The sequence below is a fragment of the Pogona vitticeps genome, chromosome 1 (genome assembly GCF_051106095.1).
Source record: "Pogona vitticeps strain Pit_001003342236 chromosome 1, PviZW2.1, whole genome shotgun sequence".
Lineage (NCBI taxonomy): Eukaryota > Metazoa > Chordata > Lepidosauria > Squamata > Agamidae > Pogona > Pogona vitticeps.
In genome coordinates this window covers 242,301,046-242,581,965 of record NC_135783.1, presented here as the reverse complement: position 1 = coordinate 242,581,965, position 280,920 = coordinate 242,301,046, and the positions used below count along the sequence as shown (strand labels likewise).

At 43.2% G+C, this 280,920-nt stretch overlaps 10 protein-coding genes and 2 long non-coding RNA genes across 34 annotated transcripts; 6 read left to right on the top strand and 6 right to left on the bottom strand.

The window, feature by feature from the left end:
* Positions 1-11,482: 11,482 nt before the first annotated feature.
* LOC144585999 (uncharacterized) lies at positions 11,483-15,238 on the bottom strand. Its single transcript, XR_013540664.1, has 2 exons — positions 15,125-15,238; positions 11,483-13,592 (listed from the first exon to the last, which is right to left on the bottom strand). It is a non-coding gene; the product is annotated as an uncharacterized LOC144585999 (long non-coding RNA).
* A 9,575-nt stretch (positions 15,239-24,813) lies between these two features.
* On the bottom strand, positions 24,814-38,871 carry LOC110078208 (tubulin alpha-1D chain). 2 transcript variants are annotated; one of them, XM_078383455.1, is made up of 5 exons: positions 38,766-38,871; positions 31,188-31,290; positions 28,460-28,682; positions 26,604-26,752; positions 24,814-25,885 (listed from the first exon to the last, which is right to left on the bottom strand). In XM_078383455.1, exons 2-5 carry the CDS (start codon positions 31,188-31,190, stop codon positions 24,902-24,904), a joined length of 1,359 nt encoding a protein of 452 aa, XP_078239581.1. In that variant the 5' UTR covers positions 31,191-31,290; positions 38,766-38,871; the 3' UTR covers positions 24,814-24,901. The 2 variants fall into 2 exon arrangements, with proteins under 2 accessions (XP_078239581.1, XP_020647754.3); XM_020792095.3 differs by lacking the exon at positions 38,766-38,871 and having other exon boundaries at positions 31,188-31,295.
* A 20,104-nt stretch (positions 38,872-58,975) lies between these two features.
* TUBA4A (tubulin alpha 4a) lies at positions 58,976-68,877 on the top strand. Its single transcript, XM_020792018.3, is given in 5 exon segments — positions 58,976-59,182; positions 64,819-65,041; positions 65,607-65,755; positions 67,843-68,248; positions 68,251-68,877. Coding segments are annotated over 5 exon segments (1,344 nt in total). The 5' UTR covers positions 58,976-59,179; the 3' UTR covers positions 68,814-68,877.
* A 5,537-nt stretch (positions 68,878-74,414) lies between these two features.
* On the bottom strand, positions 74,415-86,458 carry STK16 (serine/threonine kinase 16). 3 transcript variants are annotated; one of them, XM_020792044.3, is made up of 8 exons: positions 86,335-86,458; positions 83,303-83,415; positions 80,675-80,894; positions 78,335-78,468; positions 77,685-77,805; positions 75,785-75,880; positions 75,519-75,640; positions 74,415-75,435 (listed from the first exon to the last, which is right to left on the bottom strand). In XM_020792044.3, the coding sequence occupies exons 2-8, from the start codon at positions 83,386-83,388 to the stop codon at positions 75,297-75,299; spliced, it is 918 nt and encodes a 305-aa protein (XP_020647703.3). In that variant the 5' UTR covers positions 83,389-83,415; positions 86,335-86,458; the 3' UTR covers positions 74,415-75,296. The 3 variants fall into 3 exon arrangements, with proteins under 3 accessions (XP_020647703.3, XP_020647701.3, XP_072841434.2); XM_020792042.3 differs by having other exon boundaries at positions 85,980-86,335; XM_072985333.2 differs by lacking the exon at positions 86,335-86,458 and adding an exon at positions 85,755-86,304.
* Positions 86,359-118,636, top strand: GLB1L (galactosidase beta 1 like). Of its 6 annotated transcripts, none has more exons than XM_020792036.3 (17): positions 86,359-86,448; positions 95,565-95,731; positions 96,727-96,899; positions 97,473-97,623; positions 99,402-99,462; positions 99,700-99,794; positions 100,156-100,336; positions 100,418-100,476; positions 101,432-101,553; positions 101,952-101,992; positions 102,142-102,263; positions 104,082-104,156; positions 108,069-108,158; positions 108,295-108,408; positions 108,597-108,728; positions 109,796-110,002; positions 118,291-118,636. In XM_020792036.3, the coding sequence occupies exons 2-17, from the start codon at positions 95,672-95,674 to the stop codon at positions 118,588-118,590; spliced, it is 1,983 nt and encodes a 660-aa protein (XP_020647695.3). In that variant the 5' UTR covers positions 86,359-86,448; positions 95,565-95,671; the 3' UTR covers positions 118,591-118,636. The 6 variants fall into 6 exon arrangements, with proteins under 6 accessions (XP_020647695.3, XP_020647699.3, XP_020647693.3 ...); XM_020792040.3 differs by having other exon boundaries at positions 86,445-86,735; positions 96,784-96,899; XM_020792034.3 differs by lacking the exon at positions 86,359-86,448 and adding an exon at positions 86,475-86,735.
* Positions 118,051-136,076, bottom strand: ANKZF1 (ankyrin repeat and zinc finger peptidyl tRNA hydrolase 1). Its single transcript, XM_020792031.3, has 17 exons — positions 135,961-136,076; positions 134,800-134,914; positions 131,681-131,778; positions 131,268-131,370; positions 130,582-130,784; positions 129,682-129,797; positions 129,157-129,304; positions 128,483-128,705; positions 127,964-128,062; positions 127,222-127,386; positions 123,439-123,537; positions 122,955-123,213; positions 122,109-122,220; positions 120,922-121,089; positions 120,202-120,272; positions 119,991-120,116; positions 118,051-118,555 (listed from the first exon to the last, which is right to left on the bottom strand). The coding sequence occupies exons 2-16, from the start codon at positions 134,909-134,911 to the stop codon at positions 119,996-119,998; spliced, it is 2,097 nt and encodes a 698-aa protein (XP_020647690.3). The 5' UTR covers positions 134,912-134,914; positions 135,961-136,076; the 3' UTR covers positions 118,051-118,555; positions 119,991-119,995.
* LOC144585998 (uncharacterized) lies at positions 126,451-129,014 on the top strand. Its single transcript, XR_013540663.1, has 2 exons — positions 126,451-126,606; positions 128,017-129,014. It is a non-coding gene; the product is annotated as an uncharacterized LOC144585998 (long non-coding RNA).
* ATG9A (autophagy related 9A) lies at positions 136,055-156,700 on the top strand. 3 transcript variants are annotated; one of them, XM_020792027.3, is made up of 16 exons: positions 136,055-136,286; positions 137,023-137,151; positions 141,876-142,018; positions 142,466-142,509; positions 143,023-143,087; positions 143,424-143,585; positions 144,090-144,231; positions 144,345-145,093; positions 147,803-147,956; positions 148,186-148,365; positions 149,171-149,416; positions 150,466-150,680; positions 151,415-151,532; positions 151,990-152,215; positions 152,984-153,126; positions 153,267-156,700. In XM_020792027.3, exons 3-16 carry the CDS (start codon positions 141,916-141,918, stop codon positions 153,270-153,272), a joined length of 2,553 nt encoding a protein of 850 aa, XP_020647686.3. In that variant the 5' UTR covers positions 136,055-136,286; positions 137,023-137,151; positions 141,876-141,915; the 3' UTR covers positions 153,273-156,700. The 3 variants fall into 3 exon arrangements, with proteins under 3 accessions (XP_020647686.3, XP_020647687.3, XP_078239577.1); XM_020792028.3 differs by lacking the exon at positions 136,055-136,286 and adding an exon at positions 136,294-136,368; XM_078383451.1 differs by lacking the exons at positions 136,055-136,286; positions 137,023-137,151 and adding an exon at positions 140,976-141,096.
* A 1,388-nt stretch (positions 156,701-158,088) lies between these two features.
* On the top strand, positions 158,089-204,450 carry ABCB6 (ATP binding cassette subfamily B member 6 (LAN blood group)). Of its 4 annotated transcripts, none has more exons than XM_072985327.2 (20): positions 158,089-158,187; positions 160,542-161,084; positions 165,306-165,443; positions 169,003-169,189; positions 176,774-176,866; positions 179,532-179,724; positions 180,009-180,130; positions 181,627-181,736; positions 181,998-182,063; positions 183,014-183,139; positions 185,241-185,317; positions 186,860-186,923; positions 194,913-194,998; positions 195,996-196,053; positions 196,263-196,367; positions 199,245-199,419; positions 200,209-200,321; positions 201,498-201,592; positions 202,505-202,573; positions 203,599-204,450. In XM_072985327.2, the coding sequence occupies exons 2-20, from the start codon at positions 160,572-160,574 to the stop codon at positions 204,011-204,013; spliced, it is 2,805 nt and encodes a 934-aa protein (XP_072841428.2). In that variant the 5' UTR covers positions 158,089-158,187; positions 160,542-160,571; the 3' UTR covers positions 204,014-204,450. The 4 variants fall into 4 exon arrangements, with proteins under 4 accessions (XP_072841428.2, XP_072841429.2, XP_072841427.2 ...); XM_072985328.2 differs by lacking the exon at positions 158,089-158,187 and adding an exon at positions 158,334-158,349; XM_072985326.2 differs by lacking the exon at positions 158,089-158,187 and having other exon boundaries at positions 159,044-161,084.
* Positions 204,451-206,546: 2,096 nt separating this feature from the next.
* LOC110078168 (uncharacterized) lies at positions 206,547-220,745 on the bottom strand. The gene is made up of 8 exons (XM_020791981.3): positions 220,581-220,745; positions 218,612-219,323; positions 213,896-214,102; positions 213,094-213,264; positions 212,699-212,830; positions 211,944-212,116; positions 210,736-210,987; positions 206,547-207,374 (listed from the first exon to the last, which is right to left on the bottom strand). The coding sequence occupies exons 1-8, from the start codon at positions 220,743-220,745 to the stop codon at positions 207,177-207,179; spliced, it is 2,010 nt and encodes a 669-aa protein (XP_020647640.3). The 3' UTR covers positions 206,547-207,176.
* Positions 220,746-222,892: 2,147 nt separating this feature from the next.
* ZFAND2B (zinc finger AN1-type containing 2B) lies at positions 222,893-242,671 on the bottom strand. 7 transcript variants are annotated; one of them, XM_020792017.3, is made up of 10 exons: positions 242,544-242,671; positions 241,820-241,933; positions 239,875-239,969; positions 235,713-235,844; positions 233,726-233,877; positions 232,839-232,943; positions 232,101-232,173; positions 230,490-230,593; positions 230,216-230,300; positions 222,893-227,357 (listed from the first exon to the last, which is right to left on the bottom strand). In XM_020792017.3, exons 1-10 carry the CDS (start codon positions 242,650-242,652, stop codon positions 227,319-227,321), a joined length of 1,008 nt encoding a protein of 335 aa, XP_020647676.3. In that variant the 5' UTR covers positions 242,653-242,671; the 3' UTR covers positions 222,893-227,318. The 7 variants fall into 7 exon arrangements, with proteins under 7 accessions (XP_020647676.3, XP_020647675.3, XP_072841426.2 ...); XM_020792016.3 differs by having other exon boundaries at positions 241,820-241,930; positions 242,544-242,565; XM_072985325.2 differs by having other exon boundaries at positions 230,517-230,593; positions 242,544-242,562.
* A 62-nt stretch (positions 242,672-242,733) lies between these two features.
* Positions 242,734-277,787, top strand: TTLL4 (tubulin tyrosine ligase like 4). 4 transcript variants are annotated; one of them, XM_072985321.2, is made up of 21 exons: positions 242,734-242,861; positions 252,570-252,747; positions 252,892-252,955; positions 256,221-257,691; positions 258,763-258,884; positions 259,455-259,518; positions 259,934-260,058; positions 260,896-261,006; positions 261,792-261,868; positions 262,272-262,466; positions 263,108-263,190; positions 263,920-264,048; positions 265,296-265,418; positions 265,741-265,839; positions 266,633-266,767; positions 267,163-267,300; positions 270,503-270,605; positions 272,236-272,446; positions 273,397-273,467; positions 273,739-273,821; positions 274,830-277,787. In XM_072985321.2, exons 4-21 carry the CDS (start codon positions 256,298-256,300, stop codon positions 274,984-274,986), a joined length of 3,420 nt encoding a protein of 1,139 aa, XP_072841422.2. In that variant the 5' UTR covers positions 242,734-242,861; positions 252,570-252,747; positions 252,892-252,955; positions 256,221-256,297; the 3' UTR covers positions 274,987-277,787. The 4 variants fall into 4 exon arrangements, with proteins under 4 accessions (XP_072841422.2, XP_072841424.2, XP_072841421.2 ...); XM_072985323.2 differs by lacking the exon at positions 252,892-252,955 and having other exon boundaries at positions 274,833-277,787; XM_072985320.2 differs by lacking the exon at positions 252,892-252,955.
* Positions 277,788-280,920: the final 3,133 nt, after the last annotated feature.

The following is a 280,920-nucleotide window of genomic DNA, read 5'->3' as shown; positions in this document are numbered from 1 at the left end:
TTTTTAGATTACCAACTCTGGGCTTATCTATGCTGGCCCTTTTGAAGCAGGCTAGTGTGGTCAAAATAGGGTCACCTGAGGTAAGGTGGAGGTGTGATACACCATTTGGTGTGATCCTCACATCCAAATGACATACAGCCCTCAAGTAAGTCTATTAAGTTTGGCTCCTTCTACTGTTAATTTCCAATATTCTGAAGTAAGCAAGCCGCTTCAGGATATCAGCAAATCAAACACTTCCTCTGCTCCTCAGCAGAGGGATGGGGAAAGTGGTGTGTGTGTGTGTTTTACTCTGCTAGACCATTACTGATGTGTTGCATCACTTATTAAATTTTAGAAATATTTTTTCCTTGCCTTGTCTAAAGTACCAATCAAGAAACTGCCCACAGCTGTTTGCGGGCAGTTTCTTCAATCGGCATTCAGACAAGGCAGACAATTTATTTAAATTTAATCTAAGTGATGTAGCGTGTCAATGATGGTCTAGCAGAGTAAAAAATAATTTCTTTTCCCCTGCTCCTCTGCCAAGGAGCAAGGGAAGTGTTTAATTTGCTGATATGCAGAAGTGGTTTGCTTATTAAGCCACTTCATGATATTGGAAATAGCAGAAGAAGAAGCCTTGACAGCTTAAGGCTTATGTCTTGGTCTGTTCCCAGTGATTGCATGCACTTGAAACAGACCAAACTAGAGTGAACCTACCCAACCTTTAAAAAGTAGAAGCCCTGACAGGGTCTCAGAACAGTGCAGGTAAAGGTGTTCTGGAGATAGATTAATTTGCTCTAGCAATTATGTCATCTGATTGCCAGAAAAATAAGTGAACCAACTGTCCTGGCAGCACACCAAACAATGGGACAAACCCTGTCTGATTGAGCTTTCTCTCTCTCTCTCCACAGCTTCTGTCATCCTAGTGAGCTTATCTTGTTGGATTTCAATATACTGTATAGTGAAGTGGTAGAAGCTGTGCTGGATTTTGATGTTAGTGTGAAAAGTGACTGAACTACTCCTAATTTTAAGTAACATAGGACTGGAGAACTTTTGGCCTCCATTTGTTTATTACTTCCATAATTCCTCACCAGTGGCTATGTTGGATGAAATTGGTAAGGGGGTATGAACAATCAGTGACACAGCTCTGCCATCATCCTCCACCCCGCCAAATAGACTAGCTGCTCTGAAATTCCCTCCAACTACCAAATACAGAACTAAGGCATACCTTACTGTATAAGGAGAAACTGTCCTGGCTGCATGGTGGGTATAGCTCTAAGGGCTTGCAGGTGTCTGTTTACACCTGCACAGGCACAGTTGCTGCTGCCTGGTGGAAACTTGAGAAGGGAATGGGAAAGGAATGTTGAAGCAGTCTACCATCACATTCCTTTGTTGAACATCAGCAGCCAATGGAAACCTCAAGCTAATTATGATGTCACTGCTTTGTATTTGTCACTTGGGCAGATTATAAACCAAGGCTAAGGAAACTGGCCTTCCAGATATTGGTGAACTGTTACTCCCATCTTTTGGTTCAGTTGATGGGACTTGGATTCCAGCAACATCTAGACGGCCACAGGTTCTCCAGTCTGGTTGTAAATTAATCATAGGCCTCAGGGGAGCGGATATTAAGAAATTATTTTATATGTGTTACTGTTATCACATCCAGCATTCTGATACCTATGACTATTAGGACTAGAACAAGGCTGTAGTGATACCCTCATTTATCTTGGACAAAGTCCTTTTGATTTACTTTTTATCATGGCTTACTTCTGGATGGATATGCATATTATTGCAGTAGCTTAAAATAAGCAATTGTAAATATTTTGATTGACCAGTGGTGCAGTGATAAACATTCAAGTAGAAATATCATAATAATGGTCTTCATAATTATGCTCCCCTGGAGAACTGAAATCTTCATGGAACTGTGTGCATTTTGCAAAAATCGTGTCTGAGCAGAGTTCCTGTCTACCAGCATTAGCATAAAGGTAATGGCTGTTAATTGTCTCTTCAAGACCACACCACATCAAAATCGTTTACATTGTGACAAGAATATTCAACAATATTATGTTGATGGAGAAATCCAGTGAGAGTTGTAGCTAAGCTCAGAAAGATCAGGGAAGTAAAATATTACATCAGCCTTCCTGCTCATCTGTAGTAGCGGGGAGTTTGTTGGTCAAATACACACCAACCAATTTATACACAATGAGAGAGAGAGAGAGAGAGAGAGAGAGAGAGAGAAGTTCCAAGAATCCTCCAATAAGTAGACCTTTCTTTCCATTACAGCCAGGAAAAAAAATTCATAACTTGAGCAGCAACATAAGAATTCTGGTCCAACAGAGAATAGATTACCGACCACTTATCAGGATAACCTTGATATTTTTGCAAGAAGTGGCAGATTAAATTGTTTTTTATTTGTTCACAGAACAATATAGAAGGACATGAGACATAAATTCAGAAGCCTCTGCCATGCGTAGACACTCTCTCTCCCAACGGGGAATTCCCAAAGATCTACCCTGGAGTAATGATAAAGACAAAATAATAAATGTAGCAACTATAAATGCTCTATGAGCCTGGGGTGTAGTTATTAAATAATTGCAACTGCCTCATAAACTGTCAACACACCGTTTACAGTAGGGGAGCAGGTTCTATTAGGTAGAGAAAACAGCACTTGTATCTCAATATCATATAGTTTTGGGGACAATACTGTACAGTTAGTGCTTGTTGTCCAAGCATTTGAATGGAGTCAAGTAATACTAATGGAGCTAATTTTATGCTGGACCAAAAGTGACAATTTACTAGCCTAAGAAGCCATTCGTATAAAAGGCACACAACCAGGATGTTTGGCTAGTTTTCATTTGGGCTACACCAGATTCCAGATAGTGGCCAGGTATCCTACAGTAGTAACACCCAAAATATGATGCAAAAAGGTGACTTGTACTTTTGTTACAGCAAGATTGTATGCATTGGTCCACATGGAAATATCATAGAGTAACTGGGCCAAAGGCTTAGCTTTAAACACACAAAGAGCAAAGGAGACATGATGCCCCTTGTTGCTGTAAGAAAAGCACATGCTTATTTGGAAGTTCCAGCTCCCCAAACCTGTGAGCCTTTGCTGTATTCTACCATTGCAATTAACTGAAAAGGTGCTTCTGATGAAATGGGTGGCAGTTTTTTAAACTAAGCTGTTTTATACAACTATTTATAATAGTAGCTGATGGCAAGGACCATCTTAGAAGAAGCATTCCCTTTTGCAGAAAACAGGGAATGTATATTTGATTAGAGCTGCTGTAACATGCAAGCATGTACAGAAATGAAGTATTTATTTATAAATTACTGCAATAAACATTTTCAGGATAAGGTATGGCCTGATACATCTTTCTATAAGAAAAAATGGCTTTCCCATTTACAATCATTATTCTTGCATATAGACATAGGCAACTTTAACTGATTGATCAATAATAGTCTCACAATCAGTTGACTGAGTTTTTCAAATTGGATTACTGCTCTAACAATCACACGTTGATATTCATAATTACTGTGAAACATTCTGGAAAGTTTTCTTGATTGGAAACAGCTCTAGAGAATCTGATCCTTTTGCATATGGGTTTGGGTTTTTTGTGTTCACCCTCTGTTTCCAAATGGGGGGCACCTATGCCTTCTAATCCCGAAAGGCATGGATAGGGGAATATCAAGAAAACCTCACTTTGATAAAGTCTCTCAACACAAACTAGGGTTCTGAAAAAATCCTGTTCTCTGTGTGTGCATTTATTCTTTGGTCATTACTAGCTAGTGCCTCCTTTCCATCTGTCCCTTTCAGTATCCTGGGTTTGCCATTTAGTTAGTCATTTTGGCTTGAAACTGAATTGTGTTGTCCTAACATGACATGTACATATGTATTTGCTCCTAGTATGATGATTTGTATTGGGTAAGGTGTGTGGATCTCACTGGGCCATGGGGGACATCCATGCATTCTTGGGGGGGGGGGGAACCACATATTTCCCAAGTCAAGCCCCTGATACATCCAGTATTGTCTAGGCCAGGCTTTTCCAACCTAATTCCCTCTGGACATGTTCAGTTTTTAACTTCCACTCCAACACATCTGAAGAGTACATAGCAAGTTGTGAATGGCTGATTTACAAAGACTAATGTAGTTAGGGATATGGTGGCACTGCGGGTTAAACCACAGAAGCCTCTGTGCTGTAAGGTCTGTAGATCTTCAGCTCTAAGATCGAATCCACGCGACGGAGTGAGCGCCTGTCGCTTGTCCCAGCTCCCGCCAACCTAGCAGTTCGAAAGCATGCAAATGTGAGTAGATAAATAGGGACCACCTCGGCATTCCGTGTTTCAGTCGCACTGGCCATGTGATCACGGAAGATTGTCTTCGGACAAAACGTTGGCTCTATAGCTTGGAAATGGGGGATGAGCACCGCCCTCTAGAGTCGAACATGACTGGACAAAAATTGTCAAGGGGAACCTTTACCTTTACCTAATGTAGTTAATGATTATTGAAAGTTAGAGAGATTTCCTTACAGAGAACTTAGGCAGCAAGGCCTAGGGATGTTCCATGGAGGAAGAGTGTAAAGGTAGGAGAAGAAAGAGAGGAGACCTACTGGAAGCTGTTCCTCAATTTATATGTTTGTAATAGATAATTATATTAAGTTCTTCTTTGGCATGACTGTCTTATGAATGCAATTCTAATTCATTACAGCTGTGATTCTCCAAGGGTTTCAGACGTTATGGTCTCCATGGTGGCATCTGGGACTGAAAATGGGATTTCTTGTATACTAAGCACTGTGTAGTGTCACTGAGCCCTTTCCATCCAGATCTCTGTGACATTCAGGATGAGTCAAACCTATCCCATTCCCATCTTTTTGTCACTATTGTTGGTATTGAGACAAATACATCAATGTGGATTTTCATATTACCTTAAATGTTTCCTTCTACATTCTTTCCACACCTCTTGTTGACCTCATATAATTAGCAACAGATTTCCACTGGAGATAGCTTGTGTGATTCTCTTGACCCCAGATGGAAAGAAATCCCAGGAACATGGGCTCCTCCACCACTACACAATCCTTCGCCTTATTCCATCCTCTTTGAATCCCATTCAACATTGCATCCCTTTCTGCATGATCTTTTCTAGGCCAAAAAAAGCCAGCTACTAATCAGGAATTAGATGGGGTGTTGAACCAGAGCAGAGCACATGGGTTAAGAAAATCATATTGACAGATTTTGGTAAAATATGTATTTGCGAAGGCTTTCACGGCCAGGATCTAATGGTGGTTGTGGGTGTTTCGGGCTCTTTGGCCGTGTTCTGAAGGTTGTTCTTCCTAACGTTTCACCAGTCTCTGTGGCCGGCGTCTTCAGAGGACAGCACTCTGTGCTCTGGTTCTATTAGGTAGAGAAAACAGCACTTGTATCTCAATATCATATAGTTTTGGGGACAATACGGTACAGTTAATGCTTATTGTCCAAACATTTGAATGGAGTCAAGTAATACTAATGGAGCTAATTTTATGCTGGACCAAGAGTGACAATTTACTAGCCGAAGAAGCCATTCGCATAAAGGACACACCACCAGGATGCTTGGCTAGTTTCCAGTTGGGCTACACTAGATTCCAGATACATGGCCACGTAATCAGAGCAAAGAGTGCTGTCCTCTGAAGATGCCTGCCACATAGACTGGCAAAATGTTGGGAAGAACAACCTTCAGAACATGGCCAAAGAGCCCAAAAAACCCACAACAACCTTTGGTAAAATACTTTAAAGTTTCATTTATGACACTGGGACAGGGAAAGATATAGCTGATGCCCTCCAACTGAAATCAGTGAACTTGGAAATATATTCCACTTAAGTACACCCGCATAAGTTTGGTATCAACAGTGGTTGACTTTGAATCACAACCCAAGTTCCCAATCCTCAGGTCTCAACAACACATTTTAATTCTCACTGTTTGCCACACTGTTAGAAAACAATAAGGGAGTGAGGAGAACATCCAGTGTGTATGCTAGTGGTTGCTATCTGTAGTAAACCCACTAGTAATTTCTTAACATGCCCAGTTTATTATAGATACACTTGACAACTTCAGCCCTCCTTGCTTTTCTATACAACCCAATTCTTTGTTTTCATTTCTACACAGTGCTTCCAGTTCTGAATCAGAAATAGCCTCTGGTTTCTATAAGCCATGCAAATGAAGTTTTTGATACACTGCAGGTGCTGATTTGAAAATTCTTTCCAAACTGCAAAATCTGCAGCTTGCAGCCGGAGCCTCTGCTCTCCAAGCTCATTGCTACTTAAAGTCCTTAAACCAAAGTTTCTAGAACCTTGCCAGCTTTGCTTCAGGCAGTGTCTATGTTCCTAGCATTTCATGAAGAGAGAGTGAGACAGAGACCGAGAAAATTTCACTTCTGCCTTATATTATGCATCTCTCCAGCTGTCCGAGATTTATAAGGTTCTCCTAAGTCTAGGAGGTATAGGAGCAGCTGGAATGGGAGGGCAAGGGTGAGAAATTTCCCCTCCCAGGACCCCTATTTAACCTGCCCAGGAACCTGCTAGAAATATCTGGAAAATGAGGCACTGTTTCCCCTCGTGTCCAGTAGGCTCCTGCTGGATGAAGTGGCTGGATTGCACGGTCCATGCATGGATTCTTTTCATCTTTGGGCCAGCTGGAGTTGTCTATCAACACAGGGCTTCCATGCGGGTGACTCATCCTGCTTTGAGGTAGGCTGCTGATATTTGGAAACTGGCTGATCCCATTTGTCGACTTGGCTTCTTCTAAAATTTGCTCTTTGAAAAGTTGGTTCCCTCTACATAAAAGCCTTTTTGTCCCATCAAGGAATTTCCTCACACTGCCCAGGAGCCCATCAGAGCCATCCGGCACCTGCTTCTTGATTCCATTTGGCAGATGGCCCTGTTCATTATCATCTTGCTCATCAGGAGACAAACCTGCTTCTGTACTTCCAGGAACTGCCTTAATGTGAGCTCCTTTACTGTGACCTTCTTTGTTTCCAACAAATGTTCTGTACCCAGCAGAGGACTCCTTTGGGTCCTGAGGGTTATTGGTATCTGCAGAAGGTGACTCTGTGTTGTCATGCAATTCATTGCACCTAGGAGGGGAGCCACGTTCCTTCTGCAGGTTGTTCCAACCAGGTAGCCACTCATATTCAGGAGTTGAGACCTCTTTTGACTGTGCAGGCCATTCATACAGAGTAGAGGAGATATATTCGTAGGGCGTCTCAAATGCAGGGGAGTTCTTGCATGCATAGTGCACATCATACAATGGAGAGGTCTTGCATCCATATTGCCACTCATACAGAGAGTTGTCGTTCGTATACTGAGACTTTGGCTCCAATGAGGTTTCGTATGCATATTGTGCTTCGGATGGTGGAAGAGAGAATTCATAATCGTACGGGCACTCATAAGCAGAACATTCACAGCCATATGGTGATTCATATGGCTCATAGATTATGTGTGGTTTATACGCAGCTGAGGCCATATATTTACAGTACACACAGTTTTTCTTTGCACAAAACAGGGGAGATTTGCATCCGGAAGGCCTCTCATAAGCAGTGTAGGAAGAGCAGCCATACGGAGGTTCATATACTGAAGAAGAAGAAGGATAGGCATAAGGCACCTCATCCCGCCCTCCATCATATCCTCCACATGTGTTGTTCCACTTATCATAAGGCTTATACCCCTCAGGAGTCTCGTAATCTTCATCCGCTGAATCATACTCATCTTTCATCCCACATCCATCATGTCCTTTGTATTCTGGCATTGCCTCATACTCCGGAAGCATTTCACTGTCCACTCTTTCTGCGTGGGTGCTTTCATGCTCATCTATAACAAGAAACACTCATCAGTCATTGGATCACTAAAACAAAAAACAACCCTCCCCAAAAAACAAGGCTCTCAAACAAGGCTCAGATATAGTAGGAACTGGAAATGTGTCTCATAAACAAAGCATTCTACTTTTTTGGCTACAATTCCCACAATCATGCAGCTCCCTTGGCAATTGCTCATGTTGACTGTGAGATTTTAGACACTGCAGTTCAAAAAAATGTAACTTTCTGTGTCTCTGGAAGCAATGCCACAGACTCTTCATTTTCTTTCTAAATAAACCACAGTATTTCCCTATGTCAAATGATGTGAGAACCTGCATTCTGTCCCTGGTCAAGAATGGTGTTCCACTGATTCTGAAAGACTTAGCTAGAGTTTTAGGGAAGGACATCCAGGTACAGAAGCCGGAAGAACTAGACCAGGACAGGAAGGGCTCTGGGGCCACTTGAAGGATTTTGGTGAGTCCAATGAAGAATCATTGCATTTGTGTGCAGGTTTGGCATGACATTCTCATAACACTACATTCTCCTTTGATAATGCTTAATGATCATGTCTTACGTGCCCTTTGTCTAGCCAGCAAAGCACACACACAGTCATTCTTCACATTTACCACTCTCAGTACAGGCCCTATCTTCCCCTGGCCAAGAAGAGAAGAGTCCTTGCAGTGGTAATGTGGGAGTTTGGGGGAGAGATGGATCCAATGGTTTTGTATGTTTGGTCAAATGGCTCAGGAAAGAGGGACTGTTAGTTTAAGATGTAGTTTAAGATGTGCTCTGAAGTATCTAATGCAGCTCTGCCATGATAGCTGCTTGTCAAGGGCAGAACAACTTGACATAATGGCCACCTGAGATGCTAACAACTCTACTAGTATCAAGTAAGAACATAGAGATGTTACTTTTTGTACTACATGGACAGGGGTGGGGTCCAGTCCAGGCTGTGCATCAAAACTGCTAACAGTAACACTACCTCACTGGGATAGACTGCCTCTATTCATTTGAGACACCTCCCCATATTTTATTACTTTATCTTCTAGATTATCTGCTTTCTTTCTGTGTTGTTTTTGTTATCAAAATATCTATTTTCCTCTATGACAGTGATTCCCAACTTTGGGTCCCCAGATGTTCTTGGACGAAACTCCAAGAAACCTTCAACAAATAGCTATTCTGGCCAGGATTTGTGGGAGTCATCGTCCAAGAACATATGGGGACCCAAATTTTGGAAACCATGGTCTATGATATCTATCCTAAACAATACTGTCAAGTATTAAGAGAAACATGACCGTATGTGCAAGCAATGAGTATTTAGATCAAGCCAGAACTCCTCGCAAAGCTCAGCTCCTCGCAAAGCTCATGGCTAGCATGACCAGACCTCCCTATGCTACTGACTAGCCTAACTGAGAGCTGGCCTATCTGTGGCCTGGAAGTCATGTAACTGTGTGGAACATTTTGGTCTCCTTTTTTGCCACTACATCTGAGAAACAGTATCACTAAAAACTGCACCAGTGTTGCTATAGCAAAAAACAAAGGGACCCAGTCTCCTCCCTTCTAGACGATAAGGACCTGCTCTGCTCCACACTTTGACAATGGCTGTATGATTCTGAAAGGCACTTTGCTACCCTCCTGCGCCACAGAGAACTGTTGCAGTTGCTGCTGAATTTTGGCAACAGGCACAAAATTAGTGGCTACCACTAAATATCAGCATGGGTGGAAAAGCAGTATCAGGTGGGTTATTGGGTGTGTGTGTCCAATATTGCCCCAAGATTTGTGGAACATATCCATTGCCGGCTGATTTGCCTGCATGCTTGAGAATAGCCTTATTTGCTTTGTCTTCATGTATGTTGTTAATTTATTACACTTGATGCTGCCTTTTTCCCAGGTGGCGAGACTCAGGGTGGCGCCTTATTCTTTCCACCATCATCATTTCACTGGTGGCCCCATTACCAAAAAGTAATAATAATAATGCAGTAACAGCAAAAGCAAGGTGCTATCAAGTCAGTTCTGACTTATGCCGATGTTGGGGTTTTTTTAGTACTCAGAAGTGGTTTACCGGTCCCTTCTTCTGGGAGTATTCAGTTTGCCTAAAACTGGGTAGACTGGCTCTTCTCCTAAAATGCACAGTGGGGAATGAATCTCCTGACCCAAGTGCATAACTCACAGATCTATCCAGCCAGCTTTACCACAAAGTACCAGGCTAGAAGGTACCAGAATACTGTAGAACGCTTCTCAAATTTAAGGAACCCAGTCCCTAACAAAGCTGCTTTTCTGCATGTACGTATACGTAGTTCAAAAGATGTCAAGTGGTCTCATAATACAGATTAGTTACCCTTTAAGTCTTTCAGCAATGGCTTCTAGGGTGATTAAAGGGAGGTTCATTCCCTTCTTTATATAAAATCTAATCCTCAACAGGAATTGTGAATAGAGAGCTAACAACTATTCAGGTTTAATTAACATAGAATACAAAACTGTATTCCATGTCTGAGATAAAAGGATTCAGCCCTCATATTTCCTTTCAATAGAATTGTATGTTTCTGAAAAGCCGAGGTAGCACAATTTCCAGTTATAATGACCCTATTGTGGCCCCAAACCATCACTTCTTACCAGAAGCATCAGCAGATTTCAGCTCTTTATCATCTTTAGCTTCTACTTGCTCAGAGTCTTTTTCTGCTGACCTGCAATATTAAGCAACTGAGGTCACCAAACTTAAAGAGGCATTTTCTCACCTCCCGCATGGTTCAAAATGTATTTATTTATTTTCATCATCTATCAAGATCCTTTTAGTTTCTTGGCATATCTAGAAGCAGTTCAGAGTCTCCTTAAAAAACTTGTTCCAGTCACACCATCAATTTCAAAAGCAGTTGTGATGTTATTAGTGGTCAGAGCCTATATCTGCAAGCTTTCCAGCACAATGAAAATTAAACAGCACTTGCCCTATTTGCTATGGCTGAACGGTCGTTTCTGTGAACAGGGCTGTAGATGGCATAACTTTTGGAGGTAAACTGCCCAAAGTTAAGGAATTACGTATAGACGTATCAGTTGCACACTGCATCATACAACTCAATATGCAACTGATAATGTCTAGGGTGATTTCTTAACTTCAGGCAATTTACCTCTTAAAGTTATGCTATATCTGCTACGCTAGCATAATTAGATCAGTGGACTTGGGCCACTATTTGTTTCTGTACCTGACTATTACTATGTGAGTGGATCAAACATGTTAGATTTTTATGCTAGAAATTTTCAGTCAATCTCTGTATTATGTCTTATAGTGTAATCTAGATATTATTTTGTCAGTGCAGACAAACTTTATTTTGCACCTTAGAATCTTCACTGAGATACTGCTATATCAGTGTTCCAAATGAGTTGTGTGAAGTTTACACAGACTGATCTGGAATGTAGAAGGTGAACTATAAGTAGTCCAGCCTTTTCAAAAATGTGTCATAAGGCCCCAGGGGCACCCTGGTACATTTGAAGGGAGTCACAAACTGGAAGCAGTTCTTCACACACCACCTTATAAGGTGTATATATAACTTACAGAACCCAAATTCGGCCTATGTTTCTATACTGTGTTTATGTCTGTGGCCAAATAAATGTTGAGAATGGCTGAACTAGACTTTTGTTTATTATTTCTCATTGTACTTATAAGGACTGTGATTCACTCCCGATTTGAATTTACGATATATAGGTTATTTAATAAGTCAGTAAGCCAATCTTTTTTTTTTACAGTCACAGGCTCAATTAATGTTAAATGTATTACAAAACTTGTACATTATTCCTCCCTCAGGATAAGTCTCCAGCCAAGGGGATTTATACAAATAAAAGCTGAAATTCAATTGATAGGTACCAAGAAATCCGATTCCAATCCTTCTTCAAACATGTCTTAAGTGGGACTCATTTCTGCTTTTATGGTACAACCCTAACTCAAAGATAAGGCTGTTTTAAGGGATTAGGAATGGCTGCTAGCCTCTTCTGCTGGCAGAAATCCCTTTATGTTGACAGAAACGCCCTTGTGCTGTCAGAAACCCATCCTGGCCACAGATTTTAGGGGCCTAACAGCAGAACCGCTGCACTCACTAAGAGGCACTCAGCATAAAAATGGTCATGAACGGGGTGGTGTGAGTTAAGTTACACTAGATCCAAATCTCCTCTGACTGGTGGACACTGCTGCTATGCTGCCACCAATTTAGACCATCTTACTGGTCATCCTAGCAGCAGATGTGTGGTGTAAATGAAAGCAGTATGCTCCCATTTCCTCACTCCATTCAGAAAACAGGTGGTGAAGTGGAACAGTAGCAGAGAAGCTGTGGGCACAACCACAACTTGCTGCCTTGTCAAATTTACTAGCTATTAATGGGGAGACACCAATTTAAGATTCATGCACCTGTAGATCTAGGTTTGGCTTGAGATTTTCTTCTTGTTCCATATAAGGATGTAATGAATTTTGCTTTGTACGTCTCCTGGCAGCTAGGTGCCAGATGACGAAACAAATGGCACTGATTTTTATAAGCAGGCTTCCCTTGTCAGCTACTGTTGATAAGGAAATGCTGAATTGAGTTATGTGCCTTTGGCTTGCGCTGCTGGTTTAGTTTGAAGGTTTAATGAGGAACTACTATTGAGTGGTAGCAGCCAGCTGCTGTTTGTGTAATCTACTGGGCTACCACCTCTTATGCCACCTCGTGGCCATCCATGAGTGGCTGCTTCAAGTATAATTCCTACCTTTTTCTGGTTATGATGTGTTTCAAATTGAAGACTTTGGGATCAAGAGAGAAGAAACAAAGTGATCTTTTGGGGCCAAATGTTACTGAAACTCCTGCAAAAGAAAATGACAAATTCAGTGCTGGGAACTCTTGGCCAATCTAGTATCCTCGTCATGCTAGTCCATGGACTGTATGCCTTTCTGTGGGACAACCTCCAGCCATATTCTGTGTTGTGACAATGTGTGCCTGGTGAACTACCAACTTGACCACAGCCCAACACAAGATGGTTGGCCTTATGAACCTCTAGCCCAGAGAGCTTTGAAAGTGTTTCACAAAGCACGGCAGCCACAAAAACAGTTCTATGCATATTTTCTGAAGGAATTATTAGTGGAGAATTACATGGCTTATCCAAATTGTCATCATAGAAGAGCTATCTTATTTGTACTGTATCCTAATTTCCCTCAGAAGAGCTCTGGCTAGCATACCTTGGAGTATGTACCCATATGAGGGCCTATTCACTTACTAACAAGGTAGACAGGTGCAAATTCAGGCAAAAATATTTAAAGAAAGAAAGTGGTTATGGTCATTATTGAACAGATTCTGCTATAAGATATGAAATGTGTACTTTATGGAGCATGGGTAAATAATGGTAATTTGCATTTTCTTAATTTTTGAGCTGCAGACCTGATGACCCTATGGATCATCAATTAATAAAGTGCATGCTTTTTACAAATCAGAAGATAGTATTCATGGAATTTCAGATTAGAGGGTTTGGAGGTGGGTTTTGTTTTTTAATATTTCATGGTTTTTTAAAAACACTTTAGTACAGAGATCAAAACAAGTGAATAAGTGCTGAAACAAAGAAAGGGTCAGGAAAAGGAAATAACGTTGTGGCATTCCCAGGACAAAAGAAGAAGATCTAGGAAGAGGTTACAGCAAATACATCAGGAAAGAGAAGAAAGGCACAAGATTCAAAGTTTATGGGTTTAAAAAAAGGCAATCGATATACTACCTGAATCTTCTGAAATCGAAATGGAAAATAAAGGGCCTCGTAAGTACCATGGGAGGTCATCCTCCTTTTTCACTGAAAAAAAAATGGAAGAGTGTGCATAAAGACATCTTGTAGCAATAATGTTTTTTTTCTTTTTGTGTAAACTAAAATAATTTCCTTACCAGGTTCTATCTTCTTTCTTGTACTTCAGACTTTCCCTCCTCCCATCCAGCTGCCATTGTCTATTTATGAAATACTCTACTGTCATAATTTATTTTTAATCCTGCTTTAAGGACATCCCTTGGTGTTCAAGGGCCTATACTGTACTTTTCTCTTAGTGTGTGACTTACATTGGAATAAAATTTGCTCCAGAATCGGCACAAGTCATTCTGAAGTATTTTTCAATGGTCACATGACACAAAAGTCAATGTGAATCAGCCTGTCATTTTTTTCCTTTCAACCTAGATCTCCCCCCACACACACACCATTGGGAGCTTCTTCTTTTTTCTAACTGCAACAATTTGAACAGTATTTTGCCTGTGTCATCATTTGTTTTCTTCTGCAGAAGGACCAGAGAGGCACGTTCTTTGGGCGGGTTTTCTGGTGATGTAGTAAGCTTGGGCGTGATACTTTGGGACAATGAGAACAACCATTCCATAGTCACCACAAAGTACTTTTGCTCATTTTTAAAAGATAAACTATTGAGTCTAGCACTAGATCACCTTATCACGGCGTTGCTACATTAATTTAGTGCTAGAGCACCTCCACACAGACAAAAACAAAACAAAAGATAAAAATTGATGCAAAATCATGACAACTCAAACAAAATCCAGCAGACTGCAATTTTTCTATTGTATATGTGTATGATTGTACATGTATGAAGAACTTCAGAAAACTGACTATTTTCCCCTACCACCATGCAACCCTTAAAACAGTCCCAACAGCTTGATAGCAAACCATAACAGGAGAGCTGCAGATCAGCAGGAGGGTGGTAACAAAGAAAGTGGGGCTGTGGGAACAGGTTGAATCACATTGGACTGAGGGGCTAGTGAGTGTGGACATTGGCACTGAAACAGTCCAGGGTCTACATTTGGTCACCTAACCAAATTCAATCACAAAGAGACTGTGAATTAAGCCAATCTAGTCACACCCTTGATTCTGGTGCCTGTCAAGCATGGTGGTGATTGTTAAAAGCTACATGGGTGTTTCTAGGTTTGAAAATGATAGTGGGTAAATGTTCAGACTCCCAAAGGCTTCAATTAATGTGGAGTTTTGAAGTCTTGTTTCCTACTCAGTCAGAATCCATGCTCATCCATTGTATTTTATCTCAAAGTGAAAATGCCTCAATCCTAACACTGCAGTAGAGTTTAGGGTGTGTGTGGATATCAGTGGATATCTGCATTTAGGGGTGTGTGGATAACAACGTGAACTGTAAAGCTATGAAATATGGTGGGTAGAATTCATGATATCAGACACAGCATGACACAGAAGAATCAGCAAGCAAGGAAAGAGATGAAGCTGAGCAACTATCATGGGAAGAGTGGAAATTTTCTACGGTAACTCTGGGATGACAATCTCTGGATCTTTGAAGTTGTAAGTTAGCCTGAAATAAGAATAAAGCTTACCAGCGTAGGAATCTGTGCCCCCAAACATTTCTCGGAAAACTTCCCAGGGGCTGCGGAAGGTGAAGTTCATGTCTTCTCCTTCAGGAACTGCTGGGGAAGAAGTGCAATTCACAAACTGATTTATCAAAGCCCTAGAATTCTCTCAAAGAGTGGTTTTTACAAAGGAAACCAGGTCAATCCTTGCTTGCCCCTTTCCCCTCCATTACAAACAGCAGACCTATATAGCAGGGATGAAAGCCCCATGATTGGTGTCCATCTGTGGAGCACTCGTGGAAAACCGTCTCCACGTTCAACCAAATTGATCTCTGTGAAGACTGAAACTGGTCTGCGTACCACTTTAAACCAGCTTAGTTCTTGTAGGAGAATAAAGCTGGAGACTTCTGATGCCCTGGCTTGGAGTACAAAGCAAAATGCAAGCCTGCATTGGAAGCTCATAGGCATCACAAGAAGTTGAATCGGATGGGAGAAGGACGAATCCTTACCTGCTGCTGTGAGTCCATCTCCATAGGAATCGTAACGTTCTCGCCTGGCCTCTGAAAGAAAAGCAAAAAAAGAGAAAATAGCAAGCAAGCTCTCAAAGACCATAGTAAGCTTTGTGTCATTTGTAGGACCTGCAATGTGGCTCCACACCAGGGAATGGGCAACTTTGGTGGCGCCATGGGCTACCTTTCAACTTGGTCTGTATCTCCAGGACCACACTGCCAAGATGTACGATCTGCAGAGAAATGGGGGGTGGGGGGCGGCGGCAGCGGCGGCACATGTAATTCGTAGACCACACTTTGCCCACCCAGGGATAAGGAAATAGATGGTGCTCTAGATGTTGCTGGATTACAACTCTCATGATCCCTCATGTTGGATAGGATTGTGAGCACTGATAGGAGTTGGAAGTGCAGCGACATTAGGAGGCCACAGTTTTTCTCTCCCTGCACTACAAGGTTGGCACATCAACAAGACTCCTCTGCGCAGCAAGGCTGGCTCGGAGGTAGACCACTGGTTCTCAAGCTGGAGTCCCCTAGTGTTCTTGGACTGCAACTCCCAGAAATCCTGGCCAACACATCAAGTGGTGAAGGCTTCTGGGAATTGTAGTCCAAGAACATCTGGGGACACCCCCCCCCAGCTTGAGAACCACTAGTTTTTAGACCATAAATACTTTAGGGTGTTTTTGCAGAGGATGCCCTTGGCCATTCCCTTCCTGGGTAGCCTCATCACCTCGGCTTGCTGTTGCTTGTCCTCTCTCTCTCTCTCTCTCTTAAATAACTTGGTGTTATTAATCAGATGGGGAAACGACAGAGGAAATGGCCTTTTCACACCCTGTCAAGGCTGCTCCTTTGAACTGCACTCCTTGGAGGGTCTTCAGTAGCCCTGCAGATAGTGTGCAAAAGAGGCTTGCCCCACGCCCCCACACACCCCTCCCTCTTCCTGTGTGGCTCCTTAATCTGAACATACCCAAATTCCCTAGGGCAAATTGACAGTGAGTGACTGTGAGCAAATTTGCATCTCCCTTACTGTGTAGTCACACCTTTAGCCAGTTGGCCCCACTGTAAAGAGAGCAAGACGATCAATGGCTAGGATTCAGGATGGCTGTACCTTACAGAGGTAATTATGGCCCTGTAATCCTTTGTTAGAGGACAGAGCTGGCAGGGTGGTGCTCTTTCACTCACTCCTGGCTGTGGGCTTCCCACAGTTATCTGTTGGGGCCCCCTGTCCAAGCAGAATGCTGAACCAGGCAGGCCTCTAATCTGATCCAACAGGGCTATTCTGCTCTTAAGGCAAGGGAAATCTGTTGCTCTTTCTCCTGTCAGTGCTGCCAAATGTGAATTGGACAGATAAACAGGGAATGACAGCAACAATTAGGGGCAGAAGAATTATGGAGCTCCAGTGGTTGGCAGTGGACCCTGCTAAGGTGTAGGCCACGGCAGGTGCTCAGTAATGGTGATCAATGACAGGTAATAGCTTCTGCTGGTAGGCAGAAGGCAGAAATCCTCCCATGGTTAATGTGCCATCATTCCTCCCAAGCCACTAACATTGTTATTACCTCGCTTCTCAAGAGCTGCAAAGACAAAGAGGCAACCTCTTGAGAAACAGTCATTACAACATCTTCTTTAATATAGGTGATAGGGGGCAAGGATGAGGTTCTGATATAACATATACGAAGTACCGGCTTTACAATTTAAGACAACACATGCTATTTGATTCACATGTACTTAACATTCATAATCAGTATTTTACACAAGTAATCATACGTTGTACCTGTAATTGAAATATGAGTTCTTACTATTTCCTTACTATAATGATATTCTATATGCATTTTGTATCTGTGCTTTATATGCATTTTCTATAGTAAATGTATTTTGTATCCTCATTTCTCTCTTGGTGCTCCTGACCCTTCCCACTTGGAGAAAACCTCTTACATTATCACACAGCTGTTCCCCATTCAAGGCCAACCCACAACAATGTATAATTCACTCAGGACTGCAACTTCTACTCTAACCCATGGTTCATCTGGGAATAATCCATCATTAACATATTTAAAGATAAGCTGCACAATGGGTCACACAAATTCAAAACTTGGCAGCCACTAACCCACAGGTCCAAAGGGAGGGGCCTGGGATACAATTTTCTTACATCTAGTAGAAGGACCCAACACGGGCAGCCATTAACCACTGAACTTTAAGATTAGGGTTCGGGAGACCAATAGGGGATGCTGTGCTTTATTGTCCTTTGTGTAAGAAACTTATAAAATGCTTTACCAATGGATGGTGGGGGCTCCCAGTCCGCCTTTTAGGGACGGAGTCCAGCTATATGTTTAATAAATTGGCTTACATATAGACTGATCAATGCGCCGTCTTATCTGTTATTCCTGCTGGAGAATTGGGACCGAAATTGGGTAGTAACATAGGGATATGAGGTCCAGCTAAGCCATATTTCCTCCTATGATGGTATTTTTTCTAATATGTGCCTCACCCATCAGGCTTGCTAATTAACCCTGCGTTTTTCTTCAGAAGCCAATCACAAAACAAATTGTGCTAAATGCAAGAGAAGCAGTAAAGGAAAATCAGGCTATGACAAGCTGACATCTTTCACCACTTGGGGAAGCATTGCTTCTGAAAACATGCTATTGTCTAGGTCACTGGTTCTTAACCTTGGGTTACTCAGGAGTTTTGGACTGCAACTCCCAGAAGCCTTCACCACCAACTGTGCTGGCTGGGGTTTCTGGGAGTTGCAGTTCAAAAACATCCAAGTAACAAAGGTTAAGAACCACTGGTCTAGGTGACTCACAGCTAAGAAAGGCTATGCAAAACATCATTAAGTCCAGGAAGATGTAAACCTAAAAGATCCCCTGACAAACTGGGAAAGAACATGGGAGAGAGAAGAATGAAGTCTCTTACTGTCCGATAGCACTTCATAAGCTTCTGTAACTTCTTTGAACTTCTGCTCAGCATATTTCTTCTTGTCTGGGTTTTTATCTGGGTGCCACTGCAGGGCTTTCTTCCTGTACCTGTGCATCCCCAGAAGAAAAAAAGAAATATATTATTTTGAGTTCTATAATGCACTAATAATAAACCAGCTTGAATACCTGCCCCACTGGATCGAGAGACTGTCCTGCCCCCACTCCGAGCAGTCACCCTGAAATACACAGGTAGGTGAGAGACTCTCGAGTATTTCTGTGGTTTTCCGGACCATTGAGCAACTAGGTACCAGTTCTCCACAATCAACCACTGGACTCACATTAAAATGTAACAGTCTTTAATGTGCCACAAGGTTTTTGTCCTTTTAAATGTTTTATTTTTCTTTGGATTTTGCCTGATATGATTGCTTGCTATGACTTGAGCAATAATTTCTATCACAGTAGCATCTATCCTTTCTTTATGTGGGCATCTTTCCCACACCTGCTCCAAAAAATAAAAATAAAATAGAGTACCATGAGTCTAGGCATCTCCTTTGTGCCTGGAAACAGCTTGTACATTTGTCTTGGCCATATTGGGCAGCCCCACTTCATCTCTTAGTACACTGCCCTCTATCACCTGTCTGGTACTCCAGGACATAGTCGCTGTCGTACACACTCTCTGTCCTCCAGGCAGCTTGGTGACTGAATAATGGAAATGGATTATTAAAATCCTATTACTATGGCCCCAGAAGAAGCTGTGTGAATTCCATATCAATATTTTATCAATTCAGCCAACTGAAAGTGTTCCTGTCACCTAAGCACATTATGCACACCAATTCTAGATGTGCACCTGCTTTATATAAACACCAGCACAAAGTTTAATCATGTCTGCTGCAGAAATTAATTTCTTTTCAAAGAAATGGAGAAGTGCAGGCCTGGCATGTGTTGCATCTGTGTAAAGAGCTGGAGCACCATCCCATGTTAATTTTAACCACCAAATCTAACTGCAGGGATGGGAAACAGGTGGCCCTCCAGATGTTGCTAGATTACAACTCCCTTCACCTCTTTCCATTGGCTGTGCTGGCAAGGGCTGATAAGGGTTACAGTCCAACAACATCTGGAAGGCCCCACCTGCCTCACTCCTGGCTTAATAGGTGTTACTCTATAACTATTGGCTATAAAATTAAAGATCTGTAAAGTTGTGCACACATAAGCATGCCCAGGGGATACAATGGAAAAGTTTAATTCCACACCTCACCTGTCAACTATGGTTAAACATTATTTCACCCTGACCAGTTTGTTTGCAATATTTTGATAACCAGAAAACCTCTTGCACTACATCATGGCAATTTTTAGAGTATATACAGTATTTTAATTGTATTTTAATTGTTTTATATTTTTACTGTATTTAAGTTGTTGTAAGCCACCCAGAGACCTTTGTGAGTGGCATATAAGTTAAACAAACAAAAATAAATAAATAAATAAATAATTATTCTGAAATGTTGGATTTGCTTTGAATTTCAATAGCAGTCTCTCACTAGTATTACTACTCTCTGTAAATTTCTCTAGTCAGAGTCTGCTGTACCATGAGTTTACGCCTCAGAAAATTATTCCTTGAGGACTTAAAATACAGAGTCCAGAATCTTACTGGGAACTTTTATCAGCTTAAGTCTTGATTGCATAAATGGCGGGCTATTGCTGTTGCCTCACAGCATCTCTCACCTGAGGCAGTTTGCCTCAGGATGCAACTATCCTGGCAAGTCAAACTGCTTCCTTCTTGATTCATAGCCTATTTTACACTCCTGTTTGGATTAGGTGATTGCACAGATACTATGGATTTTTTCGGTGCCTGTATCCCCACTGGCCACTCAATCCAAAGTGCTTTGATCCACAGCCCACAATCCCCACCATCACCTTTGATCCCATCCTGTGCTGATCCCTGACTCTCCTTTTATGGTTCATTATAAAGATGCTGAGCTGTTTAACATTTTGCATGACTTTAGGAGAAAGGGATAGTTGTCCATGTTCTCCACAATGCGCAAATGTATATACACCTACTGCAGAAACATGGTAGCCTGCTGTAGTTCATTGGAGTCATTTCTATTTCATATCAAATTTCATCTTTTTTTCCCCGAGAGCAGAGGTGATCTGTTGCCAAACTTGTTCGTTTGTTAAAATAAAAAATACTGTAGGGAGAAAATTGCAGGGGTAGCTATTCCCACTGTCCAAAACATCACACCCAGCTTAGTACATCACCAGAATACCACCCACAGTCACTCTCCCCCATGGGGGGGGAAGTGTGTTCAGATTGTGTGAGCTTGAAAAAAGTAGAAGCCTCCCAGTGACAGAGAAACAAACTTCCACATTGAAAGCAAAAAGGGCCAGTAAAAAAAACCAAAAAACCAAATTCATCTGTCAGACACCCGCAGCAAATACCACAGTATTTGACCATGGAGTTGCGGCTTCTTCCTAATGTCAGGGCAAAACCTGGATTCTGAGTCAAGGAATAACAAAAACATCTGGAACTAAAGTTCCTCTTCCCAGCTTTAATCACCTGTACTGAGTCTCCAGGAGAGAATCCTGGTCCATTCCATGGATTCTGATTGAAAGTCCCACAACTTCTAGTTGATTTCAAACGTTCCACGTGTCTGCTTATTTAACAGAATGCCTCTTTGGGGCTTGTGCTCATTAGCATAATTGGATCACCAGGATATTCCTACTCTTCATATTAATTAAACAATACATATTTTATATTGATGTGGTGTGATAGATTATTTGAGCTAGCACCAGGACTCCTTCTTGGCTTTCAGGGTCAAACTATACGTTACAGATAATACATCATTTTAGCTGAAATCCTGTTAGTGTTACAGATATGTTATTCTGGCAGACAGTCAGGTCTGAGAAATCAGACCTGTGGATCAGGCTCATTTTTATGTTTAGAGGACTGATTGCAAAACAGAGTAAGCTAATTTGCAAACTACAGGAGGCTTGAAAAACTCCTGCTGTGAGAACCATGTGCTTTCAGTACTTCAAGAATTCACTCTGCTAGTGGCACGCTGCCCATAATGTACTGTTCAATCCTGGCTTGGAGTCTCAGGAGTAAAACATATTGAGACTGCAGAAGAAAGACTTACGCCTTTTTAATGTCACTGTCAGAAGCATCCCGTGGAATTTCTAAAATCTTATAATAGTCTGGCACATCAGCCATTTGTCTCTCCTGTGCAGAATCCAGTGGCAGAGAAGTAGAGGAAAATGTGCAGCTGCAAGAGAAGCAATGTCTCCGGAAGCACAACCTGTGTCCACACTACTTGAGCTGCTTCTAGGGCTGTTCATGGCCGCACTGTTGGTTTCACTGCTTCTTACAGCACAGCAGGAGGTCGGTGCTGTGTGCAACAGGGCCCTGCAGAACACGAAACAGAACGATGGACCTCAAAACCCAGCCAGCCCACAAGACCTCACAGAGGGGATGACCAAGAAGAGAGGTCACGGATCTACACCAGTTCAGAATTTCTTCATATCATTTCTCCACTTGAGGGATCCACTTCATGTCACCAGTCTATATTTAGGGCAGAGCCTTGTCCCACAAGGACCCATCCAAAATATGTTGATGTCTGAGGATGGTAAACTAGGGAGTTAGATATCAGTGTGAGCAAATTCTCCATCCGCTGACATCCCAGTTTTTCAAGTTTTGGAAGCATGTAAATTATATGTTGAATTTGTGGTGTTCCAAATTGTAGTTAATGTGCCTACAATCTAAAACATTACAGTCCATCCATATTTTTACCTAATGCAAGTTTAGACAACCTAAGATCATCTACCAGCAGAACTATTGAAAATGCCCCAAATGAAAAAGAAAGAAATGAAGAGGCTCAAAACCCACTTCTGGATTTCAAATATCTGCGTGTATGTTAACAAACCCTGTCAGGGAAGAGAGGGCAAGATGTGTTGAAAACGTCAATTGCAGCTCATGTGGAAGCTTCCAAGAGCAGGAATGCAAAGGCGTTTTTCCTCTTGTGTATGTGTGTTTGAATTTTTGGTAGGGAAGTCTAAAGAGAAAGCAGAAGGGGAGTTGTAGGGAGGACAAGAAAAATAGCCTGGGGTCACCTGCCCCCCCCAAACCACATTGGCACAGTCCCTGTGTTAATGTAAGCCCAAGTCTTTGCTTTGTGCCCAAAGGAAGAAATGTAGTATGTACAACTATGTGCTTAACATAGGATTTATGAATCTCATTTCATGGATTCTAAGATCATTGCTCTTGTGGGTGCCATAATGGGACATCCCCATTTGCTCTTAACTCTCTCTCTCTCTGCTTGCCTGATGTAATTATACAGTAGTGTGAAGGCTAGACCTAAGTCTCCATGCTGACTTTCATTATTGAACACTACTGCTAGTCCCTCATTTGGTTGCTGATTGTGAGTGGTGGAAAGTTCCCCAGATCAGCAAAGCTAGACCAAAAGAAGGCATCAGCACCTTTACTGAATTTGCTTAGTCTTGTCTCCTAAGCTTCTGGTAATATGTATGTAGATGGGAACAAACGGCCAGGAGAAAGGTGTTGGATCTGATATACAGGTGGGCCTTGGGGTTAAGACAAGAGAATCTGCTGAAGGCTGAAGACTGAGGTTTTAAGATTTTGCTGTCAGAACTGAAAATGGGTCCTTCTACTGCACAACAATTAAGCCTGACTTCTCAAAACATCTTCTGGTTGTTACTGGTTTACTCTTACTTTCTGTCCATCAGGACCCTTTGCTTTCTTAATCCTGTTGATCCCAACTCTCCTGCCTAGCTGTGACAATGTACATTCCATGTCATGCTCCCCATTAGAATTTCTTACTCGTCTAATTTCTTAAAGTCAAGCCAATTATTTTACCTTAGCTCATCCAGAGATTGCCCGTGTTCTTTGTTCCACCTGATGACTTATCTGGGCACCTTATATCCTGTGGGAGGCAAGGGTTTACCATCACCCCAAACAGCTTCAGTAGCCAATGAGATGTTGGGGATCATTGTGACATCAATGCTTTATGCTTTCCTTAAGGATATGAGGGAGGGACATTAACTATGAGTTAATACTCCATAGTTGCCCAGTCCTTGCTTCTTAATGGTGCCATTTCTACCCTTAGCCCTCTCGCTCCTGTAATTCAAATTAAACCTTGTATTTAAACATGAGCTTTTGCTGGAATTTATGGTTCAGGGACCCTCCTCTCCCAATAATTAGACATTTGAACCAATGGCAGGCATCTTTCCACATGACTGCCTTGTTTCAGATTATTCACATAACAGCCATCTAGTGAAGAGCATGAATTATATCAATTATGTAGATAACCAAAACTCAAGAAATGCAGTGTGTATTCCTGTCTAATACAGATTTATAAAAGTCAATTATATGCCAGTTAAGAACTGCTTCCCTTCTGTCAGTATGGGAAAGCATACAAAACTGGCTCTTTTTCCTTTTTTGAGTTACGAGTAGTTATTACAGATGCTGAAGCAGATAGGTTAGTAAACACAGTTTAACGCTTGGGTTACTAAGCTTTAATATATTGTGTGGACTTTTTGCAGGGCTCATATAGTTGGGCTGTACTGTATGTTTTCTTTGAGAGTGAATTCAATCTTTTATGTAAACATACATAGGCCCAGTCTATTTGATGCCAAAATATTGGAAAATGTGATAATGAAGATATTAGGTCAGTGGGAAAGGAAGAAGGAAAGAATCAATCTGCTACATTCAATACTTTTAAACTTGCTGGAGGGGGTGAGTGGGTGGGGGAGAATAGCCAAAAAGTAGCCATAGCAGAACAAGATCTCCCAGGCTGGAGGAGAGATAAGAGACACTCAGAGAGTCTGTCCTCTTATAATATGCATTCCATGTCTTGAATCAGAGATTCTGGGTAGGCTTAGCTGGAGCAGTGCTCTCCTCGGATTGAGTGAGTGTGCAATCTAGCCCTACCATTATATGTCAAAGTGTTTATCATGTAGTCCTAAATTGTGATTGAAATGGCAAAGTTTGGCCTCAGCATTTGGGCCTACATTTTTGCCATCCTGTGTGCTTCAGTCAGTTTTCTAGGAGCAAACAAGTTCCGAAAAATCTGTGTTGATTATTGTAATGTAGTTGTAGGGGTGGAGGAAGCAAACCAGCCAGTACCCAGAGTAGACCACACTGTGGGACAAATCTTCATCTAGTCACACCCATAGTTACCTTCAAGAGTTGAGATTGTTCCAGATGTAAGATTTCTTGCACTTAAAAGTCAGATAGGCAAGGAAAAATTTGGTTAGGTTGTGAATCAGTGAGAAAATGAAACCACAGGTCTGCAACATAGTGAATGTTTTATTTTGACAAAAGAATCCCCCAATGTATTGTGTCTTTTAATTCCCCATATAAGAGAAACTTGATTGTGCTAATACTCATCCCCTTCCTCCTCTTCTCCTTCTCCATCAATACTATCAGTCCCTACCTCTTCATAATCCTTCTCCAGGGCAGCCATGTCTTCACGGGCCTCTGAGAACTCTCCTTCTTCCATGCCTTCCCCTACATACCAATGGACAAAGGACCGCTTGGCATACATCAGGTCAAACTTGTGATCCAGACGGGCCCAGGCCTCAGCAATGGCAGTGGTATTGCTCAGCATACACACTGCCCGTTGGACTTTGGCGAGGTCTCCACCAGGAACCACAGTAGGGGGCTGGTAGTTGATGCCCACCTTGAAACCTGTGGGACACCAGTCCACAAACTGGATTGTTCTCTTTGTTTTAATGGTGGCAATGGCAGCATTGACATCCTTGGGCACCACATCACCTCGATACAGAAGGCAGCAAGCCATGTATTTGCCATGGCGAGGATCACATTTCACCATCTGGTTAGCAGGCTCAAAGCAAGCATTTGTGATCTCAGCCACAGAAAGCTGCTCATGGTAGGCCTTCTCGGCTGAGATGACGGGGGCATAAGTGGCCAGAGGGAAATGGATGCGGGGATATGGCACTAGGTTGGTCTGGAATTCTGTCAGGTCTACATTGAGAGCCCCATCAAAGCGCAAGGAGGCAGTGATGGAGGACACAATCTGGCCAATCAACCTGTTCAGATTTGTGTAGGTTGGACGCTCAATGTCCAGGTTCCTGCGGCAGATATCATAGATGGCTTCATTGTCCACCATGAAAGCACAATCGGAGTGCTCAAGAGTGGTGTGTGTGGTGAGGATGGAGTTGTAGGGCTCCACCACAGCGGTTGAAATCTGAGGTGCTGGATAGATGGAGAACTCCAGCTTGGACTTCTTGCCATAGTCAACTGAGAGCCGTTCCATCAGCAGGGAAGTGAATCCTGAGCCAGTGCCTCCCCCAAAGCTGTGGAAGATGAGGAATCCCTGGAGCCCCGTGCACTGATCAGCCTGTGGGACACATGAAACAAACCAAGAAACAGGTAATGGGCATTCCAGAGTGGAGTGGTGGGACATAAGAATCCGAGTTCTCGTAAGTTTTCCTAGCTGATCTTTTGATATCCTGTCCCAAAATGAATACTGTTAGGAGATCAACTGTTAACTATAGATATACTAATTTGAGAATAAGTCTCTTGGAGTATAATGTGATATATTTCTGAGAAAGAGTGGTTGTGCTGTATTTCTTCATTACAGATTAATGCCCTCACTAACCAGCTGGGCTTTCAGAAACACTGATCCCCTGTGACAGACAGTAATCATATCACTGGTATAGCAGGCTAGGTCCTGTTTCGTCAGAAAATAAGGCCATTCCATATATTGCTGAGTTTTAAGTACTCTGTGAAGAAAATGTGCCCGACTGGCTCCAGTTCTTTCACTGAAGCAGTAGAAAATGAACTGTGTGCCGCAACACCACCTGCTTATAACATATACAAGCAATGGGGGTGCATTTGACCTTACAGGTGTTTCAGATTTAAAGCCTCAAAATTCCAGTCTGCACAGTCCATGGTGAGGGATTATGGGAGTTACAGGGTAACACTTCTGGAAGGCTACAAATTCCCCACCCAAATTTATGCTCAGTCATGATCTTCACCCGGGACTTCTCTGGGGCCCCATACACTACCAAGTCCCCTTCTTGCTCCCTGTCTCCCTTGGTTCCAAGCCACATTACCAGCTTCCGGATTCTGTCCAGCACCAAATCAATGATTTCCTTGCCGATGGTGTAATGCCCACGTGCATAGTTGTTGGCAGCATCTTCCTTGCCAGTGATCAGCTGTTCTGGATGGAAGAGTTGGCGGTAGGTGCCAGTCCGAACCTCATCTAGAATACACAGTACAGGTCATTCCCATTGTGGATGACCCCTCTGTCACCTTCTGCCCTCGTGGAATTTGTCCAGAGTACAACTGACCTCCACATTTGCACCTATGCAGGTACAGTATATTCTGAGCCTGTCTGTAGGATCCTTTATTTGTTTGTTCTTTACCTGAACCATTTACAAACTATGCCTTTGTTCAAAAATGAGTTTGAGTGCAGTATATAACATTTACCACCAGTGCCAACCATTCCTCTCGGGACAACATTCCAAAGTGGCATGGCATTCTGAGTTAACTATGGCTATGGGTTATAAAAACATCCTTTTGAAACAACTCTAAATCAGCTGAATTTGGTCTGAATTTATGCTTTAGAAAAATACCTTTAAGACAAAACATATCACATTAATTTCCCCATGCATGTGAAGTGATGCTCAAAATTTTACAACCAAGATTTTTACTATATTTGGATGAAGAAAGGTCATTCAAGCTCAATTCAGAATGGAAAGAAATTCTAAAGCTCTCAGTATAAATGTACTTTGGCTGCTAGAGTATAATGAAGAATTTCAAAAGGTCAAATTGTGCTTTATGAACCATAGCATAGCATTTGACTATGTAGAACAAAAAAAAAACCTGTGGATTGCTCTAAAGGAAAATGGGTGTTCCTCAACATTTGATTGTCCACCTATATTGTGCACAAAAGGGTTCTGTAGAAGAAAAATATGGAGAAACAGAATGATTTCCAACAGGTGAATTTGTCAGGCAAGAGTACATTTTATCTCCCTGTCTGTTCATCCTGCATGCAGAACATATGTATATAAAAAACTGAATTAAATTGAGATGAAGGAGGAGCGAAAACTGGTGAAAAAAGCAGCAATAATTTACAATATGCAGATTAAGTTATAATACTGGCAGTAAATACATTTTTCGCTCCATAAGACGCACCTTTCCATAAGACGCACCAATATTTTAGGAGAAGAAAACAGGAAAATATAATCTGTTTTCTTTGCTCCATAAGACGCACAGACTTTCCACCCCCCTGTTTTGTGGGAAAAAAGTGCGTCTTATGGTGCGAAAAATACGGTAACAACAATCTGAAAGGAGCACTTACGGTTAAACGAAGTGAAAAAGCTGGATTATATCTTTACACTAAGAAGATAAAAATTGTGTATGTAGAACATTTATATAACATTAATGCTAACACTGAAGAAATCAGACTTGTTAGAGATTTTCTGTACCTTGGTTTAATAATCAATGAACATGGGGATAACTGCTACCAAGAAATCAGAAGAAGATTGAGACTTGGTTGGGCAAGAATGAAAGAACTAGAAATCATCTTTAAAAGTAAGGATGTGTTGCTGGAGACCAAGGTTAATCCAATCCATGCTCTGGGATGTTAAGGCTGGATAATGAGGGAAGCTGAAGGGGGAAAACTGATTCATTCAAAATGTGATGTTGGAAGAGTCCTTTACAAATGACATTGACCACCAGAAAGACAAAGCAGGTTATAGATTAACTCAAGACTGATGGGAGATTTTGGGGTACCACAAAAGGGTAGGAAGTGGTTAAATAGTTGGTTTGTTACTATATTCTTACTAGCCTGACAGGCATCAAAATATCTTGCACCATCTCTGGATTCAAGTCAGCAACCAGCAAGAATGCACCGAGATACCCCCCAGGTTTGGCTCAGACTGTATCCCTGACACAGAACACTCACCAATCACAGTGGGCTCCAGATCCACAAAAACAGCCCGAGGCACGTGCTTTCCAGCTCCAGTTTCACTGAAGAAAGTATTAAAGGAGTCATCCCCACCTCCGATGGTTTTGTCACTGGGCATTTGCCCATCTGGCTGAATCCCATGTTCCAAGCAATACAACTCCCAGCATGCATTGCCAATCTGCACACCAGCCTGGCCAACATGGACTGAAATGCACTCACGCTGAAAAGAGAAGGATATAGACATCGTTGATGTGGAAATCAAGTCACATGTCAAGAAGAGCTACCATTGACTAGAACAGGGAACTTCTAGATACACATTTGGTGAGGCACCAAACATGCAAATTAGAGTATCTTTGTAGGCAGCAGTCCTGCTCACCCAAGAAGGCCACTGAGAACTTCTAGACCGGAAGAGTATCCAGTCTGGGTTAGGGCTTTGCATGAGCAATACATGCTCCTTTGCTTTCTGGGGCAACTCTAAGGTAGCCTTAACAGCTCAGTCCTGACCATAGTGATGGTCACTCCTAGGACAACTCTTCTAAACCTGGTATCCTACAAATGGGGTGGCCCATGGGTCAAGCATGGGGGACATCTCACTCCAAAATTTCTGGGCAGGGTGCTGCTCTAGTCATGAGCTGTCTATGTCTCCAGATGCATTAGACTACAGTTACCATAATCTCCCTGCCAGAATATCTGTGGGGTTACGGGAGCTGTAATCTTAACATATCTGAAGGCCAAATAGATTTACAAAGATGGAGATGTTGCTTAATACTTTGGTGTAACTACAGAAAGAAGAGCTTTCTGGGTGTATATATAAAAATGTGCTTTCTTAGTAGACCACTCAAGGCAAAAGGCTTCTGTTAGAAACCACACCCACACCCACAATCATACAGATTATATAATTCCTCAATGCCACCTCCGGAATTTAGATACAGTAGTGCCAAAATCTAGACATGAATGTACTGGTGAGCATTAGGTAAATAAACAGCCAGCACCTCCCTGTTCTGTTAACTTTTCTTTGTTTTGATAGCGTAAACTTTCTTTTCATTCCCCTCCTTTTTTCCTTTGGAGGAGACTTGCACCATGCCTCGATCAGAGTAGGATAAGAGACAGTACTGCTTGCCTCGAGTGCTGAAATGGCTAGTTAAAGCTTTGGGTGAAAGACACAAAACAAATGTTTTCACATTATAAAAAGGATTTCAATGAAACATTTGAACAACTCGGGCTCTTAAACTGGGGAGAGGCTGCTTTAGAAACTGGTGGACTTTATTCTTTAGGACAATGCTTTCCAACCTGTGATTCCCCAGATATTGTTGGACTTCAGTTCTTGGTAGCTTCAGCCAGGATGGCCAATAGAAAGGGATTCTGGAAGCTGTAGTCCAGCCACAGCTGGGGACCTGAAGGTTAAGATCCACTGCTTTATAGTCTTTCAAGAAGAGCTTGGATGGACACCTATCAAGGATACTGTGACAGTGGACTTATTGCATCAGTGGACTACTGGACTAGATGACCTTTGATGTGCCTTCCAAGTTACTGGCCAAATTCCTGTTGCTTTAACTTATGCCACATAAGGCTGGTGATGTCATCAGTCACTGAGGTGTTTCAAAATTTTAAAAAAATAAAATTCCCCCTTTATGTCATGAGGCTCCCTTGGGATCCCTTTCAACACAAGGAAGCTGTTGGGAGCCACAGGATAGCAGGGGGAGAATCTTTAATTTCCAAAAATCATACGTGCTGGAATGATTTTAAGTTAAAGCAACAGGATCTCAGCTAGTGTATCATGCCATGGCCCTTCTCTCACCTTAAGGGAAAACTTCTTGCCAGCTCCCTCTCCCAGTAAGCTTCACACAGTCTGAATGCTCAATACACCTGTTTTCAGCCGCATGGTTAAGGTAACAAGACATGGAGAAAAATCCATGGGCCAGATTTTCCAGGACATGCAACTTCATTTTTAGTTTTTTTACACATGGATGCCATGCCACTCCTCAAGTTGCTCAGAACAGTGTAGGATCATTTACTGCAGTTTCTTTCCTATTTATATAGAGAGAAGATTTATCCCTAAATATCAAGAGACCACGTAGAAGCTACTGGTGTGCAGGGCTTCAGTAAGCCAATGCTTCTTACCACCTTCCACAACAGTACTGAGACAGTGCTGAACGCCTTTAAAAACATGTGTTTAGAACCAGCTGGAGAAATAGGGATCTGATTTAAAGCCATCCTCTGAGTTGCTAACCCAAGGTGGAGATTAGTACCCAGCCTATCAACCCCAGCACTCTATCAAGAACAGGAACTCTTCACAATCTGGTGCTCTCCAGATGTGTTGGGTCACAACTCCAGTGATCCCTTAGCCAGTTATAAGAAGGGAGCAAAGCTCAATGGCAGAATTGCCACTTCGCATGTCATGTAAAAGGTGCTAAGCCCAGTCCCTGGCATCTACAGGTAGCGCTGGAGTATTAGGCCAGATGGATCAAGAGTCTGAGGAACAAACACCCCTAATTAACAGTTCCTCCATCATCAGTAGCTCTGGTTCTGCCTTTCCTCTTTCTTCTGCATCTTGTATCCTTGCTAGAGCTCTAAGTGTATCTGTGTTTCGAGCGATGGGCTCAAGGATTACACTTTTATGTTTAAACAAGGAAAACATTGTGGAGCTGATCACTGTAGAGACCAGAACTGAGGCTTCCTCCCTCCTCTAGGGTAACTAAAAAGTCCAAGTAAGAAAAATACTCACCATCTTGCAGAATGTCTTCAATCTGGCAGCAAGGAATTCCGAGGAAGAAGAATGGAGATGAAGGTGTTGTCTGAACTGGCTGCTTTTTATAGCATTCCAAAGCCTATCTCCAAGGTAGAAGAAGACTTTTTGTTGTTAGAGACGGACACAGGGCTGGCTTTTTTTTTTTCTGAATGGTTACTGGGTTACATCCAGGACTAACAAATATTCAATAGTGAAACAGCTGAGCTAGGCTTGTAAGGGCCTTGGTTACACCAAACAGTTCCATATCCAAGCCCTGACATGCATGGGATCAAAGGGCAGGAAAGGTCTCCAGAAGGCTTGTTTATACATTTATATCCTGTCAATGTATGTGGCTTTCCTCTTCTCCCCACTACAGGGTAAGTCAGATAGACAGTGACTGGCCCAACGTTACCCAGTCTGTTTCTTGGCTGTGAGGGCTAGGATTTGTGTTTCTGAAGTCCCAGTCAAACACTCCATCCACTACAACATCCTGGCTTTTTAAAATATGTATTTTGTTTTGAACTCTCCTTGTTCTTTGATGCTAGAGTACAGCATACGTACGGTGGCAGAATGTGGGTGCCACCAGAAAAGGCTTTTATTGGGCAATCAACTAGCCTCATTTACTTTACTTTATGGGTAGTCCAGAATGTCCTTCCTGCTATGTTTCCCTATTGCCTCTTCCATCTTTTTTCTTATTATTAAGGGAAAGAATGATGACATCAGTATTGCAGGGTGTGACGTGTGCCATGACGTCACCTGCCTGTCTTGGCTAAGGCCGGAGTTTCCTGGCCTATGGCAGGGCAGGAGGTGGGTCTTAAAGGGGTGGAGTTTATGTATATAAGGGGGGAGTGCAAAGAGGGGAGAATTATTAGAGAGTTAGGGAATTAGAGAGTGGGAGAGTGAGAGAGGGCTTAAAAGAAGATCTGTATACAGGGTTAGATATAGGTTAGGTAATTGAGTAATTGAGTGTTAAGTAACAAAGAACTGTGCAGGGTTAAGGTCTGAGAAATATAGTGTGACAAGTGATTCTTTTACTCAGTGATTTCCATTTTATTTTTGTATTCAATAAATCATCATTTTTAGTTTGAAATCCATACTAAGTCTGAAGTGTCAGGTTTATGTGTGGTTGGTGGCAGCGAAGTTGTGTGGGTGTGTGAGAAGGATCGTGACCTGTCATCTCTTGTGGTGACTTAGGAGGAGGTGGCAGTCGCGACAAAACTGGTGGCAGCGGTGGGATACGAGTTGTCCAGTAGCCCAGTTGTCCAGAAAAGCCTTGGCTAGTGTGACCAGAGCAAAAGGATTTCAGTTAGGTGCACCTGAAGTGGGGTGTGGGTAACTCTCTAGGATTTGTCTCCAGGGGGGAGCAGATCTAGTAGAGAGGCACCTAAACTTCAGAGTGAGGGAACTGACTTATGAGCTCTAGAAGGTCCATTTTGTGAGGGAGATTGGCCCAAAGTATGTTGTGACTTGGTCTGAGAGTCCAGAGTTGGGAGAACTCGGAAGGGACAGACAGACCAAGGGCAGCGAAGATTTGGGATTTCTCTAGTGAACTACAGAACCTGAGAGAAGGTGAAGCTGTGGTGGATTTGGAAGTAGAGCCAAGGGCAGAAAATTAAAGTAGCTCTAAATCTGGCAAGAGGCCCGGTGAAGGGGCAGAAGCCATTAGAGATTACAGTAACAAGCCTAGCCATATCTGTTGGTATACCCTGTTAAAGAGTGTCAGACCTAAAGCACAGCAAGAAGAAAAGTATTTTTAAACAGAGGCGTGGAAATTGACAGGAGCCTTTTGAGTTAGTAAAATGCCTCTCACACGCAGTCAAATGGCAGAAGTGAGTGAACAAAGAGACCAAGCAATGTCAGACTGGTCTGGGGATGAGTCAAATGGTGAGGGAAGAGTTGCCTCAGTGCAGGAAGAAGCTAATGGTGAACAGTTATCAGAACTGAGGAAAATTCAGTTAGCCCAAGAACATGAATATAGGATGAGACAATTAGAAAAAGAGGAAAGATTGGAGAGAGAGAAGATGGAAAGGGAGGCTGAGAGAGAGAGAATGGAAAGAGAAGAAAGATTGGAGAGAGAGAGGATGGCGTTTGAGTTAAGAAAATTGGAAATGATGGACCAGAACAATAATAATAATAGGGAAAATGAGGAGAGCCAATTATCAAAAGCAGATTTAAAGAAATTTCCATCCTATAAACAAGGGGATTTGGTTGAAGCGTTCCTTACAAGTTTTGAGAGAGCAGCCTCAGATTTTTCCCTCAGAGAAGCAGAGAAAATGGTAGTTTTAAGGTCTCTGATTAGTGGGAAAATGGCAGAAATATATGCTGATATGCCAGTTGAGCTCAGTAAAGATTATTCAGAGTTCAAAAAAAATGGTTTTCAATCGATTTGGCATTAATTCAGAACATCTTAGGCAGAAATTCAGAAAACTTACTAAAAGATCAGATGAGTCTTATACCCAACTTGGTTTTAACTTAGAAAAGTGTTTAGATCGTTGGCTTGAACAGGAGAATGTAAAAACTTTTCAGGAATTGAAAAATGTTGTGGGCCTGGAGCAGTTTTATTCCTTACTCCATGGGGAACTTAAATTTTTAGTTCAAGAACGGAAACCAACTGACGTTAGAAACGCTGCACAAATAGCTGATTTTATTTCTCAAATAAGGGGTCCTAGTTGTTATGAGGGGAGAGGTGTGAGGAAAACATGGGACCCAAAGTTCTCTAAGGAACAAGCACAGAGACAGACTAAAGTAGGCGGCCATTTTAGTGAAAAGCCCTCAGAACAGGGCCAGCACAGTAAACAAGTTTTGGAGGGAAAAGAGAAACTTGAAAGATTTGATGGGAAAAGCTCATGGGGGGAGAGAATCTGCTTCATTTGCAAAAAGAAAGGCCACATTGCTGCACAATGTTTTAATACAAGGCAAAATAAAGAAATTCCACCTCAGAAAGTTAATGTAAAAGAAGCAAAGGCTGTATTTTGTGTTCAGAGTAAACCTCAAGCTTCTTCTAATGAAAGTTCTGTTACCATGGAAACCCAGGCAGAGGCAGTTAGGAGCTCTGAAGTGGATACATTGAAGGAGCTGCCTCTCGCTGAAGTTGTCCACTGTTATTACATAGAGACAAATAATGCGTTATTGGAATCTGCTGGGGACAGGATAAAAGTTTTTGAAAATGACTATACTGCTTTGAGAGACTCTTGTTCTCAAATTTCTATTTGCCACTCAGACATAGTACCACAAAGTTGTATGATTGCTGACCAGACTCTATCTGTGAAAGGGATTGGGTCAGAACTAGTTTCATTACCTGTAGCTGATTTGAAAATTGAATATCAAGGTTGGAAGGGATTTTGGAGAGTGGGGGTGTCTTCTGAGATTCCTACCCCTTTTCTTATTGGTAATGACTTAACAAAGCATGTCAAGAGTGCCCTGGTGGTAACACGTTCACAATCAGTACAAAGTGAAGCCAGTAATGAGACTGACTCTCAAGAGCCAGAGAAATTTGTACCACAACCTGAGGCATTCTCAGTTGAAATACCTCAGAAAAGCCTCTTTGTCAAGGAACAAACAGCAGACCCCACCTTAAAAGACTGTTTTGGAAAGGTGACTGATGAAGATTTATCACCTGAATGCCCTGAGCGTTTTATTATTAAAGGTGGTTTACTTTATAAGGAAAAACTGAATAATATTTCAAAAGGGGGGCCTGAAGTTAAGAGACAGTTGGTGGTGCCTGAGAAATATCGCCCTATGATTCTGGAAAAGGGACATGCAGACATTTTCTCAGCTCATATGGGGATAAACAAGACCAAACAAAGAATAGCCCAAAACTTTTACTGGCCTGATATGGGTAAACATATTAAGAGTTTCTGTCAAAGATGCCATATTTATCAGAGACAGGGCTCTAATTGTGATAAGACTAGAGCAAAGCTATGCCCATTACCAGTGATTTCAACTCCTTTTACACGTCTAGGCGTGGATATCATAGGTCCATTGCCCAACGCCACTAAGCGGGGAAACAGATTTATTTTAACTATAGTAGACCATGCAACGAGATATCCGGAAGCGATCCCATTACGTAATATAGAGACCCAGACTGTAGCAGAAGCCTTACTGAAGTACATGAGTAGGATGGGTTTTCCTTCTGAGATAATCACAGATTTAGGAACCTCTCATACATCCAAACTTATGAAAAGGTTAGGCAGGGGGGTCGTTCACATCAATGCCCTGAAGCCTTATTACAGAGAGACCAACCATGTGCAGTTTGCAATAAAAGCGGCTGATAAGGAGGAACATGGGTTGCCCTTCGGGGAAGGGAGGGGCCCACAAAAGTTCAATCCACAAGAGGTGCAGATCAGCCCTGCTCTATCCAGAGAACAGCAGAATAGTTGTAGAACGCTGGTTACAAAACCTCAAGAAGTGTTCTCAAACAAACCTGGTGTTGACAAGAGAGTGCTACCCAGGACTGACACAGGGAATGCTTCTCAGTCTGTAACACCATGTAGAGTAACAGGTTATTACTTTGACAATATTCGCAAAGAGCTAGACGAAATGCTGAACGATCAAATTATTGCACACTCATCTAGCGCTTGGTTAGCCCCTGTAGTTTTAGTAGACAAGCCGGATGGCAGTGTCAGGTTCTGTGTGTACTACAGCAAGTTATATTCAGTAACTAAACCTGATGCTTATCCCAGGCCTAGGCTTGATGACCTAAGTGAGATGATTGGAGGTTGCAGAGTCATATCCTTGTTAGGTCTAACCAAAGAGTGTTGGCAAGGAAGAAGTGATCCTAGGGCCCAAGAGAAAGTCGCATATTGTAGTCCATTTGGCCTGTTTGAATTTCGAGTCCTTAGCTTTGGCTTGAGAAACTCACCAGCTACATTTCAAAGGCTCATGGACCATACTCTGAAAGGGCTCAGTGACTTCACGGTAGCTTATATCGATGACATAGGGGTCTTTAGCAACACCTGGCAAGATCACCTACATCATCTAGAATTAGTGCTACAAAGATTGAAAGATGGTGGCTTAACCGTTAAAGCTAGTAAGTGTCAGCTAGGTAACTCAGAGATGAAGTACCTAGGTCACATAGTGGGAGGAGGCCTAATCAAACCTTTAGAGGCCAAGGTAGAAGCAATCCTGAATTGGCCCAGACCTACCACTAAAAAGAAAGTGAGGTCCTTTTTAGGTCTGGCAGGGTATTACAGAAAGTTTATACCCGGTTTCAGTGAGATTGCTGCACCTTTATCAGACCTGACAAAGAAGCAGAGCAACAACAGCGTTTCCTGGTCAGAAAAGTGCGAGATGGCGTTTGGACGGCTGAAAGATGCTCTAACCAACCATCCAGTGCTGCATGCTCCTGACTTCAACAGAGAGTTCATCATCTACACGGATGCATCTAATGCCGGTGTGGGAGCGGTACTGTGCCAACAGGATGACAGCGGAGACCAACATCCAGTGGCGTACCTGAGCAAGAAGTTGCTTCCCAGGGAGAAGAATCTTTCTACCATCGAGAAAGAGTGTTTGGCGATCATCTTCGCGATCCGGAAGTTGAAGGCTTACGTCTGGGGTCGACATTTTACCTTGTGCACTGATCACTCACCTCTTTCGTGGTTGCGGACTATGAAATCACAGAACAGTAAACTGATGAGGTGGGCGCTTCTTTTGCAGGACTATGATTTCGAGGTTAAGGTGGTCAGAGGGACTATAAACTGTGTGGCTGACGCCTTATCCAGAAGACCGGAAGACGACATCTAAAGAACTTATGGACTCTGTACTTGGTATATGGCAATGTAAAATGTTTGGACAGTTATGTGTTGGGTTATGATAAATGTTATGCATTGCATGTTTTTATATACCTGTATGGCGGAAGTGTAAGTATATTTGAATACTGTAGTTATATTAAACTGTGTTAATAAATGTAATGCTTGATGTTGGTTGCAGTTGTTTTGGGGAAAAAGCACCTTAGCTTTCCCCCACAAAACAACTTATTAAAGGGGGAAGGTATGTGACGTGTGCCATGATGTCACCTGCCTGTCTTGGCTAAGGCTGGAGTTTCCTGGCCTATGGCAGGGCAGGAGGTGGGTCTTAAAGGGGTGGAGTTTATGTATATAAGGGGGGAGTGCAAAGAGGGGAGAATTATTAGAGAGTTAGGGAATTAGAGAGTGGGAGAGTGAGAGAGGGCTTAAAAGAAGATCTGTATACAGGGTTAGATATAGGTTAGGTAATTGAGTAATTGAGTGTTAAGTAACAAAGAACTGTGCAGGGTTAAGGTCTGAGAAATATAGTGTGACAAGTGATTCTTTTACTCAGTGATTTCCATTTTATTTTTGTATTCAATAAATCATCATTTTTAGTTTGAAATCCATACTAAGTCTGAAGTGTCAGGTTTATGTGTGGTTGGTGGCAGCGAAGTTGTGTGGGTGTGTGAGAAGGATCGTGACCTGTCATCTCTTGTGGTGACTTAGGAGGAGGTGGCAGTCGCGACACAGGGTATTGTTGGGAGCTGTCCTTCTGGAAGTACCCTCAGTATGGCTCATGAGGTAGGGTTACCACTTTACCTGGTTAGGCATGTTTGGCCTGGATTTTAGACACGATACCTGCTTAGCCCATGCCATTCAAAATGCACAGTCACTGTTTGGGCCAATTGTTTTGTGAAAAGAAACAAGCCTTTCTTTGGGATTAAATAATAAGGTTTCACCAGAGCTCAAAAATACGTAAACCAAAGACTAGTGGGTAAAGGTTACAATTGTAGGATAGCCTGGTCCTTGCACAGAACCGCCAGAAAGCAGGTAATCTGTAGCAATCAACGCCGAAAGGGGACACATAGCCTCAAAAGAGATTGTGTATTTTCAGGGCATGCCAGACAGGGCTGAAATGCCTGATTGGTTTAATACAGGGGAGGGGGCAATCCTCTGCTATAGCCACCAAAATTCTCTAAGCAGCTTATATATGTGCAGACCCTCCCATTGCTTTCCACTGAGTGACACAAGAAGGAAAACACCTTGATATCTCAGGGCTGTCCAGATGGGTATATATTGTAGACCATATATTGTAGACCACTGTTTGTATTACTGTTCTTATGGTGTTGTTTGAACCAAATTTCAGTGTCCACACATGTTTCTACTTAGATGGATTCATCCTGCTCCTTTAAGAGTTCTTCTGCTCCTTTGTGGCACAACACTAGGGGTTCTGGTTTTTCAGCACAATTCAGTGCACTCCTAAATATCCCATTGTGTAGCCTGTTCGGATGGTTATTTTGCACCCATATGAGCATTAGGTGGTATTATCTGAGATGACGTATTAGGTGGGTTGTGACATCAGGAGGGTGGATGGAGAAACACCCTCCTCTATTTTTGTCTTTTGAAACAAAATTCCCCACATACAATTCTAATATCTTGCTGGGTTGAAGCATTGCTGTTTTGACTTGTCAAAAGAGGGGGGGGGGAGCCACTGCAGCTGGCTGAATGATAGCTGTGAGAAAAGTTGGGGAAGGGGGCTATGTTGGCTCAGTGGTCTCTGCCCCCACAAGATAGCAGAGCCCCAGCAGAGCCTTGGCTGAGAAGAAAGGAAAGGAAAAGAATGGGTTACCTGTCTTCCACCTCCACAACCTTCACCTCAACGTTTTCCCCTCAGACTTGTGCTGTCCTCAGTTGCTGCTGCTGCTTTTTCCTTACTCTTTTTTCTTCTTTTTTTTCTTTTTTGCAAAGTTTTAATTTTCATGTCAGGGTAAGGAATGGAAGGTAACAATGGGGAACAATGGGGATAAAGATAAAAATGGAGTGAGATTGAAAATGTACCTTACAAGCAATTAATATATTTCCCATATACTGTAGTATACGATTAATTCAAATTATACTTTCAATATGTTACACAATCCAGTTCAGACATACTCAGTGTTAATCTAATCATTAGTTACATGACTGTCTATATTTTTATTTTAGCAGTTGCTCTTTCTATTTTGCAACCATACATATAGTTTTTCCCAACATTTCTGGTGGTTCTTTTTCCTTGTTTCACCTAGCCATTCTGATAATTTATCCATTTCTGCAATTTCGAAAATTTTCACAATCAGTTCCTCTATTTGTGGTATTTCAGGCTCTTTCCAGTGTTTTGCAAAAACTATTCTTGCGGCTGTTATAATATGAATGCCTAAGTATGTTTTTGCAAGGTCCATTGAGTCCGGCAAAATATTTGATAAAAATAATTCAGGTTTCATAGGACCTGGACTTTTAAGAACCTCTTGTAACAGCCTCACTTTGTTCCAATATCTTTGTGCTTTTTTACAAATCCACCACATGTGATAGAATGATCCTTCCTACTGTTTACACTTCCAACATAAATTTGATATTTGGGCATTCATTTTAGCTAAAGTTATGGGTGTCATATACCATCTATAACACATTTGTAAGTATTCTCTTTAAATGTAACAGATTTAGTTAATTTTATATTCATTTTCCACATTCGTTCCCATTGTTCTAGTTCTATATTGTGCCCAACAGTCTGTTCCCATTTAATCGTACTAGATTTCACGACTACCTCCTGTGTATCAAAATCTAACAGAAATACAATAACTTAATATGTTTTTCACCTGTCTCTAGAAAGATTCTATCAAAGGGTGTATTTTCTAAGTAGAAGCCTTATTGTTTATCTTTAGCAAATCGTGATGATAACTGAGATTGAGCCCACCGGTCCATTTCAACTCCTTGATCCACTAGTTCTTGTTGGGTTTTGAGAGAGTCATCGAAATTTAAGATTTCGCTGTATTTTACTATGGGGGGGGGGCAAACACCTCAATTGGTGTCACCCAGTGTGGAATTTTCCTGTACATCTGGTTCTTTACTTTATTCCATGTCCATCAAAGTGCTTTCCTCAGTGTGTGCTTCTTGAACTGCTTAAAATCCTGTGTTCTATTGTACCACAGAAATGTGTGATAGCCCCATTTCAGATCATGTCCTTCTAATTTCAAAAGCTTTGAAGGTTCCTATTTCCTTACTCATGGTGGACCCTTCTCACAGGAGAATAAACTCTGTTCCAAATTCCTCTGTCTGGACAGGCCCTCGGTCTGCTTAAACCAGATCAGAGGTATAAGTTTGAAGATTTTTGGTGTTTCCTGAACTTCTTCTGAGTTCTGTTTGCTGAGTGAATCATCTTCTTTCTTAAAGCTACTGATGAAGAATCTCAGAAAGTTCCATATTTGTCCTGCTGTTTTCTTCTACCCCTCACGCCACCCACTTTGTCAACTGGAACATTGGAAGATACCTTTTGGTATAAGCCCAGTATTGTTAACTCTGACTGGCAGTAGCTTTCCAGAGATTTAGCAAGGATTCTTTCTTAACCCTGCTTGGAGATGCCAGGGATTAGGACTGGGCTCTTCTGTATGCAAAGCAGGTGCTCTAACACTGAGCGGTGTGCCCACTAACCTGTTAATTAAACTAGTAAACAAATGAATAATTCAAGCATTCTGGTACTGAAAGAGGATCCTGTCATTCTATAAATAACAGATTGGATGATTCTGGAGTTAAACCCATTACATCAACATCATCTTAAGAACTGCGGAGCTGGAAGGGACTCTATGAATCATCAAGTTCAGCCCTTATCAAAGAGGCACCATGTGGGATAGAACTCCCATCGTCTGGTTCTGCAGCCAGAGACCTAAACCACTGAGCTGTCCAGCAATTCCAGACAAACTACCGTGTTTCCCCCAAAATAATACAGGGTCTTATATTAATTTTTGATCCAAAAATGCATTAGGGCTTATTTTCAGGGGATGTTTTATTTTATTTTTTCATTACAATGATCAACATTTATTCAAATGCAGTCCTGTCATCTTCTTCTGGCTGCTGCACAATGGTGGAGGGTGGGGTTTCACTTCACTGGGGCTTATTTATGGGGGGTAGATCTTATATTATGAGCATCCTGAAAAATCATACTAGGGCTTATTTTCAGATTAGATCTTATTTTTGGGGAAACGGGGTATTTTTAGGATACAGGTTATTTTCTTATATTGTTCAAACTCTTCTTGCGTTCTTTTAAAGACTACAAAAAATAATGTAAAAATTATGCTTACCCCTAAATGAACACCAGATTGCAACTCTAATGTTATACTGTCTATACAGTATTAGGTAGTGTAACTGTAAGACATGTTAAGAACTTTGCTAACATTAAAAACAAGAATATAAATATCCTAGATCCATCCATCCATCCATCCATAGAGATTGGAACAGTTTAAAGCAGGCCACAGTTGTGGAGTGACATTAGATGGCTCCTCTGCACTTTGTTGTGAGAAGCAGAATACACAAGTAAGAGTTTGTGTGCAGAACAGATGTGCAGAACAAGATGGGTTCATAAGCTACAGTACCTAACATTGTAGCTTGAGACATAAATTCCCCTCATCAGGAGAAAGGTGGCCTAAAAATGACAATCAATTAATCCTTTAATCCATCCATCAATACTGTAAAGCTATACTAATTCCCCAAACCCACCTCTGAAATGCTTCCTTGTTTGAATAGCAGTCTGTTCAGCCAAGTGACCATGGAGACTTGTATTGAGATGTGAGGCAAAGGTTGGTCTCCTTTCGTATGTTCTGCCCCACCTGCTCTAGGCCCAGGCCCCACCAGCCAATATAAATACACAACAGCCACCACATATGGGTTTCATTTGCCAGTCTCAGTGTCACGTGAGGTAGCTAAGGCCTGTCAGGACTTGAAAAGTGTTCAGCCTTACAGAATAAGCCACAAGAAAGCAACCAGTCTCTCTCCTTGTGGTGTGAAGCCAACCATTTCCAAGGCAACACATACCAGTCACAACAGAGAGGCAAAGGAAATTAGCAAAGATCAACAGTCTTTGTCAGGACTGGCGCGAGCAGGGCAGAGACACAGGCTTTTGCACCCTGACTTCCCTAGAAGTTTTTCTTCTTCCTTCTAAACTGTGCCGGCCTCTCATATTTTAACTTTTAACATTTTGCGATATTTATCAGCACTGCAAACATGTGGGTTGTCCAGTCCAGGAAGGAATCCTCTCAATGGATCTCAGTTGGAAATTCCACCCACAAACCTCTAATTTCATGGACCATCAAGTATAAATCCAAGCTGCCATTTTTCAGTCATGATGGGAAAATCAAGAAGCCGTGCCCACAAGTAGAGCCACCCAAAGAGAGACCCCGCCATAGAGTTGGTAAGTGCCCTCCTCCTATTGCAGAGCTGTGAAAACTTAGCCGCTTTTGCTATGCTAACACAAACTACCACGGACTGTGTAAATTGTTACCGTGCGTATAAAAACAGGTTTTCTTGGGGAATATCCTGCTGAGGTGGTGGGAGGAGAAAAATGCTTCTGCTTATTTTATATTTTGGTCAGCATTCTGTGCTGGGCTACAGCCATGCCTCCATGAAATGAAAAGTAGAAATGAAAACTGTCTCTTAGCGGACGACCTGGTTCTTTCATTACTTACGGCCCCATCTGGATCAAAATTGACCAAGGAAATGTTCAGACAATAGTTACAACTTTTTCATCAACTTGAATTCATTAGCTTTATAGAGCCAATTGGGAGCCTTGTATTGAAATAAATATATATGTAGGGAAAAGCCTGGGAGAAAATACAAAGCTAGAAATAGATATTTCTTGTAATTGTTGTGTATACCTCCCTCTCCAAACAGCCCTGATTCCATTTGACTCTCAGGGGTCTCAGCAGAATTATTTCAGTGGGGGAACCATATACTGTAGTGGAATATTAGCACAATTTTCATGCATCATGTACCCCACTACAACCCAGGGCATGTATCCATTAAAATAACAAATAAATTTAAGATAGGGATGCAAGTGTCCCACTCCCCATAGTTCAATGAACAGTTCTCTGATCCTTACCTGTTGCCGCTAGTGTCCTTACTCATCCATGGCTGAACCCCCCCCCCTTTTTTTTTTCAAAATTGTGTTGGTGACACCCTCTCATGGTCACAAGTGGCAATCCCACATCTGCTGCTTGTACAAAGAAGGACAGTGCATATGCTGGTAATGAGACCTAGCTCATCAGAATCTCTCCTAGCCAAGAAAAGAACTGCTGGTAGGAACAGGATGCAGCTCCAAGGCTGTCAGGGTACCTATCCTTCCAATTCGTACCGTGCGGTCATGAACCCAGTGATACATTTGGAAATGAGAGCTCACCAAGGGCTCTCTCATAGCCACAGTCCAAGGGGGTTCATGTGCCAGGCTGGTCCGATCTCCAGCCCACTTAACGACACTTGCAAATGCTGCTCTAGTGAGGGATTTTTTAAGGAGGGGGGAGCCAATTTTCATTCTATGAAGAACAAAAGAGACTACGAGAACTGCATCTCCATGTTTTGGCATCTGCATGCACCTGGAAGGAAGAGGGCAATGTGGAAGCAGGTTTGTGTCTTGCCAGCACTGCCTTTGGGCTAAGGGTAGCTCGAAGGCATGAACCTGAAGGCAACCTGGATTTGTATTGGTTTCCTTTATTAACCCCACAGTTTGTGTCATCCTGTGCTACTGAGACTAGGGCCCTTCACCAGGATGACTTGCAGAACAGAGAATAGCTGTTAGGCATCCAGCAAAGGCCCTTCGGTCTTACTTTTGTTCCTCATGCTAATTGCAGTCATGTAATCCTAATCATCATTTTAGACAGCAGAGCTGGAAGGGACCCCCCCCCAAAAAAAGAGACACCCTCCATACAAAAACTTGAACATTTAGAGCAGAGGTGGACAACCTTGAGGAGTCTAGGGGCTACACATGCCACTCCTGAATCTTGGAGTGCACCATGTCCTTTGGTACCACATTGTATATACGTTTTCTGTGTTTTAAAAAATTGTTTTCATGTGCCCTCTAGTGGCAGTAGGGAGCAATTTCAGAATTTTTGCCTATTGCTCAGCTCTTCTATAAATGACTTCTGGCTGGGGGGGGGGGGAACCACCACCACCACCCGCCCAGCCTAAAACAGCTCAGGTCCAATACATGGCAAAATTGTCTCTAAAAGGGGCAAGGGAACTTCTAGAACATATGTTACTTTCTAAAAATTTGGTGTGGGGAACAGGTGCTGTGGGTTGGGGCTGGAGCCCTGGATGGACCTCAGGCTGCCCTATACCCACCCTTCTAAGGTAAGAGTAGGCAAAATACAGCCTTCCAGATCTTACTCTAGTCTAGAGCATTTGACTTGGCTGGTTAGGGCTGGCAGAAATAATACCCCTGCAACCTCTGGAGGACTACACTTTGCCCAGTTCTAGAATGCTGAATTGAAAACCGCCTTTGGCCATGATAGCCAATGGCTCTGTCAGTGGATATACACAGGATTAACACTCGGTCTTTGCATCTCTCTGCTGCAAGCCTTAGCTTCCTAGAAGGAGCAATTAGGATTCCATGCAATAAATGGTACCTGCAGCAAGGTAGCACTGCAGTAAGGACTTCTGTTCAGTGTTCAGCCAGCTAGCTAGGGTATGACCTTTTTATTGGAAACTCCATTCCATTCTCCCCATACTTCACCCTGTTCCCCATCTCACAACAGTCGCTCACCATCCTATGCCCTCTCAGTGTACTGAGCCCTCATTAGGTGGTTTCGGGACTCCACCCCTACAAAGACTTGTTATACTTCTTTAAACTTTGTTATTTTCCCAGCCTGCTGTTGGTGTAGAGTAGATAACATAATTTTTAAAAACACAAGGATAGGTACAAGCACGCTGGGGAATGAGATTACTGTTAGTATATAAGACAGTAGAAGAGTCTGTCATGATTGCCTTCAAACCAGATATTCTTGTTCACAGCTGGGCAAGAACCTCAACTACACACTCATTCTTCAGGAACTGGTAAAAGGAGGAAGAGTCTTCTGAGTGTCTGGCTTCTCAGTGGAGCAGTTAGTAACCACTGAGATCAAATATTTATTTTATTTATTTATTTAAAATATTTTCACCTGCCTTTCTCTTTGAAAAGGTGGCTTACAACATTGAAAGACAATATTTAAATTTGAAAAAATGAGTATACAACAGGGATTACCTTCATTAAAAGACAGTATTTAAGGCTAAGAACAGTATTTAAAGCTAAGAGGCATCCTACAACAGTAAAAGGCAGTATTAAAGCTAAGAATAATAAATATACTATTTTTAAAAAGTCACTCAGAGAAATGGAAAACATAAAATGGAAAATACACAAGTGGTACTAAAAATCCAGTCTAAGCAGTAATGCATAACAATCCATCAAAAAAAATCACACTCGGGTAGCTAGTTAATGAGGGAAGGCTTGCCTGAAGAGAAAGGTCTTTGCCCGCTTGCAGATGGACAGCAAAGATGGAGCCAGCCTGGCCTCCTGTGGGAGGGAGTTCCAGAATCTGGGACCAATAACAGAGAAGGCCCTCTCCTGGATACCCATAAAATGCATCTGTGAAGGTGGTGGGACCGAGAGAAAGGCCTCCCCTGATGATCTTAACACTCAAGCTGGCTCATATAGGGAGATGTGGTCTTTTAGATAGCTTGGACACAAGCCATTTAGGGCAGGGGTCAGGGAACTTTTTTACCTTTTAACCCACCCACCCCCAAATTTATATACGTTGACATTACCCCACCCCCTCCCAGCACTGCCCCTCCACTCTTGCTATCCGTGGCTGACCCCTCCTGCCTCTGCACTCACCCAGAACCTGCTGCCACTGCCCAGGCAGCCAGTCTGGAGCAGCCACGCTGCCAGGAAAGCGTGTCCTTGAGGGGAGGCAGACACCGTAGGGCTGGCAGGTCCACCGGCCATGAACTCAGGTGAGGTAGGGTGGGTAGGGGGCCTCCTCACAAGTGCACTGGGCGGGCAGGCCTGGGCAGGAAGGAGAGCACTGGCCAGGGCTCCGCCGGGCAAAGAGTCCAGCTGGCCCGCTCTGTGGCCCTCCCCCCCCCCACTTTGGAGGCGAGGAGGGCAGGTGGGTGCCCTGTGCAGTTCCTCACCGGGACTCACTCTCCCCATGACGAAACGCCGGCCTACACACAGCATCGTCGGAAATAAAATGCCTGGGGGTAATGAAGATGGTCACGCTGCTGCAACCTCCTCATTACTCCCAGGATTTTCATTTTTACCCCATTTGGGGTAATTTACCCCTGTTCCCTGACCACTGATTTAGGGCTTTATAGGTTAAAACCAGCACTTCGAATTGTGCCTGGAAACTAATCGACAGCCAGTGGAGCTGTTGTAACATGTGAGTTATATGCTCCCTGTAACCAACCCCAGTCAGCAGTCTGGCTGCTACATTTTGGACCCGCTGAAATTTCCTGACACTTTCCATTGGCAGCTCCACATAGAGCATGTTACTGTACAGTCATCTGGCCAAGAAGTAACGACAGTGTGTGTGTGTGTCACAGTGTCCAGATCAGATCTCTCAAGATTAATGGATGTAGCTGGCACACTAGTTTTAATTGTGCAAATGCACTTCTGGCCACTGCTGAGACCTGGGTATCCAGGCTCAGGGATGACTCCAGAAGCACCCCCAAGCTGTGCACCTGTTTTTTCAATGAGAGTGCAACCCCATCTGGTACAGGCTGCATCTCTATCCCTTGATCTACCTTTTGACTGACCAGAAGCACCTCTGTCTTATCTGTATTAAGTTTTAATTTATGTAGGTAGATTTATGTGTTTTATGCTTTTAACCTTTCTGTCCCAAACAGTGGGAATTGTGCTCCCCATTGCTTTTTTCATATCCTTCAGTTATACTGTACCCTTTAATGGCAGGACTGACAAACAGGTAACATTTTTCAATATCACTTTCTCTTATGCCAGGGAAAGCTCCACCTGTTGGGTTTTGCTGTGTCAGGCTGCAGTGAAAGGAAAAGGTCACACTACTTTAAAAATGCAGTACTGTATGCTTGCAAAGGGGTCAGACTTGCATTTTAGCTTCACAAGAATTAAATCAGTTAGGCTGTAAAAAGCAGTGTGCAAAGAACCTTCAAATACACTTCATGGTTCAGCAAATATTTCAATCTGCTTCCAAATAAAAGTGCTGGCACCCTTGGAAATGTTTATAGGAGGGCTGTGCTGGCAGAGTGGGTCGTCACATTGTAGCAGCAATACAAAGGATTTGGCCTTGATCTTTAGTTCACTTCTCAAGAGAGAATAAAACTGTAACATTGTGTTTATTGCCATATGAATATTACATATCTTTGCAGGATTTAGAAAACATACATTGTCAGTAACTTAATACAAATCATGCTGCCAAGTAAACACGGCATGTGCAATATAAATTAAATAAAAACATGTATTTATTACAACCATTTTCCTCCCTAGTTTCCCAAAATTACAAGACATAAGAGAGAAGACATGTCCTTTTCTGGTTAGCCCTCTTGGACTTTTTTTTTTAAAGTAATACATTGGTAATGCCAGTTCAGTGCAGGTCCCATACAGTCTAGCTATGCTGGCTGAGGGATTCTGGAAATTGAAGTCCAAAAGAGTAGCATTTGTTTTGATCCAGAGCAAGAGCTGCTTCCTCTAGAGGTAAGTGTAGATGAATGTACATGGGGGTAGTAGGGGAGAAAGACTTTTCCAGGCTGTGTTACAAATCCTAAAATGGATACAGCATTCAGTCACTGGCCTCCTTTAAACAAGCTTTATCCAGAAGCACAAGCATAAAAGCAACCCGTGGTTCAGGAACTGGCAAGTTCATTCGAGAACACCCTGTCCCCGGTGAGTCCAGTCAACAACAGCCTTCAGCTCCTGAAAGAAAGCGCAAAGCTACTACTCCCGGGCCCAGCCAGCAGACCCCGCACAATCAAGAAGCCCATCTGATGTTGCTCATCCGTCCCTGCGGTAGGAATCTTGGAAAACAAACGATGCTGTCGCTAGGCTTAACAGGGATAAAAACAAGTCCAGGCCATGTAATCTCGCCTCACAATAACACTGTGTAACTAACTGGCAAGCTGCTATTCCACCGGCCCCTTCCCATCAACCACTAGGCCCAGGACAAAACGTGGGATGGATTTATATGGAGCAATGACTACCCTTGGACGCTACCCTGGCTAAAACTAGTGGGAGGCGGTTCCATAGTTCTGACGTGACCTCTCACTTGTCCTCTGCCTCAGGCACTATATACTCATGGGCTAAATTTTCCTTTAACCTATTTCAGCACAATCAATATAGGCTCCTTGCTCTGTTGTTCCTCAAGCAGCGACGCGCGCACGCGCAGGGCAGGGGACGTGGTGTTGCTGCGGGTACTTGCTTGTGAAGTAAACAAAATTCTTTGGCCAACCAATCATCCTCCTCTCAAAGCTCTCTCCTCCCCCCCCGCCCCCCCACTTGGCAGTTGGCCCCACCTTTTCTTTCTCCCCACACGTGCCTGCGAGGCCCCCTTGGTCGGGTGGTTTTCACCAAACGACAGCACTTCCTCTCGAGCTGCGCGGCGGGAGGGAGGGAGGGAGGGGGGTTGTTGTTGAGAGGCTGCTTATGCAACCCTGGATTTAGCCCGTCTGTCCGCTAAAAAGCACCGACCCTCCTCCCCAGCGAGGATGGAGCAGAGGGCCACTTCGTGCGGGGTGACTGTGAAGGCCCCTGTTCCTCCTCGGGGGGCTCTCTGGGCGGGAGAAGCATTCATGGGCTGTCTGTCTTGCAGAACGAGGCGTGTGGAAAAAGCTTTGCAAATCCGGCTTCCACTGCGAAGTTGCAGCGTTTGCAGGTTGCATGAGCTCGCAGACAGACAGCCTTAGGGAGGAGGAGCTGTGTGAACGCTCTTTCCCTGCCCCAGCCCCGGCTTGCCTGCTGTCTCTATGCGAAGGGTTGGGTGCTTTACTGAGTAGCTGGTGATCAAAGGGCAAAGATTCTCTCTCTCTCTCTGTTTTTTGTTTCCCCTTGAGCCCTTTGCTTGCAACGATCTGCCCTCTCCTGCTCTGCCCCACCTTTGCGTTAAGAGACTGCTCTGGCCACCTGCCAGGACAGCAGTTCTCCTTGAGAGATTTTTGTCCCTCTGCCTACACTTTCCCTTTCCCTGATGAGCAGCAGCAGAGGGAAAGTGGAGCAGCAGCACAGCAGAAGTTAGCAGCCTATCCCGCATTTCACAGTTCTAGTCTACACAGATACATTCCCCCCCCCCAAATCAGCTGCTGAATGATGAGGAGAACATGAGTTCAAATCACAGGACTGCCATGTGATGCCTACTTTGGACATGATATACAAGGGTGTAGCAGCCTCATTTTCTTCCAGGCCAGACGGTCACCTGTGAAAATTGGAGTATTGGTTCCACTTTTTAATGGTAATTATAACTTTTCATATTAGTGGATACAACCCTCAGGTTGTAACATACAGCTGCCTCCCCCATACCCTGCCACAAGGCTCCTCTGCCTTTAACACAATGACAGAGAATCCAATGGCCTTCCCTTTTGGTCCTCTGAAGGCTCACCAACTCCCCCAAGCTTTGCCTTCTCCCTGAAAACCCTTCCCCTTTGGGGGAGGGGGAAAAAACTGGTACCTGGGAACTCTAGCCATCAAGAAAGGTATAGGGCAAGGCTGTCGGGGGGTGGGATGAGGGCGTGGGGGAGAGCCAAGCGACTACAGTCAGGAACTCAGGTGAAATATTTCTGTTTCTGAGTGTACATGAGAGCAGGGTTGGCCCCACCCATTGTTGGCACACATCTTCTAGTGTCCTTTCCTAGACTTTAAGGTGGACCAGTGCAAAAGAGGCCAGATAGTTTTCATGCTTGAGGGAAGAGGGCATAGCAATAGGTGTGTTTTTGTCATGCAGGAGATACCTGCTGAAATGCTGTCTGCTACACCTTTGTTACTCAGATGCTTTTGAACTGCAACTCCCAGAAACCCCAGTCAGCACAGCGGGTGGTGAAGGCTTCTGGGAGGTGCAGTCCAAAACTCCTGAGTAACCCGAGGTTAAGAATCAGTGTGCTACACCAACCAATACATTTGTAGAAGCCCTGCCCTGACTGCAGCCAGTACAGCCCTTCGGCCAAAAAAATCTCCTCTCTCCTGCATTTAGCTACTGTGTGGCAGGCAGGCTTTCAACGTCATGGGAAAACAACATCTGCACAGTGGCCTCTTTGTCCATGTATCTTAAGGATTGGCTGTGCCTGGTTGCCACTCAAGTTCCTCGGCAGGGATCTTTCACACCACCTGGTTCCTTACCAGGGTTTTGATCATGGGATTTTCTGCACTGAAAGCAAGTGCTTTACCCTTGAACCAGGGTCCTTTTCCTCAGCACCACTCACCAGGCTGTCAAAAGCTACAGGTGTCCCGTCAGGAAAAGAAATGACAGGCCTGCTCCAGCCCTTGACCCCTTTCTTGATGAGCGAAGCCTTGCCTAGTAAAAAACACACCTAAGGGCTTAAACTCTTGTGCCCATGGTCAGTAATTATTTTTCTTGGCAGGGCCCCTGTGTGAAACTGATCATGCATGCAGAGGCAACAACAGAGGGAACTGTGCTCCTGAAAGGCACTGTGTCAGACCAGTTTTTAAAGGCACAGGCAGGGTGATCTTGGGGATCGTATCCTTAGTAGACCCCTTAGGGCAGTCCAGCTACTGCCCTCCCACCTACCTCGGCTTCAACACAGTTCTTCCTCTCCCAGGGTTCCTCCAGACAAAGTCACAGTGTGTTCAGACTAGTGCCTATAGGTGCTACCATTGTTACTTTTAAGCAAACCAGCATAAATGGATGTGTCTCAGTTCCAGAACAATGGGTTGAGGTGTGGTCATTATTTTGCATTATTTTACATTCCTCTGTAGAGGCATTTCTTTATAGGATGTAGTCTCTCTCTCCTCTCTTCTTCTGTACCCCTCTCCTAAACATTTCTTCTGTAGTATAATTGGCAAGGTGCATCAGTGAGATAGAGAGAGAAAAAAGTTGCAGAACCACAGAAAAATAAATGTCATATGGTCACTCTAAATAGAAATGCTTTTATATTCATGTTACTGTATTTCTGAGATGGTGTGTTGGGAGTTGTAGTCTGGACACAAGGAACAAGTGACCAGAAAATAAACATTGTACAAAACTGTCACTGCTGATAGAAATCACAGTAGCAAGAAAGAAACCACTGTGTTAGCCAGCTCCAGAGTTCAGGCAAGTTCATTACATCCTGAAAATGGAAGGGAAGAGGCTTGAAATAAGATTTTATTTGTTAACTGGGGAAAAATATTTTAATAAAAAGTTTATAATCTTCTAGAATTCTCCTGCTCCTGTCTTAAGCACAACTATCGCTCTTAAAAAACAAACATGGAGATTTCAAAAAACTCAAGCACATGAACTGTGCTTTCTTTCAGAACCATAAATCAACAAGATACATAGTGAACAACCTGAATATTCATACTAAATCAAAAGCTGTTATTTGCCATGATGCTCTATAAATGAAGACAGAAATGTCACTTGATGTCTATATTGCCATAGTGTAAAGCTAGGCCTTCTAAACTGCCGTTGGTAATTACATTTAGTGGAATTCCAGAAATATCAAGCCCCTAATAACTGGAGGTTTAGTTTTTCATGTATTCCTTAAAAATATGTTAGTCCTGGGAAAAGTTGTACCACAAACAGGCTACCAAGGAAGTTAGGTACATATGCAGGAGGGAGTGATAACTAACATTATATTGAATTCACTGCAAGCCACAATTGCCTTCATTCTTGCACTGATAAATTGCTAACTCAAAGGGCCTTTCCAGATATTATAGGGAAAATGTTTAGTCCCAGCATAACTACAGTTTGGGTGACTAACAGTTTGATCTTATTTGTTGTTAAGATGCGCCTAACGGGACAGTATCAAACCATGGGGTGGTGGTTCTACAGATACGTACTTGGGAGTAAGTCCCATTGAACTCAGTGAGACTTATTTCTGGATAATAATATCAAGGATCAGACTGTATGTTCTGTTGAATCCAGTGAGACTTAAGTGAGCTGCAGTTAACTGGAAAGTACAATCTGAGCTTATGTTGAGTTAGTCTGTGCTGGATCAAGTCCAGCAATACTGTTTGAAGGAAAAACCAGGTGTCTACTGAACTTTCATGCTTCACTTGGCAGCATGGCATGGATGGCCTAGGACCTAGCCCACCACTAAGCCCACTGAAATCAATATGAGTAGGCATATATAACTAGATGTAATTAGACAGTACAAATGGGCACACATGGTCTAAGGGCTAGATCCAGCTGCTAATCCCTAGAATAGATCCATGGGAAAAAAATAAACTTGTTCAGACAACACTAATGTAAATTCCATTAATTCAGTGGGTCTACTTTAGTCAGAGGACGAGATGGTTGGACAGTGTCATGAAAGCTACCAACATGAATTTGACCAAACTCCGGGAGGCAGTGGAAGACAGGAGCACCTGGCGTGCTCTGGTCCATGGGGTCACGAAGAGTCAGACACAACTTAACGACTAACCAACAACAACAACTTTATTTAGGACTGATTTAACCTTGAGCTCCAAGTTGCAATTAACTTTAGGTGGATGTTTTATAGCTGTGGCTTGTTTTGCTCTAGTAACATCATAGCTATAAGAACCTGTCTCATGGATAAGATCAAACTCTGAAAATGTTACCTTTTGGGGTTTGCAAACTCCCTGAACTCTCAGCCAGGATAGCCAATGGGTATGCTAACTGAGAGATTATGGAAGTTATGGTCCAAAATATAGCACATTAAGATCCCTGTTAGAGACCTGAAACTGTATTCTGAAGTTAAATATCTGGCTTCCAGGGACAGGAAAGCATCTTTTGTGGGTATGCTTCAGTTCCTCCTTAGATTTGTTCACCTGATACTAACAAACCAGTTTTGTTTCCCAGGTTTTTGGTCATTTTTAATCCTAGCTGTGTATCTGAGAGAGCTAGGGATGGTTGGGAGTTCAATTCTCTACTATGCCTCCTAAGAGGGGAGCCAGCCTATGTAGCCTTGAGCAAGTTGCACAATTCCAGGGCACCTCCAGAAGAAGGGAATGATAAACTACTTCTAAGTACTCTCTACCTGGAAAACCCTGGAAAGGTTCACCATAAGTCAGAACTGACTTTACCACACATAATTATTATAAATACCTATAATGATATTATTATTATTATTATTATTATTATTATTATTATTATTATTATTATTATTATTATTATTATTATTATTATTATTATTATTATTATTATTATTATTATTATTATTATCGTCGTCGTCGTCGTCGTCGTCGTCATTATTATTATCATCATCATTATTATTATCATTATCATCATCATCATTATTGTCGTTGTTGTTGTTGTTGCTGCTGCTGCTGTTGCTGTTGATGATGAATTGTCAAGTCAGTTATGACTTATCGTAACCCTAGCAGAGTTTTCTAGCTATGTGAGATCTTTAAGGAGTGGTTATATCACTACCACCACTTCCTGTGAACTGCCAGGGTCAAGTAGGGATTCGAACCCAGATCTCCTTAGGCCATCACTTTATCCACTACACCACACCTGCTGTCTGTTTTTTTTTTGGGGGGGGGATGAACTCAATTTCCTATTTTTAAATTATTAAAACTGAAACATTTACATTTAATTTCATTAAAACAAATCTTCCAGCAAGAATGTGGATAATAGAATTTTTTTCTTTACGGTTGAGTCAATATTAGTTAGAATCTTCTTTGCTCTCTATTTTTCTCTATTTGCCTGTTCTTGTCTACTAGACGTTTGGATAATGTTGAAATGGAAAAAAGGAAAAGGGGGCCATAGTCCCTATAGTACTGCTAGGTTTAATCTGATACAGTATCTGCACAATCACCAGTGACTCATCAAAGCTGTGTTTTCCACCTCCAGATTGACTTTAACTGTGGATCTTATGGCTAAAACATATAGTCAATTTTTGGACCTAAGCTTTCCCCCACCTTTCTCTCTCTCTTTTCTTTAACACTCTGAGCAGGATTAAAAGTTGTGGAGAATTTGAAATCTTGCGGAATTGCTCTTGGTTCTAGCAAAGCTATTGTTTGCTTATGGATTTTAAATACTGATGCAGAAGAGGGAATTCTGGCATCGCAAGCTACACCTGTCCATATTTCCACTAATTTACACCTATTAAAGACACAAGAGCCTTGTCTTTTTCTATACCTAGCCAATTTATGTCTGAATAAACATGCTTAATTAGGATTATATTGCAAAAATATAACACCCTCTGAAAAACATTCAACTAACTTCTCTAACCCTTTCACCTTAAAGGTGCCTATGAAGTAATTTCATTCATTCATTTTCATTCATTCGTTCATTCGTTCGTTCGTTATTCATTCATTCATTCATTCATTCATTCATTCATTCATTCATTCATTCATTCATTCATTCATTCATTCATTCATTCAGTTTTCCGGAATCATCCCTCAATAACATCTTTATGTTGTATAACTGTTGCTAGGCTTTCCTTTCCATGCTATTTATATTGGCCTGTTTTAAAATTTTGACAAAAAGCAGCCTTGAGCACTTGTTAGGAAAAAGGCAGAAGAAACACATTCTGGATAAATAAATTCAAGCATCACTCTTTTGAAGCTAAGTGCAAGAAAATGAAATTTCACTACATGTCTATTTAGAAATAAATCCCATATGTAGTTATAGGATTATAGCCTAAGGTATGGTTACATGAATCAATTCCCCCTGAACTCAGATAGACTGGAAATAATGAAGGAGGAGGAGGATCAAATATATACAGACAATGCAGATGCCTAGAACTGTAGAGTTCAGGGGAATCCAAAAAGCCACCTAAGTCCAACTGCATCCTTCATCAATATCTTTGATTAAAAACATTCAGTGAAGGAGAGCTCACCACCTTTTGAGGCAGCTTGTTCCATCTGCTGGTATCACTGGGAGGTTTATGTGTTTGTTATATTATATATTCTGCCTTTTCTCAAATGTGCTCAACACACGGCTTTTCTCTTTCCCCACTTATTCACACAGGTGACCCATGAGGCTTCTTGTATTGACTGGGGAAGGAAGAGAGTGGCTGTAGATGAGTAGCAGTAGAACACATACTTTGCTGCACGCAGAAGGACCCTGGTTCAATCTGCAGCATTTCTAGAGAGGGCTAAGTGCAAATTCTACCTGAAAATGCCAGTTCGAGCTGACAATATTAGGCCAGATGGACCTAATATAGGCAGTTTCCTATATTCTTGTGCAGACTGTGGCTGACCCAAAACAACTCACTAAGTTTCCTGACCAAATGGGGATTTGTACCCAGGCCTCCTGAGTCCTGGTCCAACCATGACATCATAATGGGTCATTAATATATAGCAGGAATGCCTCTTTTCAAGCCTCTGGAGCAAGACAAAATAAATTTGCTCCATCATTAGATTGTCATCATATCAGTCCTTACTCTGGTTCTCCAGGCTAAACTTGCCCAACTTGCTCTCCATCCCATGCCCTTTTTGGCAATCCTTATGAAATATTTTGAAAAAGTGTTGTGGCAAGGCAGGCTCCTGAGCCCGCATAATGCAACATATACATAAAAAGGAACTGGAGATGATATTCTTTAAAGAACCTTTAATGGGGGAGGTCCTTAGAATTTTCAGCCTGGGGCCATGCCAGTATGTACGGTATAATGCAAAGCAAGGCTGCAAGGCCAGTCCCCGGGGACCTTCTAGATCTTCTCCTAAATCAGCACCCCTCAAACTGGTGCCCTTCCGATGTTGGACTGCAGTTTCCATCAACTCTGCCCTCATGAACACGGTTCAGGGGTGGTGGGAAGTAGTCGGCCAACATCTGGAAGCCCTGGGTTGGGGGAAGAGTGTTGTGAAGTCTGCTGCCTTTTGCCATCACTCCATATGTATGTCTTTGCAGCATTGCCTAGGCAACAGTTTCAGAATCTGAACAAGCAGACTTTTGTTCACGAAGGAGAAAGCAGATTTGCAGGTGCCGAGCCCAAGGCGAGGCGAGGCCGGTGCCACCCACGCTTAGCATTTTGAGTGGCCCAAAAGGCATGACTCAAGGCTCTTTAACTCCGTGCTCAACTTGCTGATGCCACTGCTCCCCTCACGACAGCGAGCCTGTCTGGAACTCTCCCCTGACACACACACACACACACCTTTGCCTCTAGTAAATGGCTGTGAGCATCTAGAGGAGTTTCATTAGTCAATGAGCTTTATCTTCTTTTCCCTCCCACGTTTCAGCAGTTTGTGGCTTCCCTGATAATCCACCCAGGGAACTGGAGAGCCAGTGGGTGCATGACACCCCAGCTGCCCACACACGAAAGTCTAAGGCTGCATCTGTTGGACTTGACTGAGTTGGTCTTCCAGAGTGCTGTAGAACTGAATAGGAGTGGGGGGTCTCATTTTTTTTATCCCAAAATGAAGAGCTACAAACAATTCCCTGACTGGACTCTTCAGTAGGGCCTGCCGGAGGAACCTGGGCATCTTCGGTATAGGCTGAATTCTACCAACTGGCATATCCGGCTCTGCTGCCCTCCTTCCAGCTGCTCAGCTACTTTACCCCTCACATATTTCCGCTTGCCACCACCCTCCCTCCCTTTTGCTTCTTCAGCTTGATAGTTCATCACATTTTTTTTTTGCATTGCTTCTTAATTTAAAAGCAAGCAAACAATCCTGCAGAACATCTAGTAGCAACCAGTAGCCTAACCTCAGGTCTTCCTGTTAAGAAGTGAACTTTGCTGCAAAAGCAGCCACGGTTCATTTAGCAGGGTGGATTTCCCTCAGAGACAGTTCCCAGAGGAAAGATTATCCATCCTAGCAGGCGCATCTGGAAACATACACAAAATGTGACTTACGTGTCTAGGCCCGTTGCTGTCCTGGGGAAGGAAAGAAGCTGCTTTTACAGCCTTGGGGGGAAAGGTGTTACCATAAAAGGAGCCCTCTTGAGAAGCGGGCTGCCCCCCCTTCCTTCCCCCACCCCTTCCAGGGTATTTCAGGCTCAGTTTTAGATGGCTCTTGACTATTATTCGGGGAAGGGGGGGAGAGAAATTCTAAAGGCGTCTTTTCCATCTTGTAGCTGCAACAATGCACCCCATCATCTCCTAAAGTTCCAGTGTCTGTGCATAACAATGTTGCTGGCACTGAGCCAGGTTTCCTTTCTTCTGTTCTGGTCCCACCTGAAAACGTTGCTACCTTCTGTGTGCATTTGACACAAGCACTATGTGAGGTATAACTCAGCAGATGCAGTCCCCCAGCCACAGACAGATAGTGTCTGTGATCAGCCGTGCCTTTGCCGAGCATCGACTGGTGTAGCAAGTCCATTTCTGGAGACTGCAGACTCAGCCAGGGTAACCATGGCATAATTCCATTTTGTTTTGGTTACAACATGTGTTCTACACAGAGCTGTCTTGAAAGAGTGCTCAAAACGTGTGATTGGTCCAGACATTAATGGTTTAGACATTAATGGCTGTGTGTTGCATTATTTTTGGGGGACAGCACATTTACACTGTTATACAAGCTGTATACTCACTGCTTTACACTGTAACCAAGTGTCATTTCTTCAGGGTTGTCTCATGAAAAGATATACTAAAATATTTATGAAATGTGAAGGAGTGCACTCCTGTGATATAATGTACCTCTTAATAATTACTGCATTATTTTCTAAGTGCCCCAGACCAACTGCTTAACTATCTGTTCCTGAACCTTTTCTAGTATTGAGAAAAGAAACTTGATTGGCCAGCCCCCCCCCCCCCCATTTCTGACAACCTCATTTCCTCCCATCCTCACTCAGTGGACTGACAAGTGCTAGAGATGCGAACTGGTTGCTTGTAGAAAGCTTTTGAAGGAGGATCTCAGCCTATCTCTGGCTGTAGAGATACACCTATATATTATAAATAACTCTGCCCTGCAAACAGCTTCATACTACAACATTCTTTCACATCATATGCTGTTGCTTTCCCCCCCCCCCCCCATGCATGTTGTTTTATGCCATCAGGTCAACTTCCGACTTATGGCAACCTTTTGACCAAACTCCAGGAGGCAGTGGAAGACAGGAGGGCCTGGCATGCTCTGGTCCATGGGGTCACAAAGAGTCGGACACGACTAAACAACAAAATGAACAATGTCCTGTTCTCAGCAGCCTTGCTCAGCTCTTGTAAACTCAAGCCTGTGGCTTCCTTTAGAGAGTCAATTCATCTTGTATTTTGTCTTCTGCTTTTCCTGTAGCCTTCAACTTTTCCAGCTGTCAAAATTGATTTTTGAAGGACCCCTGTATATATAACTACTATTATTAACTTTTCTGGAGAATCTTGCCTTCTCGTGATGTGCCCAAAACAGGACAACCTCACTTTTGTAATTTTTACTACTAGAGAAAGAGTTCAGGCTTGATTTGATCCAGAGTCCACTTGTTGGTGTTTCTGACATGTAGAGGAGAAGAACAAAACTATGGCAACCTAGTAAGAAATTGGTAAGGCTTGGTCTAAGTCTGCTATCCCCTTAATAACTACAGTGACAGGGAAAAATCCACAGGTGAAGTTTTATCAGGCAAGGATAGGCCACTTTAAAGCTAGGGTGAGGGTAAGGCCACCTTCTGACGCTGTCCTCGCCCTCAGCAGTCTTTAAAAATAGAACAATCCGAGATTCTAGCAGTAGAGTTCACAAGCAAAGGAGAAAGACAGAAATTACATGTCCTGTTCTTTTAACTGTGATATAAAATCGTGATTGTCATACAGTACGCCTTTTTAAAATTTAAAGTTGAACCTTCCAAACCTCTCTACTCTGCACAGCTTTCCAGGAGCAAAAGGAAGCTAGTCGGTGGTCTCCCTACCCCCCCCCCCTTCTGAAACTCCTACCTGCGCTGCCCCTTTCTCTATTGCCGTCTCTCTGCGGCTGCTCTCTCTAACAGGGGGAAGAGTTAGCAGGACGGCCGAGCGAGCGATTTACCATGTGAGGCTTGGCTAGCTGCCTCCCAAACAAACGCTTTCCTTTTCCCTACACAAAAAGACCGGCCTGTCCTAAACAGCGGCCCGGAGGCGTGGCCACGGTGGAGGCACGCCCCTCCCCTTCTCTCCTGGATGCCCCTCCCCTGCTTTATAACTCGACTGCGGCAGGGGGACTTGCGCTAGGCGTAGCTGCTTCTCACAGAGACTTCGTCGCGCCGACTCTAGCGTGAGAGCTCAGCCCCGCCGTTCTCAACCATGGTAAGGGGGAGCCGAGGGCGAGCGGGCGAGCAATGGGGCGAGGGTCCGGCTTCGCGCTCCTTCCCTGCTGCCGCCGCCGAAGGAGGCGGCTTTTCCTGACCCACGACACGCGTCTCCTAGCTTTCGGCCCTAGATTGGCACCCTGGGTGGCCGCGTGGTACCTGGCACGTTCCATTGCGGGGCCTGTGGAGGGAGTGGTCCTTTGGGGTACTTCTGAATGCCTGTCCCGGTCCAAGCAGCCTCTGGAGGTGCTAGCTCTGTGTAGTGTAACTTTTTTTGGGGGGGGAGGGTTTGGGGGGGAGAAGCGAAGTTCGTGCCTTGCACCCCACCCAAAAAAATTCCCGCGCTTCGTCCCGGCTGCTGAGGAGCGAGGAGGGGAACCCAGTCACTCCCAAGTCACCTTTGCGGGGCACGGACGTTACCGGATAGGGACCTATGGAGGGAAGGCGGTGTGTGTGTGTGTGCGTACGTGGAGGTGGGGAAGTTGCTGCACAAACGGGACGGCCGGGCTGGGCCTCTGGGTCATCGGCTGGCTGGCTGGCCGCCTGCCCGCCCGCCCGCCCGCCCGGGCCCGTTCCTTGGGCGCAGTGGATGCGACGGGCAAGGACAGCTGCCTCGGAGGCAAGGCAAGGAGAGCCCCGGCCCAGAAGTGGCCGGGGGCCGCCTTGCCGTCTGTGCTGGGGTGGAGTTAGGCGGCGGCGGCGAGGAATGAGGAGTCGTGCGGCAGATGTACCTTTTGCTACCCTTCTACTCCCCTTTCCGATCGCCGCCCCCAGATCGTGGGGGCTGGAGGTTATTAATAGTCAGGTGCACGGAGGGAGGGAGGGTCCGGGCAGTGCGCTTCTTCAGTGCCCCGCATTCAAATCCCTCGGCTGGAAATAGCTGGGCCGGCGGCCGGGCTCTGATCCAAAGGAGGTAATCGCATCTCCGGCCTCATCTCCGGGCGGGGAGAGATCTTCGCACTTTGACGGAGGGTGGCCTATATTTAGCTTTCCAGGCTGGGCGACTGAAAGGCAGGCGACCTGTGCCCGCCGCCACCCCACTCTTTTTACCCCCGGTTTTATCCCGTCCCGGGCGCTTCCTAATACCTCGATCGTTTTCCCCACCTCTGGAAGCCGATTTCCCGGAGGCTGAGGCGTTTTTCCACAATGACGCATATATATTTTTTTTTAGTTGAGTTTGGGCTGCGTCACTTGTGAATGTGCGCCTAATGCAGTCTGGTAAGCGGAAGAGAGCCATTTTGAAAATCGCACGCTCGTTATCAGCTAGCCAATGTCCGCAGTCTTCAGTTTCAGTTTTGAGACAGGACGTGTTAAGTGTAAGGGAAAGAGAGGAGCCCGTGGCTTAAGAGAACGTGTCTCTTCTCCCAGCGCCGCCCCAGGAGGGGGTTCAGACCGGTCTTGAGACGGGTGCCCCCTGCCCGAGGGCATTGCTGCGTCATGGAGCCTTATTCCGCCCCGTCTTGTGTCCGTGGCTCCAGTGCTTTGCCGGCATGTGTGTTTCCCCCCCCCCCTCCCCCGGTAGTGGGGAGCTTTGCGGCAGGGCTGCATTTGGCGTGAAGTCCCCGCAAATGGAGACGGGAGTTTCTTCTTCCTGCATCTGGGCGAGCCAGCAAAGAAAAGCTCTTAACTCACCCGGATTGGCTTATGTGGTATCAAAATGAATTAATCTTTGTGCGCAGAACAGCCCGCTCCACATATTCCTGCGTTTAGGAGGATGGAGAGTAAAGCTGGGATTAAGCCAAGCGGGTGCCTTCCTGGTGTTTTGAACTAGTATACAGTTTCAATAAACCTCAGCCAGCATGGCGAAGGATCTGAGATTATAGATGGTTCTTGAAATATTATGACATATGTATTGTGAAATTATAATACTGCATTTTGCACTTGAAAATATCACAAGGTCACCAGGTTGCCCACATTTAACAGCATTTTTGGATAACTTCACACTCTCTGAGGAGGCAAATACATTTTACATCAGTTACACAATTTACAGCTGAGCTGAGCTTTCTTAGGGCACTTAGGAAAACAATTTATTATTATTTTAAAAAGAGAGGGGCTGAAATTGCACCTTAAGGCAGGTTCTGCTGTTGCAGCTCACTGTAACCCTCTGTCTGGCTGACTTCTGCAAAGTCATCAGGACAGCTACAGCGATTCCCTCCAGGGAAACCTGATTTCCATGGATGCAAGTCTCAGCTGATCAAATCACATTTTCCCCTTTCTGCAGTCTAACCCAAGTATTCCCCTGTAAGGAGCTGCATAAGGTCTTCTAGTTAATTTATAGCAGAGGTGACAGACGAACTCAGGACTTTTAGCATGGTCTTAAACATTTTGATTCAGTCAATTTATATTGTTTAGCCATCAGCAGTTACGAAATTTAGCCACATTATTTAGCCACATTATTTTGTAACAGTTCTCAGTGTGAAGCTGTTTGAAACTGTATCTTCCTTGTTGAAACTGTATCTTCCTTGTGCAATTAAATGGTTTATTTCAGCATTCTCCATGATAGATGATGTTTGAGTTAGAATTTTTTTTCCGGAAGGGAGCCATGATGCAAAAATGTTGACAAGTTTGGGAGGTGCTTGTTTTGAAATTTAGAGGGAAGTATCTTAACAATGATGCTCATTGCTTTTATCTTTCTTACAGTAAAATGCCAGAAGCAATGTGAAAACAAATATGCTCTTAATTCTCAATCTCACTGGTGAATACCAGGATGTCAGTCAGTTGCAAAAAAAAAAAAAAAAGTGCCCTTTGAGGCTGTTTTAGTTCTGTTGTGTTACTGCAAGAGGGAACAAATTTACTGAAGATGTGCAGCCTGATCTTTTTCATATGTGCCTGAAAAATAAATCTCATGGGGCAGAATCCTGTTGGGAGTCACAAAGTGTGTAAGAGCAGTCTAACAGGGCAGTGTGCATTATTTTGTGGCTGTCTGTTGGAAGCTTCGGGATTCCTTGTTTGCATAACTGCTTGTGCAACAAACCTGCAAAACAGTGAAAACTGTTTGGAGGTTGCCATTAGGCAAGTGGCAACACCTAAAAAAATACTGGCCACTGAGTTTAGTAGAACTTCCAGTCACAGACTTCCTTTCTCTTCAAAGTGTCCTTCTGTGTCTTTAATTTTCATCCTTAGAGACTGGAGGGGAAATGCTGACACATTTTTTTCTTCAAAATTTGTGTGGGATCTGACATAATTCTATAGCGCAGAATTGAGACTGAGGCCAAATCTTGGTTGTATGTAACATGGATTATATTGTCTGGGGTTCTACCTTCTGCAGTGCTTTAGCCTGCGCTGTGTATTCCTTTACAACTAGTGGTTCCACCTTTATGCCTTCTAAAAAAAGGCACCCTACTTCCTGTGCTAAGGAACGGTGTGCCTTTGCCTCTTTCCGGTAGCAGCATCCAATGTGAGCGAAGAGCAGCCTGGCTTTTCCCATCACAGATGGTATAAATGGGAAGAAAGGGATCTTGTGCTTGATTCCCATGCTAGAGCAGGTATGGACATTGTGCAACCGTCTGGGTATTGTTGGACAGCAACTTCTGTTAGCTTTAGCCACCATAGTTCATGGCGAGGAACGCTGGGAGTTGAAGTCAAAGAAAATTTGGAGATCCAAAGTTTGCCCACCCTTGCGCTAGGCCAAAACACTCATAGCAAGGATTCAAGGTCTTACTCTCAGTTAGATTTAGCTGACAGTTGTCTTCCCCACCCATGCATCTGCAGATATGAAGAGGGTATGCTTATGAAGCAGCATTCGTACTGAGACCTTGTAATCTAGAGTCCATCAAGTTCCACCAACATTTATCTGTGTCACTAGCTGGTTCCTTATTCCTGGAATGGACATGGACCATGTCTTGCTGTTGGAAGGGAAAGCTCGGGTGTAAAGCTGTCACCTGTGCCCAGGCCAGTTTAGCACCTGACTTGGGAGTGCTGGCACTGAGTCAGACTTTTGCAGGAAGACGTTTGCTAACTCCATGGGCTGGGTTGCCCAACAGGCAGGGTGGCTCTGCAAACAATTACCCTCCCTTGGTTTAATTCTGATCGGGTGACTCACTGAGCACCAACTGACATAAATTCACCTTCCGTACAAGCTTTTGGGGATTTTTCTCTTGGCCTGTTGCCAGCTTGGTTGCTCCACTTTACACTGCAGTGTGTGTGTGTGTGTGTTTTGTTGCAGCCTTATGGCGAGGTTGCAGCTAGATCAGACCAGGCCTTAAAACTGCAAGTCTGGAATGGGTTTACAGTTTTCAGACCTGGAGATGATGGGCAGTTATTCACAATTCTTTCCTCTCCCCTCCTCCCTTTTGCTGGGGAAGCTAGTCTGTGCTAGCCTTGATCGACATGCTGTTGGCATTTCCTCCACCACACCTGAGTTTTCAGAGCTAATTCTGGTGAAGTGAATACTACACTGTACCTTGACTGCTATCTTGGTTGCTAGATGGGGAGTGACTGGAGGTAATCTCTGTGTGTGTGGGTTTATGAACTTTGGCCCTGGGGACAGGAAGAGGGAGTGCTTATGTTGTGCCTAAACATGCTTTCTTGGTCTGGATGTTGTCAGGGTGTGGTTAGGGGCAGGAGGGAAGGATGTCTTTCTATACAATTTATTTTGGGTGGTGCAGAAAAAACTTGTTGCAGATTTTGTAGACTGCAGACAGTGCACATGCTAGAGGGAAATACTGTTTGATGATGTATTGTGGTGTGCAGAATAGCACAGATGTGCAGAATAGTAGTTTATCATAAGTCCCCTGTGGTTTTGGTGACTCTTTGGCAAAGTTACTACAGTATATTTTATTTGCTTCAGGCAGTTGTAGACATCAGGTTCTGAAATACATAAGGACAGACTGAAGTTCCTTGGTTTGATATATATGTCCACATTTGTTTTGGGATTATATCTAGTAGGGAGATGGCAGCTATTACATTATTCTATCATGGGAGCAGAGACAGCAATTCCACAGTACAGATGCCATAAAATGCTCTTGCTATCTGTGTGAATCAAGTCATGACACAAGCAGCTCTCTCTGTCACGTTGCCCTGTTGCTGTTCCTTAATTCATGTGGCTTAGAAGTGAAGGGACAGCAAAGCCTAGGGTTTTATTTGCGTGTGGAGCTCATTTTGAAATTTTCCAGGCATAGATACATACCCAAAAAAGGTTGGTTGCATCTTGACTAGTAAATCACTGGCACATTCAGGTGGGCCAACAGTCTCAGTGAGATATTTCCAAAAGATATATAAGGGGCTGTGTTTTGGCTCAGTTGGGACCTGCAGTTTGTAATCTTTTTAGTTCTTGATAATCATGCTATCACATTGCCTGGTTTTTGAGAGGGAATGCACAAAATTCCCTCTCAAAAGAAACCAGTGTGGTGCAATGATCAGAGCACTGAGCTGCAATTTGGGTGATAAAGATGTGCAGATTTGTGGGGGGGGGGGAGTTGGATTACAATTTCCCAGGACAAAAACAAAAATATGCACATTTCTAATTCTAGCCCCACCGAGCCCTGGCACTGCCTTGGTAACTTATTCTAATTCTGCAATATTCTTCTGAGGACTATGTGCGGTGGAGGAGACCTCTGTGTTTGAGCTCCCTGGAGGAATAGTAGGATATAAATATAATTAAACGTAATGATTATAATTATTTTCTCTCTACAGCGTGAGTGTATCTCTATCCATGTTGGCCAGGCTGGTGTGCAGATGGGCAATACCTGTTGGGAGCTATATTGCCTGGAACATGGGATTCAGCCAGATGGCCAGATGCCCAGTGAGAAGACCATTGGGGGTGGAGATGACTCCTTCACCACCTTTTTCTGTGAAACTGGAGCTGGGAAGCATGTGCCCCGGGCTGTCTTTGTGGACTTGGAGCCGACTGTGATTGGTGAGTGCATGGGAAGTAATGTGGGCCTCATGCCATGTGGGTGGCAGGAGCTAGCCTTCACATTGCCCCTGTGGTCTGGCTTGGGCCTACTTCAGTGCTGTTTCTGGTGGTGTTGGTTTGAACCTTTGAATTAAAGAAGCACTGAGAACTGGCTCAACACATGGCAGTCGTAGGATCAGATTCAGCTCTCTACAGAATGTGGTTTACTCCAAAACTGACAGCCTAGAGGACTGGATGAACAATGAGATTTAGCAGCATGGGTGTGTGGGTCAGCAAGAGTTTAACTTGGCATCTCCACCAGATTTCACAGTTGCACTATATCGATGCCATTTCTTGCTCTAGATGTACACTGGGTCGATTTAACCTACTACCAGTTTCACATTGAGAAGGAAATTGGGATTCCAGGGCAGCTCTGGCTCTCCTGAGGCATTTAGGCTGCACTTTACTAGATGGTTTCAGTGAATTCCTTGATGTGCTTGCTGTATTATGAGTCTTGAGGGTGTGTCTGGTGTACTTAATATTACTGTGACATTTTCTATTCCTACCCATCCCTCCTCCATTCCAGATGAGATTCGTACTGGCCCCTATCGTCAGCTGTTCCACCCAGAGCAGATGATCACTGGCAAGGAAGACGCTGCCAACAATTATGCTCGTGGACATTACACCATTGGGAAAGAGATAATTGACCTGGTGTTGGACAGGATCCGAAAATTGGTAAAATCACAGTGACTGTTGGGAGGGAAGGGCTCAAGGGAGGCAATGCTGAGCTAAAAGCAGAGGCAGGAGTGTTTTTGAAGCTAAGGAGTTAAGATGAATGTCCATGGAATATTAACTGAGGAACTAATTCTGGATAAAGTATTGCCACAGTAAGGTATGCAGCAAGTGATAGAACCTCATTCTGCTAAGTATCCCCCCAGCTTGCCTTTCAGAACTTTTATAGACGAGAAGCCTTATGTCTGCTGTGCTCCCTTCCCCTGTCTGCCCACTTCCTTTCTGCTGACAATTCTTAGATAGGAAGCACTGTGTCTTTTGTATGATTTGCTCTCTTATCACCATTCACTTGTTTTCATAGGGCCCTTTCAGAGTTCTGACACATTTTGATCTTGCTGCTCTACCCATCTCTTCATTCCCCTTCCTGGAACCTACAGTATATCTCTTTTTTCCCCTTCTGCCACCCATAGCCTTTCCTATTTTTAAACACAGAACATTTCCTGTTTCCTATGAACTCTGTCTTGGTTCTGTGCACTGTTTCTCCTGCCTTGCTGGTCTGTCTCCTGCCATAGATCCCTTCCCCCTGTGTATTCTCTGCTAATTATCTTTCCTTGTGGGCTACTGCTGTTAGAAGTTTCTGTAAGGTCATAACAGGGGTAGGGGCAAAATGCCTAGTGGATTGAGTGTTGCATCTTGTGTGCAAGCCACAGGTTCTGTCCATCTAGGACCCAAGCACAAATTTATGGGATGGGACCCAAAGCATAGTTGTCAGGCACATGCTGTGCTTGCAGAAGATCCCAGGTTTAATTCTTGGTATTCCCAATTAAAACCCATCAACAAGTGATTGAAGGACCCTTCTTTACTTGTGATCTCAGAGAGTTTCTGCCAGTCTGAGTGGATGAAGAACCTTTAACCCTATTAGATTAATTATCTCTTAGACAAACATGCATTTGGAGGGACCACTTTCTTTCACCATACTTTGTGACCTGCCTTTGGTCAATAGTGCATCTCAGTCTACCAGCTGAAGATGAGTGGAACAGACAATACTGGACTAAATGACCTGACTTGATGTGAGGCAGTTTCTAGTCTTCCTTTCACTTGACCTTACTTTGCTTTGAGTGCCTGGTTGAAGACTGTGCAAAGAATAGTCCAGTCACCTCAAAAGAGACACCTTAAAAGATCACGAAGCACACCTGATGATCTGTTTAGTTTGCAGTAGCACTTGAAAAGAGGAAGCTGGTTCTTTATGTCCTGGGAGACCTGCAGAAAGGGAGCCTATCCTTGGCTTTCTGGTGCAGGGGAAAAGATGGAAATGGAGCTGATCTTCCTTTCTTGGAGGGAAAAGTTGCAGCTTTTCTTTTTAGTACATTGCCTCTGGTGAAATGATCACAGTTGTGCTGCTAAGGATTCCCCCCCCCCATCCAGGGTTAACACGGTAGTTTGCCCTGGGTTACATGTATTGTCCACTGTAGTGCTTCACTGCCAGAAGTGTAATACAGTAGAACAGTGGTGGCGAACCTTTTTGGGCTTGTGTGCCCAAACTGGAAAAAAAAGAACCCCACAAAAAAACAAAAATAAAAAACCCAGTGGCCAGAGTGGTGGCGGCGGAAGGGAGAATCCCGGGCACGGAGGTGCCTTGAGGCCCCACTTTGTATCCGCCGCCAGCGTAGCTGTTCCGGATCCGCCCGCTGAAGCACCAGCACCGCTGCTACAGCTGCCTTCTTAGCTTTGGCTGCGTGGGGGTGGGGGGAGTAGCGATCTGGCAACTTATGGCTTGCATGCTGGCAGAAAGGGCTCCGCATACCATAGGTTCGCCATCTATGCAATAGAAGATACTATTTCCTAACCTTGAAGAGAGCTACTTGCTTTTTTAGATTGTGAAAGATTAGGAAGCAAGGTGCTTGACCAGGAATAATTTCCTCCAGGCAACCTGTGTTGCTAATTGTACCAACTGCATGGGGTTTTGAGTTTGAGGGTGAAAGATAGACCTCACTGCCAGATATTCAAGGTTAGAAACAGTATATTGAATTGCAGGCTGCCAAGGAAAATACTGCTGTTTAGCAAAATTTTCTCTTTTGGATTGCCAACAGGCTGACCAGTGTACAGGACTGCAAGGATTCTTGGTCTTCCACAGTTTTGGGGGAGGCACTGGCTCTGGATTCACTTCTCTGCTGATGGAACGGCTCTCGGTTGACTTTGGCAAGAAGTCCAAGCTAGAATTTGCTATCTATCCTGCTCCACAGATCTCCACAGCTGTTGTGGAGCCCTATAACTCCATCCTCACCACACACACCACTCTTGAGCACTCCGATTGTGCTTTCATGGTGGACAACGAAGCCATCTATGATATCTGCCGCAGAAACCTGGACATTGAGCGTCCAACCTATACAAACCTCAACCGCCTTATCAGCCAGATTGTGTCCTCCATCACTGCCTCCTTGCGCTTTGATGGGGCTCTCAATGTAGACCTAACAGAATTCCAGACCAACCTAGTGCCATACCCCGCATCCATTTCCCTCTGGCCACTTATGCCCCCGTCATCTCAGCCGAGAAGGCCTACCATGAGCAGCTTTCTGTGGCTGAGATCACAAATTCTTGCTTTGAGCCTGCTAACCAAATGGTGAAATGTGACCCTCGCCATGGCAAATACATGGCTTGCTGCCTTCTGTATCGAGGCGACGTGGTGCCCAAGGATGTCAATGCTGCCATTGCTGCCATAAAGACCAAGCGGAGCATCCAGTTTGTGGACTGGTGTCCCACAGGCTTCAAGGTGGGCATCAACTACCAACCTCCTACAGCAGTTCCTGGTGGAGACCTCGCCAAAGTCCAACGGGCAGTGTGTATGCTGAGCAATACCACTGCCATTGCTGAGGCCTGGGCCCGTCTGGATCACAAGTTTGACCTGATGTATGCCAAGCGGGCCTTTGTCCATTGGTATGTAGGGGAAGGCATGGAAGAAGGAGAGTTTTCAGAGGCCCGTGAAGACATGGCTGCCCTGGAGAAGGATTATGAAGAGGTGGGCATTGACTCATATGAAGATGAAGAAGAAGGAGAAGAGTAGCTATAGATGTTCTACTTTGTCTGGACCTTTCTTTGCATTAAAGCATGCTTGCTTTTAATCTGCATTCCTGTGTGATGTGTCTTTCTTACCTAAGATTGCAATACAGCACCACCACCTGATGAAACTTCATTGGTGAAGTCTTCCCTAGCAGGATATGAAAATTCTTATTTAAAATATTTTTACCCCACCTTTCTTCTAAAAAAAGTGGGGTAAAAATATTTTTAGACCCAAGGTGAAGTGTAATTCTTAACTAAAGGACATCTGTTTGGTGAAACAAAAATGCCCTCCTAACTTTAGTGCTTCAGATGTTCAGCTTTCAAACAACCAAAATGTGAGAAGTTGGCATGATAGAAATTGGCACACTGGCGTCCACCACTATTTCCAAATATGCTCTACTTGGCTAGAGGTATTTTCAGAAAATAGATTGCTGTTTACAGTTCAGTTCTTTGCTATGAAGTCTGTCAGCCAAAAAGTAATCAAGGGGATGAATATCGCCTGTTTTTTCTGTTCTATAAAAATGGGTGTCTTGTGCTGTCTGGGATCAAATATGTGATCAGATATATCTGACACCATTTCTGGCCTGTTGAATTTCTGTGAGTGAAGGGCCCTTTTGTGAAAGGGGTATTAAAGTAGAAAATCCTGTGCTCAGTAGAGTGTTTTTGCATTTTAGAACATATACTTTACCCCCACCTCTGCCTAACTCAAGTGGTTAGGCTTCCTCAGCCTCACTGGCTTGCTTTTTGAGAAATCAGTGTTCAAGAAATCAGGGGGAGGTAGACATTTTGTGACTGCCTACAACACTCAAAATTCCAAATATACCTACAGCTGAAAACTGGGAGATCCCAGTGTAAGTTAAGTAGAATGAGATGACAACAAGAACGGGGCTAAGGGAATTCACTCTGCCTACAGATGTACTGTATTTGTACTTACTTTTCAACCTCTGGATATAGCATACAATGGTGCCCCGCTTGACGACGATAATCCATTCCATAGAAATCGCTGTTTAGCGAAAACATTGTCTTGCGAAAACCATTTCCCCATTGGAATGCATTGAAACTCGTTTAATGCGTTCCAATGGGGAAAATCGACGTTTTGCGAAGATCGCCCATAGGGAGGCCATTTTGTGAAGCACCGATCAGCTGTTAAAATGGCTGCCCTGCGAAGCATCGATCCCGAAAACACCCGTTTTGCGAAGTGCCGGTCAGTGTTAAAATCATCATCTTGCGAGAAACGGTTTGCGAAGCAGGGACCCAAACATCGTCCAGCGAAAATCGCCCATTGGAATCACTGTTTTGCGAATCACTATAGCAATCCCAAAACCTCATTGTCATGCGGATTCGTTTTGCGAGGTCGTCATCTAGCGAGGTACCACTGTATTTCTAATATTCTCAAATGATAAGATGCATTTCTAAAAACACTGAATTTCGGAGTGTTGAGGATTGGAGAAGCAGACTGATCAGCCTGCTATAAAATTTCCCCCCCCCCAAAATGATGAACAGCATTTTAGCTACACGATTGTTCTCAAGACAGCTAAACTATCATGGACAATATTTGCTTCTAGTATTGAATCTGTTTATCTAAATTCAAGAATAAGGACAGCAGAGTACACTGCTGTGTCTAGCAGGAGCTTGCATCTGAGCTGAGATCTACTTATATTTTAACAAGGTAGCAGTAGCAGCATCCCCTTCAGTGGCTTTTGTATCCCAATCTGCCCAAACTGGCCCTTCCCCAAACATGGAATTCACACATCCTCTGGAGAGTTTGGTCTTATGGTTGAGGAATCTAGAAAGTACCAACTTTTAGGTGGTGGAAAGACTGGTGTATCTTTTGGAGAAAGTTCTTGTTTGTTTTACCCTTGACCATATGGATTAATATGGAATATCATCCGTGGAGTATCATGGAAACCTACAATAAGAACATGCTGATTTTCAGCTACTCACACAATAATGGAGGGCAGAAGGATTTGGTGTGAACTCCCTTGATCTTTCTATATTAAGTATATTCATGCCTTTTTCTTTCCATAACCAGACTCATTCCTTTATCATTTTCTATTCAGTAAGGATGGTTTGCTTTCTTTGCAAAGAGCAACTGTCACCCTTGCATGCTAAAATGTGCATGTAGCTGATGAACAGATTTGTTCCAGAAATAAAACAAAACAAATGAAGTATGCTGAGAATCTTACCTTGCACTTTAAAAACCTACCACAAAGTTTCTGTATCTCTCCCATTCACAAGAGCCCCATGGTGCATTTGTAAAGCTGCAGTACTGCAGTCAAGCCTCTGCTCATAACCCAAGTTCAATGCCAACTGGCTCAAGGATGACTCAGCCTTCCATCCTTCTAAGGTCAGTAAAATGAGTATCCAGCTTGCTGGGGGGCAAGATGTTGTTTGCATAATTATGTTGTGAACTGCCTGGGGAGTGTTTTAGCATTGAGGGACAGTATGTAAATCAACAGTACGTAAGTGATTGGGCCAAAGCTGAAGGGATGCTCAGCTGCGGACGCACCTGGAAGTGAAAGGAAAGTCCAATGCTGCAAAGAAAAATACTGCATAGGAACCTGGAATGTAAGATCTATGAACCTTGGGAAGCTGGAGGTGGTCAAACAGGAGATGGCAAGAATAAACATCGACATCCTGGGCATCAGTGAACTAAAATGGACAGGAATGGGTGAATTCAATTCAGATGATTATATCTACTATTGTGGGCAAGAATCCTGTAGAAGGAATGGAGTAGCCCTCATAGTCAACAAAAGAGTGGGAAAAGCTGTACTGGGATACAATCTTTAAAATGAGAGAATGATTTCAATACGAATCCAAGGCAGACCTTTCAACATCACAATAATCCAGGTTTATGCACCCACCACCAATGCTGAAGAGGCTGAAATTGACCAATTCTATGAAGACTTACAACACCTTCTAGAACTGACGCCAAAGAAAGATGTTCTTGTCATTATAGGGGTCTGGAATGCTAAAGTAGGAGTCAAGAAATAAAAGGAACAACAGCTAAGTTTGGCCTTGGAGTTCAAAACAAAGCAGGGCAAAGGCTAATAGAGTTTTGTCAAGAGAACAAGCTGGTCATCACAATCTTTTCTAACAATGCAAGACGTGACTACACATGGACATCACCAGATGGGCAATACCAAAATCAGATTGATTAAATTCTCTGCAGCCAAAGATGGAGAAGCTCTATACAGTCAGAAAAGAAAAGAAAAGAAAAGAAGGAAAGGAAAGGAAAGGAAAGGAAAGGAAAGGAAAGGAAAGGAAAGGAAAGGAAAGGAAAGGAAGGAAGGAAGGAAGGAAGGAAGGAAGGAAGGAAGGAAGGAAGGAAGGAAGGAAGGAAGGAAGGAAGGAAGGAAGGAAGGAAGGAAGGAAGGAAGGAAGGAAGGAAGGAAGGAAGGAAGGAAGGAAGGAAGGAAGGAAGGAAGGAAGGAAGGAAGGAAGGAAGGAGACCTGGAGATGATTGTGGCTCTGATCATCAGCTTCTTATAGCAAAACTCAAGCTTAAACTGAAGAAAGTAGGAAAAACCACTGGGCTAGTCAGTTATAATCTACACCAAATCCCTTATGAATACACAGTGGAAGTGAAGAACAGATTTAAGGAACTAGATTTGGTGGACAGAGTGCCTGAAGAACTATGGATGGAGGCTCGTAACATTGTACAGGAGGCAGCAGCAAAAACCATACCAAAGAAAAAAAGGCAAGAAATCAAAGTGGCTGTCCAACTAGGCCTTATAAATAGCAGAGAAGAGAAGGGAAACAAAATGCAAGGGAGATAGGGAAAGTTACAGAAAATTGAATGCTGACTTCCAAAGAATAGCAAGGAGAGAAAGAGGGCCTTCTTAAATGAACAGTGCAAAGGAATAGAGGAAAAGAATAGAAAGGGAAAAACCAGAGATCTGTTAAAAAAATCGGTGATATTAAAGGAACATTTTGTGCAAAGATGGACATGATAAAGGACAAAAATAATAGGGACCTTACAGAAGCAGAAGATATCAAGAAGAGGTGACAAGAATACACAGAGGAATTATATCAGAAAGGTCTGGATGTCCCGGACAACCCAGATAGTGTGGTTGTTGACCTTGAGCCAGACGTTTTCGAGAGTGAAGTCAAGTGGGCCTTAGAAAGCATGACTCAACAAGGCCAGTGCAGGTGATGGCATTCCAGTTGGACTATTTAAAATCTTAAAAGATGACGCTGTTAAGGTGCTACATTCAATATGCCAGCAAGTTTGGAAAACTCAACAGTGGCCAGAGGACTGGAAAAGATCAGTCTACATCCCAATCCCAAAGAAGGGCAGTGCCAAAGAATGCTCCAACTACTGTACAATTGCATTCATTTCACACGCTAGCAGGGTTATGCTCAAAATCCTACAAGGTAGGCTTCAGCAGTATGTGGACCGAGAACTCCCAGAAGTACAAGCTGGTACATAGGGGCAGAGGAACTCGAGACCAAATTGCTAACATGCGCTGGATTATGGAGAAAGCCAGAGAGTTCCAGAAAAACATCTACTTCTGCTTCATTGACTACACAAAAGCCTTTGACTGTGCGGACCACAGCAAAATATGGCAAGTTCTTAAAGAAATGGGAGTGCCTGACCACCTTATCTATCTCCTGAGAAATCTATATGTGGGACAGGAAGTAACAGTTAGAACTGGATATCGAAAAACTGATTGGTTCAAAATTGGGAAAGGAGTATGACAAAGCTGTATATTGTCCCCCTGCTTATTTAACTTATATGCAGAATACATCATGCGAAAGGCCGGACTGGATGAATCCCAAACTGGAATTAAGATTGCCAGAAGAAATCTCAACAACCTCAGATATGCAGATGATACCACTCTGATGGCAGAAAGTGAGGAGGAATTAAAGAACCTCTTAATGAGGGTGAAAGAGGAGAGCGCCAAAAATAGTCTGAAGCTCAACATTAAAAAAACTAAGATCATGGCCACTGATCCCATCAGCTCCTGGCAAATAGAAAGGGAAGATATGGAGGCAGTGACAGATTTTACCTTCTTGGGCTGCAGATGGAGACAGCAGCCACAAAATTAAAAGACGGCTGCTTCTTGGGAGGAAAGCGATGACAAAACTAGACAGCATCTTAAAAAGCAGGGACATCCATCACCTTGCCGACAGATATCCGCATAGTGAAAGCTGTGGTTTTGCCAGTAGTGATGTATGGAAGTGAGAGCTGGACCATAAAGAAGGCTTTTAAATTGTGGTGCTGGAGGAGACTCTTGAGAGTCCCCTGAACTGCAAAGAGAACAAACCTATCTATTCTGAAGGAAATCAACCCCGAGTGCTCCTTGGAAGGACAGATCTGAAGCTGAGGCTCCAATACTTTGGCCATCTCATGAGAAGAGAAGACTCCCTGGAAAAGATCCTGATGTTGGAAAAATGTGAAGGCAAGTGGAGAAGGGGACGACAGAGGATGAGATGGACGGACAGTGTCATCAAAGCTACCAACATGAATTTGACCAAACTCCAGGAGGCAGTGGAAGACTGGAGGGCCTGGCGTGCTCTGGTCAATGGGGCCACAAAGAGTCGGACACGACTTAACAACTAAACAACAACTACAACATAAGTCGAAACAACAACTCAAAAAGCCAATTAAATCTTGTATTTGATCAGTAGGTTCTAGTCCATGAAAGTTTATACCACAAAAAAATAAAAAAAATTGGAAGGTTCCATAAGACTCTAGTGTGATTGCTGCATCACCATTCATGAGAAGACTAAATGTAATTTCCTGCCTGACTCAGCTCTTTGCCTCTGAAAAATAAGCCGGTCTGGCACAAATTATACAAAACCAGCAACTGCACAGTAAAGAAGCTAGATCCAGATTGTGAGGCGGTCCCACGTGAAATTAATGGCAGGGGAACAGGTTGCATCATCACATTTCTTGCCCCAAGTCTGGATAAGTTATTTCTTTGGCCTATAGATCCCAGAGTTTCACCACGAGGCCACCCATCCCATCCCTCAAGTTGTTTGCAAGCCATGCGTAAGTTACTGATACAGCTGTATTGTGAAAACTTTATTCAGCACACAGGCAGTGAGGTTATGCCTCTATCAAAATAAATAGGGCACCTGCTCCTTGATACTTAACTGAAGCTGTACTTGTGTACAAAAACCTGGGGAATCTTACCTCCTTATTGCTGAGGTATCTTGCGTCCCTTGCAACAGAATGCTGCTTAGTTGAGGCAGCAGCCAACAGAATAGGTGATGCCCAGTAAGATTCCTGGGGTGCATGCGAGGGCACAGGTGAGAATGACGGCTGTGAAGGAAGTCCAAGCAGCAGCGCCCGTTTTTGTTTTTTTTTTTTTTGTTTTTTTTTGTCAAGTCAAGGGCCCCACTGTGGGGCAATTCCAGAAGAAGGCAGGCACAGATCAGAAACATGCCAAAGCCTTCTCAAGTCTTTGTATTAAGCTCTTCGGGCCCTGTTTGGGCTTCAGCCACTCTGCTGACTATCTTTAGTAGCCACTCTGCATGTTCAGATACGGGTGGTATCCTGTCCACTTGGTGGTGGCTGTATATCTTCTAGCTGGCAAATAATGTCAGTGATGTATGGGCGCTCCTGGGGATTCACCACCATTGCAGAGGAGAGGAGACGTTTCAAGGCAGGTGAGTACCTATAACAGAGAAACTGCCTATGTTTCTTGCTTGGATCAAGGGCAGCCACCATCTATTTTTTTACTACCCAGCAACTCCTTACCTAGTGTTTTCAGGCACGGTAAGATCATTCTGTACAGCCAAGGCCACACTGTCCCCTTTCTGGAAGATCATGTCATAAGGCCCTTCACCAAACATCATGCAGTATAGAACACAGCCTAAGGACTAAGCAGAAGCAAGGTGAGTATATGTAGCAGAGTCCTATGCTTAGGACTTCCCTGCACAGGAATTCATCAGAGGAATTACACTGTATATGTCTACAAAAGTAACAGATACATTTTTAGAATAAGCATTACTAGTGACTCTTACCCAGATGTCAGTACGTTCATCAATAACACATTCACGTTCAACGGTAAACAGCTCTGGTGCTCTGTATGAGATTGTGCAGCGCTGGGCAGCCCAGTCCTGTGAGATAAATGGAGAGCACTAAGCCCCAGCTTTTTCTGCAACGCCTACCACACCGGCTAAAAGACGAGGGCAGAATGGCAGAGTTGCTAATATGGCGACAGCAGCATTAAACGGAGAAGGGTAGGAGATCACAGTACGATGACCTTGAGCCAAGGAGAAAAGAGAGATTACCTACCTGTAACCATGGTTCTTCGAGTGGTCCTCTGAAGGAGTGAACAAAAAGGGATAAAACTCAACGGGTAAAAGTAAAATAACTCATGGGAGAATGTCAATTGAAAACGGAAAGGTAGATGAGAAAAAAGGGTAAGGTACAGAGTACCTATTTGAAAGAAGTTGCTCTAGCGGTCCAATATAGGTCTAACCTATGCGGAGGCTAAAAGGAACTAAGAAGACCTTGGGTGGGCGGAGCATGTGCTCCATGGGGAGCACATGCTCCGCCCATGTTTTTAAGCTCTAGAAACTTCCAAGACATCCTACGCAGGTGCAGAACAACCCATTTGTATGCATTCACAGAGGCCATGAAGAAGAATCTAAGGTTTTCTACCTGGCCATAAATCTGCTATTTTAGAAATACAGTGGTGCCCCGCATGATGACGATAATCCATTCCATTAAAATCGCTGTACAGCTGGAAAAAAAACCATTGGAATGCACTGAAAACCGGTTAATGGTTCCAATGGGGGAAATACCTGATCGTCCTGTGAAGATCCTCCATAGGGTGGTCATTTTGCGATCGCTGTCTTGTGAAAATTGGTCCGGAAAACAGCAGGAAGCCATTTTGCGAACCGCCAATCAGCTGTTTTAAATCGTTGTCTTGAGAACAATCGGTTCGCGAAGCACGGACCTAATCATTTTTAAACGAAAATCCCCCATAGGAAACATCGTTTTGCAATCGCAAAAAAGTCATCGTCAAGCGATTTTGACATCATGCGGGGTAAGTGTCTAGCAGGGCACTACTGTACTCTTGGAATTCCCATAACACAAATATATAGCCTAAATATGTCTATAGTAGCTCTTTTTACATGAGTTGCTTATGCCCCTTCATGTGACATTAGACTACAACTTCTATCATTCTTAGCAAGCATAGTCAATGGTGAGAAATTATGGACTCAATGATGAGTCCAATAACATTTCAAGGACCATGGTTGCCTATCCCTCTCTTAGAATGGTAACTGCACTATACAAAGAGAAGAGGAAGGCCACTGTAATCAATTCCTTCTCACAGCAAGGAGTGGAAATACTTGGCTTTCTAGAGGCCTAGTCTGTACTTATAGGTTTGATTAAGGAATAGTTAGAGATAGTTTAAGGGAATGTATGACAGAGCAGTGTTATCTTGTTTCAGTGGCAGCAGCTCTGTGGTCATGGGAAAGGGTCACAGCTCAATGGTGAGGCTCATGTTTTGCTTATAGAAGGTTCAGTTTCAACCTCTGTTTCAAACCTGGACAGATACTCTCAATCCCTGTTGACAGCACTGGACTAGGTGGACAAACTGTTTGATTTTAATATCAGGCAGCTTCCTGTGTCATTACATCTTTGCTTCCTGAAATCTTTTGCACGCACTCCACAAAACTACAAGTCCTCCCTTTATACTGTGGAACAAAAGACTGCATGGCATCATCATGATCATTTTGTATGCACAAATGAGATCAGCTTTTGCTTTAACATTCTCAGTCTCTCTGATATTAAATGAGTGGGGGAGTTTGAAAGAGCCCCTAGTCCTGTGCCTAATAACCTGATTTAGAAATGTTGTCTTCACTGGAAGAGTTATTCCCCCACTTCTGTCTCTCCAGGCCTCCCTCTTACCTGCACCCTGAGGGCTTCCCGAGAACTTTGTACCACAATGCGTGCTTGATTCATAGAGCCCAGATCCATCAATAAGGGTTGGTCGTCATCATCTAGCAGCACATTTGTAGGCTTCAGATCTCTGAAATAAAAAGTATGGAAGCTCTTATTTTATTTATTTATTTATTTATTTAATTTCTATCCCGCCTATCTGGTCGTACTAGACCACTCTAGGTGGCTTACAACAAACAACAACAACAAAATTTTAAAACATTACAATTTAAGAAAGATAGAAATTAAAAAGATATAGAGAGAAAATCGTCAGGAGTTTTCTGTTGGAAAGGCCCGCTTATACAACAGGCATGGGCCCAGTCAAGCTTTGCTGCTGATCAGAAATCATTATCTCTTGATGGTCCAAGCCTGATCTCCATATTGATAGATAATATTGCCATGGCAACACAGTTCTCCTTCCTTCAAAAACTTCTTTTTCCTAATTCTCTCATCTATCCAAAGCTTCAGTGAAGTTCCCTATGCCCTATCAATGCTCCCTCAACATACTACACCCACTAGCCTATCTTAAGTCTGCTACTCGGCCTCTTCCTAACATACGGTATGGTCTACTTCATGTATGTTATGCTGAATAATACACACTTTTTAGACTCAGCTCTCACCTGTGCGCATAGCCCTTCTTGTGAATGGTCTGCAAGCCCCGACAAATACCATGTAGAATGGCAAGGATCCGTTCTTCAGGCATGAAGATGCTTTTATCTCTCAGAGCTTCAACCTCCTGCCACAGGGTCCCTCTCTGCAAATAAAGGCCAGGGAACTTGGTGACTCAGATCACACATATTCTTCTTTAAATTACTGGGTGAAATCACAATGCCTATTAAGGGGTATTAGAGCCTCTGGCTGATTTAGTGTCGTAGGCATAAGTCCAAATAGTGTTCAAATCGTCCAAATGCAGAGGCTCAAAAGCACGGCATCTGTCATCATTTCTCTTCCCCTCCCAGCATCATCCAGAACAAGAGTGGGGGGACCATGTAACCCTATATATTAGTGGTCCCCAGTCTTGGGCCTCCAGATGTTCTTGGACTTCAACTCCCAGAAATCCTGGCCAGGAGAGGTGGTGGTGAAGGCTTCTGGAAGTTGTAGTCCAAGAACATCTGGAGGCCCAAGGTTGGGGATCACTGCTATGTATGACTTCAGACAGTAACTTCCAGCAGGCCTCAACTGCACTATCAAGAGAGAAGGGTTATGGGAGTTGCTGTCCAACATGTGTCACTATCCCTGGCCAGGAAGAAGCAAGTGAAGTAGGCTGAGGAACATATGATACCCTGGTGCTCATCAGCTCTGGCCAGAGGTATGATGAAGTATGATAGGGTTAGTAGTTCATCAGCATTGGGAAAGCTGAAGTCCCCCCCCCGCCCCCATCACACCAAAGATTACTTCAAGATAGAGTCTCATTACATGTCAATCACTATTCTTGCTTAACAAGGAGCATAGCTTTGAATGTCCTTTTTCACGCTGTTGCAGTGTTTAGATGACTATTGTGGAACATTGTAACATAATATGAAATGTAAACACAGTGGAATTGTAAGAGAGGTACAGTAGTACAACTGAATAGTTAGAGTAATGGCATCTTTTGCTTTCAACTTGTGGACAAGGAATAATTATCAGACAATCTGAACTGATTTCACATGCACATTTGATTAAAATATGTCTGTTCGTTGTAATGTGTCTGCAAATTGCTTTCAACCTATGATAATCTCTAAAATTAATGATCTCCCAAAGATCCTGTTGTTAACTGTCTTGTCCAGGTTGTGCAAATGAAAGGCCATGGCTTCCTTTACTGAGTCATTCCATCTCCAATTCGGTCTTCCTCTTTTTCTATTGCCTTCAACTTTTTCCTATTACTGTATTTCCAGTGAGCACTGTTTTTCTCATATGTCGGAAGTACAACTTCAGTGTCGTCATTTTAGATTCTAGTGAGAGTGCAAGCTTGATTTTAGCATTCAGGGTTCACATTGTCCCCTATTCTATTTCATATTTACCTGAAACTGCTTGGATAGTTCATGTGGGGATTCAGGACCTTCTACAATGCTAATGATACCCAATTTTTCTTCTTCTTTCCATTTGAGATACTGGACCAACAAAAAATTGCAGCCATGGTGCCAGAATGCTAACACACTGAGATTTAATCCACACAAGAAAGATGCCTCTGGTGAATAAGAAAGTAGATATCTGCTTAGGCATACAGAGCACTGCCTCCCTTGAAGGGCCAGGTGCACAACTGAGTTTTTGGACAGCTGGTGACTGGAGAGAGGAGTGCTTTTGCACCCTTTTGACTGGCTGTGCAAACTGCAACCTCTGTTGAAAGCAGAAGATCTGCCCATTGCTATACAGACCTTGAAAAGACTACCTTTTGTCACACCAGCAGTCCTCTGTGTTTTTCCTCTGAGGCCTAATGCTAGAGGCCCTGTTGATATATGATATCTGTGGCCTGGCACAGGTTTTCAGTTACAGCACCTAGACTGCTGAGTATCTTGTGGACTTTTTAATATTCTTCTAAAACAGTTTTATTTCTCACGAAGCCTCTCAGGTGATCTGTTCATTCCTCCTGCTTCGGAGACTGATGTTTTGGTTGGGTATGGTTTTTAATTCTGTTTCTGTATAAATTTTTAACTTGTGAGCTACTTGAGTGGGCCAAATGAAACAAACAAACAAACAAAAACTCAGAATAAACAGAAAAATACTGGACCCGTCATAGCTGTGCAAAAGAAGGGTTCCACGTTTTCTAGACATAGAAGCATTCTGTGCTCATTCTGGAGAGGAACTGAGAATTACCTCACCGTGGGAAAAGCCCACTCTCTGTGATCCATTTATATTGTGCTGCTCCCAACCATGTAAGATGCATCCACAAATGCTATTTTTCCCAGCATGCACTGCCACCTGTATCTTACATGTAGGTAACAGGTCCCAGACCTGATGCTGCCAGCCTCTCGGGCACTCACCTTGAGGAAGGGCAACAGGAGCCAGGCCTCATGTTTGGATCCCTTCTCCACCATTGCATGTGCACAAAGTGGCAGGATGTTGGGATGCTCAAAGAGCTGGTGCATCTCTATCTCATGCATGGCCTCCTGGCGATCATCCTTGTCATGGCACATGATGCGTTTCAAGGCATAGAAGCGCCCATCATGAAGCCCCTCTACTAGGTCCACATAGCTAAAGCCACTGTGGGGAGAAGGTATATCAAGAATAGGCACTTCATAAAGTAGAGCAATATTTTGATGAAAACCGGGAGTAAGTGATCATGTTTCAGATTTGCAGGTACTGTGCCAAAGAGCCATTTCTCAGATCTAGAGGCATGACGGGGCCTGTATTCCCAAAGAATCAAATGTATATAATTTATTATTTTTTATCTTTTAAAAAACTGCAGGGATTACAATCTATAAAGTTTGCTATTACCTTCTATTAAATGAAAAAGGATTTAACAAAAAAAATTGGGTGCTTTAACTGAAAAAGTTCCTTGCATCCTTTAAAATAAATACATAAAATTGGGAGGTATCGAGGGTTATAGGGGGTGCTAAGCCCCTTCAAAACATAGCAAATTTAGCTCCATGCCCAGTCTAGAGGGCACAAGAGAGCATTCTGAAGACTGCTTCTCTTCTTTCAGAAAGTCTGGTAAACTGACCTTTCCCCTCTCTTTATGTCATCTAAAACACTGGTTCTTAACCTTGGGTTACTCGGGAGTTTTGGACTGCAACTCCCAGAAGCCTTCACCACCAACTGTGCTGGCTGGGGTTTCTGGGAGTTGCAGTTCAAAAACATCCGAGTAACAAAGGTTAAGAACCACTGATCTAAAATATCCTGAATGATCAGACCAACAGTATGTATTACTCATAGTCGTTAATCTGGTGGTCACAAACACCTGATTCTTTAGAAGAAACTGCAGGAAAGTTCAGGATCTGGAATGATCTGCCCTCTTTATTCTCAAAGCATTAGGAATACTACAAGTTGTGGCTCAATCTCCTAGTTGCTGACCAGCATTTTCAAAGAAATTTTAACAAGCACATTTGGGGGCATGGGGCTACAAAAATGGCCACATGAGGCCCATAAAATGCATCTTCCCCATCCTGGATGAAATCAGTTAGAAACCAGGATGTTTTCTTCCCAGCTCTCTATCAGGTCCTTCTCAATACGGTAAACCAAAAACTATCCTGAGAATGTTTCTCTCCTCTCTTGCTGCCTGTACACAAAACCTTCAGCTTCCATCCATAACTAGGCTTGCAAACCACCTGCTTGAGGTTACCTCCTTAACATTTCCTGTGCATGTTCTGTAAGGGTGGTGGTGGCACAGGAAGCAGCAAGATGCCAGGAAGAATATTCCATTCTCAGAGGAACAAAAGGAACCTAGGAGAAGAGGGCAACTTGAAGAAATTTTGTTTCTCATCCTTGTTCCTTCCACTTCTCAGAGGGACAACTCAAGAATTGTGGCATGAAGTTAGACTTTTGCCTCTTCCCTGGCACTTATCAAAACTCTGATGAGTATTTTATTAATTGGTTATAGGGATATTTCACTATCTTTCTGATGGGATCATGGTGGCAGATACTGCTCTTTTTACTCCTTTTTACCATCACAAGAATCCTCTGAGGCAGATCAGGATCAAAAAGCATGATTGGCCCAAGGTTACCCAGTGAACTTCATAGCTCAATAAGGACTAAAACCCAAGTCTCTTTTTGTCTAACAATTTAACTTCTATACTACAAAAAGCACAGCATCTAAATATACTAATCAGTGACTAGAGAACTGAATTAGACACTAAAAATATTCCTAATTAAAAGACAATAAAAAAGGCAAATCACCCTGGATCCTGAACTTTCCTGAAGTTTCTTCTGAAACATTAGGAGTTTGTTGCCACCTGATACAAAACACTAAGTTAGAAACATGGTTAGTCTGACAAGCCTAATAGTTCAGGATGTTTTAGATCACTGGTTCTTAACCTTGGGTTACTCAGGTGTTTTGGACTGCAACTCCCAGAAGCCTTCACCACCAACTGTGCTGGCTGGGGTTTCTGGGAGTTGCAGTTCAAAAGCATCCGCGTAACAAAGGTTAAGAACCACTGTTTTAGATGACTAAGAGAACAACTTAAAGAGGAGAGAGAAAGAGGGAAGACAAGCAGCAGGTTCAAGTTGCAGCTATACCGGCTTTGGTTACAGATCAGGACTAAACTTTCCAACTATAACAAATGACTGGGCGACTGAATGAGGTTTCCAGGACAGTTCTGGTTTCACCATCTGTAGAAGGGTTTGTAGCTCAAGCTTACATATTTTTACACAGAAGTTAAGATGAAAGGGGCTGATACCATGTAAAGTATGAAGAGGACTGGAAATCTTAAGGTGGCTAGGACTTTCAGCCCTCCTTGTTTGGGACTTAAGCTTCCAGAATCTCTTACCACTGGTGATGATAGCAAAGATTTCTAGTAGACAGCCAAAACAACTGGCGGATCAAAGGCTGACAATCTCCGGACTAAATAAACTCCAGATTATGCATTTTTACCACTATCCTTTCAAACAACAGAAGTGATTAATGCATAAAATGACATGTGCAAAAACCCAGTCCTCACATATCTTATACTCACCCCTCTCCAAGTCTATGGATTAAAAGGTAACGTTTGTTGTTGATGGTGATGGTCCCCTTTGAGCAGATACATAAGGCGTGGCCCATGATGGTCCCTCCAACATCCTTCAGGCACTACAGCAGATAAGCAAACAAGGGCTGTCTAAAAAGAATCTGTTTATTAGGATGATTTGTATCCTGCCCTTTCATACATGATGTCTAAGACATCATAACGTTAAAATCCCCAAATAAACAAACACAGCAGAGACCAGACAACAGAAGGAATACTTTTGCAACAATCAGGCAACACATGAAAGAGAAGGACAACAAAAATCCAACAATCCAGTCATCTGAAGACACAGTGAAGCAAGTCTGTTAATGAAACGCCAGCTGAAAGGGGTCTCAATGAGACCCCTAAAGGAGGCCATTCAAGAGCATGAAGACACCAACTGAAAAGGGTCCTCATCCCCTCCAAACATATTTGTGACACTAACATATTTGTGATACTATCATATCTACCCCATTCTGGCTGCCCTGCACTGGTTACTTGTTTGTTTCTGTGCCAGCTTCAAGGTGATGATGCTGACAAAGAAGGCCCTAAATGGTTTGGGACCTTGATACCTGGCAGAATACCTTCTTCCAGTGAGATCTGTCCAACCTACTTAATCTTCCCAGGTCAGGTGGTTGAGAACATTGACCCAAGGGAAACCGGGAAAGAGAAGACCAGAAAGCGGGCCTATCGAACAGGAATCTCTCCTTGATCCCTTCTCCTATGGAGATTTTATATATAAAATATCCATCCATCCATCCGTCCATCCCGAAACTATCTTATATATATGGGAGATCTCTCTCATTCTGGTTACATGCTGCAAGGGAAGTACATCCTTTGCAAGGTCTGAGCAAGAAAAGGAGAAGCAAGATCCTTCTATCCACTGGCAATGTGAGTAGGCCAAGATGAAACCTTATTTTAACAAGCAATATTATGCTTTATTCTTTTATGTTTCATTCTCATTCGTAGTTAATGCTTGGTGTATATTTTTTATAATAGATTTTTCTGTAATGAGTCTTAAGCACTGTATGGGTTATGTAGTCTGCAATCAAAATACCTTGTAACCTTTCCATGCCATAAGATTACATATTCTGTTATAATGCCCTTGTAGTTGAGACCAGGCCCTTATTGAATTATAATGTAACACAAGCAGAGTACTTTGAATAACACTATTTTCTGCATTGATTATGCTATTTTGTAATGTACTATGCATTTATTGTTTATTTTAGTATACATTTATATCTATGCTCTGTATCTATACCACAACAACTGTATCTTATCCCAAATGTACTTTATATTTGCACTCCTCTATATTTTGTATTTCTGCAACGCCTAGAATGTATGCCCTCCTAAATGGTCACATTTGTTTTACAAACTCCATTCTGTTTTAACTCTGCCTCAACCCAGAGCTGGGAACAACAAAGACCATTCACACTTAGCTGATACACTTAGCTGATAGCACTGCTGATAAGCATTTATGGCCCATCCGAATAAACAAAGAAACCCCCATCCTGCACCAGGAACTGACATTGTGGTAAAGTATGGCCAGGTGGCTACACTTGGAATAACAAAAGGGCCCCTTCTATATCCTGCCCAGGAAGTGGCACTGGAATGTCAGGGGAGGAAGGCAGTGATGATGGATACTCCTGTTCCCAGAGACTTTCAGGCAGCATCTTGGGCACAGGTCAAAGAAACATCAGGGCATAAAACTGATATTTTCTTCTGGCTTCTGATTGGCTAAGTTAGCACCTCAAATCCAATGAGGAGCAGGATCCAAAGGTTGGGGTACAGATGATCAATAAGTCAACTGCAGAAACACCTGAAGTCCAATCACAGCCAAGATCCAAAAGTTGGGCGACAGATGACCAATAGCAATGTAGTCCTTTTATGGCTCTTTGTTTGTACCATTATAAAAATGCATGTAATGCATCACCTCGGGGTCTCCCTCTGCTTTTAAGATGGGAGGCCCAGCTGAACTTTTGTACTTTAATAAAATTGGCTTGTTCAGCTGTCTTGTGTCTTAGCCTGTGATCCTTGCCAGAGTACCCGAACCCAGTACTGGTCTAATCTGACTTCAGATTTGGCCGGTAACAGCAACGTAAGAAACATATGGTAACTGTGGTGATGAATATTATATAGCATGTTTTTCAATTAAAACATAATTTTAGAACTACTAAAGTGCATTACACGTCACCTAAAAAAACTAGTCAGAAATAACTAGAGTAATTTTAAATTGTTACTCCCAACTTCTAAATGATTGCTGATTTTGTTGCTGTCGTTTATAATATGATATCCTAGATGTTTGTACACCACTCAGAGAGTGCCTGTTCACTATGAGGTGGTAGAAAAATATAATGAATACATAAAATTACGGTCGACAGTTTTTCAAAGTAAGTTATAAAAAAGCATTTATAAAAGCACCCACGCCAGGCCTCCTATGACGTGGCACATTCCTTTGTAAATTAAGAGGCGGATCTCATCCCTATCTCCACCATGACAGGCGCCAATGACAGCTCATTTCAGAAACATACAAATACAAACATACGACACCAGTTTCCGACTACGTGACCTGAAACCGTGTGGGTGGCTGGACAGGAACAGCACAGCCTCCCTCTACAGAACATTTCTCGGTTCTCCTTGAGCTACCAACCCCATGCATCGGCGAATTCAAAAAGAAAAAAGAAAGAAAGGTGCCGGTCTTCTATACACTCAGATGGATAACTCCCCAAGGAAACGAATGCCCTCTGCACATGCTCGCTCGCTTTGATCGTTCTGCCATTTATTACAGAGATGATCTCTGGTATGCGGACGTGATTCAGCGCCCGAGCCGTGCCTCAAAATTCAGTGAAAGTATGGAAAACGTAACGCCCAGCGGTGGTACGCCGAGGAGACCCCATCTGACTTCTGGCCCCTGCCCATTAGAGAGGTCTGCACAGGAGAGACCTTTCCCTCGCTAAGTCGAACGCCCCGCCCCCTTGCAAAAGCCGAAAGGGCGCCGCACTCACCCTGCTTAGGCCAACGTGCGGGGGGTTTCCTATCAGGCTTCAGGGCGACAAGAGCCGCTCAGTTCGGCCCTCGACGTCATCATTCCGCGCCCACGAGCCGGCCGCCGGGGAAAGGTAGCCTAGCAACCGCTTACGAAAGAGGGAATAAAGAGAAGGAAAGGATGGGGAGGGTAGAAGGGAAGGAATGTACAGTACAGTAGTACAAAAGAGGGAGGGAGGGAGAAGTCGTGGGCGGGGAATTTCGAAGCCGAAAGGATTAAACAGTGCTGAGCTTGGGTGCGAGGAATGAAACAGTTACATGCATTTTTTATTCTGAAGTCTCCCTTTGAGTTGAGCCGGACCTATTCCAAAATAAAGATGTACAGGCCTGTAGCCTTCCTCGTAAAAACTCGATATGCAGGGTAGGTGACCCATGTTCCGTCGACTTTATTTCACAGGCCTGTTGTAAAGGTGGGACAAGTGGATTTTACTCATTTTGAAATTTACATGTTTTGTTTTTTTCTCTCTCCCCCCCCCCCCCCCCGCATTTTAAATTATGGCCTTCCTCCAAAGAGATCAGGGCAATATACCTACAGCCTCCATTTTACCCCCTCAAAAATCTTAATGGTGGCTAAGTCAGAGGTCATCCAGTTAGTTAATTACAGTATATGGCTATGTATGGATCTGAATGCAGGTAAGCCCTGCCCCTCTTTTTTTAAGTTCAGGCAGACTTTCTTTCCCTTAGTGACTGACAGTCTGAGAGCGGATTACTGTGCCTTGTTGATTTTAATTTTTTTATTATTGATTTTATTTACAGTTTTTAATATATATTTTTCTTTTAAAATATTTGTATACTTACCGTTTCTAGCTTTTAAATAGTTCCTACAGACATAGAAGTCATTGGCTATGTCTTGAGGAATTAAGAGGAGGAATACAGCTGCTGCAGCTGTTCATGATTACATTAATTTTCTTCTTTCTTATATATGAATATGGGGAGGGAGAACTAGTAAGTCATCTATGTCTAAAGTCAAATTTAAAGTGATATTTCTGAATCCAAGAACCTGATCAGTTTTCTTGTAAATTACAACAGTGATTGATGACACCTGTCCTCTGCGCAACGTCTTTTCAATTATGAGGTATCGCAGAATGTGGTGATGCCAAGCATGATGTGGCCCTTTTGTGCATACTTTGCATGGATCACCCTGGAACCTATGTAGGTGGTTCCTGCTGCTGAATGGACATAGTGACTGCATGGTGACACAGATCAATTATAAGTTAGATATAAGCAAATTAATTCAAGTATGGTATAACCATGTACAGTATTATGTTTTCATATACATAGAAACAGGAATATATATATATATATTAATTAAATTAATACATATATTTAATTAACATTTGATTAAATGTAAGTTATATGTAATGAGAATATTGCAAACAGTTATATAATACTGTGTATACTCTTCAGTACACATGTATGCAGCTTAAAGACTAATCCAATTAGAATTACACATTTTAAAATGTTTTAATGTAATTTTGGTATGAAGTATCTTGCTCTGAATTGCTTAAATTGTGTGTCAATTTTTAATGGGCTTAAATTTTTATTTTAAAATGCTATTTTAAATTGCTTTTATTGCTCTATTGACATGTGTTAGCTTCAAGGCTATGCTTTAAAAGTTAACTAAGAATCCCTAAGTAGATTATTATCTGGGCTTTATAGAGAATCCTTTTTAAAAAATATCATAAATGATCTATTCTGCTTTTGCATGCCTTTAGTGTTGCTGTTATGAAATATTTGGAAGTGGAAATTCACAGAACAGCAAGGATATGTTTGTGTCCATTAGGATAGTTAGGCATCCTTCAGTCTCGAGAGACTATGGTAATATGCTCTGTATGGAGGACTTGGAACAGCATCTAGTGTGGCTGAGAAGGTCAATTTGAGAGTGACAATCCATTCCACACTGAAGACAAATACAATCTGTCCCCTGTCCAGCTCCCTGATTTTGCTAGTTTCGGGACTGCCTCTTTGCCTCATCCTGCTGGACAAGTGTGTCCTCAAAATGGGAGAGGCCATGATGTAGAGATTCCAGGCTGAATGCTCAGATGTCAAGGTTTCCTATATCTGTTGAGGTCCATTCCTAAAGCCTTCAGATCCTCCTTGCAGATATCCTTGTATCACAGCTGTGATCTCCCTCTGGGCCGATTTCCCTGCACAAATTCTCCATACAGGAGATCTTTTGGAATCTGACCGTCAGCCATTCTCATGACATGCCCAAGCCAACGTAGACGTCACTGTTTCAGTAATGTATAAATGCGAAAAATTCTAGCTCGTCCTATTTGGAACTTTGTCCTGCCAGGTGATACCAAAAATGTGTCGGAGAGAACGCATATGGAACATGATCAACTTCCTCTCCTGCCATGCACAAAGGGTCCAGGACTCACTGCAGTACAGAAGTGTGCTCAGGACACAGGCTCTATAGACATGGATCTTGTATATGCTGTCAGCTTCTTATTAAGCCATACTCTCTTTGTGAGTCTAGAGAACGCAGTAGGCATAAACATCATGTTGTAGCTCGACATCTAGGGAGAGAGTGTCAGAGATCGTTGAGCCAAGATACACAAAGTCATGAACAACCTCCAATTCTTGTTTGGAGATGGTAATAGAGGCAGGTGAGTCCATGCCCTCGCCCGTGACTTGTGTTTTCTTCATACTGATTGTTGATCCAAGGTCTAGGCAGGCCTTGCTAAAACGATTCATTAGTTGTTGGAGGTCTTCAGCAGAGGCAACAACAGCTGCATCATTGGCAAAGAGGAAGTCCCACATGCATTTCTGCTGGACTTTGATCTTCACTCTTAATCTAGAGAGATTAAAGAGCTTTCCATCTGATCTAGTGTGGAGATAGACACATTGTGTTGCCGTTCCAAAGGTGTGCTTCAGCATGACAGCAAAACATCCCAAGCAGGGTCAGTGCGAGGACACAGCCGTGTTTCACTCTGCTTCGGATGTCAAAGGGATCTGATGTTGAGCCATCAAAAACTACAGTGTCCTTCATTTCCTCATGAAAGGACCTGATGATGTTAAGGAGTCAAGGTGGACATCTAATCTTGGGAAGTATTTTAAAAAGGCCATCCCTGCTAACCAAATCAAAGGCCTTTGCGAGATCTATGAAGGCCACAAAGAGTGGCTGTTGCTGTTCCCTACATTTCTCCTGCAGCTGTTGGAGGGAGAATACCATGTCAGTGGTGGATCTATTAGCTCGAAATCCACACTGTGATTCTTTGTCTGCAAGCACCTGGAGTCTCTTCAACACCACACGGGCAAGCAGCTTCCCTACAACGCTGAGAAGAGAGATGCCATGACAGTTATTGCAGTCACCCAGTCTCCTTTGTTCTTATACAATGTGACAATGTTTGCATCCTTCATGTCCTGTGGTACTCCACCTTCCCTCCAGCAAAGACAAAATATTTCATAAAGCTCAGTGGTCTGAAATATTTACAGCATTTCAGCACGGTTGTTATCCTTCCCAGATGCTTTGGTGGAGGCAAGGGAATCTAAGGCCGCTTTTATTTCTGCTAAAGTTGGTTTGCTGTCCAACTCTTCCAAGACAGAGAGGCACTTGATGTTATTTAGTGCCTCTTCAGTTACTACATTTCTCTCTGGAATATAGCTCAGAGTAGTGGTGCACCCAGCATTCCATCTGCTGTGCTCGGTCCTGGATGATCACACCTGTAGCAGAATTCAAGGGAGCAGATTTATTCTGTATTGGACCTAAAGCCTGCTTGATACTGTTATACATTCCCTTGATATTACCTGTGTCCACTGCTCTCTGTATCTGAGAGCAAAGCTGAAACCAATAATCATTGGAACATCTCCTGGCAGCCTGTTGGACTTTGCTACAAGCAAGTTGAAGAGCTTGCAAGTTGTACTCGCTAGGACAGGCTTTGTATGCTGCTAGAGCTCTCCTCTTATCCTCAATAGCTGGCATCAACTCCACCGAATGGGCTTCAAACCAGTCTGGCGTCTTTTTGGTCTTCTTGCCAAATGTGGACAAGGCGGTGTTATGAACAGCGTTCTTGAAATGTTCTCATTGTTCAGGTGCATTTGCATCAGCCGGGCCTGGAAGGGTTTCCTCAAGGGCTTGGGCAAATTCCTCCATTTTTCTTTGATCAAGTGTCTTGCTGATATCAATACGTGTTCTTCCTTTTTCATCTTTGCTCGCAGTTTTACTCTACTACATACCAGGGAATGATCAGTATTGCAATCAGCACTCTGGTAACCGTGTGTGATTGTAATATTAGGAAGGCTAGAACGTCTAGTGAGGATGAAATTTAGCTGATGCCAATGCTTCGATCTTGGATGTCTCCAGGAAACTGTGTTGAAGCTTTGTATTAAAGAACATATTGCTGATACAAAGACCATAATACATGTAAGAGCAAAATTCCAGCAAGCCATTAACCATTAGGATAGCTGTAGGAATAAAATGCTCCATTTTAGAATTAAATACAGAATGGAAGAAAGTAGGCATTATAGCAGTAATTGAACAATTTCCAAAGAATTGGCCATGTTGGTCTCAGAAAACTGGCAATATTAAAGGGAAAAAGGAAATGCAGAGGGACAAAATATTGTGGTACCTTAATGGAACATGTCTGAACAAGTAGATTTTGATCTATGAGAGTTCACATGAAACAAATCTGGTATTTAAAGTGTCACAGTGTTTTGCCAGTTTTCTTTCTTTTCATCCTTTAATTTTGCCGCACTTTTGAACAATGGTTTAAGCAAACAAACCAGAACATACAAGAGACTAGAAGAGTTCCCCTGTGTGGGGTTACACTTCCTCTGAAAACACAGGTATGCGGTTTGGGTGTGTTCCTGGATTTATGTCTGAGCCTAGATGCCCAGGCTTCAGAGGTGGCCAAGAATGCCTTTGCACAGTTGAAACTAGTGCACCAACTATGTGCATTACTTGAGAGGTCTGGTTATAGTGACACATGCCTTAGTTACAGCTCGGCTGGATTACTGTAACTTGCTATATGGGGGTCTGCTGTTGGGAAGTGTTTGGAAACTTCAGTGAGTCCAAAACATGACAGCTTGATTGTTAATTGGGACTGGTTATGGGACATACAGCAGCTCCACTGGCTGCCAATCCATTTACCAGCACAATTCAAAGTGCTGGGTTTAATCTATAAAGCTCTAAATAACTTTGGTCCAACCTATCTCAAGAATTGTGACTCTCTTTATGAGTCTGCCCAAGTCTTATGATCAGGAGAGGCCTTCCTCTCAGTCCCACCACCTTCACTGGTGCCTTTGGTGAGAAATGGGAGAAGGTCTTTTCTGTCACTACTCCCAGACTCTGGAACTCCCTCTCATGGGAGGCTAGGGTGGTCCCGTCTTTGCTGTCCTTTTGCAAGCAGGTGAAGACCTTTTTGTTCAGGCAGGCTTTCACTAACTGACTGACTGACTGAGAGAGTTTTTTAAGTAGATTATAGAATCATAGAATAACAGAGTTGGAAGAGACTACGGGAGCCATCAAGTCCAACCCCCTGCCATGCAGGAATTCCACCAAAGCACTCTCGAAAGATGGCCATCCAGCCTCTGCTTAAAAACTTCCAAAGAAAGAGACTGTATCACATTCCGAGGCAGCATATTCCACTGCCAACGAGCTCTGACTGTCAGGAAGTTCTTCCTGAATCTTCCTGAGATTCACGTGGATCTCTTTTCCTGTAGTTTGAAGCCATTGCTCCTTGTCCTAGCGCCTGGAGCTGTGGAAAACAACCTTCCTCGACATGAATCCCTTCATATATTTAAATATGGCTATCATGTCCCCTCTTAACCTTCTAAGGCTAAACATTCCCAGCTCCCTAAGTTGCTCCTCATAGTGCATGGCTTCCAGACCTTTGACCATTTTGGTCACCCTCCTCTGGACACATTCCAGGTTGTCAACATCCTTCTTGAATTGAGGTGCCCAGAACTGGACACAATACTTCAGGTGAGGTCTGACTAAAGCACAATAGAGTGGTACTATTACTTCCCTTGATCTAGATTCTAGAGTAGACGCTATACTCCTATTGATGCAACCAAGAATTGCATTGGCTTTCTTGGCAGCCACATCAGATTGCTGACTCATGTTCAGTTTGTGGTCTACCAAGACTCCTAGATCCCTTTCACAGGTACTGTTGTCCAGCCAGGTGTCTTACATCCTATATCTATGCAGTTCATTTTTTCTGCCTAGGTATAGGACCTTACATTTCTCCCTGTTGAAATTCATTTTGTTAGTTTTGGCCCAGGACGCTAATCTGTCAAGGTCATTTTGAATTTTAATCCTGTCCTCTGGGGAATTAGCAACCCCTCCCAATTTGGTATCATCTGCAAATTTAATCAGCATACTCTCTATTCCTTCATCCAAGTCATTGATGTTGAATAGCACAGGGCCCAGAATAGAACCCTGAGGCACCCCACTAGTTACCTCTCTCCAGGATGAAGAGAAGCCATTGGTGAGCACCCTTTGGGTTTGGTCAGTCAACCAATTACAAATCCACTGAACAGTAGCATTGTCTAGCCCACATTTTAGTAGCTTCCTTGCAAGAATATCATGGGGAACTTTGTCAAAGGCCTTACTGAAACCAAGATATGCTACATCCACAGCATTCCCTTCAGCTATCAAGCCTGTAACTATCAAAAAAAGAGATCAGATTAGTCTGGCATGACTTGTTTTTGAGGAACCTGTGTTGACTTTTAGTGATGATAGCATTGCTTTCTAAGTAATAATAAACTTTAATTATCTGCTCTAGAATTTTTCTAGGAGTTGGTGTTAGGCTGACTGGGCGATAATTATTTGGGCCTTCCTTTCTTCCCTTTTTGAAGATAGGGACAACATTTGCCCTCCTCCAGTCTGTGGGAACTTCTGTTCTCCAAGAATTCTCAAATATTACTGCCAATGGTTCTGAAATGACTTCTGCCAGTTCTTTAAATATCCTTGAATGTAATTTGTCTGGCTCTGGAGACTTGAATTCATTTAGAGTAATGGTTGCTGTAGGTTTTTCGGGCTCTTTGGCTGTGTCCTGAAGGTTGTTCTTCAGAACACGGCCAAAGAGCCCAAAAAAACAAACAAACACAACAACCATTAGATCCCGTCCGTGAAAGCCTTCACAAATTCATTTAGAGTAGCCAGATATTCTTCTAGTACTTCTCTACCTATTCTGTGCTGCATTTCCCCCACTATATCACCTGCTCTTTGCCCCTCAGGTTGAGCACTACTTTCCTTTTTGGAGAAAACTGAGGCAAAGAAGGTGTTGAGAAGTTCAGCCTTTTCCCTGTCCTCTGTTCGTAGTTGGCCATCTTCTCCACACAGAGACCCTCTCATTTCCTTGTTTTTCCTTTGGCTGCAGGCATAACTAAAAAAAGCCCCTTTTATGTTTTTAATCTGTCTGGCAAGCCTGAGTTCATTCTGCACTTTTGCTTTTCTTACCTTTCCCCTACATATACTGGTTATTTGCTTTTATTCCTCTTTGCTATGTTCCCCATTTTTCCATTTATTTAACACTTAGCTCGGTTGAAAGTTATTTAGTTAACCATTCTGGTTTCTTTAGACATCTCCCATTTTTCCTTCTTATTGGAACAGTTTTAGATTGTGCCTTTAGTATCTCCCTTTTAAGAAATTCACATCCATCCTGAACTCCTCTTTCAGTATCTTTGTCCATGAAATTATAGCCAGTAATTCCCTAAGTTTACTGAAATTGGCGTTCTTAAAGTCTAGAATGTGTGTCTGGCTGCACTTGGCTTCCCTTCCCACTGTATGATAAATTCTAAGAGAGTGTGGCCACTCCCACCTAAGGATCCCCTTCTACCCCATTAACAAGGTCATCCCTGTTGGTTAAGATCAGATCTAAAATAGCTGATCCCCTTGTTACCTCTTCCGCCTTCTGGACCATGAAATTGTCTGCAAGGCAAATGAGGAATTTGCTGGACTTTATTCTTGGCAGAGTTTGACTGTCAACATATATTGGGATAGTTGAAATCTCCCATTACTACTGCATTCTCCATTTTGAATATGTGGACATCTGCTCCAGGAAGGAGCAGGATATTATGTCCAGAATTATGTCTTTTTTACTTTTAAATGTTTTTAGTATTGATTCTGTTTACCATTTTTGACATATTTGTTTAATCGTTGCTTAATATTTGTATTTTTAGTTTTTAAATGTTGTCTTTTTAATGATGTAATTCTCCTTGCATCTTTTTAAAGGTGAGAGGTTAGGTAAAATATTTTAAATAAATAAATAAAATTGCATCTGATTAATGATGACAGATTAAATGTGGAAATGTAATGTAATTGAACAGCTAGAAGTTAATGGAAGAGCCATCCATATTAGCACTCAGTTCCCAGGGTTATCAGCACAGATTAATCATTGGAACTAATTGCTGGTGGGAGGGAAGATAATGAATTTTGTTTTATATATTTTGTTATCTCATAGTATTTAGCATTTACTTCAGAGATGGTTTATTAGAGGGAGTTCAAACTAGATGTTTTTAATTATTCTTCTACTTTTTAAGTTTAGATGGGTGCGCCACACCTTGTTTCAACTGGATTCTATCTAGTCACAGAATTTAATTCAATTTATTTAGATACTTTACTAGTGTCCCAGTACTGCTGATGTATGAGGAGTGAAAGACTCTTGAAGAATTTGACCTAGATTGGATATAGTGAGTCTGAGTTTTTTCTACTCAGCAGGACACTTTTTAAAACATCTCTGGTTGGTCACATTTAGTGGTAAACAGATATGCAATGTCATGCAGTACCAACTTCGTTATTTTGCTGTCCCTTTTCACTCCCGCGTTTTCCATATGACGTTGAACATTAGAAGGTCGTTGTCAGTTACGTTCTGGACAGTTTAAGGAAGTCTTTTGTTTCTCGTACTGCTATATAAATATGTATAGAATCCCATATATATAGAAACCCATGAGGCCCCAACCTCACTCTGAAAGGAGACCAGAGACAATAAAGAAGCAACAGAGAAAATATAATGGAGAATTTATTTTCTGTGTAAAATATATATATATATTTAATATATATTTTTTCTGTTATATTTTCTCTGTGTTGATTCTTTGTCTCTGGTCTCCTTTCAGAGTGAGGTTGGGGCCTCATGGGTTTCTCTTCTTGATTTATGTTCACTAGCGGGGGATAGAATTGCTGAAATATTGCACTTTGCCTTCTGTTTTAAATAACTCTTCTACTTATTTACTTCCTGACTCACAGGGACTGTCTCTGAAATATAGAGGAAGTACCAGGGCCAGCCAACTAACTGGTCATGTGATCTAACTCCTTGCAACACATTTTCCTAGTCTGAAGCTATAGTCAAAGAAATGGGGCTGTGGATGTATGTTCTAGTGGTGGTGCTGGGGCCAGGGTCCCTAAAATTCCAGGTAAGAAAGGGGAAAGACACAATGGGAGGGTGTTTCTCAAAGTATCCAGGGAAATTTTAGTATTTCTTTATTTGTTTTTGTAGCCCACTCTCCCTCTACAGTTGATCTCAGAGTAAATTTTTCATTGCATCTTCCCAGCACCCATCCTCAGCCTATTATTCTGCGTGTTATAAGAGGGCTGACTGCTTTATTACAGTACTGGACTCCGGTGTGGTCTGATTACCTGGGAAGTCCCCAGTATCAAGTATATCCCTTCTGTTTTTAAATAAAATTCTCTACAACCAAGAAAACTCGTATTTACTAAGTGGGGGAGAACCGCTACATGCTGAGCTGCAAAGCATATTGGCAGACCATACAGCAGTGAGGAGCAGCCTGTAGTGCAAACAATTTCAGAGGCAGAACAGATAAAGGGAATGAAGGCAAGACTTGTCTCTCCATACATGCATTTGTGTGCCTAGAGATGGGTGTAAATACTGGCAAATAGAGGGAAAGCATAGCACTGGGAAAAATTCTGGAATATCATTCAACAAATGAGCCTAATTCAGAACTACATGGGTAGTGTCTTGGAGCTTTTGGGGGATGTTGGGGGGGGTTACACCTCCTGAACCTCAGGTGCAAATTCTGACTTGGACATTGGATTTGATTTTGCAAAATTTGGAATGGGATCAGGTATACACATATATGTGAAGGCACTTTTAGGATGTATTGTAAAACATGTCTATATCCACCAGATTGCACTTGGGAACACATTTGGTGCATACTTACATATATATTGTACATGCCACATACGTACCTTGCTTTGTTTAAGCACTGATATTCTATGAGTCCTGGAAGTCTCTGCAAAACAAGCACACAGCAGAGGTATCCCAGAGAACAGTCAGTGTTAGTTTTAACTTCTACCCACAGACAAGGCTTGCCTCTTCACATCTGTTCCTCCTAGCTAGGTGTTGCATTTCTGTATCAAACTAACCATGTTGTCTTTCCCTGGATACCAGGCCACCTCAGCAGACCGTTCCTTCAGCATTGATTATACTAATAATTGCTTCCTTAAGGATGGTGTTAAGTTTCGCTACATCTCAGGCAGTATCCATTACTTTCGTATTCCACCTGCCTATTGGAAGGATCGGCTTCTCAAGATGTACATGAGTGGTCTCAATGCTGTGCAGATGTAAGTGATCAGAAGTGGAATTAGGGCTCTATTGTACATCTACATGGTTGCACTGAAGATACTCCAGCCTTTTCTATGTAAGGTCTTCACTTTAGACTCTGGACAATTTTCGAAGTAGAGGTTGTTCACATTGAGCTAAAATGGGTTTGAACCAAGTAGTAAAGGCCTGTGGTCATATCAAGACCTAAAGCATCTTGTAGCTGGTAGTCAAAGTGGGCAAGACACACAGACATATACAGGTCTGTACCCTATCAAGTATACAAAAAAGGCAGTGAAATAAGAGACTGATTGTTATTGCCACCTTTCCTTTATGTTCGAAAAACATTTATGTCAGTTTGATCCCAATTTGAAAACTGGGGAGATACAAGTATGTTCATCCGCTGTCTTATTCCATCTCATCTTTAGTGATATAGTAAGCAAAGGATGTCAATGTACTAAAAAGGAAAAAAAAGGGGGAGGGATTGGGGCCAGAGGTATAAGAGAGTGCCTGTTTATTCACAGATGTTTCCTAGGGGATATGCTTCTTGTCCTAGATTATTATTCCAGACTGAAATATGTACTTTCACCCCTCAGCTATGTGCCTTGGAACTATCATGAGCCATTACCCGGTGTTTACAATTTTGCTGGTGATAGAGATTTGGAGGGATTCCTGGACCTTGTGGCCAACTTAGGTCTTTTAGTGATCTTGCGACCTGGACCCTATATCTGTGCTGAATGGGAAATGGTAAGGGCTGTGCAGAAGATTCAGATTGGTTATGGCTTACTTTCAGAGTTTATCCCACCCACCCACATGGTTACTTTCTGTATTGGATTGGCATTTTACTATCTAAAACACATTTATTTATTTATTTATTTGATTTTTACCCCGCCCCTCTAGACCATGTCTACACATTGATATATAATTCCATGGGACTTATTTCATTAGTTAATTGGAGAGATGAGCGCAGAAAAAATCTGCATGCCACATCCTTTACTTACAGACATTGATTTATAAGAGTGGCTTATCTTACCAAGATGATGACCTACTGACCTGGTCAGAGAAGGAGCTTGTGCCACTCAGCACATACCTGATCCATCTCCCACCAATCAACACATATCTGATCCTTCTCCCACTCCCAAGGAGTGACTTCTATCCCTCCCTGCCAATTTTAGCATGAGGAGGTTTAGCATATAAAAGCCCCTTTGGTTGCTCACATTGTGATAGCTCTTGTGCCATATGAGGGAGTGGTCATCTGTATAGTGCCATGCTTCAATAAAGGATAACAGCCAGCTGGACTTGGGGGCTTCCCAGCACATGTCTCCCTCATCAAGCTTCCTTTTGTTGTAATGTATCATGCTGTGTCCATGTCAGCCTCTGTACAATAAACCTTGTAAAGCTTTCTGTCTTCATCAGAAGTCACATAATTAATTTTGCCTTTTACCACCTTAGGCGGATAGCCCAGCTGCGGTCCTATCTTGATGTGGGGGCCCTCACTACCTTAGTACATGCGCTTGTAATCTCAAGATTAGACCACTGTAATGCGCTCTACATGGGGCTGCCTTTGAGGCTGCTGCGGAAACTACAGGTGGTGCAGAATGCTGCGGCCAGACTTATCAGTGGCGTGAAAAAATACCAACATATTTCTCCCACTCTGGCCGCACTGCACTGGCTGCCCATCCGTTTCCGCATCGACTTCAAAGTGCTGATGCTTTCGTATAAAGCCCTAAACGGCTTAGGGCCTTGATACTTGGCGGAACGCCTTCTTCCACCAAGTTCTACCCGTGTCACTCGCGTGAGTCAGGAGGTGAGGCTGAGGAGCCTAACGCCGAGGGAGGCCCAGAAAGAAAAGACAAGAAATCGGGCCTTCTCGGCGGTGGCTCCTCGCCTCTGGAATAACCTTCCCCCTGACATTCGCGCCGCCCCCTCGCTGGGTATCTTTAAAAAACAATTAAAAACATTGATGTTCCGGCAGGCCTTCCCCACCGCCAATTCCTGACCTTCCCTATTTTTCCTTTGCCCTAGTCTTCGTTTCACTTTGTTCTTGCCTTTCCCCTACTTTAAAATTGTATTAATTTTTATTGTAAATTGTCATTGTTGTAAGCCGCCTAGAGTGGTCCTATGTGATTCAGATAGGCGGGATATAAATTAAATAAATAAATAAATAAATAAATAAATAAATAAATAAATAAATAAATAAATAAATAAACAAACAAACAAACAAACAAATAAATAAATTAATTAATTGTTGGAATTCAGCCTAGTCCAAAACCAGTAATTAACATACTACACTCTCCTTTGTATACTAGTTATCACTTAATTTTTCTTCATGCTGAGCTGTATATTTTTCTTCCCGAAGCTGCCAGAGATTCAACTTATTTTATGATAATAGATCTCAAACCTGGTTTTGCCTCTGTGGATTTTTACTTTCTGATGAGTTTCACTATTCCTTATTGACTGAACTAGACTGTAAGGATCTCCACAGTCGTATCTTATTTTCAAGGGTGTTTCTTTTTCTTTTGTAGGGTGGTCTTCCATTTTGGCTGTTGACAGAGCCAGATATTGTCCTACGCACATCTAATCCAGGTAAGATGGAACAGCTTAATCAGAGGAGTGGTTCTGGTGCTCTCAGTCTGAACTCTGTTGATGAGGGTGAGGAATGTTTTCCTTCAGATGTCACTGGACCCTATCTGCTCCAATGAATTAACAGCTGGGGATATTGGGAGTTATGGCCACAATTATTAAATCTTATCTTAGAACTGTATTTGGAATTGGTCAGTGGTGGCCTAGTTTTTAGCTAAGTAAGTTGATTTCTTCTTTTAGATTTCCTGCAGGCTGTGGACAAATGGTTGGGTGTCCTGCTCCCGAAAATTAAGCCACATCTCTACCACAATGGAGGCAACATAATTAGTGTCCAGGTGCGTGCAGCATTTCACAGGCTCTGCTTTCTAGAGAAAATGTTGGTAGCAGCAATGCAGTGGTAGCTGCATTGAAAATGGCAGTGGGCAGCTATTCTATGTCCATCCATCTTTGGCCTAGGAAACATTCCATAGGAGGCAATAGGAACAGAGGAAGGCACAACAGCACTGATGGACGGCAGCTGGAGCTTGGCAGGGGCTGGGGCAAACTGGGTACCAAACAAGAATCATGCACATTAAGCCATTGCTTAAGACCTGTCACACTATTAAAGCTGTTCAGATGCACTTGTACAAAGAATTGTCCCTTCAGGTTTGAGGGCTCTGAGTCACAATTCTTTAATGCCTGCTGTTCTCCAGGCAGGTGGAGAATGAATACGGGAGCTATTTTGCCTGTGATTATAACTATCTGCGCCATCTGCTGGCTGTCTTTCGTTCCTACCTGGGGGAGGAAGTTCTGCTTTTCACCACGGATGGCACCAAAGAGTCTGAGCTCCGATGTGGGACATTGCAAGGGCTGTATGCCACGGTGGACTTTGGACTAGGTAGCATCAACTTTCATGGGGTTGGCAGGAGTCAGGAAGGAATCTTATTTTGACACCTGCTTTTTCTATGCCTTTTGACAGATGAAAACGTGACAGAGGCATTTGGGAAGCAACGAATATATGAACCAAAGGGCCCACTGGTGAGAACGCCTAGTCTTGTTTTGTAGAAAGATGGTATTCTATCTCTCCAGTGATGCTCCCATGTCTGAAAAGAATCAAGTCATGCGTCTTCTGGGCCATGCTCTGGCTTGTTTCCACCTCTCATGTTGCCGTCTCCTTTCTCTAGCAACTTCCAAGGTGTTCAGAGAATCAAGAATACTCAGGAATACCCTGTTTCCCTGAAAATAAGACCTAATCTGAAAATAAGCCCTAGTATGATTTTTTAAGGATGCTCGTAATATGAGCACTACCCCCCAAATAAGCCCTAGTTAAGTGAAACCCTGCCCTCCATCATTGTGCAGCAACCAGAAGATGACATGACTGTAAAATAAAACATCCCCCGAAAATAAGCCCTAATGTGTTTTTTGGAGCAAAAATTAATATAAGACCCTGTCTTATTTTTGCGGAAACACAGTATATTTATCTCAAGTGATTGTTTAGTTAGTGCTGAGGCCAGTGGAGCTTGCAGTCCAGAGGTCTTGACAGGTTGTAAGCTTGTACTACCTCAGTGAAAGTACATTAATTATTCCTGCAGGTCATTTAAGAAAGCACTGTCTTTTTGTAGGCACTTCTGAGGGTCCTTAGCAAAGCTATTTAGCAGAATATATCATTCCAGATTGCAATGGAAGCAGCTCTCACAATGAGTAGACTGTCTTGCACATTACAGATAAGAGATTTTTATCCTATACAGCAAGATTCCAGTATGGGGGTGAGGAATATATGGATCCATGGATCCATATTTATTTATATACAATAAATAAATAAAATAAAATAAAATAAAATAAAATAAAATATAATATAATATAATATAATATAATATAATATAATATAATATAATATAATATAATATAATCTATCATACTGCATCACTCCAAGTCTTCAAATTGGCTTATCTGCTGCTGTTTTAGAAGTATCTATATTCTGCTTTCCTCCTAGGTCAATTCTGAGTACTACACAGGCTGGCTGGACTATTGGGGTGAGCCACACTCCACGCAAAATGCTACAGATGTGGCTCAAGGCCTACAGAAGATGCTAGAATTGGAAGCCAACGTCAACATGTAACCGTGAGACCATGGGGGAAGAGTGGGCAGCAGGGTACACATGATAGGTCATATGGTAGAAAATAGCAGGACGCCCTCCTAGACACAAACCCTTAGCTCTTTGCTTCACTTTTCCTATGGTTAAATCTTCCTGTTGCCCTTAGAATGCCTGCGTATATAGCAAGATATATTATCTTTAGCCACTTAATGTAGTTCAAAAACATTCTCTACAAAATGAAGACTAAGGTACATGCTCTCAGACATTACATTGGGCCATATTCTCCTGCAGTACCATTGTAAAACTATCACCCATTGCTATACAGTAGTTCCCATTGCACACCATCCCCTTCTGCTACCTGTCATGGCTCATTACTTGGATAGCAGGGGGAACCTTACACTGTTTTCTGGCTTTGCAGGTATATGTTCCAAGGAGGCACCAACTTTGGTTATTGGAGTGGTGAGTTTCTGGTTCTTTTCTGTTGCTGCCTTAGCAGAGACTAGGAGAGCCTAGCCTCTGGAGAGACAATGGAAGTTCCTGATTGGGGGTGGGGGTGGGCAGTAATAAAAGAGGCAACATGCCTTGTTCTCACATGCTTTTCTATCCAGGTGCTGACTACAATGAAAACACATATAACCCCATTACTACTAGCTATGACTATGATGCACCTCTTTCAGAAGCTGGAGATCCTACAGATAAGCTGTATGCTATCCGAACAATTATTAGCAAGGTAACACACACTTGTAACATTGAGTATTGAATAGACGATAAGGAGATGCTCTCTAACATTATTTAGGAATGGGACTTTAGTGAAAAGAGAACAAAAGAGACTGTTTTTTTATTTTCGTCTTTTTTTTTTTGCTTCTTTCAGAAAAACAGTATCGTAAACCCAAATAAGTTATTCACAGGAAAGAAGGGTACACAAAAGTCTCATGCTGTTTTATCTTTACCTCTTTTATTTATTCTTTCTTTTTTCTTTGTCAAATTGTTTGGACATTGCCCAGGAAATTTTTCATTCAATAGTGTTGTAAGTGCTGCTGTCAGCAGTCAATCAGAATGTCCAGGAGCATGGGGTGGGTGGGAATCCTAAAACTGAAAGGGCCTGGATTAATTGAAATCTAATGGGAAGCGTACTTTCAGTTGTTCTTGTGGGAGTCTGTGTGCTAGCTAACTAGCGTCTGGTATCCTCCATCTTGTATTGAGCTGCCTGACTCTATGCTTGCTTGGATGCTGACACAGAAGAGAAAACGTTAGTGATAGGCAAGAGAGAAATCTCCTGAAATTCTGGTCATTTTGGTTGGGGGTCCTTGAATGTATTTTCCACCTTGTTTTTAAACATTTTGCTTCCCCCCCCCCCGGCATGTGTGTGGCAGGGTGCACTTTCCCTTTTAGACTGATATTTTTTTTAAAAAAACGTGTTATTTGGTTAATTCTTTTTGTATTTATTCTGTTAAAGGTGTATATTTTATGGGTTTACTTTTCTTTCTCTTTTCAAACTTTTATTTCTCTTGTACTATTGTGGAGTATATCTCGTTTTCCCCCTCTGCTTCTTTAGAATAATTTTAAGGGTTCTTTGTTGACTGCTTTGTTCCTGGTTTTTTGGAGTAGTGTTGTGTGTTGTAGCGGATGAAGTTGCAGACTAGGCTCAGGAGATCTGGGTCTGGATATATGCTTGGCAATGGATACTCAGTGATACACTGGGGGGACTAGTAAAACCACTCCTTCACTGTTTTTGAAAACTCTTTTATGATCCTGTACATTGATCCCATATAACACCCATAGAGCTTTCAGGTCAAAGCCAGTGTGAGCACAAATGGGAAAAATGAAAGGATCTGAAAGGGTGGTCCCTCTCATTATTAATGAAGGGACTGGTACATGAAAGACATGAAAACAAACAAAAAAAAAACCCCAATCATCCAAAAAACGAAATCAAAACAACCATGGAAGTTTTTGCTGTGCACATCCCTAGTGCTGTTGCAAAACCCACTGTAATACAAACACACACACAGTCACTGGGATCAGTTGAATAATGTAAAGATCAGGAGATCTAGTTCATTCTGTTCACAACATTTAGAAATGGAGGAAGAAAATGTGCACCCATTCAAGACACCAGCATGGCTGTGCTTGGCAGAAAGCTGTTTTGTAAGTTGTTTCAAGGAGCTAATGGAGGAGCCCTTGCAGGGATGGTGGCCTAGTCTGAGGATCATGCTCAATCCAGACTAAGAACTGCTCTGGCCCTTAGATGGATAATTGCTTCCTCCATCTAAAATTATGTGCATGTTGTTTCAGTTGCTACTATTGGCTTGGGCAGTGACATGTAGTTGAGTTTTAATAGCATTTTACCTTTATTGAGAAAACTTTTAAGACAAAGAAATTCAAAATGGCTTTAGTTGTGTTACTTATTCTTCCAAAGAGTTCTGAGTGGCCTACAAGTGTGACGCGAGTTTGTGCTACACTTCAGGTCTCTTTGTGCTACATTTCACATACTCCATGTGGTGCTGCTGTCATGAATGCTCAGCTCCTTTAATTGCCATTTTTAAAACTTCAGTTTCAGGTGTTGCCTGCAGGACCAATGCCACCTCCCACCCCAAAGTTTGCATATGGCTATGTACCACTGCCAGAGGTGAGTTGCATCAGAAGACCATTTTTATAAATGGATGACTTTGGCTGGTGGTAAAATTCTTGGTCCTGTTCCCTCCATGCTCCCTCCTTCAGTTTACTGTACTTTTCAACTATCGGGTGTCTGAGCAGAGACGAGAGAAGGTAATGCATGGGTCAAGAAACAAACTGGTGAGGAGATCAAAGGAGCTGAAGTAAGAGCTGAGGGAAAGAAAAAGAACTTTCCTGATAGCATTTAAGTGACAGTGGTGCCTCACAAGATGATGTTAATCTGTTCCACAGAAATCGCTGTCTTGCGAAAACATCGTGTTGCGAAACCAAATTTCCCATAGGAATGCATTGAAAATTAATTAATGCGTTCCTAGGGGAATTTTTTTTTTAAAAAAGGAACTTAATGGGTAGGGAGCTAGGGAAGCACCATGGGAGGACTGGCAGGGGGTCCCCTCCCCACAATCACCAGCTTTGGAGGTCCCCCACTAGTCCTCTGGTGGTGCAGGAAAAGACTCCAAAGTGCTCTAAAGCGGGTGCGGGTGGTTTGGGGGCACCCCCACCAGGGCTCTGATGGTGCAGGAGAAGCCATCAGAACCCTGGCGGGGGTGCCCCAAAACCACACTCCCTGGCTTTGGGGGTCCCCTGGGGCTTACCTTGCGATCGGCATTTGCAGAGGCTTGACTGAAAGCAATTTTAAAGTTCCCGCCTCTTCCTCCAGCCTTTGGCAAGCCTCGGAAGGGAAAAGGGGGGCATTTTTCCCTTCTGAGAAGGCTGGAGGAAGAGACGGGAACTTTAAAATTGTTTTCAGTCAAGCCTCTGCAAACGCTGATCGCTGCGCAGAGGGACCCGCGCAAGTCCTCCTATGGTGCAAGGTAAGCCCCAGGGGACCCCCAAAGCCAGAGAGTGTGGTTTCGGGGCACCCCCACCATGGTTCTGACGGCTTCCCCTGCACCATCTGAGCCCTGGCAGGGGTGCCCCGAAACCACTCGTGCCCGCTTTAGAGCACTTTGGAGGCTTTTTCTGCCTTTTCAGGAAAAGCCTGCAAAGTGCTCTAAAGCGGGCGCGGGTGGTTTCGGGGCACCCCCACCAGGGTTCTTTTTTTTTTTTTAATTTACATTTTATTATTTTTATAACATACATACCTACAACAAACAACAACAGGAATACCTACAAAGCAATAACATGTAAAACTAAAAAGACATACACAAGTGACAAAACTAACATATAAGCGGGGAGGTGTTTCTCATACCACCTTATCTATTATGTAAATTCTGACTACAGAGATAATATATTCATGTGCATCTGCACATGTTATATTTCACATTGCTATTACATATATATAATTATCTAACATCCTAAATTTATAATAATTTTTTGAATTCTCTCATCTGCATTTCCATCCATCTGTCTCTCATTATTTACATTTCTCATGTATCACATTCTCATGTTCTCTTTAAATTTTCTTATCCAGCATAAAATCCACCCAGGCCTATTCATTCCTTGATAATCTCCATTCTTATATACAGTAAACTATGTATCTAATATTTTCAGCATAGTCATTCTTATGGTTCTTGTATGCTTGTATGCATATACATGCCTTAAGACCAACATCCAACATTATTATTCATCATCATTTCTAAGATCTATAAACCACATACACTTATCTAATCTTAAATTTCATATTTGGCCAAATTTGCTTATAGTATATTGATCATCTTGCTTTATCTATTAATTATATCTATCTTAAAACATTGACTTCTATTATTTATAATATATCCATGTGCATCTGCACATGTTTGCTATTACACATTCTCATGTTCTCTTTAAATTTTCTTATCCAGCATAAAATCCACACAGGCCTGTTCATTCCTTGATAATCTCCATTTTTATATACAATAAACTATGTATCTAATATTTTCAGCATAGTCATTCAGCAAGTACCTTCCCCCTTTCTAGTTTCTATTTGTCAGCTCCAGTGTCATCCAGCCGGAATTGGCCTCATAATCACATATATTTAATATTTCCCTATACATGCCACCACCAAACAAAATATTTCCCAGTTTTAAAATGCCATCTGTAGAATTTTTTTAAAGCAATTTCTATGTGGTTGGTTGATTTGATCCTAATATAGTCAGTGTTTAGATTTTGGAGCGAGATAGCATGTGACCTCTGATTGTAAATATTTGCCCTGAGCTTTGCCCATCTCTCCCTTATATTTTTTCTTTTCAACACAGTCTTAAGATAAATTCTCCCTTTCCTGCCCCCTCCCCGTTTGTCTTTTTTGGTCATCCCTTGAGAAAAATGAGTCTTTTTCTTCTTTCTCTCTGACTCTGAGTTGTCTTCGCATCGTGCCAGTTGCTGTTTCTCCACAATTAAAGACTGTTCATTAATTATCTGGAATTCCCCCTTGCTTTCGATTTTTTCGTGCATAGCCGAGAAGATTCCTTTCAAGTCCAGTCTGCACTCCTCAATTTGTTTTCCCAAATGTCCAATTATATAGTTTTGAAATTCTTGTAAAAGTTCCTTGACATCATGCATTGCCAGTTGCGACGATAGCTCACCCCCACCTTCCATGGTCGTACCAGTCAACAGATTAATTACTCAGAATCTCCACATGATTTATTGGCAAGTCCGCTCTTAAGGTCTTGTAAGGGGGGACTTCATAAACATTGTAGCCAGAAACAGAGTCATTGCAAAGTTATTTAAAGTTCTTAAGTCCTGACTTTACAGATTTATGGAAGGCCAGTTCTCTAGGAGGGAGGGTTGAGAGGAAAGGGGATAAGTTGGTTTCGTTTTCGTGCTGTGGTGTAGTAAAAAAGAACTCCAGTATTAAGGCATTAACGATGTTATGCCGCTCTGAGGTCTCCTTTTCAAACGGCTTTCACATAGCAGATTTGATCTTTACTTGCTGTAGCTTATCAGCAGATTAGATTAATTTCTATTCTGTAGTCAGGTAGTAATTTCCTCCCTTTTGCCGAGCAGCTTACTCACCAATCATGGCGACTTCACGAGACGAACTGCGTGCAGGAAGGGAACCTCTTCCAAAAATCAGACTGCCATCTGAAATTCGGCGGTTCCGAAGCTCCCACTTGCTGACAAGTCCACGCTCCTGTGGAACTTGCCCCCTCCTTCTCCGGGGGGGTCGTCTGTCTCGGAGTAGACCCAGGAGAATCCAGAGCACTAGAATTCCCCTGTTCTCGCTGCTCGTGGCTCCTCCCACCAGGGTTCTGATAGCTTCCCCTGCACCATCAGAGCCCTGGTGGGGGTGCCCCAAAACCACCCGCGCCCGCTTTAGAGCACTTTGGAGGCTTTTCCTGATTCTGCAGGAAAAGCCTCTGAAGTGCTCTAAAGCGGGCGCGGGTGATTGTGGTGCGAAAAAGCCCCATTGGAACAACCGTTTTGTGATGGGTAAAATGAATGCAAAAACCCCATCATAAAGCGATTTCGTCATAAAGCGGGGCAACCGTCTAGCGAGGCACCACAGTATTTTGCACAGCTTTGTGCTGGCATCACCATTGTGGGGCTTAGGAAATTCCTCACAGAAAAAAACACTCACTGTGGTACTCATTGTGAAATAATCATTTTATATAGAAGGATGAACTTTCTATCTCTCTTGAGATCCTCCTCTGCTACAGGAGAAAGGAATGTTGGTACTCACTGTGAAATGTTCATTTTATGTAGCAGGACATCCTTAAGAGATAAGATGCAAGGGTATACTGCAGAAAAATGTTAGCACTCCCTCTTCCAATTGGTTTTTTTTTTAATTTTTATTGGAAAGGTATTTTATTACTGACTATCTTTGTAGTTTGGTGTTAATTCTTACTGTGGTTTTTCATATTTTTAAATGTAGGCTGCTTTGGAAAACATATTTTAGAAGTTATTTAGAAAATATTTAAATATAGTACTACCTCCTTTTTTTCTTCAGCGTGTAGCCCTGCTGGACATTCTAGGACTTATTTCACCTTCTCTGCCATTCTACTCCTCCTTCCCTCTTACTTTTGAAGCCCTGAAGCAGGTAAGTTGTAGAACAGGAGTCGTTGTCAGCAAATGATGCTTGACTCTTCCCGTTGGATGATCTGAGTGTCCAGTAGGGGTGGGGTTTTTTGTTTGTTGCCTGGATTGCACATCATACCTATTATTATGTATTTCAGCCACATGGCTTCATGCTGTACCGGACCCTTCTACCACATGACATTCCAGAGCCCGTCCAGCTCACTGCCTTTCAAAACGGCGTTCATGATTTTGCCTACATTCTGCTTAATGGAGTAAGGTGGAAACTGGAGATCATCCTTCTGGGCAACGAGGCAGTTCACTAAAGCTAATATGGTGCAACAAGTCCCAGGCCCTTGCTGTGGCTCACAGTACTGTATATTCACGGGATGGCCAATGGGCCTTGCAAGGGCTCCTTATACCAGAGCATGTGCTAATCCTGTTTCTGTCTTTCCCACTTCAGGTGTACAAGGGGACACTGGAACGGAACAGAGTGCATGGGGTCAATATATCTGGCAAGCTAGGAGACACATTGGATGTTTTGGTGGAGAATATGGGTCATATCAATTTTGGTGCCAATGAGAGTGATTTTAAGGTACAGCTGGATAGAAGCTCTAGGGCTAGTGTTCCTAACAGTAGGTTGAGGAGCAGTGCTTGTCCCTTGGAATTTGGCTGGAGTAGCTGTGTCAGATAGCTAGCCTAAACTGAAACTGACCAAGTTCCTTTCAAAAATGCACTGTAGACGTGTATGGGAAAGTATTTTTACCTGCAGCTTTCACCACTGTTAGATCTGATGCAGCTTAGCGTAGTAATTTGAAAAGGGCGTATTAGCAGCAAGTCATGGGGAATTGTGATCATACTTGTTAGTTTTTTTACTGTCTGCTCCAAATTCCTCCTGCATCAGTGAGTTAGTCTGCATAAGGATTTCTTCCCTGTTATAGGACAATTCTGCAGTGTCCCTAGAAAGGGAGGAGACATCTAATGCTTTATTAGATATCTCCTCCCTTTCCAGTTCACAGATCACTGCAAGAGTATCTCAGACCCTTAAAGTAAGGAGCAAGGTTCCCTCAAAGTTACACAACTGTGTGAGCGTGCAGTACTGCACCCCCCTCTGCACAGTATTCCTCCTCTGCACACAGACAGCCCATTTGGTTCTGGTCATGATGGAAACATGTGGGGCTGTGGAGTCATGTGCTTGATGGGTGGAGCTGCACCTTGCAGGGCAAAAAATTAAAGGGAATGTTGGCAAGGAGTATAGCAAAATGGTGTTTCTCTCAAGGGGAAAAATATAATAGTATTAGCCCATTTCAGAGGAGGAGAAGTGTATTATTCTACTGTAGTCTGCCAAAAAAGAGAAAAATGGAGAAGTGTTTGCATATGTATAGGTATTGCATAATGCAGGACTGTTTGTGAGGTTGAACTGAAACCAAGATGGGAAAATAGTGCCCCTGCCAAAGGGTTTTGTTATGTTTTGTTTCGGAATAGTACACCCACAAGCCCTTATCACTGGCCATGCTGCCTGGGACTTTGGGGAGCTGAAGTCAAAAGATATGAGGGCCAAATTTTAATCATCAATGAACCAAATAAGCTTTTAACTGAGTTGCAGTTCCCTTATTTCTAGCTGCATCTAACCTATTGTTTCTATCTTACCTTCTTGTATAGGGTCTGATTCACAATCTCACACTGGGTTCCATCATACTGCATAACTGGCTCATCTACCCCCTGGATATTGACTCAGCTGTGGCTCATGCATGGCCCCCAACGACTACAACAAGCAATGGGACTACAGGGCCGGCTTTTTACACTGGAGCATTCACCACACCTAACATCAGCCACGACACCTTTGTGAAGCTCCCTGGTTGGAACAAGGTACTGCAATCCTAACAGAGGCTTGCCCTTAAAACTGAGTTCAGTCTCCAGCTAGGTGACTCTGCTATTTCCCCAGCTTCCAGGCATTTATCTGTTTCATGGGTTCTGAAAGGGGCTCCTACAAGTTATATCACTAGCTACAGGTTTATTGACCCACAGCCCATTTTTAAACTGAATTATCAAGTTACAGAAAGTTGAAGAATAAGTTTGCAAATAAAATAGAGCTACCCTCTATCAACTGTTTTAAGATTATCAGAACTAGATAGCATTTAAACTATTAAAATCATGGGCAAGGCTGGGGGGAGCGTGTCCTGGACCTTGATGGCCGTGGCTTGAAATTCATGGAGCTCTCACTCTGAAATCTACATGAGACAGAAAAAAAAGGGGGGGGGTCATGGATCTGTAAGTGACTTTAAAATATGAACAATATCCTCGAGGCAACAGGAGTGGACTATAAAAGCAGTTTGTTTTTCTTTAAAATAAAAACGAGTAGCAGCTGGTGTGTGAGCTACCCCCAGTGGGGATTCCTGCGGGATGGGAGATTCCCACCACGGTTAGCCAAGAAAAACCTTTAAAACTGCCTATTAATGAACTGCCTGTGTTTGTAAAAGGACCAGTCGAAATTTTTTATCTCTTAGTTGCCGGGGAAAATATTTATCCATGAGCTGAAGCTGGATTTCGCTTTTAAAGAGCTGCTGGGAGTAAGAAAATAAGAAAGATAGAAAAAAAGAACCTAATAATCTATGAAATAATCTAAGCATATGGCATCCTGAATTAGAGACTGAGGGAGTGAAAAATACATCTTCATTAGGTTTCCCTTTAGGCTGCAACATATCCAGACGCGGAGAAACGAAACTTAACATTCCTTAACCTTTGAATATACAGTGGTGCCTCGTATAACGAGTGCCCCGTTTAACGACGAATTCGCATAGCGATGGCAAAAATGCCATCGCTTTTGCGATCGTATAACGAAGGTGCCTATGGGGAAAAATCGCTTTGCGATGTTTTCCCCATAGGCACCATTTTCCCCCAGCTGACCGGCGGGAGCCTCCAAAGGAGCGCTCCCCACTCAGCTGGGGGAAAATGCCTGCGGTGGCCTTCGAAGGACCCTTCCGAAGGGTCCTTCTGAGGCCACCGCGGGGGGAGGGTGGGGGGATCCGATGCCCGTCAGGCATCCTGGGCTCGGATCCCACCCACCGCCGGTTACCCAGCCTTGGGTAACCGGCGGTGGGTGGGATCCGAGCCCGGGATGCCTGAAAGGCATCCGGATCCCCCCGCTCTCCCACCCTCCCCCCGCGGCTTGGATTGGACCTGCGGGGGCTAGCCCTGCCATGGCTGGACTCCCAAGAGTCCAGCGATGCCCGGGGTAGCCCCCGCGGGTCGGATCCAAGCCGCGGGGGGAAGGTGGGGAGACCCGATGCCTGTCAGGCATCCTGGGTTCGGCAGCGCGGGGCGGCGGGGACAGGGTGGAGGGGTCCCGAAGGCTTCGGGATCCCCCCCACCCTGTCCCCTTTGCTGGCAGCCACCCCCCGCCGCTTTCCCCAGCCTGGATCGGGCTCCTGGGAGTCCGATCTTGGCTAGGGAAGGCAGCGTGGGGCGGCGGGGACAGGGTGGAGGGGTCCCGAAGGCTTCGGGATCCCCCCCACCCTGTCCCCTTCGCTGGCAGCCACCCCCCGCCGCTTTCCCCAGCCTGGATCGGGCTCCTGGGAGTCCGATCTCGGCTAGGGAAGGCAGTGTGGGGCGGCGGGGACGGGGTGGAGGGGTCCCGAAGGCTTCCAGGCTTTTGCCTGGAAGCCTTCGGGATCCCCCACCCACCCTGTCCCTGCCAGTTTTTAGTCCATTGGAACACATTAACCAGGTTTTAATGTGTTTCAATGGGCTTTTTAATTTCTCTTTACGATGTTTCCGTATAGCGACGTTAATCCTGGAACGGATTAACGTCGCTATACGGGGCACCACTGTATATGACAGTTAGTAGGCTGCATCTGCTGGTAATAGCTAAAATAACAATTCAAGGAAGAAAAAGAGTCCAGGAAATTTTTGAAATTTATGAGAAAAGCTTGGTCTGAACAGAAGGAGAGTAAAGTTACAAGGAAAAGAGATTATTCAGCGCAATCAACTATTAAACCTTTAGATTCCCATCTGGTGAGATTGTCAAAAGTGGAAGGAGAAGGAGAAATGGCCCAAAAAGCTGATAAATCTGAGATGAAGTTAGTTGGATGTGACTGCAAAGGTGAATGAAAACATCATGGAAGAAACAAACAATGTCAAATATGGGTCAAAAAGTGAAAAATATGGACCAAAAATGGAAAAGATGGGTAAAAAAGTGGGAAATATGAGTCAAGACTTACAAGAAATGGGGAAAGAATTACAAGATGTTGGAAAGGATGTAAAGACCAATCAAGAAAATTATTTTTAAAAAATTAAAAAAATTGATTCTCATTTTTAAAAAAATTAATGAAAACATTGAGGGGTTGCGATCTCAAATTAAACAAAATTTTGTTATATTATTGGACAATGAAATCACTATTACGGTTTTCCAGCAGCAGATGATTTTATCACAGGATGACAATTGTCATAATATTAGATTGAAAGGAATTCTGGATTTGGGCTCCAAAGAGAAGGACTTAACTGAACTAGCTCTAGCCTGGCTGAAAAAGACGGCATCAAAATAGACTGGACTGTTTATGATTTGGAGAAAATACATAGAGTCGGTTCAAGATGCAGATGACAGCCTCGCCATATTCTGATGAGATTTCAAGCCTTGGAAAAAAAGAGGAACTGATGAAAACTTTAAGAGAGAATCCAGGGAATTTGGTATTTGAGGGGAACCCAATTCAAGTGTTTAATGATTATTGTCATGAAACTATGGTATTTAGAAGACAAATTCAGGTTATTACTTCTATCATTTAAAAAAAAAGTGTCAAATATAGTTGGGGTTACCCAGTGTTTTTAAAGGTGCATTACAATGGAAAATGTCATAAGGCTACATCAGTCCCAGTGGCTTTGGATCTTTTAAAGAACTCTAGAATTTTAACAAAAGAAGAGTGGGAGGAGCAAATGAAGACGGTGGAGGGCCTAGGGCAAAGTCAGGAATCAGATGAAGAGGAAGGGATGGAGCAAGACTCGATAGATGGCAATAAGGAAAAAGAACAAGAAAAACAAGGAGTGAAACCAAAACAACCGAGGAAGGGCAAAGGAAGAGGAAAATTAAGAAAATAAGAGATAATAGCTTTAATGTACAATTTAATTTGATGTAAAAGGAGATATTCTCGTAATTGTATTGTATAATATAATGGGATAAAATAATAAGAGGTAAATCCAGAAAAAGGTGAAAATGGTATAGTAATATTGGAAGAAGATATCTAAGGAGTTACCCAGTGATGGTTAATTATAAATATGGAGGAGGAATATAAAAAAATAAAAAAGGAGGAAAATTGGGAAGAAAATGAGATTAAATGATTATAAAATAGGGAGACCAGTAGTAGAAGAATACTGTAAATAAGATTTCTACTGAAAAACAAAACAAAACAAAACGAAATGGGAGAATTATGGGAAGAAAAATATTAAAAACAAAAACATTTTACTTATATACCTGATATGAAGAAATTTATGTATGAATATTTAAACACAGATATATGAAAAAAAAGTAGTTATGATAGTCTGGTATAAGATGGGAGGAAGAAAAGTAGTAGTGGAGAAGGTGGTGGTAGAAGAATTCAATAGGAATTCAAGGGTTTTTTGTTAATTTTTTATTTTTATTGAGGGAGCGCTATAGTTGGCAATCGCAAATAGGACTAGTATTAATTTAAAAAAACATAGAGAATGGTTAAACGCGTAAGGTTTTCACCATGGAATGTGAAAAGCCTGGGTTCTAACACAAAGAGGGCAAGGATACAAAATGTATTGAATAAAAGTAATATGGATATTGTATTCTTCCAAGACACTCATCAAAAAAGGAGGGTCTTAATGAACTGAAGGGCAAATGGATTCAAATTTATGAAAAATCATTTGGAACTTCAAAATCTTGGGAGTAGTAATATTAATATAAAAAATTGAAATTAAAATTTAAAAAATGGAAAAGTTTACTCAAGGCAGATATTTGATATTGCAAGGTAAAATAAAAGGAGAAGGCATTACACTTGTAAATGCTTATGCACCTAATGAGAGACAGGAGGAATTTTTTGAAAATATATTGAGAAGGTTGAATAAATTGAGGAAAGGTTTTATGATACTAGCAGGAGATTTTAACATGGTAATGGATATGAAGAAGGATAAATTAAAGTTGCGAATTGAGGAAAATTAAATGTACAATATTGTACAGATTAATTAATAAAACAGATTTGAAAGATGTTTGGAGAAAATTAAAGGGTGAAGAAAGAAAGTTCTTCTTCCACTCACAGGTGCATAATACACATTCAAGAACAGATTATATATTTGTCTCTAAAGATTTACTGCCAAGGGTAAATGATACAGCCATTGAAGTCATCCAAATATCAGATCATGCCACATTGAATATGGAATTGATGTTTAAATGTGATTATGAGGAGGCAGTAAGGTGGAAAATTGATACGAATATTTTTCGGTAACCAAACCTGATTGAAAAATTTCAGAAAGATTTAGAAGAGACATGGGAAATAAATAAGAAGGGAGAAGGTCAACCTAACATAATCTGGGACACTATGAAATCTTTGGCAAGAGGGTATGCATGTAAAGCATCTTATATACTTAAAAAGGGGGGGAAAGAATACAGGACTTAGAAGATAATATACAGTGGGGTCTTGACTTGAGAACTTAATCCGTATTGGAAGGCGGTTCTCAAGTCAAAAAGTCTGTAAGTCAAGTCTCCATTGACCTACAGTGCATTAAAAACGGATTAATCCCGTAACAGGCCGTTTTTGTTCCATTTTGGTTTTTTTCTGGTCTGTAAGTCAAATCTCAGTCTGCAAGTCAAACCTAAATTTTGCGGCCAGAGAAGTCTGTAACTCAAAAAGTCTGTAAGTCAAGCCGTCTGTAAGTCAAGGGTCCACTGTAAAGGAATTAGAAAAAATAGTTATAGAAACTAGTAAGAAAGCTATAATAGAATTACAAGCAAAGAGAAGGAACTGGAAGGAATTCATCTGGAAATGGTACAAAGAAACTTAATTTATCTAAAAATAGATTTTTTTGAATTTAATAACAGGAACTCCAAGTTATTAGCTAAACCGTCTTCTATAAAAAATAAATAAAAATAATATAGGAGCAATACAAATAACTTAAAATAACTAAAAAGACAGGCTAGACCCCCGGAACATATGGATTAGGCCCAGAACATTATAAAGTATTTAAAAAGATTCTTATACCAAAAGAAGTTAAAAGTGCTATTTAATAAGATATTAATGGGAGAAGAAATCCCACAATCATGGAAAGAGTAATTGCTTGTTTTAATATTGAAACCAGATAAAAATCCAATAAATATGGAAGCATATAGACCCATATCACTGATAAATCAAGATGCTAAGATATTCACAGCAACAATGGAAAAGAGATTAAATAACTTTATGGGGAGTCACATTGAAAAAGACTGAAATGGATTTATACAAGGCAGACAAATGTCAGATTTAATGAGATGGGTATTTTAGCTAAACGCATTAAATTAACTCTAAAGCAGGAGTACTATCGTTAACATATTTAAAGTATTTGATTCAGTGGAATGGGATACTTTAAAGACATTAATTAAATATCTAGGGTTTGAAGTTAATTTTAGGCAGATAATTCACCAGTTATATTCACAGAATACAGCTAGAGTAATAGTTAATGATGGAATAACTGAGACAATACACCTATGCCGAGGTACAAGGTTGCCCCTTATTTCCAGTATTATTTACAATGATAATAGAATTATTGGCACAGATAATTAGAGATGATAAACAGATTGTAGGGATAGAACAAAGAAAATAGTAAGATAAACTTGTTTGCTGATGACACATTAGGTAAAGGTAAAGGTTCCCCTTGACAAATTTTGTCCAGTCATGTTCGACTCTCGGGGGCGGTGCTCATCCCCGTTTCCAAGCCATAGAGCCAGCGTTTTGTCCGAAGACAATCTTCCGTGGTCACATGGCCAGTGCGACTTAGACACAGAATGCTGTTACCTTCCCACCGAGGTGGTCCTTATTTATCTACTTGCATTTGCATGATTTCGAACCGCTAGGTTGGCGGGAGCTGGGACAAGCAACGGGCACTCACTCTGTCGCGTGGATTCGATCTTACGACTGCTGGTCTTCTGACCCTGCAGCACAGGCTTCTGCGGTTTAGCCCGCAGCGCCACCATGTTTTACGTGGCGTTACTTTATTAGTAATGACACCTTACTAATAGTTAAAAATCCAATAGAAACAACAGAAAGGCTTAAATCACATTTGGAGGAATTCGAGGGTATAACAGGATTAAAAGTAAATTGAGGAAAGTCAGAATGTTTATTGTTAAGCCACTCAGATGAAGAGAAAAGAATGAAAACAATATCTGAAGGTAAAATGGAAAATGTTATTAAATATTTAGGGATTAATATTACTTGGAACTTACAGGATATAGTTAAAATAAATCTAGATAGATTGAAAAAAGTGATAGCTGGAAGGATAAAAGATTATCAGAAATTAAAGATTTCTTGGTTTGGTAGAGTGGCATTATGCAAAATGAAAATTATTTCTAAATTAAGTTTTATATTTTGGATGCTTCCTATAAAGATTACAGAAAAACAACTGAAAGAACGGCAGATGACGATAAATTGTTATTGCAATGGAAATAAACGAGTGAGGATTAATAAGAAATTATGGTATGTAACACAAAACTTGGATTACCCAGTTTAAAATTATATTATACAGCAAATCAGCTCAGACATATTCCAGATTATTATTAAAGGTAATAAAAATTTCATTTGGACAGAAATAGAAATGCAGGGTATGGAAGAAAGAATTGAAAGTATATTGTTTAAAGAAAAAATTGGAGAAGAGATTTAAAAGATTACTAATCCTTTCCTTAAAAATATGTTAGAAAATTGGAAAAAGTTTAGAGTTATATTGAGCCCACTAGTCTCTCCTTTATCCCAGGTGGTGGATTTAAAGAATTTTCCAGAAAATCTTAAAAGACTCTCATTTCCTGGTTTAATATGATTCAAATAGAAAGATGGACAAGGGAATGGAATAGTGAGGAAGGGAAAAGTAGAAAAATGACAAAATTTAAAAAGATTATTGAAAAAAGATTGAAATTAGAGGAAAAGACAGAAAGAAAGGTAACTGTTATATAGAGATTATTAATTCAGGACGAACAGGATACACAAGGACTAAAAACACAGTTGCAATAGAAGAATGGCATAAAATGTGGGACCAAAGAATTATGAAAAACATGTCTGTAAGGATAAAAGAAAATTGTTATAAGGTAATATGGAGGTAGTATTTAACGCCGGTAAAACTGAATATAACAAATAAAAATGTATCATCAGTGTGCTGGAGGTGTAAAAAACAGAAGGGGACGTATATACATATGTGGTGATCATGTGAACTAAGAAAGCAAGAATGGAAGCAAATTTTTTAAAAAATAAGTGAAATAACTGGATAAAGCTTCAAATGTCCCTGTCAATGGCTTTATTGAATTTGGTTAAGAAGCATCAATTGCTGAAAGAAAATAAGGACTTAATAGTAATAATGATTACAGCAGAAAGGTTAATTTTTGCAAGAAACTGGAAAAATGATTACCAACTCAATTTAGAGGAATGGTATAGAGAACTACGGGATATGGCAATTGATGATAAACTGACATGATATGAAAAGAGGCCTATCAAAAATAATAATTTTAAGAAAATATGGAGTATATTCTTGGAATATGTATTTTGGAGAGGGAAGAGGTATACAGCAAGGGAAGAAACAATGAAGTTTTGGAAAGAAAATGAACTGAATGAAATTTAAAATATTATTAATGCTAGTCCTGAGGGTGATGGTGGCACTGATGTATTATGTAATTGTATTTTATTGTGGTGTTAGGTTTATGTTGTTTAGGTAAATAAAATAAAGTAAAGTAAAAGGTTGTATACAAATTTATTAATTAAAAAAAAATCATGGGCAAGGCTGCAGTCTAACTACACTTGGTTCCTAGTAAAATTCCGTGAAAGCCATGGGATGATTTCTGAGAATGTACTTAGTAGTGTACTTTGTTTCTCTGACAGACCTTCCTGGCTCTGGAGGTGATTAACAATAAATAGGTTATTAGAAGATAGAGATACTGACTTATACAATCCTTCTTTATTTTTTCCAACCAGGGCCAGATCTGGATTAATGGTTTTAATTTGGGCCGGTTCTGGCCAGCTCGTGGACCGCAGCAAACTCTCTTTGTGCCTGGATCACTCCTCAATAGTTCGGCCCTCAACACTGTTGTAGTCCTGGAACTGGAGGTTGCTCCAGAGATGCCTAGAGTGCTCTTCCTTGACCGGCCTCTTCTCAATGGCACCTCCCACTCTGTTGACAGAGACGTGACTAATAGTAGCTTGCATCTTGCCATGGAGCCGCTGAAATTTGCTGATATGGCTGTAAGAGAAAAAAAAGTGGAACTCTTGCCCTGAAACTACTACATTTCAGAAGCCAAATAAAAGGTACTTTTCAGATCAAGCCCTGTTTTCTTTTATGTCTGATGCAGTTAATATAGGTTAAAAAGTGCCCAGGGGAAAGGTTTAAATACAGTTCTCCCCTACTGCTATAAAAGGCTAGGCAGCATGGATAGAATCCTGGTGTCTAATACAGTACAGTGGTGCCCCGCATAGCGAGGTTAATCCGTTCCGGATTAACCGTCGCTATGGGGAAACATCGCTATACGGAACGGAAAATGCAATAGAAAGGCATTAAACTTAGTTTAATGCGTTCCTATGGCTCTTAAACTCACCGTTCTGCAAAGTTTCTCCATAGCGCCGCCATTTTCGTGCCCTCGGTAAGCGAGGGCAGGGCGCGAAAATGGTGCGGGCGGCCATTTTCTTCACCCGGTGGCCATTTTGGAACTGCCGATCAGCTGTTCCCAAAATGGCCGCCAGGTGCAGAAATGATCACAATGCGATGTTTAGCCTATCTAAACATCGCAATGCGATCACATTAGCGACCCCAAAAAACGGGTCGCTATGCAGATGCTTCGTTAAACGGTGCGCTCATTAAGCGAGGCACCACTGTATTTTATATACAAGTCTCCCAACTAAATATAGAGTAACCTGACATAAATGTAGAGTTTATTTCTGCATAGGGGATCATGAGGTTTTGGGGAAAAGATACTGCGTGGAAGAATAGAGTTTTGGCTTGTGCTGGAAACTATGCAACCAGTACAGTGAAAGGCAGTGGAAATTAGTGTGGTAAGTGAAAGACATTAATAGTAAGGAACATAATTCTGTCTCCAATGTGATCAGCAAGTTCTCTGCAGTGTATGTTAAGGATTATGATTTCATTTTAGGCTTTAGACTATCGTGCACAACATATGAAGCCAGCAGTTCTACGAAGATATAGTTACTGCTGGGTATGGCAGAAGATTTGTTTTCCTGGCTTTTAAGTAGTGAAATCAGGACTGAACAAATATCTTTAGCACATGCCTGCCCTTGTGAAAATATTTGCACAGTGCATCCAAATCCAGAATGATTCTTTTAGCTGCAGTTTAGTGAAATCTATGAAAGAAGTGCCTGTTCTTTTTCAGAATATAGAGGAAATGGTATCGGTACTCCTTTGTCATGGAGACAATCTAATAATAACTGTCATACCCATTTCCAGCATACAAAATTCTGCTTCTGCTTTTAAAAGGAAAAATCAAGTTGGAATTTCTCAGTTGTCATGAACTAACTATTCATCCTAGATTCTTACAGGGTACCTTAAAACAGCTACTCACGTCTCCCCTGCTGCACTATAACTTCCTCATTGCAACTATCACACAGCAGGATTTCCATTCTGATTCTAGTAAGCATATGCCACTGGTACTTAAGCAAAATAAAACCTTAGCTAGGATGAGGCAGCTCTTCCTTTCCGATGAGCCTGCAGACAGGCTGTGGAGCAGAAGCTGAAATCGAGGTAATGGAAAGGAACACATCCCAGCAGTGACTTCCCACACAGCCAGCAGCGCCTATAGGTATAGAAGAGGCATCATCATATAGGCTTGTAGTTAACACTGATAAAAAAAAAGAGAAGGTGCCATTCTCCCCGAATACCTGATGTTCATCAAAGATGCACTGCAGTCTTTCAACTGAGAAGCAAGCCTCTGCTCAGCTGCCAGAGCACGCTAAGAGAAAAAAAAATCCACCAAGCTATTAAGAACAGAAGACAGCTTGCTTGCAGAATGTATCTGCAAAGGCTCTATGTTCCCCTATTCAGACTCCTCTGCAAAACCTGCCTTGAAGTTTCAGGTAAGACACTCTGGGCACCTTATTGTGGAAAGAATCTACTTGAATTATAAAATCAAGTTACCAGCTAGCCCTTGTGGTGTCTGATGGCTAACACAAAGTCAAACGCAGACTAAACAGATTGCATCAGAGAGCACTGCCAAGTATGGGTCAAGCATTTTAATAAAAAGAATTGCAAAGATTCCCTATGCAATCAAGGTCACAGTAAAGCAAGTATATGTTTTTCTAAAGCAGGAACAAATCTGGCTCACAGCAGCATGCTCTGGATCATTTCTGAAGGATCTATCTTAACCCTCGCTTCATAGTGGAAACTGGATACCTCAACCAATTTATTCTTAGACCTGGGAGAACCCTTTTCTTTTTTACTCACAGGCTACCCTATGGACATCTTTAGTCAAAGTTTCCTCTACAGAAGTTCTGGGTAATCAGGATAATAAATAAAGTCTGCATGTTACAGCAGAAGGCATTAGCACTGATGCCATTTCCTGAGTCGCCAACCTTTTCTTCATTGAATCATAAGGTCCTTACCTTCTCACGGTCACTCAAGAGGGCAAAGTGCTGTTTCTCCTTTTCTTCTTGTTCCAGCAACCGCAGTGCCTCTCGTTCCTCTTTCTCACGTTGCTTCCGCTGTGCCTTGTGTGCTCGGCGGCGTTCTGCCTGCCTGGCTTCCATTTCAGTTGTTAGGGGACCAGGTACCTGTGTTTACATAGTAGATGCTGACCACACAGAACAAAGACAATTGCTTGGCTCACAGCAGCATGTTTTGAAAGGGATTGTAAGTTTTCTCCTTGTTTTGAGTATGCCTGCCCATTCCACACCCAGATGCAGAGTCCCTAGCTAGTATCTAAGTACATATTTAGCTCCCTACCTGACTCTTAACAGCATTTTAAAATCAGATGCAAGCAAAGGAGTCCTCCATACCTGAAATACATTCCCCTGAAATCGCTGTTAAGCAAAAACATCGTCCAGCGAAAACAATTCCCCATTGGAATGCACTGAAACCCATTTAATGCGTTCCAATTGGGAAATTACCTCGTCGTCCAGCAAAGATCGCCCACAGAGAAAGCCATTTTCCGAGTGCCGATCAGCTGTTAAAATGGCTGCCCTGCGAAGCATGGGTCCGGAAAACAGGGCAGTCATTTTGCAGAGCCGGAAAAATCATCTTTTTGCGAACAAACTGTTCGTGAAACAAGGACCTAATCGTCGTTAAGTGAAAATCCCCCATAGAAAACATAGTTTTGCAATTGCTATAGCAATCACAAAAAAGTCATTGTGCAATTTCGTCGTTCTGCGATGTCGTCGTCATGCGGGGCACCACTGTATATCTCTCTTAGCAGAACAATGCCTGCTGCATAAATACTTGATAAATGGAGTTCTGGCTATACATCATGAGAAAAAGTATTTGTAAGGACAGGTGGAAGAGAATCAAAGCACTGCTCTTCTTGCCAATGGTAAAGGTGTGTGGGAAGCAGTGAAAGGGGGAAAAGACAGCAAGGGTTCCTCGCATTGTAGCATCCATCATGTAACTCGAGAGGGGAGAGTTAGCACAATTAAAAGCCATCCATGATCAGAAAGAAAGACTGGTTAAAGAAGTTGTCAAGAACTTTTTTCCAACAACAGCTAGTTTGGTTTTCGAGTTTCAATTTGCAGCTGTCCTCCCATTTAGCATCCACCACACACACCTCCTAATTCCTCACACTTCCAAGACCACTCACCTGAGCTCGCACATAGTCGTATTTCTCAGGCTGTTCAGCCATGAATCTACGGAATTCAGCACGGGTTTGCTTACTGGCTGAGACACAGTAGGGAGGCTGTTCCTGTCTGTCCCTGGAGTGGGAAACACTTGTGTTACTTCATGAGTCCAGATTAATGTTTTTCAGCAGCGCAGCTAACGCTAATTCATTGCTGAGAAATTAAACTGTGTCTCATGTTACTGCCCCTGTTTCAGAAATGGACACTGAGGACAAGAGAAACCAAGTCCATTCATTGCACACCATGAGCAGGTTTAAATTTATCCCAGGAAGCGAGGTAGACTACGGCTTACTGGGGGGGGGGGGCTTTCTGTGCATCCATGGTATTTGACAAAGCAGTATTCAAGTCTGATTCTTTGACCAATGAATTCCTAATACTATCAAAGCAAAAATCAAAGTATGCTGCTTATATACTGTCCCATAATTCTTAAAGCAGTAATTTAAGTATGCAAGCTACACACTGCCCCCCCCCACCCCCCAGGCTGGGTACTTATGTTACCAACCTCAGAAGGATGGAAGGCTGTGTCTTCCTTGAACCAGCTACCTGAATCCTGTGAGCAGAGTTTTTTCACTGCAGTATAGCAGTTTAACCACTGCACCATGAGGCTCTTACAAAAAACCTGGGCTCAGATTGTATAGCATGTTGTAGGTCAACTGAATCGGGGATCACAGACGCTTAAAAGGAACTGCTTGCCACTCTTGACTGTAAATCAGCGCTGCTGACCCCAGGCAGACAGCAAGTATGACTTGCTTAGGATTCCAGGTGGTAACACCTAGGCCTCAACATAGTCCTCTCATGCTGACCATTACCTGAGGGCAGGGTCAGCTCCAGCCTCCAACAGCAGCTGCACAATGGCACTCCTTCCTGCTGCTGCCGCCACGTGCAAAAGGGTCCAACCACTCTCATCCAGGGGCTTGTTGAGTAACTGCTGTCGCGTTGCACCATTCAACTCCTCTTGCTCATCTGCAGCTAGGCTATCAACCATCTCCAGAAGATGATGCAATGTTTTTGTATCTCCTGTCTTACAAGCTGTAAACAAGGCATCCTGCATGGATGTACTTAGAGCTCCTTGAGGGGAGAAAAAAGCTTTGCATGAATACTGGTGTCTATTACTTCTAAGCTAACAAGCCTTGACTACCAATGGAGGTTCTCAGCCTGGAATAAAGGTCAAATTACAAATTATTGGAGAAACTTTTACCATTCAATAATGCTAGAGGTGCAAGCTTAACAATTTCAAGTGCTACGAACTTTAGCAACTGTGCATGCAAACACGCACACTACATCAAATCTTACCTTGAGCTTCCAATTGCTTCTGGGCCTCGGCTGATTTTTCACTTCTGGACAATGAGACCTTGAGATCTTCAACATCTCCTGAAGTCTCAGTGCAAGATCCTGTTTCAAGGGAAACACACTACATGCTAGAAGTGTCCCTTTATCCAATTCACTTTAGTTTCAGTACCATCTGATGCCTGTCCAATACATTTTTTATTATGATATAATATAGAAGTGGGTCAGAGTACAGTGGTGGCTCGCTTTACGATCGCTTCGTTTAATGACGAAATCGCATAACGATGAACTTTTTACAATCGCTTTTGCGATCGCAAAATGATGTTTCCTATGGGGGGATTTCACTTTGCAATGATTGGTTTCCTGGTTTGGGAACCGATTCTTCGCAAAATGACGATTTTCCAACAGCTGATCGGTGGTTTCAAAATGGCCACTGGGTAAATAAAATGGCTCCCCGCTGTGTTTAGGGACGGATTCCTCGCAAGACAGGTAGCGAAAATGGCCACCCTTTGGAGGATCTTCACTGGACGGTGAGTTTTAAGCCCATCGGAATGCATTAAACAGGTTTTAATGCATTTCTATGGGCTTTTAAATTTCGCTTTACGATGTTTTCGTTCTACAGCAATTTTGCTGGAACAAATTAACATCGTAATGCAAGGCATCACTGTACTTTGATAACTACTCACGGAAATGTTAGAATATTTGCATAAAAACTTTAAAAAAACAAAAAGGAGACTTTGAGCTATGTTGGGAGCAAGAGAAAGCAGGAGGAAGCAGTAAATCTGGAAAAGACAGAGAAATACTAACAGGTGGCAGAGAAAGTGGAACTGCTCAAGGTCTACTCTCCCTACTGCTGTTCCCAAAAGGACACTAGCACTCAGCTGGGTGGAAGATTAGGTTGCAATCACAGGGCTGCTGCCTGAGATAGGTAAAGAGGAACATCTAGCTTGTCTATAGACTCGGATGAATTGCATTCAAAGGTACTCAAATAACTTTTGAATACAATTTCAGAGCTTCTGCCTATAATCTTTGTGTTTCTGGAGCACAGGTGAGGTCCCTGAAGATGAGGCAAGCAACCATCCACACATCCTCCCCCCGCCCAAAAAAAAGGAGGGCAGGGGGGAAGAGGGGATCTTCTAAGTGGCTGTCCATCAGTTAGTTTGACAGTGATATGAGGAATGGTTCTAGAACAGTTCATTAGACTAGCTCTTATTAATCATGGAATGTGTGGTCTTAATAATCACAGGCTTCTTTTCTAAGTGGTATAGATCCAGCACAGGTTTCTTAAAAACAGCTCACATCAGTCTAAAGCCATCTCTTTTTTTCTTAATACAACTGGAAGCTTGGTAGGGCAACAGAATGTGCGGCTGAATGATTTCAGCAAAGATCCTCCATATTCCAGGGACCAAGATCAGAAAAATGTGGGCTCAGTGTAAATGTTAAGAGGATTGGTAACAGATTGATGGGTCATGGCCAAAGAGTGCTCTTCAAGAGCATGTTCACTTTCTTCTGTGCTGCTTACTTTTTGGTCTCAGGTATAAAAATTACAAGAGACACCTGGCTTGGCAATCGTGTATGGGAAAAGGATCTATAGCAGGGCTTTCCAGAGTACAATTTAAACACAAGCCAACAATGTGGTGCAATGGCAAACGAAACCCTAATGCACTTCTAGGTGGCATGAACAGAAATAAATTGCCCAGATCAAGGAAACTAACCTTACTACTCTATTCGGCTTTGGTCACACCCCACCACTCTGCTCAGTTCTGGACACTATGGTTTATAAAGGATATCAATAAGCTGGAAGGCAGGTAGAGGAAGGCAACCAAGATGGTGAAATTTCTGGAAACCAAACTCTATGAGAAATGGTTGAGAGAGCTAGCTATGTTTAGCCTGGAAAAGACTGAAAAAAATAAGACAGCCATATTCAAATATTTGAAAAGTTGTCACGTGGAAGATAGACCACATGTGTTTTCTGTGGCTCTGGAGCAGTGGGTTCCCAGTCTTGGGTAACCCAGAGGTTCTTGGACTGCATCTTCCAGAAACCTTCACCCCTAGCTGTGCTGGCTGGGATTTCTGGGAGTTGCAGTCCAAGAACAACTAGGTTACCCAAAGTTGGGAACCACTTCTCTAAGAGAAGCCATTCTTAATATTTTTTGGCCATGGCCATAAACATGATATGAAAGAAATATAGGCTGTATCGGGATTGTGTAAGTTGTGTAATGAACCTTATAAGGTGGTGTGTGAAGAACTGTTTCTCGCCTGTGGCTCCCTTCAAATATGCTAGGGGGGACATATAGCCCTCCTTGAGAATGGCTGCTCTAGAGGGTCGCATCCAAAGCAATAGATTCAATGGTTGTTGTGGGTTTTTTGGGCTCTTTGGCCGTGTTCTGAAGGTTGTTCTTCCTAACGTTTCGCCAGTCTCTGTGGCCAGAATCTTCAGAGGACAGTACTTATGATCAGAGCACAGAGTGCTGTCCTCTGAAGATGCCGGCCACAGAGACTGGTGAAACGTTAGGAAGAACAACCTTCAGAACATGGCCAAAGAGCCCGAAAAACCCACAACAACCACTAGATCCCAGCCATGAAAGCCTTCGCGAATACAACAGATTCAAATTACAAAAAGCAAAAATTGATTCTACATTAGGAAAAACTTCCTGTCAGTGTCTGCTGTCCCTCTGTGGAATGGACAACCCCAAAAGATGGTGGACTCTCTCCACTGAGCTTTGGAACAGAGGTTGGATAGACATCTCTCAGGAATGCTTTGGCTGTGCTTGGGCAAGGGGCTGATTCAGGGACCTTTGAAATCTCTTCAGATTTACAATTCTGTGAAACAAATCAATGGCAGGCTTGGTTTCCTAGAAGCCTTCCAATCATCCAACATGCTCAGAAAAAGCCTCAGGAATTATAGCCTGGGGAAGAGTCATGTCTCTGCCTTCCTGGCTTTGCTGCAGGAGCTCCTGAATCAAAAGAGCTGGGTGCAATCCAATATGTAACAAGGAGAGGGAACTATTGTTTCAGAAGGTTGAATGTGGAACCCTCAACACAGAACCTTCATCCCAAGCATTTTTTCTTTGTAAGAGCAATTTTGGAGCTATGAATTCATCTCAGCTGGTTGCTGCCTTCTCCGTGTCCACTTTGAGTCTTTTTCAGCACAAAGACTGGGTTACAGAACGGGTAGGTTGAAAAAGTAGTAGTATGACATATAATGCACGTTTTGTTTTGTTTTAAACATGTTTCTAGTCATAATGGATAAAGAGGTACTAGAGAGAGGTGAAGATAGTGGCTTCTGGAGACCAGGAAATGGTTAGGTTTTTAGGAACAAGTGTAAAAGTTGATTTTCCATGATGCCCTCTCGACCTATTATCCTACAGCTGCAACTGCTCTTCCAATGTCCCACTGTCCTACTTTTACTTGTAAGACTATGACAATCCATCAGGGCTAAATAGAATACTCGTAGCAAGTATATTGGTGCTTCTTCTGTTATTGCAGAATGGCGTTTAGTTTAATGCAATAACTATGACGTGGAAATTTTCAGTTATTCAAAAACAGATTGGATTTTGGTGTCTAGGCTGCAGAATTTTGAACTGATTCTGCCATGTAATAGTCCTGGTTACTGCGTCAAACCCAGTACCATCCTTTTGCTCCATACTGCACATTATTAGGAAGCAGCTGCAGAGCTTCAGGCAGTGTTTCTCAATGCAGGCAAATAACCCCAAAACAGCAATCCTAGAAAAGGCATGTACCAAAGTATTTGTGTCAAAAGACATCTCCTTTATCCCAGCCACTTACCTTTCTGCACTTTTGGCTTCCTCCTTTTCTTCTTGTGATTCCGTTTTGGTGCCACTTCAAATTCACGCAGTTCCAATGTGTTCAGTGTCAGCTCTACCTCCTCCAGTTGCTCTGGATTTTCCTCTCCATTTTCCTCCTCCTCCTCCTCTGACCTTGCTGAGAAGACTGGAAGAAAGAAGGAATATAGATCACTCATTCCTGCTCACTTCCAAGTGAACGAAACAAGAACCATTAACTACACGGGAGAAAGTGGTTCAATCTGCCAGTCACCACCCTCAGTTGGCCTGCAACTAACAGTATAAACTCCTCCACATTTCCAAGAGGACAGCTATGTTAGTCTGTTATAGCCAAAAACAACAAAGGGTATTGCCGTACCTTGAAGACCTACAAGTGTTATTTGACACATGTTTTTGTGGACGGTAGCCCATGGCATCTAAAGAAGTGGGCTACCATCCCTGAAAACCTATGTCAAATAAAACTTGTTAGTCTTTAATATGCCACACAAGTCTTTCTATATTAGTAGCCCCCTTCCTGATTTGAGCAATTTCTTGCCCAGAGCCCTCTTTCAGGCAGTTTTCACTAAAGCCACTCTACACTTCAGGCAGAATCTTCTGTGCTCTGCTGCTTATGATGATCTTTTGATCGTACAGCCTAGGAGTTGAATGAAAAGGGTACAAGAGACATCAACATTGACTAGAAGGACAGGGCAACAGGACAGCAGTGCTAGTTCTATCCAACTCACTACTCTCTTGACATTGTGTAGATGGTTCATCCTGATGAACTACTTTCTTCCAGGTCTTCCGAGGAGTCCTCACCAGGTCTGCTACTGCTGTGTCTTTTCCTGCAGAAAGAACCAGTCTGGAATTTACTTGGATCCACACTCACTGAAAACTCAATTTCAGAGTACAAACATTATTCTCAATTCCTAGAAGTCCTCCAATGGGACAACTCCAGCTAGCAATTTATAACAAGCACATTTCAGCAACAGCAAACAGGAAGCCAAGTTAAGTGGGCAGGGCCAGATGGAAGAAGAGGGGGTCATAGCCAGGGAAAATATACATGAAACCTTTAAAGAGTGGTTGTAAGTATTGAAAGAGACAGTTCTAGGGAAATCTCAAGCCTGGGGCTGGTGAATGGAGTAAAGCATTATGGGAAGAGGTATCCCAAATGGCTAAAAGTCAAGCTGGCAAAAAGACATGGAGCTAAATGGCTGTGGAAGAGAAGTCTACCTCCCCAACACTGTGACAAAGGGTGTGCTCACCATATACTTGCAAACTACTCAGAACCCCATGCACCCGTTGCACTTCATGGAATGTAGCTCTCCGCGTGCTAAAAGGAATGCCTCGGATACGGGGATCATTTCTTTGAAGAGGACCATTTTTGCCACCAAAGAAACAAGCCCTGTTGGTGCGAGGGGCACGAAGAAAAATGCATTCTGCTTCTTCTATGTGCTTGGCCCAGCTGGCCAACAATTCCTGGATATCCTGCAGGAAAACAGAGTTGGGGGGGGGGACACAAAAATAGCATTGTGGCTTAAATGCAACATCGGTTCATTGTTCCAGGAGATGCTTGGGATATACACATCTTTCCCACATTAAAACCATTTTTCCTGCACATGAAGGAATGCAGAATTAAGGATTCCATACCCTAACGTGTGAGATCTGCAGAAAAGGAAAGATAATGATGGACTGCTAAGATTATAGGAGTCCATCTCCTGTTTCATTCATTGTTATAGATGCTATCAACAAGAACCTATACTGAACAGCTAAATAAAATTGTCTGTATCCTTTCTATCTTTCCCCTGTGAAAGCAGAAAAGCCTAGGTGACTCCTTATGAAATGACAGATCCAAAGAGTTTCCCCAGGACTTCCTAGCCACCAAGTCCTTATCACATGCGAGATCTCCCCTCGGCTGCCCTCTAGGAACCACACTCACCTTGAGCAGGGCAGTCTCGTTGTAGCGACGCAGCGAGGCCCCAGCAGATTTTGGCATAGATCCTTGAGCATCCCTCACTCCTTGGGCTGTACCTCTAGAAGCTCGCACAGTGTACCGATGAAATGTCTTATGCTGTAGCACCTCATCCCTGAGAACAGAGTGAAGGTAAGTCTAAGCCAGAGGACAACACCTGGGTACCTGCCAATGATATAAGGCTGAAACGGACTCAGGATTTATCTCAAAACTTGGAAAAGAGACTTTGCAGTGACTGCAACACCCAACTGCCACATCACCTACAGATGACTTAAAAAGGTCCACCTACCCTACGTATTCTTGTGTAACACACATCTAAGCCCATTTCCCCTTCCCTGTCAATCTTCTCCCTTAAATGAATTGCCATGGCAGGTTGATCAACAATAACGTGGAATCATAGTGCCTTTCAGCCTTCAAACACCCCCTCACCCTAAGGGAACCTCTGCAGCCGAGGGAGGACGCGCATGAAGGCTGGCTCTTCTGCATGCTTACCCCTTAAAGACAGCTCCAGCAAAGTGTCCTCCACCAGCCATCAGGATAACCCAGGAAGTCTCAGGGCTCTGCTTCTGAAAGGCAGCCACGAACTCTGCAGGCTCCTCTTGGCTGCCCTAGAAATAAATGAACACTTTTCAGTTAGTGAGGAGACAAGGACTGAAAATTGGGAGCACTCTTAGCCTGGTGATTAAATAAAGATGTCCGGGTTTTATCTAGACTTGCAGAAGATGGCTGGCAGTGCTGCTCAAGATATGGGTTCCTGGCTGAGGGAAATTCTGCACATTCCAAAAAAGGGAGCAAGAGGGGGGATATGTTATCAAACAGTACCAAGGACAAGTACTCCAAAGGGGCGGTTCTTTCCCCACAAAATTTTGAAAGCAGGAAAACTGCTGCTATTCATCCTAAAGAAATTCAGGCTTGTTTGGAAAAAAAAAAACTAGCAGGCACGTGGGGTGCAGAAGGGGGGGGGTCCTGTCTAGGGTTCAAGATGGGATGGTGAAACATTACAAATGAATGGGAAGGGAAAGGTCACAGCCAGGTGACTAGGCAACTTGGCAGCACCTGAGAGATTATTTCACATAATAACAATCCAGGAACTTCTCCAACCAACTGAGACTATAATATCAGCCTATGGCTCAGGATGCCCAGGAGGAACAACTCTGGCAGTAAAAGCAAGAAGATAAGTGGGAGAAGGAAGCACAGCAACAGTTGGTTATAATGCGGCAAACACTTAAACAGTTCCCTTGAAACATGACCATAACACTATGTAGCGCTGGTTTCATGACAGGAACTGAAAAATCATGGTTATCATTTGGTGATGGGCAACTAATGTCCAAAGGAGGAAGAGAAAAGGAATGAGGCCCAGTGGGCTCTTTGCTTTGGTGTCCTGAAACATACCTTTGCTGTGCTTAGCACACAGCGATACACCGAGATGAGCTGGCCTTGGGAATTTCTGAACAGAACCTTCTGAGAGCGCGGATGAAGCAAAGGGCTTTGATGGCTGCTCTCTCTGCCTCTGCTTTCCTGGCAAGGCTGGAGATCAGATTCATTGCTTGAGTCAGAGTCACTAGAATCCGAGCCAGAGATGCTGGAGACATCACCTGTGGACCAATGTAGTGACATAACATGACAAAAGGTAGACCTTCCATCTCTAGAATTTCACTTCTTACCCTCAAAGTTCACAGGAAAGAAACATTTCTTGCACAAAGGAAGCACTTCCAGCTGGAAGATCCCATATTTCAGACAGATCAGTGAGGCCAACAATCAGGTCCACATCTAAAAGAACAGGCTGCTAAAAAGAATTCACTATCTTGTGTTAAGTTTTCCAGAGTGAAATGTGCAAGCATTACTATGGTAGACAGCCACAAGATGAACCCATACCCCATACCCCGTGTAGGGTGAATCTTTATAAAAGGACTTAGTAGCAACTGAACAGTTGCCCTCACCAATTTGTTATGGAACTAGTCTGAAGGAAGATGCCCAATATCTCTGTCTGAACTAGGCCGGAACAGTACAGCATTAGGCCTATCAATGATAGTGAGGCCTCACGCAATGGCTAGTCCAAACTATGGGCTTTCCCTCACCTGTTTGAGTCTTCACTTCAAATTCTTCAGCGGTGAGCATCCTGCGGCCCAGCAGTCGCTGCTTTATGTTGAAACGATGCCAATCTAGCCGATAATGCTCAACCTGAACACGACAGGAAAAGAAAGGAAGATAATAGGGACTGTGGCCATATTTGGCCAATAAACCAAAGTCAAGTAGACAAAACCATCTCTCAGCCATCAGGTCAGAACAGCTAATGCTCGATTAAGAACAAGGAGTTCCAAAGTTTCACCTCAGGGAAAGTAACAGCACGATTTTAATGTTAATTAGTTTCTACATTAAAAAAAAACACCACAAAGCTAGACCTCCCATCTCTGGAATTTCACTTCTTACCCTCAAAGGTCCCAGGAAAGAAACAGTTCCTGCAAATAGGAAACTGTATAGCAAGGCCCACCTGTTCCTCCCGACTATCAAAACCTCTTGAACAGGCAGAGCAATACATCCGGTCTGACACCTCAAGGATCGCAGTGGGTCGGTTTGGTTCTTTAATCACTGCAGTGAACAGAACAAAAACAGATCAGAATACACACAGACATGATGACTTGGCATGAGAAGAATGTAAATCTCCATATAACACAACTCAAAATCTTAAATTCATAATAACACAGGAATACAAAAATCATGAGATCAAAGAATTATCCAGAAATATTAAAATAAAAATACAAATGCAGAAAGAAAGAAAGAAAGAAAGAAAGAAAGAAAGAAAGAAAGAAAGAAAGAAAGAAAGAAAGAAAGAAAGAAAGAAAGAAAGAAAGAAAGAAAGAAAGAAAGAAAATAAATGCCTGGATATATACTGTTGTTCTTATGCTGGACCAGTGAAATGGTAATTCCAACACTTGAACTGAAATAACACCAAAGAAATATATGAACTTCCCAGCAAATCCAACAATGTCTTGCAGCACTTTTAAAGACCAACCAGTTTAGACAGATGCCTTTGTCAACTGCATGCCAGAAAACCTTATGCCAGCAAATGGTTCTTGGGCCAGAATCCTACTGGGGACACACAAAGCCCAAGGACAGTTGTGTGAGCAGTTCCCCTTGTGGTGGGCTATTTTCTGTACTCCAGGTTGCAAATGAATTCTGAAACTGGGCATATGCTAGTTGCCCGGAGGACAGCGTACCACTGAGGGGGAAACAGCTGTGTGATTGCCTTTGCACATGGTGTTCTTCGCAACCTTGGTCTTCATTTGCCACAAGCTCTTTGTTGGTTCTGATGAAACACTCCACAGACTGCTCCTCCTTTTCTACAAACACGCCTCACCAGTGGCCAGAAGGAACCAGACTTCACAGGACAAAAACCTGGTTTAAACTAATTGACAAATGAACTCAGTGTAGCTGCGTTGTATGCTGACAATGTCATGAGATGATCTTGTAACTCTTCAGTGAATGAGTCAATTCAGACTTATTAGGAAGACATGGTTTCCTGCTCTGTTTCTGCTACATATAAGAATCATGATCTGCCTGAGGCTCACAGAGTACCCTTTCCCTTTCTCCTTCCCTCTCTTTTGTGGTTTAGAGATCTCAGGTAACTGCTGTTTGTTTCAAACAAGTATGGAAAACACTATCCAGCCCCCATTATCCCTGTCTATTGGATTAGGCAGACTTGGAATGTGACAACAACTGGAGAACTATAAGTTCCACAATCCTGATTTAACTGTTAGTTGCCAAGAACAAGGCAGGATGTGAAATCAAGCGTCCTCTGGTACATGAAAAAGAGAGGGAAAGGCGAAAGCCTAAGGTTGCCAGTGTTCATTCCAGAATTTCAGAATTAACCAGTATGTATCCACCACTACCAGCTTATCCCTGGAATCCACCAAAGCTAGATCCCCAAGGGTTTCCTCCAATTACTGAAATTTATATATGGAAGTTCAGGATAAGGCAGTTGCTTCCTGCCTACTTCCTATACTGGAAGCCACCTAGAGTGGTCGCGTAGACCAGATAGGCGGGGTATAAATCAAATAAATCAAATAAATCAAATAAATCAAATAAATAAATAAATAAATAAATAAATAAATAAATAAATAAAAATACTTCTGCCACACTTCCATTCTCATTTGTATTACACAATGAATATAGAGTGTGTAGATTTTCTGAACATGTTACCATAGTTTCTCAAGACTGAAGGATGGCTAATCGTGGATTTTCTGACCACAATTTACTTGAGAGCTTTGCTTATAATAAAATACAAACAAAACAGAGGATTATTTGAAGATGTGCTAGCAAATACTTTGACAAAAGGGACTATATATGTCCTGTACCATAGCTTTTTATTTGGCATAGAAAGGTTAAGGAGAAAAACTGGGAAAGAGAGTATGGCTCAATAAGAAGCTGACGGCACATAACAAGATCCAGGTCTATAGAGCCTGTGTCCTGAGCACACTCCTGTACTGCAGCGAGTCCTGTACCCTTTGTGCACGCCAGGAGAGGAAGCTGAACACCTTCCACATGCGTTGCCTCCGACGGATTTTTGGTATCACCTGGTAGGACAACGTTCCAAATAGAGTAGTCCTAGAACGAGTTGGAATTTTTAGCATGTATACATTACTGAAACAGCAATGTCTACGTTGGCTTGGGCATGTCGTGAGAATGGCTGATGGTCGGATTCCAAAGGATCTCCTATATGGAGAATTAGTGCAGGGAAATCGCCCCAGAGGGAGACCACAGCTGCGATACAAGGATATCTGCAAGCAGGATCTGAAGGCCTTAGGAATGGACCTCAACAGATGGGAAACCCTGACATCTGAGCATTCAGCCTGGAGGCAGGCGTTGCATCACGGCCTCTCCCAATTTGAAGAGACCCATGTCCAGCAGGCCAAGGCAAAGAGGAAGCCACAAAAGCAGCAAAATCAGGGCGCTGGACAGGGGACAGATTGTATTTGTCTTCAGTGTGGAAGGGATTGTCACTCAGAAATTGGCCTCCTCAGCCACACTAGATGCTGTCCCAAGTCCTCCATACAGAGCATGTTACCATAGTCTTTCAAGACTGAAGGATGCCTAACTATATCCAATGAGCACAGATTGTCAAAAACATGCAAATTTACTTTTTAAAATAGGAGTCAGCAAGAAATGTGTGTGTTAAATGGCAGAGAAGAAGTGAACCTATGAAAGATGGATATATACAGATATCAATGCCACAGAGTTCAATAACAGGAATTATCACCCACTGGAATGATTTCTGATGTCTGCTGTAGCAAAAAACAGAGTTCCAGGAAACGTTTAAAAATAACCAATAAATTTACTACAGCATAAACTTTCATGGACTACAAACCACATCACAAGTGTGAACTTTACCCTAAGCTGCAGAGAAAATTATCAGTTCTTCATCAGCAATACAAAAACTAGATAGTCTGACTAAAGTAGGTTAGCAAACTCCAGCACAGTCTCCAAAAGTAATGTTTGAAGCTTTCATGAAAAGCCATCTGGTGGCCTTTTTTCAAACTAGAGAACTTTCCCAACCTGCTGAATAATCCTTGGCAAGAAACCTTCCCCGGTTATGTTGTCTCTTGGATATACCTGGAGCTGCCACAGGGGTGACATCTGTTGATTCTGTGACCAGATAAAGGCCATCCATCAAAGCTGTTTTCTGAGAAGCTTCAAACACGGACAAAGTCTCAGCAGGCTGCATGATCTAGGGTGGGTAAGGGAAGAAAGTGAGTGGGAAACAGTGAGTGACACGCAACTGACGACATTTCTAGATTGAACAGGGTGTTCTGCAGCTGCCATTATTAATATAGTCTCACTTCCAAGAGATACAGTAGTGTTAAAGAATAAAGGACGGGGCACAGCTAGAATGAACACCTTCTCCCACCTCTAATTGGATTTCTGTGTGTCTATTTTAAATTATTTTTAAAATTTCTATAGATGCAGATTTTCTCAGCCCAGAGATACAACAAGCAAAACTTCATCTGCTAACTTCTACTTGCTGGGGAAAAAACACCTTAGGAACAGGTACAGAAATAAATCAAGAAGGATCTCAAGTATGAGTATATCTTGCTATCACAGGACACTCTCCCTCCCGGCTTTTCCTCTAGGCAGGCATTTTCAGGGTTCCAGGCAGCATCCTGAAGCTGGAGATTTCTATCCCTTCTGATAAAGGCACAGGAGCCAAGCCAGAACAGGATGACAGCTGCTGGCACACAGCTGGTGGTTGCACAACCACCACTACATGTGTTAAGTCCTCTCCTTTGAAACCAAGAGGGAAAGATAGCACACCTGGTGACTAAGTGCTATATCTAGTCTTTGAACGCTGACCAGGAAAGAACCAACCCGTGTTCAGCTGCTGCAGTGCTTAGTAGAGGAATCACAGCATATGCAGGCATATCTAGCGATACTGGATTGGAAAATCTAGATATAATGGACAACTATAAGACTTTCCCCCCTCCCCCTCCCGCTTGCCTTTAACGACACTGTTTGGGGGTGGGGGAAAGAGGGGAGAGAAAGAAAGACGGACACAGACAGACATGATCATGTTGGACTACAACTCCCACCGCGACCGACCATTACTCATGCTGCCTGGGATTGTGGGAATTGTAGTCCAACAGTGTCTGCGGACACACCGTCCGGAACACCTTCCCCGGAAGAATGATTTCCCAAGAAAACGCCTAAGCCTGGCGGTAACCCATACATTTCAGACGGATCCTCCGCGTGGGCTTCAGGGGAAAGGGAAGCGCCTACCGGGCCAGAGAACAGACACGTTCACGGCGGGGCAGCCAAACACGATTCCACGAGGATCCCAAGCGAGCCAGCCTTTGCCGTTTACGTCACTTCCTCCCGTCACAGGCATCCCAGAAGAGACGGACGGACCTGCTCACCCCACCGCCGCTTTCCTATTGGCCCGCCTTCATTCCGCCCCTTTCCCCCTCCTCTCGGCAGCGGATTGCGCCGGGCGCGAGCGAGGGGGTGGGAAGAAGAGTGAATGACAGCCGCGTTACTGTGGGCATAGTCCGGGAAGTCGAGGCGGCGGCGAGTCCCGGGTCCGGTTACCAGGGGCGACCGTCGAGGTGAGTAGCGCGACATCCCTGAAAAGGGGTGCGGGGACGCGCCGGAGCGAAGGCCGCAATAGCTCTACACGGCTGCTTCTGGGTGGGCCTCTCTTTCCCTCCTGTCTTTCCCATGTAAACAACGCCCCGGAAGGCTCCTCCTTCCCCGAGCCGGGCTCAGGCAAAACAAAACACTGCCTCGGAGAGGAGGCGCCTAAGTTCTTCGAGGCCATGCAGTCCAGCCAGACGGGTCTGGCCTTCTGCCTAGCAGCCGCCTCTCCCTTGGACGGGGTGAGATAACAGGGGCAGGCTCCCATAATCCCGTCCCCACTCCCCCCCCCCGCTCAGCCTGTGGGGGGGGGCGACATCGTTCAATCGTGCATGTCGTCTGGCTGACAACTGGGGTCCAGCAGACCCTCTCCCTTCTCTTTGGATGGTCGTAGAGGAGAGCCAAGCTAACTAAAACGGAGTGGGGTAGGGGAGAGCGGTGGAAAAAGCGGTCCTGTATTTGTCTGAAAATGGGAAAGAGACACAAGCTATATGCTGAATGACACCAAGTATCACCGCTTTTCTGGGTGGGGTGGGGTGGGGTGGGGTGGACAGCAGCCTTGGTTTCTTGAAGGAAAACCGACAAAGAGTCTTATGGCTCCTTAAAAGTCTTTAAGGGATGTATTATAATATAAATACCTAGGAATTGCAGCACCAAACTGACACCTCCCTATCAATCTCCATGGGGTGTTTTGCTTTGTTCTTTCAGATGCTTTCCTAACAAGAGGAAAAAGCACAGTGGATATCTGAAGCCAGAGAGGCCGCCATGTCACCCAGGTGTCCAGAGCACAGTATTAGCCTGCTGGTATGCTTGCAGCACTAGGGACAGATGGAGCAGGTAAATGTTTCTCTTTTGCTTCGGGAGGGATTTTTTTTTTGTTATTCTGGGGAACAAAGACTGTTTGTTTGAACTATGGCAGTTACACATCAGGTAGGCTGGGTGTGTCTTCTGTGGGCATCGTTTTAGTATGAGTCAAAGTATGGGTTTATCATAAACAAAGATAAGTCTAAATTGTGGGTATGGGTGTTGTTTTCAAAAGTGGCAAGTACACACTTGTGCCTAGAATGAAGAGGGCATTATTTGATGCGTTACTGTGTTCAGAGGTCAGGGGTAAGTGGAACACTGGTGTTTGTCAATTTCTGATTGACCATCTGGCATATTCTCTTTCTTTGTAAAGTTAAAATACTTCACATGACTATAGAGATTCAAGTGAAGAATAAAAGAGGAGACCACACAAGATGGTGGCTCTTGGTGGCTTACGAGGTAAAATAGCTAGATGCTTCTAAAAATTGGATCCTCAAGCAGTTGGTTATGGAACTGGCTAGAAAGAAGTTAATCCTGAATTAATACCAATTGGTGCCCAGGATTTAGTATGAAATGCAAAAGCTGTCAAACCAATTGGAAAGTATAGCCAGAATCCTCTTGTGCAGGAGGATAGGTGTAAATTTTGGAGATGAATTCTCCCAAGTTAAAAAAAATAACTAAACACAAAAATCACTATCATACAATTCAATATACTGTGGATTATGTCAGCAGCAATTTGTTAATTTCAAAATAATTTGTCTTCAAAAGACATATTTGCATTGTATCTGAAATGATTTGGAAAACTAAGGTGGCTCTTAATGAAAAGGGATGACATACAGTGGTGTCTCAACTCACAACCATAATCCATTCCAGAAGACGGACGTAACTCGAAATGATCATAAATTGAAACACCATTTCCCACAGGAATGCATTGAAATGTAATTAATCCGTTCCGGCCGAAGAAAAAAATCACAAAAAAAAAAATCACTGCAAGACTCATTGGAAATGCAGTTAATCCCTTCCGGCCGAAGGGGGGGGGGGAGAAAAGCAATCAAGCGTGCAAGACCCATTGGGAATGCACAGAAAACAAACGGAGCAGATCAGAAATGCAAAGAATACAAAGAAAAAAGCAAGGGAAGCATGCAGGACCCATTGGAATGGGGGGGAAACCCAAAAAGCAACCCAACCCCCCAAGACCCATCGGAAATGGGAAAAAAGCCAACAAACAAATAACCCCCCAAGACCCATCGGAAATGGGGGGAAACCCTGGAAAAAAGCAACCAACCCTCCCAAGACTCATTGGAAAGGGGGGGGACAAAAGACCAAACAAACCCCCCAAGACCCATCGGAAATGGGAAAAAACACTCCAAAAAGCAACAAAACCCCCAAGACCCATTGGAAATGGAGGGGGAACCAAAAAGCAAACCCCCCAAGACCATCACAGCACAGAAACATAACCCCCCCAGCTCAAAACCACACTGCAAAAACACCAGAACAGTTTTTTTAAAGCAGAAAACAGCACCTTACTTTACCAGGCAGCCCAAAGCCTCCCTGCAAACACACACACACGCTCACTCAGAAGCAGAAGGAGGCAGTCCCAAGCCTCCGACACTGCTGGGGCGAAAGAGCTGCAAAGAAGCAGCCTTGTCACCACCTACAGTTAGCAATTTTAATTTCCCACCTTTTCCCCCTGCCTTTTTCTGTTCGTAAGTGGAAGCTCCAGTCACAAGTACAGTAGAAGCAAAACTTTGTGGCCGGAGCTGGTCATAACTCGAAATGGTCATTAAGTATGGTTCATAAGTTGAGGCACCACTGTACTGTGCTGTACAGACAAATTTAAAGTTAACAGATCATCAGATTCTGCTGATAACTATTTGAGAATTAGAAAATTTTGTGCAGCTGGTCCATATCTTCTTTGATTTTTTGTAGGAAAAAAGAAAAAAAGGTAGCTGTTGTGTAAAACCACATGGGTGTTACAAATCAGTGATAACACTATAAGCTCTCCAAGACAATTCCATGAAGAAATAAGGTAGTTGCACAGTGATAGTTTGGTCTGGAAGTGCCATGACATTCAACTTTATATATTATACTGTGGTGCTAGACATTGTAGAGTTCTATTGAGGACAGGTTTTCAATGATATTTTCTCCATAAAAATTAATGATAGAGACTTTTTTTCTTTTTCACAGCACCTTTTTATTACAACTATTATTGATTAGTGCTACATTTCTACCTCTCAATTCTGTCACTTGCAGCAACAGGCTAACACCTTGGATTCACCAGTTTGCCTCTCAGATCTTAGTCTCTGCCTGTGTCTTTTACCCAGGTATATAATTTTCAGTGGTGAATTATTGGCTGGAAATTGTGGGATTTTTTCCTACCCCACCCCTGGTAAGGGTAGTTTTTAGTAAAGACTGTCTGGTCCTGGAATGTTGGGGGTTGGTGGGCTTTGAACAACATGCCAATAACTGAAGAAGGGACTGGTTTCTGAATACATATTATAGTATGTAGGGCTTGTCAAGCTTAAATAGTAGCTGTATCCTTACAAAACCAGTTTGAATCGTTTGGGAGATGCTGGCGTTTTAAAGGTGTTTCCTTGGTTTTGACTGTTTTCTTTATTAATACGGTGGTATAAAATTCTTTTATTTCAGATTGTTGAGTGAAGACATTTTATTTTCCCTGCTGAAATTTCTATGTCTTCCTTTGTTTCAAAAAGCAAGGAAATGTCTCAAAAATGGAGGAACCCCACCACCACACACACTTTGGTTTACTTTACTTTACTTTATTTGGGTTTATACCCCGCCCCTCTAGACAAGGTCTACTTGGGGTGGCTTACAAAAAATGATAAAATACAATAAAAATATAATTACTAAAAGCTTAATAATACGACCAACTATCTAATGGATATATACATTATCAAGATGGGAAACTAAAGAACGAGACAGTTAATTGACTGGAGTTTAAAGCCAGAAGTTATACAGTGGGGTCTTGACTTGAGAACTTAATCCGTATTGGAAGGCGGTTCTCAAGTCAAAAAGTTCTCAGGTCAAATCTGCATTTCCCATAGGAATGCATTGAAAACCATTTGATCCGTATCTGCTCGTTTCCGTCCATAGAAACTAATGGGAAGCTGCTATTCCGCCTTCGACCACTAGAGGGGGATATTTTGTTTCTTTTTTTCTTAGGTCAAGAAAGGTTCAGGGAAGGCAGGGAAAATACAGTCCAGGCAGGACAGTACCAGGCAGTCTGAAGACTGTCTCCCAATCCACTCTCTAAACGCTGGGAGGAGTGAGGAAGAAGACAGGCACCCTTTTCACTGGCCAACAGTTAACTGAAAGTTCAAATTTTGCACTTTCCCTGCCTCCCACGTGGGTTTTTTCAGTTCTTAACTCAAATCTAAGTATGTAAGTCAAGTCAATATTTTCCTATGAGAGTGGTTCTTAAGTCAAAATGTTCTTAACTCAAGCCGTTCTTAAGTCAAGACCCCACTGTAGTTGAAATTATACTTTGTTGTACAGAAATTCAGATCATAGATTAACTTTCCCCCATGGTAAACATGGATAGATCGATGCAGCCTTTTTGCACCTTAATATCTACCCCTGTAAACACTACAGTATAATTACACTGGCTGGCTGCTCTGTATAGTGCATCACTCGGAATATGGAAGAGCTAAAATGAAGCATGTGCTTTTATAGTTACTCTATCTACAAACAGTAGATTTGCGGCACACTTCTTTGCTCAATTGCATAATCTCTCCTAGTCCAGCCCAACTGATCTGTGTTTAGAGATAAGAAGTTTTCTTGTGTATATTGGACTTACACTTAAGTTAGTAAAGGTTTGTATTTTTTTTTTCTCTTTAGGGAATTAAACACAAGCCACCTCTTGTACTGACTTAAGGGTGTAGTTACAGTACAGAAAGTGAACATCAGTGTTTCATGAGGGAAGAGTGATCTATGGTTTACATTTCATTGCTTTTTGAGGTACAACTTAAGCCACAACTTCCTACTTTAAACCAAATATTATTTTCTCCTTGAGGGATGTTTTTGTGTTCATTTGCCTTTATTTTTATATGTTGTTTTTAATGATGCTTTCCTGACAAAAAGATACAATATTCAAGTTTTTATATTCCATTCACTAGAATGTGTTTTGTTTCTAGTATATTACATAAAAAGATAAGCTAGATCAAAACTGAAATGGAAGAGAGCTTTTGCATAGACCGGAAGTGGATTTCCTCAGTGTGGAACATTGTACTTTTCTTTGTTCACTGAGGGAAGCCAATAGTTTCCTAAAAATATGTGCCAAGTACATGTGCCTGCTGTTCATTAAGCTGATAATAAATGTGTGTAGGTTTTGTCAGAGTACATGCACTAACAGTTTTTTTAGATGTATAACTTCTTTGTAGGCAATAGCTTGTGAACCTGGAGCAATGTAAGGTTGAGTGCCCAGAAGCAATACCAGGGTTGGAGAGGTCTTAATATGAAGCTTAAAAAATTGCTTTATCTACAAAGGCAGGCAGTCTCAGGGAAAAGGAGGGAGAGATTGCTATGCCACCTCCCTTCTCTTCATGTTTACCGATCATTCATTGTCTTCAGTTTATTTCCACTTTCCTTATTCTTCTCCTTCCCTAGTTATTTGCCCTTTTCCCACTTAAAAACTCTTTCCTTTTTCAAGTAAGACTAAAAAGAAGGTCTCCTAGCCTGACTGGTGGCATCCAGTTATGTCTGATTGTTATTCTTTACTCTGTCATCTCTTGCCTCAGAATTTGTGTGGTGCTGGATGACGCCTTCCTCCATGAAAACATGGCTCACTTTGACACTGAATATCAGAGGCTGGAAGCCTCATACAATGACTCTCCCCCTGGAGAAGAGGACCTGATAGTTCATGTGGCTGAAGGCAGTAAATGTAAGTATGATTGAATTCCCAGTCTGACTACCACGCACCTTGCAGAGCAGTGCTTAAGGTGCCAGTCTTTGGCAAAAATGTAATTTGGTCAGGAACTTGGGAGTTGAAAAATGGGCTTCTGGCCTGCATTCATAGAGAAATGTTTCCTGTGCAACATAATTCTAAGCATCTTTGCTCAGAAACGGGCCCCATTAAATTCAGTGGTCTCTAGTGGATGTTTAGTGCAACAGGCTGTTTGTTGCAGCTGGTCTTAGAGGTAAATATGTACAGCTCTTAACTATAGTGTAAGCCCTCTAACTGAGGGTGATATGTGTAACTTTTGGCATGGTAAGTTTCTCTTGGCAGTATCAGACTATCTGCTGTCCTTGTCATTTTGTGAAATCTGCTGTGCTGATTCTTAGACAGTATTTTTTTTCTGTTTTTGTTTACCTTGTCTCTCTGCTTTAGCTCCCTGGCACCACATTGAGAATCTGGATCTCTTTTTTTCTCGTATATCCTTATCTTGTGGAAGGGCAGGAATGATTATGTCGTAGCAGTGGATTGTGGCAGAAAGCATAGGAGAAGGCACTTTATTGCAGTAGAGATGACAATCCCTCAAAATTCCTTCTGGCCTAAGCATTTCAGAGCAATTCCCATCTCATTCAAATGACATGACTGTCCACCTGACAAGAAGAAAGATTTTTTGAGCAGAATGTCATTTTAGACATTTGCAAAAGCAAGAGTTTTCGGTATAAATTTTGGAACAATGAGTAGCATACCCTACTCATTATTGAACCCCTGTAAGTTTGACTGGTATGATGATAAGGCTAACCCTTTCACTGAAAATTTTGTGGTAGAAAGCTACTGATTCTATCCTCTGGTGGGTTACTGCTCAGTGCTTCAGTGTAGTAGGCTGAACCAGGAGAGGAAATGCTTTCTGTAATCTGGAAATGAGTGTTTGCTGGAGCAAGGGGTGGGTTCTGCAGCTAATATTCCAAGCAGTTCTCCTTGACTGTGACTCTTACGTCTATAACCTGCATCAGAAGAATGGCTTCACCTGCATGCTCCTCAGTGAGATCTTTGAATTAATGTAAGTAGAAACGCATCCCTATGTTTTGCAGCTAGGGTTTGTGGAAGTACGTTCTCATGTTCCCATTGTCACCTTGTCAAATTAAAAAAGGAGTCATTGCTTTATATTAGGACTGATGACTCGTTTTTGTCCCTAGATCCCAGCCTTTCATTTTGATAGGAAATTGAATCTCACCCTTGCACTCTCTGTCTTCTACTGGAATGCAAGATGTCTCTGATATGAAAGACACTTAGGGTTTTGTGTCCTCTGTTGGCCTGACTCAATTGAGGGGGATGGGGATGGAGGAGCATCTCTCCTTCCATGCTGCTTCCTAATGGATGCCCTCTTTTCTCACAGGCAGTTCATCTTTGTTGTGGCCTTCACCACCTTCCTTGTCAGTTGTGTTGACTATGACATCCTCTTTGCAAACAAGCTTGTGAATCACAGCCAGCACTCTAGTGATCCTGTTAAGGTGACCCTGCCAGATGCCTTCCTGCCCCCCAATGAGTGCAGTGCCAGGTAAACCAACAAACAGTGTTCTTCTCTAAATTCAGCTCCATCCTTTCCATCTTGGTGAGCAGCCAAGAAACCTGGACATGAAAGATCCTCTAATTAGGTCATACTCCATGAGTACTGTGTACTAAGAAGTGTAATTCTGTCAAGGCGAACATTGTTGTTAATCTAGTTAGAACTTTGCTTTCAGATATTTATTTCTGTATTTGACAAATACGGGGTCTCTAGTGTTAATATAATCCAGTCGTTGAGGTGGACTCTTGTCTAGTTGGCTCAACTTGGTGAGGATGTTTGTAATAATACTAACCACCCAAGGCTTTGTGAGATAAAGTTGCATTCACTTCTGTAACATTACTCCTATTCAACTATTTAATGCTGTGTCTTAGCATTGCGTGATCTTACACCTATCCCCCAACAACTGCCTTCATTTGAAGGGAATAAGGATGGGTTGACACATACTTGTAAGATGCTAGTTGCTTCTTCTTAGCTAAGCATCCATTTCTTTCCTAGGATTCAGGCCAATGGCTTTCTCCTGTCCATCCTGGTGATTGCAGGGGTCTTCTGGATCCATCGGCTGATTAAATTCATCTACAACATTTGCTGCTATTGGGAGATCCACTCTTTTTACATCAGTGCTCTAAAGATTCCTATGGTAAGTGTCAGGGTCAGAGACCGCTAACAGTATAAGGTCAGAGGCAAAAGCAAAGAACGAAAGGCTGTTATTTTTGTCACACAGCTAACTGTACCCTCCCCCTCTCTCTGTAGTCCAATTTGCCCTACTATACATGGCAAGAAGTACAAGCACGAATTGTGCAAATTCAGAAGGAACACCAGATCTGCATCCATAAGAAAGAACTGACAGAGTTGGACATTTACCATCGCATCCTACGTTTCAAGAACTACATGGTTGCTATGGTGAACAAGTCACTACTACCAGTGCGCTTCCACCTTCCCCTGCTGGGAGATACAGTCTTCTATACACGTGGGCTCAAGTACAATTTTGAGCTCATTTTCTTTTGGGGTCCAGGCTCACTCTTTGAAAACGAATGGAGCCTCAAGGCTGAGTATAAGCGTGGCAGCAACCGCCTGGAGCTTGCTGATAAACTGAGCACCCGCATCCTGTGGATTGGCATTGCTAACTTCCTACTCTGTCCGCTCATCCTCATCTGGCAGATCCTCTATGCTTTCTTCAGCTATACGGAGATCCTCAAGCGAGAACCTGGCAGTCTGGGGGCTCGCTGTTGGTCCCTGTATGGCCGTTGCTACCTGCGGCACTTCAATGAGCTGGATAATGAGTTGCACTCCCGCCTCAGCAAAGGCTACAAGCCAGCCTCTAAGTACATGAACTGTTTCATTTCGCCCCTGCTCACTGTTGTGGCCAAGAATGTGGCCTTCTTTGCTGGCTCCATCCTAGCTGTCCTCATTGCCCTCACGATTTACGACGAGGATGTGCTGGCTGTGGAGCATGTCCTCACTACCATTACCATCCTCGGGGTAGCTGTCACTGTCTGCAGGTAAGTGAGGCAAACTGAGTGAAGTCTTCATTTTTTAGGAGGCAGTATTTTATATTTTGAGGATATCAGCAAAGTGGTGGTTGTTACTACAAATAAGTGCTAGAAATGGGATCTGCTGCAGAAAAAAAGCAAAAGCTGTTAAATGCTGTCCTCTATGCATGTAGTTGCTAGGACAGAGGATGTTCTGGCTGGCTTCTATCAGTGCCAGTGAATTTAGTGACATGCTGTTGGATTACATCAACATGGCAGCAAAATATGTCACATTTAGATGCTAAAAGAATGTGTTTCAGGAACCATAATCTTGTTTCAAAATAGAGTCATGCTCCCCAAAGCCTCTAGGAAGTAAGATTCATTCTGAAGCAAGGCACTTGCTTCCAAGCACCTTGTTAGTGTCTACATCTGTTTTTGTTTTGTTTTGCAAACCAGAAATGAGGTTGCCTATGTGGGTTCATGCTGTAAAGCAGAGGACGGTGCAATATGTGGTGGAAAAGATTAGAAGTTAGTCCCCAGAATCACTGAAGTTGCCTATCCCATTTTAGAAAGTCGTGGACCTGAAGCTGGCTTGAAGTGAAAGAGATTGTTTAGGTCAACCCAGCAAGCCTCTTTCTTACCTTTTGTGATGGTTTGGGGTCATTTCATTAGCCACTTTATGAGGGTCTTTGGGATGTCAGATAATAAAGTCTTTTTTACAGAATGTCACTACTTCAGACATACCTTTATAGAACTTTCTTGCTGGATCAAGTAGGAGTTTTCTGAGGTGAGGCATGATTTGTTGCCAACTGGAATGGCTCCATGATCAAAGCAGTCAGTGAACAGCTGATCTATACTACCAAAAGAGATGGGAAAATACTTGAAAAATCAAATTCCGAGTCAAACAATTACTAGAGGAATGAATGGCTCCACAGATTGAATTGAAAGAGATCTCACACTATATTTCAATCTAAAAACACTCACCAAAGTGCCCAGTAGAGGAGGGTCATCAAGCAACACAGAGCTGCAAGCAGGGTCTATGAAAGGCACCAGAGCAGTTGAAAACAAGAATAAGATGTGTATTTCCCTATCCGATCAACCTGCTCATGGGACATATATGGAAAATTGAATTAGATTTAGATTATGGAGGAATGAAAATTGGTTGAGAAACATCAGTACAGTAGTTTAAGGTATGCAAGTGGTAACTTACTGGAAGAAAGTAGCAGTGACTTGAAGCAATGTCTGATGAAGGTGGAAGAAATAAAAGCAGAGTTACAGTTGAATATTACGATAACAAATTATGATTACAGAAGAACTACACAACTTTAATGTTGACAGTAAAAAATGATTAAATCATCCGTTCAAATGGAGACTGCAGCCAAGAAATCAGAAGAAAGAGACTTGGAAGGGTACCAGTTAAAGAATTAAAAAAGTTAATCAAGTATAAGGGCATGTCGTTGGAGACTAAGACCACAATCATCCATACTGTCATATTTCCAGTTGCTTTGAACAAATGTAAAAACTGAAGATTGAAAAAAGCTGACCGGAGAAATGTCAGTTAAGAAAAAAGTACTGGAGGAAAGTTTGGTGGATAATGTGGACTGGCAGAGATGGATCTTAAATCAAGGCTGAACTTTCTCTGAAAGCAATACAGTAATAACAAAACTGAGGCTGTTATATTTTTGACACCTCATGCATGTAGAGTGCATGCAGACTCATCTCGGTAGAAGACAAGACTCACAGAAATAGATGATAAAACTAGGTAGGGAGAAGCTGTAGACAGCAGGAAAAGAGAAAGACCAAATATGAGATGGAATGGTTCAGTAAAGAATACTACATCCTTGAGCATCAAGAGTTGAGCAAGGCTGTTAATGATAGGACATTTGGAGATCACTCATTTGCAGGATCACTGTAAGTGTCAGATGACTTGATGGTACATAACAACACTGCTCTCAGCTACATGGACAGAATATGGAATACTGTATAGCATTATGTGAGAAACTTATAGCCCAAATACAAAGAATTGTTGGACAAAGATAAGTCACATTTGTTCCAGCAATTTCTTGTTTTAGTTTGCAGTGGAGAATCACAAATCCAAGGTTCTCCATCACATCATGTGAAATTTTGAAAAGATGATTCATTCCTACCCAGATTTACTTTTTACAACTTAAGCAACAATCTTATGGATATAAATCTAAATGTAATGTGTAAACAATCACAATATTAGGATGTACATACCATATCATTTTTCTTATAAATTTTTGCTTTGATATAAAAACAGAAACATTGCTTTCCTTAATAAAAGTCATTCTGGTTAAAGGTGACTATGCTATATCTGAACTCAAAATATCTTCTCTCCATATGCCCACCAGTATTTCTGTGTTTTTATGAACAAGGAACCCTTGGGGTGGGAGTTGTAGGAATACATTAAGAAGTAATCATGACAGCTGTCTTCCAGTATTATAGGCTGAGTGAGTCTGCATGCCAGTTGCTAAGGAACACAAAGAGAATAGTGTTGCATTAATGTCTTTGTGGGCTTCCCAGAGTAAACTGGTTTGGGTCATAAGGAACAAAATGGTGAATTAGAAAAGCTTTGGGGGTGATCTGCCATGGCTTCCCTTAAAACCTTGAATGCAATGATGTGCAACTTTTCCCAACAGGCTCTTTTTCCATCTTCTTCTTGTTCCTTAAGAGTTAAATCTTCTTGGCTGATTTTTTTACATCTTACCCTTCTTGCAGATCCTTCATCCCAGACCAGCATCTGGTATTCTGCCCAGAGCAGCTGCTTCGCGTGATTCTTGCTCATATCCACTACATGCCTGACCACTGGCAGGGCAATGCTCACCGTTATGAGACCCGAGATGAATTTGCTCAGCTGTTCCAGTACAAGGCGGTGAGGTGGGGCTGGGAGGGAATTGTGTCAGTGCTGCCCTTATGCTTAAGCAGATGCTCTCCCTGATCTCAGTACATCTTATCCTCAAATGTGCTCCCAGAAATTGGGGAACCTTTTCTAACCACAGGCCATGTGTGAACAGAGGCAGGTCCTAGAGTTCTAGCCTAAGGTTGTGCTGATGGTATGGCAGTCTGTTTCTTGAGATCTGACTTTGTCTTCCATACTTCAGGTGTTTATTTTGGAAGAGCTGTTAAGCCCTATTGTGACTCCCTTGATCCTCATCTTCTGTCTGAGGCCCAAAGCTCTTGAGATTATTGATTTCTTTCGCAACTTCACAGTGGAGGTGGTGGGTGTGGGAGACACCTGTTCCTTTGCCCAGATGGATGTGCGCCAGCATGGACATCCCGCGGTAAGTCCCAGCAAACTTAGGATGTTTGGGGAGAGGTGAGGATCTCAGAAAGAGATGCTTATTTTGGATGTAGAATGTAAATGTTGCCTTTTCCATAACAGGTTGAACGTGTGTCAAATTCTGGTATATCAAATGGCAGCGTACAGGCTTGCAGACATTAGGCAATAAAGTTCAACTTATGTGTGGTGACATATGTATAATTGTGTTCAATCCTATTGTCAGCAGTTATACTGACAACCATTTTTCATGAAGCAAAACGTGTATGCTGAAGGGCTGCTCTACTCCATAATCTCCTAATAGGTCCCTGGTAGAGTTAGCCCTTAGTGAGTTTGTAACCCAGGGTATTTTCAACATGCAGTTGGAAACTGATGACTGTATAACTGGAGAAACAGAAAAATTTAGACATATTATGCATTTCTGTTCATTAAACAGGCAGTGTCATGGAGCATAATTTGCATATGAATTAGGAAATGCCCAAACCATATTAAAGCTATTTCCTCATTTTGGCCAGAGCCTCCTTTTCTTTACCTTTTTCAGTACTAAAAGTCTGCAAGCCCTATAGACTGTAGCATAACAGATGCCAAAGCCACCACTCAGCCTGAAGATTTGTTTTCAGCTTTTCAGGAGATGGGATCTAACATAATAATGTTGCAACTGAAAAATCTGCCTTAAACATACCCTGTTACAGCTCATTCCCTCTTGGGGTTTTGCAGAAAGCTTTGGCAGCTGCATATGGTTTGATGTTTCTGGGGGAAGCAAAGGTTTTGATGGAGGCTCTGAGATACCTCTGGTTTATCTTTTGCAGTGGATGTCAGCTGGGAAGACAGAAGCCTCCATTTACCAACAGGCAGAGGATGGCAAGACAGAGCTGTCCCTCATGCATTTTGCCATCACCAACCCACACTGGCAGCCGCCTCGGGAAAGCACAGCCTTCATTGGTTTGCTTAAGGAACGTGTGCACCGTGATAGCAGCCTGGCATTGGCCCAGCAGGCTGTCCTCCCTGACAATGCCCTCTTCACCTCCATCCAATCTCTACAGTCAGAATCTGAGGTACCTTGCCTGAAGGGAACTGGCAGGGATTAGAAGAGAACATAGTCCTGGCTTACTGTGTTGTTGTGTTGTTTCAGTTTATATACCAGATAGTGCAAAAGCATTCTCTGAATGGTTGTTAACATAATTATGCAAACAACATTTTGCCTCCCAGCAAACTGCATACTCATTTTACTGACCTTGGAAGGATGAAAGGCTGAGTCAAACTTGAGCCCATTGGAATTGAACTGGGGTTGTAAGCAAAGTCCTGACTACATTATTGCAGTTTAACCACTGTGCCACAGGACTCTGTGGGAAATAGAAACAGAGTGCTGAGCTGTTTCTGTAGGATATGCCTATTTCCTTGAGTGTCCTACTATCGGAAAAGAGTGGTCACAGGCCTTAGGGCAGTAGAGTCATTTGGGTAATGGCATGGGTACTCTTCATTACCACTCTACTGTCTCCTACAAGCATGTTAAATCTTCTTTCTCTTTTCTTCTTGGTAAAGCTCAGTTATATTCACTTATAGCAGAGATGGGGAATATGTGATCCTTCACTTGTTGGTGAACTACAGCTGTTGTCATTCTTGATCTTTGGCCGTGCTGGCTGGGTCTAACTGGATTTGGAATCCATGAATGGCTGGAGGACCACAGGTTCCCCACCCAAACCCTAAAGGCTTGGAGTCCTCAAACTGTCTATATAATCCATGATCATAATCCATGATCCCATACTCATCTTGATTTCCAGATTCCTTTCCACAGGATCTCTTACAGTGATAAAATAGATATTAAGTAAAATGTGTTATTCTTCTGTCCTTGTAAAGAGCACTCCTTAGACTGCTGTCTTCCTGTGGTTACAGTACTTGGAAGCTGTTTTGGGCTGAAGAAGGTTGGGCTGCCTTTTCAAAATTGAGAGGGAGACATTCATTCATTCATTTATCTATTTATGCATACATAAATATATATACATACTGCACCATCTGTCCTGGGGCCGCATATTAATTAAAGGACTAGAGCTGAATGTCTGTGTTCTGCCTAAGTTGCACTACCTTCTCTGTTTTCTCCCTGCAGCCACACAGCTTGATTGCTAATGTGATTGCAGGCTCTTCTGCATTGGGCTACCAAGCAACTCGTGATGGCCAGGCCTCACGCCATCTCTCTGCTGTATCTGAGGTAGCATCGGCCCTGCGTTCTTTCTCTCCTCTTCAATCTGCTCGCACAGTCCATGGGAGTTCCCATACTGATGGTTCCCAAATTCGGGGCCCTGGAACAATGGCAGGCTCGGGGTAAGAAACTGCATATTGTTTTTTATTTTTATTTATTTACAATATTTTTAGCCGCACCATTGCCAGTGGCTTCTATATTATATAGAGCTCAGGAGAAAAGGCCAAGGACTGAGCATAAGCATTTTGTCTTGAGTGCTAGTTTAGAATACAGCTATCTTTGTGAAGTATATCATACATTATGCTTTTATTTGCAAACATATACACAAATGTTGGGGGAAATATAGTATCCTAACTCAGGTTGGGTAATATGTAGCCTTCCAGAATCCCATCATCTCTCACCCATGGTTTGAACTGGCAAGGACCAATGTGGAATGCAATACATCAGTATCTGAAGAGCTACACATCCTGCTCCAACCCCCGTATTCCACCTTTACAAGAAACAGCAGCAGCTTCTGAGATTTTTTATTGCCTCCATTCTTGAGCCCATAGGATTTCATGGATTTTGAGGAGGTTGTGAGGAAGAGCATAAGGCTATCTAATTATGCAGGACTTCATAAAAGACTGCTATGCATGCTGGACACATATTTGATCAGCTAGATACATCATGAATTGCTAAGAAGTGACACAGAAGTGCTGTGGCTGAAATTAACTTGTCCGGGCCAGTATATTTAGGCAGCTGTTGCATTTGGTGTGCCTAGGTATGGCAAAGTGAAACAGTGAATGGGGTTCCCTCTGAACACTAAAGAATCCTTTCTAACTTCTTTTCTTGACTCTCTTCTCCATTCTGGCTGCAGGGCTGATGCCAGGACAGCTAGCTCTGGCAGCAGTGCCTGGGAAGGTCAGCTTCAGAGCCTCGTCCTTTCAGAATATGCTTCTACCGAGATGAGTCTGCATGCACTCTACATGCATGAGGTGAGCTGATCCCAAAGGACTGCACAGGTCTTGGCACTGGGCCATGGAAGTCCATGCCATTTATCTAGCTAATATAAAAATCTGAATGATCTAGGTTTATGTACCATAATGGAGAACTAAACTGACATTAGCACAAAGACAAGAGAATTGTTCATTTCATCATGAGGTGACTCCTTCTGCTGACAAGAATTCTGATGATTCCAGAGCTTCTGTTTGTGTCAGTACATCATACATTGGACTTGGGGGAACATAAGCATCCATTTCAGGTTGCAGGACAGTACTAAGTCTTTCATGGATGTAGCTTGGAACTATGAGAAGAGTGCAGAGCGAAAGCAAAACCATGCACAATTTAGATTGCTTCACTGGTGAACTGGGATACCTTGCAATGCATTAGTAGCACCATAGTTGGATAGGTATGCTCTTAGCAATTGATTAACTCACCCTGTTGTTCACTCAGTTGCACAAGCAGCATGCCCAGTTGGACCTTGAGCGCCACTTATGGCACCGGCGGGAGAGCGATGAGAGTGGTGAGAGTGCACAGGAGGAGACAGAGACTCAGAGGGGCACCCCTGGTAGCACCATTCCTCGCTCAGCCAGCTATCCTTTTGCCTCACCTCGGACGGCTGGAGATGAGACAGCAGCTCTGCAAGCAAGCTTCCAGCGCCGATATGGTGGTGTCTCAGGTAGGTGTAAGGAGTGCAAAAGCCTTGGCTCTTTTATATTCCTTGGCCAGGAAGGGCTTTCCCAGAGATAAGTTCTTCTGTGTAAAAGACCCCAAAGCCCTTCTCTAGAAACCTGCAGGTGTGCTGATTTAGATTTTTGGGCTGCAATTCTTGGAGAATTCTGGAAATTGCAGTCCAAAAACACAAAACAGCACACCCCTAGGCTTTGCTCCCTGTTAAACACTGTGGTGCCACTTAGCCTATGGGTTCAAGTTGTAAAATATCACACTGCAGCATAGTGGATTCTTTTGTTTAATTATATGATCAATGTATTACATTTAAGAGGCAAGTCCTACCCAGAGAGTTCCTCAGCTCTCCTTGTGGCCTTTCTGACCTCAGTCTTTGCTGTTCAGCCACGTTGAAGATAAATAGTTATAGTCAGCCTAAGATTAAGCAGTAGGATTGGAGTATCATCCAGTCTTTCCCAGACAGTTTTGTTTTTGCTGCTTATGTTACAGAAAGATCTCATTAACTCTGATTTTCATGTTACATCACAATAATTGTTACATGTGGCATGACCAAGGATAGGTCTATAAGATATACAATAATGGACTTTGTCACAGGATTGACTCCAAGATTAACAATACTTGTAATAGATTTTATATGTATGTCGGATATCTCTGTTGAGTAAATTACTATAGGGATAGAGCAGCCTAGAAACATCAGGCAGGAAGCTGTTATTAATAGTGGTATTTCACTATTCTTTTACTTTATCTGTCTTCATAACAGACCCTGGCACCATGAATAGGGCCCCATCACACTTCGCTCGGCTGCCACTTGGGGGCTGGGCTGAGGATGGCCAAACTGCTCGACACCCAGAGCCTGTCCCAGAGGAGAGTTCAGAGGATGAATTGCCACCTCAGATACACAAGGTAGTGTTTGGTTCATACTTGGTCATGACTAGAGATGGGGGTATTCATCTACGAATACAAATATCCCCACACAAGTGGTGTTAACAAGGGTCCAGCCCCATAGAACTGGACAGTCCACTAATGTTTCCAATCTCCAACAGGTGTAACTGTGAATGCTGAAGATCAAATGGAGGGTCCAGATTCTGGGCCCATCTTAGCTGGCAGGACTCTGAGTTACACCACCCTGAGAGGTGTGGATTGGCTCAGGAGGCCATGTCCTGGACGTCAGTATCAGAAGGAAGAAGATATGAGGTCAGCAGTGCCTTTGTGATGGGCAGAACTCTATCCAGACATGCATCATGGCAGTGGCATGCTAGGTGTGCATAAGCTGGATGTGTGTGTGATTACATATTTGTCCATGTCTGCATACGTCTCGTCCATGTTGGAGAATCATCCAAGACCTGCAAAGAAGCGTCAAAGCACATAAGAAACAGGGATATTGACAGGTGCTCAGCCTGCCTGAAAGGTTCCAGGGTGGGAAGAGGACCTGCTGTATGGACCCTGTTCAGAGGCAGGAAAACACTGCCTCGTCGGACTGCAACACTATCAAAGATGCAATCAGGAGATAGATTTGGACTCAGGAATTGAAGGGCTGCGAAAGATTATTTTTATAACAGGAACGGGGCACAGGCTCCCTCCGGAGCAGTGCCTGACTTAGATGAAGTTTTTCACACGCAAAAGGGGGGCATACCTTTCGTTCTGCTTTAGCATTCACTCATGAACTTGGAAGCCAAGCCAGAAGGGGCAATCCTGCAGTGCCACCATCACTACTATTGGATTTGCCTTGTTCTGGATGCAGTAAATCCTGTTCTGCTTGACGCCACATATCATTCATGTCCCTGTCTCTTAGTATCAAAGCACAGAATCAAAAACATAATGCTCCAAACTTTTTCTGGGGTTTGCTTGAGTCTGTATCTGAAACAACCCAAGTAATCCTCACACCAAATCTTACCAAGCCAGAAAGCCTCATTCTCTGGAGAGATGGCTCTTTTCTAAAGAAGGCCCTTACTTTTTACATTGTTCATCCTACTAGAACCAAGAATTCAGTATGAGGCTCTGCAGGTGAGGATGAGGGATGGATTGAGCTGGTCTGCCCGTTACCATGATATTTAAATATTTCCCAGATTCCCTTACCCTGTTTGGGTTTATCTCCCAACTGGTACTGCCAATTTGTGATGTCCTTGTTTTGTTATAGGTGCCTTGAGAGTAAGTATCCAGCTGTCATGTAAGTGCCAGCAAGAGAGGAGTTTCTACATATAAAATAAAATCCATCTCTCTTGTCTAAACTATTAGGGAAGAGGTGGGCTCCAGGTTCTTACAGAAGGAGTTAAGCCTCCCACACTGTTTGATAAGGGACTCTTATGACTTCTACAGAAGTTCTGCTGGTTCTAGTACTTTCCCAGTTTTACTAATGATTGCCATTCAACTCTTGTACCTCTTCCACTGCCCTTTTTCTTGCTCTCTAGCACTAGGGCAGTGGTAGGAGACATCATGATTTGCATAGCTAACATGACAAGCAGTATTTTCTAGGCAGCTAGTAAAAACCTCACAAAGAGGATGTGGTAGAAACCAGCCAATTGTTGCATGGGTTAATATTAACCCTCTTTAGGAACCACTGGTCCCCACATACCTCATTCAACTTATAATGTAGCTCTTCCTTCTCTGAGGGGGTCAAATATGGAATATTTATTCACAATGACCACTGCAACTTCCAATAATCACTTGCCAAAGCCACTTTCTGTGGGAGAGGAGGTTTGCAGTCACAGACAAAATCTGCATCCTTACTATCTGTGGGACCAAACTAGACTGTGCAGGGGATCTCCAGTGCAATACTCTGACTTCAAAGCAATGTTGTGGTTTGGGATCCTGCAGTCCTGAGATCTATTTCCCTTCCTGCCCTTTTTTAAGAAACGAAGAGGTTATTATCTTCAAGAATTTATTTCAGCTTGCTTCATCTCTTTCCCCCATGGAAACTGGCAGCCTTATTCTGACAGTGAATAAAGGGAGCATTTTAGCTGCACCAGCAAAGAATTGAGGGGAATGCTGATAGCCCTGTCTTATGCTTATCTTTGCCCCATCTCCATGCGCATGGTACAGCTGCCTGCTGCCTCCTGTTTTGTTTGCAGCATGAAAGAGGCTAGGCTGTGGGTGTGCGGAGCACTAGAAGTGGTTTGTAAAGCAGAGCTTACGCCTGGTAATCTGTATAGTGCTGTCTCTACTGAATAAAGAGGGACGTTCCATTCTTTGATGGTTCTATGCTGTCATTCTCTGAAATGTCTCCTGATCAAATCCTCTGCAGCCTGCAAGATGAATCAACTGGTATTTCAGGGTAGCCCTCACCACAGTGTCTGTGGCCTTGCTGATGTTTGCTGAATTAAGCACTGGGTGTTGGTACATATGCTTACATGGGTTACTGTAACTTTCAAGGAGACTGCTGTTCATTTAACTCTAAGCTAATGTACCACTTCTGGAAACAGAATGAGCCAGGGAGCTCCCTTGTGGCTTGAGACAAGGAAACACATGTGCCTGCAGCAGCCGGGATTTGTGCAGAGAACATTTGACCAATTTGGAATAATAAAGGAATGCACTCAGAGTATAGAATTTCTGCTTCTGTACAGCCCATACGTACTCTCAACATGTCCGGCAATACTGATAATAATTGAGTGTAAAAGTCATTTTAAAATGTATATGACTTCATGTTCTAGTTTTGCTCTTACTTAGTTTGGACTACTGAGAAAGAGTGAAAGGTCATTTGTCTGAAACATCTAAACTACTAGGCTGATGGCCTTAGAGATGCTCTTGATTCAGGTATCTCCCTAATTCTTAATTTTGTCATACATCTAAAAGCTCAAAGTGTGTTTTGTGAAAATAGTCACAGTTCTGACCTGGCTATATAGAGAAGGGATGTGCTAATCATTTAAGTGGGGGAGTATTTATACTTTATGATGAACTTTTGATTTTCATCTCTGATTTCTGGTTTTATGGGGCTGAAGTGGGATATGTAGACATTCCAGAGTAAAGATGGAGTTTCCATGGGGCTTAGGAAAAGGCATTTCCTGAGATGGTGTCTATGGCTTGGGCAACTTCTTCAGCTGCTAAGATTTTCTAGATCAGACTCGGACAGTTTGTGGCTCTCTCCAGGTTGTATATTACACCTCCCATCAACCCTAGCCAGCATAGCCAACGGTGAGGGCTGATGAGAGCTGTTGTAAACTGCAAGACTGTAAATTGTCCATCCTTAATCTACATAACGAGGAGCTAGTCTCAGTGTCTATGCTGCCTATCAGATTCACTGAGCTTCTGACACTAAACCACCTTTCATGTGTTTTTGCCTTGAACAGATAGGTTTACTTTACTGCACACAGTTGCAACCCACATTTGAGAAACTTTCTGTAAATTAAAGGAATTGTCTTGTTGGAATCTGCATCAAAACAATATCAAGACTAAATATATGTGTTTAGTAGAATTATGAAATGTCCATTTTAATCCATGATAACAGGATTTTTTTTAAAAAAATAAAACTAACTTAAATCTGTGGAGTAGTCACATTTGCTGTATTTAAGCATATCTCTCCTAGAAATCCCTGATGTAGGGCTGCATCTGTTTCTAGAAAGAGAGAGATGGGACTCAAGCCTGAAAGCTATCCCCTGTGCTCAGGTGTATAAAGATGAATTGTGGAAATACCTTGATAACAAGCCAGGGTGTTACATTATTCAAGTGCTCATAGTGTTGAAAAGTACACACCATTCCATGTTTCCTGTATAGTTCAGAACTGAGATTTCATGAGTTCTTAACTCAAGTTACAATATGATACAGCATTTAGGTGACTGTGTGGCATCTTACCCTTCCTCCAAGGAGCCTATATTTTGTTTCACATAAACCTTGTGAGATACTTTAGGCAGAGAGCGAGAGAAAGTAAGGGCTTGTCCAGATGGAACATTTGTTTCTGTAAAAGTATCCATTCATCATTGATGGCTTATCAACTTTTCCTGCAATCCATCTGATGCAAGGCTTAATCGGATGCAATCTGTGCTTTTTTCCTGGCCTTTCAGTGCTTTTGTTCTTCCTGAAGAGGGTGGTTTATTATTTTTTAGGACTTGCAATTGACCAGGTGAAACACAGGTGGAGAGGGCGGGAGAGGCTGGGACTTCTGTTTCATCTGGACAGGCTCTGATTTAAACTTGCATACTATTTTTATGGGTGCATAAGGATTAGGATCCAAAGTTTAAAGCTGCATGTCTATGTTCATTTACTTAGAAGTGGGACTAACTGGATTTAAGAACCCTGTCTTCAGAATGCACTCATGGTATTCACTCCATCTTCATTTGCCCAGTAGTTAATATTATATATTGGGCTCCAACTGACTGTTCTTTTCCTAGTAAGTCCAGGAAATGTAATCTCCACTTTTTACGGTGTGAGGATTTCTGTGTTTCTGAGTGCTTCTCCTCTCAGCCGGAGCAGAGGCCATATGTTTGACAAAATGCAAGGGAACATTCACAGATAAGTGACTGGCATCTCTTTATCAAGAGAAAGGGAGAAAGCTATTTTGACCCTACATCCTTTGAGCTGAAAGTTTATTAATCAAGATATATGGCCATATCCTAGTTAGTGGATTTTGACCAAAGACCACTTAAACTTTGGACTACTTCAAAGGGCTCCTGGTTTTTTTTAATACGGAAGGGTGTAATGGTGGAGGTGGGGAGCAGCTGTTCCATAAATGTTAAGGTCAAGGCTCTGTTTCTATTCTTGAAAGCTACTTTGTGTACTCATTTGGGGATGAAAAAGCGACCGAAATATAAAAAAGTAAAATTAAATATGTACCGTACTTCGCATGAGGTTTGAGGCTGGCCATGGGTGAAAACCGCGGCCACTAGGACCCAGGAGGAGTCCTCTAACGGAGTGATTCGACGGCGCTAGGGCCTGGGGGCGACCCGGCACGGTCTGGCGCGGCTCGGGTTGCGCTGCGAAGCCTGGATCGGGACGCGCTGCGCTGACGCCGAGGCTGCAAGGGACCCCCGACAGGCAAGTCGCTCGAGTCGAGGAAGGGGGGGCAGGCAGGGGACGGTCTCCCGCGGACAGGGAATCGGAACGGGGCGCGGTGGGGGTGGGGGGGTTTGCTAAAGCAGAGCAGATGCCGCTGGTTCGTCTTGCTGAGCCTTCTCGGGCTGCCCCCGAAGTCCCAAGGTTGGTGGACACAACACACACCCCTTTCGCGGCATCGCCCCTGAAAACTGTGTTGGCAAGCGCCACCCTTCCCCCCCCCCGCTACAGCTCTCACGATCCCGCATGTGGGGGATTCTGGGAGTTGTAGTACAAAAACAGCAGCGCTCTTATAGGAAAGCAGCCGTTGCCCTTTGAGGGTCGACCGCAGGATTCCCCCACCCCCGCCCGCCCCCCGCACTGTCATTTCTTTCCTCGCTTGTAATGGGTACGTTATCCCCATGTTTGGATCCCTTCCTCCGTCTGGCCTCCCAGGTTTCCCCCCACCCCGCTTGCCCGGCGCCCCAAAGTACACACTCCGACGACCCCTCGGGAACACTGCGGCCTGCTGAGGATTTAGGGAGGAGGAAGAGAGACGGAGGGATCAGGAGCTGGCGGCGGCATGTAGCGCCAGGTGCCATTTCCTTCTACCTCGCCTACTGTGAGCCTTAAAAAAAAAAGGCAACAACCTAGTCGGGCAGCAAAAGCAGGATTGTAAACACACGCCAAGTCGCCATGCTTAGGGAAAGAAGGTGGCCTTGGGAGCGCCCTCGGGTGCTGCAACAGCTGAGCATGGCATGGGGCGTGCAGGAGGAGGCTGGCGGAGGCTGGCGCTGTCCCCGCACCCCCTGCGGCCAGGGCTGGGGTTGCTTGCCTTGGGTGCCTGCCGCGTCCGTCTCTCCGGGGCGGCTTTTACTTTCCTCTGTGAAAAGTTCAGGGTCACTGGGAGAGCAGGGCTGTTATAAGAATGGGGTTTGCCCGACGGACTTGAATGGACTCTGGAGCATGCAGAGTGTAGTCATGGCCCAATAGTAATAATATGTTTTAATGTCATATGTCAGGAATGACGAGGCAACACTGTGGAGAGGCATGTAGGAAGGAAGCAAAAATATCAGCAAGCTGTTGTCATGTAAGCAGAGGCTTAAAAAGGAAAGGAAAGAAAGAAGCCGGTTATTTTAACTTAGAAGGTGGACAACCTGGGGTCCTCCCGGGTATCTTTGACTGCTGTTCCCATGATCCCTTCCCAAACTATGCTGGCAGGGGCTTAGGGGGCTTGAAGTCAAAAACATCTACAAGGCACCAGGCTGCCAGCCCCACTCAGGCAGGATAGAGGAATGGTTCCTGGCCAAGGAAGCAATCTTCAGGAAATCTGTTGTCATAAAACTACAGAAAACCCAGAGGCAAAAGCAGAGAGGAGGAACACGTGTAGTTTAGACTGCAGCTCCCATCATCTCTCGTCATTGGTTATACTGTCATTGAGGGAGACTACAACCTACAATCTAACAATACACCTGAATATCTCAGAATGTGAAAGGTTTACTTTATGGACTACAACTCCCAGAATCCTTCAGCTTCCATGCCCAGGAGTCATGCTGTGTGTGCCATTCTGTTGTCCAAAACAATGTTTCTAAGCTCTAGCAGAGCTGCACGTTCCTCAGTCTTGTGCGAAAGGTTGGTGTGTGGGATGTGTGTGTAATGATGTGCTGTATGTTTACTGAGAAATAAGCCTCATTATATCTATTTACTTATTAACTTGTTTCTGTATTTCCAAACCTTTCTAGGTAGTTCACAAAATAAAGATTGCACACATAAAATATAGGACTGTAACAATAAAGACAATGTAAAATCCAAAAACAAACAGAAAACACCAGCATAGCAATGGATATCAAACTAAAGAAGAGTGAGATTTATTCTTGCATATAGAACCTCTGTCACCTGGGAACTCACTGGTGTGGGATCACACTACCCTCTATACATAGCACTCATATCTAAAAAAAAAAAACAATTAAAAGACTTTGTGAATATCTGTGGAACCAAGTGATCCAAGACTGAAGAATTCTACCATCCTAAAATAGAAACACAAGGGATCAATTGTCTAATCCCTTACAATGAAGAAGGCTGTTTGCCTAGAGAGTGAAGCAACTGCCGCTGGTAGCATTTTTTGGGCGCCTTGAGACACCAGCAAAATTTGGCCAATTGTATTTTTACTAGAAGGAAATATGAGAGGCATTTGATGTCTGCCCCATGTATCAAATGTGGTTACTCTGAATGCTATATACTATGGCGAAGATTTGTGGGGAATCATTAGCCCTTTCATTTTGACTGCAAAATACTTTAGGTCAGTCCTACTTTAGCTAAAGTGTGCATTCTAATTTCCTTTCATGTCTTCCCACCAGTGTTTATGCAGTTCCTCAGCCAGGAGGAGGATGGCACTCCAGAGCTACTGCGAGGGGAATGAGTCTCTGGCCCAAGCATGGGCTCAGCAGGGCCTGTACCCCTGTTTCTACTTCACACTGGTGCCTGCAGTGCTGTTCAGTGTGTGCCTCCTCTTGGGGGCCCTGCAGTACGCCTGTTACGCTCGTTTCAGCCGCACCATGGAGCCCAAGTATATCCCACGCTCCCCTCTGTACGCCATCCAAGTCCTTCTCTCCCTGCTCCTTGCCCTCCTGCCCTTTGTCTCCCTTCTGTGGCAGGCGCTGGGCACACGGCAGCTCTATGGGTATATGGTGCTGTACGCGTGCCTCTCTGCTGTGAGCTGGACCGGCTCAATCGGGCTACTGCAGTTGGAACGCACTCGAGTGATGACGCAGGATCGGATCAGAGGCCATGGTGCAATCCTGCTTCTCTATTGGGCCCTGGCTTTTGCTGCTGAGAACCTGGCCTTCATCTCTTGGAACAGCCCCCTCTGGTGGTGGGGCTTAGAAGACACCAGTCAAAAGGTAGGTGGGGGGGGAGGGTTACTGGAGAGAAGGCTGGGGAAAACATTCCCTGTTTGGTTCTGTGGTGCAGGAGTATTGGTCCACTTCCCTGGCAAAGATAGGTTCTCTTTCCCTTGGGGACACCATTGCCCTCCAAGCAGAAGCTTGTGGTGCAAGCAGTGCAGTTTTGAATGCCTATGATAACTGTAGTCCATGTTAGCATTAGGTAGTGGCCACATGTTGAACCACACACCCCCTGACCATGCAGCAATAGTGTGTGTTGAAAGAACTGTTACCAAAATAAACTGTTTCACCTTAAGTGTTCTGTAACATGAGCTTTTCTAGGCTATAGTCCATCAGATGCATAAACCCTCTGTTATCGGGGAATCAGAGTGGGGACATTAGTGGATGTCAACTCCCAGAAGGTGTTCAATTGTCAGGGATCCTTGGAGCTGTCATTAAACAATAGCTAGGAACCCTAATATATTAGACGATATGTTTCTCACAGTCACTTGAGCTGGCAATGAATAAGCAGTTTATACATTCCAAAAGGGAAGAGATTTTACCACCAGCAACATAACAAGGTTTACCAAGGATGTGAGTTACCCAGTGGAGGTCTAAGTGGTGGTCTTTCCTGGATGGATTTAGAATATGAATACTACCTTTCTATAGTCAGAGGCTCTCATCGTTTAGTCGTTTAGTCGTGTCCGACTCTTCGTGACCCCATGGACCAGAGCACGCCAGGCCCTCCTATCTTCCACTGCCTCCTGGAGTTGGGTCAAATTCATGTTGGTCGCTTCGCAGACACTGTCCAGCCATCTCTAGAAAAGTGTAATTAAAGGAAGAAATCAGCTATTCAAAGTGAGGCTTTTCCTGGTGTGGAGACTGAGGAAGAAAGCCTTTTCTGTTGATTGTTGTGTTCATCATGCAACTCCTAAACTCAGAGAGTCTCCACCCCTAAAACAGATGTTATCATTATGGAGGATATTTCAGTCTAGCAGTATGTGCATATAACAGTTGAGAAAGAGCTGGATTTTCCAGCTGCTCCGGAAGGTGGTATATTAGCCTGCCAAGCAGCAGTAGACATCTCTGCATACTGTATTAATACTCGTACCTCTACTTTCTGTATTTGTGGATTTGGGAATTTCTGGGAATACCTTGGAATTTCTGTAGAAAATTAAGCAATGTTACAATTTTGGAAGGGGAAATTGAACTCTAAATGAAGGAATATTAGATTATAGCTCCAAATGCTCCTGGTGCAGAGAGCACTTTTTGTATAGTTGCATTGCTTGTGTTGTTTATGTGGTTATGTGATACTAATTTTTTAGTTCACTTTTTAAAAATAAAACTAAAAAAGGAATTCTGTAGAAAATTAACTAGAAAAGGAAGAAGGCTAGGAATGAAGCCGTCTTGGCACATGCTCGTTATTACAGCTACTCAGCTACCAGCCATGCTCATTCTCATTTTCCCTCTTGCTTGTTCATCTCCTGGTCTTTTTGCTGATTTGCTGAGTCACTGTTATTCAGCCGGCTCATGTGAACTCAGGATCTATGCTTACGTTATCTCCCTCGTCACATAGAGGAATACATACACACAAACGGACTTTGATTGTTTTGCTGAATAATTTCAAGGACTTTGCCCAAAGGCTTTCTATAAATTCTCCCTTAGGAAGTTTCAAGTCACAAGCTGAGATTTCTCTTCGTCCCTCTCCCCCACTTAGGACAAATGTGCTTGCTCTAGTATTAGGCGAAAGGGCAAGAGCTTCTCCCATGCTGCAGGTTTCATATTGTAATATTTTTCAATAGAGCACTTAGGGCCTGAGTCTATATTTATTAAACATATACATTTTATTTGTTTTAAAATTGTTTTAATCTTGCTTTTGATGTTGATATATTTTTAATTGTTTTTAACATAGTTTCCATGAAATTTGAAACTGTTGATTATTGTACAGTTTTAATTCTTATGAGTGGCTTTGTGTCCCTTATGGGGAGAAAGGCAGCACTCAATACAAGACAAGACAGTAGTTGCCTCCTCCCTTCCCACTGAGAAGCAGCAAAAATGGACAACCTATCTGAATTAGAAGCAGGCAAAAGCAAACAGGGATGTGGCTGCATCATAGTTATGTATCCTTTGCTTTTCAATATGTATATGAAAAAATAATTGGTTGCCAGTGCTTTTAACAGTGTTTTTATGCTCACATAAAGGAGGAAATGGCCATTCTTTGTACTATGCACCTTCATCATTTATCGTGGGGAGTCACTGAGCAGCCCATTTTGCTTTCCACTGTAGACCAGCCTCAGACCTGTTCCCCTCACCACGTGCCTATTCAAACAAGCCAATGGAAATGGAAGTCTGGAAATAATAATAATAATAATAATAATAATAATAATAATAATAATAATAATAATAATAATAATAATAATAATAATAATAATAATAATAATAATAATAATAATAATGTGCCATTAAGTCATTTCTGATGGATGATGACTCTTTCCAGGGCTGAGTAGAGAGTATTCAGAAATGGCTTCTATGAGCACCCTGGGACTGTGCAGCTTGGCCAAGGTCACACAAGCTGACTCTTCTCCCTGAAGGCACAGTAGGGAATTGAACTCCTAACCTTTGGCTCCCAACCCGTTGTCTCCACATCTAAATCACTGAGCTAGGAAATATAGATTCTAATTCTGTATTAGGAAATAATGTATTCATATAATTTTTAAGTAAAATTCCTGAAAATAAAATCCAGCAGTTTTTGATTGATGCCTCAGTTTTATGGGATTTCATAAAATTCTATATAGATTGTTTAGGGCAATCTCCCTAATTAATAATCAGTACAATACTTAGTCTAGAAGATACCATCAGAAAATTTTGCAGTTTTCAGACTGCCTTTGTGACACCAGAAAAATATACTACTTAACAGCAGTATAATGAAGTGAGAAATAATATACCTGATCAACCCTATGTTCCAACCCTGAATGAAGTTATTCCTGGAGTATTTTCTTTCTTGATATGATATGCTGGTGGAAATTCTGGCCAGTCCTATTACTCTCTCCAGGGTTGTTTTCAATAGTTTCCTTGAGTTATGTTGATTTCTTTATAGTGGTAAGCCTAGTTATTATTTCTCTGTAACTTTGTGTAGACAAAATTAAACCCTTACCTCTTTCTGAAAGTACGGTACATATTATCAGACACTTGAACTGCCAGTTAATTATCTGAGATGAACAAGGAGACCGTGAAATATGCATATAAAAGTTATAGGAGGCAAGAGTGTGCTTTTTTCGTGTGAAACAAAATCACAATGAAATCACTACTTGGATTCAAATGAAACCAAATCCACCCTGATTCTAGTGGGTTGGACCTTTCATTCAAAATAAATGGTAAAGCGGAATTGTTGGCTTGCTGACAACTTGTTCTGCCAAACATTGTGTGAAGTCACCCTTGTAAGTCAGGGAATGGGCAGCTATGCTCCCACACAGCCACACTGGGCTTGAAAATGGGGGTTTGGGTGGGAAGGAGTTTTGGTTTTTGAAATCTGACTTTTTGAGGGAAGGTATTTGGGGTGGCGTTGGGAAAGTCGCTTCACAGCAAAAAATGGTGCTTATCAAGGCTTCTAGGATTTTTTCCTTCTGGTCTTGGGCCTGGACTTCAAAAAAAGAAAAACCAGGCCATGGCATATGGCCCAGAGGCCACACTTTCTCCATCCTTGTTGTAACTGATGGCCTATCTTCTGACTATACTGTGGTGCCAGAAGGAGGAAGGATCCCCATGGCCTAGCTTCCCCTGTAGGCCATCTGCTGCAACTACAGATCTCTCAAAACAGGAACAGGTTTCTGGAGGAACAGGAAGTTAGCTAGGGAGTCCTCCAGGAAGTGTGTTTGGGTCAGGAGGGATACCATCAAATGCACTGTAAAGTTTGAGGGAGTTGGACCTATCTCTGGATTGTTGTACAAAAAAAAGGTGTTTTTGTGATCTCCACAAGTCTCTCTGGATAATTTTTGTGTCCAATTGTAATAAGCCAGTGTGTTTGATTATCAACTATTGTATGACCAGTCTGTGGTTGGCTCATTCAAGTTTGCTTTTGACTGGTCACATACCAGCCTTAGCGGGTAGTTTCTCTTTATCCAGGCTATTTGACTTTGGGGATCCTCAGAAAGAAGCATTACCTGGATAGTAGCAGAGACTATGTGAGGGGAGAGAGAGATTGCTGCAAGAGCACAACTGACATGAAATCAACTCCTTCAGGTACAATTCAGCCTGTGGTTACTACGCTACATTGGCTCCTTCACCCTTTTCACTTTGGGCATAAAGGCTCCAGGGTTGCCCCGAAAACCCTACATGCTGCTGATTAATGAAGATGAACGTGACATCGAGAACACTCAGGTGGGCTTCTGTTTCTCTAAATTGCAAGTTTTCTTCTTTGTATGGCTATTTCTACCTATCTCTCTCATTTTTGTCTACAGCCCAGCTGCAGAAGGTGGGAGGAACTGAATATGTAAGTTTAAATTAAGCTATGGTACCTATTTCATTAAAAACAGCACTCAAAGCTGCTGGGTTTTCCCCCCTCTCTGGAGCTGTGATTTTAAAGTTGGCACAACAGTTAGTGCATCTTGACAGGATCAGAACTCAGAACCAGAGCACATGAGACAATTCATTCAGAGATCTGTAAAATAACCTCTTGGTTAGGAGTAATTTCCCCCCTCCCCAGGTTATTAATGTATGGCTCTCCATCAGCATTCTGTGAATCTCCATACCCATGCTAGCAGCTACATGAGACATACAGAGGCTGGGAACATAGAACTCTTTTTCAGCAGCATCTACCAATAACTAGCATATATTATAGCTGATAAATCAAAATAGATGAGACAGCAGTAGAATAAGGAACACCGTTGTGTTGCCTCTTCCTTTTCTGACAAAATGAGAACCCATACTTCGGTGGCAGATGCTTGGCATGTAGAGGGGCCTTTCAGTCTCTGACAGCTCCAGTTAAAAAAAATATGAATACAGTGAAAATTCAGGAGAATTGATGCTAGTCAGAGCTGAGTTAGACCTGCCTGCGATGTGTGATTTGGTATAAGACACGGCTGGGAAGTCTGTAGCCCTCCAAATATGTTGTTGGATTCCACCTCCCATCAGCGTTAGCCAACATGCCTAAGGGTTAGGCATGAAGGGAGTTTGAGTCTGACAACATGGGGATGAAACAGGTTCTTTTTCTTGGTTTAAAGGCTCTTGTGTTCTGCTACAGTAGCTTGATACTGGACAGTTCAGCAAGAGCTGCTTTTTTTAGTCATGGAGCTGCACTGATAGGAAGATAGCAGCCCCTGTAAAATTCAGTATTGTACAACTGTGAAATGCATGGGATCCTCAGTTGCTACCCTACTCTTCGTTATGAAAGGGCAACACTAAAATATATTATGTGGAAGACATACTCAGAATGCACAGCAGGATGTAGGGAGGAGTTTAACCGAAGCTGTGAGTTTAGATTGGTTCTGGGATATGAAACTGGGCTGGAGGTGTCATCAAATTGTTGTGGCTATCCTATCTAATTTATTTATTTATCTATCTATCTATCTATCTATCTATCTATCTATCTATCTATCTATCTATCTATCTATCTATCTATCTATCTATCTATCTATCTATCTATCTATCTATCTATCTATCTATCTATCTATCTATCTATTTATTTATTTATTTATTTATTTATTTATTTATTTATTTATTTATTTGATTTCTATCCCACCCTTTTAGACAAAGTCTACTATCATAAACTCTTTGCCACAGTTTGCTAAGAGGTGAGGTCTGGTGAGAGGAAGGTTATTAATAATATTTCCATTCATTTAGAGCTATTGCAAGGAGCAATAAAGGCCAAAGTACTATGTGTTGTTATTTAAATATATACCACTTTGTCTATATTATGGCAAAATGAGTGTGCAAAAAATACCCTCCTGCTGGCTTTACCTCAACACATTTGTCTGTTTTAAACCAATTTTTACCAGGTTCAGTTCACTCCTAGTACTGGACAAAAGATGGAGATAAATAACCCAAACAGCCAACTGCAATACTATATATTGGGCAAGGCTGGCCTTTCTAGAAGACAGATTCAGGCATGGGTATTTAATAAAGAGCAACAAAGCGTTAGTTATTTGATATTACATATTATTATTATTACTGCTAGAGATAGAAATGGATGATTCAGAGATTTTCTTTGTCTACTGCCAAAATAATTTGGCAGCCTTTAAGTACTACCAAAATTAATTTGAAGAAGGACCACTGTTTGCTGCTCTGCGTCAGACAGCAAAATGTCTTAAGCTGACCTTGATGATGGGAGAGTGCAAGTGTTATTCCCCTGCATGTTCATCTTGAAATAAAAAGTAAACATGTAGGTACAGAAGTACTTTTTAGGCAAGCATAGGTTTGACAGATTTATGTATATTTGTCTGATTCTTAGATAGTGTTTTGGAGCAATTTGAAGCACATTTAATATTAGAAATGTGGTGTGTTAAATGCAAAGACAGTATCTGTGTATTTGCTAAAAATAAAACAAAATTCAACCCAGTTTTTACCATAAGAGAAGCTGAGTTCTGCCAACTATAAGAATTATACAGTTCAGGCATGTTTTCACAATTTCTTGTTTTTCCATTGTTTTAGAATCTTAGAAAGCTAGTTGGCATGGTTGCCTTGGATGTTGTTATCAAAAAGTAAAGCTGCAGAGGGCATTTCAAACTACTGTTTCTGAAGCTGGCTTGTTGAAATTGACCATAGTGACCATTAGTCATAACGCAGATCAGGATGGCACTACTGTACTTCTAGTTCATTAGCAAAAGCTTTGAAACTTCTTTTTGGTTGCATGGAAAGAGAAGAGAGGAAGGAGAAGTCTGCAAGACCAAATGTCACTATAGCTTGTTCCTGCTTGTCCACATCATGCAAAACCCCTTCCTTCCTTCCTTCCTTCCTTCCTTCCTTCCTTCCTTCCTTCCTTCCTTCCTTCCTTCCTTCCTTCCTTCCTTCCTTCCTTCCTTCCTTCCTTCCTTCCTTCCTTATTTATTTATTTATTTATTTATTTATTTATTTATTTATTTATTTATTTATTTATTTATTTATTTATTTATTTATTTATTTAGCTGTGCCGTTACCAATGGTCTCTGTGTGGCATACAACAATATTAAAACTTTAAAAACATTAACACCATTGAAAATAGGCAATGTTATAATAATAGCCTATATTAAAAACAGTTACTAAAACATTAATATTAATAAATCCTGCTGCTTATATGGCCAGCTAAAGTATACTATTTAATTAAAATACAGGCTAAACAGAAAGGTCTTTGCCTGGCACCAGAAAGCCAAAAGTGTTGGAGCCAGGTGGATCTCTATAGGGCGGAAGTTCCAAAGTTGGGGGGCAACATCCGAGAAGGCCCTATTTTGGCATGCCATCCCCCTCACCTTTTTCAGGGGTGGCACCTTCAGAAGGGCCTCCCCTGGCCTGATCTTAGAGTACGGGAGGCTTGTATGGAAGAAGGCGGTCCTTTAGGTAACCAGGCCCTAAGCCATTTTGTGTGGCTTTTAAATGTTCCTGTAAATGCTATGGTTTTAAAGAAACTTGTATAGGTTTTGCTGTCATGTTTTCTTAGATACTTATTCCCTGTGCCTTTTGAAATCATGTGACTCTGGGATTGCAAATTGTTTGCCTTCTTGTTCAGTCATGTTTCTTCAACACTCACTTGCCCTTTGCCAAGAGATGAACCTTTTCCCTGCTTCTCGCTCAATTTCTTCCAAGTCCTTCCTCCCACATGCTACCTGCCATCTCTTCACACATGTTTTATAGGAGAAGTTATTGTGTCATTCCCAGTGCCAACCATCTCAAGTATTTATGCTGCCCCATCAAAAACAGCAATGTTCCTTTTCTTCTCACCGTACCTGGTTTCCTTTCTGTATCTTAGCCCCTGCTGCCAGATGCCAGACGTCATTCCACCTGGAGGGATCTCGGCCGGAAGGTGCGCCTCCTTGCACGGTACATGTGGCCCAAGGGGAGCTGCCCGCTGCAGGGGATGGTGATATTCTGCCTGATGCTGATGGGGCTGGAGCGTGCTGTCAATGTCTTTGTGCCCATCTTCTACAAACACATTGGTAAGCTGGGAGGGTGGCTTCCAGAGAGGAATGGGGTTGCTCCTAGCAGAAAAGTAAGAAATGCATGGTAGAGAGGGCTCACTGTGAATGAATGGTGGCATTTCTCAAATGGGAGTTTATTTATTTATTGTTTGTTTGTTTCAATTTGATATACCTCACCTGCTAGTGCCACAGCACTACTCTGGGTGTTTCACATAAATTGGACAAATAAAACCAAAGCATCTAGCCACGTAAAAACAGAGGGTGCCAGAGCATTAATAAAAACCATGGAAAATAACAAAGATACAAACAGCAAATAACTTAATGGAGATGTAAAAATAATTCGGCTCTGTTAGGGTTGGAGTGGAAGGTCTCCCTAAAGAGCCATGTCTTGTCTTGCCTCTTAAATATCAACAGGGAAGAGGCCAGGCAAAGCTCCTCCAAGAGCTGATTCCACAAAGATGGAGCCACTGTGAAGAAGGCCCTGCCTCTCATGGGCCTCCCTCAGGGTGGCTACCTGGAGGAGCCTCATCTGCGATGACCTGAAGGGTCGGACAGTTGACATTGGGGCAAGATGGTCCGACAAGTAATATGGGCCAAAACTGGAGGGCTTTGTATGTGAGGGTCAAGACCCTGAACCTGATCCAGGACTCCACAGGTAACCAGTGGAGGTGAGCCAGAGCTGGTGTGATGCAATCGTATCTGTTTGCCCCAACCACCGATTTGGCCACTACATTCTGGACCCATTAGAGTCTCTGGACTAGTCTCAAAGGAAGCTCCATGTAGAGATCATTGCAGTAGTCAATCCAGTAAATGACCAAAGCCTGCACCAGGGGCCTGAAGGGGCCCTCATCTGGGAAGGGGCAGAGTTGGACGATCAGCCAAAGCTGGTTAAAGGCCAATCTGGACACGGCTGAATCTGGGCATCCCAAGAAAGAGCAGAAGCACGCCCAAATCCTGAACTTGGTTCCTAAGCGGGAGGGCAATGCCATCCAGTCTAGGAACCGCCACCTCTAACTTTTTGACAGACCCCATCCCACCCCCAAAACACAACCCCAGTCTTATCCAGGTTCAGCTTGAGCCTGTTTGCTCTGATCCATTCCACTGCTGAAGCCAGGCAATGCTTGAGTGTTCAGAAGATGCCCACTACAGGGGAGACATAGATCTGGTTGTCATAATGACACCTCACTCCAAATCTGATGACCTCCCCCAGTGTCTTCACATAGATGTTAAACAGCACTGAGGATAATGACGACCCCTGAGGAACCCCACAGATGAGGGTCCAAGGGCTGAATCATCATCCCCAAGCTTCACTCTTTGGACCTGATCCTCAAGGAATGATCAGAACTAGTGCAATGCTAGAATGAGATGGGGAGCAGAGAGTACCTAAGTAATGTCATTGGTGTGTTCGCGAATGTCATTGGTCTTAACCAATGTTCTGAGCAGACCAGCAGAGAGCGCCCTAATACAGGTATTGAATGCTGAAGAGGATTTATAGTGAAAGGAATAGGGGCAAATGCAAGAAACCTGGAGCTTGGAAATATTACTTTTTTGATTACAAAAAAAAATCCTTTGATTAAGAATCCCTTAATCAGCCATGCTAACTGGAGGATTCTGGGAGATGTAGTACAACAATGTAACTTTTCCAATCACTGCACCCAACTAGATAAAAGTATGGGGCCAGGAGTCTTCTGGCAGAAACCTGCTATAACTACATCTGCATCATTATTATTTGTTTCTAAGCAATGTGTGATTGAAATACCTACTGTAAGCAAATTTAAGGATGCCCTTAAACTGCTGGTTGGAAGATACCAGACTTGCAGTGTGGTGTTTTTTTGGTGTTTTTTAAACATTAGAATCCCAAGATCTATCAACCAGAACATAGTTTGTGATGCATACTTTGAATCAGAATTTTAAAATTCTAAATCTGTGAATGAATTCTGATTGTCAGAAATGATCAGAGCTCACAGGCGGACTTGCACACATAAATCCAACTGTATTTACTTAAAGCTTTCTTCATTTCACTAGTATTATTTGGATTGGAGTTGACAGTGTAATTCTGTTGCTACCATCGATAAACAATTTGGAGATGGAAATCCTTACCATTCTACCGTGTATTCCCAGATACCTTGCAATATATAGAGCTCTGCCTATCTTTTGACCACCCCTACATAAAAGTAGCTCTGTTCCCTGGGATCTGTGACTATCTGTACATATTCTTGTTATGTGCCATCAAATTGCCTCTGACTTTTGGCAACCCTATGAATGAGTGAACTCTAAACTGTCCCATCATTAACAGGCCTGCTCAGCTGTTATAAACTCATGGCTGTATCTTCCTTTCTCGAGCCAGTCTGTAGATGCGATGATGCATTTGGAGATATTAAGACAAACCTGAGGGTTCAGGGCTCCCTGCCACATAGTGGAAAAAAGTGCTATAGAAAGTTGCTGATTTGTAGGTTCTTTTTTCTTGATGTGAGGATGTGTCAGTGTTGAAGAAGCATTGCCCTTGCCTGGCACTCAAATACAAGTATCTCACATGGGAAAGAGGAGTTGTTTATGGAATCAGGTATTTGGGGTGAAGTCAGCAAGCAAAAAGTGAATGCGGGATTGTTTGGATATATTGCATCTGCTATTGCAAAAAAAATGAGGTGATAGACTGAGGTTACAAAGGGAGCATCACATGCTTTAAATGCTCTTTTGTGTTAAAAGCAGACACACAAAACTTCCCACATGGATTAGGCAAAAAGAACCTACAAATCAGCAACTCCATACAGCACTGGTTGCCACCATGTGGGCTATTTTTTAATTTTTCCATAAGAAACAGTTGTGCAGGTAGAAGGAAAGAGTTTCCATACAAGAAAGAAAATTTCCTTGCCTCATTCAAGGATATTAGAGAAAGCCAGGCTACAGTGTCTTGTATTTATGCTATCTGCTCCTTTACTACTGCTTTCCTTTCCTTTTCTCTGCCAGTAAAAAGAATTGTTGAGGAGAAAAAAACAGCTGAATCTCGTATTTTTATTGATAGTGCTAGAAACCTTCTGTCTAGGGAAAGAATTTATGTGGTTCTTCTTCTAACTGCTCCTTGGTGTTTCAGATATAACTCACACTGTCCCATCCATATGTCCATTCCTACCTGCTGTCTGCAACAGTACAGCCTCCCTTTCTACTGCACTGCTTTGGGTCATGCGTCAAAGAGCCTTTCTCTCAAGCTGTATTGTCTAGCCTTCCTGGCTGTCTAAAGCCAGCCACTTCAGCAAAACCTTCCCAGGCGTGATGCAGCCTCTTTGCTACCTGCACTTCCTTTCTCAACTGCCTTGCACCCTTTTCTCCTTCCCACTCTCTATAGCAAAACCCTGATCACTCTCTGGTCTCTCTCCTGGCTACACTGTGTGCCCACTTTCTGAGCCCTGTAAAGCCTTGGAGTTGAGGAGGGAGAGGCATCCTGAAATGTCTGTATTTCAGAGCATCCTTAATCAAAGTAGAGGGGGAATTGCATGCTCGGCTCAATCTGCGCAGCCAGGGTGAGCTGTTGAGATGGCACAATGCCCTTTAGGGGTCAAAGAAGTAAGGCTTTTGCTCATGGAACATTTAGTGGCCCTCTGAGGTCTCCTGCCATCTTCTGTCCAGAGTCCTGCTGTGACCTCCCATCCTGCTCACTCCCAGGCTGCCTCTGTCTCAAGCTTGGGGAGGGGCTGTCTGCAAGGGAGGGCTCCCTTTGTCAGCATAAGCTGCTGGTGTGTGCCAGGTTCCCATGCCCCAGTGGGCGGTGCGAGTGCCAGCTCAGGGCAGCTATTGAGAGGTGTCTGAATAGGGAAGGATGGGCTCTGGACCTGCCTTTCAGCCTTGACTTTTAGACTTTACAAAGGAGTCAATGCAGGCGGGAGGCACAGAACTGCGAACTGCATACAAAATGTCTCTATGGGAATGGAGTGGGGAGTGGGGAAGGCTCTGCCCTACATGCTAAGCAGCTGTTGGGCAGAGAGCAGTTCATCTTCTCCATCCCACCTGGGAGATGCTGCCTTGTTCCCCTCCCCAACTATAGCCAGATCCTTTAGTGCCATTAAGCGAAGGTTAGCCTTCCTAACCTAGCAGCTCCAATGGGCTTTGACTCTATGTCCCATCATGCCAGTCATGCTAGCACATGAACGGACTGGATAAGATTATGGAAGATGATGCTGAAGCACATCTTGAGGTTGCCAGGTTAAGGAAAGCTAGCCTCAGCAGATCTGGCTATGATTTCTGCCAGTCCTGTGTTCTGATGCTCATATTTGCTGGGCTTTTGGAACAGAAGTAGCCAGCTGGGATATTATATCATTTGTCTCTCTACATAGTAAAAGATAAACACCTCCTTGCCTTATGCCCTCCAGGGAAAGACAAGATGCTGACCTAGAGGAATATTTGGACTTCCAGATGATGTGGAATTCAGGTTCCCATAATCCCTTACCACTGGCCATGCTGTCAGGGACTGGTGGGAGATATAATCCAAAAAATTGGGAGCACTGAGCCTTTAATCACTCCTGCCATAGCCTAGCATCCTGTCTTTGACTGCAGGACGTTGGGGGGTATCCATCTTTTAATCCATCCCCTAAACATGGTACAAAGAGGTGTGATGTTCTTGAAAGTGGAAAGTATGCTTCCAGCTGTCCTTACTGTCTTATATAATTGCCCAATCTTCATTTATTTACCTAACTCTTTTTCGGTGCTGCTGGCCATTGCAGCCTTCTGTGACAGTGAGTTCCATAGGCCAGTTATGATATCAGTGGTCAGATTTGAATTCCTAAAGAATTCTGAGGCCAGAGGAAAGCTGTCTGTTCTTAAGAAGTTGCTACATTCATAGAATCGTTTTAGCTCTGAATTTGCATTTCTGGGATGCCTGCAATTTTCCTTCCCTACTCTTTCAGGGCCATCCGTCTCTTTTTCTATATTGTCCTGATCTTCTTAACCACTGAATATACTTTGTGTGTCAGATACCGTTGTGCTGTGCATGCACTTCCTGGCCTAATCTGTCTACTCCAGAGCCTTGTGTGCACTGCTAATTATACCTATGCCCTTCTTGATGTCTTGGCAAGAAAACACAAGAGGATTGTAGGGAGAGGATATCTGGAAATCCCACGAATAGGCAAGGCATTTGTGTGATGGGAGCCTCATCTAGAATTTTGTCAGGCCAGTGGTACATGAGGCCGCCAAACTCTACATAGCTTTATGTTTAGGGATGGGGAAAATTCCTTTTTTAGATTACAGATCCAAGAATTCCCTAACCCACATGGGAAGTGGCCGTGTGGTCTAGGTGACTCTGCTTCTAATAAAGATTCTGCTTTTGTTAGAACAAAACAAAGCAAAAATGATAACTCTTTCAAGCTGCTTCCAGGCTGTCCTCTTATTCTTTGTCCATCACTGTGTAAGCACTTGTTACAAAGCAGCTGATGAATTGAAACTTGAGCCTAAGATCTGGATGTGGCTTTGACCATTCAGTCATCCTCCTTCAGTAACAGGATATCACTGGCATGGAGACTGATGTTATTATTGTCTCTGACTTGTAATGTAAATGTGTTTTCTCACTGGATAGAAGACACTTCTGTCATCTCCCCCAATTAAGAAAAGAAGAACCTGTGGCTTTTCAGAGGTCAGTGCATGACAACTCCCTCAGTTTTTGTCATTTAGCTGATGGAAACTGGAATCCAACAAGATTTTGGAGGGCCATGGGTTCTCTATCTTGAATTGGGATGAAATTTCCCCAGTCTTGTATTTATTTATTTATTATTTGATTTCTACCTCGTTCATTCTTTAGCTTTGGATAGCTTGCTGTTCTCAGTCTCAGCCTCCCATTCAGAAAAAAGGGAACAGTGTACCTGCTCGTGATGGTGAAATTACAAGAAAGGATTGCAAAGCAGTTCATTGGGGGGGGAAGAATGAAATGAAATGCATTGATGATATGCAATAGTAGTTGTAAGGTCAAGGTTGCCTATCCTCATCTTGCCTCCTCGACCCCCTTTGTGTCTTGGCTGCCCTGTCCTGTCCAAAAGTCTAATTTCTACCTGGACCTGGGAACGAGAGTAGCTTAACACCCTCCACCATTTACTGGGCAAAGCAAGATGAGATGGGGAGGAGGTGGATTCCACATACAACTCTCCCCCCCATGTAGAAGGAATGAAAGGCAAAGGAGGGACACTCCCGGATGGGGTCACCCACCCTGCCAGTTAGGATTACCCAGCAAAGTGCCGCTGGCGAGGAACAAACAAGGAGCTTTTGTATGCCTTGCCTGGTCTCCCAGCAGCCCGGCAGGGTGGAGGGTGGGATCTTTGTTGCTTGGAAAAAGGATAAAGGAAACAAGGAGACTCCATCACTGTCTCTCCGAGGAAAGGGAAAGTATGGGTTTCTGGGACAGGATGAGTAGAAAGGTATACAAGCTCTGCTCCTCAAAAAAAAAAAAAAAAATCCCATTGAAGGTGACTTTCAGAGTACAGTATCAGGAAAGTAGCACCCAGCCCATAGTATGGAGCTTACTGGAAATGCCTGTTGGGGTTTGAGAAAGAATTCTTCTGTTTTAAAAATGCATAAACTTCTCTTCAGGACAAAAGATGTCAGGGCAATAATAGGCACAACAGGACAATGTAATAGCAATAGTAAAAATACAAGATAGAGGCACAAAAATGATTCAGCAAGGGAACAAAGAAACACACTGGATGCTATCAGAGAGCATGACATGTAAAGCGGCTGGACATGCAGGAAAACCTTTGATTTGGCACAGAATAGAAAGTGAGGTTAAGGCCAGTTGTATTTTCCTTGGAAGGACGTTCTGATGTAAAGCTATCACCCCAGAGAAGACTCTTGTGTTTTGTATTTTAGTAAGTACATCATATGTCTCTCACATTGAGGGTACTGGGACATGGGCCTGCTCTGATGTATTTTGATGTATATATAGGCAGGATAATGAAAATTGATGTTTTGAAAAGAAAAAAGATTTAGGAATCGGGCTGGAGATAAACTTGGGGACCTGCCAGAAGTTTCCTACGTACCCATCAAGATTTTTGCAGCCTAACTGTCTCAGGGCTGGCCCATGATATTTTGTCCTTGGATGAAGGGCAACGTGGTGGCCACTGCCCAGTTCACATGCAGCAGTTGACTGAAGTGACGGGTGAATCTTGCTTCAGCACTGGTAACGGGATGGTATTTCTCTGCCACACCACAGGAGGCTAGTTTGGAGGACTTTGTGGTGCTTATCTGGCATCCATGTCTCTGTCCTCTATGGAAGGGTGATGCCACTGTTCCCTCCACCCTAGTCTCTGCATCTGAAGCAGCCACTGGTGCCGCCTAATGGCAGGGTCATTTGTTTATGGCTAGGGTTTAGTGGGTTTTCTTCTAGAAACTCTGTGTCCTCAGCATGCTGTAGTTAGAAGTGTCCTAACCCCTGTACAAAAGATGTGATATTTAGTTTCGTTATACAGAATCATATGGTGTGGAGAAATCTGAAACTGATCTGTGAAAAACATAGTCCTGTAATCTGTGGGTGAGTTGGCAGCAGAAGTGCCTGTAGGTCAGGTTAGACTGAAGGAGCTCAGGAAGGGACCGGGGGCTTTGGATTGACTCTTTTCTCCCATCCTCCAGTGAATGACCTGACGCAAGGGGTGGCTTGGCACATCCTGGTTCAGACTGTCTGCATCTATGCAGCCCTCAAGTTTCTCCAGGGAGGAGGTGCTGGTAAGTCAGTATTGTGTGGAAGCCACGTGGATATATATTCACATGTGCTCATGTTTGCTTGGACAGTGCTCTGGGTGACCATCATCAACCCTCACCATCTCTTTGCTCTGTGAGAAAGCAGATGATTCTTTTCAGCTGAACCTGTGGCTGTGCTTTTCACATCTCTTCATGTACCAAAACAGACGTATTTCATCTCTGCAGGCCAGAGGGAGGCCAGTTTTTCCACAAACACCTACATCTGCTTGGGCTATGTTAACTTATGAATTTTCCCTGAGAAACCTGCTTTTTCAGATTCCAGGACCCTTGAATTTCACTCAGTGTTCTTTTCCATGCCTGCCTGCCTGTCTTCTTTTTCTTTCTTTCTTTCTTTCTTTCTTTCTTTCTTTCTTTCTTTCTTTCTTTCTTTCTTTCTTTCTTTCTTTCTTTCTTTCTTTCTTTCTTTCTTTCTTTCTTTCTTTCTTTCTTTCTTTCTTTCTTTCTTTCTTTCTATCTTTCTTTCTTTCTTTCTTTCTTTCTTTCTTTCTTTCTTTCTTTCTCTCTCTCTCTCTCTCTCTCTCTCTCTCTCTCTCTCCCCCTCCCCCTTCCTCCCTCCCTCCCTCCCATGATTCCACCAAAATGTTTCTTGTTGCAGATAGTGCCACTCTGGCATCAATTTGTATGTGCGTGGACTGTGTCAAGTCAGAACTGCTTTACAGCAACCCTAATAGGGCTTTCAAATTTAAGTGAGACATTTAGGAGGTTGTTTTACCATTGCCATATACTGCCCAGTGATTTTCCATGCTAAGTGGGGATTCAAACTAGATCTCCTGGTTCCCGGTCGATAGCTCTGTCCAGTACACCCCACTGACAGCAGAGGGGGTTGATATTGGAAGTTCTTGTGTGTCTGTGAGGATTTGTGTCCAAAATAAGAGTTCCATCAGTTGCACAGGGTTAGACCCCTTAACGGCTCAGTGTTTCTAATAATGACATGCACTTTCCCCAACCCCTGTTTCTTCTTATCCTGCAGCTCTGCCATACAGTCTGAAAAAGGGAATTCTGAAAGAATGGGCTCGGTTCCCATTGTGCAAGCTCAGCTTGTCAGTAATCTGACCAAGAAAGAATGGGAAAGAAAGGCTGTGTGGCCCTTCTACACAATCCAGACATCAGGATGGCTAATAATTTTGCTGGATCCCTAAAATTTGAAAAGTGGTATATTTGCAGTTCAGCAGGACTTCTTTAGTCTGAGCATTGCGGTGCTTGAAGGGGGTAGGGGAGAAACAGAAGAGTCTAAGAATCATCCTGAGCCTGTACTGAAGTGTCAGGATCTACATTGCAGTAAACTGTTGGAAGATAGAGGCTGCACCCTTTCATAATCAGCTAGTGGTATCAGATGTCATATCAGGCAGTGTACCCTGTTTCCTTGAAAATAAGACCTAACGTGAAAATAAGTCCTAGTATGATTTTTCAGGATGCTCATAATTTAAGTCCTACCCAAAAATAAGCCCCAGTGAAGTGATTTCTGTCCTGAACCTCTGTAGTCTCTACCACTATCACAGAATTGGCCTATAATTCTGCCTGTTGCTGAGTTTCCCTTGAACCTAGGTAGTGATCATTTGGGGAGAGAGGTTTTTCTCACCCCTTTCCCATCCTGTATGGCAGAGCTAGGGACTGGACTCCAAAGGATGTTATGCCTCTTGGTAGCCACTCCTGACCCTCTTTTACTCTTCCTCACATTTTAGGAAACATTAAGCTGTTAACAGCTCTGCCCCCTGTGTAAATGAAAGAGTCCACAGGGAAAGATAAATTAGTACCAGAGGAATATTCACAAACCCACCCCCTAGGATTCATTTGGCTTCAAAGGAATTAGAGTCCTTGGAAGCTTCTAATATTGTGGAGTGGGAGAAGGGACAGAATAAATTTTACTCCTCCAAGATATAAGTTATACAGGGGAGTATAGAGGCTTAAACAAGTCAGGTTTTTTTACACACACACACACACACACGATTTTCGTTCTTCCTGCCATCAGCTGTGTTAGTCCCCCGAATATTCTGTCACTCAGCAGTTAATAAGCCCCAAATGATTTTAGGCATAGGTCTTTTGATCCTTTGAGGTGTTCTTTTCCCTTTAGTCCAGGGGCTCCCAAGCTTGGGTAACCCGGGGGTTCTTGGACTGCAATTCCTAGAAATCCCGGCCAGCACAGCTGGTGGTGAAGGCTGCTGGGAATTGCAGTCCAGAAACACCTGGGCTACCTAAGATTGGGAATCACTGCTTTAGTTTACAAGGAGATGTACTTCAATGTAACTGGAAGTCTTGTTTGCTGGAAGTGAAGGCCTGACCGACAGGAGAGAAGCAGCCCATTCTTGGCTCCCTCCAAGACAGCCCTTAAATAGGTGAATAAAATTCTGGATAACGTCGGTCTGTGCTTCAGAAAACCTGAAGCCTCAAGAACAGCAGTATAAAATATGTGGCCTTCCAAATGTTGATGGATTACTACTCCTGTCAGTGTTAGCTAGCATAGCCAATGCAAAGGAGTGCTGGGAGTTGCAGTCCAGCAATATCTGGAGGACCATATTTTCCTGATCCTTGTTCCATAAGTAATGGGTCATTTTTTTTTCTGGGTTAGGCCTTTCACGGACAATGATGGTAGAGGTGTTGGTTTTCATTCATGTCAATCTCCTTTCTGCAGGCTCTACCGGCTTCATCAGCAACATGCGCACTTTCCTCTGGATCCGGGTGCAACAGTTCACTAGTCGCGAAATTCAGGTGCAGCTTCTCAGGCACCTCCACGGCCTGTCTCTGCGCTGGCACCTCGAGCGCAAGACAGGGGAGGTGCTGCGCAGCGTGGACCGAGGCACTAGTAGCATCAACAATCTGCTAAGGTACAGGGGCGCTTCTGGCTCACAGGAAATCCATCAGCATCATTGGCAGAGCTTGGAGTGCCACTGTCCCAATCACACAGCCAAGCTGGGCATGCTGGTGGGAGGATTCTGGTAGACCAAAGGAATGAGTCCTCCAGGTCCTGAGACTTGGGCAGCTGGCTCAGAGGTGCTGGTTTCCATGCTTTCTTTTCCTCTCCATGCGGGTGGCCGGTGGGGGAGTCAGAGGGGGTGAGTTTTGGCCTGTCTGTCATGTGACCTGACTTTCTGGCACTCCTGCCCTGCAGCTACATTGTGTTCAGCATCTTCCCCACTGTGGCCGATATCATCATTGCTATTGCGTATTTCACCACAACCTTCAGCGCCTGGTTTGGTCTCATCATCTTCCTCTGCATGAGCCTTTACCTTGGTGAGTGTTTGGAGAGTGAAGTGATAGGGTGGGTGGAGAGGGAGGGGATTCCACTCTCTCAGCTGGCCTCCAAGGTAACTCCACAGCTTGTCTTCGGCGTGTCTTGAAATCTGTGGAGTGTGGGATGGGGAGTGAGGCAAGGATTTTCTTTGATGAAAACTGCATCCACTCTGTAAAATGCAGAAACAGAGCACCTTATGCAAAGCAAGCAGATTTCTGCAGATATGTATGGTTTGCACTGCATCTTAAGCTTGTCCAGACTAAGCTTTCATGATTTAGTCCTATTTAAATAATAATCCCCCTGGTGGGACGTGGTGGCTGGTGGGACGTGGTGGCTGGTGGGATGTGGTGGCTGGTGGGACGTGGTGGCACTGCGGGCTAAACTGCAGAAGCCTGTGCTGCAGGGTCAGAAGACCAAGCAGTCGTAAGATCGAATCCATGCGACGGAGTGAGCGCCCGTCGCTTGTCCCAGCTCCCGCCAACCTAGCAGTTTGAAAGCATGTAAATGCAAGTAGATAAGTAGGGACCACCTTGGTGGGAAGGTAACAGCGTTCCATGTCTAAGTCGCACTGGCCATGTGACCACGGAAGATTGTCTTTGGACAAAACGCTGGCTCTATGGCTTGGAAACGGGGATGAGCACCGCCCCCTAGAGTCAAACACGACTGGACAAAAATTGTCAAGGGGAACCTTTACCTTTACCTAAATAATCAGAACTTAAATTATGACTATCTTGCCCCATGATTTTAGTGAAACTGAAACATGCCTCTCTTTATCTGGATAGAACTCACAATATTTTGAGATATCTATAATTTATGCAGATTAAAGATGTTCACATAGATTTGCTTGTTTCTCATATTGCTTCCTACTGCCCACCATAGAATAGGTGCAGGATATTGAACTCAGCTCATCCAGGTAGAGGGGGAAGCAATAGAAAAGGCTCAAGCACTCCAAACATCCTTCTCTTCTCTGTTCCTAGAGCAGAGCTAGGCTGGCCATTGATTTTGCTGTACACTCTCCCTGTATGCTTATCTCCTAGTGAAACTTGTGCCTGCAAATATTGCACCTTACTTATGTTTCACTTAACTGTCCTAGCCACCCTCACAGTCAGATAACTCAGTACTAAATTTCTTGGCTTTGGGTCTAAGTTCAGCTGTCCATTCCTTATCCTCCCAGGTTTGGGCATATCACTATGTGTACTAATTTCACATTTCAGATTCCTTTATTACAGTCAACAGATTAGATAAAGTAAGTGTACTGCCTGAATGCTTTCAATCTGTCTTTGTAATGAAGAGATGTGGCTTCTTGTTTTTCCCTCTCAACACTAAAAGATGCAAGGTTTAGGTTACTTTTGTAAAGAACTTTCTCTGTCTGTCTCTTGTGTTCAGACAGTGCTGGTTGTGGGTCAAAGTAGAGAGAATTAAAAGAGCTTCCTGGAATACCTGTCTGTATTTGTACCAGTTGCTGTAGTAACTTTGGGTCTCTTCCCTTCCACAGCATTGACCATTATATTGACTGAGTGGCGAACGAAGTACCGCCGGGACATGAATACTCGTGACAATGAGGCCAGGTCTCGTGCAGTTGACTCGCTTCTCAACTTTGAGACGGTACTCAGAACTTCCACACACTATGGCTGACATGTGGGGAGATCTTGTGGGCAAGGAATTGATCTTATTGGCTGGCGTCCTTACTAAAATAGTTTTTGCTCCAGATTTTTATTTAATGAAAGAGGGGAGTCACCAGCTCTTCTGAAGCTGAACACTGAAGTTGGGTAGATGTCTCTCCATTGTGAAGGGAGACTGAGTGGCTTATTAGAGTACTGGAAGACCCTCTTGGCACTAACCAATCCTCTTTATGGTTTGTTGCAGGTGAAATACTACAATGCTGAAAACTATGAGGCTGGTCGCTTCAATGATGCCATTGTCAAATATCAGGTATAGGACAATCGATATGTGGTGTTGAGACTCATTTCTTCTGGATCTTTGTGTTGCTTGTTCAGACAGGCCCTTTCTCCACTCTCCAAGGACATAATTCTTGGGAAAGAAAAACACTATATGTGAACACCCAGAAGAAAAATACAGTGGTGCCCTGCATGACAACGACCCTGCAGAACGATGAAATCGCATGACGATGACTTTTTTGCGATCGCTATAGTGATCACAAAATGATGTTTCCTGTGGGGAGGTTTCGTTTGACGACAATTAGGTCCTTGCTTCGCGAACCCTTTGTTCGCAAAACAACAATTTTTCCGGCTCCGCAAAATTGCTGTCCTGTGTTTTCCAGACCCATGCTTCGCAGGGCAGCCGTTTTAACAGCTGATCGGCGCTCGGAAAATGGCTTCCCCTATAGGCGATCTTTGCTGGACGACGAGGTAATTTACCCATTGGAACACATTAAATGGGTTTCAACGCATTCCAATGGGGATTTTTTTTCGTACGACGACGATTTTGCTTAACAGCGATTTTCCTGGAACGGATTATCGTCGTCATGCAGGGCACAACTGTAATAAAATGTTAAAATACTCCCAATATCCTAATAAATAAAAATGTAACAAAAAAGGGGCAACTGTCAGATGGCATCTGAAATAATATGAACTCAACCCAAATTACAATGGACTATAACAAAATATAACAAATACAATAAAAGTATTTATTACCATCTAGGTAACTGTCCTCTGAATATATTCTAGCCTATCAATGTCTCTCTTAAATGGTGATGCCTAGAACCGGATGAAGTATCGCAGAGGTCTGACCGAAATGGAATAGAATGGCGTTGTTTTGATGCATTTTTTTAATGTGATGGGGTTGCTAGGGATCTGGTGGGCGCTCTGCAGGCTGTGTCCAGTGTATGCCAAATGGCCCATTTTCTTTTCCCTTCTTTTCAGGTCTCAGAATGGAAAGTCAATGCATCGCTGGCATTCTTGAACCAGACGCAGAATCTAATAATTGGATTGGGACTGCTCTCCGGATCGCTACTCTGCGCTTACTACGTAACAAAGAGGAAGCTACACGTAAGTTTCCACTCTCTAATGTGCTAGAGGCTTCCTTGACTCTGAAATCCCTGCCAAAAAGGAATGTGCCTCTAGCTTGGCTGTATGTCACACCGGTCACATGGAGGCCACTGCCTGTAGAATGGCAGAGTACATTCTGTTATGTTCTGTTGCATGGAGAGTTTGCATGCCATTGACAACCAGTTCTGCAAAAACTAGCAAAAGCTCAGAAGTCCTTTATAATAGAGGTGGGCAAATTAGGTGGGTTGAGCAGCCAATGTTGTCTGCCTAAGACCTCCTGTGGCCTGCATTTCCACTGGAAATTTGATTTCTTTGATTTTTCTCCATTTTGCCCCAAAAATGGAAACAGAAGCACATATCTGATATCAGGAAAAGAACTGGAAGACCCAGATGCATATATTAAAGCTAGCCCCTATACCTTGCTTTAAAGGTATAGGGACCTCCAAGAGTGATTAATTTCTCCTTTTTGGAATTCCTCCCTACTTCCCATCAGCTAAGAGGGGGACCGGATCGAGTTCTGGGACCAATGAAACTAGGGGATGGAGGGTTACATGGGCTGTACTTTGCCTGTACCTGCCCGACACAATAAAATCAAGTCAGCATATAGAAAAGGACAACCGCTCAGCCTGTTACTACAGCTGCATCTGTTAGTTTTCGGGATGCAAGTGATATCTCTATACAGGCATTGATCTCTTTAGAATGTCGCCACGGACACACAAGGGTGAATGTTTCTCAACACTGTAGCTTCTGCTAGCTCTCTGATATCTGCAGGACATTTATAGGTCGAGAGGGATGTAGTGAAGTCTGACAATCTGGATGGCTTGTAGAAGGGGTTGGATAAGTTCATGGATGGAAGAGCTATCAGAGGCTACCCATGCATATAGATTCCCTCCAGTAGTGGAAGCAGTGTCCTCCTAAATACTAGTTGCAATAGATAGATAGGTAGGTAGGTAGGTAGGTAGGTAGGTAGGTAGGTAGGTAGGTAGGTAGGTAGGTAGGTAGGTAGGTAGGTAGGAAGGAAGGAAGGAAGGAAGGAAGGAAGGAAGGAAGGAAGGAAGGAAGGAAGGAAGGAAGGAAGGAAGGAAGGAAGGAAGGAAGGAAGGGGATCATATCGTGCTTCTCTCCTCCCTGTAGCTTTCCAGAGTCATGTGGCTGGCCACAGAGGAAGAGAATTCTGGATCAGATGGCCCTTTGGTCTGATGCAGAAAAGCTCTTACAGTTCTTTGGAGAACTATGGAGGTGGATGGGCTTGCCAAGCAAGAGCCATGAGGACATGTAGAATATAGTCAGGTGGAGTTCTGCAAAGGGATGTCTGAGGATAACAAAGCTTTGCCATGTCTGAAAAGTGCTTGTGAAAACTAATTAGTGCTCACAGAATTCAGTGCTAAACAGAGACCAAAGGTAGGGCTCAACTCATGCTGAGAAAATGGGCAGCTGAGGGTACAGAAGATTAAAACAAAAACAGATTGGAGAAGCAGATCTGTCTTTGAGAACAAAAGCTATGGCAAACAAGAGCCCAGGCCGGAAAAGGTTTGTCACCAATTAAGAGATCTAAGAGCAGCAGGGTGGGGGAACTCACCAAATGGGAGCTAGTTTCCACCAACATCAGAAGAAAGAGACCAGCATGTTTTGGGTTTGTGTTCCAGATGTGAAAGCACACATTCCCACATGGAATATAATCCTAATGGTGGGAGACAAGAAGAGGTTTTAAAAAAAAAACAGAAGAGGAGGTTAAAGGGGGGGACTGTACTCCTACATTAAGGTGAAAAGAGTTAAATGTAAATTGTAAAGAACAAGAGCTTGGTTTAAAGGTCAACAACAACAAAAAGGTTTTCTAGCTTTAAGATACATTGGGTGCCCTGCAGTTTTCATAAACCAGAAGCAACTTAAGAGGCATGGAACAACCGTCACAGAAGCAGAGAACATACCTTCCTTATTTTTTGTTTCTCAGATTAATATTTCTGGCCCTCATGATTCAGGGTTGGGATGGGTGGAATGTGTGTTGTGAGTTACAAAGACACAAATGTAAAATCTTCCACTACATGTGACCACAGGGAAATACCAACATTGTTTCTCTCACCTGCATTTCTCTTCCCTCCAGGTGGGTGACTATGTTCTCTTTGGCACATACATCATCCAGTTGTATACTCCACTGAATTGGTTTGGCACTTATTACAGGTAACCTTATAGTTAAGACTGTTTTCCTCAGTATGTTTCAGATAGAAATGTGTTGATGCTATTGGAGAGATCTTTTTCTCTATATACAGAAAAAAATGGAAAACTGAGTTGTAAACGTCTCAGCAAATTACCTAACTTTCCTGCTTCCATGATTCAATTTTGTTTGTAACAGGCAAATGCCACTCAGAGGGCAGTGGAAATCTGTGGGTTTTTTTTTTAATTGCTCAATTTCCCCGAGTGTTAAAATTAAAAGATATAATTGCCATGTTGGGGTGGGGGGGGGAAATGGGGACAAGTATAATTCAGTAGCATCCTTTTTGCCTTATTGTTATACATATTAAAATAGGATGTTCAGGCTGAATGGAAATAACCATACAGTTCAGTAATGTAGAATATAATCCTAAATTTGCACTTTGTTTTGTGGTGGGCTAATCTTGACAGTACACTGAATATTAAGTTCCATATTGGGTTTCTCAAAAGTAAAGTCAATTACAAGTTACAGAACATGGTTATTCCTGTTTCCTGCAGCTCTGTCCTAGCAAAGACAACAGTCTTTTGCTCTCCTGGTTACATGCGTTTGTTTTGCTTGAGCCCTTTACTGTTCCAGCAATGAAAGGAGAACATCATTAAAGGTCCAGTCCTATGGTCTTTGGAACTCCTTCCTAGTGCTGTAGGAATAATTGGATCTCCCTTACCCAGATCTTGCATAAAGTTCCAGCTTCAGAGGTGGAGATCAGAGAACTTACACAAGAGATTTCTGTGATGATTCATTCCAACCAGATTGAAACTGTGATCTTGGAGGGGTGTGTGGCCGTGGGAAGGGAGGGGGGAAGATGAGAGCCCAATCGTGCCCTGACGAAGTGGTGGGGATTAAGAATGACACCGGAGCTGATCTGACCTTTTTCTTTCCCATTGTTTGCAACAGAAGGTGGTTGTTTTCAAAGTTCTTAAAAAGCCCCTTGGAAGGGGGAAACAGCCAAAAATCTACTCCAAGTTTGTTTGCTTCCCCTCTGCTGGCAAGATCCCTTGCAGGGATTTGCATAAATCTGAGCTTCTAAGATGGAACATTTTGCCCATCATTCTCCTTTCTCTTGGGAGTGTTTCCTAAGTTTCCCTTCGCCCTAGGAAGCTGAATTCGGACTTAGGAATTGAACCCTTCTGCAGCATTTGGGGTTTTGTGTGCCTAAAAAGTGTTCTTTTTCCCCTAAAAGGTTGGGTTGCCCTCTTGCTTCCCTTACCTCTTAAGTATCGGAAATGACTACAAAGGAGGTGTGATATCTTTTAGTGTATGAACATGTGTTAATGGTTTGGGAACATTTGCCGCTGGAGGAGGCGTGACAAATGCGGCTTGCTTTCATGCTTGAGGTCTAATTTATTGCTGTATTTGAGAATGTGAGTACATGGCTGTCCCACCGTCTTCTCTTTTCATGCCAGAGAGTGAGTGGGATCGTCCATTATTCTACTTCTCCCCCCCCCCCCCGCTCCCCAGCCTAACCCAGTTGCTTGCAAATGGTACACTGGAAGCTCAATTTCTCCTTTCAGAATGATCCAGTCTTCCTTTGTTGACATGGAGAACATGTTTGATCTCTTCAGTGAGGAACAGGAGGTAACTTCAAGCTATACCTCTGCTGTGATTCTACACAGATGTGCTCCCATCCTGTTGTCCCTCCCTGGACCCAAAGAGACACAGTGCTGAGGTCCTATCCCTTGTTGTTTTCCCCACATGACATCAGGTAGTAGGGCAAAAATGGAGATGGTTACATTTGTTTATCTGTTATGTAATATTCTCCCTTTTTACCAGTAAGCTCAAGGTTCTTCTCCTCCCCACTTTGTCCTTACAGCCATCATATGCTTGTTCTGTTCTCATAATCATTGGCCCAAGATCACCTGGTGAATTTCAGTATAGCAGAATATGGACCAGAACCTGGATCTCCTATGTTCCGGTTCTACAGTCTGACCATTAAACCACAGTGGCTCATGAAGTCTTGCATTTCTGCTTTGCTCCAGGTCCAACTGTTGAAATAAAAAGTAATTGTTTGCTTGAAAACAAAGGTGGTTTACAGAGAGTTAATATATGGGATCATGCCTTCAGACCACAGTCATGTGTCTCTTAACATGTATTAGATTATTGTATGGAGGGTAAGTGTTCAGGAGCAAAGCCTCATCCTCCATTTTGAGACGAGGCATTTATTTTGACTGCTGGAATGCTGCCATTAAGACCTGTTCCTTAACCTTCATGAATTATATACCTGGAACAGGGCTGACCTTATGATTAGACCATTTTGAGGGAAAGGAGTGGAAAGATAATACTGAAGAACAGAGCTATGGAGACAGAATAGCCTATTCTGAATCCTTCTGTTCATGGAGATGACATTGTGCCATTGCCAGTATCAAAACAAGTTCTTCTTCGTGGCCTCTGTGAATTACACTATGGGTAATCTACACATGTGTGGAGCCTCATCGGAATACTCTAGAGCTTCTGCAGTAGCAAAAGAAAATACATTAGCATAGACCCCTCCCCCCTGGTATATGTACCTTGGCACCAAGGCTCTCCCTTCAGTTTCTTTCAACCGCCACATTGAGAAGCCTCAATTGTTGCTTCTGTGAGAAATCTGAAAATGAAAGTAGGAAAGTTATTGAACTTTATTTATTATTGTTATCCTTATTATTTTCAAAACAAGATACGCTCTGGCCTTAGGGCCAAAGTGTCCCCCACCTTTCCGTTGTTTTCTTTTCAAAACCAGTTCTCGGTTCATGGCCTTTTCAGGCCCATTTAAAAGCTGCGTAGCCTGCGATAACGAGATCCCGCTCTCTGATGGCTTCCCTAAATGCCTTTTTTGCCTCAGTGAGGCCATCAAATTGCCTTGTCCCCTCACTGCAAAAACTTTAAACGCAGAGTTCTCCGCAGTTGCCTCTCTAGACTCAAGCTTCAGCTCTGGGAGCAATCCCTAAAGCCATGGATGAAGCTGCTTCCAAAGCAACAAAACAGCGCCTGTCAGCTACTCCATATTGTTCCAATCGATAATCTACTCTGCCCTCAATATCGACGGTCACGCGAGTGCACAAAGCCAAACATTCGACGTCGAAACCCTCGACAGCGAAAAGAGCCTCTAAGAGAAAACCGTGCATGGAAACATCACCTCCGAAGAAGGCTAGGTCTTTGAAATTGAAGCCTTCCAAAACTGTTTCCCCAACTCCACAACCACCAGAGTCTAGAAACCTCATCTACGTTGGTTCTCTTTCAGATGAGGAGGCACTTCCACCTCATCAACCTCGCCATCGCAGTCTCCCGAATAGGAACAGCATGTTGATTGACTCAAGGCTTCCCCTAATAGCCGCGACAGTCCTCGGGCTCTCTGAGTGAATCTTCACAAATTTCCTCGTCAGACATGCATGGCACTAAACGCAACCAGAAACTGTGCCTTGCTCTGCCCCTGCAGGCCTACCGCCTCGGCCTCCGGCACATCAGCAAAGGCATCAAGCCTACAGTATATGAGCATCCGCTTGCCTTCTCGCAGGGAAAGGGCTCACACTCAGCACCATCATTGGGATGCCGTTTGCCCTGATCAGTGCCTAATGGAGAAGCCCTCCAAACACTATTGGACAGTCGCTCTTCCTGGTCCGGCGGCACTACCCCTGTGGGATGTCTCTGCTAGGGAGCCTTCGGTGTCAAAGTGATCTTATTACCATGATTGCCCAGGACTACCTGGCACCTCTTATCTGCCAGCACCTAAGAGCCCCAACCAAGCCGATCAATACTCCTCAGCTCCGGGTATGTTGCAGCACAGCAAGTTACTATTTTCTTCTCCATTAGGAGGACCACAAGCGATCATCCCACTCAGCGTCACCGGCATCAGTCTATTCCACCATAATACAGTGTGGTCCATCGACGCCTTTACCACCTTCACAGCTCCCTGGACACTGACAATAACCTCCATCTTGACACACCTCAGTACCAACCCTTTCGATATTTATGATCCTTGATATTGAACGCTGTCCATGGACACACCTTCCAGGTCGGGGCAGTTGAGGACCCTCACTATCGACCCATGTCTTAAGGACGGACCTTTGATATTGATACTGATCAAAGACCCTCGCTATCGACCCATGTCCATGGATGGACCTTTGACATTGATACTGATCAAAGACCCTCGATATTGACCCCTGCCCACCGACACCCCTTCAACATCAACAGCTCTGTGTCGACACCAATATTTTGAAAACCAGCTGCTCAACATTGATATCAATAGATAGTTGATTGACTCAACGCATGATGCTGATCCATCTGATCATGGTTCCAGGCCTCAAACACCATCAGGACTTTTAACATCACTGGATGTTGACCTGGCAGACACAGACCCTCCATCACCAGTAGAGGATTTTCAAACCTATGCTCACTAATGATTTGTATGGCCATAAACCTCGACCTACAAATCCATAAACCCACTACTGGAGCAGCAGATCATATTTATGATCCCATCTCTAAAGATACTATCACACCGGTCCATATCTCCATGCCCTCTTCTCTCGTGAGCACAGCTAGATATTCTTCGACCAAACCAGCATAATCTCATTTGGTGTCAAAACACATAGACAACCTTTATTGAGTACATGATCCGGGCACAGTCTTTTACTGAAACAACCAGCTCCCAATTCCATATTCGTCAAAGCTTCACAATCTCACTCTCGACACAGACAAATACTAATAAAGATAGCAGGCGCATTGACTCCATGGGCAAATAGCTATACTGTTCTGCCGCCTTCACCATGAGAGTTGCCAACTATCAGGGAGCTATGGGCACCTACCAACGTTTTCTCTGGACAATATGTCTATCTTTATTGATGCTCTCCCTGAAGATAAAAGGGTCTTGGCACAACTTTTCAACAAGAGGGTCTTTCAATGGCAAAACAACAGATGCTATCTGCTAGACATACAGTTGATGCTGCACCTGAATCAATGGCTACCTCTGTAGCGCTTTGATGTTTCTCTTAACCTAGAACTGTGGGTCTAGCTGAGGATGCACGTGCGCACATTAAAGATCTCGCATTTGATAGAGTTGATCTCTTCAACGCCGAGACTGATGACATTCTTGAGAATGTTCAGAAAAAGAGGACAACTGCCAGGCCTTTGGGATTCTACCCCACATACCAGCAATGCCCTCAGTGGAATCAGTGGTGCAGCCCTTACACCTCCTATGAAATATTTCAACAAGAACCTCAAAGAAAAACATCTTATGTGCCTTACTACACACAACAACCTTACTGAGCCAAAGCTCGCCAACAAACCACAATTGCGTGCAGTGAGCTTAAGCCTAAGCATCATGTTTGACATCCAGCCAGCTGAGATCCCAATACCACTTCCCACCTCTCCTCCTCCCCTTTGGAAGCATTTACCTACATGGAAAGACATCACTACAGATGCCGGAGTGCTCTCCATCATAAGAAACGGGTACTACTGTACATTGAATTCCACCAGTTTCCCCCACCATCACACCTCCATTGCATACTCTACAAAAAGAAATACAGTGGTGCCTCGCATAGCGACGATAATCTGTGCAGCAAAAATCGCTGCAAAGCGATTTTGTCGCTATGTGATTTTAAAAAGGCCATAGGAATGCATTGAACCCCCTTCAATGTGTTCCTGTGGGCTAAAAACTCACCTTAAAGCGAAAATCCTCCATACGGCGGCCATTTTCACTGCCCGGTATGCAAGGAATCCGTCCCAAAATACAGCGGGCGGCCATTTTTTTTAACCCGGCAGCCATTTTGGAACCGCCGATCAGCTGTTGGGAAATCATCGCTATGCGATGATCGGTAAGCGAAGCAGGGTATCGATCATCACAAAGCGATTTTTTCTCATAGGGAACATCGCAAAGCGATCGCAAATTCTTCATCGCTATGCGATTTCGTCGTTAAACAGGGTGCCCGTTAAGCGAGGCACCACTGTATAATTGTTACTGCTCAAGGACGCCATAGAACCAATACCACTACAACATGCAGTCATAGGTTTTTCTCTCGCTATTTCACCATCCCCAAAAAAGATGGAGGCCTTCTCGACGTCCTCAACCTCAGGTAGTAAAATCAATACATCACTACCACCAAGGTCCACATGGTTACCCTCAAGTCTGTCCTCCCCTTACTCTGCAGAAAAGACTGGTTCGTAGTCATAGACCTCAGAGACGCCTTTTTTTCATGTCTCCATTCGCCCTACTTATGCTTCCAACTCAGAACTCAGGCCTACCAATTCAAATGACTTCCATTCAGACTCACAACAGCTCCCCGAGTATTCACCAAATGCATGGCCCCTGTGGCAGCTTACCTCAAACTTCACATCTCCCTGTACATCGATGACTGGCTGCTTGTTGCATGCTCCCTTCACGAAGCACAACGAGATATTCCCTTCACTTTGTCTCTTCTCCAGGATCTTGGCCTTGCAGTAAATCTACACAAATCCAAGTTAAAACCCCTAAGGCTGGTTCATTATATAGGAGCAATTATAGACTCCAAACATGCTTGGGCGTTTCTTCCAACAGACAAATGCCTCAATCTAATCTCCTTACTACATGCCTTCACTCCTCATGCGCTCGTGTTTGCTTTAAGAGTCCAACGTGTTTTAGGCACTGGGTTGCCCATGACTGCTGTGGTTCAGCAAGTTCGCCTCAAAATAAGATAACTCCAGGTCTTGTTCAACCCATTGACAGACTCACCACATATGTTGCTGCGAGTCACTCCAGAACTTGCCTCCGAGCTTGCATGGTGGCACTCCACTCAGAGCCTGACGATGGGACGGCCCTTTCAACAATCCCGTCCACAAATCCAGGTTACTACAGATGCCAGCCTTACCGACTGGGGTGCCCATTGCAAATCCCTGCAAATCCATGCCTGGTAGTCACAAAGAGAGAAACTCCTCCATACGAGTATCAACGAGCTGGAACTCTTAACACTAATAAAGGCTTGCAGAGCTTTCAAAACCCATCTCATGGGCAAATTGGTTCAGATAGCCGCAGAGAACACCACCATGATGTATTATATTTTCAAATAAGGGGACACTCACTCCCCAAGTCTTTTAAACCTCGCTGTTAACCTGTGGGTATTGTGCCTCTCTCATCACATTTGTCTAACGGCAATACATATAAGCCGGTCAAGACAACAATCTGGCAGATTTTCTCAGTTGAAAAAAATCACAAGCCCACAAATGGAAGCTATGTAGATCAATCTGTTTTTCTGTCCCTGTGCAAATGATAGGGCACACTCACCACCAACCTCTTTGGCCTCCCCCACCCCAGTAAACTGGAAATATAAGCGTTAACTGCTCCCACACAGGAGCAGGCAAGAACTCCCACGGATACGCATTCATTGGCCATTGGCCCAAGTCACTCATTTACCTGTTTCTGCTATTCCCGCTCTTCCACAAAGCTGTAGTCCGGTTTCAGCAGGACAGGCCTAATACTATCCTGAAAGGTCCATGGTGGCTGCGACAGTCATGGTTCCCAATTCTCCACCAGCTGTCGTCCAACATTTATCACCTGCCCTGTCTACCTCACTTGCTCATACAGAACAAAAATAAAATTCTCCACCCAGATCTCCCTGCTCTTCAGCTCGCAGCGTGGAGGATTCAGCCTCACTGATGTCATTCATCATGCAAAGAAACCTTCAACTATGAAGGCCTGTATGTATAAATGGAAAAAATGTCAAGCATTTTTGTAAGCCGCCCCGAGTAGACTTTGTCTAGAAGGGCGGGGTATAAATCTAAATAAAGTAAAGTAAAGTAAAAGTAAAGCTTTTATTGCAGCGTCATCTTTTTCCTCAACCAACTCCTCTTTTACCACTGTCTTATGTTTATTTTTAATTGCAGTTAAAAACTAAGGGTCTTTCTCTCTCATCCCTCAAGGTCTACCTTTCTGCAGTTGTGGCTTATCAACCACCAAACTCTCCGGCAACTAAGTTTTTCAGACACCCTACTCTGAAACATTTCCTCAAGGAGCCATCACACCTCTACCATAGATGTCCACCTTCGACCATCTCACTGGTCACTGACATTGGTCCTTCGACAACTTACAAGGGCCCTGTTTGAGCCCGTGGCGTCAACTGACCTCAGGTTGCTTACCTTCAAAATGATATTTCTTGTGGCCATCACGTCAGCTCAACGTCCTAGTGAACTTGCGGCCTTAAGTTCTGACTACCCTTATCTCCAGTTTTACCCAGATAAAGTTGTAGATATTTCTTTTCTACCCAAGGTTGCCTCCCAGTTCCACCTATTCCAACCTTTAGTTCTTCTTTCTTTTTTTTTCTGTCTCCTTCTACTCGTCAAAAAAGGATCCTCTGTACTCTGGACGTAAGACAGGCTCTGGCTTTTTACATAGCCCGCACTCAATCCTTCAGACACTCAGCTAGACTTTGTGTCAGCTACCAACTTCCTGCCAAGGGTCTTCAAGTTACCTCGCAGAGAATATCTAACTGGGTTGCGTCTACCATCCAGCTTGCTTATCAGCTTGCTCGAGTTCCAGCACCACAGAGTATCCGCCCTCATTCTAGGGTGTTGGCAACATCTACGGCATTTCTTTGGGGCGTCCCCGTACCAGACATCTGTGCCACTACAACATGGTCACAGCCGTCCACATTCATCAATCACTACAGATTGGACATTCAGCAGTAATCTGATGCTGCTTTTGGGCATGCTGTGTTATCATCTACCTTGGTGTGACACCCTCCTCCGGGTACGATTGCTTTTTAGTCATCCATAGTGTGATTCACAGAGGTCACGAAGAAGAACAATGGGTTACCTACCTGTAATTGTAGTTCTTCGAGTGGACCTCTGTGATTCACACGTCCCGATCTGGCCTTCCCACTGTCACACCCTTTTCTTTATGCCGTGATTGACCTAACTGAAGGGAGAGCCTTGACCCCAAGGTACCAGGGGGGCGGGGTCTATACTAATGTATTTTCCTTTGCTACCGCAGAAGCTCTGGAATATTCCAACGAGGCTCCACGCATGCGCGGATTACCCATAGTGTGAATCACAGAGGTCCACTCGAAGAACTACAATTAGAGGTAGGTAAACTGTCAATTTCATTACCAATACAGCCTGCTTCTGTGAACATAAGTGGTGTGTAATATACATGTGCACTATCATCTTTTCGTCAGGCAGCCAAGCATCTTGGGTTCCTATACTGGAGCATAGGGTGCTGCCTCTTACCAGGCCAATTAGTCAATCTAACTCAGTCCTGCCTATCTAACCAGCAGTAGACTTTTCGGGTTTCCAACAGATATTTTTTACTTTTTCTGCTCCCTGATCTTTTAAAGGGAGATTCAAAAATTGAATCTGGGCTGCGAGAATTGAATCTGCTGCAAGATTCAAGAATTGAATCTGGGCTTCTTGAATGCAGGCCATGCGCTTTAACACTGAGCTGTGGTGGATCCTCACAACAGGAGCAAAGTGTTCACAAGTTATAAGAATAAACCCTCCCATAATCAAAATAAACTCTTCCAAGGTCAAATTCTTGGCCACATTCCTACCTGCTCATTCAGAGGAACATGTGGCTTTAACTAGTGGCACCCTGGCTACGCATGATATCATTGATGTGTTTGCTTGCAGGTGAAGGATGAACCAGGTGCTGGGGATCTCCGTTTTTTGGCAGGACGTCTGGAATTTGAAAACGTCTATTTTGGCTACGTGGAAGGGTAAGGAGGAAGGCAGAGAACAATTGGTACACATAGGAGATCTGGAAATGAGGGATTGGGCTTTGTCATGAAGAAGTAAGGGACACATAATGACGTAGAGTAGTTGCAAAAAGGGGGAGTGTGGAAGCATAGCCACGAGGCATATGGCCCCTTGCCAGACATTTACATGGGAATTCTTGCCAAGTGAGATAAAGACCACTAGAAAGAAATATCTTTTGCACCTCCTTCCTGATTGAAAGCAAGCATGGTGAGAACCAGGCCTCTTGAGGGAAACTTGGGGCCCAGTAAAATGCAACACCTGTGGACTTCTATTCTACCTTATACATGTGTTATGTAGCCATTTCTTCACTCAGCCACTTCTTAAACCCTTTCACAGGGATCCTCTATATGGAACATTCCTGTTGTTAGCGATATACTTAGTTTGCACAAGTGATGAAGGAAAAATAGTCTGGAGACAGTCCAGGTCAGGGGCTCTGTATGAAACATTTCTGTGCTTCTTTGCACTCTCATAGAGTTGTTTGCACATAATCTGAAATGGAGTGGTGGAGCTTAATGTCTAGGTAAAGGTAAAGGTTCCCCTTGACAATTTTTTGTCCAGTCGTGTCCGACTCTAGGGGGCGGTGCTCATCCCTGTTTCCAAGCCATAGAGCCAGCGTTTTGTCTGAAGACAATCTTCCGTGGTCACATGGCCAGTGCGACTTAGACACGAAACATTGTTACCTTCCCACCGAAGCGGTCCCTATTTATCTGCTTGCATTTGCATGCTTTCGAACCGCTAGGTTGGCGGGAGCTGGGACAAGCGACGGGAGCTCACTCCGTCGTGTGGATTCGATCTTACAACTGCTGGTCTTCTGACCCTGCAGCACAGGCTTCTGCGGTTTAGCCCGCAGCGTCACCACATCCCGAGGGGGATGTAAATGGAGGTGCAGGTGGCCTCAGCAGAATGACGGTAGTTTAGAGATGTCTAATATCTCTCTTTTGTTTGCTCCCCTCCCAGGAGGGAAATCCTACATGATGTTTCCTTCAGTGTGATGCCTGGGCATACCCTAGCACTGGTAAGGGGAAATGAACTAAGTACTGCTGCAATTAATGATGTTTGCCAATAGCTAATCACACACTTTTCTCTGCAAATGAGGTAGTGACAGCATCCCAACAAAGAGGGGTCTTTGAAAGGGCTAGACCATAGGATTTCTGCCTGCTTACCATTCCTTTCCATGAGTTTTATATGTATCAATACAGCATCTCTTCTCCTCTCCTTACTGAGGTGGGGCCCTCCGGCTCTGGGAAAAGTACCATTCTTCGCCTGCTGTTCCGCTTCTATGATGTGTGGGGAGGCTGCATCCGAATTGATGGACAAGATATCTCAAAGGTAATAAGGCTGTTCCAGGCGTGACATGGAAGACCTCGTGACAGCTCAGTGGGACACAGAAAGCCATCCATCTTAGAGCAAGGCGTGGTGATCAGGTTTATGATGTCACAAGTCAAGGAAAGTGGCTGCACCCAAATGAGTCGGGGCATGTGTGAGGGTGGAGAATGGTGTTGTGAGAGTTATGGTTCTCAGTGAAAAACCGCACAAAGGTTTAAAACAGTCTGTGAACATTATCTGCAGTTTCAATTGCTTCCCCTTTCCTTCCAAAAGAAATGATAGAACTACGGTAGTTGAAGAATAGAAAAAGGCTGCAGGTATACAGGATTGGTAAGAGTGATGCTATTTCTCAATTGTCAGAGGGCTGGCTGGCTTAGTCTGTTGTAACAAAAGCAACAAAGCATCTTAAGGTCCCTTAAACGCTAGCAAGTGCTTATTATAGTGTAAATGTTTGTGAATACTGTCCATGTATGACGTTCATGAAACATTACCTTAGTTGGTATGCATGCACATACACTTAAATGAGAGGACAGGATAGTAAACAGTGAATTTGGAGGGAATCAAAATAAAGACTAAACCACCAGGCAGTAATAATTATTGCAGCAACGTCTGTTCAGAAAACAGTAGCTAAGTGATACTGTAGACATCCTTGCAGAGATGAGCTGATTTGCCCTGAGATCTACCTTTGAAGTTCCATTATCCAAGAGTGGCCACCTTAGGTGTATTGATACAGTATCCTGGAAGGTTGAAGCCCCGCCCCTGCACCGCCGCCCCCCACACACACATACATTTCTGATGTCAGATTTGTCAGAGACTGGTTATCCTGTATAGAATGCAGTTGCTAGCAAATGTTGGCAACATTCAAAATGAGATTTTTGCAGCACAATCTTGTGTGTATGTATTCAGATATAACTCCCAATGTGTTCAGTGAGGATTAATCCCTTGTCTATGTGTGTTAGGATTGTAGTCACATATTCACAGCCAGATGTTGACATACATGCCATGAGTCAAGTGAATCACATGTGATTGTGCCCTGTACACACATGCCACAGTCCATGGCTTAGTCATGGATCAGACTTTTACTAGGCAATTACATGTTTTTCTTCTGAGTTTTTACACAGGGTCCCGATGAAAACATGGGTCAGTTTGTAAATCTCCTGTGTCTTCCTGGCACTTCTTCCATCATTCCTTCCTTCCAGGAAGAGAACACTGTTAAGGAAAAAAGATACGGAATTGCTCTTCATTTTCTTCTGATTGAGATTGCTGAGAGTCACTTGTCTGGAAATACTCACAGAAAGAGACAGAATGATTCTCTTAACGTGGGCTGCATAGCGCAAAGACTGTTTGGCTGTCCAGGATGATGTGCTACATTGTAGTCATTTTTGATAGAAATTAAGTGGACTTAATTTGGGAGCGGGAGATAAGCTTGTACAAAAACATTTCTCCTGTTATCACTCAGGGCTTTTGTTGCCACTATCCAGCTGCTTAATTCCTGCTTCATGAAAAGCAAACATGTGTGATCGATTTAGAGATGGATGAAGGGTGTGCTCTGGGGCAGGTGTTAGCTCCAGCTTGCCTCCACCACTCCTCTGGCCACCCAGGTTTACTGGGAAGGGGAGTTACAGGACATCAGAGGAGAAGATTTCCAAGTGCCCCATCTGGGTGCCAGGATTTTGTGGGCCCCGGGAGGTGGAGGTTTGGAGGAGATTGAAGGGCAATATGTGGCTTTCATGTTTGTTCCAGATGTTTGCTGTCTGCTTGTTTTTTGAGAATGTGTGGTTCCCCCTGCCTGCCACTACTCTTGAAGAGGCATAATTTCTCACGGTCCAGACACAGACACAGACACACACACACACACATTTCTTTTGTCAAGTAGTTTTCTGTATTTTTCAAATAATAAAAAATGATCTAAAAGCAGTTTTCCAGATGCAACAGTAGGATGAGTGTACTCACCACAAGCAGTGAATCCCCTTTCATAATGCCTACATAGTGGGAATGATGTCACCACCATCAGCATCAACAAGAGATTGCCACTGATTAAAGGCTTCCTGGGGTGCATGCCATTTCATTTCATTGTGCTCAAGCTGTGTGTACCCTGAAACCAAAGAGGAAGTCGTTATTTAGTGGCAATCTGTCACTGATAGTGGCATCATTCCCACTGGGTAAGCAGTGCTGTGCAACATGATTCTGGCCATCATTTTATTCAGGCCCCTTCCACATATTTAAAGCTTGGACAAATACCTTGGCAAGGCATTCTAGAGCTGGGGCTTGCAGGCTGCTGGTAGCCCATTTTTGTGGCTCCAAAACTCCCTCCTTTGAGGAAGACTATGATCCATAATCTTCTGTATTCCCCCTCCCAGAAGAGAATTGTTCCTCTAGGAGGCACAATTCTCCTCTAAAACAACCCCTTCCCCCCACCATGTTACTTTAGCGAAATAGTGTTTTTAACCTGGATGTACTTGGTTTTTCAAACTGGCCAAAGCTTTGTAGTCACTTCAGGTTTCCTTTGGAGGGGTTGGTGCATCCCCCTGCACACATCTTCTGTAGAGCAGATAAATGCTGCTGCACAACAGAAGTACTGATTCCTGCCCTCTCCAGCGTTTCAGACAGGTAGCTCTAGACTGCAAAGGCATCTCAAGTTCTGTCGTGGTCTTTGTGATCCTTTGCTAACCTGGCCATTTGCTCCCCGCTCCCAGATGTGAGACCCTGGCTGTCTCTGGTGAGCACACCTTTAGAAAAGCCACAAATTCTCCCATGAGGTTACTGTGCTGCTTGAGGGACATTACACCCCCTTTCCAAGCCATAACAGGGGTTTAGGTCCACTCTGTCATTGCTTCTGCCTCTCACCGCTTCTGTCCTCTGTCTCCCCACCAACCACAGGCAAAGCAGGCTTCCGTACGTTCCCACATTGGGGTGGTGCCACAGGATACCGTGCTCTTCAATGACACCATTCGCAACAACATTCGATATGGTCGCATTGATGCTACCGATGAAGAGGTGGTGGAGGCAGCGATCACTGCTAATATCCATGAGCATATCCTCACCTTCCCCGATGGTAAGGACTGTTTTCCATTTCTGGCTTACCTCCTGCTGCACCATAAAGCTTTCTGTTTATCCTGGGGGCTTCTATACACCTCTAGATTATTATGGTCAGGAAACTCCTTTTCCTGTTGTAACCCAGTGGAAGGGCACATACTTTGTGTGCAAAATTCAGCCCTTCAAGTGATGGTGGACTGCAGTTCCAACATTCTTCACTATCAGCTTTGCTGGCTGAAGGGGGTGGGCGTGGGCAGTTGCAATCCAACAATGTCTGGAGGGCCATACCTTTATCCATCCTTTGTGTAGACAGTACACAATTAGATGTCACACCAGTGCTCTGATACCACCTTCCTATGTGCCTCTCTGATCTGACCCAAATGAATCTGTCTCCCAGCCAGAAATACAGCAAGACAGTGGCCTTCTGAAAAATATGGACTGTCATAGGCTGCCACGTATGCAATGTAACCTACGCCCCCTTTTTACTGTACAATTAGCATATGCTAATTGTATGCATATTCCCAGAGAGAGAGAAATAGGAATATCCTCCAAAACTAAGTAGTTGCACTGTTCCATTTTCCAATTTTTTAAAATACACCGGTCACTAGACTTTGGTATTGTTAACAGTAGCTGTGCAGATAACCAGTCCCATTTGGGATTAAACCTAGAAGATATACAAAGATGCTAAAAGTGGCCAAAGATTTATGGTACTTCAACAAAATGGCACAAGTCAGAGAATGGCACCTATAAGCTTACCCCTGTCCAATGTGATATTTTAATGTTCTCATTATCTGCTTTTATGTGGTAGGTTATGATACACAGGTTGGTGAGCGAGGTCTGAAGCTGAGCGGTGGGGAGAAACAGCGAGTTGCCATCGCCCGCACTGTCTTGAAAAACCCCCAGATCATCTTTTTTGATGAGGTAAAAGGATATGTGTCATTATAAACCCTGTTTGAAATACCTGTTGGCATAGCTTACACCTGCAGAGAAATAATTATGTCACCAGTAAGTTGTGATTTTCAGTAAATAAACACTTCCTATTTCTGTCCCACAGCTTTTCTGACTGCTGACTTTTCATTCCACAGAAGCCATAGGAGCTGTAGGACAAGAGGAGGAAGTCTTAAATTACTGCAGATTGCCACTACTGGATGACATTACTGGCAAGGGAAAATTTTAAGTAATTAAAGAGCCACTCCTCTTGTTCTGGGGCTTCCACAGGCTCCATGTGCTGACAGTGAAAAACTGTGGGACACACAAGTTGGAAGTTTTTAATTACTGAAAGTTGCCTCTTGCTGGTGATATCATACCTTTCCACAGGCATAAGTTACAGAACATGATTTTAACCACTAACTAGCATCTCTGTTGTTCATATTATGTAGATAATGAGGAGTGATGCCAACATGCCTATAAGACCTTTTGGGTTTGCAGCAGTGTGTAGTGTCTTTTAGGAGAGAAAAAAATCCTAAGGGATCAAAACTGTCCCCCAAACAGTCCAGTAAGGACTGATTTTTTCTTGTAGAAAAAAACCAGGAAACAAAAATTCTGGATGGGATGGAATGGCAAGTCCCTTAAGTGGAAGCACTCCACACTGCAGTGTTCTGTGACTTACCAGTTATATATTTCTTTATTTCCCATGTCTTGTGGCCAGCTATCATATTTTGCCCCTACTTTGTATCTTCTCTCCTATAACCAACCCCAAGAGAGGTAGGAAGCAGGGTAATACTTAACTCTCCTTAACCTGCAAATCTCTCCCAGTCTCCATAATAGTGTCTGACCCAAAGGGACTTCTCCACCGTTTTTACCCTTCCCTCTGTCAGTTCTGTAACAAAGACAGTAATGCATAGAAAGTGGAGAGGAGAAGGAGAAGAGCCAGGCACACTGCTTTGAGTTAATTGGATCCAAGGTTGGACGTAGATGAAATTAATATTCAATTTTTTTTCAAAAAATATACTCAGAATTTTATGGTAGCACCATGGCATGGTTGGCTTCTTTTTAGAGATGTGCCACCGTCATGGCATTGGCAGATGATGTCATGATTGCCACTTATCCCACCCACTCATGATGCCACAAGTTGCAATTTGTACCTGGATCTTACAGGCAACGTCAGCATTGGACACGAAGACTGAGAGAAATATCCAGGCATCCCTGGCTAAGGTGTGCGCGAACCGGACCACCATCATTGTGGCTCACAGGTAAAGGCCATGAAAGTTTTGTATCCTGGGCTTCAGCAGAATGACAGCTGGGGGAGTGCTGAACCCACCTTTCAGTTGGAGAGCCAAATGCTGGTTTGTCACTTGCATATAGGTCCTTGGCCCCTCTTGCTGTGCTGTAGTCACAAAAAGGTGGAAACCTGTATTATTATTGTCAGCACCTTGAGCATCTTTTTGGTGGAAAAAGAGGACACACATTTGGTGGAAAAGAATATACATTTTATAAAATCACAGGATGTAAGTTATGGTGGTGGCAGTGGTTTGCTTTGTGCTTATTCCATGTCGCAACATGAGAACTCGTCCCTGATGTTCTGTTTGGGTTGCTGAGTGGCTGGAGTATCTGGTCTCCAAGCCGCTTCCAGCTACTTACTCCTTTTCCCTCCCTACTTTCTGAAACTAGGGAGAAGGGGCAGGCGTGGGCTGTACGGTTTAACCTTCACCTTCCATTTTTTCCAAGATGTTGGCCATGAGATGAAAAAGATATACAGGTCTATTGTGGGTATAGAAGGGTCACCGTGTGTAAAGTGAAATCATATGTTTGACTGTCAATTCACATTGCTGGCATGACTCGCTAGACAGACGTCTACGCACTTCAGCACATATTGTGATCAGTATGCAACATGACCTGTGTTTTAAGTTGTGCCACATAATACTGTGCCACTACTACTAAATCCACTGAAGACTACTTTGTGGCACCAGAAGAAATATCTGTAGCTGCTTTCCCTGGGGATGACCTATGTCTGAGATAACAGGGCCTATCCAGGTTGCCATTCTGCACATTCTAGCCAGCTCTCCTGTGCAGTTTGTGTACTTGGAGCTCAGTGGGTGGCGGAAAGATCACAGTTGTATTCTCGATTCTTAATAAAATCTTTAGTGATGGCACTTTCTTTGCAGACTATCCACAGTAGTGAACGCTGACCACATCTTAGTCCTCCGGGAGGGCCGAATAGTAGAGCGAGGAAGGTAATGCCTGTTGCTCTTGCCTGTGCCCCAGGGCTATTTATACCACTCTGCATGCCAAAAATTGTATTCTATGGGTTATAGAAGTTATGCAACTGGGAGATAATTTTCCCTATCTTTTGTTTTGTGTGATTTATTCCAATTTTGCTAGCTCCAGAAAATAAAACTATTCTAAACTCTGAAGTCCTGCAACCAGGGGACTAGAAAGCTTCTCCAACTATGTCTCTGGCATCTGAGGTTGTCATCCCACAAACTTTGCAGACAGAAAGGACTAGAAACCTGCTCTTCCTTTTTGAGAAGAAACCTGAGAGTCCTTTTCATTGAGATCCAGCTATACTGTCAGTTACTGGTGAAGGACACAGTGGCCATAAAGAGATTACAGTCACTGCTTTCTCTGCACACCCATGGAATGTTACCCTACACATAGCCTTGTCTCCTTCCTAACCCAGGTTCAGCTTGAGACCCCATTTGGAGAGGAGGAGCAGATGGACTGTAGGTTCCTCTACACCAATTTGTACAAGAGCAGTAAGACAAAAGCACACAGTGACCTCTAAATTCAGGAATTTTTTGACTTCTTCCCTTCCAAAATCTGAAGCCACCACAACACCTCACAATCCTTTCCATTCCATCCTTTTCTCCTGTGATTCCCTAGCCAGTGGTCTGGAGTGGGAAAAATTTAAAACTATAGTGCATATGAGGGAGCAGTTGATGATCCCATCTGTCCGATCAAGGACGACCTGTTAGCCAGAAAGCTGTCTAATAGTTGCATTGCTTCTCAGAAGTTCTCTTAAATTTCTCCTTTACCTTTTCTTACATCCCTGCCATTGGTCTTTCTCCCTGTTGACCAGGCTGGAGCTCTTCTTTTTTTGCAGCCTGGGCTTTACTGGCAGAGTGGCTGTAGGATGTAGATATGTGTTGGGAAGGATCCAGCACAGAAGTGGAAAGTTGTAGGTCTGTGGATGCTTCTTTGAGATTCACTCAGAACTTTGTGGAACCTTTGGATTGAACTGTCTTTCTGAATTTTGCAGGCATGAGGAACTATTGAAGAAGGGCGGCTTCTACACTGACATGTGGATGCAGCAAGGAAGTGAGGTGCCAGATATCATGGAGGTGCAAAGCAAGACTGGCCCTGTGCTGAAGTCTGAGAGTGAGGGTAGTATTGTTTCCAAAACATCCACCAGGAAGAGCAGTGACATATATGGGACAGCAGGAGGCAGTGAAAAGAGTGCTGCAACTGAGTCTGAGACCAAAGCTGAGCCTGAAACTAAGCCTGAGCCTAAACCTGAGGTTAAGCCTGAGGTTAAGCCTCAGCCTAAACGTAAGGACGAGGAGGAGGAGGAGGAGGAGGAGGAGGAAACCGAGACTGAAACAGAAGGTGAGTCAACCACCGCAACATCAAATCTAAGCACTGAAAGGACCTCTGAGTCCAATGCGTCATCATAGTCATGAAACAGAAAGAACTACTCAGTGGACCCACAGAAACAGGAATCGCTTTTGCAGGAGAATCTGGGCTTGAAGGCAAAGAGGGAGCAGCAACCATCTCTGCTGTCAGTGACTGCTGACAATAATGGAGAAGATGCTTACCAGAGTACACACCACGTCGTGGAGGCCAAACCTGAGAAAGGCTAGATAGCAAACGTTCTTCTGAGTTGCTCATGAATCTGATGTATTATCAGTGATTAATGACGGGGAGGCTGGGACCATGAATAAATGCTTTTCCTTGCAAACATGAATGTGGGAAGATGGGGAGGAGATATGGGGGTATTACCAGCACTTTGTATGCAACTGCAAGGAGATTTTAGAGAATGGCTGACTGTGTTCATCAGTTGATTTTTAAATGTGTTTTGATTTTCATAAACCCTTGAGTGTTTTGAGAGCCATCTGCGGATCCAGTATTTTCAATCTGAAGAATGTGAGACTGGGAAGAAATGGTGGTTGGTTGGCTGCCATCCTGCCAGCATGACCATACAATTATTGTCATACAACACCAGCGAATCGGCACAATACAAGCTGTGACACGGCAAGGTTAAGTAGCAACAGATTATCAGCTTTGTGGCCGTATAGAAGCTGCCCAACCCCATAGTCATGATGCAGGAAAGGAGCTGTTGATTCTCCAGCCTCCTGTATCTCTCCCCCAGCCTCTGATAGACTGCACATACTTCCAGTGACCATGTTGAGATCAAATGCTACTCCCCCTTGGTCATCCTGCCATCTTGGTTAGGCGACAAGGCCTGGAAGGGAACCCACTTTGAGCATCGCAACATGTATGAGGCTTCCATCAGGCCACCAATAGATTGTACTGCTTTTATTTGTCCATGCCAGAATTTTTACCTGAAAAAACATCTAAAGATATCAGTGGTCCTTTTAATGCCCAGTATTTTCTTTGGGGACGGGTGGCGCTGTGGGTTAAACCGCAGAAGCGTCTATGCTGCAAGGTCAGAAGACTAGCAGTCGTAAGATAGAATCCACGCGACAAAGTGAGTGCCTGTTGCTCGTCCCAGCTCATACCAACCTAGCAGTTCGAAAGCATGTAAAAATGCGAGTAGATAAATAGGTACCACCTCGGTGGGAAGGTAATGGTGTTCCATGTCTAGTTGCATTGGCCATGTGACCACGGAAACTGCCTTTGGACAAACGCTGGCTCTATGGCTTGGAAATGGGGATGAGCACGACTGGACTAAATGTCAAGGATCTTTACCTTTACCTATTCTCTTAGGAGCAGAGTTTCTATCAGTCTGAGTTATACCTGGTGCAGAGGGCATCTTGGTCTTCTACCTATAGGTCCTTTACTTTTCAGGAAGGTAAACAAATCCATGAGATAAATGGGAAGTGAAGCTTAGGAAACTACTGCCCTTAGGACTGAGCAATCCATGTGACTTCTCAGATTCACCAATTAAGAACCTTGCTGCTTTTCTGTGCTTCAGTCCTTGAATCCACTCATCTCCCAGTGAACCAAGGAGAACAGGGTCCCAATATCTCTCTTTAGGAAAAGTGAGTGACACACAGACAAAATGGTTGTAACGAAGTGAAAACTACCATGAATTAGCTGTGTGGACTTAAGATGATGTCCCTCAAGGCCTTGGCCTCTCCATGGAATGGAGAAAGCTGAATGGCATGTAAGTATGGGCATGGCTCAAGGCCATGGTGGGTCCATGATTATCCAAGGGTCACCTCCTGGAAATAACAGAAAAGCCATGGCTTGGGAGTCTGCACTTTGTACTAGAAGACTGGAATGGAGGATTTGCTGAATTTTATACCAGTAAGGAGCAGTATGTACTCTCTTGAGATTGTACCAGTTTGTTCCCCCACGAGCTCCTGGTTTCTCCTGTCAAGGACACACACCCTAATTAAGTGCTTGCAGTAGCAGAAGTCACCCTTGTAAAGCAGCCCCAGGTGTAGTGGTTTTACTGCAGTAAAAATGCTGGTCATGACTTGAGTTTGAGGCTAGCAGCCCCAGGTAGCCGGCTCAAGGTTGACTCAGCGTTCCATCCTCCTGAGGTCAGTAAATTGAGTACCATACCCAGCTCACAGGTGTGTGTGTAACCTGCATAATTAAATGGTTAAACTGTCCAGAGAGTGCTTTAAGCACTAGGAGGAGGTATGTAAGTGGCACACTTTGCTTTTCGCTTTCAATTCTTACAAGGAGCTAGAAGGGACCGTGACACTGGCCATAGCATGAAGCCAAATGATTCTGCTGCCTCAAGTGGCAATTTTTAGGAGAGGGCAGGGGGCAGTAAGGTGGTGAGGGGCAACAGCTGTGCTACTCCTAACCTAGGTTCTTTTTCAGTACAATGGAAGATAGTTTTGAAGGAAGACTAAACTTCTTCTCTAGTCTTCTGTGCATGAAACTGAGTGTGCATGTCCATGCACAGTTGTACAGTAGTACAATTTGATTTGTCTCGGACAGTAAAATGTCTTGGAATAACCCAGCTTTTTAACATAACATAGTGCCATAACAAGTAAATAGAAACAGGAGGAGGAACCCAAAAGCAATGGCCTTTATTCATTTTCTCTCTCAACAAAGGACAACTTTGGAATTTTGTTAGCCACTGACCGGGGCGGTGGGGGAGTGAGTGATACCCAGCTCTGCCTTTCTAGGGGCACACATTGCTGAGTATCTATCAGCAGTATAGTCCAGCCATGAGGGTGGGTGCAGGGCCAATTTACACAGTCCATACTACCTTAGCAACACCTTGCACCTTAGCCTTGATTGCCACCCTGTTATTCTGCACACAGCCATATTCTAGATGGTGATGGGTGCTGGATTCACCCCAGTGTGTGACTCAAGCATTTTTCTCTATAGCCATATATATATATATATATGGGTGGCAGCACGTAAAATCAAACTTCACCACACTTGGCTTCCCCTGGCCCTGGCCGGCTTTGACAGGAGGCCTGCTCACCAGTTCGTTAAGAATGCTTCAGCCTATCGCAGCCATGTCCTAAAGCAGTTCCACACCAACTTGCTGGGAAGCTGTTTCAGATCAGTTAACTCCTCCAGCGTCCCATGAAGCCAAGAACCTCGGGGGGTGAGTTGGGGGAAAGTCCATGGCTTACAGTACAGTCCTGATCTTGAGGACAGGCCGTGACTTGTACTCTGCCAGGCTCAGTCGTCCTCCTGGGGCAGCTGCTGGTGCCTGCTCTGATACCATAACATGGTAGGAAGATTCTGACAGCCCTCGTAGCGACGCTGGCGCTCCGCCTCACCCAGGGGTGGCACAGAACGGCAGGGTGCTCCTGCTAAAGTGACGTTGAGAAGTTGGGCTGGGACACCAGAAGCCAAGACTGCAGACCATGGGCCCACCTGCAAGAAAGGAGAATTGGCTTTGCTTTGAGTTGCCCTCGGCGACCAGTCATCATCACAAGCATTTATGCAGCCTTCTATAATGTTTCAAGTGTAGCTGTGCTCAAATGTCCTTTCAAAGTTCTCCACTCTGTTTGGGGACAGAATAACTGTGGATACAAATCCACCAATTTTTAGGGTGCCACTGCAAGTAGCAATCACCCCCACTGTGGTGTAGCCTGGCGACCATTTTGTTTCCTCCAATAATTCCCTTTACCTAGTGTCATACTTGGACTATGTAATCTTGCTAGAGGGAACACAGACACCCTCCAGAATGGAGAAATGTTGGAAATATCATTCAAAGTGGTCTTCCATGTTCAGAGGAGTACGAAGAAGAAAAATCTCAGAACAGAAAAGGAAAGAAAAAAATTGGGCCCATCACTTTTCATTCTTTAGTGTTCATCACTGGTGTTCATTCCCCAGACCTTCCATTTAGATACATTTTGTTGATCACTTCTCAGCCTTTTGGCTAAGATCAAGTGTGTAGATACTTTTTGTTGCTGTAATAAGGCACATCCCCTCTAAGCTCTGTTGCACAGATGAGCAGTGAGTCCACCTTTGGGGAAAGGGTGAAGCTAGGGTCGTGAGGGAGTTTACCATCCAATCTCCCTCCTAAGTTTTATTTCCTTATGAAAGGGATTTCTGCTTTTCTGCCTCATTTTCGAGGCTTTTAAAAATGTCTTTGGATCATATCGTAAGGTGGTTCCTCTTTTTCATTTCTGTTACACATCTCCATCCCTGGCTGGCTACAGCTCCGGGTCTGAAGAAGCCCCATTGAAGGTGTTATAAGACCTTCCCTTGGCTTTAACTAAAGTGTGGGCAACTGGAGCAGGATAAGCATAGGGAGTGATAACTGCCTCAGCTATGACTGTATAATTAAAGATAAGATGCATAGAGACAAAGCCATTTTAGCTAACTAGCACTAGGGGGAAGCACAAAAATCCTGAGCCTTTCCCATGAAAATTTTTCTGAAATTTTTGCTCCTTTAAAACTTTTTGGAGATAATTTCCTTTCCATTGAATCATACTTGCACACAGGATATTTTTTGCACAGTACTAGTCAGAGTGCTTCAGTTTTATTATCTCGATAATCTATAAAATGATCCTGGAAGGCTGGTCAAAACAGTATAGATTACTTAAGTAGAATTACCAGCCTCCCAACTGCCCCCAAATCTCCATATCATTCCATGTGGAATTTCCTTGACTTGCTGATGCTAGCTTGGATGCTGATTATATTAGCCACACAGGTCTTAATGAAATAAACCTAAAAAGGGAATCATGACCTGAATTCTATGAATTTATTTTATTTTATTTATTTAAAAAATAAAAACATGTACCCAATCTACCATTTTACAAATCATTGTATTATATCTTCTTATCACACAAACTCTTTTCTTCACTCTGTGTTACCCTCCCCCCACTCAAGACTAGTTCCATGGTCTTAATTCCTATATTTCAAATTGCCCTGTTTCATTCCAGTAATATATTGATTCTTCTCTAGGTGTATATCTCTTCCCTTTCTGGAACACATGTACCAAAAACAAGTTCCATATTTGTTTAAAATCATTACATTTCATTATTCCGCTTCTAATCTTAGTTTCACAAGTTAATTTATTAATTTCTGTGTTCCACATTTCTCTATACCACTCCTCACTACTAATCTGATTATTATTTTTCAGTTTTTTTGCAATTATTAACCTTGCCACTGTCACTGTTAGAATAATTAATTCATTTTCTTCTCTCTTTAATTGATTGTTATCAAACAGATTCAACAATCCAATCATTGGGGACATTTGTACCTTACCTATTACTGTATTTTTTGCTCCATAAGACGCACCTCTCCATAAGATGCACCAAATTTTTAGGAGAAGAGAACAGGAAAATAATAATCTGTTTTCTTCTCCTAAAAATTTGGTGATCCTTATGGAGAGGTCCATCTTATGAAACACACCCTAGGACCCTTTGGAGGCTCACCCTGCCCCCCCAGGCCCAGCGGGGGCAAAATCGCCACCTTCAGGGACTCTTCTGAAGCTTCTCAAGCCTCAGAAAAGGTCCTAGAAGCTGGCAATTTCACCTCCGCTGGCCCCGGGGGGTGGGTGGAGCCTCGCAAGGGTCCTGGAAGGCTCACTCAGACCCTTGCAAGGCTACCCCCCCATGGGGCCTGCAGGGGCGAAATCGCCAGCTTCGCTCCATAAGACGCACAGACTTCCCCCACACACACACCTTTTAATGACTCTATTCATTTCGGTGGTATTTAGATGCAACAAGCTGAATCCATCTCCAACCAAAACGAATGTAAACATAAATTAAAATGGTTCTGAAAAGTGTAAGCCCTTTTTTGCTAGTAGCACTGGTCTGCTTTTGTGCAGTGGAAGCAAGCTGTTGTACTCAAATTGCATTTCCTCCACACATACTCAAGGAGCAACAATGCATATATAAAAATGTTGTTCTGCGGCACATTTCCACAGACATTGTATTGGCTTTATCATGTACATTGCAGCTTCACCTGAAACAGCTGAACAGCATGTCTTTTACACTTGAAAAAAAAATCACCCCAGGACTTTCAGAAAGTTCACAGCTAAGCATTTCCTGACAATATAAATACCATTACTTGCTCTGGAATAACAATAACAGAACAAGGCAACTTTTCCTGGCTCCCAAATTCAGGAAATCAACCTGAGTGTCAAAAGACAACCTGATTTCAGGAAGGTAGATAGATATATATTATGTTAATGTACTTGCTGGCATTCTGATAATCTCCTAAGTGTTTCTGCTCCTGGAGAAACAACATGCTGGTGCTCCCTTCCCTAAGATTCCCGACCCCATTTCCCCACCCCCCAATATTAGGAACAGAACATCCAGAGTCCTGCTACCCAGTTAATGATGCTGCCTGGCCGCAAAGAGTTATGCCTTTGAACTGGACAGACACCTGTTGGCCTTGCCACCTGCCAGAAGGCAATGTTAAGACAGGGACTTCCTGCTCCCTGTTTGGGACAATGCTGGTATTTTGTTTGGAACGAACAAGCAGCATTGGGATCAACTGGCGGGCTAATAACTCACTGGCAGACTGCATGCTTTGCATACTCCTGGGCTCAATCCCTGGAATCTCCAGTTCACAGGAGCAGGTAGCAAGAGACTGTGAGAGCTCTTTGCTGGAGACCTGCCACCATTCAGGACAGACAGCATGGAATGGGCCAATGGTCTGGTGTGCGGTGTCAGGCAGCCTCTTCTGTCTTTGTGTCCACTCCATTCCCCTTTGAAGTCTTGGTACCTGCACAACTGTGGCCTCTTTACCCCACGGCTTGGCCCTGCGCGGCACTTACCGGCGAGATATACTGGAGCAGACATTGGTCAGGCTGCAGCCCTGCCCAGAACTCAGCAAAAGCTGACCCACCAGTGGTGGTACTGGTGGTGCTATGGACCAGCACCACGTTGGGATGGTGGCGTGAGGCCCGCAGCTTCTTTGCCAATGGCCCTGGATAGCTCTGGTCCAGGAAGAGGAGGACTCGGCGGGCATTGCAGTTTTCCAGGTCAGCTAAGAGCTCTGAGATGGGGTAACGCTCCTTTGGATCAGCCTGTTACAGAGGAGGAAGCAGCTCGTCAGCACCTGCCCCTTTGTCACAGCCCTCTCGCCCCCCCGGCCCCCCACCCCCAACTCTGTACAGTTCAGTGATCAAGGGAATTCCGCCGCCTGGGAGTTAAAAGGAGCAGATTAAGTAGGAAAGAGCAAGCTGAGGCCAGCGCCCGCTACAAAAGCTGGTGTGGCTTTCTCTCTCCCCCCCACCCCCCGCCCCAGGGCGCACATGAAAGAGCTGGACAGTCCTTTGAAGGGAGCAGAGGAGAGGAGATGGCTGAAGCCACCACAGCAATTTCTGTCAGTGTTTCCCCTTTCTTCCAGTCAGGCTGCCCAGGACATGTCCAGACAGGTGGGATGACCCACCGTCCACCGTGCTGCTCTGCCTCTCTGCCCTAGCGAGCGAGGCTCCCTTCACTTTCCACTTCCAGCCAGTGAAAGCACACTCACTTGCAGATGGCCAAAGGCAGGTCTAGAAGAGGCACAGAGGGGCCGAGCAGAAGGGCCTTCTAGAAAGGTTGCCCGTCGTCAACTCCTGCTGGAGTTCTCTGCTCAAGCACCTTTTTAGTCCTCTAACCCAAATTTTCCTGCCCTCTATTGCAGTGTGGAGCTCAAGCAGGGACTGCCAAATATACTAAACTCCCTGAATTTTCCTCTGTGTGATTTATTGACTGTACACCCTCATGAGATCTGTTGGTGCATCACAGGTTAGAAAATGTTTCACTGAAAATAATTCTGGATCCATTTTAAATACCCAGATGGTACATGTTGTGATATATATACTGTATATATTTTCTTATGGTATCTGGGACTGCTGGCAGGCTACAATATGCTGGCAGAGTTATTTCTTCATAAGTATCCCACGACAATCCCATGACAGCCCCAGCCTCTAAAAGATGCCCTCCTCTCTCTCTTTTTTTTTGTTTTTCGTCCCTCCCTGCCCTGCTCCCCACTCACAATGCCATTATGGTTAGCATCCCACAGCAGCATGGTGCCATCACTGGCCGCCGGACTATTGAGGTAGAGCACCAATGAATCGGCACAATGCAGGCTCCGGCACAGCAAGGCTAGGTGGGAGCGGATTGCCAGCTTCTCCGTGGCTGGATGCACATCACCCATCTCCACAGCCACTGCCAAAGAAAGAAGGAAGGAAGAGCTGTTGATTCCTGTGTGCCCTTCTCAATCGGTCTCCTCCCTTCCAGCTTCTGATAGAATCTACTCAGAACAGACCCTGCTCCTGGTCTGCCCTCCTACCCTTTTGGATAGGAGAACAGGCTGGAAAGGGAACCCACTTTGACCATCCTGGGCTGATTGCCTGTGCTTTCACAGCAACTACTCTCCAGGAAGTCACGTAGCTGCTGCAGGACATCACTCTGAAATGCTAGACCCTATCTGGAAAGTTGATGGTGAGCAATAGGTAAGAGGAACCCACTGGATAGAACCAACACACATTGAGAATCAAGAGCTCCCAGTCTCTGCAAATGGTAGTTGCGGCTTCGAAAAGTTACTTTTTCAGACTACAATTCCAAATCCTGCAGTCAGCAGGGCCAATGACCATGCTGACTAGAGATTCTGAATTGTTATAGTACAGAAAAGTAATCCTTTTGAGAGCTGAGCTATTGACATTCAAAGATATGGAAAAGTCGATCTCCCAGGAAATCAAGGGGCATTGTCAACTCTGTAGGGATCTCAGAGTCTTCCTCCCCCTGTACCTGAGCCTTGCCCTTCATTTGCAAAGAAGGCCTTGATATGATCCTGGTGGAAGCCATTTTGTCGAAGCATCTGGTAGAAGAGCAGCAGGTTCTGAGCATGGTGGGGGTAAGTGACCTGCTCCTGCCAGCCACCTAGGGGAAAAACACTGTCAGCAACACGGTGAACTGGAGGGACTGACTCTGGCTGCAAAAGGTCAAGGAAGAAGAGGCAATCGTGTAGTACGAACCCTGCCATGCAAGACAGGGACCCTACAGATCAGCCAGTGATTTGATTCACACTTCCCCAAGACACTGCTTGCCCTGGAGCCAAAGGCTGTAATCTCCTTCTTGTTCCAGTTGTGCATCCACACAACCTAATAGCTCCTCCACCCTACCCTCCATTCCAAAGGCCACACCTGCAATCAGCACAGCGTGATCACATGTCTGATACAGGCGGCATGACTTGTACATCGGAAGCTGCTGGCGATGGCACCGGCGGGTATTCTTGTTGAGCTCACAATAAGCTGCTGTGGAACCAGAGCCAACAAGGGGCAGAGGCTGTGGGCACGGACTGTATCCATGGAGATCTGTGAAAGGAAGGAAGTGCGGCAGGAGAGGAGTACTCAAGAGTTTGACATGGGTGTATGAAACAAGCAAAGGTTACCTGGAATGAGGTAGGGTCAAGGGCAACTCAGGGAAGTGAGAGAATGGCCATATTCTCAGTGCCTGCAATCAATCCCGTGAGCCTCTCTCTTTGCACTTACTTACCACTGTGTCCCATCCTGCACCTTTACTCACTTACTGTCTTTTGACACCCCAGACCCCCAAAGCGGAAGCTAACCCTAGATGACAATTACGGTTAAGTCAGATCTCAAACCTCACTGAATGCTTAGGATGGCGAAGATCCCTGTGTAGCTTTTACTTTCTTCTTTCCTTCCTGCAATGACCATTCCCCCCCCCCCCCAAAAAAAGGAAAATCACTGTGGGATCCAGCAACTGGAAGAACTTACTATCAGAAATGGGAGAACTTACTATCTTGACTACAACTCTTTGAATTGCCAGTTACCCCACTGCCATAAAAAAAGGAAATTTCCAAGCTTTGAAGATTTTAGCAGAAACAGTGGAGTGACCCCCCCAAAAAAAGACTGGGAGCTGGATGAACCTCCCACAAAGCATGGACTCTCTGGTTAATTCCAACTCCCCAGCCCAGGCACCCACCCACACAGTGCAATTTTTGCAGATGTTTTGGGTCCTGCACTGTGACTGCCATGGGCAGAAAGTGGATTTCACAAAGTCCAACTGGGGGCTCCTCTCGGCGAACACGGCCTGTTGGCCACTGGCTCCGTCCTTTGCCACGCCCTGGCCTTCGCTTCAGTTGGTTCTCGCAGTGGCTCCTCTGGGCAAGAGTCAAACACTCATAACTGCCTGGAAAGGAGAGGAGACACAGGTTCAGAGTAAGCCTGTCCATAGGATTTACTTTTCTGGGGGGAAAAAGGCACATTTTGGTTACTTTGGCACAGGATCTGTGCAGGCAAATGGTGCCATTCTCCCTAAAAGAAAAAAAGAAAATAAATAAATAAATCAAGATCTGAGGCCTGTTCCTCCAAAGCTATCCCTTCTCCCTCTGCTCCAAAGCGTGATGGGATCATAGGAAAGAACACCATTCATTCTCTCCTGTTGTTCTTTGGATGTTCTTGATCAAAAACAGAAGCCAATTAAGCAGCGCACAGTAATAGGCCAGCAACATAAATACAGAAATCAAAGCCAGATCAGGCACAGGCAGGAATGCAGAGCTGTCCCCATAGCACTCCAACCCTTTACTGTAAACCTGGGATGGGCATCCAGGTGTTGTTGCACGGCAGCTCCCAAGAGGCTGGGCCAGCACAGCCACTGGCGAGGCATCGTGGGGATGGAGGCAGCCCAACAATATATGGAGGACCACAAGTTGATCGTCCACCTTGTAAATCATGAGAAACTGTCAGACTTTCATCCTCCCAAGAAAAATAAACAACAAGCATCCCCCAGCAGCTGAAGCAACACAGCACAAAGCTCCCTTCCAAACCAGAAGAGCAAGAGGGCAGTGAGACAAAGGTATGACAAAAAAACACAAACAAAACAAAGCAAAACAAAACAAAATAAAAATTGTTGGGAAGGAGTAGGGGGGTGCCTGCCCATTTGACTGCAGAGCTTGGTTGATTAATCTATAAGAGTAATTAACTAATTTAGGATGTAACTACACTGAAGCATTTCTCAGTGATCACATGACATCGCTGTGAATCAGCCTGTTTTTTGTTGTTTTTTTTTTGCTTCCAATTTCAAGAGTTTTTCCCTCTGCCACTAGAGGCTTTTACTTTTTTAAAAGCTGAAACAATTCAAACAGTGTTTTCCCTGTGTGAGTGTTTGTTGTATTCTACAAAAGAATAGGTGGCATTATGGTGATGTACAGTATTGAGTGCTGACGTGATGTTTTGGGACAGCAAGAACACCCACCTGCACCATCTGTCCTCCTAGGCATCCTAATACTCTGTGTGTGTGTGTGTGTGTGTGTATATATAATCTCTGCACTGACCAAAAGAGAGAGGTGGGGGGAGAGAGAGGGAGGAGCAGGGATGGACAGGTGGGCAGTCTGTGAGGGTATATCCAATTGTACTAGACTGAGGGTCAGTGTGGACACTGGCACCAAAACAATCAGGGGGGCTTTATGTCATCACATAAACCAAATGCAGCCATAAGAAAGCCTGGCCTGCAAACCAAGCTACAGTGAGTGTAGTCGCCCCCTTTGAATGGTGCCCCTTAGAATGATGCCATAAGAGATGTCAATTATTTTTAACAATATTTTAATGAACTCTGTGTATGGCAAAGGCTTTCCTTTGACCAAGTAACATGAGAGCATGCGCCTTCTGAGAAGGTACCTGCAATCCCTGGTCCACAAATGTAAAAATGTCACTGCCATCAGCATGAGCCTTCCATTCATAAGCATGGCTAACAAACTAATGAATCAATTCACTGATGTGTGTAATCTATTCACTACACTTTCTTTTTTCAGAGGGCAGGGAGAGCCATCAGTGGCTAACTCCCACACAGGGAGGCAACAGAGTCTAAGCTTCTCTAAACTAAAAGGAAATGATCACTTACCTTCTAGGGTTTTGGGCTGGGTGAGTGGGCAGCAGAGGTAGTGGAACATGACACAAGTGACAGGTCTTTTATCTTTTCAGCAACTATAGTGGCACTTACGTTAACTTAGAGCGTGGCTAGATGGCCAAATTGGACAGGGCAGTCTTGGGCCAGCTAATATTGCTCAAGGTCAGACAGAGGTGTGTGGTGCAATTCACTAGCAAGCACAGTGTGGTTCAAATCAGGAAACCGGAGCGCACCTCAACTGACCCTGCTGGACAAGATCAAGATTTTTCACTTTAAAAGGAAATATTACTGTCTCATTTGAAAGGGAAAGATTTCTTAGGATTTTTAAGGCTGTCCCTTTGGAGAGGTCACTTAAACATAACACTTCCTCTGAGCTCTCCTTTGGAAGGCAGGGCATTTCTTTTTAATTGTTGCTAATTTTATCAGCCATGCTTTGAAATGTTTTTTTTTAACTGTTGTCAAAGCATTGCTGATTCACTGTGTCCCTTAGCAAACATTAAAAAGCAACAGGATGCTTCTGTCGCTTTTCCCTTCCAAAGGCTAGGAAGATTTAAAGGGAAGTTTCCTATAAAGCTGATAACGATTTTGAGAAATAGGAAGCTTCCTAGCTTTTGGAAAGGAATCAAGACAAAGGCATCCCATTGCTCTTGATGTTTGCTGATAGGCAGAGTAAATCACTGATGCTTTGACAGCAGTTAAGAAAAACCTTAAAGTTAGATGCAATTTAAAAGAAATGCCCTGCCCTCCAAAGGAGAACACAGAGCAAGTGTTCAATTAAGTAACTTCTCCCAAGGACCAACCAGCTAGACACTTCCAACATACACAGCAATCCCAGCATACACACATTCTGAAATCAAACCAAAAGAAATTGTGTGGCTCTAACAGCTGTGAGATGTAACAGAAGAAGATAGGAGTACCTGTATAATGAAAAATCTGACTAAATAAAACCAACCAAACGCAACTTTTAGAGAAAACATGAATCAATCAATCATAGTGCCAAAATAAAATGTAATTAACCTTCCTGAAGAATTAGCATTATTAATCTCAGTGGACAATGAACCAGAATACCTGTGGCTGAAGTCAGAGATATTATTCAAAATATTGCAAAAATAGTATTTTTAAAAAAGCAAAACTTGGATGATGATGAAACTCTTAAAACTATTAATGACAGACAAGAACCAAAGGTAAAAAGTGACAGAATTCTAAATGCAACTATTATGTGACTAGCACGTAGCGACAATTATAACAATAATCATAAATAGAAAAAAGGTTTTTAAAAATCATTTTTTTCTAAAGGAAGGAGATGCCAGAAATTGCAGTAACCATTTCATTAATAGTTCCATGCAATGAAAAATGATGCTAAAATTTTACAACAAAACCCTTCCCCATGTATGAAGCAAGAAATGGCAGAAGCTGGATTCAGAAAAGGAAGAGGCATTGGTGACAATATTGGAAATATACATTTGTTTCTGGAGCATACAGAAGAATTTCAGAACAAAATCAATTTATACTTTATAAATTATGGTAAAGCTTTTGACTGAATGATACCTGAAAAGCTACAAAATGTTCTTTAAAAGGGGGCCTATCAGAACACTTTATTGTCTCAATGCATAATCTGTACTGTGCACAAAAAGTTACTGTTGGGATAGAATATGAAGAAACAAAGTAAACAAAAGTATCAGACAAGGATGGGGTTTATTTTGCTGTCTGTACAATCTATAAGCAGACCATATCATTTGAAAACCTGGATCAGAGTCAGAAGGAAGAATGAAAATTGCTGAGAGAAACATGAACAGTTTAAGATATGCAGATTAGACCACATTACTGGCAGAAAAAGGCAGAAACAACTACTGATGAAAGTGAAAGAAGGAAATGAATAAACAGGATTACAGGTGAACATAGAGAAGACAAAAATCATGACTGCAGAAGGTTTATAAAACTTTAATGCTAACAATGAAGAAAGTAAAATTGTTAAAGATTTGTTATACCTTGGAACGTCAATCAAATGCAGGGTACAACATTTTGAACTCCAAAGAACACTCAAGCATAGAAGGTTAGTTGTAAAGAAACTGGAAAAGGTCTTTGAGTGTGAAGATGCATCACTGGAAATCAAGGGGACGATCATCATACTACTGTATTCTTAATTTGCGTACAGATATAAAAGCTGAAGAATAAAGAAAGCTGATCATTCAAATGTGTTGGAGGAGAGCTTTACAGATATGAACTTCCAGAACGAGAATCCCGAGTGCTCGACTAAAAGCTAAAATGACTAAGCTGAAGCTGTACTGTTTTGGAGATACCACGAGAAGACAAGACTGGGGCTGGCGGGGGGGGGGGCAGGGGGGACAATGCTAGGAAAAAGGTGAAGGCAGTAAGTAGGAGAACAGGAAGATCTAACATAAGAGGGATTGATTCAGTAAAGGAAACCCTAGACTTTAATTGCAAGACCTGAGCAGGGCCGTTAATGATTAAGCTTTCTGAAGCTTATTAATTCATAGGGTTGGTGTAAATTGGAAGTAGCTGGCACACATACACGCAAAATTTAAGAGGGGAGGGGAGTTATTTATATTATTGATAATTTATTACTTCCAAGTTTTGAGTCATGGACACCTTTCGCATTTCAGTGAGCAAATTGTGCAGGTGAGTAAATACATCCTCAAGAAGCCCCAACCAGGGACAACTCTCAATCTCTCTCATCAGCGGGGGGACGTCGGGGTGAAGTGGGCGATCAGGGGGCCCAAGAGAAAAGGGCACCCGTTCTTCGCGGGGCGGGCCCGCCGCCCACTTACTTACCCAGGTAGAGGCGGTCCCGGCTCCGGCAGCGGCGCGGGCTGATGTTGAAGTCGACGTAGAAGAGGAGGAGCGGGTGGCCGAAGCTGGCGCCGGGGCTGGGGTCGAGCACGAGGAGGGCGTCCTGCCCGCCGCTCTGGTTGCGGCTCGGGCCCCCGGGCGCGCCGGGCCGCCGGTCCCCCCAGCCGTCGGGCAGCACCGCCCGCACCTTGTGGCCCGGCCGGGCGGGCGGGGAGACGTAGACGGCGGGCCGGGCCCCCTGGGAGAGGCGCGCCAGGCGCTGGCACTGCGGCCGCGGCAGGAGCCCCCCGCGCTCGGGACACGGCGCCGCCGCCGCCACGTGCCGGAGCGCCGCCGCCGCCCAGCGCGCCACCCGCGCCTCCGAGAAGCCGCCGCCGCCCGCCGCCGCCGGAGGGGCCCCGCCGGCCCAAGTCAGCGAGGCGGCGGCGGTGGCGGCAGCCGCCGCTAACGTCCACAGCAGCGGGGCCATGGGGCGAGTGGAGCCCTCGCCGCCGGGCGCCCCGCGATCCCGCTCCGCCGCTCTTGGCCCGACGAGCGGGGCTCCCAGGCGCCGCCCCGCCCCCGGGAGGAGGAGGAGGGGAGGGGGAGGTCGGGGGGCGGGCGGAGTGTGTGGGGAGCGGGTGGCCGCGTCCCTCCCGGCCCCCCTTGGAGGCTCCCGGGCGGCCCCCTGCCCGGAACCGGACGGCGCCTCTACCTTCGCGCCAAGGGCGGGAAGGGAAAGGCGCGGTCGAGCCCCGCCACCGTCTTTTTGACGCGCGCGCCTTTGCTGTGTGGAGGCGCCTCTGGTGGGTCAAGACCCTGAAGGAAGAAGGAAGGTCGGCGGAGAAAAGAACATCTCTTGGGAGATTATGCTCTCAAGTTCGAAACTCACCCCGGCCGGAAAACTACGGCGATAATAAACCCCAAGAGCGAGGCTCTGGCCCCAGCGCTGTGCTGATCTGCAACTGCTCTCTAGACACTTAAGGCTGCCTGCAACGCAGCGCGCCCTGACAGACAAGCAAGTTCTCCCACCTGCGGCCGGTCTTACTTCCGAGTAGACACTACTAGACCTGCACTGCAGCCCTGGGTCCACGCCACCAAACCCCTCCTTTTTTTCCTTTTCTTTTCGTACCCGGTATCTGGTGGCAATGTTGCCGTCTATGCCACCGATTCCAAGCAATGGAATCCAAAGTGATCTTTTTATGCATGACCCCGGCATAGCCAGCGCTTCCCGTCTGGGACCGATCGGGCGATAAATCCCCCTATTAATAGAAACGATCATGTGCCATCAACTCTGACTTACGTCGACCCTTTTTCAGATTTTTCCACACGGAGGCTACTCAGAAGTGATTTCCCGTTCCCTTCTTCCGAGGGTGCCTGGCACTAGGCAGCTTGCCCAAGGCCACGCAGGCTGGCTCTTCTCCCTGGAGGCACCGTGGAGAATCGAACTCCCAACCGGTGACTCCGCAGCCAGATACCTAAACCACTGAGCTATCCAGCCAACTATTAAACCCTCGTCCAAATAACCCATCTGGTTGGTCGCCTTGGATAAAAATGCCGTAGAACCAATATTTAGGGGAAAGGACCTTTGCGCACGGGAAGATGCTCGGCTCAATCCACGGCGTCTCCACCTCGCCTAAGACCTCTGTGCCTGAATGCCTCTTTGCCATGAAACAATATTGAGCTGGGACAGGAAGACCCGTGATCTGATCTCGGGCAGCTTTTCTGTAGGTTAATGAGAAACTTAAAGAGTCCCCGCCACCAGTTTCCCCAGAGCGAAGGCACGCGGCCCGGGATCCCTCCGGCTAAGACGGGCCTGAGGTTGTGGAGGCAACAACGGCGTCTTCCACGAAGGAAGACGAGCGTGATGGGGACCCGGGCGAGGCCTGTCTTAAGTCCGCAGCGGGATGGGGGCGAAATCCAGGCGAGAAGCGCAGACTGCTCCCAGGGATGCGGAGCGTAAACTGCTGACGGGGAAAACCGAGAGGGCGCCGCCCTTGGCCGAGCAGAACACGCTCGCTGGCGGCCCGACCAGTACAGTATTGCGGTGGGGAGACTGGCCAGGGGGAGAAGCCGGCTGCCGGGACTGAGCCCTGCCCTGCGCCGCTGGCTGCCGGCTGCCAGTGCGGTGCTTCATTTTCCAAAGCAGGAGGGCTGCTGCGCTGGTTGATCCTGCCCTCGAGCCGGTGATCCCTCCCTTCTCTTACCAGAACGCCTTACATTTAATCCCACCCGACGACGGCAGGACCCCGCCGCTCCTTGCACTTAATTCTGATCCAGGCGCTAGTTCTCCAGCAGGACTTGGGGGTTTTAAAAGATCGCAAGACCTGATTAGATTAGGCGGGGCAAAGGCACGCCTGCATCTGATTAAAAAGCAAGTGCGTGGGACTGACTCGTTTTCACTAAGCTACTGAAGAGCAACCAATATACCATACAGTATATTATGTTGTGTCAGGATCCCGACAGGGCAACGTTGGTTGTTGTGGGTTTTTCGGGCTTCTTGGCCGTGTTCTGAAGGTTGTTCTTCCTGACGTTTCTCCAGTCTCTGTGGCCGGCATCTTCAGAGGACTGGAGTAGGAACTCTGTCCAGCTGAAGATGCCGGCCACAGAGACTGGCGAAACGTTAGGAAGAACCTTCAAAACACGGCCAAAGAGCCCGAAAAACCCACAACAACCATTAGATCCCGGCGGTGAAAGGCTTCATGAATACAGGGCAACGTTGCCTGCACGTTCTTGATGTGAAGTATTCAGACGTGGTCTACCCGTCCCTTTCCGTGATGGAGCTTGAGGATTGGGGGCAATGACCAAGGTCCCACAGGTGACACCCTACAAACTCAGGCAGGCTGATCTCTTAGCACAGTACAGTACTAGATTTTATGTTAAAATCTTGCCACATTGTAAGGAGTGCTATGTCAGCTCCTCCTGCCCCTCTGTGGCACCTTACTTCTCTGAAAAAGCCCCCACACTTGAGAGGAACATAATAGGCTGAGATAGCCCCAGCCCTTTAACTCAGTGGTCCCCAACCTTGGGCCTCCAGATGTTCCTGGACTTCATCTCCCAGAAATCCTGGCCAGCAGAGGTGGTGGTGAAGGCTTCTGGGAGTTGTAGTCCAAGAACATCTGGAGGCCCAAGGTTGGGGACCACTGCTTTAACTGATATTCAGGGGTTTTGTGCCTCCTAGGTTTCTGGGCCAGTTTGCCCGAGTCCACATCAGCTTGGCCATTTGGGAAGCTCAGTGTGTGTGTTGATGGGAATGCATATACTGTAGTTAAGCTTGCACTTTTAAAACTGTGGAGGGTGGAACTAGAGGGAATTGCAGCCTGAGTTGGATACACAGCATTGCTAACTTTTTGCCTTACACCAGTTACAAGGTGAGGTCTCAGGATTTGATTTCACTCTTAGCTAGAGAGTGCACCAAAGTACGCTCAAAACTAATTGGCTGATGGTGAAGGATGATGAATGATTTTTAACAATTATGATCAAATCCCCGAGTGCCTTTTTAAGAGTTAAGATAATTTTTAATATTTACTTGCTTTTAATTATTAATTTGTATTTTCATTAGCATATAGTTTGTTTTTTTAATGTTTATCTCATTAGGTTTTTAACTCTATTCCTTTTAATATTGTGAACTGCCTTGGGTCCCTTTATTGGGAGAAAGATGGCACAGAAATAAAACAAACGACTTTCCTATACAAAAGATGAGTTAGCCTCAAATGTGGAGTGGGCTGAAAGTAGATCACGAGAGCATGTTAGATTTGTCTACCAGCATTCCTTACTTCTAACATCTAATTAAGGCACACAGAGGTAAGGTAAAGGTTCCCCTTGACATTTAGTCCAGTCGTGTCCTACTCTAGGGGACGGTGCTCATCCCCATTTCCAAGCTGTACAGCCAGTGTTTGTCCAAAGACAGTTTCTGTGGTCACGTGGCCAGTGCGAGTAGACACAGAACACCATTACCTTCCCACCGAGGTGGTACCTATTTATCTACTCACCTTTTTACATGCTTTCGAACTGCTAGGTTGGCAGGAGCTTGAACAAGTGATGGGAGCTCACTCCATCATGTGGATTCAATCTTGCGATGGCTGGTCTTCTGACCTTGCAGCACAGAGGCTTCTGCAGTTTAACCTGCAGCGCCACCGCACCCACCAAGGCACATAGAAGTGTTTGCCTTTTCACAGCTAAAGATGCTGTTAATTGCTTGATTGTTCTCCCTGTTGAACCAGGGATTAGTGATGGATAACACTTTTGAGATTATGAAAAATAACATATCCTCATATATGTGTGTTCCAGCAATCAGTGTTTATTTTGTACTCCCCTAATTACAGGAATGCAAGACACTTTGAATAAAGCATTTGGTTTTTGTTCTCACCTTGATACAGTATGATCTACAAGATCTGTCCATGTTCACAAGGTTATCTGCTTCCTACTTGTCAATGAGATGGAATGACTGAGAACATGTTCACTACTGACTTGAAAAACCAGTTTATGACCCCGAAACCTTTGACATTGTTATAGTTTCAGCTGGTACACATAACAACTTCTCGTAAAGGGCAGTTCAGGTACACTCTGCACACCTTGACCATCGGAGACAAAACCTGAATTTCACCCATTTCCCAGAATCCTGCATATCCCACACTGGATGACGGTCACTCGTATGTCCTTGCAGGTAATGGCACAGCATTGAGGGCAGGTCTGTGCAATGTGCAGGATTCCAGTTGTTCTTTGACTGCTGCTCCTACCAGCCCTCAGGCTGGGAATGCTAGACAGGAAAACAACCAGAGAGACCCTGGATTTAAAAGAGCCAGACTAAGGTACACTAACCAAGGTTTGGCTCCCACTGCTTGCTGACATAACTATTGCTTGACTCAAACTACTTTGCAGGAGGGGGGATGTGACAAGTAACAACTGGACCCTATCTGGAGCAGCATTCTACTTTCAGAAGCAAGCCACAAAGAGCCCAGTAGCACCCTCCTATTGAAAAAGACAGTGTGCTTGCTCCACTTGCTGGCTAGCTCAATGATCAGATGCCTGGCTGTGGAGCCAGGGGTCAGGAGTTGGATTTGCCACTGTACCTTGCACAGCCTGTATGGTCTTAGGCAAACTGCACAAGTCCACATCACCACCAGAAGGCAGCACTGGTAAGTCACTTCTGGGTACTTTCTGAGAAAGGTCATTGTAAATTGGAATTGACTTGACAGCACACAATGGCTACCACGAAAGGACAACTTCTTGTAACAGGAACTTCTGAAATAGTCCATGGATGAAGCCGCCTTGGGTCTTTTGAGGAGAAATGTGGGATAGAAATATTTTAAATAGTAATAAATAGAGAACACAGTTGACATGTCATTAGAAATGGAACTCTCTTAAGAGAAGACTAACAGGAACCCGGAGAGATAAGTATGTCTTGTTGCTCAGGCATTAGCACTGCTGGGGCAAAATCTCAAAGAGAAGGAAACAGGCATTGCCCTTGAAGTGTGATCTAATCTAGAAAGAAGGGCCACATGTGTCAACTTGTGTTCCTTGGTAGAAGGGCAATTGATATATTTAGGGGGCATATATTTAAAAACAAATCACCAATTGCCCCAAATTTGGCACAATTTATCTTCCCTGCTTTGATTGTGACCACAGTTGTTAGTGCACCTTGGAAAACCTTTGCAAACTTAATTTGGCTTTGTTCTGACTCTTCATTAATTTTTGGTGAATTCCGCCCCCCCATTGGAATGCACTGAACTGATGGTTTGACAGCTGTCAAACCGACAGTTCAATGCATTTCAATGGGGGGGGGGGGAAACATTCGCCAAAAATTAGCGAAGAGTCAGAACAAAGCCAAATTAAGTTTGCAAAGGTTTTACAAGGTGCACTAACGATCCCAAGCATTTAAAACAGTTTTTGAACATTTTAAGACACTTTAAAAATAGTGAAAACAGACATCGCAAAACCATTGGAATGCATTGAATAGGCTTCAATGTATTCCAATGGGGGAAACATTGTTTCGCTTAGCAATGTTTCCTATGGCGATTTTCGCTTAAGGACGGTAATCCGTTCCCATTGGAACGGATTAACCGGCTTTCAATGCATTCCTATGGGAAATGGTGTTTCGTTTAGCGATGTTTTCCCATAGCAATGTTTTTTTGGGAACCAATTAACATCGTTAAGCGAGGCACCACTGTATATTTTATATTTGAAACACTGAAAATGCTTTATCTGTTGTCAACAATGGTCCTATACAACAAGGTGACACTACACCTATAGCGTAGATGCAAGGTTGGGCACGAGAGAGGACTGCTTGCCTTGAGACCACCTATTGAGTTGGCTGTTTAGGTACAATGTGACTTCACTTCTCACCTGGTTTTATGTTCCCTCAGACTCCCTTTTCCTTTAGGAGCCTGGGTACATGGAGGGAGTGGGAAGCCTTTAAAAGACAAAAATCACCACTGGATCAAGAGTGGTGGTCCTGATCCCAGGAGTGGCAATACAGCAGTGATTTTTGACATTTAAAGCTCACCACCCCCCCCCCCATTTTACAGGGCTCCCAAAGGCTTTCCTCGGGCAAAAGGGAGTCCAAGGGAGCCTTGGAACCTTTTTTTTTGGGGGGGGGGGGAATATGAAGCTTTCAATGAATGTATATTTAATGCTTCCAGCACTCAATCCAGGTTGTACAGTACTGGGCACAAAGTTATGCAACAGGATTTCACCCAATATGTTTTCTTCTCAACAGCAGGTGATTCATGTGCATGATTGTTCAAGCAATATGTCCATTTCAGAATGGAAAACTTGATTTTTTTTAAAAGTCAGCCTTCTTGGAGCCTAAATCATAATCTAAATTTATTTGTATTAGATCAGTCTGCCCTCGGCTTCCTACTCAAACACACTGTTTCTCAGTAGTATACTGCAGTTCTTAGTGCAGAGTTTAAAAAAAATTCAAAAGTGCTGAGCTATTTCTTCAACCAATTCCAAACAACTCCTTGCAATCCACATGCTTCAGGATAGATTATGAGTATATATGCTCCAAAGAGAGGGGGGAAAAACCTCAAGCCATTTCTGTCAGTGAGTTTATTGACTCCCATTAGCTTTCCTGCAATGCCCTGTCATCACAGCTTCCCTCCGACCCTGTAGGTAACACAGCAAAGGCACAGAATGCTTCATGGTAAAGTGGCCCCTGCAGAGGGAAAGCCAATAATTGTGCAGAGCATAAAGCCTGGAAGCCCAAGGCCATGAAAACTATGCCTGGTCAAAGACAAGCACCTGCCCAACGCATGCATCAGACAGAAGACAAGACATCCATATGGTCACTGAGGTATGGGTGCCACCTGGGGCCAGTCAGCTTTGTAACATGCAATCTAAAGCCTCTGGCTGTCTCCTGGAAATGGGAAACACTCCTTATACAGTGGTACCTCGCTAGACGACCTTGCAAAACGACGAATCCGCACGGCGATGAGGTTTTGTGATTGCTATAGCGATTTGCAAAACAGTGATTTCAATGGGCAATTTTCGCTGGACAATCTTTGGGTCCCTGCTTCGCAAACCGATTTTCGCAAGACGATGATTTTAACTGATCGGCGCTTCACAAAATGGGTGTTTTCAGGACCGATGCTTCACAGGGCAGCCATTTCAACAACTGATCAGCGGTTTGCAAAATGGCTTCCCTATGAGCGATCTTTGCAGGATGACGATTTTTCCCCATTAGAATGCATTAAATAGATTTCAATGCATTCCGATGGGGAAATGGTTTTTGCAAGATGTCTTCGCTAAACAGTGATTTCTATGGAACGGATTATCGTCGTCATGCAGGGCACCACTGTAATTATAGGGCAGTAACGTGCCTGCTGGTCACTTCAATTCAAGGCTGCTCTTTGGCAGACTCTCCCAAAGAGGGCTAAGGGCTCGTGTTCTGGCAAGGAGCAAGCAGAATCAGTGTTATTCAAAACGTATGAGCATAGAAGATTTGGCCATCAGTCCTCAGCAGAGAAAGGATTATATGGATCATGCTCCAGAGACAGATGTGACACTGCCATGAATCTATTCTCTGTGGAGGGCTGCCGCCATTGCGTGATCCAAGTGTTGCTCTTACTAAAGCAGCAACTGTTAAGTCAGCATTTGACAGAAAAGCTGTACAACTGTTGTTTCAGGAAGACATGCCTCCCACTTAAGCGGGTAGCTAGAAGAAGCCTCAGCAGCACCCAAAAAACATACACAAATCTGGTAAGAAAACCCTCACACTGAAAGCATTGAGCACCACCTGCTGACAAACCGGGGGATTCCTCAGACAGAGAAATAAGAGGCAGGCACTTAGTTCATTTGCCTTAAACTCCCCTCAGCTTTGGGACTCCGTCGCCCCCTCCCCAGCCACCCCACTGTAGCAGGATGAGATTTAGTTCCATCCTTGCCAGTACTGCCTGCTAGTCCATTTCCTCTTCTACGACCTCGGCTAGCCATAGTTCTGCTGAAGTGACTGAGGATGGCTTCTGCTGCTCCACTTGAGTGGGAGAAAGGTTGCCAGCTGCCCCAGAGAAGGTTTTATAGGGTCACAGTGTAGAGGAACAAGAACTGTGTGGCAAGGAGAGACTCTACGAGGAACAGAGAGGTATTCAGCCTTTGGTTCATTGTCAGCAGCGCTGAGGGAGCAGCAGAGGAAGGGACCCTCAGCAAGAGCAGAGGAAGAACCGTTGTGGCCAAGCACAGTTCCCAAGCTGGCTGATTCTTTTTGTCCTCAGGAGAGGCAGCAATTGGACGGTTTTGCGCTTCGAGCCTAAAACACAAATATGGGGAAAGTAAGAACATTAGGAGAGGAAATGCATTTCTCCTCCCCCCTTGGCAATACAGGGCTACCCATTTATTGACAAAATGGGTTAAAGAAATCCTCCATTTTGCACACAAGGCTCACATCTTCGCCTGCAACAATCACCACTCTACGACTACTCCCTCCCGCCCCAGTTCTGTACTTGAAGTAGCTTGAGAAGATTACAGTCCCTTCCTAAAGAATAAGTTTCATCATTTTGTCATCTTGTGAATGTGACAGATGGTTTAAGACTAAATTTAAACTTCATTAAGCAATGACTAAGCATCTACTCTATGTGCACCCCTGATACATATCACTTTCTTCTCATCCATGTGGGAACAGATGGTGCAACCTGACAGAACAATGAAGAAATCACCTCAGACTTTAAAGCTCTGGGAAGAAAACTCAGGGACTTTGGGGTCCAGATGGCCTTCTCATCCATCCTACTGACACTTAGAAGAGGAGGAGAAAAGGAAAAGGGGGAAAAAACACCTCCAGGTGAACAATGGGCTATGAAGATGGCGTTTACATGAGATATTTGGATTTTGGGACCCCAGGCTACACTTCCTGGAAGATGGACTGCTGAAAAGTGTGAAGAACTACTTCATGAGGGCTTTAAATTGAATTGGAAGGCATTGTTCAAAAAGAACAGAAGGAACAGAAAGCAGGTGGAGTCACAGTATGTCAAAATACATATTCCTGCAAAGAAATACAATTTGATGAGCTAAGTTGTCACTTGGAGAGTATCTGGATTAAAATAACTAGGGTGAAAAATGAAAGAAATGTGCTAGTTGGAGTCTACCACGGACTGACTAATCAAGGAGAAAATGCAGAAAGAACCTGTGCAGCTGGCATGTGTACACTGGATTTTAGGAAACCTGACTTTAATAAACTCAGAACAAATGGCAAATAAGGCCCCATAGCAGGAGATTCTAACAAGAAAGGAAGTCCAAGATGGGTGGGAGCTTCTATAAAAGAAAATTCTAAAGGCACATCTACAAACAATTCCAACAACAACATCAACAAAAGGTGGAGGACAAAAAAATATAAAACAGTGTGACTTCAAAACACGCTCTGAGAGGATCTGAAAATAAAAATTACACATCTAGGCAGTAGAAGGAAGGCCAGGCCACAAAGCTAAAGTACAGATAGGGAGCAAAGAATTGCTGGGATGAGAAAAAGATGAAATTAGAAAGACATGCTAAAAGCAACCATTCTTTAGGTATGGGTGTAGCAAAAAGCAGAGAAACGAAACAATGGTTTAGCTGCTCAGGGGGATGGCAAAGTAACCAATGACAAAGAAAAGGCAGAAGTGCTCAATTCCTATTTTCACTCGGTTTCCCCCTAAAAGAGTATATAATCCTTCTGGCAAACATGAAGCACAAGTGAAGGGAGAAGCAGCTTTGAGATTGATGGGCAAATAGTTAAGGAATACCTCATCACTTTGAACAAGTTCAAACCTCCAGGACCTGAGGAACAGCATGCAACAGTATTAGAGAAAATGGCTGAAGAAGTCTCAGAACTATTATCTCTTTCTTAAAATAAAAGAGGATGGGTGAAACGCCAGATGATTAGAGGATGGCTAATGTTTTCACAGTCTTCAAAAATGGCAAAAAAAGAGAGCAGCACCAGGAACCAGTCAATCTAACATCAGTCTTGTGGAAAATTCTGGAGCACCTTCTAAACCTGTCAGCCTATAAGCACCTTGAAAACAATGCAGTGATAACAAGCAGCAAACATGGATCTGTTAAGAAGAAATCCTACCAGACTAATCTAATCTCATTTTTTTGGTTGGGTAGCCTCCTGGTATGGGCTGGGTGGAACAACTATCAGGTAATTAAAGACTCATACTCAGTATGTGCTTGTCAACAACTCCTTCTCAAACTGGGAGGAGATAACAAGTGGGCTCCCACGAAGCTCAGTCCTGGGCCTAGTGCTCTTCAACATTTCTGTTAATAACATGGATGAGGAGGGAATATTTATTAAATTTGCAGATGACACAAAAATGGTTGGGATAGTTAACATCCTGGAAGACAAAAAAAGAAAGATTTCGATAGTCTTGACCACTGAGCTGAAGACAACAGAATGGAATTTAACAAGGATAAGTGTCAAGTTCTACATCTAGGAAGAAGAAACCAAATGAACAATTACAAGACAGGAGATACTGTGTTCAATAATGCATGAGGGAAGGATCTTGGAATTGCTGTAGACCTCAAGGTGAATATGAGTTAACAAGGTGACACTGCTGAAAAAAAGGCAAATGCTCTTTTAGGTGGCATTAAGGAAGCATAGTGTCCAAATCATGAAAGGTATTAGTTCACCATTAATTGGCATTTGTTAGGCTTTATCTTGATTATTGTGTCCAGTTCTGGACACCACACTTTCAAGAAGAATAACTACAAACTGAAAGGTTCAGAAGAGGGCAACACGGATGATCGGGGGAGGGAAACCAGGCGCTACGCAGAGAAACTGAAAGAACTCAGCACGTTCAGCCTTGAGAAAAGAAGGCTGAGGGGAGATGATAGCACTCTTCAAATACTTGAAGAATTATCATACAGAGAGAGAGGATCTGTTCTTAATCATTCCAGAGTGCAGAACACACAATAGTGTCTCAAGTTACAGAAACCAAGATTTCAGCTGAATATCAGAGAAAAGTTTCTAACGGCAGGATTCCTGCACCGAATAAGGAGTTGGACTCAATGGCTTTATAGGCCCCTTCCAACTCTTATGCTTCTGTGCTTACTCCCAAGACACCTTTTGCCAGTCCCCTCAAGGATATGAACGGAACAACTGGAAAGTTAGTTGTGGGAATGCCTCAGCTTGCTCACTCGTTGTTGCTGCTGCTGCTGGCGATATTCCTCTTCACTAGCGGAAAGGGCCCGGGCCAATGCCAGATCCTCCTCCTCCTGGGTGCTGTTACAGATAAAAGGAACAAATGAAATAAATGGACATGGTAGACAACCTACCTCCTCCCAAACATTCTGTCGTGTGACTTGCAAGACAGGGAACAGAATCATGGGCAACATATTAGCACAGACCTCAAGAATTTGACCACATCATCGTCTAGACCTGATATGCAGCACTGTATCTTTGAATGCTCACCCCAAAAGGGCTGCCCTTGTGCTGTACCTGTGGGGCTGTGGTTGGGTGGTAGCCACCTCTGCCAAGGACATCTCCAAGGCTCGTTGCAGTGCTTCCTCTTCACTCTGAAATGAGAGACAAAACAAGGTGTAGCTCACATGCAGAGGCCAACAGCCACCATTCCTTATATCAGTGGTTCTTAATGTGGGCGATAATGCCCCCCAGGGGGCGATTTCATTTTTCAGGGGGGTGGTAGAATGAAAAGGGGCGGCATGGGGGCGCTGGAGCAGAAGGGAGCGATAGGGGGGCGCTGGAGCACGCCAAAGCTGTGAAGATGGCTGCATGAATATATATTTTCCTCCAATTTTAATTTAGTTTCAGACTTTTTGTCTTGAAATTTTTAGTTCCTGCATTTGTTTTTATGCCCTTTTTATATTTCTTTTTGCGTCTTAAAATTCACTTGCAACTAAATCATTAAATGTTACTTTTTGGGGGGCATTTCATTTTCTTGGAATTTAATTTTGTTTTCAGGGGTCATTGGATTTAAGCGTAATAAATAAATAAATAAATAAATAAATAAATAAATAAATAATAAAAAAAAGATATCACCGCGGGGAGGGGGGTGATGAATACTTCCTCAATGGCTCAAGGGGGCGTTTCTTTCAAAAAGGTTAAGAACCACTGCCTTATATTAACAACAGCCCAGCAAGGTGTATTCGAACCACATGGAACAAGCTTGGTTTCTGCTTCATTTGCTGCCCACAATAAATTATCCACTTTGTGTAAAACTACATTGGCACACCACTGAATTTGCAAAGACAAAAAAAGGACAAAATAAAACATACTGCCATTGCTGCATCAAACCACCCTAGATCACTAGGCTAGCTCAGTTTTAAGAGTTTAACCCTAATCCTGAACTCCCTTCCCCATAATCCTACCCCCATTGAAAAGAATAAAAAATAGAGTTTGTTTATTTATTACATTTATATTTCACCCTTCTTCTAATGAACTCCAGGCAGCAGACATGGCTTTCCCTCCTCCGCTTTACCCTCAAAAGAACCCTGTGGGCTAGATCAGGCGAAGAGATTATATCTAATTGAGGACAGTGAATTTCACAGCTGAGTGGGAATCTGAGCCTAAGTCTCCCAGATTCTAGTTCAACATTTTAACCATCTAACTAAACCGCTCTAACTTAGGTTGTGTGTTTTTTGTTTGTTTGTTTGAAGTGGACGTGGCTCAGAAATGGGTGGCCTCTCAAGCAAGCTAAGGGAACTGCTCTGCTTCTTACATCTCTTTCTTGTACAACTTGATGGAATGGCTGATGGGTGACATCTGACTTCTACAGAGGTGACACTGTAATAATAAAGCATGTGGTAATAAGGAAGGCACCACCCTTGGATATCATCCAGCTCCTCAAGGTGCCCCTAGAGGCAATCTAGCCCTTTGGCCATATCCTTTCCTTCTGTGCCCCTACTGCAGACCTAGTATATTATGCCCCTCATATGTTGAGATCTAACAACAGAGCAGCTCCATTTTGCAGCTATTAGCATGATACTGACACATATAAATAATACAAAAAGGAATAACTGACTTATAATGGCTTCAGTATCAAGCTTGTTGGCCAGCACTTACCAGTCCATTCTGCAGGGCAACAGCTGGGGGAGGTGTGCTTTGGGGCTGAGGTATTCCAGCCATTTCAGTAGCCCTATGTGGAAGACAACAGGAAGAGTTGTAACAATTCATGAGGTGCATATAAATTAGAGAGAAAGGCACTGGTAGAATCAGAGTAAAGGTGAACAAGTGTGTGATCCTTCAGATGTTAAACTGCAAGCTCCAGCATTTATCACTATTGGCTTTGCTGCTTTGCACTGGAGTTCAACAAAATCTGGACAGCTATATTTTGGCCACCATTGCACTAGGATATGATTTATGGCACAAAACAGTTAGCCCACTGCACATAAGTTCCTTCCCAAGCACAGGTCACTTTTACCAGAGGGAAGAGTAGATTTCCACCGCCAGTGCTAGAGCAAGGCAGCCTCTAAGGGCGAGATGGACTGCCCTCCTTCCATACAGCAGAGAGCAGCCCTCCTTGCCTTTCTTTACATAGGAAAAAAATTGCAGCAGACAGAGAGGCAAGCAGTGATTGTTGCACAACTTTGTCTGTAGCAGAATGGCATCAGGTCCACTTCTCTGTTGTCACCCAGCACTCTGGTAGTGATCAGGAATGCTGTCTGAAACTTAGAGGGGACTGCAGCCAGAAATAGGAGGAGGATGGAAGTGCCCACAGCTGTTGTAATATTTTTGAAGGCTAGAACTCTTAGGAAAAGAAGCAGAACAGGGGGAAATGCAGATTAGGGGTCACCGATGTACCTGCTGGAAGTTGGCAAGTTTGCGAGAGATTTCATGGCTCCACTGCTGGATGTTGTGCTTGTAGGTGCTTTGGCAGTCTTCTGAGCTCTGGCAATTGCAGCATTCCTGAAAGAGGAAGCTTAGTTCTCAGAAACAGCATCGTTGTGACGGTGTCCCAAGCCACCACCTTCTCCCCCTGAGACGAACAAGAGTCAGCTTCAACATTATATTTTGCTGGCACAACCAAATCTACCTGTAGCAAAAGCCTGTGCAACTTCTATGTCCTTCAGGCTCAAGTAACTGATCTGTAAATGCAGCCAGCTGACACAGCACAAATAACAGACATCTTACTGACAATAGTGGAAGAAGGCGGCGCCAGTGGTGGAGTCGTAAATCTGGAAGTGCAAGTGCTTGTCACGGCAGTCCCCATAGCTGCTCCCCCATCAAGGAGGTCAAGAGCTACAAGCAGTGGGATCAATCCATATGAGTTCTACATATCTTTGTTTCCATCCGGTGCAAGTCTTATGTAATGTGAATGGTACTTATATGCCCATCCAAGAACAAATCACCCTCAAATACACTGTATTACAACAGGGATTGCTGGCAACAATGTACTGTTCCTAGAAAAACCCAATTCTTTCCCAGCTGTTATGGGCATTGCAGCTAACCCCAAAGGGAACAGGACAGCATGAAGAAAGTGACAGATGGTGTTATAGTCCTTTCAAATCAGCAAGACTTTGACAATGTGAATCTTGGCTCCAAAACGCTGCTGTAAGGCACCCCAAAGCAACCCCAGATATGCTTGAAATACTAACAAAGGGGAGGAAAATAAGACTATATCTCCCTCATCTGTCCATGTCTGTCTCCTGCACACTTTTGCCCACAACAGCTCCCAGGTATGCCCTTACCCAGCCTTGGACAGCGAATGCCCAGTCCCCTTGCAATCATGATCCAGTGGGTGTCGGTGCTTGAGGCAGAAGTTGCCATGGCACTGGTCACAGAGAACCTTCATCATCTCCCGTTGCTTGCAGCCAGGCCGTTGACACTTGTTAGTGAAGATCTAGGAGAGATGAATGCAGCTGGGACTGAGGACAGTGGAATGGTCTGTTAGCAAGGAGGAGACCCACTAGGGTTGCCTGCCTTCAAATCTACACAAACCTCAGAGCTTAAGTAATCAAGCCTCCAAACTATAAACCTCTAAAAAGTGGCCCCCTGCTTAATATTCTTAAGCCTGCTCTGCAAACCTGGCTGGTCTTGATATTGCTCAGCGACCACAGTTAGCAGATCTTGTTCAGTTCTGACATGCACTCCTCTGTTATTCTAACCGTTCAAGTGCCCTACATCCAAATCCAGATTTCCATACACATCCTGAGCTGCGGGCTGCCTGCAGTACAGCTTTTGAAGGGAACTATATTCACCTGGATCACATTGCGTAAGAACGAGGCAGACCCTCTATGTCTGCATTTTCTACAGTAAGTGTAAGCATTTTTCCAGAGCTCAGACAAGAGTCTTTCTCCAACCTATCCTGAGCTGCTGAGAAATCTTCTTCAGGCAAAACATGTTCTATGGCTTTTCCTGTCTCTCAGGTTCTATTTTAGGGATGCAGAGGCAACGGGGAAAGCACATGGAAGTATGGGAAGGAAGAAACCTGTGGTTTGGCAAAATGTTTAGAGCCTGGATCTCTGAAAGGAGTGCAAGAACAGAAAAACTCCTGAAGTAAGGCCTAGACCAAGTGAACAGACCAGTATGGAGAAGGAACAAAGCTTTGAGCAAATGAGAAAAATAAAAAAGTGTCAGTACTTTTGCTCAACTCCATTTGACTTTTACTCATCTACATCACACAAATGATTTTTCCCCCAATGATGTCTTGTGCTACATGTACTATTCCTTTCTGGATCAAAGAGAAGGGACTTTTGATTTTAGATTTAACTGCTCTTGCTTACAATAATCTTACAAAGGTTTAGGTATACTGTGCTAAGTTTTGCACACACTTTTTGCATACCTCTGACTGATCTTTGTTGCTCCTTTTAAGAATTTTTTTATTGAGCTTTCACTGTGATTCTTACATGAAAACAGCTTTTGAGCTAGTGGATTGTTTTGGAAAAAACAGTACATTTCACAGGTTTCTCCCTTTCCTTCTCGTCTCTCCTTTTGAAACTCACGCCTCACCTCTTGTCTTCGTTTCCTACCAGGATTTCACTGAATCCTTCTTCCTAGACCATGGGACTTTCATTAAAGCCCATATGAGCTTGTCTCTTCTGCTTGGAACAGATATAATCCTTCCTCTTTAAGTTACACTACCATACAGCTTGGAATTTAGCAAGCTTTATCTAGTTCAGACTGGTGGAAGTTTTAATTGAACATACTTTATCTGTGCTACATATAACAGTTTGTTTACTACTTTAGTGCTCCACTTTTGTTTACATTACCACAATTGTTATAGTTGTCCTATATGGTACAAGCACTTAAATTAATTTCATATTGTTTGTCTATATTTATAGTTTTATATTCCTCCTTTCAGCCAAGCACTGTGTATATATGTTTGTCTATAAACATCCTACTGTCCTACCTTCTTACCAAATGTGTATGTTTTTATCATTGTTCATTGCAAATAACTTATCCGCTCTCCCTCCCTCGCCCCAAACTCTGGTTCTTTCTGTTTATCAGCAGTGGAACAAACTAAAAAGAGCCAAAATTTGAAGCCCTTTTCCTTCTCTTGCTTATGGTGCAGATTCCAGGTCCCTGTGGAGTTAAGTCACTATCATACTGTCCTCAGTCAACATGAGATGGGTGATGCTGGCATGGGATTCAGACTTAAGACATATCCACCTGAGTGGCAGGCTCAAAGCACTATTTCCACCAAAAGCAGCAGAGGGGGTAAGTGTAACCTCCTACCTTCCGCTTACGTTGAGCAGGGTCTGATTTGCAGTCCTGGTCAATGTGTGCTCCCACAACAATATCCGGCATCTCTCCTCGTTTCACAGGGATGGGGGTGCTGCAGAGAGGGCACACAGGGACCTGCACATCCTAGATACAAAAGAGAGGGTGAGATGCTCCACGATGTCTGTTCCCTTGACCCACTTAGTACAGAACATCGCCTGTAACAAAACATTGCAATGTACCACCTAATATATTTCATAATGTATCACTTAATACTTTAGGGTGTAAGAGTCTCATCCCATGTTCACGAAAGGCCTAGGAACCATACTCTTTTCCCCACCTTCAGCAAACTCACCTTGTGTACGTACAGACAAGGTCTTCTTCCCTTCCATATTTTAGCATGTGCCCACCACAACCATCACCCTCTGCCAGTGACCACATTTCAAGACACTGAGCCTTAGGGACACAGCTCAGGCACAATAGTTTAGGCTTTCAATCCCTCACTGACTTCCACTGATATTGCTGTTTCTCTGCTGCTCCTGGCAACAGGAAAACATTAGTCCACACGCAAGATCAGTAGGGCTGGGAGAAACTGCTACACACACAAGAAATTCTTCCTTGACACCATGGTCTAGAACAAGAGTCTCCAAACTTTTCACATGGAGGGCCACATAATATATTTGTGATATTTTCGAGGGCCAAAGGGACACGTGCATGTGCACACACCTGCACACACTCCTGCCCACCTGCACAGACAGGCGGGGTAAAAATACTTTGGAGACCCCTGGTCTAGAAGATGATGCCTGTAGCTATCCAGAACAGTGTTCAACTTCACTATGTATTCTTCAACTTCAGCCAGCTGGAAAGACTGAAAATGGATCAGGGCTGCACAAATCAACAACTGAGAGTGATGCACTCCTGTCCTACCAGATCTCCTGCTGTTCAAGGCTCCAGCCAGTCACAGCCATGAATTCTCCCTGAATCTTATATGTTACTTTCCAGCTACCCTCCAAGGAGCTTGAGGCAGTGCATACAGTACTTCTCTCCTGCACTTTATCCTCATATTAACTCTCTGAGGCAAGTCAGGCACAGAGATTTTGACCTAAAGTCAGTTCATGAGTTTTATGGCTGAGTGGGGAATCTGAACCCAGTCTTGTACGGAACTGATACACAAATGAAAAGTGCAAGGGTCAACCATTCCTTCATAGGAAGGCCTGCTCTGTACTGTGGTCCTTTACATTTATATTAACAGGGCTAGAGAACATGCTACCTTAATTTTACAGCATGTCACTGAACTTTATTTCCTTTCTTATCCCAAAGCAAGTGAATACAGGCCCAATCGAGATTGTGATCCAGCAAGGGTAATGGGGAATTAAATTTCCCTACCAGCCATTTTTGCCTTTGAATTCCATCTCACCTGGTGTTGGGGCCAATAAGGGAAAATGGAAATCTATTGGTCCATTTGCATCAGTGGATCCCTTGCTCCCCGCTTCTAGATCCCATGTGGAAGGGGGAAAATAGCTGTATGGGGTGATTTATCTCCTCTATATGCATACTGTGGTTACAATCTGGATTAGCCCACATGTGCTTACTCTGGAGTACAAAAAAGAGGCTGAGGCTCAGTTGTTACCTTTGAATTTAACATAGGGTATAGTGTAGTCCTCAGGGCATATAGATTATTTTAAGTTGAGCAGGCCAAACACAACTTGGCTCTTCTTTTACTTCACCAACAGTACCCCACTGAACCCTCTGTCTTTTCCCACATCACAGGACACTAGTCCTAGGAGCATCTGGGAAGGACAAAGAGAGCTCTCTCAAAGGAGAGAGGGTACCAAAATTAAATTTTCCAGGAGCTGAGGAAGAAGACAGCCTTTTAAAATATGGTTTACATTATCTTATCACCATCTCCCACCTGAAAACTCAAAATCAGGAGCAGGTTTCCTTCATAAGGTGTTGATTACCATGGATCATGTAATATTTGATAATCTACTTGATTCAATGGAAACATTAAGATCCAAGCCAGCTACTGGATCCAGTTTTCTCTATCTAAAATGGCAACAGGCCCAATTTCCGAATTATTGCTTTCATCCCTGTCCTCACCTTTCCCCACGGCCTACTTATGCATTAGTTGGCATTACTGATTAGAACCAGGACAAAAAAAGTACATGTTATACTGGATTTGGAAAATTAGCTTTTCTTTCTGCTGTTAACAGGTAAAAGAGTTTTATTGGGTATGAACTGAAATGGACTGAATTTATTATTATTGAATGAGGGCATAACCTGGAATGTTAAAACCTAAACTTCTTCGCAAAAATGTATCCAAACAAACACAACTGAGCTTCTATGATCTCAAACTAGTTCTAGACTAGAATTCATTGCTCTGAAAGGAAACTGTTTTTGAATTATTGGCTGAAATTCTATTGGTGCAACTTTATGCAGTTAGAATGGTACCAGCCCAAAATGGTAGTACACTGGTGCCTCGCACAACGATGTTAATTGGTTCAAACAAACAAACAAACAAACAAAAAACCAAAACCGTTCTGTGAAAACATCGTTCTGTGAAACACCATTTCCCATAGGAATGCATTGAAAACCGGTTAATCCGTTCCAATTGGAACAGATTGCCGTCCTTAAGTGAAAATCGGCATAGGAAACATCGTTGAGGGAAACGCGGTTCCCCAATTGAAATGCATTGAAGCTGACTCAATGTATTTGAATGGGTTTGCGAAGTCCCTTTTCGCTCCTGTAAAAGTGTCTTAAACTGTTTGAAACCTGTTTTAAATGCTTGCAATCGTTAGCCCACCTCCTGAAACCTATGCAAACTTAATTAGGTGTTTTTCTGAGTTTTCGTTAATTTTTGGTGAAGTTTTTTCTCTCTCATTGAGAAGCATTGGACGGTCCCATACAAAAATTAACGACTCCTCAGAACAACACCAAATTAAGTTTGCTTACGTTTCACAAGCTGGACCATCGATGCCAAGCATTTAAAACAGGTTTAAAACAGTTTAAGGCACTTTTAAATGAGTGAAAATAGACATCGTTGTGCGAAAATTCCCCATAGGAAACATCGTTGTGTGAGGCGGCAATTTTTTCAGAAAAAGCCATCGTTGTGTGAATTTATCGTTGTGTGAGGCACTCGTTGTGCGAGGCACTACTGTACTTCATTTAATTTAAAGGTTCCTATCTGCTCCTTTCAGATTCTGAAGCTCCCAAGTGCTTCCTTTTGCCCTGGGGAAGCCCTTTTGAACCTTGGGGTGAGGTGTGTATGCTAACCGTTTTAATAGTCAAAAAATAAAAACTGAGATTGGCATCATTGCACTCAATCCAGCAATGATTTTTGGCTTCTAAGGGCTTTCCCTTCTCACATTCCAAGATTCTCAAAGGCTTCCCTGAATAGGGGGAAGGCAGGAAGCTTTCAGTTACACTGAATCAAATATTACTGTTTTCGGGCTGATGACATTATCCTAGTTGTGTGGCAAAAAATTACAACAATATGATTTCAGTCACTTTTCAGGTAGCATCCAGAACAAGACAACCACTGGGTCCTTCAAGCTGTTCCCTGCCTAGTGGATAGAACCAGGAAGTACTGTAGCAACAGAAAATAATTCAGCCACTCCTGAAACTGCCAGAAGTAGCTGGAAAAAAAGTCCAGAGGCAAGTGCTTTCAAACCTAAAGTTACCTGGCTCTTCCACAGACATTTAAGAGCAACCATCAAGTAGCAGACATATGCCCCCGAGTTATGAAATCCAATTGTCTCTGCAACTAATGCTGCTCCCCAGAACTCATTTAGCTCTCAGGAAAGTAGGGATCTGTGCCATCAAAACAGAAATGATCTCTCCTGAATTTCAGCCTTTGGATCCCTTGTTTTCCAGGCCACCGAAGAACAGTCTACCCATTCTCGTGGGCCAAATATCATTTGAGATAAGAGCTGTGATTGCCAAAGATCAAGAACTCCTGCATTAATACTGAACACCTGTTATATTACCAGTACGGGTGTAGCCTCTCTTCTAACCTAATAATTTTGGAGCTGAAGACAAACAGCCTTCTCCACCGACGGACACACTGTACTCTTTGGACAAGACAATATCAGTTTCACGAATGCTGGGAGCATATCTGCATCTGATGTGGCACCAAGAACCCAAAGCTTCAAATTCTGTTCCCTCCCATCTTGCATACCTTCTTGTAAGCCGAAGTGCAGCTGTGATGGGCGTAGGCAACGTGGTCTGTGCAGAATAGCTGTTCACAAGCATCACATTTCAGGGGGAGGAAGTCTGAGGACAGGAAAGGACAGGATAATGAAGAACTAAAATGATCTCCCTTGCAACCTTCCAGTGAGCATCCCAGGCATTCTCCTGTATGCCATTCTAATGGGATTGTTGGATCTCTATTTCCACAGCTTTTCCTACACTCAGCAGGACAATGGATAGGTAGAAAATGAACTGAACAGAATTGAAGGTGCCATGGTAACAGACAATTAATGCAAATCACATATTTCCAACGGGGGAAAAACCGTTTACTTGCTATTGCAGATAGAAGTTATATGCCTATTCTCCATTTATGAATTTTAAGACTCCCTCACCCATAGAGCTTTTAAAAAAATCAGAAAACACTTTAAAAAATGGGTTAGAAAGCATATGAGTTTCCATCTATTAAGAAACAAAGCTAGAACCACAAATGATGCAGCAGGTGGCTGCATTTGTGTGCAGCAAGAGGCCGTGGACAATCAAACAAAATGTTCTCAAACACTTCCTAGCCACAGAATCTCTATACACTGGGAGAAGCAATTTTCCTTCAAATATTGGCGTGTGTGAACTCCATATCTAATGTTCAGTCTCACAAACAATGGGTCTTATTTAATCATGTATATGTAAAAGACTACAGTTCTGGGAGTTTGCTTTTAATTTCAAACTAGTACATAGGAATAGTCAAAACCCCTTGGCACAATCAGCCACTTGAAGACTCCATGACTACGCACGTATTAATGTTATTACGGTGGGTAGGAACATTTGTTCTGAATGACACAAAATCCATGCCTATGTCTAATTTCCAACTCTGAAGACACAGTGTTATGTTTTTAATTTGAATCTCCCTGAAGCAACCAGTTGAGCTTTAGTGTCCAGATAGAAGAATTGTTGTATGATACTAATAAGACCAGCATGTGTTCTAGGTATGCCTCTAGTCAATGTATATAGCTAATTAAAAACACAATAAATAATGGCTATGCTATGATCATTAGTACTGTACTTGCCTGATTTCTTCTGGGAGTTAAGTTTATGCCATTAGTTTAAGCACAGAAACAACTAGGGACTCAAAAACTTTCACATGGGGAAATACCACATGTATGTCTTCATAGTAAAGCCTGTGTTTGGCTGTCAGCTTTTAAAGATCATTCTAAGTATTAACACTCAAATATCAACACAATGTGGCAGAACAGTTAATATTTTGTGCGCCAAATACGAAGCATATGCTACAACTATCATATGACACGTTATTCAAGCAACAACATATTGCCACATTTCTACAATCCTACCAGGAAGCTTTACAGGCAATCCCCACAGGTCATCCATGTTTATCAACACAAGACACAGGCTGGGGAAAAAGGCAGCCTCTGAAGAAATCGGCACAGGAGTGCCTACCTGAGAATGCTTCCAAGACCGCAGCCTCATCCACAACTTTCACACACACTCAAGGTTGATTTTTAGCAGGAAACTCTTTGCAGAACATATTTATCTGTACTTGACTTTAAAAGCACATACCTTTGGCTGAAAAGCAAATGCTAGATTTGACCTGACCAGGGGGGACGGGCGATGCTTTGCACCCCTCACCTCCAGCACACACTCCTCAATAGCCCTAAAAAGTCCGGGCTCTAGAGTACCATCTGCTACAGGCTACCGTGCTACTCCGAATTGTGGAGGGAACTGAACCCCCAGGCGGCCCCTCCATCTCCTCCAGCACACAACTGGAAACAAGGGGCTGGGGCGTCACTTTTCTTTTACACGGCTGCCTGTTTCAAGACAGCATTGAGTCCCGCCGCCCGCCGCCCCTGAGGCAAAGGGGTGTTTTTTTTGGGGGGGGGGTCAGCAGGAGAAGAAGACGCGGCGCTAAAAGCACTGCTCCTCACCCAGGCGCTTGCACGACGGTTCCGAGCAGTGGGCGCCCAGGTCTGGGAACTCCATGGCGCTCTGGGTGGGCTGGACTCCGCTGTGGACGGGTGGCGGGAAGGGAGTCCCACCTGCTGGGAGGAACAAACAGACAGACAGACAGACAAACTAGGATTGCAAGCTACCAGCTCAGAAAGAAAGAAAGAAAGAGAGGTGTCACCGGCGGGCAAGGGAGAGAAAGAGCGCGGCGCAGCCGGAGCTCCCCGGAGAGAGCGGGGTGGGAAAGATGACTGGCGGAGGAGGAGGAGCTGCAGCAGCACCCATGGGTGGCTAAGGCGGGGGGGGGAGGAGGAGCAAAAAAAAAGGTGAGGAAGATGGGTGAAGAAAAGGTAATGGGGCGAAAAACGCAGAGGAAAAAGGACTCGGTGAAATGTTGAAAAAGGGAGAAAAAAACGAACAGGTATCTACCCCAACCAGCAACCAGACTCCACCTTCCTGACTGCAAAGAAGGAAACCTTGGCATTTTTCGCCCCACCTACTTCCGCTCCCCGGGCTCAATGACGTCATCCAGCCATGCCCTTACTATACTACAGTACTGTTGTACAGGCATTCCACTACTGGCCCGGCCTGGACGGGGCTCCGCTTCTTTCTAGCCCGCCCCCTCCCTCCCTCCAGGAAAAAACCCTACTCTGGCATGTCCCTTATGGAATGCTGGGAAATGTAGTAGTAGCGTGTGAAACGTACGCGCCTGCGTCAAAAACACACTCTCTTTTTTTGTTTCGCCTTCTAGAGCGCGGAACGCTGGGAAGTCCGAGAGCCGAATGGCGCGGAGTATGATGGGAGATGAAGTCATTTGAGATTCCGTTCCCGCCTTTTCCTAATGCAGGGCATTGAACGGATTGTGTCCGCACCGGTCGTTCTCTTGTACTGTAGTGAGGTCGTGCGCTTGTCGGTGCCACACGCGGCATTCTGGTCCCGCCTCAGCCGGAAGTGTCTCTATGGTAACGGCGGGCGGTTCGGGTTGGGCCGAAAGGGGCCAAACCACCGCCCGCCCAGGAGCCGGTAAGTTAGTGGGGCCTCTTGGTGGGCGCTTCTCTTTCTCTATCCACCCTCTTCTGTGGGGGTGTCGAACCTAGTCTGAGCCGGCGTGAAACTTAAGTACCCGCCTTGTTTTCTTAGGCGTACGCACGAGGCTCGAGATAATCTGCATTGAACACCATGAGTTCATTTGCAAGACAGTCTTTCACCCCTTCTCCGGGTGGTGTTAGGTTATTTTCCAGGTGGATGAAGAAAGAAAGCTCATACGTTCGGTTCCCCGTGTAGACAGCTGCCTTTGCTATTCTCTCCCTCCCTCCCTTTCTGGGCGTAGGTTGGGGGAAAATAGCATCTTTGGGCTCGCAATCATTATACCATGTGCTTCTAAGTGTTTTTTTTAAGTAAGTTATATGTCTCTAAATCGAACTTCCTTTCATTAGGTTCAAGATGGGAAGCTTGGGTCATTTAGGGCGCCTGCCCCATGATCTGTACCTCTTCCCGCTGTTTTCCTGTCAAATGTTGCCCGCTTTATAGAATGCTGAAACAAAAGATGGACTTGTTCTGGTAGCATACCGTCTCTGCATGTTGAGTGGGTGGTTTCAAATGATATTCATCACAAGGTGCAGGTGGAAGATTTTAATTTCAAAAGGAAAATTTTTAAATTTAATTTCAAGGAAGATTTTGTTGGGGAAGAACTTTATCCATTGCCTCTGTCTTGTCCTTTCTTGCTGCTAATTTGATGCTTCCTCCTCCTCATTTTTATGCTATGTCTTAGCAATCAGCAGACAGGTAATCTCTCATATTGTTTCACTTTTGTCATAATCATCATCACCTAAATTTGCTTAGTCATTATCTCTTGTTTTTAATTCAGTGACACAACAGTGGTGGAAGCAATACCTAGTCTACTGAATTAAAGATGGAACTTAAATTTCTCACCTACTTCTTCCCATTCAAGAGTGCTGTATGCACCAATACTGACTGACATAACATGAGGGTTATTTGCATTTGGCTCAGTCCATGTTTTCATTTTACTTATGCAAGCTGCAAGATTTCAGTTTTGAAAAAAGATCAGACATAACTCAACATAAGAGTTTAGGAAAATAATTTAGGTTTAGTAGTAGATCACTGTGACAAACCCAGACCTACTGGGATCTGCCACACATTAACTAAGCTGCCACCAACCATTCCCTATAAGAAGTCACACAGACCAGGGATGGATTTTCAACAAATAAAAGAATAAGGTTTATTTAAAACAACACACAGGGAAAATAAAATGATCAGGTGAATAAGATATAGTAACGTGGCTTAGTTTCACTCATACATACACACAGTTTGGTTCACACAGAACCCTTAACTTGAAGCACAGACCCTGAACCTATCAGTTCTGGCTAACCATTCAGACACCTGAACCTATCAGGTTGGTACTGACACACAGTAGTACCCTGTCTGACACACAGACTTCCACACCAGCTTCTTCTTCCCAGCTGCTGCTTCGTCACATCCCAGCGTCTCCTGAACTTCACCACACAGGCTTCACATATATATACAGTACAGCCCCTCCTCCTGATGTCCCGCCTTCCACTCCCCATAGGATGGAACTTTCCCTCCAAACCCATGACAGACAGGTAACATCAGTGCTGTATGTAACACCTCCCCTCTTTATAAGTTGTTTTGTAGGGGGAAAGCTAAGGTGCTTTTCACCAAAAAAACAACCTGGATAAAACACACAACAACAGTTATACCTACCATATCATACTTACTTATACTTGCATTCTAAGTAGTAGATCACAAGATCATTATGAGCCAATAACTACTATTTAGTAGCCAGCAAGAAAGCAGGCTTCATCAGCTACTGGCCAGATGATGGGAAGTCATTGTTCAAAACTGGGCTGTAGTTGACTGGAATACAGTATCCAGTTCTGTTTGCTATATTTTACAAAGTACATCAAAGTACAGTGGACCCTTGACTTACAGATGGCTTGACTTACAGACTTTTTGAGTTACAGACTTCTCTGGCCACAAAATTTAGGTTTGACTTGCAGACTGGGATTTGACTTACAGACCAGAAAAAAACCAAAATGGAACAAAAACGGCCTGTTACGGGATTAATCGGTTTTCAATGCACTGTAGGTCAATGGAGACATGACTTACAGACTTTTTGACTTGAGAACCACCTTCCAATACGGATTAAGTTCTCAAGTCAAGACCCCACTGTAGAGCTTAAGGAAGGCAACCAAGTCCTATGAGAAAGGATAGAAAGAGTTAGATATATTTAACCTTGAGATCAGAAAATCAGGGAGATGCATTATAATGACCTTCAAATATATGGAAATAGAGCAGACTTGTCCTTTGTTACTACAGTGGTCAGGTCTAAAACCAATAGATAATTATAGGGAAGCAGATTTTGTCTAAAGGAGAAACTTCAGAATTTTAAGTGAAGTAGAATAGACAGCATTGTGAAGAAGTGCATCCTTTTTGTTAGAGGTAGTTAAGCAGCAGCCATCTCTTGGGATTCTGTAATTTCACCCATTATCCAACTGAAGCCTCTGTGAATGAAAGTGGGGAAAGAAAGTTGTTCTGATTTTCTCTTTACAGTCTCACTGCCCCACCTCTTATGGTCCTTGGAGCTGATTGGTGGGTGAACTGGAAACAGTTATCTTCTCCCTTTTCCACTTATATTTGGAGTCTGCTTGATCAAAGAACCCTTTCCACAAACAGAAGAGCAATACTGGATACTAGCCATGTGAGGTTAGGTTAACACACAGCAACAGTATACAGGGCCTGCTGGATGAGGCCACAGGATCATCTAGGTCAGCATCCTGTTTCACACTGTAGCTAGCTTAGATCTAGTGACAAGTCACTGAGGTGCAAAAGGTAGGTGTTCCAAATGGTTGGTAGTCATGTTGCTTAGCTTAGTAAGCTTTTGGGTTGAAAAAGTAGAGTATTTTGAGAATTCTAACCTTCGTTCGTTCGTTCGTTTAGTCGTGTCCGACTCTTTGTGACCCCATGGACCAGAGCACGCCAGGCCTTCCTATCTTCCACTGCCTCCCAGAGTTGGGTCAGATTCATGTTGGTTGCTTCGGTGACACTGTCCAACCATCTCATCCTCTGTCGTCCCCTTCTCCTCTTGCCTTCACACTTTCCCAACATTAAGGTCTTTTCCAGGGAGTCCTCTCTTCTCATGAGATGGCCAAAGTATTGGAGCCTCGGCTTCAGGATCTGTCCTTCCAGTGAGCACTCAGGGTTGATTTCCTTTAGAATTGATAGGTTTGTTCTCCTTGCAGTCCAGGGGACTCTCAAGAGCCTCCTCCAGCACCACAATTCAAAAGCATCAATTCTTCGGCAGTCAGCCTTCCTTATGGTCCAGCTCTCACTTCCATGCATCGCTACTGGAAAAACCATAGCTTTGACTATTCGGACTTTTGTTGGCAAGGTGATATCTCTGCTTTTTAAGATGCTGTCAAGGTTTGTCATCGCTTTCCTCCCAAGAAGCAGGTGTCTGGCTTTGATTATTGTCTCCTCAGTACGTAGCAATTGTATGTAATACCACTATTGCTGTTTAACGTAAGGGTTAACTGAAAATATCAGTGGACAGTGCTGCACAAAACATAAAAACTGTATGATAGCCCTTGGAGGGTTTTTAGTCCACATTCCTTGTAGAATCCTGGGGAAGGGGGCATTCTAAAAAGGTACAGAGAAAATCAGGAGAGATTTCTTGAAAATGTTTGTTACGGATTTGGCTCTCAAGAAGGGGCATAAAGGGGAAGAGAGAGAGACCTCTAAAAGTTAGAAGTTGGGTTCAGTTGTAGGGAACTTCAGGTGGAGAGAAAATAAAGGAGAAAAATAGTACAGAAAGCCTTACAAACAAGGAAAGCATAAGCAGGGAACTATAAAATGAAGGAAGAGGAAAACAAGGTAGCATCTACCATGAACTCAGCAGGTGATCTTAGGGAAGTTCTACTTTCTCTCCATCAGCAATACTGTACAGGGATACTTTTTTAATAGGACAGCTTGGAGGGTTTCAGTGAAGAAATGTGTGTAAAGCACTTTGAACATTCAGAAGTGCTGCGGTAATACAGTGGTGCCTCAACTTACAACCTTAATCCATTCCAGAAGACGGACGTAACTTGAAATGGTCGTAAGTTGAAGCACCATTTCCCATAGGAATGCATTAAAATGCAATTAATCCGTTCCAGCCGAAGAAAAAATCACCACAAAAAAAATCACTGCAAGATTCATTGGAAACGCGATTAATCACTTCTGGCTGAAGGGGGGGGAGAAAAGCAATCAAGCATTCAAGACCCATTGGAAATGCACAGAAAACGGAGATCGGAAATGCACAAAGAACAAAGGGGGCAGGTTGGAAATGCAAAGAAAAAGGAAAAAGCAAGGGAAGCATGCAGGACCCATTGGAAATGGGGACCACCCAAAAGCAACCAAACACCCCAATAAGCATCGGAAATGGGGGGGAGCCAAAAACAAACAAACCATCCAAGACCCATCGCAAATGGGGGGAAAACAAAAACCAAACAAATCCCCCAAGACCCATTGGAAATGGGAAAAAACACTCCAAAAAGCAACAAAAAACCCCCAAGACCCATCGGAAATGGGGGAGAGAAACACCAAAAAACAAACAACCCCTCTAAGACGCATCACAGCACAGAGACATAACCCCCCAGCTCAAAACCACACTGCAAAAACACCCAGAACAGTTTTTTAAAAGCCGAAAACAGCACCTTACCTTACCAGGCAGCCCGAAGCCTCCCTGCAAACACACATGCTCACTGAGAAGCAAAAGGAGGCAGTCCCAAGCCTCCTCCAATGACACACACCCTCTAACTGCTGGGGTGAAAGAGCTACAAAGAAGCAGCCTCGTCTCCACCTACAGTTAGAAATTTGAATTTCCTGCCTTTTCCCTCAGTCTTTTTCTGTTCGTAAGTGGAAGCTCCAGTCGCAAGTAGAAGCAAAATTTTGCGGCCAGAGCTGGTCGTAACTCGAAATGGTTGTAAGTAGGGACACTCGTAACTCGAGGCACCACTGTACTAATTGTATAAACTCCTACCTAGGTATCAATGATATCTTCCCACTTCTACTCATGGAAGACTCTGATCCAACAGAGGCTATTGGGAACAGGAGGACAGTATATTTTTCACTTTCTTCTGGATCAAGAAAGTTAATATGTTCAGTTCTTCTGTTCCTCATATTTTTCCAAAGATTATCCCAGTCTTTTGAATGTCCAGGCAAAACTAAAAACTGAAACAAAAACAAAAATGCCATGGCACCTTAAAGCTTTCATGGATACATCCACTTCTTCAAACATAATACCACTACTTCTTTGAAAACTCCAAACTTTTGCATGATTGCTGCACTGAAGTGCAGAGGGAATCTTCTGCTACCTTCTGCTCACAACTGCTTCTGTTGGATTGAAATGTTTTCCATGAGCAAGGAGACACAATTGGGTACAAATTTAAATATTATCCCAAGAATGTCTGGAGTAGTAGCTTAGATTAGATTAGGCATCCTTCAGTCTCGAGAGACTATGGTAACATGCTCTGTATGGAGGACTTGGAACAGCGTCTAGTGTGACTGAGAAGACCAATTCAAGAGTGACAATCCCTTCCCCACTGAAGACAAATACAATTTGTCTCCTGTCTAGCTCCCTGATTTTGCTGCTTTCGTGACTGCCTCTTTGCATTGGCCTGCTGGACAAGGGTCTCTTCAAATTGGGAGAGGCCGCGATGCAACGCCTGCCTCCAGGCTGAACGCTCAGATGTCAGGGTTTCCCATCTGTTGAGGTCCATTCCTATGGCCTTCACATCCCGTTTGCAGATATCCTTGTATTGCAGCTGTGGTCTCCCTCTGGGGCGATTTCCCTGCACGAATTCTCCATACAGGAGATCTTTTGGAATCTGACCATCAGTCATTCTCATAACATGCCCAAGCCAATGTAGACATTGCTGTTTCAATAATGTATACATGCTAAAAATTCCAGCTCATTTTAGTGTTACTCTATTTGGAACTTTGTCCTGCCAGGTGATACCAAAAATGCGTCAGAGGCAATGTATATAGAAGGTGTTCAGCTTCCTCTCCTGCCATGCACAAAGGGTCCAGGACTCACTGCAGTGTAGGAGTGTGCTCAGGACACAGGGTCTAGAGACTGGATCTTGGTATATGCTGTCAGCTTCTTATTGAGCCATTCTTTGTGAGTCTAGAGAAATGGTAGCTGCTTTGCCAATGCGTTTATTCAGCTCGACATCTAGGGAGAGAATGTCAGAGATTCTTGAGCCGAGGTACCCAAAGTCATGAACGACCTCCAATTCTTGTGTGGAGATGGTAATAGAGGGAGGTGAGTCCACACCCTGGCCCATGACTTGTGTTTTCTTCAGGCTGATTGTTAGTCCAAAGTCTTGGCAGGCCTTGCTAAAACAATTCATGAGTTGTTGGTCTTCAGCAGAGTGGGCAACAATGGCTGCATCATCGACAAATGGGAAGTCCCGCATGCATTTCAGCTGGACTTTGATCTTCGCTCTCAATCTAGAGAGATTAAAGAGCTTTCCATCTGATCTAGTCTGAAGATAGACACCTTCTGTTTTATTACAGCAAAATCAGCAGAACTTCGTGGCACCTTTAAGACTAACAAATAGAGTGTGGCTCAAGTTTTTGTGTATTAGCTAGAATTGTTACTGAGCTTGTGACGGTCTTTAGGAAATAGAGGCTTTCCAGGTTTTGTAGTGGTAGAATCCATTATATAATCTGATGTAAAACCAGTTAAAGCAGTTTTGAGAAAGTTATGGACTGAATTTGGGTATTTGTGAGTAAGGGTAAGAAGTACAGTACAGGGCAATGCAATCACAGTAATAGGGGAGAGAGACAGTCTGAAGAAAACACTCATAGGGTAGAAGCATGGTAGTGTTATATTGTTTAACTTGCTTTGAATATAAAAATATAGAAAACAGTGAGTGCTTCTTTAGTGTCAGTTATGATGATACCAAGACATGGAAGAAAATTAGCTTATCAATTACAGTAGTGCCTCGCTTAGCGATGTTAATCGGTGCAGCAAAAATCGCTGCTAAGCAATTTTATCGCTAAACGGTTTTAAAAAGCACATAGAAACGCATTAAAACGTGTTTAATGTGTTCCTATGGGCTTAAAAACCAACCTTATGCGAAAATCATCCATTTCGGTGGCCATTTTCAGTGCCTCTAAAGCGAGGCAAAACAGCGGGCGGCCATTTTGGAACCGCCGATCAGCTGGCCGAAAATGGGGGCTTTGCGATGATTGCTTCCCTGCGATCATCGCAAAGCGGAATTTCCCCGTAGGGGCCATCGCAAAGTGATCGCTCTTGCGATGGCAAAAAGTCCATCGCAAAGCGATTTCATCGCTATACGGAGCGATTGCTATGCAAGGCACCACTGTACCTTTGTATTCTCATAATACCGTGTATCCTGCTGAGTCATAGGTGGGAAGACAAGTTGGGACACGTTAAATATTTCACAGCTATTTATTTTTCAGTGTTAGTCTGATGCAGTTTTATTTTTCATATACTTTATTTGCCCATCTCTGAAAACAGCTCTTGGTAATTCGTGTTTTCTTTCATATCATTTAGAGAAATTAATGCTGATTAAGTTTCGTTGTTTTCTCTTCCCCATGGGAGTCACACACTTAACAAGTAACTTAGGTGAAAATGCTGTTCTTGTATTCTGGTCTACTGGTAAACTCTTTAGCACAACAACAGAGAAGAAAAGTAACCTTCTGGCAGGATTTCTAATGAAACTGTGCTGTTAAGAACAGAAGAGAAGCAGTTACTGCATCCTTGTTGTGCAATTTTTAAACATTAGAATAAAATGCCTGGTGGCCTTACTGTGAAGTATTTTTAGGTTTTAAAGAGTTCAACCTATTGTGCAACTGCTTTCATTAAAAGCAATGGGTAGTTCTGAGAACTACAGCTTCTGGAGTGAGATTACTCCTTGGAGAGCTCTTGACTGTGAATAATAGATGATGATTGCAGTTTTCTTTCCCTGATAAATCATTCTGAACCTCATTTCAGTGCAGCTATTATGATGAAGGGAGCATGTGCTGTCTGCATGTGGGAATAGGATGGAAATTATTCTGTTGTGTCAAGAATGGAGAACAGTTATTTTAGACAAATTTCAGTAGCTGTAGTTCAAATCCTGTTTGTCACTAACAACTGAAATTTTCTTGGGTTGCTATGGAACACTGTGTGCATTTCACACAAATTGCTCTGTGTCAAGTACTCTCTTGGCTGTGGGCCATATTTGTATCAGTGCTGTGACTAATCTCTTTTAAAAGCCTAGTTACAAGTTCCATGGAAAGCACTGTTGAGTCTGTGCTAATATATTGGTCTGTTCCTGCAACTGTTATGTATATAAGAACAGGGAGCTTTTCGGATACCTTGATTGGATTCTTCTGTTTTGATGTTCAAGAATTGGTTTGACTTTTTGCATATTCTGAAGGTTTTTGAAGATGATGAACAATGAAAGGAGAGGAAGTAGAAATTATGGCTAAAACCAAGCATTTGGAATTAAAAAAAAACCTGGCATGGGTTATAGTTTAAAACAATCATTGACCTCATTTCTAGGCACTCAAATCTGAGAGCATGTCCAACTAAGCATATCTGGCCTTACTTTTGAGTGCATTTAATTAGGATTGCTCTGCACATCAAATGCTACCAAATCTTGGGGCATGCAATATTTCTGTGTTGCTGATTGTTAGTTTTTAGTGCAAAGTGAAATGGTCTTACACAGTGCTTTCTGAGATTTGCTTCTATTTAGATACAGTACTTGTTAAAGTCTGACAGTCTCATGCCTTTTGCAGATTGCAGTGGAAATTCGTAGTCTAAAACCATGAGATCTGGGGGGAAACACCTTGAAATCTGATATTCTCTGGAATGTAGCACATCTGTGGCCTGTGTTGTAGGCTATAATGAGCTGCTTGTTCAGTATCTTTTGTATACATAATTCTTCAGTCTTTCTTTTTTTCCTTGCACACAAGCTGAGTCATACATACCAGAATAGCATTTAGATTTATCTGCTGAAGGGCATTGCAGCCCTTGCAGGCTAAGCTTTTTGTATCTTTTAGAGTTGTTGTAGTTGTCCTTTGTCCACAGATCTTACTATTAAAGTTTTGCAAATCATCTTACACTTATGTAGTGTAAGAATGTGTTGAAAGTCAGTTGTATTTACTGTATTTACTGAGAGATTATAGGCAAAGTAATCTCTGTTATTGGACTGTCCTTGTGACTCATTTATCACTTCATGATGATAATGGTAATGATAGTTGCCATCAAGTCAATTCTGACTCATATCAACTCTTTTCAGAGTTTTCCAGGTACAGTTAACTGATATACAGTACAGTGGTACAGAAGTGGTTTATCATTCCCTTCTTCTACGGGCATCCTGGGACTGTGTAGCTTGCCCAAGACGGCACAGGCTGGTCTTTCTGGGATGCACAATATGGAATTGAACTCCCAACCTATGGCTCTTCAGCTGGATACTAACTCACTGAGCTGTCCAGCCAGCTTAGTCCTTATAAACCCAATCCCAAAATGGAAGTTTACCTATATTTTTAGGAAGAAAGCTACTTTATTCTGAATAGGTAATCTCTTTTCTGCATGTGAGTTCAGGGATGTTCTATTTGTCACCAATACCTTCCTTCTGGCTTGAGTTTCTGTTCTTTCTGTGCTGTGTTACATTTTTCTTTTTCTTTCTTTCTTAGGGTTTTCCCCTAAAGAGGCCATGCTGGCTGAGGATGGTGGACCGTAGTCTAGCACATCTGGAAGCCAACTAAGCTGAAGAAGGTTGCCCTAAAACATTGGTATTCTAAGCACACAGCTCGTCTGACTTCCATTGGAAGAGGTCATTTTTAATTTCCTGCATCCAATATCCTGAGGAAGGTAACCTTATTTTTCTAGAATATCTTTATTATTCTGTCTGGAAATGAGAGCTACTAAATAAGATAAAATATTTTTCTCTGCTTCATTCTACCATTGCTATCCCACCACTGCATAATGATGGTCCTTGTTTTCTTTTTGAATTAGCAGTGATAAATTGTTGTTCGTGTACCAGTGGCAAATCTGCATTTCTCAACCTAGAGACATTGAGGTAAATCTAGCATCATGTTAGCAGAAATCTACTAGGGCAAGATAACTTTCTCCTCTTCTCATTGTACACTTTCTCTTACAGTACTCTGTGTCTCCTGAAAATCTACTCTGGTTTTCTGGAACAGAATTTGATGGGGAAGTAGAAGTCTGTCATCTCTCTTTGTTCCATTGACAGAAGCAATTTCATCAGCACTGGATCCAATGCAGTACTGAAATGTTGTCTGACATGCATTGTTTTCACTTGCCACTTGGTTTGCCCTGTGCTCTTAGCAGCTGTCTCAGTACCCCACATATTGGTTAGTATACAGGGGAACTGTTTCAGGCAGCTGGTAAGAGAAACAAGCCTTTTCATACCTTGGAGTCAGAAGTGGTCCAATTCAGTTTGGGGTCTAAACCAGAAAATCCAGATGTTTTCTACATAGTGTGTATGTAGAAAACACACACACACTATGTATTAGATAGGGTTTTTTGCCCTTGAATTATGCTGCAAAATATGGTATTGGACAATGCCACCTTCCCTTAGGACAGACCTGGGCAAAGTGCGGCCCGAGGACCACATACGGCCCGCGAGCCGCTCCTGTCCGGCCCGCCGGTCGTCGCTCCAGTCCGGTGTTCAAGCACTTCTTCAAGCCCAAGACAGACTGGATTTCTCTCACTGAACAAGCTGAACATCAAATCCATTTATAGCTTTTTGTCTAGAGTTGATCAGTTGCTCATCTTTAACATGCCCCCAAAAAGCTCTTTAGTATTTGTGAAGATTAACAAGTTTAAAATAAAAACAATCATAACGTCACTGTTTCATTTTACTTTTAAGTAAAGTTGGTTCGGCCCCCGAACACAGTTCAGATTTTTCATGTGCCCCCCATAGAAATTAACGTAATTGCTCACCCTTGCCTTAGGATATGGGCTGCCCTGTGTGACTCCATTTCAGTGGAACTTTAAATTAGGCTGAGTGAGCTTCTCTAGAGACCTGCTGAGGAATAATTCTGAAGGGGCCTGGCTGGGATCTGAGGAATCTTCTTCATAATTTCATAATTTCATTGCACTGCTACTGCTGTTGTTTTAGTCTCTCAAATATTGTTGGAGTATCAATTTTCCCTAAGAACCTGCCTGAGAAACAGTAGCTGTTGGATATCAAGCAACCTCTTTACAAGAGGAAACTCTATCCTGCCAAGTGCTGATAGCACAGTATAGTCTCTTTGTTTTGTCTTAATCCGCATGTAGGTATTGGATGTCGTTACAGGTTGGAATTTGTTGTTGGGTGTAGACTGAGTAATCCAGTATGTGCAGCTGTATCAAGTGTTGCCTTCTGATCTGGAAATCACCAGCATAGCTGCATCTTCAGGCCACAGCAGGGACAGTGAATGAGCATTGGAGATTGAGGTCCTTTCACAGCAAATAACGGGACTGCTGTTTATCAGTTGGTTCCAAAGTAAGCTAACCTTTGACTGATTAAACCCTGACAAATTTGGAATGGAAAAGGCATGCTTTCTTCCATGAGGGTCCTGAAGGGTGCTGTAGATATGTACAGCTTCACTGAAGAGGGGCAGGACTTGGGAAGGACACTCCATCATGTAGCCAGAATTGTAGGCACAAAGTCCTGTTCTAGAATGTTAGTGTGTGTTGACAGTTCTCTTGGCACCAAGGCAGTTTGCTTTAGGATAGCATAGAAGGTTGTTGTCAGAGTAAAAGTCATTCTTCTACAAACCTGAAGTATGTCCAGGCACAGGAATGGGTTTTTACTAAGTTAAGGGCAGTGTGTTCTGATATAGATGCCTTTCAGGCTGCATGAAGAGCCATGCAATTCTGTCTTGGACTCTTAATACACTGGGAGTGCTGCATTGATGCCAATTCTGTGAACTGTTTGTTGGCCATATAAAGTGAGCATGGCCTTTGATCACTCAAGAGCTTATCTCTTGAACAGTCTGGGGTAGCTTTCTTTCTAGGACAACAGATTTCTTTTTCTTATTATGTATATTTTCTTCTTCACAAAAATCTGTTTCTTTTATGAAGATCTTGAATATCAACTGTTTTACAAAGAAATGTATGGGAGAATTCCCTTCTGATCAGTATGTGTCTTAGGCATTTTGTTGCCTCTGACATTCTTTGCCTAGATCTTTGCTCTGCCATGATCCTTTTCAGTCCATCCACACCTTTAAACCTACTAGCCTTTGAAACCTTATTTTAATAGATCGCCAGATGAACATGCTGGAAGGTTTAAAAAGTCAGCATATTGAAGGAAGCTTCCTTGTTAGTCCCTGTTACATTGCTGGATAAAACTGGTGGCTTTAACTTTCAGACTCAAAATTGGACTATGATTTCCTTGTGCCTCCAGGTGTTTTTTTTTTTTTTTGATATATTGCACTAGGAGGTTTTTTTTTTTTTTTTGAAACTAAGATTAAGGTTTTTGGATATTGCCTTTAAAGCACAGACATCTGCAATGAGAAAACAGGCATCCTTTCCCTTATAACCTGGTTGTTACACTATCAGATTTCCTTCACCTGCCTGGAGATCTGATTCCTGAGATTATATATAATGAAAGTGGAAAGGCATGGAGGAGTAATGCATTTGATCATAATGCATCATATGATGAAAATGTGGTAATTCTATAGTGCCATTGACACAAGAGTTAATGTGTTCGGGGGGGGGAATGGCTTTCAATATACTTCTAGCATGAGAGATGACACCATTTTGATATATGACTGAAAACTGAATTGTCACTTGGCACATCCGTGTTAAAACCCTTTATGTAACAAATTATGTGATTTTGTTGGCATGGCTCTCTTTTGTCCCTTCTTTTTTGCTCCTTGTGTCTTACAGTAAGACTAGGTAACAGGAGAAAAAAAGGGCAGGAAGCAAGAAATGAATTGTATGCTGTATCTTTCAGTGTGTGAACTATGCTGTTTGACTCTTGGTTCTGGCACTTCAAAGCTCTGCCACAGCATCTCCTAAGAGGAGTTGCTGCCTGAATGGATAACCAAGAGCAGATCATATTGTATGAAGAGTTAAAATGCTGTTGCTTGATGAGGTGAATTCAGGGCTGCTATTATGTCTAGTTCTGAGCCCTATTACAGTAGTCACCAGGACAAGGCATAGGCCCTTTGCTCAGTAACTTATCCTCTAGGAGCTTTGTTTTATGCCAGCCATCATGGCCCTGTCATTCATCAGACATTGTAACAATGACAATGGAGGCCAAATTAGAATATTACTTTTGGAACTCACAAAGTTTGTTTTTTGTGTGTATGTGGTTTCCCCCCCCACCCCAGGCTGGCCATGGTAAAGATGCTGCTCTGACTGACTCTGTTCACTGACTGTGCTCACTGAGGGTGTGGGATGGCTCTACATGGCATCAGCAGGGCCAGAAGCCTATAGTCTAAGCCTCAAGAGGGGAAGCCAGTTCCAGGTGGGCGTTTCACCAGGGCTGACAGTGCCACCACTCACAGTAAACCTTCACAACACTAAGGCCTGGTACCTTGCAAAGCAGCAGGTGAAGCCTATCTGGCAGCTGGAACGGAATCATGTGACTGCTTTCCAGGATCACCAACTGCTGCACTCAGGGATCTCTTCCCAGCGTCCTCGCCTCTTGTACCCAGAATCGTTATGCAGTGAGGCAGTGTTGCTGAGCTCACCTCCACCTCAGCCCTACCCCCTTCCCAACTTCCTTGGAAGCACCCTGCTCTATCGACGTTCTTACTTCAGACACAAGCCTTACCGGAGGCTTGAGTCCATCTGCTTACAACCGAATATTTTGGAGAAAAAACCTCTTCGTGTGCCACCTCCTGCTTATCGCTCTGTTCTCGGTAACGTCATGTCATCCTCAACCATGGATCCATTCTTCATACCTAGCACTGCAGGTGAGCGTTCCAGTCCAGTGTCAAAAGGTTTGCCTCTCAGCTCAGGGAAGCAAAGCTCCAGTGGATATAGACCAGTGCTAAACAATAACTCTTTCCTGAGGCCAACAAGTGCTAAAGTGCCTTTGCAGCAGCACCAACACCAACCTCAGCCACCAGAAAATAAAAAGCTGAGAGGCTTGTCAAGGGCCCCAGGATTCTCCTGGACTCATTCTGGAGGAAATGGAGATGGTTCTTCTGTGAATCATGAGCGGAAGCTTCTAAAGGGCAGTGGCTTAGCCCTTGAGCAAACCAGTGCCAAATCTCCTCGTTCATCTGTGCATAATGGCATGGTTCTTAAAGCAGAACAACCCTTTTGGAGACTTGAGGATGGTGAAAATAGATCACAAAACCTGAAAGAACAAGATGTGAAGTTGGCGGAAGCTATGCGGAAATTGACTGCAAGTGGTATCCGGAAGGTCAGTACCTACAATGAGTTTGGTCACCGCATTGACAGTTCCTGCCTTATGAATACAAACTTCCACTCCAGCCTGTTTAATCGATGGAAACCACACATTGTAGCACAGATCACCCCAAAGGATATACCCATCGCCACCTCCCTGAATCTGGAATCTGGCAACCGCCACCAGAGCCTTACAAGCACAGAAGTTGCCGGTGTCTGCACTAAACGCATCGATGTTCGTTTCGTAGCCTCTAATCCTGAATCTTCAAACCACAACACCTCCAGTTATTCTGTCAGTCCCCCATCTGTGAACATTGGAGAACAGGTGGTAAAAACAGAGTTGTCCCCACGAATGGCTGTCTCTGAAGTGGAGACAAAAATTTCCTCTCTTCAGTTGGGGACTGATACAAAATGGGGGCAGCCGACTACTGTGAAAGATGCTGAGTAAGTACCATAGGCAGACATGTTTTTGTTGCTCTGGGATGGGGGTTTATTTTCAGAATTCCTTGGCTTTTTCCATAGGGTGGCCACGTTCACTGGTTGCAACTAAAACAACAGAGTCCTGTGGCACCTTTAAGTCAGACATATTTATTACAGTATTACTCCGGCACCATACATATAATTGCAGGTAGGATGTAGGCTGTGAAGTAAGAATTAAATGAATGATTACTAGTAATAGCTTTATGGGATATGAATGAGCTGGAAAATTCAATAACACTATATTCCAGTCCATTCCCCATGGTGTGTTTACTATGAATAGAAGCATATACTACCATCTTTCTATTTTTCTTACATCCTGTAATCTTAAGTGTTGTTATCTATCAGGCAGTACTGCAGGGTTTTTTTTAACTTTTTCCAGGACCATTCGGGGGTTATCATTCTGACATCATTGATAGCCAAATCATTTTAGATGTCAGTGTTGAATCATGAGAGAGGATTGTGGGAAAAGCATTACCATGGGTTTTCTTCCCTCTTCCCACACCTTGCATAACTTTATACATTGTAAATTAATTTTGTAGCATCCTTGCCAAAAATGGTTGACTATTTTTGCATTATCCCTGTAACAAAACATATATGTGGCATGTATGTTCTGGTGTATATACTGTAGTGTTTTGTGTGAGTATATAAATAATGGACACAGAGGAAAACCACAAACTGTGAAGTTGTTCCTGATCCTGGGAGTGAACTAAAATGTAATGTTTGGTACTGTAGTTCTCTAGCTTCCAATAGGGGAGCTTCATTTGCCTCTTGAGTGAGATAATTTTGCTCCACTTTGTTGATATAGCTCAGGATAGAGGAGATTTTTGTTCTCCAAATATTTTGAATTGCAACTCGCACATCCCTTTGCTGCTAGGCACACTAGAGAGGGCTGATGGGAATTGTAGGAAAAACATATGGAGGGCCAAAGTGTGCCCAGCTTAGTTTAGAAACTTCTGTGTCTCCATCACTGAGAGGGTATAGTAATGTGGATGAGATACCCAGCCACTTTGTTGCTGTAATAACTTTGTGTTGTAGAGCTGCAGTCAACCTGCCCCTGCTGGACCAAGCAGAGGTGGAAGATGTAGAGGAAGAACTTCCTGATGGTTTGGAGGATGCCTGCAGTCAGGATGAGGAAGGGGAAGAAGAAGACGGGGAAGGTCTGTAGCATTTAGCTTTGACCCTCCTCTCCCCCAGAGTACTTTAATGCGGATACACAGGCACACAGAAACAAGACTTCATACAATGGATTACCTCCAGGCAAATATGCCAGCTGCTGTCATTTCAAAACACAATTTTAATCTTATAAAAAGCCAAAATGATTTCTACTATGATCTAAATCCAATGTAACGGTAGTGGAGGAAATTAATATGCTGGGCAGAGGTCTGTTGGTTTTTCAGATTGTACAAACAGTAGTACATTTTGCTCTGATTTCATCGCTCATTCTAGAGGATATTGGGACTTGTTTGAAGCCATTATGAAGAAGCAGTTGTGCCCTTTAGGCATTCTTTTAGCTGCAAGGATGTTAAATGCTCTCCTAGCCACATAGGAACAGCTCTTGAATACATAGCACGGGAGAGTGTGTTAAGGACATCCCAACTTTATGATGAGAGCTTTTGCTTTGTTAAACATAAAACAGGCTAAAAAAAGTGATGGCTGAGTTTCTTCACATGTTGATAGGGTGTGACCAAGATTTTGTACCCATTACCTATTTTTGCCTTTCTCTTCAGGTGAATCAGATGGTTCTTCATCAGCTGGATTATCCCCCAATGGTTCTGTAGCTATTATATCCAGGTTAGTTTCAGAAAAGAAATAAGTTGGCTTTTGTCCACAATGAGGTGTGGCATTTTGTTCTAGGTAAACCCAGATGGTGGGTTATGTATAAAATCTTAAACATGCTTTCTTTGCCTTGACAGATTGTCTTAAACTCACTATCTGTGCACTCTGTAAACAGAAACAGAGCAGCTAAGCCAGAGGGCCAAAAGACAATTTAGATCTTGGGGTTTTTTTTGGAAGACATCATAGGATCCCTGAGTTTCTTTGCCGTCCCTTTTGCAGTTGATCTGAAGTTAAATTGCACTGCATATGACAAAAACAGATATCCCAGAGAAGATGCTATCCTGCTAATTCTCCAATTGTACTGGGTATTTGGCTTCTTTGCTCTTCTAAGGCCAGTTCAGTGGGCAACTTTTTTCTTTTCTTTTCCTAGGAATTGTGTTGAAGGATTGGTGCCTCCACTTGAAGGCCAAGAGCGAATTCTGAAGCCAGCTCTCATATGCAGCCTATTCCCCAGTGTGCCTCCCACCTTATATTTTGGTACTCGGGATGAGAGAGGTAAGATAGATCTGTGTTCATTTCTGGCAGAATATAAAACATTAATAGTGGGTTAGACTTTGAGATAAAAACAGAATTTTATAAGGTGAGGAAATCACCATGAGATGCAGGTGGTAATTACACTTTAAGTATATGTGCAGAGGAAGTCTCTGGCTCGCAAAATGAGCAACCTATATGTTCTGGTGAAGCTAAGAGGCAAGTGTAATCTGTATAGTATGTGAAGCTGTAGAACCTTGAGGTCACTACTGAAAAGATTTGGAATTCAGATGCTTGGAACAAGGGTATTAACATTTCATGTGCATTCACCTTGGCTTTCCATTTAATATCAGAGTAGACGGAACTAAGTCTCTTTTCTGCCCAGCCCTAAAGTAAAGAGGTTAAACATACAGATTCCTTTATACCGGAGACACACCCATTTCTCTTCTTTGTTCTGCTCTGGCCTGGGAATTTTCATAATGGGGAAACAGGGTAATGGACAGTCAGCATAGCCGCCTAGAGTGGTCATAACTGTCCAGATAGGCGGGATATAAATAAAATAAATAAACAAACTGTGGTCCTGGAATGTTTACAGCTGGTCTTGAATACTTGGGATGTGCATGCAGATAGATAGTTTCTTGCTAACTTTCTGAGCTTGACCTTTCATCCTAAGCCTATCCTCTCGTGTCTTCCCCATCCCAAAACATCTCCCATCCATTCATCAGCAGACCATGTTAGAATAAGGTAGCAGCTTTTTATTTCCAAAGCTATTTTAATATCGATATCTCCAAGCTGAACTTGCAGAATGGGTGCACCTTGGGTTGGATATTACTTTATTAGTAGGGCTTGCTTCTTTCCTAGTGGAAAAGCTCCCCTGGGACCAGAGGAAGTTGCTGCGATGGAAGATGAGCACGGTGACTCCAAACATTGTGAAACAAACGATTGCCCGGTCCCACTTCAAAATCAGCAAGAGTGAGTTCTCTTTAGTGTGATAGTGGTCTGTAGGTGCATGCTTTATCTCTTAAATAGTTCAAGTAGCCACAGCTTTGCCTTAGGATACAGATGGGTGTTAGAAAATTTGCTCTCCCATTTTAAACATCTGCATCTCAGTAGCAAAGTGATAAAGATCCTAAAAATCTGATTATTCTCTTGCATTGAGGACTTTGCTTAATGCTTCAAATCACAACTCTACAGATCTAATTGTGGTTCTTCTGCTCCTTCCTTCAAAGTTTTGAGCAATGCATCTGGCTTTTTTGCCATTCATATTTCCTTTGGCAGTACTCATTACTGCCCCTAAGGTACTAATATTTTCTGTACAACTACCCAAGATTCAGCATAGGCTGTGTTTACAGAGGCTGGGAAGTGTTGTCATGCTGCATCTACATTTTATCAATTCTTTTAAAGCTAGATACACATCTAGAGATTGGTTTTGGTCTGTTTGTGGTAATGCGGGTATCACTGCTCTTTCAAGTAGACTATTTTATAAATATGGCGGTCCTTTCCTCTTTTGGTGAAAGTGATGGACACAGAACAGGGAGTGGGGACTCAGATGTGATGTTTTGTATCTGTGCACTTACCTGAGCAGGGCTTGGATTCACATTTGACATTGTGATGCTAATATTTGGGAGAATATTTCCAATTCATAATTGCCAGATTGAAATTCTTACATGCTTGAGATTGTTTTTGGCTGTAGAGAGGCAAAATATATTTCATATATTACAAAGATCATCATCTCAGAACTGCCCTGTTGCCCACAGGAAACAATGACTGGCTTGGTTGCTGGGGTCATCACATGAAATCTCCTGGGTTCAGAGTTATCAGAGAACACCAAAAGGTATGGGGACGTGGTCATGCTACAGCACAGCATAATGAAGAACCCCATGCAAGATGCATAGAAAGGATGAAATGCATCCTGTCTCTCCAGTTTTCCACATCCTTATGCTGCACGTCACAGATGATTTTCTGCTTCTGCTGCAGTGTCCTCTTCTTCCTCTCCCCTGTGACTGTGCTTCTGAAGGAGACCTCTTAGGTTTGTAAGACACAGAGTGTCAGACCCTACAGTGAGGGCATGCTAACATCGTATGAATGATTTCCTGGTGTATTGGCCCGGGCCTTTGATAAGGGATATTCTCACAGTTGTACCTTAATTTGGAGGAGAAGGTACTTCTCAGATATATTAAGCAAGAGGGAACATGCACTCATTGTTTTGTTTTTGCCTACTTCTTTTTTGCCTCCAGTTAAACCACTTTCCTGGCTCATTCCAAATTGGTCGGAAGGACCGACTATGGAGAAACATTTCCAAAATGCAGCTACGCTTTGGAAAGAGGGAATTCAACTTTCTACCACAGTCATTCATCCTGCCTCAAGATATCAAGTTGCTCAGGAAGGCTTGGGAAGATTGCGGGAGTCGTCAGAAATGGATTGTGAAGCCGGTGAGGGAATGGAGGGGCTATCCAGATATGAATAGGGCCAGGTTTCTTGTGACTTTTGCTTTGGTTAAGCTGGACTGTTCCCTGCCTACCTTATTAATAAAAATGCCCTTTTCTCCTCTAGCAAAGGTGCAGGTTTTTTCTTTCTTTCATATTTTGTCTGAGATGTTTTAAATCTTGAATGTCTCAATGAAAAGAGAGTTCCTTAAATCAGTGGATGAGCATGAAAGAAAGGTGAGAGGCAGAGAGTGGACAAGGAGAGCTGTAAAGGATGAATAGTAGACAGAGGCTGTGCTGTACAGCGTGATTTCAAACAGGGACATTTTTAGAAATCAGTCATTGACAGAAAGGGTCTTTACACTATCTGTAGAAACCAGCCTGTTCTACACTAACATCTGAATGTACAAAGCCTTTACTGATAAAACCTTTTTCTCCAACCATGAAAAAAGTTGTTTTACTGCCATGCTAATTTTAACTGATCTGTTTAATTGAATTTGAATTTAAAATTGCATTGAAAAGGCCAACCATATAAAATTAATTTCACAGATAAAGGATACATCTGTAGCCTTTATTAATACTGTCTTGTTTTGAATTGTAGGACAGTGGCAAATGGATATTATGTGTTTTTTTCTCTTTTTCTGTAGCCAGCATCAGCTAGAGGCATTGGAATCCAGGTAATCCATAAGTGGAGCCAGTTACCCAAGCGCAGGCCACTGCTGGTGCAAAGGTGAGCAATGTGTTCCTTTAAAATATGAACAAACTAGGCTTCTTAACCCTGCCAAAAAACAAACTGGCTAGGGTTCTGGATATATCCAGGTCCTGGTATCTGATAATGCTTTCTTCTCTTGTAAAGCTACAACTGTTCTGTGAAGTTGGTTTCTTGTGCTTTCACTAAGGAGTGCAGGAGTTGAGTCATGGAGGAGCTATTGAATTGCATTCAAAAGCCTCATTCAATGAGATCTTTCCTTGTGGTGTGGAATAGTGAGCTGTTGTGAGGGAGGTAAAGGTAAAGGTTCTCCTTGACATTTAGTCCAGTCGTGTCCGACTCTAGGGCACGGTGCTTAACCCCGTTTCCAAGCCATAGAGCCAGCATTTGTCCGAACACAGTTTCCGTGGTCACGTGGCCAGCGCAACTAGACACAGAATGCCATTACCTTCCCACCAAGTGGTACCTATTTATCTACTCGCATTTTTACATGCTTTCGAACTGCTAGGTTGGCAGGAGCTGGGACAAGCGACGAGAGCGCACTTCGTCGTGCGTATTCGATCTTACAACTGCTGGTCTTCTGACCTTGCAGCACAGAGGCTTCTGCGGTTTAACCTGCAGCGCCACCACGTCCCTGATCGTTGTGAGGGAAGCTAGTGACAAAATCTTAGGTGTTCTGGAATTAAATATTAAAGCTCTTCTTTTTGTAATAAAAGTCATATGATTCTGTTATCTCTCATTCTGTTGTAGGTACATACATAAGCCCTACCTCATTGGTGGAAGTAAGTTTGACTTACGGATTTATGTTTACGTCACATGCTATGATCCACTTCGTGTCTACCTGTTCAAAGATGGACTTGTTCGCTTTGCCAGTTGCAAGTATGTTCCTCAGGAATTAGTTGCTTATTAGATGTTTATAAGAGGGTAGATATTAATAGCCTGCATAAGAGGATCAGACTGGTTATCAGTTAGAGTACCAGTTCACATACAGTGGCTTTAAAAACAAGATTAACTATTTATTGCTGGTGGCCTTGGTACAACTTCCCGCTGTCCGTATAAACAGTAGGTGTTGAGAACCAGTTTTACTTGATTTAGCTTAGAGGTGGAAAGTGCACAACCCTTGACCTGTATGTGGCTCCAATGCTATTGTTGTGCTTTCCAGATCCCCCTCTTTGCTCCACAACTTTTAAAAAAGGGGGGTTTCATGTTGAGCTGACGACACAGCTCAACATGAGCTAAACAACAATCATCCTCAAACCCCTGCACTAACCTTGAGATTTTCCTTTAAACTTCAGAACAGGGACTCTTTTTCATGGTTTATCCCTATATCCGAACCAAGTAAGCAGCCAGTGTCCCCTTCTATACTGCTGCTGTAATGCTGGCACAGCTAAATGTGAGAATGTTTCTGGTGAAATACAGCTTTAATATCTTCGGTGACATTAAACAAAGCATGTGTCATAGCACTGACCAGTGACATACATGAGTATAATATCTTGTGACTCTTGTCTGCAAAACAATTAGCAGGGTTTGTAAAATTTATGCTAAAACACACAACAAAATAAAAAGAATCTTTGAACAGGTAAAAAGAAAATATATCAACAGTGTTTAAGCTGTTGATTTCTTCAGCGTATAATCATAAACCTTAGCTTTTTTCTTTACAACTTGAATATTTCTGCTCCTTGTGATAGATGCATACTTTAACAGAAGTGTAAAGAAGACCACACTACTATTCACAGTTTTCTTCACAAAACAGATCACACTCATTTTCATTTCCTGTGGTTGTGACTATAATTCCCAGACAGTATAAAATTAACTTTCACAGTGCATCTTAATATCTATCTCTTTTAATAGTCAAGTATGACATGATTTTTAGATTGGTTTGTTGATTAGCAAGACTTTAATTGAAGTTCTGTCATTTTTTATATGTGCCTTTCTGCAGAGTATTGCAGATATTGTTCTCATTTGCTTGTGGAGGGGGTAGCCTTGATAGGCATGAGCAGAGTGGATGTACTTAAGGACTGGTGTGTGCCTCTGTCTCTCGTACATCATGAGATTTGCACTTCTGACCATTCATTTCAGTGAACCATGCCAGTGCTTTGTGAAAGTATCTTGTTCCTCTGCTGCAGATATTCCTCCTCGATGAAGAGCCTCAGCAACAAGTATATGCATTTGACCAATTACAGTATCAATAAGAAGAATGTCGAATATAAGTCCAATACAGATGAAACTGCTTGCCAGGGTCACAAGTGGTGAGTGTCAGTGGGAAAACAGGCGAAGGTCTTTTATGAGTTTACTTTTGCTCAGGGAACTTAGCTGCCTCACCCATGTCACTGAAAGCCGTCCTTGTACAGTCATACTGAAACCCGTCCTTGTACAGTCATATTGAAAGCCGTCCTTGTACAGTCATATTCTTTCAGTAGAAAGGAGACAAAAGGTGTCCCAACTTGCTAAGAAGGGCAAATGTCCCTATTGCATTTTTTTTCAGAGAGGAGTGAAGGGGGTTATATGGTTTTTATTTGGAGTAACACTAAGGCACTTCTATGCATCTACACACATGTTCTGTTCCCATAGGGCACTGAAGGCACTCTGGAACTATTTGACCGAGAAAGGAGTTGACAGTGAGGCCATATGGGAGAAGATAAAAGACATTGTTGTCAAAACCATCATTGCGTGAGTCTCAGGGTCACATTCTTTCCCCTCTTTCTTTGTTGTTTGAGAAATCACTCAACCTTGGGTTCCCAGATGTTCTTGGACTACAACTCCTAGAAATCCTGGCCAGTATAGCTAGTGGTGAAGGCTTCTGGGAGTTTTAGTCCAGGAACATCTGAGGAGCCAAGGCTGGAAACCATTGCAATAGGTACTTGGAAATGCATGTCCTCACTTGATGACTTCTGAATATACACTTTATCTCTACTTTTAAAATAGTGTTTTATTTATTTATTTATTTATTTATTTATTTATTCATTCATTCATTCATTCATTCATTCATTCATTCATTCATTCATTCATTCAACTTATATGCCGCCCACTCTACCCAAAGGTCTCTGGGCGGCTCACAATTGAAAACAATTAAAATACAAAAAACAAAAAAACAAAAAATGATTAAAACACAATTAAAACACAATCTAAATATTGCCATCAGGACCCACAGTTGATTCTTACTGTGTTGTTGTTTCTGAGGTCTGTTTTGATTTGACTCCTGAATGACTGAATTACTACACTACCTTTTGTAGAAATTAATAATTTAAAGCAAGAGCAGATTTTTCACCTCCTTCTAAAGGCCTTTATGAGGCTGTCAGCTGCAGTGTGGGGTAAACTACTGCTGAAGTTTAATTTTGTGGTTTGTTTGTCTCACATGCTTAGATAAAGTGATGTACAAGACAGCAGATTCTGAGAAGCTGCTTTTGTGGCAAATAGATGTTGCTGATCAAGAACAACTAAGGATGTGTTTCACTTTTTTCAGGTCAGAGCCCTATATAATCAATCTTGTGAAGATGTATGTGCGGCGCCCTTACTGCTGCCATGAGCTGTTTGGGTTTGATGTCATGCTGGATGAGAACCTTAAGCCGTGGATCCTAGAAGTCAATATCTCCCCTAGGTAAGGTTGACTGGGGGTATTTCACTACAGAGTGGATATCACCTATTATGTTAAGCTTGTTCCACTAGCCTATGCTTGACCTTTTTTTGTTGGAAGACACTGCATGTTTTACTAGGGATTTTTTAGATGTATTTGTGCTTTACACCTCTTAATCTGAGGGGAACAGGAGGCAAGGGCATTATAAAGCAGTGTAATGAAGTGGGATGACAGATACAACAGGATCAAGGTTGTTCCTGTTGTGTAAATGTTATCTTGCCATAAGTTCAGAGTTCATCTTGTTTTGGAGAACTTTAAATCAAATGAATGTTAAACAAAACTGTCAGGGGTCAGAGGAAAGACCTGAAGTTAGGCCTGTCCAATCAAGGTTTCCAGCAATATGCTATTTTTCTTTGCAGCCTTCATTCAAACTCTCCTTTGGACGTGAGCATCAAGGGACAAATGGTTCGGGATGCACTTAACTTAGCTGGCTTTCTGTTGCCAAGTGCAGAAGATGTAGCTTCACCCTCTGGAAGTGCCAGCAGCTCCACAATCAGGTCAGAGGTCACACCAATTTCAATCTCAGAATGAGAGGTTTGCTTGTGGATCGTTCTGTCTTTTGCCTTGTTAATCTGCAATCGGGAAAGAAGGCTTGAGTTGGAAATACATTGCTTCTGTCTAAGATGCAGAGTTTAAACACATGGTTTAAGCTGAGAAACAAGGATGTAGTTCTGGAACCCACACTCTGACAGTAGAAGAACTGAATTTGGCACAGGTTTCAGTATCCCAAGTATCTCCTTTTTCTTCATTTTAAAGCCAGATTCTACTCTATGTGACTGCAAAGATGAGCTTGAAAATATATGGCCAATGTCTTGTGGACTTTTAGAAGCTGTTAACAATTATGAAGATTTGAACCAGTTGGCTAGTTACTAATCCACAATCCGTTGGCATACATAACTTTCCCTCTTCCCCTAGGAGTAGAAAAAAACATGATAAATTGATAGTGCTTCCTGCCAGCAGTATAGGCAGGCCAGAGAACAGGAACAATGGTAAGTAAACAGGCTGTTGTATAGATGGTGCCAAGGCAGCAACTCTGCCCAGAACAAGGGAAACTGAGGCAAATTAAGTTTGAGATTGTGGCTGCAAAGCGGAAGGTCAGCCTCTCCACATACAAAAGCAGCATTTTGAATCCACAGTAGTCACTCACTGCATAGACAAAAGTAACTGAGGCAAAAAGTTGTGTCTTCAAAGCAGATTGAAACATTTGGAGGTAGAGGACCAACAGAGAGGATGGAGGAGTGGAGAATAGAAAGCACGATGAGTTGGAGGCTCTTGGGGGAGCCTGCATGTACCCTGTGCTCACTTCTACATATGTACAATGTTGTGTGGAAAGGAAAAGAAAGAGAAAAATGAGAATATTGAAAGAAAAAATTGCAAAGAGTTGGGAGCTCCAGGGAGTCCTTATTCGTTCCTATAATCTTTTATGTACCCTCAGAACTCCTAATTTTAAAAAAAACACATTTTTAAAAAAAATAGTAAGAGGATCCCAGGCCTATCCCTCTACAAAGGTAACAACCTATCTACTGGTGATAGCTGGGAATACTTCTGTTCCTCCAGTGTCTCTTTTGGACCAAGCAGACATAAGAAGATTAAAACAAAAACCAAGTGAACTGCTTGGCTATGAATGCCAAGATTAGGTTATCTCTCTATGTAGACCACTAAAGAAATCATACAGTCTGCTGACATCTTTGAATCCAAATGTTCATGGCAGATGGATTCTGCCAACTTCTCCTGAAGTTAGGAAGGATGCAGGCGGCACTGCAATTGTGACATTAAAGTCATAACTAAGGAAACTGTTAATTGGATATGACACTCCAGATCGTCAAACAAAGAAGCACAAGCATCAGGTACACACCTTTCTGTTTTCCCTTTCTTTGAAACCAAAAGTTTCTATTTGGCTCAGGTATAGAGTGACACAAAAAACTCATCTGGGAATTGGGGTAAAAAGTTCGTAAACTCACTAGGTTTAACCACTTGAGTTCAAAGTCAAATTAACATTGTCTAGTGGTTGCAGTCTTGCTCCACTGATGTTGAGAGTCCAAATATCTTCTTTTTTGGTGCAGGGGGTGGTGAGGTACTCTTGGTAGCTTGATAATTCTCTTGAAATAAAAGAGAGCCATGTGGTTATTACACAGTACAAATGCAGGGGTAGGTGATACCTTTGTAGACCTGGCTTGGCTATGAATGAGCTGAAGGGTTGCCTTGTTCACAGATAAAGTCCTGAGTCCAGATGGGTTCTCATATTTAAAAAATTGTCAGAGGTTCTAAGACTGTAATAGGGAACATTTAACCTCCCAACTGTTTTGCACTATAATTCCTATAGTAACTTAGCATTGGCTATAGTATTTGAAAATATTTTGGCTCTTGCTATAGAAAACAAAGTGTATGGCACATTCAGGCATAAAGGAATCATCCGTAAAATGGAAAACTACCAATATTTGTAGAACTGTTATACATAATTTTTAAAAATACAATATTTGTGTTTGCATAGGAACAATACAGCTGATTTTGTGGTAAAATCAATAGCTTAACGATGCAGTTTCAGACAGTACATCAGTCAATAGTATTTCAGCAGTGCTATTTCCCAAACAATTTTGTGTTGTCCTCATGGTTGTGAGTTATTGGTCCCATAAATGAGATCAAAAACCACGAAACAGGAAAATCCAGGCTTCCTTCACTCCCGACTTAAGTTAACTGCTTGAGTCAACACAGTTTCCGGGACATGAACTCTTGGCAAACCTTCATTTAAGGCTGTTTCGATTCTACTAAAAAGAAACCACTTAATACCGTATCTTTACTGTTCAATGACTCAATTTTGGTAACGTAAGCTAAATTTATTATCTCTAGGGAAACTGTTCTGTTCAAAGGACTAGAAAGGCCAATTATTAAACAACATGAGTTTATTTAAGTGAACAAAGAAAACATTTCTCTGCAGTTTCATTTCTAAGCAACAGCATAACGTTTCAGCACCTTCTATAAAAATTAACTATTAAACAAAAACAAAATCTAAACTATAAACTAAGGTAAACAAACGATATTCTTACGCAGTCCATATTGTTAAATTAGGTTCCTTCGTCTGGATCAAAGAAATTCAACGCCATGTTTTCAGATACCCAAAACTCTCTTCTCCCCTTCTCTCTCTCAGTTACTTTTTCCAACCTCTTGTAAATTTCTCCAACCTGCCCCCTCCTGACATATTCAACCAATCACGAAGGCAAGAATTAGCATAGGGTACGCCCTACTTTCCCACCAACACCAAAGAATTGTTTATCATTCAGGTTAGAGATATTTTGACTCTGCCGTGTTTTTCTCTCCAGCTGCAGCAATAAGGTTAGCGAATAAAGCTGAAAATAACTACTAGTAATTTTTCAGAACTTAGCCTGTGTCAGACTCAAAATGGATTCCTCTGTGGTTAAGACATGACTACATAACCCATCTCTAATTAGAAAAATACACTTCATCACAATGGTTACACTGTTGTGTGTTTAATTATGTATGGTTACAGTCAGATCTAGTCCCGAAACACTAAAGTTTGTCTTCCTCTGACATATTTTTCAAAGTGTATTTATTGACTTCAAACATCATTTTGAGGCTTTTCCTATCTTTGTGGGGGTGTGGGGGGGGATGCTAAAGGAGGGTAGTGCCATGGGTGACTTCTTTTTTCCTTATGCAATAACTTTTCAATTATCTTGTGCCCAGTCTGAATAGTGCCATGAAAGAAAAAAGCAGACCATCTGTGGAGCTGTTCACAGCTGAGAAAACAAAGAGAGCTTATTATTTGACTCAGAAAGTGCCTGATCAGGTCAGTAGGTTGAAGGGAGATGGCTTTCTCCAAACTCACTTGCCTCACTGCTATTTCTCTAATCTGTGTTTTAGCCAGGCTTCCTCTGTTACTGTTTATATGATCATGATTCTTTACCATAGCAAGTGGCTGGTGTGTAGTTAAGCACTTTTTTTCCTCAAAAGAGAGTCCTAACAGGTAAGATCTGAGATCTTGCCAGTACCCGACTGCTGTATTTTGGAATGCTGTTGTTCAACTTGCCTGCCAGCCAGGATGCTGCAGACCATCCACCACCATGAGCATCACCATTTCGTAGCCATTGAGTATACTCTGTTTGTGGAGGGCATTTTTGTTTACAGTGGTGCCTCGCTTAACGAGCGCCTCGCTGAGCAATGAAATCGCTTAACGAGGCGCTCTGGGCTATCGCTGGAGCATTCGCTCAGCGATGGCCCCTATGGGGATTTTTCGCTTTGCGATATTCGCTAAGCGATTCGCTTAGTGAATATCGCATAACGAAGCGGGGGAGAACAGCTGATCGGCGGTTCCAAAATGGCTGCCGGAAGGTCCGCGCCGCATTTTTGCGCCCTGCCCTCGCTTACCGAGGGCGCGAAAATGGCGGCGCTATGGCAGAACCTCGCTTAACAGTGAGTTTTCAAGCCATAGGAACGCATTGAACAAAGTTCAATGCGTTTCTATGGCTTTTTTTATTCCGTTTAGCGATGTTTCACTATAGCGAAGGTTAATCCGGAACGGATTAACCTCGCTATGCGAGGCACCACTGTAATTAGTTCTGCAGACGTGAGGTTCCCCTCAACCCCTGTGATCATTCCTCAGCTGCATTTTGGTTTCCACGCAGCTAATGGAACTGTCAACATCCAATTTTGTTATTATTACCTAAAATGGGAATTAGCTGCAGAATGTTGTGATGTAAAGCCCAGATGCCGTCTTCTAGTGTGCAGATGGTGCTGGTGCTTTATGATGGTTGGCATCCAAAGAAATAGTTTGCTATGGCTGGTCAGGTATAATTGAGTTAAATTTATTGTTGAAAACATATTTTAAAATCTCAAACTACTGTTGTAAGTACAACATTTTTGGAAGTAAGCATAATCACTTATTAGCAGTAGCTGCACTATCTCTTGATAGTAAACATTCTTGACTTTTGCTCATGTTAGCCATAGGCTGTGTTTAAAAAAGTATTGGTTACATGGTGGTTCATGAGTTTTCAGTTATGAAGTAGTTGTCTGCATAAAGGAAAGGGTTGTGAATGGCTGACCTATGTTACTGTCAGAATGTTTAACCCATCATACATGCAGTTCTGGAAAAAATGTAAACTGTATGGTTCAGGCTTTTTCCTTTTAATTAGGGAAGTTATAAATAATGTGTCTTAATGCAGTTATATTTTAGATCTCTTATTCATACACATGCTGTTGGTTGTGGTTTCCTCAGTGGAAGGCTAAAGTATTTGGGAGGCAAATTTCTATTTTAATGCTGCTCTTCTGTCCTTTTGCTGCCAGTTGTGGGGAGTATATTGTGGGATTGAGGGCAGCATCCAAAGTGGCAAACACTGTATCAGTGTTATAAAAGATGTATATAGGCTTATGTAGCTGTCTCTTGGAAAACCAAGGTATTTCTCTGTTACTCTTGGCTATAGGAGTTCTATTCTACCATCCTGGATATCCTGACACCAGATGATGTACGGGTCCTGGTAGAGACAGAGGATGAGTTTGCTCGGAGGGGACAGTTTGAGCGACTCTTCCCCTCCCGCATATCTATGCGCTACTTGCGCTTCTTTGAGCAGCCACGATACTTCAACATTCTTACAGCTCAGTGGGAGCAGAAGTATTTTTTGAATAAAACCAAAGGTAAGTCTGCTAGCCACCTCCTTCTGCAGAACTTCTGCATCTCGGGAGCAGGGGTAGCTTTACACTTAAAGGATCTACTGTGTGTTTTGGTGCAGTCAAAGCCCCATTAACCAGACCTCAGTGAAGAATAGAAGCTAGTTAGGTCAGATATACATTTACCATTAGTGAAGACAAGACCTCTGAATGTATATACCAAGTTTGGGAATTTATTCTGAATGCTAGAATCTTTGATCCACAAATCCAATCCATGTTAACTGCCTAGTAAAACAACTTTTCTAAATTCCTGCTCTTGTTAAATAGCTGGGAGAGTCAGAAGTCCTTATCAATGTACTACAAATCACCTGAAAGTTCCTCAGGAAGTCCCAATCTGCTTCTTGCTGTCCTCTGCTTTATAGGACAAGTACTTGCCATTGAATCATTTGAACTCTCCATTCGTGGTGAATGGCATTTGCAGCTCTCCAGTCTAGAACCCTCTGAGTTCTTACCCAAAGCATTTTAGTTAGCACCCTTACGAGTGCTTGCTGGGTCATTTTTACCATCTTTACCACTCCCCAGACCTCCTGATGAAAATTGGAAACTTGCAGTCACTTATGTTGTTTCAGAGAAGAAGTGTTTCTTTATTCCTGTTTCTTGCTTGGTCTCTGTTCCAACTTCATGGAGTTCTCTGAATCTGTTTCACGAGAATCCCCCATTTAACAGTGGGTATAGCTGTAGTGTTTCATAACATAGATGGGGTAAGTTTCCTATTTTCAAAAGAAAAGTTGTACACATAGGTTGATTTTAAAGTGTGTGTGTAAGAATATTATGTGTACCCCTGCTGTCTTTGTTCAATCAGTTGGGAACACATTACTTAGTGTGCCTGGACTTAACATGAATTCTTATAACTGGTGTAACTGCAAGTCTGGTTTGTATGATCTGCATTCACTGTGTGGCTCCCCCCCACCCCCCAGGACTGGACCTGCTCAGAAGTTGGTGCCACAAAGGCTATCACAATGGAATAGTGACAGATTCCACCATAATGGTAAGAATGGAACTCTCCCTGTAGAATTGGCTTTCTTTTACTCTTTTGTATGTGTGGCAGTCAGAACTCCAACCTCCTTGCTTGTTTCTAACCAAACATATATAGTTGAAATAAATTGGTTAATGTATTTATTCTAAATACTAGCTACAAGTATCTTGTACCTTTGGGGATTGCATGGAATGTGTTGGGAAAGGGGGAGGGAACACTTCTCACAGCAGCCTATAAATGGCCTCTCCATTAATTGTCTTACTCTGCACTCTCTTACCTCCAGTGGACGCTGCCCAGACCCCACCTCTTTTTGAAGAATGAGCTCCATGTGAATGGCCTCAGCAAGGTGGAGTCAGGGAGAGCCAGGTGAGATAATACGAGATAACATGATGTTGCATCCCTTTTTTAAAAAAAATTATGTTTGGCAATTGTCTTCATTTCCTCTCTTTCTGTGCAAGCTTGTGTGTATCTGTTTAGAAGGGAGCATTACTGAATTTATTGGGGCTCACTTTAGGTGACTGAGTGAAGAGTTGGAATTAGGTGACTGAGTGAAGAGATGGGAGCTTTGTGTTCACATCCCAGGGGAAAAAAATACGAAGCGCAGCACCACAGGTGCTACGGAGGTCCATTTCCTTCTCCCAGAACCAGCTCAGTCCACTTATTGGGCTCTGTGCAGTGTGCATGCCCATCAGTGGCAATATCACGTCAGTCACAGAAGTAGCTCTTCCAGCTGTGCCCCACCTTCCCACATAGCTGAATGCTGAACAGCTGAGTAGGAAGACTCATCATCCCGCCTCCTTGCTGGAGTGGTTGGCTGCACGGTGAGGTGGGGCAGAGCCGATCATGCTACTTTTGCGATAGGCCCAATGTCGCCGCTGATGGACATGCGTGCTGCACAGATTTAACTGAAACAAGCAAAGATTAAACAATTGTTTCTTTTCTATGTTATTAAATAAAATTGTAGTTGAGAATAACCACATTTCCTGGTTTGGATGTAGAGACAAACTGCAGTCAGTTTAAAATAGCAACTCGGTGATTCAAGTCTTCTGGCAAATGCCAGGGTGGGGTGGAAAAATTAAGCATTCTTGTTCTCATTGCACTAAATTATAGTGTAGCACTAAATTTAAATTCATACACTATCTTGGCCCCGTTTCAAATTACTTCAGTAGGTATCTGATATAGTCAGGCCTAAATGGCAACAAGACATTTCAAATCTGTATTTCCCAATCCTATGCAAAAGTGACATCGCCATAGCAATAAAATCTACAGTGTTAGACTGATGAAAATGGTGGGGCTTGGAAACAGTTCTGTGTGCAGTTTGTTTTGTGATGGAAGAAAGATGCGTGTCTTTTTCAAGTTGTGCTTTCTTCCCAGTAGCAAAGTCCCTGGCCAACGAGATGGAGAGGAGCCAGCCCGAAGCCCTGAGCCAAATTCTTGCACTCAAAGCTTACCTCAGATTAAGTATACCACTGGAATTCTCAAGAAATCTGCAATCCCTCGGGCTCTTAGCAACTCAAGTCTGGTAAAGTGACAAGGGACTGAGTGGCCAAGTTCCCCTCCCTCACCATGTCAGGTGGGGGTGTATGTGACCTACCTCAGTGGAAGCTGGGAAAGCCAGCAGCGGAAGCATGAAGAGGATCTCTCATCTGGCATACCCACCACAGAATATTTTTTGGAAAGGGAATTGGGACAAAAAGGAGATGTTTTACATGCTCAAAAGGGACAAATATCTCTGTTTATAGCTGCTTCTCTTTTTTTTACGACAAAGGAAGTTTCTAAACACAGAAGCTTGAAAAACTGGTTTAATGTTTAGTGTGAATTCCTTGGAGTATGACCTTGTAATCTTTCTTCCTCACCACTTGAGCCATAAGTGCCTGTCACTGTGAAGTGCCAACATGTTAGGTTAGACACCTCCAGTCTTGATGTCAGTTTGTGCAATGCCCTCCTCCTACTACTATGGGACAAAATTTTACATGTTTGCAGTCAGCTAATGTTATCATGTATTTAAAATCGGAACAAATTTAGTTTTCTCACAAATACTATGGGAATTTAAAATAGGCTATGTAATACCATTGAAACAGGCATGTTTATAAATACTGATGGGCAACCTTCAGAGAAATAGTATTGGACAATGAGCTCAGTATCTTTAGCTTGACATACTTATTCTCCACATACATATCTCTGTTATGTGCTAGTCCATATCCCTGTTATAAAACATAAAGGGAGTGTTAGCAATGATTTCTTAAGCCAAGAGGAGCATCTTATTTAAGTATAAAATAAAACTTGAGATTGCCAAGTGTGCTGAAAGGGCCCCCCTCCTCTCCCCCCCATGGTTAGTGGTAGGTGGTTATTGTTTGTCCAGCCCTCAGCACACATGCAAACTTTAGAACACACTCCCCAAAGGAGTTGTGTTTAACATTTAGCACCTAATGTAGCTTGAGTATGTATATTTTTAAGTACTGCAGACTCCATCAGTGCTACTTCTGATCACATAGAAAAACAGTGCTCTTTTCTTCCCTTACGGCTGGGTCTTTTCTCTCTTTCCAGAATTTATCATAAACTAGAACATTTTCCTTGCTCCATTTTTGAGGGTGTGACTAGGTGGCCCAATTATCCTGGCCTGGATCAGTCTAGATCATGTTAAACATGGTTACTTTGAGGTAAGGTGTGTTATTTGGTGTGATCCTTGCAACCACAAGCAAAGATTGACCACACTTCACCTCAAGCAGTCCTGTTTAGTATGACCTAAACTGATTTTCTTTCCCTTTTGAAGGTAAAGAAAAACAACAACAAATTCTTCTCTTTGTCTCTTCTTTTGTGCTTTGCTTAAGCCACTTGAGAAATGGAAAACTTCCTTCCCATTCACTTGCACAATGGAAGGGAGAATATGTTCTCACTTTCTTTTTAATTGTTGCTAACTGAAATAGCACATCAGTGATGCCTTTTCATGCAGCATTTGTGTATTGGCAACAGTTTAAAACGAAATGAAAAACTGCTGCTCTCTTCCCCTCTGCAGGCAAGCACAAAGGAAGCTTTCTGGTGAAAGTTAAATTATCTGTTTTGGTGTGATCCCAGCAGTCACACACATTGGAACCAGACCAAAATGGAGTGATCTTTTCTGCTTCAAAAAAGAACAACAAATAGTAGCCCCTGACAGGGACCTGAAAAAGTGCCATTAGGCATTAATCAGGAACAGTTTTTTTGTGTGTGTGATGGTGCATGCATTGTATGGTTGCTGGACAAAGGAACAAACCTATCTGTTCCCAACCTGGACCAAACCGTGGGACAAATGCCCATCTGATCATGAAGATTTTTCATTTGTGTGCACATGCCTGGAAACTGTGGTAAACTTAGCACTTCCCACCTAAAAAAACATCTACTTTCAGGCAGCACAGTTGTTTGTTGTTGTGATGTTTCTGCTGTGATGGAGCATTTGATGATGTGATTGATACCAGAAAGCATTTCCCAAATGTGTAGAGATGCTACATGTTGGAAGCTGCAGAAGTTGTCAGTGAGGTCAAGAGTCTGAAGGGTGAACTTTGGTTCAACAGACATATCAACTGAAAGCGAGAAATTGGTCTGTTTTACTTCCATGTGACCAGTCATTATTAAGTGGACACTGTAGACTGTTGAGTAAGGTATGTGAGCCTACTGTTAATTCTTCCATTATTTTTATGAATACCTCTCTCTTTGCTGAAGAGCACTCAGGTTGTACACCTGATTAAAATGTAGAGAGAAAGAGGAAGGCTTAGGTCCTGTGTTGTGGATCTCAAAGACATTGCTTCTTTGCTGGTAAGAGCAGTATTAATAAATCACAGTACTATGCACTTACCGTTGTGAATGTTTAAGTGTTCATAACATAGCCCTGTCTAGTGTCAGAATCTTCTAACGCTTCAGCATTGTTTCTGACTTTATTCCTGCTCAAAACATAGGAGACTGATGAACCATTTCCAAAGCCACTTTATGGTGGGGGTGTCATCTGTGATGCGGTGGTTCCTTCAGGAGGAAGGGGCAAGGCATACTTTGGTATAACAACAACAAAGCAATTGAGAGCCTAATTCTTATTGTAGATGTTTCCAATCCCACACTGTCTTGGGTGGCTTTTAGGAGCAGAGATGTTAGTCACCAATAAGGAGGAGGCGGCACTCTGGTGAGTTGGAAAACAGGCATGCTGAGTACAAACACTTCTCCTTAAATCATACTAGAAAACTAGTTGCCTGAAATCTTAGATGACATGGCCCTCTGAATTAAAGTTCCTTTTCCATTTTTTCCTTTTTTTTCCTTGTAAATCACCATAATCTCAGTAAAAGAGTTGCCCTGCTTTTTAGATTATATTATGTTAATTTGTTTATCTCTTGGGTCTCTTAGCTAGGCATGGTTGTCATTAACATTAGTATTGTTCAGGACTGAAGGGAGGGATAGCTTCTGAAAGTACATATGATAAGTGTTCCTAGCTGCTAATTGTTGGAAGTTAACATGTTTCTTTGCAGAGTTTTGCAAACAGAAGGAAAAGAGGCTGCTTTACCAGACTGGCTCTTTAAGGTTCTTGGGTGCTGAGTTTTAGTTTACATTTTACATATGCTGTAAGCCATGCCTGGCAGCTGTTGCGACTCTGATGAAGTGAAGAGGCCAAAAAGCCATGTCTGTCATGAAATCAAACAGTAATAGGAAACTTGCTTCCTACTGCTAACATCCATAAGGTATGTGGTGATTTTAACCCCTCTGAAACTTGTCAGTCTGTTAGTTGTGTGTGGGAAGAAGGTTAGACAGCACAAATTGCAGATACTTATTGGGAGCAAACCTATGTATCTTGGACCTATAGCTAGGTTTTATTTTACTCTCCTTTATTGAAAACCTATGGCCCCTGGCTTGACCTCAAGAGGGGGTTGATGCCAGATGTATCCCTCTGGGATCCCATCTCCTGTGAACTACTCTTGACTCCTGGGATTGTATCGAATGACCTAAAATAGCTAACTGTGTAGAAGTGTGAAAGTGGAGAGGCCTCTTCGGGTGTCCTAAAGAATTCCCCTGGGTGACTGTCTCCCTGAACTGCCTTATATATCTCTCACCTCCCACCCACCATTCCTCATAACTCAAGTAATTACTAGGAAACAGGTGCTTAACACACACTCAGAGTGATCTGTACTGCCGTCTCTACTTCTTAGTCATAATGGGTGTTGATACTTTTTTCCAATCATCACTAAGAAAGAAAAGTGGGCTCTGGTACTTCAGATGATTACAACATTTGCACCAAATTTCATGATTCATGGGGAACATGCAGTAAATTCCTGGGCAAATAGGTGCCTCGACCTCAGTGGTATAATGCCTGCTTTGCATGTAAAAGATTCCATGTTCAGTCCCAGGCATCTCCAGATCTGGGAACAATTCTTCTCTGAAATTGTGTAAAACTGTCATCAGCCAGATGGTTACAAGTTGGATTGACTAGCGGTGTGAGTTGGTATAAGATAGTAGGAGAATGTAAAGAAGTAGCCTTGCCTTTGAATGAAGGAATGTTTTGATTGGTGTGGGAGCTGAAAACAGATTATGCTATTCCAGGCAGTATTGCCATACCCACCTGTCAATCATTCCAGCACTCTTCCCATGCATGCAGTCCCAATCTGCATCCATCCATCTAAACAATTAACACACCAATGTTATAAACAACTCATTTACACAAACTGGAATCATTATGCCTTCTCTCATCTGACCACTTGATCTTGTTAGCTGTAGCTACTGTTCTCATCTTTGAATAGGAAATACTATCAGTGTGCTCAACAGAAGGTGATGATGCATAAATTTCTGTAGAAAGATGAATAGTTGACATTTGCTGCTCCATGAGTCTTTTTATTGAATGGCATATAGTAATTCAGGAAGTGAGGTGTGTGTGCAACACTGATGTCTACAGGGACATAGGTTGTGTAGCGCAAAAGTCTCAGACAAGTCAGGCAATTTGACTTCCAGTCGAAACTTTAAAATAAGACCCAGTAATTGAAAATTCTTCTGAACATTCATACTGCTTTGTGCCTTTAAGCAATAAATAGCTAGAGCACTTGCTGAAAAACAACCATGAGAATTGATTTGTGTTTGGGTGGTTAACTGATGAAAATAAGAACCAGAGTCTGGGATTTTCTCTTGCCTTGGTAGCTATTTATGAATGTTAGTGGGCCCAGGAGGGAATCCTGTAGACCAGTGGTTCCTAAACTTGGGTCACCAGATATTCTTGGACTAAAATTTCCAGAAGCCTTCACCCAAGATTGGGAACCACTACTGTAGACCATCATGACTTCTGACACTGGTGATACCAACATTCAGGCTGGCCTTTGCTATGTAAAGCCTGACATTCTTTCTCCTCCTGGCAATGCAGGCATGATATTGCAAGACAATGTGAGTCATTTCCCAGATTTTTGAATCATGGACAGAAGAAATATCCCATATTATGTGCTTGATGCACCTAAGTCATGTTTCTCATATTCATATTTATCTGCTATAGGATCACTGAAATACTTCTGATTTCAAAGATTTGCAATAAAACATTGATCAAATTTCCCCTTTTACATATTACCATGGAAGAATTAGATACCTCAAGGCAAAGTTGTTCAATTTGACTTCTTAAATTTCTATCTGCTGTGAAATATATCGCCATAATACTTGAAGGAAAATATTTCTAGTGCAGTCCATTCTCAAAGGAAAGGGGAGTTGTTTCTGCAAGCTATTACCTTTTGCTTTAAGATAGTGTGATATAATATAAACAAATCCTCAAATCTTCCTCATAAACTCAAAACCCTATTCTAGTTCAAAGCTGGAAGAACAACAGTAGCATATAGAATTGTTGGGTTGTCAATTAACACTGATTAATTCAAAATCCTCATTAATATGCTTGTCAAGTACTGGAGAAGGAAGTACACAGCTTTTTCTGTGTGGTTGTAGATTCTGTCATAAAAATTACTGAGTTCAGTGCAGCTGTTTTCAAATAAATGGATATAAGACTGCAGCCCAAAGGTCAATACACAAATAATTCTCACTGATGGCCACACTGGTACAATGCTTCTTATTACAATTGAACACTTTTTCTACTGGGTTTATCAAATTTCTGCCAAAGATGCACACCAAGGCAACAGATAAGTGCTTTTGTTCTTTCCAAGGGCAGCAAACATAGTTTTTGCCCCCTCTACCTGCTGTCCCAAGGTTCACAAACTGGAGTGTGGTGTGTGAAAGGTACATATTTAAAAGAATTCTGACCCCAGAAATTGCTTGTGTATCAGAACCAAATGTGGTTCATACTCCTTTTATGAAAAAGCCATTCTTGATGTCTCCAAGCTTTCTTTGTCTCAGTAGTAACATTTGGAGATGTATCATTTTGGATATTGCTGTTGTTAATCTTCGCCATGCAAGTCACCCAGATCTGCTGGTTCCTGTGGGTCAATCATCTATGCGCTTCTGGAACAAAAAAAAAAAAAAGTCCTGA

Bases quoted from the DNA above. Each gene is read 5' to 3' on its own strand.
- LOC110078208 (XM_078383455.1), bottom strand. The intron at 26,753-28,459 runs GTGAGTGTTCTG...TGTGTATTCTAG, and splicing joins TCTGGAGCCCACTGTGATTG to ATGAGGTTCGGACTGGCACC. The intron at 25,886-26,603 runs GTAATGTGGCTT...TGTGTCCCACAG, and splicing joins TGGACAGAATCCGGAAGCTG to GCTGATCAGTGCACGGGGCT.
- STK16 (XM_020792042.3), bottom strand. The intron at 77,806-78,334 runs GTGAGAGCTGAG...TTTTTATTTCAG, and splicing joins AAGAAGGGCTATGCGCACAG to AGATCTGAAGCCTACAAATG. The intron at 75,641-75,784 runs GTAAGAGTCACT...GCTTCTGCTTAG, and splicing joins ATGAACGTACTGACATCTGG to TCCTTAGGCTGTGTTCTATA.
- GLB1L (XM_078383452.1), top strand. From the start codon at position 97,210: ATGTTCGAAAAACATTTATGTCAGTTTGATCCCAATTTGAAAACTGGG. The intron at 102,264-104,081 runs GTAACACACACT...TTAAAACTTCAG, and splicing joins TCCGAACAATTATTAGCAAG to TTTCAGGTGTTGCCTGCAGG. The intron at 104,157-108,068 runs GTGAGTTGCATC...TTTTTTCTTCAG, and splicing joins GCTATGTACCACTGCCAGAG to CGTGTAGCCCTGCTGGACAT.
- ANKZF1 (XM_020792031.3), bottom strand. From the start codon at position 134,911: ATGCAGCCTGCTGAGACTTTGTCCGTGTTTGAAGCTTCTCAGAAAACA. The intron at 128,063-128,482 runs GTGAGCACACCC...TTCTTTCTGCAG, and splicing joins GAGTAGTTTGCAAGTATATG to GAAAAGACACAGCAGTAGCA. The intron at 120,273-120,921 runs GTAAGGACCTTA...TTTTTCTCTTAG, and splicing joins TCTTGAGTGACCGTGAGAAG to CGTGCTCTGGCAGCTGAGCA.
- ATG9A (XM_020792027.3), top strand. From the start codon at position 141,916: ATGGCTCACTTTGACACTGAATATCAGAGGCTGGAAGCCTCATACAAT. The intron at 142,510-143,022 runs ATATCCTTATCT...TGTGACTCTTAC, and splicing joins TGGATCTCTTTTTTTCTCGT to GTCTATAACCTGCATCAGAA. The intron at 152,216-152,983 runs GTAGGTGTAAGG...TCTTCATAACAG, and splicing joins CCGATATGGTGGTGTCTCAG to ACCCTGGCACCATGAATAGG.
- ABCB6 (XM_072985326.2), top strand. From the start codon at position 160,527: ATGTCTTCCCACCAGTGTTTATGCAGTTCCTCAGCCAGGAGGAGGATG. The intron at 179,725-180,008 runs GTACAGGGGCGC...CCTGCCCTGCAG, and splicing joins AGCATCAACAATCTGCTAAG to CTACATTGTGTTCAGCATCT. The intron at 196,054-196,262 runs GTAAGGGGAAAT...CTCCTTACTGAG, and splicing joins CTGGGCATACCCTAGCACTG to GTGGGGCCCTCCGGCTCTGG.
- LOC110078168 (XM_020791981.3), bottom strand. From the start codon at position 220,745: ATGAAGCACCGCACTGGCAGCCGGCAGCCAGCGGCGCAGGGCAGGGCT. The intron at 213,265-213,895 runs GTGGGTGCCTGG...TTCCTTTCACAG, and splicing joins GCAAAAATTGCACTGTGTGG to ATCTCCATGGATACAGTCCG. The intron at 212,831-213,093 runs GTGTGGCCTTTG...TTTTTCCCCTAG, and splicing joins TCACGCTGTGCTGATTGCAG to GTGGCTGGCAGGAGCAGGTC.
- ZFAND2B (XM_020792017.3), bottom strand. From the start codon at position 242,652: ATGACTTCATCTCCCATCATACTCCGCGCCATTCGGCTCTCGGACTTC. The intron at 241,934-242,543 runs GTACGTTTCACA...TGTTCCTCCCAG, and splicing joins TGTGTTTTTGACGCAGGCGC to CAGGTGGGACTCCCTTCCCG. The intron at 230,301-230,489 runs GTGAGCATTCAA...TATCTGTAACAG, and splicing joins ACAAGGGCAGCCCTTTTGGG to CACCCAGGAGGAGGAGGATC.
- TTLL4 (XM_072985320.2), top strand. From the start codon at position 256,298: ATGGCATCAGCAGGGCCAGAAGCCTATAGTCTAAGCCTCAAGAGGGGA. The intron at 265,419-265,740 runs GTGAGTGTCAGT...CTGTTCCCATAG, and splicing joins GCTTGCCAGGGTCACAAGTG to GGCACTGAAGGCACTCTGGA. The intron at 267,301-270,502 runs GTCAGAGGTCAC...TCTTGTGCCCAG, and splicing joins GCCAGCAGCTCCACAATCAG to TCTGAATAGTGCCATGAAAG.